Source organism: Ostrea edulis, chromosome 9, assembly GCF_947568905.1.
Source record: "Ostrea edulis chromosome 9, xbOstEdul1.1, whole genome shotgun sequence".
Taxonomy (NCBI): domain Eukaryota; kingdom Metazoa; phylum Mollusca; class Bivalvia; order Ostreida; family Ostreidae; genus Ostrea; species Ostrea edulis.
In genome coordinates, this window is record NC_079172.1 from 67,788,599 (window position 1) to 67,996,098 (window position 207,500).

At 36.5% G+C, this 207,500-nt stretch overlaps 9 protein-coding genes and 2 long non-coding RNA genes across 24 annotated transcripts in view; 9 read left to right on the forward strand and 2 right to left on the reverse strand.

Moving 5' to 3' along the window:
• The first annotated feature begins 4,799 nt into the window (after window positions 1–4,799).
• On the forward strand, window positions 4,800–7,426 carry LOC125659735 (uncharacterized). The gene is made up of 3 exons (XR_007364186.2): window positions 4,800–4,995; window positions 5,106–5,211; window positions 7,185–7,426. It is a non-coding gene; the product is annotated as an uncharacterized LOC125659735 (long non-coding RNA).
• A 9,703-nt stretch (window positions 7,427–17,129) lies between these two features.
• On the forward strand, window positions 17,130–28,607 carry LOC125658746 (uncharacterized). Of its 2 annotated transcripts, none has more exons than XR_007363789.2 (5): window positions 17,130–17,253; window positions 24,092–24,137; window positions 25,992–26,047; window positions 26,336–26,473; window positions 27,330–28,607. It is a non-coding gene; the product is annotated as an uncharacterized LOC125658746 (long non-coding RNA). The 2 variants fall into 2 exon arrangements; XR_007363788.2 differs by lacking the exon at window positions 27,330–28,607 and adding an exon at window positions 26,642–27,313.
• Window positions 28,608–33,032: 4,425 nt separating this feature from the next.
• Window positions 33,033–42,752, forward strand: LOC125658758 (antiviral innate immune response receptor RIG-I-like). 2 transcript variants are annotated; one of them, XM_048890152.2, is made up of 14 exons: window positions 33,033–33,193; window positions 33,468–33,617; window positions 34,492–34,830; window positions 35,362–35,469; window positions 35,562–35,741; window positions 35,840–35,922; window positions 36,058–36,300; window positions 37,703–37,865; window positions 37,945–38,040; window positions 38,264–38,430; window positions 38,863–39,004; window positions 41,227–41,466; window positions 41,641–41,808; window positions 41,960–42,752. In XM_048890152.2, the coding sequence occupies exons 1-14, from the start codon at window positions 33,103–33,105 to the stop codon at window positions 42,565–42,567; spliced, it is 2,778 nt and encodes a 925-aa protein (XP_048746109.2). In that variant the 5' UTR covers window positions 33,033–33,102; the 3' UTR covers window positions 42,568–42,752. The 2 variants fall into 2 exon arrangements, with proteins under 2 accessions (XP_048746109.2, XP_048746111.2); XM_048890154.2 differs by having other exon boundaries at window positions 33,065–33,193; window positions 33,494–33,617.
• A 4,689-nt stretch (window positions 42,753–47,441) lies between these two features.
• On the forward strand, window positions 47,442–51,493 carry LOC125659244 (heat shock 70 kDa protein 12A-like). Its single transcript, XM_056150392.1, has 4 exons — window positions 47,442–48,152; window positions 48,636–49,001; window positions 49,193–49,343; window positions 49,925–51,493. The coding sequence occupies exons 1-4, from the start codon at window positions 47,742–47,744 to the stop codon at window positions 51,061–51,063; spliced, it is 2,067 nt and encodes a 688-aa protein (XP_056006367.1). The 5' UTR covers window positions 47,442–47,741; the 3' UTR covers window positions 51,064–51,493.
• A 10,623-nt stretch (window positions 51,494–62,116) lies between these two features.
• On the forward strand, window positions 62,117–66,894 carry LOC130050390 (heat shock 70 kDa protein 12A-like). The gene is made up of 4 exons (XM_056150393.1): window positions 62,117–62,683; window positions 63,410–63,730; window positions 63,919–64,069; window positions 64,457–66,894. Exons 1-4 carry the CDS (start codon window positions 62,282–62,284, stop codon window positions 65,593–65,595), a joined length of 2,013 nt encoding a protein of 670 aa, XP_056006368.1. The 5' UTR covers window positions 62,117–62,281; the 3' UTR covers window positions 65,596–66,894.
• A 4,090-nt stretch (window positions 66,895–70,984) lies between these two features.
• Window positions 70,985–75,245, forward strand: LOC125659243 (heat shock 70 kDa protein 12A-like). The gene is made up of 4 exons (XM_048890850.2): window positions 70,985–71,719; window positions 72,113–72,478; window positions 72,675–72,825; window positions 73,655–75,245. Exons 1-4 carry the CDS (start codon window positions 71,291–71,293, stop codon window positions 74,791–74,793), a joined length of 2,085 nt encoding a protein of 694 aa, XP_048746807.2. The 5' UTR covers window positions 70,985–71,290; the 3' UTR covers window positions 74,794–75,245.
• A 1,841-nt stretch (window positions 75,246–77,086) lies between these two features.
• Window positions 77,087–100,862, reverse strand: LOC125657549 (phosphatidylinositol 4-kinase type 2-alpha-like). 2 transcript variants are annotated; one of them, XM_048888194.2, is made up of 9 exons: window positions 100,454–100,862; window positions 87,977–88,177; window positions 86,467–86,598; window positions 85,398–85,551; window positions 83,559–83,626; window positions 82,233–82,332; window positions 81,967–82,100; window positions 80,320–80,379; window positions 77,087–79,479 (listed from the first exon to the last, which is right to left on the reverse strand). In XM_048888194.2, exons 1-9 carry the CDS (start codon window positions 100,739–100,741, stop codon window positions 79,315–79,317), a joined length of 1,302 nt encoding a protein of 433 aa, XP_048744151.1. In that variant the 5' UTR covers window positions 100,742–100,862; the 3' UTR covers window positions 77,087–79,314. The 2 variants fall into 2 exon arrangements, with proteins under 2 accessions (XP_048744151.1, XP_048744152.1); XM_048888195.2 differs by lacking the exon at window positions 100,454–100,862 and adding an exon at window positions 89,840–90,644.
• On the forward strand, window positions 100,830–122,977 carry LOC125657548 (transcription elongation regulator 1-like). Of its 4 annotated transcripts, none has more exons than XM_056150385.1 (21): window positions 100,830–101,236; window positions 101,442–101,679; window positions 107,225–107,380; window positions 107,965–108,106; window positions 108,972–109,016; window positions 109,455–109,594; window positions 111,824–111,953; window positions 112,089–112,225; window positions 112,323–112,417; window positions 113,615–113,754; window positions 114,027–114,069; window positions 114,383–114,548; window positions 115,071–115,279; window positions 116,200–116,350; window positions 119,143–119,346; window positions 119,479–119,658; window positions 119,876–120,052; window positions 120,995–121,078; window positions 121,477–121,577; window positions 122,136–122,196; window positions 122,619–122,977. In XM_056150385.1, the coding sequence occupies exons 1-21, from the start codon at window positions 101,061–101,063 to the stop codon at window positions 122,757–122,759; spliced, it is 2,916 nt and encodes a 971-aa protein (XP_056006360.1). In that variant the 5' UTR covers window positions 100,830–101,060; the 3' UTR covers window positions 122,760–122,977. The 4 variants fall into 4 exon arrangements, with proteins under 4 accessions (XP_056006360.1, XP_056006359.1, XP_056006357.1 ...); XM_056150384.1 differs by having other exon boundaries at window positions 100,876–101,236; window positions 113,615–113,769; XM_056150382.1 differs by having other exon boundaries at window positions 100,993–101,236; window positions 101,424–101,679; window positions 113,615–113,769.
• A 1,302-nt stretch (window positions 122,978–124,279) lies between these two features.
• On the forward strand, window positions 124,280–138,660 carry LOC125657796 (CREB3 regulatory factor-like). 2 transcript variants are annotated; one of them, XM_056150390.1, is made up of 7 exons: window positions 124,280–125,812; window positions 129,604–129,916; window positions 131,130–132,174; window positions 135,247–135,318; window positions 135,454–135,859; window positions 136,043–136,233; window positions 136,501–138,660. In XM_056150390.1, the coding sequence occupies exons 1-7, from the start codon at window positions 125,661–125,663 to the stop codon at window positions 136,596–136,598; spliced, it is 2,277 nt and encodes a 758-aa protein (XP_056006365.1). In that variant the 5' UTR covers window positions 124,280–125,660; the 3' UTR covers window positions 136,599–138,660. The 2 variants fall into 2 exon arrangements, with proteins under 2 accessions (XP_056006365.1, XP_056006366.1); XM_056150391.1 differs by lacking the exon at window positions 129,604–129,916.
• A 13,706-nt stretch (window positions 138,661–152,366) lies between these two features.
• LOC125657755 (uncharacterized) lies at window positions 152,367–182,750 on the forward strand. 7 transcript variants are annotated; one of them, XM_048888511.2, is made up of 20 exons: window positions 152,367–152,478; window positions 153,447–154,004; window positions 156,210–156,324; window positions 157,299–159,966; window positions 160,702–160,803; window positions 162,185–162,286; window positions 162,444–162,520; window positions 163,816–163,851; window positions 164,811–164,910; window positions 166,738–166,823; window positions 170,183–170,230; window positions 171,607–171,755; window positions 174,556–177,015; window positions 177,128–177,204; window positions 177,516–179,350; window positions 179,652–179,932; window positions 180,305–180,479; window positions 181,812–181,875; window positions 182,106–182,205; window positions 182,348–182,750. In XM_048888511.2, exons 1-20 carry the CDS (start codon window positions 152,464–152,466, stop codon window positions 182,390–182,392), a joined length of 9,093 nt encoding a protein of 3,030 aa, XP_048744468.2. In that variant the 5' UTR covers window positions 152,367–152,463; the 3' UTR covers window positions 182,393–182,750. The 7 variants fall into 7 exon arrangements, with proteins under 7 accessions (XP_048744468.2, XP_056006392.1, XP_048744472.2 ...); XM_048888515.2 differs by lacking the exon at window positions 160,702–160,803 and having other exon boundaries at window positions 152,370–152,478; XM_048888514.2 differs by lacking the exon at window positions 170,183–170,230 and having other exon boundaries at window positions 152,378–152,478.
• A 2,967-nt stretch (window positions 182,751–185,717) lies between these two features.
• LOC125657756 (cell division cycle protein 23 homolog) overlaps window positions 185,718–207,500 on the reverse strand; it is a 29,657-nt gene continuing 7,874 nt past the window's right edge. The window contains exons 5-14 of the mRNA XM_048888516.2: window positions 204,712–204,844; window positions 204,195–204,372; window positions 202,082–202,179; window positions 198,959–199,040; window positions 197,003–197,167; window positions 195,770–195,878; window positions 194,862–194,999; window positions 190,880–190,958; window positions 187,681–187,797; window positions 185,718–186,299 (exon numbers count right to left, since the gene is read on the reverse strand). Of these exons, the coding sequence (XP_048744473.2) occupies window positions 186,105–186,299; window positions 187,681–187,797; window positions 190,880–190,958; window positions 194,862–194,999; window positions 195,770–195,878; window positions 197,003–197,167; window positions 198,959–199,040; window positions 202,082–202,179; window positions 204,195–204,372; window positions 204,712–204,844 (1,294 nt within the window). The 3' untranslated portion in view covers window positions 185,718–186,104. The remainder of the gene's footprint in view (window positions 186,300–187,680; window positions 187,798–190,879; window positions 190,959–194,861; window positions 195,000–195,769; window positions 195,879–197,002; window positions 197,168–198,958; window positions 199,041–202,081; window positions 202,180–204,194; window positions 204,373–204,711; window positions 204,845–207,500) is intronic.

Consider the following 207,500-nt stretch of genomic DNA (forward strand, 5'->3'; position numbering starts at 1 on the left):
AAATAACGTGATAAAATAGGAATTCCGTGTATTTGATTACTTCCTGAATACTTATCACTTGCTTAGTTTGTGTGTCAGTTGAATTTGGGTGATGAAACTGCGTATGAGAAACTAACTGAGCACATTCACTTATGTAGTGATGAATATTTATCCCACGTTCGCATGCAAACAAAATGTTTTGCCCCTTACTATGCACAACAGTTCTCCAAAGGGAAAAAACTCAGAGGTATATCGAAATCGGCGTATTCATTTCAAATTTGATATGAAGCATCTTTGGACAAGGGTAACACAAATTGTAACTTCGGGGCTTCTGCACTTCGATGGGCTTGGGGACATTTTTGTAAACGTTTGTAGCAACTATATCGTTAGGTACTAGTCCTGGTTTTTCACTGATAAATCGGGGGTACAATCCTCCCACCATACGATGGGATTCTTACTTTTGTCGAAAATCATAATTTTTGTGTCAAAATCACCTGCATTTATCTTCCATCATTTGTTGTTTTGTTTTTCAATTTTAAGAGATTAAAAAACAAATGAGCGTAACGGTCTGGTTGGAGTGTCTTGTGAATTAAAATCTGGCCGCAACAAGTTCTGTTTGGTTGGTTGGTTGTCTATTGTTCGAGAATATTTCACGCATATGGAAACCTCACCAAGTTTTGGGAGTGAAATCTTAGATATATTTGATATCTCCAGGAAGGGGCTGAGCTGGTGGTATGTGGTAATCTGTTCAAAAGGAAGGTGGGAATATGTAGATGAAATCTTCTGAATCCGGCTAAAGGTAATCGGAATGGATTGGTGATGAAAGGTCTGGTTCCATATAAGGATACTCCGTCACTCTATCATATCAAATTTCGCCCTGTACAAATGACTTCGACCCCTGTCGTATGGTCTGTTTATAGAAAGTAAGCTTTAAGCTAAAGCTTGAGATGCATACACTCCACAATACAATACCCGGGATCTCGAAATCAACGTTGGTGAGAGGTTGTTAGACAACGAGGAATGAACAACTTTCTCCACAGGTTATGGGGAGTAGTTCAATGACACACAACCTCTATAAATGACAGACGAAACTCTGTTTTGGCTACTTTTTATTAAATTAAAAATCCACAATTAATTTCAGAGGAGAGAGACATGTTTAAAATGGGTAAAATGTTGACTTCGGCAGCAGTACACAGCGTGGAAATTCTCTCTCAGGTTATATATGTTGTGGGAAAGAGATCGACCATTAAAACCCTACCCTCGAAATTGTAGGTCCTGGGGTAGGGGGTCTTTGAACCGAATGTTCATTCACTAAGTGTAATGTGTTATTGATAAGGATTGAAAAGGGTGGATTTTCACAACCAAAGAAACTACCCTCTCCATGTTTCATAGTAGTGGTAGTTGACCGCGAATACCTTACCCTCAAAATTCCAGGCGCCAGGGTAAAGGTCTTGGATTTTTCAGAGTCCGATGTTTATTCAAGTGTAAGGTGTTATTAACAAAAATTGAAGGGGCGGATCTCAACAAGCAGAGAGTGATATCACTATGTTTCACAATGGTGGAAGTTCACCACTAATATCCCTCACCTTTTCAGGTCCCAGGCTAAGGATCTACGATGTTTCCGAACGCAATTTGTTTTCACTAAGAGCAATGCGTTATGAAAAAAATGGAGGGGTGGATCTACTCATTCATAGAGAGTATCGTCACCATTTTTTCACTGTGGTGGTAATTGAACAATAACACTCCATCCTCAAAATTCCAGACTGGTTTTCCTTTTTATTGATATACAATTTTGAATTGCGAAATGCGTTCTAAAATACATTTCTTTATTGAACTGTAAACAGTGAATTGCAAACTGCGTTCGATCCAAAATTTATTTACCCATGGAAGTTCGTGTACAATTTTTGATAAAGTTATCTATAAATGTAAAAATACTTTCCTTATCCGTGAGTGATAGGTATATGTTAGCTCATACTCATAAATGTCGGAGTGTATTGACATGCACCTAACTGGTTTGATGTAGTTTTAGCTTCACGTACTGTAGGAGCAACAACTGCTTAAACTGGACATTGTCCATAAGTACTAGAAATCCGTTTAAAGGATAAACGCTATATGGGATGCAAAGACACTTAAAACGATCTATTTTAGAAATCAAAATCTAGGATTATTTATCTATTATCATGGGCCGTATAGAATAGATTGTACCCCGAAACATCTTAAAACTCCAGGTTTTTCTTATCGGAGTTTTTCCGTCGTCTGTCTCTCTGTGAACTTTTTATAGGATCAACACCCTCTCAAGAAACATCAACAGTTTGTGTTGGCTCAGTGGCTAATAATAATCTTTGTTTCGTGACCGGGAGGTCAAGGGTTCGAGCTACGCTTTTACCTTGACGGTGTCAAATGTAAGACGCAATATAGAGCGATGGTGTTCCTTCGCCATCTTATAAGTAAGTGTCGCGAGTCTTGGATAAAATCTTATAAACCGAGATTCCATGTCACGGCAAGGGTGAAACGATAAAGTACTCTTACAACGACAGTCCTAAGCGCCATGTAGAAATTTATGGTTCTTCGTGTACAGTTTGTGACGTCGCAAAATGACTGAAAATTTCTAGAAGAAACAAACAAGAACCACAGGGTCAATGCCATCTTGCCACAAAGTATTCATCGATGAACAGAAACTTTTATTAGACTTCAGAGGGAGGATATTTACATAAACTTATGAAAATAGGATTACTGTACCAGAAATACAAAAATGTACATGAAAGCTTTTAGGAGGATGCAAGTTTATTCAAGCAATTACCGGTATCCCTACGACAAAGAAATTTAAATGTAAAACCTAAATATTAGAATATATACTAATAAAATGTCTTTAAAAAATTCTACAAGTGGACAAAATCATCAAACACACATACAAACATTCCCATGTTGTGTATGCCAAAGTTTAACCCTGCCACCACTTTTATAGAATTACACAAGAACTATATAAGATTGTTTTCTTCAAAACCCACAAAAGATAATTCGTCAAATAGCATATATTGCCAAGCAAACCCATGTAGGGCAATTTTTTTCAAATAAGGGCGTAGTTACAATATGGGCTGAAGATTTTGCTTAAGAATGAAAGGTGAAGATAACGAACAGTGATCAGTCTCATAACTTTTATAAGCAATACAGAATAGAGAGTTGGTCAAACACGGATCCATGGACACACCAGAGGTGGGATCAGGTGCCTAGGAGGAGTAAGCATCCCCTCGACCGGTCACACCGCCCTATATCCTGATCAGGTAAACGGAGTTATGCGTAGTCAAAATCAGTATGCCAAGAACGGTCTAACAATCGGTATGAAACAGTATTTTAATGTTGGTAAAATGTTGATGTTTCCTCTCCAAAAAAACCCGAACACACAAAGGTACGCCACCGCAAGATTTTATATCCCCTTAATTGGAGATAAGGGAGTCTATAGCTTTTGGTATACTCGTCTGCCTGTCTGTTCGTCAGATAAAACTTTACCCTTGGTCATAACATTTGAACGCTTACTGCTGAATCTTTGATATTTTACATATGTATTCCTTGTGACAAGACCTTTCTTTTCTTTTGGTACTATAATTGCAATGCTGTCATACGGGGGCATTAGGGAAAGGCGAAGATAACGAACGGTGAATCTAGAAATCCTTTAAGGGTCGCAAAATAGAAAGTTTGGCAAACACGGACCCCTGGTGATACCAGAAGTGAGAGGAGTAAGCACCCCCTTTCGACCGGTCACACCCGCCGTGAGCCCTATACCTTGATCAGGTAAACGGAGTAATCCGTAGTAAAAACCAGTGTGCTGAGAACGGCCTGACAATCAGTATGAAACACATCAGACAGCAGATCATTATAACGATCATACAATTTGCGAAATGTTGAATTTAGAGTTATTTCTATCTTTTTATGTAGGATAATGATAATAAAGTACATATAACATGACTTTATGAAAATATCTATAGCTTTGATAACATGAATATAGGAATCGGATAGCTTAATGTGTACTATGTCTAGCTTATTAAGTAAACTATACACGATTCGAATGTACTTAAATTTACTGCATTGTATCGCGGTGGCTCTGAATTTGATTTAATGCAATCAGTAAGTAACTTTACTAACACAGTAAAAATAGGTTATTGTGTTGATGAACATTTCTAAAACGATTACATGGACTCAGTATATAGAAATTAAGGATGAATAAAATGAAAGTTGTTAGCACAAATATATGACAATGTTAAAGAGTAATATTACGCCAGACAGTCATATGCACACCGGAAGTAAACAAAACGGTCCGCCATAGCAAAGAATTATCTAAAAAGGACATCTGTGGAAATGTTTTATTCGATTATTTGTAAATGGTTTCAAAATAATTTTTGTTTTTTACGTATTATATATCATATATGAGAGCAGAATCCACATTCATTCCGCAATGAGGAAGTCCTAAATATAACGTTTTATCTATGGAAGGTCATGTGCAATTTTTTTTTATAAAGGTAATTATAAAAGTGGAAATAATTTCCTTTTCTGTGAGTGATAGGTATTCATTAGCTCATTCTTATAAATGTCTGCGTATATTGACATGTGCTTTCATGGTCTTATCTGGCTTTTAGCTTCAGGTACTGTAGGAAAAACAACTGCTGAAGTTGGATATTGTCTGATAATTGAAATTTGTTTAAAGGGAAAAAAAACGATATGTGGGATTGATATTAAAAATGCAAAGGCACCTAAAATGATGATCTATTGCAGATAATTACAATCTAAAATTACTTATTATCATGGGCCACATCAAATAGAATGTAATCAAGATAACTGAAAACTTCAGGCTTTTGTAATCAGAGTTTGCCCGTTGTTTGTCTGTAAACTTTTCGCTTAAGAAACACCAATAGGTCGTGGTGGCTCAGTAGCTGGTGTGTGTGTTTATGATCGTATCCCGGTTCGTTTGGCTGACGGAGGGGTCATATTTCTACGTCCCACAACCTCCAAGAAATGTCTATGGTAAAAAACTTTAAATATCACTCCGCCATTGTGAAGTGGCTATCTTTGTTTTGTAAACATCAAATGTGCTTGCTATGCATTAATCTGTTCAGCATCTCTCCTTTACCTAGGTTGTGTGGATGAGAGAGGGGAAGTGATTGGCAGAGGGAAGACTCGGTATGACTTAGACAGCTGTTTCCGGTGTACCTGTAAACGTGGATATTTAGATTGCTGTGGGTGAGTGGCTAAAAACTTATCATTGTAAATCAACTTACGTCTGAGCCCGTTCTAAGGGTCTTCGCTTAATTATAAAAATCATATGATAAAAGCTCAATTGGATGTGGTGCTGCCAAGTGTTTTATATATCTCCCAATGTGAATAAAATGACTTAAATTCAAAATTACAACAGCATAAAGTCATTTTCCCCCGCCATGTTTTGGTGGTATTTTGATTTGAAATTGTTCAAGCCGTATTTTATACCGGAAACATTGAGTGGTCGTGCAATCAATGTGTGTTTCCTGTACAGATGATGGGAAGTTTTGTTTGTCCAAATCCGCGCTCCTTTTTTTTTATTTTCTAGAAGGATAATGTTGAGGAAATACAAGTATTTTAGCATTTGAATAAAAAAGCAATATGCGACACTTGTGTACTCAAAAGGGCTGTTTACATCAGATACAATAATGGACATGATTTCTTTTATGAAATACGCCTTTGGGGATCCGGGTTAGAATATGTCCTCAGTACCCCTTGCTTGTCGTAAAAGGCGACTAAATTGGGAGGTCCTTCGGAGAAGACCTCAAACACCGAGGCCCTGTGTCACAATAGGTGCGACACGATAAAGATCTCTCCCTGTGCAAAAGCCGTATGCGCAGAGGATAGATCTAAATTGAGTGAGAAATTTTCGAGTAGGACGTTGAACATTGTAGAACCAATCAATCATTCATCAAATAAACGAAAGCTTGGTACCACGTTAAGATGTTATCAAGTATAGGCCTTGAAATCATAGCATATCTAGATATGCATATATTGTATTTATACTTCGAAATGAAAAGTGGAAATGAATTGATACTTCAAAATTAGAGTAGTTGTGTTAGTTTGATAAATAACACACTTAAAACACTTCAGTTTGACCAAATAATTAATCGATAGCTATTTCCAATACATTCCAATATGTCCTCCATCCTTATTGGAATAGATATAAAATTTACGAAAAGGATTTTAGAAAAATCGAAATGATGAACATTGCTCTATATAATTATCAATGACCTTGAACATTGCTACATTGTAAATTGTAGGACTGTTACATTAATCATCTAGACCAGAATCTGTTTCTCTACAATATTTCAAGTTCTTCTAATTGCTTGTTAATGCCGGTCTTTGCTGGCGCAGTGGTTAGGGCGCTTGCTTTACAAACTGGAAGACCCCGGGTTCGACTCTCAATTTTGACGCCCTATCAACTCCAATACGTGTAACTTGGACTACGAGTGTGTTTGCCATGCACTGGGCATTTAGAAGAGAAAGTTACAGGTTTCTTGGTTATGACCTAAAAACGGAGATGATGTGCGACGGTAGGCGTTGGTATGTTAGAGAACCCACACGGCTACGACCCCGGAGCGTCAAGACGAGGGTCAAAATGTGTGGCACTTCACTAACAATCGATGAGGTCTGAATATGAGTTTAAAAATTTCTGGAACGGAAAAGCAACGTATAAACACAGAAACAAACCATCTTTACAAAACTAATTGAAATATACTGTAAGTGGGGAAATGATTGCGAAATTAAAACAACCGCAACCATTTTGCAAGAGTGACACAATACATTTTGAACAAAATATATATGTTTGTCATCAAATTTGACGCGAAAATAAAACCATCGCAATTAGACCAACGTGAAAAACCACGAACTTTTACCACCACGAAACTAACACCACTCACGGTATGTTTTTATTTAGATTTTAGAGTTTAACAACAATAAAATCCATCAAATGTTCTCATAGACTACAATATCGAATAATGCTTGTTCACTGTACATATTTACATTGTATATCTATCATCAACAAATATTTCATGTTTGATGACCAATGGAGTAATGCTTTCTAGTGTAAAGAACTTTGGCTCATACAAAATATCGCTACATGTATGTACATGGTTGAACAGTTCTAACTGTACGTCACGATAAACACATGTACGATACCATTTCATCTGTTTCAGAATTGGTTACAATGTCGGACCATTGCGGGTGGAGTGATGCACACTGAGGAAACCTCCGCGTTGTGAAGATACGCTTGTGAGCAATGTGGACGGCATTTCAGAATGCGCGAATTGGACACAGAACTAATGCAGATTCCGATAGACACTGACTCATAATGAATATTCATTATAGAATAAAGACATGTTAATCAGATCTCCTGAATGTTTGTCAATATGCGATCTCAATAAAGCATATTCACGACGTTGTCACTAGTGCTGGTTTCTCCATGGCAACACTGCATTATGTTGTGTGTTTTAGTTCATCTAATGGGTAGTTGATTTTAGAAATTTGCGGATATTTTACTTTAGAATTTGAAAACTCTTTGAAAATTTGAAAACGGCCGACGGATCAGTGCAGTTACACCTCTAGAACGTAGCTTATGTAAAGTTTGTTCAGATGAAGAAAGACAACAATTTTGTAACTTTTGTACTTTGGTCTGAATCAACGTGACCTTTAAATTGTCAATAAAATTGTTTAAATCTTTTTATAAACATAAAATTTAGTTTTATTTGGCTATCTATCTTCGCTGTCAAACGTCTATATGAACACTGATTACAGGGTATGTGATAAAAATGTCCTCAGGCTTGTCAACCAATCCAGGCAAACATGACTTTGTTTTCGATTGAAGCAAACAAAACAAAACTCCAACTCAACTGAAACGTTGTTACTAATTATATGAGCTCGAAATAAAAGACATCACAGAGTCGTCAACCTCTACTTCATAATTATTTTATTGAAAGTAGACATTAATGACGAACTGACAACTCAACTTTATGACAATCGGGATGATTTCAGCATCTCCGTCGTCAACTTCCCATATTTATGTAACAATATTCCATTATTACCTGCATATGGTGTTTATATCTCTCAACTAATTCGATATGCAAGAGCTTCTTCTGCGTATGCTCAGTTTTTAAATCAAGGCAAGCTACTGACAAACAAGTTGATGGTACAGGGGTTTCAACAGTCTCAATTGAAGTCAGCATTTTGCTAATTCTATGGTCGTTATAACGATCTAGTTCGTCAATACAACCTATCATCGGGTCAAATGTTGTCTGAAGTGTTCCATACCTATTGTTATGCCGTTTTTGGCACACTGATTCTGACTACGGATAACTATCTTTACCTGATCAGGATATAGGGTTTATATCGGGTGTGACCGATCGACAGGGGATGCTTTCTCCTCCTAGTCACCTGATTTCACCTCTGGTGTTTGCCCAACTATCTATTTTGTATTGCTTATAAGAGCTATTAGATTGATCACTGTTTGTTATCTTCACCTCTCATGAATGACGCAATGAAATATCATTCAGTTGTATACTCAAATTACAGAATATGTTTACATATATATTTCTGTGTGTGTGAATAAAATAAGTCCTTGATATAGATTAGATCGGTATTAGATAAATAGATAGATAGATAGATAGATAGATAGATAGATAGACAGACAGACTAGATAGATAGATTCATTGGTGATATAAATTTGGCATCAAATCATGACCCCCACACATTTGAGAACACACTATTAGGAAATGAAATAATAACTTCCTTACCATGATGAAAATTGCTTAGATATGATATCTGTACATATAGAAACAATTATTGCATCCTATTGTTGGAATTCCCATGGGTTCATCATGCTCCTTTGTTAGCTGACATGTTCCTATATTCATATGAAGCAGAATTTATTCAAAAACTTCTACGTGAGAAGAAAAAATCTCTTCCTGTGGCCTTCAACTCGACATTTAGATATATCGATGACGTTTTGTTTATTATCAATAACAACTTCCATTCATATGTTGGTCCCTGTGAACTCGAAATAAAAGACACCACAAAGTCATCCACTTCTGCTTCATACTTCGATATTTTATTGAAAGTAGACATTAATGGCAAACTGACAACTCAACTGTATGACAAACGGGATAATTTCAGCTTCTCCATCGTCAACTTCCCACATTTATGTAGCAATATTCCATTATCACCTGCATATGGTGTTTATAATTCTCAACTGATTCGATACGTTAGAGTTTGTTCTGCGTACGGTCAGTTTTTAATTCAAGGCAATGTACTGACAAAGAAGTTGATGGTACAGGGGTTTCAACATTCTCAATTGAAGTAAGCATTTCGCAAATTCTATGGTCGTTATAACGATCTAGTTCGTCAATACAACCTCGCATTGTGTCAAATGCTGTCTGACGTGTTTCATACCGATTGTTAAGCCGTTCTTGGCACACTGATTTTGACTACGGATAACTCCGTTTACCTGATCAGGATATGGGGCTCACAGCGGGTGTGACCGGTCAACGGGAGATGTTTACTCCTCCCAGGCACCTGATCTCACCTCTGGTGTGTCCAGGGGTCTGTGTTTGCCCAACTATCTATTTTGTATTGCTTATAGGAATAATGAGATCTTCACCTTTCATTGAAATAATTCATAAGTATCTAAGCACCCCTTTGTCATTGTTAGAAATACCACAACGTGATATCTCTGACGATGAAATGCAAAGGAGTACCTACCCAGAACAGTTTGGGTGTTGCAAAACTCAAGCGGCGACAATTTTAGAAACTATATTGGCCACATAATGTCGTTGAGGTGTTGTCTCTATCTATACTGACAGTTGGACAAAGGCTAGATCTCGTTATTCATAATTATAATTGTTTTCGCTATCGGGAGGAACAATTCGGTCAGAATATACACATTTTTAACCTTTGCCTTTGATTTCTCTATAAGCTGTAACGATAGTCCTTTCCTCGTGAATACGCCGCGGTTTATCAAAATGTGCGTATGAATCTTGATAGATATAATACTTTTATTTTCAACGGCTGGGAATCTGACAGAAATAAAATAGAATTTAAGTACGGAATATAAAATTTATTTTTGAAAATGCACGGGAGTATGAACTGCACGCTTCATGTTTGCAAACTTCATGGAGAGTGTTTGCGCTTCATGAAAAGTACGGGGGCGTTAAGCGTCGCATTTCACACCTTCATGTATCTTCAAAGGAAATTCATTTTTAAATAACATACAAGTCAACCACATACTTAGTCTAGTAATTGATGGTTGCTGAATGTGTATGGTATAATCACATTATACTGTATAAAGTGCAGTAAAGTAATTTATAACAAGTATTGCAATAACGTAACAATCTCTGCCTTTTAAACTCAGACAATGTACTTCACTGTCTAGTTTTAAAGTGGACCACAAAGCCCATCTTTTAGAGTAGCTTTTAATTTGTGATTTTCTTTTACACACTTAGTGCTTTACATTACAGCTCATATAGTACTGTTACATATCTTTACACACGTGCGCGCGCACGCACGCACACACACACACACACACACACACACGCACGCACGCACGCACGCACGCACGCACGCACACACACACACACACACACACGCACGCACGCACAACCACGCACACACATACACAAACAAAAACAAAACCCTACAGTTGCTACTTGAACTGTAATTTTTTATTATATTTATATCGTTTACAATCTACATTTTGTTTAGACTAATATAATTTTTCGGAATAGATTTTGTCAAGTAACATTTACATTGCTCTTACATTTAAAAGAGAGAGAAAATAACCCTTCAGTTGCTATTTGAACTGTAGTTTGTTATTATACTTATGTCCTTTCTATGTATTTAATTATTCCTAAGGGTTGTTTTAAATTGTTTTATATGTTATTAGGGTAATTATTATAGGATTAAACAATCTTTTTGAAGAATTTATCGATGTGTAAACTCCGGACATTTTACTCACAAACTGAATAAAAGTGCGAAGCACTTTTATGTTAAGTTTGTGAGTAAAATGTCCGGAGTTTACACATCGATAAATTCTTCAAAAAGAATGTTTGATTCTTATAATTCCAATTCATTCACTTTATTTACAATTGCAAAAATTTGAATAGTTTCCCCGCACTATGTTATTTGTTTTCCGGCGTGTATAAATACATCGCGTTTTCGGATTTATTGATGTATAAACTCTTGTTCAGCTTTATTTTTGTCCAATCAAAACAATTGTAATAAATAACATTGGAATTATATCAATACATTAGGCGCTATATATAAATAATAGTAATATTGGATTTTAATTCTAACACTAAGAATATTTGATTCACAGGTACGTGCACATCGATTTTATATTATCATTTCTCTCACATTTGTAAAGCGCTTTAGATAACTAATGTTGATAGGGCGCTAATAAATCTTTTAATTACAATTACAATAATGTATGGCGTGTATTGCAATAATGTATGGCATGTATTACAATAATGTATGGCGTGTATTACAATAATGTATGGTGTGTACTACAATAGTGTATGGCGTGTATTATAATACTGTATTGCTTGTATTACAATAATGTATGGCGTGTATTACAACAATGTATGGCGTGTATTACAATAATGTTTGGCGTGTATTATAATAGTGCATGGCGTGTATTACAATAATGTATGGCGTGTATTGCAATAATGTATGGCATGTATTACATAGATATAGATTGGTTGATGTTTTTCGTCACACTCAACAATTTTTCAGTAATCTGGTGGTGCCCAGTTTTTATTGGTGGAAGAGAGAACTCAGATACAATGTACCTGGGAAGTCTGACCACCGACCTTCCGAAAGTAAACTGGGAAACTTTCTCACTTACCGGTCCGAGAGGGATTCGAACCCGCGCCAACAGAGATGAGAGGCCCTGTGATTTTGAGTGCGATGCTCTAACCACTCGGTCACGGAGAATTGTAGGCGTGTATTACAAAAATATATGGCATGTATTATAATAATGTATGACGTGTATTACAATAATGTATGACGTGTATTACAATAATGCATGGTGTGTATTACAATAATGTTCGGCGTGTATTACAATAATGTATGGCGTGTATTACAATAATGTATGGCGTGTATTACAATAATGCATGGTGTGTATTACAATAATGTTCGGCGTGTATTACAATAATGTTCGGCGTGTATTACAATAATGTATGGCGTGTATTACAATAATGTTCGGCGTGTATTACAATAATGTATGGCGTGTATTACAATAATGCATGGCGTGTATTACAATAATGTTCGGCGTGTATTACAATAATGTATGGCGTGTATTACAATAATGTATGGCGTGTATTACAATAATGCATGGTGTGTATTACAATAATGTTCGGCGTGTATTACAATAATGTATGGCGTGTATTACAATAATGTATGGCGTGTATTACAATAATGTATGGCGTGTATTACAATAATGTTCGGCGTGTATTACAATAATGCATGGCGTGTATTACAAAAGTGTATGACGTGTATTACAATAGTGTATGACGTGTATTACAATAATGTATGGTGTGTATTACAATAATGTATGGCGTTTATTACAATAATGTAAGCATGGAAAGGTGATGATAACGAACAGTGATCAATCTCATAACTTCGATGAGAAATACAAAATTATCTGTCCTTAATTGTTTTATCATTACAAATGTATCTGTTTTTAATTGTTTTATCATTAATTAAAGAATCCGCCTGATAGATAAAACCAAAAAAACTGGCTGTAATAACAGTCCATGACTCATTGCAGTGAATAACAGACACAAGCAACGTTTACCAATTTATTCATATAACAGCAATGACACATTCGGGATATACTGAAATGGACAATATCGGCCGCATGTGAAAATTTTGTGGGGTAACAGGGGAGTCACCCAGTGAGCCAGTTTAACTTAACTTGTAAGGGGTACACTGGGGGGGGGGGGCGAGTAAAACATTCAGTGCCCAGACCTGAACGGACGCCAGCGTTCTAAGGAGGTAAGCGAGACCCACCCTTCTCACCCTGTCTCCTGCAGTGCTACCTGGTATGTACATTATCATGTTGGACATAAGCCCCAAACATGCATCAGACTGTAGCATCCCCTCACTGAAGTTAGGTGGATGTGGGCCCAACCGTCCCCGGTGGTGGCCCCACTATTAGTTTACTTGTTTTAACTTGTACGACTTTTAGTACTGTAAATTGCCCCCTGCTTTAGAAGCAGGTGGGGGAAACAACCTGGTTTTGGAGCAGAAACAGTCATCACATACCATTATCGACTCCCCAGTTCGGCCACAGACATTGGAACAATGTCCCCCACAAAAAACTTGTAGGATTAAAAATTGAGTGAAACTCAAAATACAATAAAGAATTACATGGATAAGAATAAGTCATTTGACCAAACCACAGTACTTGAAAGTGGAGGTGCACAAAAATTACAGTAAACGCACAATTGGCAAACAGCAACAAGCACGAAATGATAAATTACTTGTGCGGCGGGTAAGAAAAACCTTGACATTTGAAGAAAAAGAAAGAAAGAAAAAAAAATATTAAAAAAATAAAAAATTCCAAGGTCGCTTGATATTGTTGAGAAATAATTCATTTCCCAGGACCGACATACAGACGAATGCCATCTGTTCGGAACAACTCAATCTCAGTAGCCTTGATGACATGGTTGTGTCCAATGTACAAACCTCTAACCTGGTTAGCCATGAATTTTTATCATGCAACTATGGGCAACATGCCAATATCTTCTCGGTACTGAAAACGTGTCGTAGGAGTGCCATCAGCATGAAAAGTGCAATATATAAGTAATAGGAGGGGGGCTATACATATGCCTTAATTAGTAGTGTTGGGCAGATAATTTGACAAACTAGGGGTTTGCCGGTTTGGTTGGTCTTGGACCTATGTGAAAATACCAACGCTTGACCTAGCTGGTTTTGAGAAACTTGTGGAATCGACGATGACAAAACTTACTGACTGCGCAAACCGTAAAAATGCCAATGAAAAGGCTGCTGAAAAAAAATAAGACATGATTAAAAAAAAAGGAAAAAAAAGGCGAGCGACATACTGATGTTAAAGCACGAAAGACTTTAACAAATAATTGGTAAGATATAGGAAGTCTTCATATATTGAGACACCTATAAACCGCTTGACACCTTCTAGGGATGAGAGAAATTTTATTGGTTGTTTATGTACATCAACCAGAATTCGCTGTGAATTTTGCCCCAAGACATAGCAGGGTTGGAGGCCTTACGGAGTCGGAATTGGTCGTCATACTTTTGCCAATTTTGTGAACGATTAGCTGCAAGCCTTATAATATATATCTCGCATGTACTTAAGCATTTCTTGGGCCGTTTGACTATGTTGAAGTACAATGCTCATGTAAATCATGAAGGCTGATGTCCACTTTTCTATGCTCAAAAAGGAGTTAAGTTGGCGCTTGACTACGCATAGCTTGCCATTGACAAGTTGTAAATCCCCGTGGGACTCAAATTGCTCCAATTCCATAGCAGATTTGAGTAGGACAGACAGATCAATAAATCCCCCCTCCCATATTTTTTGCTTGAGTTTAAGCGAGACATGACTGCCGATATCATCGCATGCAGATGTAATTTGACAAGGTAAAGCCAAGGGTAAATATGCCGCTTGGTTCAACAAAAAATTGCAAGACTCACCCGGGTTATCCGGTGTACATGTATTATCGATTGGGAATCGAGGGACCTCCTCAGGGGGCTGTGGCTGCCCCTCTGCAGGGGCTAGTCGATCCGTCCAAGGTGTGACCCTGTGATTTGGACTTCGTTCCCGGAGTTGAGCTGTTGTCCGACGATTACGTTTCATCCCGACCCCCTGGCCGGGGAGCTCTGGGTCGCTGCTCGTTTTTTTGGTGGCATTCCTAATGCAGGAAAAATTGTCAAAAAGCTATGTGTAGGGAATACATCCAAAAAGGGGAGAAAAAACTTCGGCCATGTGCTTGGTTTCCGCCTCTAATACAAAAACCACGTTGCTGCTTCGGTTGGAAAAAGTGTAATGAATGGGTTCGATCACAGGGAGTACCGAGTGTGACGTAGTGCATACAAATTAACTTGTACCATCTAGCCGCTAAAGTCACGTAGACCCGACCTACAGGGTGTATCAAAATTAATACGGACTATTTAATATAAACTCAAATAATCTCAATTATGAAAGGTGAAGATAACGAACAGTGATCAATCTCATAACTCCTATAAGCAATACAAAATAGATAGTTGGGCAAACACTGACCCCTGGACACACCAGAGGTGGGTTCAGGTGCCCAAGAGGAGTAAGCATTCCCTGTCGACCCTATATCTTGATCAGGTAAACAGAGTAATCCGTAGTTAAAATCAGTGTGTAAAGAACCCCTTAACAATTGACATGAAACACGTCAGACAGCAGTAATGCATGTCGTATTCTATTACGTTTTGTAGAGTAAAGGTGAAATTGTCTCCCCGCGAAAAAACAGTGCTGACCGAGGCGAAGCTGAATGTTTTTTTCAAGGGACCTTGACAATTTCACTTGTTAACCTACAAAACATGCAATATCTTGTGTGTTATACTCGATGTTTTTAGTATATTCTAAACGGTGAACCGTACGTGCAAACTTTCTTCGCAGTGAACAATTTTTATACTGTTACCCGTCGTCATGCATTGTCAACCGTTGCTATGTAATTTTACCCGGAGGGCGTGGTTTATACCCGCAGTGGCGTAACAGTGCCTTTTAACTCAAACAAATGTTTCTAAACCAATCCAATTCTAAACCAATCAAATTCTAACCCAATCAAATTCATCTAATGTAAATTAAAGTATAACAAATTACAATGATATACAGTACGTATATTTTACTATATCCCATGTAACATAACCAAAGCCAGATGTTGCAGCACCCTTCTCTTAAACCATTTGTACGGAAAGAGGATGTAGCTTTCAGAAATAATAGAAAACACTTGAATTCTCCTTTACTTGTGTGTTGTCTTTCAAATCTAAACAGTTACAGAAAACAACAGTGCGTGTTGACAGGAGACTTTGTCGGCGGGCTATGCCTAACTTCGCTGTGTATTTATTATATTTAAAGACCTTCACTTATTTCGGCCAAACTGTATATCTTCAGTCAACAGGAATAATTATGTTCGTAAGTACAAACATTTTTACCTCCATTAGGACAAAGTTGTGTGTTATGTCAACCAAATTGAGTCAGATACAATTTGTTTTCTGGAATGACTTTTTGTATTGCTTCTTGTGTTTTATGCAAACAGTAAGGAAAACATATACATGTTTTACCTTTAATAGACAAAAATGATGTATATACATGTAGAGCTTTCTGTTATACAAATCAACATTATACACGATTTCTGGGATATACTTGTACCTGAAAACTCTTGGTGTGAAATAGGGAAATACTAGTATACAGACCAGTATCAAGGAGGTTTAGAAAGAAAAATTGGAAAGAAAATACTTCACGTCCTAAAAACGGATTAAAAACGCAAACTAGCTATCCTTTCAAAGTCGTCATCAGATTGATTGATCTTGGCTACGAATGTTTCCGTTTGCTTGATCTGGATGTGGGGTTTATGGCGGGTGTAGCCGGTCGACTGGAGATGCTTACTCTTCCTGGACACCTAATACCACCCCTAGCGTGCCTAGGGGTCCGGGTTTGCCCAACTCTTGATTTTGTTTTCCTCACATGAGTTATAAAATTGATCTCTGTTCATTATCTTCACTTTTTCATCAAAAGCTTACAAGTATGAAATAATCAAAATTTGGATATTTCCGTTAGTGGAGATTTTACCTATTCTATTTTGCTATTTATACAATTTGACAGGAACTCAACCCCAGTCGTGTGCTGTAATAATTATCATCTTGTCGGTAATGGATGTAAAGGTAAGTACGATCACAGAAAAGAGAAATTACATGTACATCAACATTTACACGAATACCTAAATTGTTTAAAACCTAAACCTAAACTGTTTGAAAAATAAAACCCACAGTGATATTTCGGTCACTTTGCAGTGTGTTTTATATCTTTACTACGTCATTTTGTGTGTCTGACTTAACTCGGATTAATTTGAATTCTGATAAACTGTGACCTGGGATATTTTGGCGACTGCTTGACGAAGTGTCCGGCTGGGCTGTATGGCAGTCTCTGTTTACAAAAGTATTCATGTATACCAAAGCTGTGTAATCACGTGACAGGTTGCCCTGCTGGTAAGTTTCGGATGCTGCTTGGAAATGCCAACATGTGACTATGAAATTACATGTATTGAATTCCTTCAGTTGAGGTAACTGTAATTATCAGATGTTATTAGAAGCAATCTATGATATAATTTCAATTTTTAAAAACATTAACACAGAAGTCCATGTGTGAGCGCTGTTGATGTATTCTGCACTGTATCTTCAGAACAAGATATTGCAAAATTGACAAGAAATATGTAATCATGCACATTTTATTTGATTTTATATTCTTATTGAAGCGATGTCAACTTTTGTAAAGCTACTGAAATGATTCTTTTGCGCTTAAACTAAATCTACATAATTTACAGATATGAAAAATATACACCATTTAGACAATTGATATTTTTACACAATTTTTTCATACAAAACGGAGGACTCCTGAACATATTACATAATGTAGAAATCTTATGAAATGGAACAAAAAGGATAATAATGACAAGTGGCCCATGGGCCACATCACTCACCTGAGTCACCTTGGCTCATATTTAAAAAAGAATTCCTATATATTGGCATGTAAAACTTTGATCCCTATTGCGATCCCAATCTACTCCCGGGGATACGATTTTTTTTTTCAAAATTGAATCTGGTCTAGGTCAAGAAGCTTTTATGTGAATGTAAACTTTTCTGGCCCAGTGGTTTTTCAGAATAAGATTTTTAATGATTTTTCCTATATATTTGTATATAAAAATTGATCCCCAATCGTCGCCTCATCTTACTCCTTGTAAATTTCCACTTTCCTGGCCTAGTAGTTTTTGAGAAGAACATTTTTAAAGATTTTCTCTATATACATATATGTATTTGTAGGCAAAACTTTGATTACCACTTGTGGCCCCATCCTACCCCCTGGGGGCATGATTTTAACAAATTTAAATCTGCACTATGTCAGGAAGCTTTCATGTAAATCTCAGCTTTTCTGGCTCAGTGGTTCTTGAGAAGGAGATTTTTAAATGACCCCACCCTATTATTGCATTTTTGTGATTACCTCCCCTTTGAAAGAGACATGGCCCTTCATTTGAACAAACTTGAAAGCCCTTCACCCAAGAATGCTTTTGCTCAAGTTCGGTTGAAATTGGCTCAGTGGTTCTGGTCAAAAATGTGAAATGTTTACGACGACGACGACGACAACGGACACATTTTGATCAGAAAAGCTCACTTGAGCCTTTGGCTTAGGTGACCTAAAAAAGTGAAAATAACGAACAGTGATCAACCAGTAATGACTTTATTGCATCAAAATATCATTAATGTAAAATGAGGCAAATCATGAGCGCCTGTTAAGTAATCGTAGTAGCTTGACATCTTTTAAGAATAACCAGTTGACAACCTTTATCTAATAGAGAAAGAAGATGAAATTGATATCTTTGCTGATGATTCAGAGATAAGTCAGTATAAGTGCATATTTTCCTCAATTCTAAGAACATCATTTTCTCATTGAATCGCATTATTTCAACACTTTTTTTTATGATATCAATTGTCGTAAATTAAGTTTTCATTCATGATCCACCTGCACATTTGTAATTAGCATTGAACATTTATTTGATCTTGTAATCGATGATACTCCATTTATATAATGATCTAAAAAAAAATTGAAAATATATTTTTTTTAGATGATTGTAGATACATCCACCACAAATACATGTATAGTCCATAACAAAGAAATTCTGAACGACATCAGACCACATGCTTATATTTATTCCTTCAAATTATTTATCACATTGCATTTGGAGTGGGAGAGGTGTTTTATATTTTTAAAAAAAAGTTATCAGACATATCCATAGTTTAAAGCAACTTCCTGTTAAAAGTGAATTTGAAGTTGAATAAAAAATAACGATACTAAATTGTACAGTGATGTTCATACGAGCTCGCTTCAGACGAAAGGCCCTAACTGTTGAGAACATGACATGCAATAAAAATGATCCTTGGTAACAACAATGAAAGAAGCGTACTGTAGAAATTCCAACGAAATACAGAGTTGTATTATTGTATTCTATCAGACTTAAGTATGTCTTCAATAAGGAAGTTAATACCTATATCATTATGGGCAAGATAATTTCGATGCACGGCATCAAATCAACCGCACAAATTTCAAATATTCTGAACTACTAGAGCATTTCCAAAGAAACACACGGAAATCTAAATTCTATTCATATATATTTTTCAAGTCTTTTATTCGGGACCTATATATATGTTACTAATAAGGAATGATTCTACCGAAACAATAGAAATGATTTCTCATTTCCCCATGCGCATTTTCTAACACAACCTAAAACAGATCGGGCGTCCCTGGAGCTGATACATAGGACAGGATGACCGGCTATATGCCTAATTATAAATATTCTCTCTATACATAATCACAACGTTATCATATCGTGTGCGTATTTAACTAGAACTGTCAATGTTTATAGTTACTGCGGAATCGTTTTAATTCGTTGGGGGCCAATGTTCGTGGGTAAACAAAGTTTTGCTGGTTCGTGGGGACGTAATTTCGTTCGTAAGGTATACAACGCTACTAGGAGAGATGACTCTACTTGGTTTGAGGACACGTAAGTTCGTGTTTAAGAGTGACCCACGAAATCCACGAACAATGATGATTCCACAGTGTATGAATATACTGTAAAAATTGAATGAAAATATACATAATTATGTAAAAGAAATAGAAACCATCATAAGGGCTATACAGGCAATATCGGTGTTCATGACTCTGATAAGGAATACATTAAGGTATTCCATGTATAATGAAAGGATAATGAACAATTCTGAAGGATTTAGATAAACATAAAAGTTTATTGTTAAATAATGATGAAAGTGAAGAAGATGAAATTCACATGACTGGTAAATGATTAGAAGCTGACCTTTTTGCACTTAAGAGTTTTTGGAAGAGTTGTCTGCCCTTTGTAAAATTAAGAAAAATTTAATTTTCTAAAAATGTGTGTGGTCAATGATTAATTTTATTTCATATTTTCATGAAAAGAAAGTGTATGTAACTTTCTACCAAGAGATTAGTATAAAAATATAATTTGTTTTTAAAATATTGTAATAAAACATGCTTTTCTCATATACTTCAATGTTAAATTCTAGGTGAAATAAATCAAACAGGAAACAAAATTTTGAAAATTCCTATGGTGGATTATTTTTATTTGATGAACCCTTCAAAATGATACCATGACTACAAATATTCCACCATCCATTTATTAGATATGAGATATGATCATTATACATCGAATACCTTAAGAGTTGGGCAAATACGGACCCCTGGACACACCAGAGGTGGGATCAGGTACCCAGGAGGAGTAAGCATCCCCTGTTGACTGGTCACAACCGCCGTGAGCCCTATATCTTGATCAGGTAAACGGAGTAATCTTTACTCCAAATCTGTGTGTAAAGAAAGGCCTAACAATCGGTCAGACAGAATTCAGAGCACTGACAGGTTGTATTGGCAAACCAAATCGATAGACCGACCATAGAATTTGCAAACTACTGACTTTAAACAAGACTGTTGAAACCTCTGAAATAGCACCTTGTTTCTCAGTAGCCTGTTTCGATATAAAAACTGACCGTACGCAGAACAAACTCTAACGTATCGAATCAGTTGGGAGACTGTACCATCAACTTGTTTGTCAGTGGCTTACCTCGATTTAAAAACTGACAATACGTAGAACAAGCTCGAATCAGTTGAGAGATATAAACACTATATGCAGGTGATAATGGCATATTGCTACATAAATATGGCAAGTTGACGATGGAGAAGCTGAAATTGTCCCGTTTGCCATAAAGTCGAGTTTAAAGTATACATAAAGTCGGTCGAGTAATCAAACTTTCTTGGGTATGAATACAAACGCCGCTTCAAAATTATACGAGGCATTTGTACTGGCTTTTTGAGTATGCAATGACATCATAATAGAAATAAAATATGAAAAGCACGCATTAGAATATCTATACAGAGTTTATTTTGTAAACAGACTGGGATTTAATCAAGTAATAAAATTCCCGAAACATTTTAAGATACCGACCACTTGTATTGTTTTAAGTACCACCTGCAACTAAAATGCAACTTCTGAAATGTAGCGAATTCAAACGATGATTTTTATAATGGAGGCAAAGAAATGGAAGCTAAATTATAGGTCTATTTATTTTACGTTGATGATATCCTGTTGATTTTGCGCAACAGTCATCACAGCCATGAGCGAGGCTGGTTTCGAGGCTCGAAAAATTATGTTAAAGGGGCATTAGCTGTGAAAGTGATGACAACATTTTTTTTTCTCAAAATCTTTCGCTGCCATAGGAATATATATCAATGACTAATAAAAATATTTATTTTGTACAAAAACAAGATAATCCTAATAAAACTACGTTAGATAACTGCTTTAATGTAAAGAAATATATAAGGAAGAATTATTGTCTTGCAAGACAGTATTTATTTGATTACCAATCACATCTCTATGTGACTTTTGGATGGTCAAAAAGTGATTGAAATAATTGAGTACTAGTATTATTACTGAAATACATGATGTCAGTTTTGGATGACAAAATTACAGATTTTTAAGCCATACAACAGAAATTTGTCACGTAAACACAAATTCTTTGTTAATTCGTGTTGTCTCCTCTTACACGCCATGGAGGTAAAGAAAAGTAACCGCCCAGCACTTCGTCTAAATCTGTCAGTATAATGTTACTAGCACGAGTCCTGACGGTGAAAGTGCCGTTGTTCCTTTTCAAAACTTGCAAAAAGCTGACCAAAAACTTAACGTAAACTTGCTCCACCCATCCTCCATCGTTTCTGTGAGATCCTCTGAATTTCTGTCGAAATCTGTGTTCAACAATTGCGTTTTCAGCTTCAAGTAGACCAACGTCAGTGTTTCGCCATTGTTGATCGACCAAATCATATTCCGAATGTAGTTTTCTTCGCTCGTTTTGTCTTCAACTGAGTTGATGCTCTATTTTCTCTTATTTTACAGCAGTTTTATCATTTCTAATCCTTTGAAATTGAATATTTTAATGAAAATCTAACGAACCATATCTTGTGTTGTCTTATCGTTATTTCTGACGTGTTTCACACCAATTGTTAGGCCACCTTTGCACACTGATTCTGACTACGGATTACTCCGTTTATCTGATCGAGACATAAGGCTCAATAAGAGTGTAACCGGTCGACAGGGGATGCTTACTCTTCCTAGGCACCTGATCCCATCTCTGGTATGTCTAGGGGTCCGTGTTAGCCCAGCTTACTCTTTCTAGACACCTGATCCCACCTCTGGTATGTCCAGGGGTCCTTGTTTGCCCAACTCTTTATTTTGTATTCCTTATAGGAATTCTGAGATTGATCACTGTTCGTTATCTTTACCTTTCATTTGCTACAGAAACATGAAAGATCGATAAAAATATAACTGAAAATAACAGAAATAGAAATATAAGAAATCAGATGTCATTTTTAGAGTTTCATTGGGAGATGACATGAAATTAGTATGTGATCAAATCTACTATAAAGCCCTTCGGATTTGATCACATTACCAATATCATTTCATACCCCCAATGAAACTAAAAAAAATATCTTATTTCTTAATCATTATTACTCTAGTAGTGTCACATATAGTTAAGATATATACATGTAAAATCGTTTGTGGTAGAAACCACAGGTTCATCGATTATAGAGTATTAGATCAAATACCTATGAAGAATTCAGAAAGTTTAACTGCACTATGTTTTGTAGCATATTTACATTAAAATTTCGAAGTGAAAATAAGGGTTTGTTTGTATTCAGAGCCTTTTCGATACTCGGTATGAACTAACCCCAGCGTCAAGAACATGAAGGGGTATATACTAGTAACTCCAACTAAGAACTTACAGTATTTCAATATTATTTCCTCTCTCCAACAAAAACGAAGTATACAAAGATAGTCCACCACAACTTTTCATACCCCCTTAATTGAAGATCCGGAGACATTTAATTTGTGGGTCTATCCATCTGTCTGTCTGTCTGCAAAACCTTTAAGCTTGGTCATAAATTTTACACATGTATTCCTTGTGACAAAACTTTTCTTTTCTTCTGGTATTGGAATTACTTTGCTGTCATACAGTGCATCAGTGTTTCACAAACACATAGTGTTATTTCTATCTTTTTATGTAGGATTATGATAATGAAGTACATGTAACATGACCTTATGAAAATATCTATAACATGAATATAGCTTATAGTGTACTGTGTCTAGCGAATTTTGTGAACTACACACGACGTTATGTGCGATTTGAATGTACTTGAACATATTGCATTGTACATGCATCTCGGGTGGCTTTGAATTTGTTTTAATGCAACCATTCAGTAACTTGACTAAAACAACAAAAATGTGTGATTGTGTTGAAGATACCTTCTAAAACGAATACTGTGTATAAGAATGCAGTATATAGAAATTGAGGATCAATCAAACAAGTGATATATAGTTTTGTTGACACAACTACAGGACAATAAAGGTCATGTTTTAGAGAGTTAGTACCACCTTATGTACAGGGGAAGTAATCAAAACGACCCGACATGGAAATATCAAGAAAGGATATCTTTAAAAATGTTTATGCAATCATGTGCAAGTGGTTTCAATTTATTTATTTTTTTGTTTTTGTTATATGAATATTATATATTCCGCAATGAAGAAGTCTCGAATATAACGGTTTAGCTATGGAAGTGCATGTCCAATTATTGATAAAGTTATTTATAAAAGTGGAAATAATTTCCGTATCCGTACGTGATAAATATTTGTTCGCTGATACTCATAAATGTCTGCGTTTATTGACATGTTCTTATATGGTTTTATCTGGGTTTTAGCTTCGGTACCAGTAGGAACAACAACTGCTAAACCTGGAAGTTGCCCGTAAGTACTGAAATATTGAAAAAAAAAATGATTATATTAAAACAAGTCAAATTAAAGACACTTAAAATGAGCTAAAATTACTTATTATTATGGGTCATATTAAATAGAATGTACTCTAGACAACTGGAAACTCCAGGCTTTTGTAATTGGAGTTCATCCGTTGTTTGTCTGTCTGTAAACTTCACACAGAATGGACCCTCTGAAGAAACACCAACAGGTCGTAGGGGACCATTAGCTGATAATCACCAACTGGGACATTCTTTACTAATTTTCTTTTCAACAACTATAAGAGGCCAATTTCTCAATTTGCAAGCATCAAGTAATGTAGATTCAGATTCGTCAATGGGGTTTAAAGATTAACAGAAAATCTGTCATCGGACAAAAGGTTTGGAAGTTCTACAGGAGAGGATAAAAGTCATGTCCTTCTTGACTAATTAATTTTTGACGAACAAAGGGGATTGATTGATTGAATATTGTTTAATGTCCCTCTCGAGAATATTTCACTCATACGGAGACGTCACCACCGCCGGTGAAGGGCTGCAAAATTTAGACCTATGCTCGGCGCCTATGGTCATTGAGCAGGGAGGGATCTTTATCGTGCCACACCTGCTGTGACGCGGGATCTCGGTTTTTGCGGTCTCATCCGTATGACCGCCCCATTTAGTCGCCTGTTACGACAAGCAAATGACACACAGGAATCATACACTTAGAGAATACAAAGTTGAGAATAGGACAAATATTGATGTTTGGCAAAAACAGACTCTATGGAAACACCAGAGTTAGGAACGGGTCGTTAGGAAGAGTAAACATCCTCTGTTGACGGGTCACAACCACCAGTAACCCTCTATATCGATCAGGTACACGGAATAATCCACAACAATAAAAATCAGTATATATAAAGGTCAGACAACATTCATACAACCTGTAATTGGGTCAAATGCTGTCTGACGTCTTTCATACCGATTGTTAGGCCGTTCTTGACACACTAATTTTGATTACGGATTACTTCTTTTACCTGATCAAGATATAGGGCTCACGGCGGGTGTGACCGGTCATTTGGGGATGTTTATCACTACTAGGCACCTGTGATATATCCAGGGGCTCGTGTTGGCCCAACTATGTATTTTCTATTCCTTATAGGAGTTATGAGATTGAATACTGTTCGTTTTCTTCAGCTTTTCACTCAACATAATGACAGGTTGTATCTGCAAATGAGATCACAATCAAGGTTTATTAAAAGTCCTTCCTCATTAAAATGAATTTGAATATTGCCATTGGTTTCATTTGTTTAGAAAGTTAAAATTTCAGTTTGTACATTTTAAAAGTGAAACACAATGGAAAAGTGAATATAACGGAAAGATATCAATCTCATGATTCCTGCAAACAATACAAATTAATAGTAGGGCAAACACGGACCCCTGGACATACCATATGTGGACTCAAGTGTCTAGGAAGATTGTTTCAAAATCAGTATGTAAAGAACGGCCTAACAATTGATATGAAACGTAAGACACTATCTGACTCAATGGCAGGTTGCATTTTTAAATAAATCATCATAACAACCATAGAATTTGCAAAGTGCTGACTTTAAAGGAAAAATTTTCAAACAATCAGATTAAGTCAAGTATTTTTAAAATGAACGGACAGCTCGATTCCCAATAGAATACTCGTACAACTTGATATGAAACGCGTCAGACAACGTTAAATGTTCGCATTTTCATACAATCAGATTAAACTGAAATATTTCTAAAATGAACCCTCCTCCGGATAGCTCGATTCCCAATAGATTACTCTTACAACCTGAGTAAGTTATTTTGATTTTGAATTGTAAATTTTTCGGATTTTGTTTTTAAGGGATAACGACAACGGATGCTGTCTTAACTATTACAGCGATGGTAACAAATGCAGAGGTATTTAAAATCAGATATAACTCTTCGTTATCTGCACCTTTCATTTGAAAACACCTCAAGCTTCAATGATATGAATTACGTACATGTGTTGAGATGAGAAGAAATATGGTTATTCGAAGCATTTATTTTTTATAAAACGGTCGTGATGAGTAGTCCCCACTATATTATTTTCATGTTTGATTTGCTTATTTTAAAGAGCTCCATATCATAAGCAATAACAAATCTATCTGCACTAAAATATTTGATTTCAAAATCGTGACCTAAAAATGGTATTGTGTTTTCTTTCAGAGTGTCCATCGGGATATTTTGATTACAATTGTTCTCAAATATGTCCACCAGGTTTTTATGGAAAAAAGTGTATCTCAGAATGTGAAACTTGTAACATATCCCTCTGTGATCATGTCAATGGATGTACCTATGTGACAGGTATGAATTCCTAGATAAAGATCAAGAAATAGAGTATTTTAAAATGGCTGTTTTCATGTTTTTATGTACAGATTTTATGTACTAGTAACTACCTTGTTTGAGAATTCCTTTTCACATAATTATAATGTGTGCAATTTCTAATACTTAGACTTGTTTTTTTTTTTAAAGTATATATTAGATAGATTTCCAAAGAACATCAACAGGAAAGTTTTGCATAACAATGATGATGGTTTATTGGTAGACGTTCATTCAGATTTTATTTACTACTAACCAGTGTTACCTTGTTTGAGAATTCCTTTTCATATAACTATATTGTGTGTAATTTTTAATATTTAGAATTTTTTTTAAAACAAGAACTAAATATTAGATAATTTTTTAAGGACATCAACAATAAAATTTTACATAATAATGATAATATTTTTATTGGTAGACGTTCATTTGATTGGTGCAGGGCTTTAGCACACCATCGTTCACATGTTTATTGTTAGACGTTCATTTGATTGATGCAGGGCTTTAGCATACCTCTGTACACATATTTATTGTTAGACGTTCGTTTGATTAGTACAGGGCTTTAGCACACCACTGTATACATATTTATTGTTAGACGTTCGTTTGACTGGTGCAGGGCTTTAGCACACCACTGTACACATGACAGGAAACATACACATCAATCATAATAAACTGCAGATTCTAACATCATATTACAGCATAGAACTAGATACATAAAGAATGATGTGGTTTACGATCAGTTTTTCGATGCTGCATTTAAGTAGTATTGAAGTAATGTACTGGTAAAATAATCCACAGTTGAATTTCACTGTATTGAAATAACTTTGTGAATGAATTTGTTTTTAAGGGAAAATGATATTACCCTGAACGTGAATTACACACATTTAAAGACAATGAAGTAGGATATCCATATGGTCTGGACGCAAACCTGACAGCTATTTTACAAGCGGATATATCTGTTTAAGTTACTAAATCAATAATTGTGAGTTATAATGCCAGATTCATCTTTAGGAATCTTTGAAAGGAACTCAGTTGTTCTGACTGAAAGTTTATCAACTAGGTCAATTTGAAATATACATGTATGGACATTTCCTCAAATTAAAGTTCAATATTTAGATATTGTACAATCACTTTCTGATATGCGTTGATAATATTTCTTATTTCTATGTAACATGGATGTTTTACATTGTTTTACATTGTAGAGATACAAAGAGACACTTTACATTCTAAAGATAAACAGAGAGAATCTACATTGTAAAGATACACATGGAATTTACATGCATAATTGTATTATAGTCAATTGTTAATGTATAAACAGAGTGGGGTTTTTTCAGTTGTAAGAGTGTAAATTGATCATTTGATTTTTCAGATACCAACATTCAAACTCTTATAAATCAGATAGTTGTGATTGCACAATATCTTTTATTAGGATAGTGCAATGTAGCATCATCAGCAAATAAGATCAATCCTTGAGTTTTGTCAATACAATGTGAGATCTTTGAAAGTGGAATTGAAATAGAAATAAGTGACACGTTAATAGTAACGAAGTTTACAAGAAGACATAAGTGAATATAACGAACAGAGACCAATCTAATAAATCCTGTAAAGACAGACATTTACGAACAGGGCAAACACAGGCCCCTGGAAATACCAGAGGTGGGGTCAGGCGCCTGGAAGCAGTCAGCGTTCCCTGCTTATCGGTCACACCCGCCGGGTGCTCTCCTTATTGATCAGGTAGATGGAGTAATCCATAATCAACATCAATGAGTAAAGAACGACCTAAAATTGCTATGGCACATCTCAGACATCATTTGACCTATTGAGTGGCTGTATTTGCAGAGAGTATCATTAGAACAACCATAGAATTTTGCGAATTGCTGACTTTAGATGAAAGTTTTGAAACCCCTGTAAAATCAATTTATATGCCAGTAGCCTGCGTCGGATTAGAAGTTGACTATACACAGAATAAGTTCTCGTAAATTGAATCAGTTGGGAGGCGAACGTGATGGAATCCTTCCACAGGATCATGGGAAAACGTCGATGGAGAATCTGAAAAGATTTTTTGATAATATTTGTTAACATGTATTTCAGACTTTACCACCACAATTATATATGGTATACTGATTTTAGGTGTCAACCATTTGAAAGCATGTCTTACTTTTATACCTCTTTTCCATGTTACTTTTGCATGGTCGTCTCGTATACTACGTAATTTATCAAGTTTGAAAGAGTTCATTAGATAGATTACATGCGGAATATGTACAATAAAGAGTTCATTACATAGATTACATGCGGAATATTTACAATAAAGAGTTCATTACATAGATTACATGCGGAATATTTACAATAAAGAGTTCATTACATAGATTACATGCGGAATATTTACAATACAGGTTCATTTGACAAAGCTTGTAACAAGATATTTTCTTCCTAAGGCCCATTTATAAAAGCTGTTTTAATTTAGAAGACTTTGGCTTTAATTCCACACATGGTATTCCAACTTATACTCACAGGTTCGTTTAAAACGACGAAATTCTTTAAAATCATGTTTCAATTTTAATTACATTTAATTAATAGTCCAGTTAATGGGACGAGTGAATTTTAATTACAGTACTAAAACTTTAAAAAAAATCCTTAGAAACGGAGATGTATTGTAGAATTCGGGAAATGTTCTACCAAACCCTACCACTAATCCTCACGAAAAGTTACATAAGAAGAAGAAGAAGTATCTTGCTTTGGCCTTCAACTCGACATTTAAATGCATCGACGATGGTTTATCAATTAAAAATATTCAATTTCATTCATATGTTGATTTGATGGTTCCCAGTAAACTCTAAATAAAAGACACCAAAGAGTCTTCCACATTTGCATCATATTTGATTGTTTCACTGAATATATACGTTAATAGCAAACTAACAACTCAACTTTACGACAAACGTGATGACTTCAGTTTCTTCATCGTCAGCTTCCAATATCTAAGTAGCAATACTATATTACCACCTGTATATGTTATGTTTCTAAACTGATTTGATACGCGACCACATATTCTGCATCTAATCAATTCAACAGAGAGAGATTGCTGACAAATAATTTGATGTTAAAGGGTTTTCAACTGTCTTGTTAGAGTCAGCATTCCACAAATTATATTATCATTATAATTAATTGCAAATACAATCTGTCATTAGGTTGCATGCTGTCTGGTGTGTATCCTACTAATTGGCATACTGTTCGTTACATACTGATTTTGACAACGTATTACTCCGCTTACCTGATCAAGAGGGGGGCTCATGGCGGGCATAACCGATAAAAAGGGGATGTATAATCCTCCTAGGCATGTAATCCCATCTCAGGTGTTTCAAAGGGATTTCATTTGCCCCGCTCTCAATGTTACATTCTTCAAAGGATTTATCATTCTTCGTTTTCTTCATACTATTGATTATCAGAACTGTAATATGCTGTACGGTTAAGTCCATTAACATCTTGCAACACGACTTAAAGACAGTTTATCCGCCTCTTCATTTAACGCGGGAAATAAAACGCGGTGGATGTAAACATTTACATTGTGACGTCATATTAGCTGCAATGTGTTTCTTCTTCTCTCAAACCAAGCAAAAACAAAACGTTTGAAGCTATGAGAAAACTTGTCCGGAATTTAAAAACGTTTATGGTACTTTCTAAACAATCTAATTATTTTAATTACGGGATTGTCAATGAAGTATACCGCAATGACGGCGACATTTTTCCAGAAGCATTATGATCGTGTTTGAGGGCAAAGCAAATAATATTGGCATTAATTAGTATCTAGATCCATAACAGGACAAAAAATATCCCGAAATATTAGCACCTAACGTGTGAGGGCAGAGCTCAATCAAAGTATTCTAAAGTTAGACATTTTTTATCCGCATATTCATTAAACGCGGGAAACGCTATGCAACTGATGTAAACAGTGCATTGTAACTTCATATTCAGCGTCGGTGTTTAGCAAATACACAAACATAGGAAACGTTGTCAATCGAGTAGTGATTATATATAATTAAGAAAATAAGATTTACATGCTTTTATGGATTTTGTGTAATATCTCAGAACGACGTGAACATGGGTACACGAGATTCAAAATGGAGAAATACATGTCCACGCGATAGTATTCGAATCGACGCTATTGGGACCAAAATTTTCAAGTTCCATAGGTTTAATTTTCATTAGTTTTCTATATTTTCCTTTTAAACATGTATATAAGTGTTACCTATAGGGAGAGCTCCGCTCTCACGGCCCTTCGGGTCGTGAGAGGGCTTCACCTTCTAATACTCTTCTTTTTTCAGCTGATGAAGAGCAAATCACGTGACTCATATGTGTAATCATTTGGACGAGCTCGTCGCGTCGCGAAGCGACGCGATCTTCGCTCGCTATAAATCCTTTAACGGCTGAAAACCTGATTTTTTTTCATTAAACTTTTAAAAAATACGTTTATGAATTCCATGTGATTTTATTAAATGGTAGGCAATTAGACTGACTGCATCTGTCAGGTAATGATCAGGAATAGCAATATACTTACAGACATCATGATCATTAACAATTCTCAGACCAAAACGAATTCTCATCTCTTGTTTTTATCAGATTTTTTTTTTATTTTTGTCAACTTGGGAAAAACTAAAGATCATAAAAAACTCTCAGACAATTTTTGTTCTCAGAATGACAAAATTATTAAGTATTCTCCAAAGCAGATCTAAGGATTTTCTCAATAAAAAGATTCTCAAAACAAATATGACAGTCGTCCACAGACGTTATCGACGTAATCATCGCTGTTGGCAAGCGTTATCGATCCTACGGGTGTTACGTGACAGGCGAGATCCCCTTACTTATGATGATTTGGAGCTATTGAATGGTATCGTTTTCGAAGGTCCATTTTTGTGTACCTGCACGAAGATATTCGACGTGATTTCGAATGAGAGACGAGGATAAATATGACTCTTTCACCGAACCTGCCTTTGTTGTTTGGTTTGATTGGGGATATCCTCAATATGTCCAGGAATGCGGCTGACAGGTAAGGCAGGGCGGTGCCTGCTCTACTCATTCCTGTCTTTCGACGGGCAAGTTTTTTTAGTTGGAGATGTGACCCATAAAGTCGAAGAATTCTTGGTATATTCCTTTCTGTTAGTGGCAATGTCCTGCAAGTATTGATAGATCCTTTCTGTTAGTGGCAATGTCCTGCAAGTATTGATAGATCCTTTTGGCATGAATTCTAAATAGGTGTATAAAAATTAACTATTCACTGATATATAATTCAGTAACAGGAATCATAATCTAGGTATAAATTGGTACAGTATAAGTTTTACATTTAATATACATTTCTGGCTTCCAAATGCCAAACTGCACCCAAGCCCCTTTATCTGATGAAACAATAACAACTTTGAAAACAGCTACTGTCGTCTGATCTGGCCTTGTTGACCTTTTGAAAATTCTTTGCATCATTTAACATTTTTAAAATGAATGTTTGCGTACACCAAATTCACAACATTTCTTTTTGATGTAAACAATTAAAGCTAATAAAGAATTGTTATTAATACAAATTAAAGGAAGTGGACTACACCGAAATAGTTCCTTGATGATATTTTTCAAATGCAGATTAATCTCCCATAGCCTAATTAGTGGAAATGGAGTGATGGATGAAGTATTATGCTTAAGAGGCTTTGTAGAATAAATGTATTAGAAAATACAGGTATGAAATTAGGCAACTATATGTATGTATGTGAACAAACTACCATTTCTTCAATAATATCTTTAACTGTATAGAAAAAGTCTACGAGTACACATACCATAGAAAAAGTCTACGAGTACACATACCTATACCATCACTGCTAATCCCCTCCCATAAATTTTGTCCAATCATGAATTAAAGAATGTAGTAAACAAAACAAGCAAAAGCAATGAAAAGTTAAACTAAATAAAAACAAACACTTGTATACTTTTTGCAGGTTTCCCAAAAGTGCCTGGATGTGTAGTTGGTACCTTTATACGCATCAAGGCACCCTCAGGAAACGAAGTGGATTATGTTTGTAGAAAGGGATTTCATTCATTGATAGCGGCACGCTATCTCTAAAGATTTGACCAAATTTTAAAGTTGTATCTATGTAGGCAACTTAATTTATTTCATGAAAACATTACTTTAAATCTTCAGGCGCCTACACGTAGTTTTACACGTGAAAGTTATTTATTACTAGTTACTAGTACATGCATTTACAAAATTTCAAAGTATTGAATTATTATAAAGCTATAATTAATAATTCTAATATTTCGATACACTCGATCCGAATTTCAGGGTCAAATCACTTTGTGCGGGATGATCGGGATTGACCCACGATAGTAAGATCTGGAGGTCGTCTGCACTAAGTCATCAGTTTGGAAAAGATATATATATATATATATATATATATATATATATATATATATATATATATATATACATATATATTATATCATATTATATTATATATTATTATTAATAATAATAATAATTCGATTTAGCGATCATCAGTAATGAATGCTAAAACGACACGCCATACTTTTGTAGTTACTGGAAAAGGTGCTTTCGCTTTTGTTTTCATTTCCATCATAATTTTGTGATGGCAGAGAACATCAATCGTAGGTTTCTGACAGAATTTGTGGAACAGGTAGAACCGACTGATTTGGTTGACTACTTCTCATTGTTTAAAGGTAAAATATTTTCATCACAATCGATCGATACCAGTGAATTGTTTTACAAATATTCAACGAAGTAGAGACCGATACACAATGGTTATAAATTTGAAACAAGACTGCGCATGTATATCACAAAATTACATATCGGTCTTATTTTGTCAAACTGTTATTCTTGTAAATATTAATACTTATATTTCATTAACAAAGTATGGTTGTCAGTTGGTGCCATAGAAGACAATTCTAGTATATTAAATTCCTTTTCAATATACTGGTTGTTATGATATTTCAGATGATGATGTTTATAAAATTGAACAGTTGCAAAAGAATGGCGAAAGGGAAGCAGCCTGCCGATTGTTTTTAAAGCTGATTTTACCAGAAGATGATTGTGAGGCGCGAGAGGATAACATAAGTAAGCTGCTGTATGCCCTCAAAGAGGAAGGTAGGGAACCTTGTTTTATCTATCAGCAGGTCTGATGACTGTGTATGTTATCTATCAGCAGGTCTGATAATTGTGTATGTTATCTTGTGTATGTTAAACCATATCATAATGGTCACTTGCTGTATTTAAAAATATATCGCTTGGATAAATAACATTTATATACATGTATATGTACATGTATCATTAGTTTGCGAAGACGCTTTTTTACGACATTTATATCCAGTGGCGGATTTAAGTGGGTGGTTTGGGCATATATGTACCATACCCCCTTCTGTTGTTGACAGCATAGTGTAAAATGTGTTTATGATATATGATACCAAGGTATATATAATCATTAATTAACTATCAGACACTCTAACTTAATATGAATAGTTACAAGAATACAATTACTGATTCGTGATACTTACAATTAACAATCGATCAAGGTCACATTTAGACCATTTTCATCGTAGCCTCTCCCCAAACCATTTTAGTCATTCTCCATAATTCAAAAACAATGTAACAAATAATAAATCTCCCGGATATTTTACACAGATTCCATGTTCTATCTCAAAAAATGTTGGGATAGATAGATAGATAGATAGATAGATAGATAGATAGATAGATAGATAGATTGATTGATTGAAATGAAACTTTGAGAATCAGTATTTTCTTGATAGTTTTACTCAACAAAACTATCTACATACCTGTCTGTAAAAATATTTCGAATGTCGAATGTCAATAGAGGTGTACATATGTATTAAACAACAGTGAATTCCAGAGATTTGGTTTACACAAACTTCCTCAAAATACTGACATGAATCAACAAACCACATTTTAATTTGTTCGACAATTGAAAAAAAATAATTTCACGACTTCATTTGTTTGTTTAAAGGTTACAAGAGGGTGTTGGACGATCATGGAGAAGCTGTTGGCGAAGATCAGGCTGCTATCACAGAATTTTTGGAATTTTTAATAAGTGTGACAAAACCGGAGTTGATGAATGAAATAGACGCAGCGTCTCTGATCCCGATTTTATTGAGCAAAGGCTACATCAGCGTGAAAGATCAACAGTACCTGAACTCACTGCAGGTCGGTGACAGGTCTGAGGCATGTAAGGAACTAGTCAGAAGAATCAAGAAAAAACACAAAGACTGGGCCGTGGCGTTGTTTGATGCTTTAAAGGAGACACAACCAAACCTGCTGACAAAGATTGACCCCGGGGCAAGCAATGGTACGCCACTTAAAAAGTAGTAGTATAACACATTCTGCCTCGACATTTACCATCCATGGTCAGTTGTATTCAAGTAATTAGAACCCTCATCTAGCGATCGGAGGTCCTAGGTTCGACTCTCCATCCCAGAACCTAAGACGTATGACATAAGATGTTGACTGATTCTCGCCAAACGCCCAGTATTGAAAGTGAAAGACACGTGTCTTTCGGATATAACGTTAAACACAGGGGGTCCTATGTCATTAAGCACAATAAAGAGTTGTCATTACTACGATCGTCACTGATCTGTGTAATGCTTCACCTGAAGCTGATGACCTCCATATGTAACACATAAAACAAGCAAACAAAGTGATAATTAAACATCTCTACAAATCTAAATAAAATCTACATTCATCACATTGATCACTGCTCGTTTTCTTCGCCTTTCATAGTGCTCTTATGTACATACACTGACGGTTTTAATGCGTTTGGTCGAGAGGACATAACGTTTTTGCCACAGGGTTTGTTTTCATTGTTTTCTTCCACTTTCAGATGAGCTTGTGCAGAAGGGTATATTGCCTTCTCCAGAAAACTATCCAGCGGAAGAACCGGACTCTGAGGAAGAATACAATTCCGACTTGGAAAAATATGACACAGAGGGTACATGAAACATACCTGAGCAACTACTCATTATTCATTATTCAATATCATATTCATATTGGTGAAATGTGAACATATCTATTTCTTTCCAGAAAGTGAGAAATCAGTTAGAAGGAAGAAAGTACCCGAAATGAGGCTGCGTTCTTACCAGTTAGAACTGGCGGAGATAGCCCTCAGTGATCGTAACACAATCATATGTGCCCAAACAGGGACAGGAAAGACATGGGTCGCTCTGCACATCACCAAAGAGCACCTGTTAAAGAACCCTCAGGGTAGCCATAATGTTACAATTGTGTTTATTATAAAGGGGACAACTATACATTTGAGCAAACACTTGTCGGCATGTGTAACAGAAAACTTTTATTTTCAGGGCGAGTCGTTTTCCTTGCGAGGACGAACGCACTTGTGGCACAACAGTACAACCTTTTCCAAAAGTATTTACCGGACAGAAAGGCAAGCTTTAAATCTGGGATAATTGTATGTTGAATGGAATTTGATTTTTCTCGTCATCACCCAACTTCCCTCAGCCTCAAGTTTCCAGATGATATATAGAAAATGGACAACAAATATCTACACTACATATTTTAGGTCTATCACCTCCACACCGCCACGAAGGAGTGTTTAGGAATGCATCTGATCGTTAACGACTACCAGGTGTTTTTCCTGACTCCACAAATCCTGCTGAACAACATCAGTAATAAGCGAATCAGTCTGACAGATATAACTCTTCTAATTCTGGACGAATGCCATCACACTAGGAAGAAGGAACCCTACAATAACGTCATGAAGTATTATCTAGCCACGAAAAGAAATGGGGAAACGGTACCACAGGTAATTATCACTTGTGGAGATCCTTCAGGTCATTATGAAAGGTGAATATAACGAACAGTAATCAATTTCATAACTCCTATAAACAATATGAAATTGAGAGTTGGGCAAATACGGACCCCTGGGCACACCAGAGGTGGGATCAGGTGCCGAGCAAATCCCTTTGGTAATTCGCATGAGTCGAGGTCACACAAGTAACATTTCACGATAAAGGTATTTACCATGAGACTAGATCTCACAGGTATTCATCACAAGACAAGATCCCACGCGATTTTTCTTTCCGATAAAGGATCCCATATGCAACTATCGGGAGAGATCAGATCCCACGGGAAATTATTCGACAATACACCTTGGGTAACTATCACGAGACGAGATCTCACAGGTAACTATCACGAGACGAGATCTCACAGGTAATTATCACAAACCGTAGCTTTTACATTGAGAGAAGCTCCTTTGAATAATGATGGAATGCACACTGAAGTAAAGCAGTAATCGTCTCAATTTTAGATTACCATCAATCAAACTATGTCAAGATCAAACCTTTTATTATCATGCCATTAAGGGTTGGAATGATATGCCAACTAGCATCATTAACACGTAATTACGAAATAAGAAATCTTTTCAACAATCTGTCCAGAAACACCTAATGGGGGATTTGAAATGTTGTGAAGAGAGGGGTTTTTTGTGTATACTTTTGATTTGTAGCTATTATAATTGTGATACATCGTTTTTTTAATACTTTGTTATTTTATTTTTTTTAAAACTTGATACAGGTTTTTATACTTGCGATACCTGTACAAGGTGCCTTGATTATACATATCTGTCAAAATCTTTCCTGCGTCTTTTTATTTACATAATCATATTCTTGCTATTATTTTTGTTACAAGAAGGACCCAATTAGAAATAAGCACTTGCACTCTCATGGGTTATCCTTAAGTGCAAATCAATGCAACGATACTGTGATAACCATTATATCTTTATATAGTTCAAACTTCTAGTCTTATCTAAATTGCATAATATTCTAAGATCATACTAGAATTGGATACATGTTTTTATATTTCTTGTCAGTTAATGTGCTGTTTATATCACCCTCAAAAATACATTTTTGATTAATCTGAATAAATTGATCTATTCATTTATTTAGCAATCATTGCATCGATAACCTGGTATATCAAACAATGTTTACACTCTGTTTACCATGCTTGAATTATCTGAGGAATACTCGTACACAATGAATAGTTGGGGATACTTACTCCTCCTAGGCACCCGATCCCACCTCTGGTTTGTCCAGGGATCCGTGTTTGCCCAACTATCTATTTTGTATTGTTTATAGGAGTTATGAGATTGATCACTGTTCGTTGTCTTCAACTTGCATAGTTAACATTATATAATGTTTATCACTAAGGTTGTTGGTCTGACGGCAACTATTGGAGTGGGAGATTCCAGCACAGAGGACGGTGCTTTACAACACATGCTAAGAATCTGTGCCAATCTCGACACCTTAGATATCTCAACAGTCACGAAAAACTTAGAAGAGTTTCAACAACATGTAGCTGTCCCTAAAAGAGGTTACATCATCACTGTAATTTAAATTATCAAAATAACTAATTCACTGGATAATTTCTCTATGAGCTTTACTTTTTTCAGAGACAATAAAGATGGGCGAAAAAGAAAAAGATGCCTTGAAGGCATTGATATTGAAGAACATATCACACATTGAGACGTACCTCGACACAACAGAGGGTTAGTAATCAGTCCTAAAGATATACGCTGTTTTCTGATAGTCCTATAAAGAAAGAAAACGGGAATTTCCAACCTTTTAACTATTTAGATATCAAAGACACTGTAGAACATGTTCATCTTTCGGTTTAAAATTATTGGTCAAAGGGGGAACATGATTTTCAGCATTGAATCTCATCAATGGAAAAAAAAATATGTAAAATATCATTTGCCTTATTTGTTTTAGTGACAAACAACAAGGCTTTGCAGAAAATGTGGTTGAAGAAACCCGTGAAAAAGGACGGTAAACGCTACCAGAAGTGGACAGTTCATTTCAGGAATAAAGTGTCATGCAAACTGAGGAGCAACAAGCAACTGGTGCGGGTAATCCACGCCGCCATGACACACTTGGCAGTAAGTAACTCCAGCGTAATGTTTTATTTTCTCTCCACATACAAATACATCCACACTGATTTTGACAACGGATGGATTCGTTTACTAAATAAGATATAGGGCTCACGGCGGGTGTGGTCGGTCGACAGGGGATGCTTACTCTTCCTAGGCACCTGATCCCACCTCTGGTATATCCTGGGGTCCGTGTTTGCCCCATGCAACTCTCTATTTTGAATTCCTATGGGAGTTGTGAAATTAATCACTGTTAGTTATCTTCCCTTTTCATTCATAAAAAAATGAATTTTAAAGTAAGAACATCTTATTTCATTGAAATGAATGTATCGAAAGATTTGTACTCGATTTTAACATTCACCTTCCTGCATCAAAGATTTTACCAACCATAATTCCAAGAACACATTACCTCAATATTTAGTTTAATTCTTATGTTTACAGGCTTATAATGAAGCACTTGATGTCAATTATTTGATGAACAAAGAACATGTCACTGAGCACCTGGAAAAGAAATTCGAGGAGGATTTTAAATCTTTAGATAATGCAAGCGAAAAAGAAAGAGAGTTTCTTCAGATGATTATCGGTATAGCTTTTATATACTCTGTATTTACCCGGAATGAGAAATGGTTGTGATCACACCCCACACCCCCATTTCAAATAACATAAGTAGACACGGATCTTTAATTTCTTATGTTCATCGCAGGTGTATTTAATGCATTTCATTGGGAATATGTTTTAAATTGACAAAGTAATCCTTGGCTAAAAGGGTGCATGTATAAAGTTCAATTTTCCACAATTCGAATTATCGGAGAAATATCGCCGTTTTGATGGAAACTCTAAATAAACAAATAATCCTCAGCTGATCTAACACCTTTAACTCATCCTGCTGGTATTCTTAGAGATTGCTGTAAAAACTAGACAGGTAATAGTAACTTCATCTCTGACTGATTTTGGTTTCAAAGTCAAGACTAGTATCGCTATCTGATACAAATTCTTGACTTAGTTCAGGGTTATAACGTTTTATGTTGGCTGTGTCTTGATTCCTTAGATGTATCTGAACTTCGTCATATGGGTTTTGGAAATCTGACCTTCAACAGCATGTCTTGATTAGATAATCCTAAACACAACTGCTTCCTTCCACCGCACTATAAGAATGGAATTGATAGTGTCTCAAGGCTTCAATCGCACAGTAGCATTATGTCTAATGAACATTTGCCTAAGAGTGCTATATGCTCTTACAGGCATGCATGGAATAACATTTCCCGTCGAATAATTCTTGTTGTAAAATCTTCTGATGTCTACATAACTTGTGTTACTCAGACTGTAACGCATTTTTCATTGTCTACTCTTGTACTGTAATAGTGTCGACTTTCGAGACTTTATCCGTTCAATTTTAGCTCACCTGAGCTTTTCTGATCACCAGTTGTTCGGTGTCTGTTTGTCTGTCCGTCCGTTCGTCTATCCCTTTATCCGTCTGTCCGTTGTTCGTCTGTAAACTTTTTTTTTTTTTTTACATTTTCAGCTTCTTTTCCAGAACGACAAAGCCAATTTCAACCAAACTTGATAAAAAGCATCTTTGAATAATGGGCTTTCAAGTATATTCAAATCAAGGGACATGCCCCTTTCAAAGGGGAGATCATCACAAAAATGTAAGAATAGAATAGATCATCTAAAAATGTTCTTCTGAAGAACCACTGAGCCAAAAGAGCTGAAAGTCATATGAAACCTTCCTGACATGGTGCAGATTCAAGTTTGTTAAAACCATGGTCCCCGAGGGTAGGATGGGGTCACAATGGGGATATAAGATTTACATGCGAATATATAGGGGACATCTTTAAAAATCTTCTCAAGAACCATTGGGCCAGAAAAGTGCAAACTTACATGAAAACTTTCTGACATAGCGCAGTTTCAAATTTGTAAAAATCTTGGTCCCCGGGGGTAGGATGGGGCCACAACAGTTTTAAATATAAATATATGGGGGAAATCTTTGAAAATTTTCTTTTCAAGAACCATTGGACCCGAGATCTTTACATTTACATAAAAGATTCCTGACATAATGCAAATTTAAGTTTGTTAACATCACAACCCGTGGGTTTAGTGGGCCAAAATAGGGGATCAAAGTTTTACATAGAAATAGATAGGGAACATTTTTAAAATATTCTTGTCATGACAATATCATATGAATATCTTGGGAAAATCTTTAAATATGGGCCAAAAGTGACTTAAGTCAGCGATGTGGTCCATGGGCTTCTTGTTCTCTTTCCGTTCTACGGGGTCTGAATAAACGAGCTTGCCTGCCACCCAATATATTGTAAGCAATTTTCTGCAGTAGGTCGCAGAAGTTAGGCGGATTTCTAACCGCCCCAATTCCAGTTCAGAGAAGGTTTTGAGTCTCGAATAAAGATTGCCGTTTTGTAATCTACTGTATATCTTAGATCTATTTTTTAACTGAACATAGCCTCAGGACAGCTGAAGAACTATATTGTACCGTAATGAACGAGGTGGGCATTTATACGATAAAGATTCTTTCTCACCAAATTGTCCATAGCATCTACCATAGGTTACCTCGCTAAATGTGAGCGAAGTTTTAAAGGAAATATTTTCAAAGAGAAAATACAAAGAATCGATCCATCAATCAGTCTTCGGGTTGGCTTTCAATGTACAGTGTACACGTATGTGTCACAATTACCCTTGTTAACATACAGGCTCACTCTCTATATTTGTTTCATTTCGCCATGCTAATCCATATGACTGTTAGAAAGATATGATTTATCTAAACAAGATCCAAATATTCATGAATTTCAGAGTTTTGCAAAAAGGTTAATGAAATGGAAATCGAGATGAACCCGTACCTGAGGTTGATGAGAGATAAGGTAGTGGAGCTGGTTGAAGAATACAAGGAGATAAAAGGAATGGTTTTTGTACAGACAAGGGCGACCGCATTCGCTTTGGCACTGTACCTAACACAGGAACTGGGATTACTAGGAAACGGAGGGTTGCGGGCGGCTCCGTTTACAGGGACCAACTCATCAGAAACCAGTCGGGGTAGAGAATTAGATAATGAGAGAGAGAGAGAGAGAGAGAGAGAGAGAGAGAGAGAGAGAGAGAAGTAATATAAAGCAATGCTTCCAAATAACGATTTCATCTTGGATCTTTTACAGCAAATACTGGACATAAAATATCATGCACATGTAGTGTTTATCTCTCTTGAAACAATAGGTATGCCTGATAGCCAAAAGAATGAAACATTGGAGAACTTTCGGAAAGGGAATGTTAACATACTGGTGGCAACCTCTGTTGGCAGTGAAGGAATCGATGTTCCGGATTGTAACTTCATCATTACCTACAACTACACCGGAAACGAGGCCAGCGTAATCCAGATGAGTGGTGAGATACCTGAAGAGTTAGATCGTGTATATTTATCTTATCAAAATTTTAATATAGTTCCGTATACCTGATATGAATCATAGATAGTAATTTCCATTATTCAGATGCAATTGATTTAATATTACTTTATTTTCGTTTATTCTGTTTTCAGGTCGAGCTCGCCAAACAGATTCCACTGTTGCGCACATTTCAGACCAAGCGATCCAAAAGCGCGAGGAAATTAGTCTACAGAAAGAGAGACTGATGCAAGAAGCTTTTCGACGACTAAACTCTATGCTTCCAGAGGATCGAACACGTAAAATCCTCAAATACCAAGAGGAGATACGCAACGCAGGTAATCCTTACTCCCCGGATGAGAGCATAAAAACGAAAGCATCGTTCCGGTTGATATGTTTCAAATGCCACAAAGAGGCTGTAAATAGCGAAGATATAAGAATATATGTCGGTCAACACCGAGTGGTGACGAATCCCGACTTCCGATCTCGCTGTGAGTTTGACATCAGCACAACGCCTTCAAGATACACCATTTCGATCATAAAGTGCATGGATTGCAAGCTAAAGTGGGGCACAACCTTCAGGATTGATCAGCTGGAAGTTCCGGTGTTAAAAGTGACAGCGTTTCTATTCACAATGGGGGGAGAAGAAGGCCGAAGGTTCAAAAAGTGGGGCAGAGTGGATTCCCACATTGAAAGCATTAACAAAACCGAGCTGTTGGAGATGTACAAAGAAAATACAGATGTACAGGAAGATGGAGACTAATGATTTTACTGAAAGGAAGTTCCATGCCCATATTATTGAAATAGTGGTAGCATATTTTCATCACTACCTTTAACTTTGATTTGCGTGTTATCAGTTTACTATTTCTTTAACAAATAGAACATGAACAGGATTTATTTCAGTACTTCACTTTTATTTGGAATTGACACAATAAAATCCTTTATGATTATGCGTCTTTTTCTTTTAATTTCCTTTCTGTAAGTTTGAGTTGTTTCTTGTTTTACAATTACAACATGTCATTAGATCGAGTGCTGTCTGACGTGTTTCATACCAATTGTTACACCGGTCTTTACATACTGATTTCGACTACGGATTACCCCGTCTACCTGGTCAAGATACTGCGCTCACAGCTGAAATGACCGATCAACAGGGCATGCTTTTTCTTCCTAGACACCTGAGTTAATCTCTAGTGTTTTCAGAGTCCGTGCTTGTCATATTCCTATTTTGTACTCTTTATAGAATATGTGGAATTGGGTTTTTGGAAGCTTAAGCATCCCCTTCGTATATGAATCGGGCAATTAAAACACCTCGAAATCAATAGCCAGTCCTTTTAATCATTTTCTTGCAAATCACTCAATGATTATCCCTTACGACCAATCATATTGGGATGAATAGCTGTGTTATCAGAAAATGACATTTAATATTGAAAAGCAGCAATAAAACTTTCTGCAAAAATTTTGGACACATCACTTCCTGTCTCATATTTTATGACGTCATCAGCCTTGATCCGGATATTCCGTTAATGGATCGATCTATCCGACGCAGCAATTCATTGGTCTCCGTTTCCACGGAATAGTCTTTTTGGAATAAAAGAAGTGTTTTCGTTGTCATTCATTTCAACTTTTCCATCGTTCTTTTCCTTTCATCTTTCATGTCACTTCGAAAATTAGTGTCAACTCAAGGATCCTCCAAAGGAGATTTGTCAATTTATACTGATCAATTTTTTGATGGACATTTTGTCATTTACCCCATTCTCTTTCACCGTTTGAGATTTCCAATGAGCATATTTGGCGTACTCTTTGAAATATTCTTAATGAACTCGCGTACTGTTCAATTCCTTGGTGTTTTCCTCTTTCATATGTCAGAGTTATGAAATTGATTACTGTTTGTTATCTTCGCTTTTCATATGGGGCTTGAAGTGTTTAAGCATTCTCTTAAACGTCTTATTCACTTATTTGTCGCCGTGCTCTCTCCGAGGACTCCTCCCCATGTTCCATATTTTCTTCATATTCTGATTATGCAAAGCAGATTCTTCGAAAATCCTCATTATCTATATTCCACATTTTGAAGGAAATTATATCACCGTTGTCTTCTTCATTTTTCTTGGAATTTCGGGGAATCACATTCTTTCTCAGTAAATGTTGCATAACTTCATACAGAAGTCGTCGCGAGAAGGCATTTCTTTTAGGGGTCCAAGGAAATATTCATCATCTTTCTCAGTAATATCCATCTGATAAAAAGAACTTCAATAACGCGCCCGCAGGGATACAAAAGGGACAATTGTTTGACATACACAGGTAGGTATCCGTAGATCTAGACGTGGCCGACTTCTAATGTCCTGTATAGGCTGCTAGGATAGATCAAGTGCATTGGCGAGCGAGGGTCATAATCTGCTCCTGATCTATGGATTTGTCTGACATTTTCGTCTTTTGTTTGGACCCATGTTGACATTCATGAAACAGGAATGGCTACTTACTAGAGTTCTATGATAACTTCTGTGAAGAAATCGTTATGTGAGAATCTTTGAAAGATATTGGCTTGAAATGTTTCAAACCAACAGATCCCTTGTACTTGGGTAAACAAAATTAGACCCAGATTTATGAGAATATTTAAAATGAGTTTCCCTTCTGTAAATAATGTGGGTTTTTTGCGAATTATTTGATTTGTTGGAAGAGCTTGCCACTCCTGATGCCGTTCCAGTGTCAAGTCATCTAATGTTTAAATTAGCACTGTCCTTTGACGAACTCACTGACTAATGATGTCCCAAAATGTGCTTAATGACTTCGAGCAGGCCATGGCAGTATCGCAAATGACTTTACGCAAAAACGTTTGCACAGTACGATGTGGTCTGGAGTTGTCATCCATGAACACTGGCCCTGGTCAAACGGGGTTATTGTCAACACGTACAGTAAGGATGTCCCTTTGTTAATTTTGTGCATTAAAGTTGCCCATACCTGAAATAAGATCCGGATTTACAGTAGTAAGAAAAATAGCCCAACACCATAACTGATTGTCCACCAAATGAAATCGTATCTACAATATTTCGTTCAGTATATGCAGTTCTAGATTGACGCCATACATCTGTGATATGTACCAAAAACCGACTCTAGTCCCACCAATGGACTTTCCTCCAAGAAGCAAGGTTCCAACGTTGGTGGGCTTGACAACATAGTATGCGTGCTGTTTTGTGGTTGGAAATGAGCAACTATTTCTTTATGGATCTTCTTGGAAAGAACTTCAGTTGATTCCGCACTGTTCTCGTTGACAGCAAACGATGTGGCAACCGTACCCTTTTTAAAACTGGCCTATTGGATAAAAACTTTGTAAACTTCCTTCTCAGTGCATTGTAGTCCCGAACAAATGTTATATTAAATCTTCCAGATCTTGCATGATCGTTGACGTCATCTGTTAAATGGTACTTTTTGACAATTCTGCAGATGGTTTAATGACGATGACCAATTTGTCTCGATGCCATACCTGCTTCCCTCATTCCTACAATCTGTCATCGGACTATATTTGAGATTTGCGGAGGGTCGATAATTTCGATGTGTAAAAAAGTATACTTAATCTATCAAAGTGTACTGGTTAAACGATGAACTAAGGTGCTATGAACAAAACTTGCAACTAAGGCATTATGATTGATTGATTGATTGTATCTTGTTTAACGTCTCTCCATTTTTCACTCATATGGAGACGTCACCAACACCGGTGAAGGGCTTCAAATTTAGGCCTGTGTTCGGCGCTTACGCCATTGAGCAGTGAGGGTTCTTTAGCGTGTCACTCCTACTGTGATATGGTACATCCGTTTTTAAGGTCATCACCGAGGACCCGTGACATTCACCTGATGCCGAGCGCTTGGCGATGGAACTGTCAATACCTGTTTTAACGACTTATGTCTGCTGCGGCCGGGATTCGAACACCGACCTTCCGCGTGCGGAGCGAACTCTCTAACCTCTAGACCATCGCAGCAGTGCTATGAGCAAACCTCGCAATTCTGTTGAAAGTAAATACAATGGTCGCACGGGTGATTTTCGATCAACAGAGTAGACAATATATACATGTAATTGAATACAGGGTGTAACATGGATATAGCGGTATATGCTATGGTACGATACATCAATCCAGAATGGGATATTCATCCATAATTTAGAATCCACTTCAGATAAGTGCTTACAATGTAAAGAAATGCATATCAATACAATATAATTCATTATGCATCTTATATTTCATGCATGTTCCCTCGAAGAGGATCTTCAGTACTGCCATTCACAGAGCGACACTTAAACCAGAGAGCAAAAATTAAATCTGAAAATCTTCACGAATAATACTATGTGAGTTTCCTTTTATGACAACAGTACCAAGTTCTGTCCACGATTTCACTCGCATTCTAAAAAAATTATAAAACAAGACAACTTGTTTTTACTTATTAATATCAATGATTGAATTCCTGAAAATAACATGTAAAACTTCCGCTATACCTCGTTTCGGTTAAAACCAAACTGGACATTGGTACTAACATTAAAAGAATTTAACCATGAAAATAATGTCGGGTTAAAACTAGAAGTAAACAACTTAACAAACTCGACTAATTTGCGATTAGACAGTTTGTGGCTGAAAGATATAAGACAACTTTAATATTTGATAAAGTCCTCCTTGAGATTTTTCTTTTATCATTTGACAGCATCAATATTTTCCTTCTCCGTTATTTCAGTCAAGTTCTTCGAAAACACTTAGATCACCATTCAGAGTGTCTACCGCCAAAAGTTTCACTCAAATTGCGATGTTACCAGAAATAAATGAGTTACAACACATTGTAATTGAGACCTATGTTTAGCACTCATAGCCTTGAGGGTTTGTCTGCCGTGACACAGGACTTCCGCTTTTAAGGAGGTAATAACTAAATCGTCATCATGGCTGACTTCCTTTTAAGACATGAATGAAAATATAGATATCTACAATATTTGTATATTCCCTTTGAATCCAATCGCCTAGCTGGGGAGTTCAGTCAATTAATATGTTGACTGCTGAACTGTAGATCGCAGGCGGGAGTCTAGCAGGGGGTTTAATTATTTTTTTTCCAGATTACTTTCTACTAAAACGGCATATACGACTAAATGAAGTAAATTTGAAAGGATTCGTTTCCAAAATGTTGTTGTACATATCCTCCATTTCTTTTATCGATATTAAATATTCTCTGCTGTAGTATTCCTCCTTAATTGATCTGACTATTTTGCCATCAAGGAAATATTATCAAAGTTCACTGAACCTTTGCAAGTACTTTTCAAACTGTTCATCCAAATTTCACTGGTGTATTATTCATCCTTAGGTTATATCTGCAAACCCCATGATTTTCACTTCTAAATGCCGAGCGTTTACCGAAGGAGGATTCACCACTGTTTGACACGGCCATGGCACGAGAGGATCTCCCGTTTACGAAGCTAACGCTCTACCACAGAGCTACCGCGACTGGCAACATTAAATGTAACAATAACTCATTCGTCATCTAACCACGATCATCTTAAAACCATATCATATAATATTATAGATATATATATTCAAGAAACAATTTCTCTCTCTCTCTCTCTCTCTCTCTCTCTCTCTCTCTCTCTCTCTCACACACACACACACACACACACACACACACAGACATATTTCTACAAACAGAATACGGATATTAACACTAGTAAGAGATAGCGCTTCTCATACTTTGATAACAATTGTTAAAATGTAATCAGTGTGTCATATCAAAATTAAACTCATCGTGGACAAGTTATATCTAAAACGAAAGTACTTTTGTCAAAGGAATATTAATTTTGTACAGGAAGACGCCCAGATAACAACAGATTTTAACTTGTTAATTTTACCACTCAGTGGCAGTTTCGCGAAACACACTATAGCAACAGATGCTGATTTTATTTATGGATATATCATTCTAGATGGATACAGAAATCAACCCATGGCCCGTTGTGTGTGCTATTGACTTTGGGACTACATACAGTGGATATGCTTATTCCATGCGTACTGACTATGAGAGAGATCCACTGTGTATCGAGGCGAACCCAGCCTGGTTCAACGATGGTCAAGGAACAATGAAAACGCCTACGTGTATTCTATTCGACAAGTCAAAAAACTTTCACTCGTTTGGGTATGAGGCTGAGAGGAAGTATGCCTCTTTAGCAGAAAAAGCTCAAGAGCGACAGAATGGGGATGAAGATGAGGATGATGACGACGAAGATGTTGATATCGACGAGGAGAAAAGTGGGAGTAGAACAAAAGACAATTTTAAAGATTGGCTTCTCTTTCGGAGGTTTAAAATGAAGCTATTCCAAAATGAAGATTCGACAGTGGTATGTGTCAACATGAATTGAATCAAATTGATAACATTTTTATCGTACCTGCTTCCGATGTAATGATCTTTATCGGAAGAGAGCTCACAAAGGTTATTCCTGTTCCACGATCTTTTTTAGTTTTGTTTAGATTAAATATACTCTATATCTCTGTAAAGAACATGTTTTACATTATTTCAAAGAAATCTACACCGAAAGAATATAAAGTATGTGTATTTACAAAAAAAACAATCATCATAAGGGGAAATCAGTTTCATAAAAATATATCAATTGTAAACTGTTCTGGAACAAGCCTTCAGTTTTGGAATCAGAAACCCATATTGATAACATCTCAAAAACATTGCGGGGAGAAAGTTAAATGATGTTCAGGATTCTCACTCCTTTCAACCTTAGTAATTCATTTGTCCTAGATTTCTACTCATGTTCATTCTAAAATGTGAATAGAACACAATTTAAACTACACATATGCGGTACTATTTTCAGAGAAGAAAGAAGTTAAACAAATTGCATTTGAGTGCAGAAAATGGAGAAAAACTTCCAGCTGTGAAAGTATTTTCAGAAGCCATAAGATATCTCAAAAGACACTTTGAAGGTTTATTGGAGAATACAACACTGCGACAAGATGGTAATCGAAGCAACAGTCCTGCAATATCAGCAGACGATGCACAACAATTATCAGACGACAGTGAATGTACGCAGAACTCTAATGCATCACGTGATATATCAGAAACAATGAAGAATTCCGATTCGAACGTTTTATCTTGGTCTGATGATATTTTGTGGGTTCTCACTGTTCCTGCTATTTGGTCTGACGAAGCCAAACAGTTCATGAGAGAAGCTGCTATTCAGGTACCGCTAGTGAAATGTTAAACCATTGCCAGCTGAATTGCGCATTAAATGTACCTGTTAGAATTTGAAGTAGAGTAACGGACGGTTGATTAGTAACTTGACTATTTTGTGAAATGAATTACGATTAATAAGATATATGTATGCATTGTGAAATGAACATTTTAATTAAAGAAAAGAAACTTCTATTTTAGGCCGGTATTGAGGATGATAAATTGGTTTTGGCCTTAGAACCGGAGTCGGCAGCTCTGCTTTGTAAACAGTTAGCCCTGATCAAAGGCGTCGACGATATCAACATCAAGATGTTTGACACCGGAAGCAAGTTCATGGTGGTAGACTGTGGAGGTAGGGATGGATCTTCAGTGATTCTGTATTTATGCTTAGTGATGCATTTCATTCTACCTAGCAATAAAACAGATACTAGGTCAACTAAAGCAAACTCTTCAAAACTGCTTCAATATGGCATACTGTGGAATCGCTGAAATTCGTCAGGGATGTATTTCATGAATTGTTGATATTTTACACTTGTGGTAGGATTTGATTTCGTGTCCTGTATATCTTTTTTGTAAAATAAACATCATATAAATTGTGCACTTTCGTTCTGGTTTGAAATTCATACTGATGTTGACTGTGGATAACTCCGTTTACCTGATCAGGATATGGGGCTCACGGCGGGTGTGACCGGTCAACAGGGGATGCTTACTCCTCCTAGGCACCTAATCCCACCTCTGGTGTGTCCAGGGGTCCGTGTTTGCCCAACTATCTATTTTGTATTGCTTGTAGGCGTTATGAGATTGATCACTGTTCGTTATCGTCACCTTGCATGTGATATCCAGGGAAACAGAATCCCACGAAATTGAAAGATTCCGCAGAAAATGTCAATTTTAGTTATTAAAAGTATTTTGTATTGTGCCATATGTTTGTAGGCGGTACAGTAGATGTAACAGCATACGAGGTGAAAGACAGCAACTCTCTGAGAGAAATACACTGTGCCTCAGGGAATGACGTAGGAGGAACCAATGTCGACAGACTGTTCTTCGATCTGATACAAGATATTTTTGGGAAGAAAGCAGTCAAATGTTTCAAGGATAAATCCCCGTCTGATTATTTAGAACTATTGAGAAGCTTTGAAACGAAGAAACGCGGCATCGAACAAGGAAATCCCGATGAGGAAAAGGCTGAATCAATTACTTTTTCAAACCTTTCGGATCTTTTCAAAGAATGCAGCAAGGCTAACAAGAACAATGATAAAGCAGTAACCTCACGAATACAAGAGATGGACTTGAAGAAGAAAATAAAAGCATTCAGTCGTGCAAAGTTACGCTTTGACACGAAATATCTGATTGAGGCTGTCTTTGACAACCCCATTTCGGCCATAGTAGGTCACTTACAAGATCTTAATCAAACTGAGAAAGTAGCTGAAATCGATATTATTTTACTTGTGGGTGGCTTCTCCGAATGTCCGTTATTGCGGAAAGCTATCAAAGCTCAATTTCCTAACAAAAAGGTGATAAATCCGCGAGAAGGAAGCAGCGCTGTGATGAAAGGGGCTGTTCTGTTTGGACACAGTCCCGAAAATATGATACGGAAATCCATTCAACTAGGACAGGCATTTCCATCCAATGAGACCCAGGGTATTATCCGAAAAAGCAAGGCGTATTATGGCGTCGCTACAGACGTTCCTTTCATTGAAGATGAACATCCACCGATGCATAAATTTATCAGCGAGAGTGGAGAGGTGGTTTGCACGGACGTTTTTGATTGCTTGATTGAAAAAAACCAAGAACTGAAGTTAGGTACTGTCATAGAAAAAAGATTTTGTTCATCCAACTCTTTTGAGGCGAACGTTGAAATTTACCGATCTGGCAATAACGTCCGTTACTGTTCTGATGAGGGTTGCAAAAGGATTGGACAAATTTCTGCAGAATTTCCAGAAAATATCCATTATTCTGAAAAAAGATTATTTAAAATCCAGCTACACTTTGGGTTTACGGAGAAAATAGCCATAGCTGTTGATCTTACAACGCAACGATCTTGGAAAGTAAAACTTGACTGTCTTCTTTGATACTGTTCGAATTAAGGAGGAATTGATAACACCTCATCATCATGCATGACTTATTTTTGAAACATAGATAAAATCATAAATATCAGCTAGACTTGTATATTTATTTTAATTACAATAATCTAGCTGGATAGCTCAATAGGTTAAGGTGTCGATTGCTGATCTATATCCTAGGTTGGAGTCAAGCAGCAATTTTATTTTATTCAGATTACTTTCTACTAAAACTGTATTTTTTTAACTAAATAAATCAAATTTTAAAATTTTGATGATGTCTCATATAGATTGACGGTATTGTGATTGCTACGAGATTGATCGCTGTTCATTATCTTCGTCTTTCATGTAATCAATTTTTATTCCACTTTCTTAACAATGTGCAAGTTATGAAGTTTTTGTTTATGGTTGTTGCTGTTATTAATAAATTCCGCGCAGTCAACATCTTTTTGTAATGCCACCCATTGTCAAGAAATGATGACAATAGCAGCGTTTTCTCATGCTGTAGTGAAGGCGTGGTTTTATCAATCAGAACGTGATAGTATTTATTTTTAGATGTTTCTCAACCAATCAGAGTTATCTAATTTACATGAAAGTTTAATATCATGTTTTGTGCACCACTTTCCTTTTACTATTCTCAGTGTTTTAGTAAGCAAAGTTATTTGAACTGAAAACACTAGACGTGTAGGCTATTGGAAACTAAATTAAATGACGATTTTTTTGTAGAAAGTTAAAGGATATATGTCCAAGAAGAAATTGAAAATTTGGAAATAAATGACCTTATAAATAAATGAGAACATGTTAAACTATGCATCAAAAAATTGTGTACAAACTATTCTAAACATTTAGCTAACAGTAAGAAAAAACATAATGTTTATAAAGATGCAAATTAAAAAGATAGAATCAAAACAATTCTCTGAAATAAACATGAACTATGAACGTATACTTGAGAGAGAAATTGATGATGATTATGCTGATAAATGTAGTGGAGCATACATACGTTCTTGGTCTATATGGATAGAAAGAGGAGAACAAAGCTCGTCTTACTTTCTAAGTACTTCGTTACTAGCTTGAAAATACGGATGTATATTTAATTGCGGTTATAAAATTTAGAAATTCATTTCAAAATTAAGGATTATCTCCCCATGCATACCTCTTATCCTTGGACGAATTTGGCTTCACTTTTTTGGCACGCTGTTTTTGGCTATATTTAGCTCTAAAACTTCATAGTTATTTCGGATTTCAAACATTTCGGTTGAGCATCACTGAAGAGACTTTATTTGTCGAAATGCGCATCTGGTGCATCAAAATTGGTACTGTATAAGTTTTACATTTCTAAACCTTCAAAAAAAAACTCTAGATTCTTGTATTACAACATATTTAAAGTTCAAATCTACACCCTGTATTTCCTACAAATATACTTCTACTATTGCATCCAAACTTTATAATCATAAACAAACTTGGAAGTGCCTAGATATAGACCATCTTATACGTAATTCACCAACGTGTTCGTCTTCTTCATCTTCTTTCATCTATAGTCCAGCTGGACATGTCATCACTGGTGATGTTGATATAGTTGAAAATGAGGACCTCAAATCACTTATTTTAAAAGGTTCTAAATACAGAGAACATCGGTCTTTCAATTGGCGACAGAACTTCATCTCTATTATGAATTCTGTCGAAGATTATGTCCGACAATGGGCTAAATATGAAAACAAACTTGATACATTGTCAGAATGGATTAAACGTATAAGAGGAATATTAAAATTCCGCAATAAACATGTTACGATTCTGTAACTTTTATATAAATAAATAGTATGGTATTTGCCACGCATCTAATATAGTACATACATGATATTGTTACCAGATATCATATTTTTATTTCATATTCATCATTGGGATTTTCTTTATACTGCGTATACGAAATCGCTACATTAACCAAGTGTAGTCCGAATTTACTCTGTTATACATACGCCGCGAAGTATAAAGGAAGCAAACTATTGTTGTAGAACATATGTTTGACAATCCATTAGCTTACCTCACCATATAGTTAAAGTATATGTAGCTTCAGTCATAGTTTGTTTGATGATTATTATTATAATCTATTATCTTTAATTATGGCGCGATATTTACGCCGGATACAATATTCCGTATTCCTCGGTCGTTTTCCGAATTATCGGAACTACTTCCTGTTAAATGTTCTTGAAGTATGGCGCCAAATACGATTGTGTATGATGTCATCTGACAGCTGGGTGACGTACACAAAGTAAATAAATACGGAGACTTTGGATATTTAGAGCAGACGTTGTCTCAGCACTTCAAAAGGAAGCAGCTTTCCACTTCAGACCATAGTATGGCGCTCCAAGAGATAGGAGTCGAGGAATACCGTTGGGTAAATGTCACTTTATACTTTGAAAGTTAATGGTCAACATATTGAATGTTTACCGATACCCATGAGTGGGATATTTCAAGTTATGTTGATTGCATAACTTTAACGACATTCAATTTCAAGTATACCTGTTGTCCGTTATGAAATGGAATCAACACTTTTATAGTTGTGTTTAAACTTTGTCTTTGTTTGTAAGGCTCATTATTACAAGAAAGGTGAAGATAATTGTCTTTAAACAAACTTGGCATTAATTTCACTTTTGGTGATCCTACTTATACTCACTTCCCTTTCAAAACATCATATTCTTCAAACCCATGCTTCAATTGTAGATTCATTTAATATCCAAGTCAATGGGTCGGATGAATATGATTTATCGTACCTATACTGGATTCCTAAACTTCATAAAAACCCTTACAAAAATATACCTTGCAGGATCCAGTAAATCATCTACCAAGCCCCTATTTTTGCTCCTCACGAAAATATTAACAGCTCTGAAGGAGAAACTTCAAACATACTGTGCGACTACATATGACAGAGTTGTGTAAATCAAATGTGGATTCCTTAAAAATGCTAAAGAACTTTTACTAAATTTGAAATTGCTAAACTTTCGCAAATCAGCAACATCAAAACGCATGACTTTTCAAAACTTTGCAAGACCATTCCTCTTGATAAATTAAAGACTAGACTTTTTTACATTATAGACAGTTGCTTCTCTCAACAAAAATGGAAAACGGAAATATTCATATCTAGTGATCAGTCATCCAAAAAATTAACTTTGTTAAACACCACTCTGATTCCACGCACAAGTACTCTGAAGTTGAAATAAAAGATATGTTGGAGTTCCTCACTGACAATATATTCGTAGTCTTTGGTAATCAGGTCTTCCAACATTCCATTGGAATTTCCATGGGCACCAATTGTACTCCTTTGTTAGCTGACCTGTTGTTTATTCTTATGAAGAATATATTTTAAAACTTTTATGTGAGAAGAAAAAATATCTTGTTGTGGCCTTCAATTCGATCCCAATGAACACGAAATTAAAGACACCGCAGAGTCCTCAGACAGGATTATTTTAATTTCTCCATCGTCAACTTCCCATATTTGTGTAGCAATATTCCATTATCACCTGCATATGGGGTTTATATATCTCAACTGATTCGATATGCAAGGGACTGTTCTGCGTATGTCCAGTTTTTAAATCGAGGCAAGAAATTAACAAAGAAGTTGATGTTACGGGGCTTTCAACAGTCCCGTTTAAATTCAGTATTTTGCAAATTGTATGGTCGGTATAATGATCTAGTTTGTCAATACAACCTCTCATTGGGTCAAATGCTGACTGGCATGTTTTATATCCATTGTTAGGCCGTTTTTAGCACTAATAATTTGACTACGGATTATTTTGTTTATCTGATAAAGATATGGGGCTCACGGCGAGTGTGACCGTTCGACAAAGGATGCCTTCTCCTTAGCACCTGATCCAATCTCTGGTATGTCAAGGGGGCCGTGTATGCCCAACTCTATTTTGTATTCCTTATAGGAGTTATGAGATCTATCATTGTTCGTTATCTTCATCTTTTTATCAACAATATTCGTTTTCATTCACAAGTCAATTCAATGCAAGGTGAAGATAATGAACAGTGATCAATCTCATAACCCCTACAAGCAATACAAAATAGATAGTTGGGCAAACACAGACCCTTGGACACACCAGAGGTGGGATCAGGTGCCTAGGAGGAGTAAGCATCCCCTGTTGACCGGTCACATCCGCCGTGAGCCCTATATCCTGATCAGGTAAACGGAGTTATCCGCAGTCAAAATCAGTGTGCCTATATATATCCTAGTGAACTCAAATAAAAGACATCACAGAATATTCCACATCTGCTTTGTACTTAGATATTTTATTGAACATAGATGCTAACGGCAAACTAACAACTCGAATTTATGACAAATGGGATGATTTCAGCTTCTCTATCATTAACTTCCCATATCTATATAGCAATATTCTATTATCACCTCGACTTGCTACGCAAGAGCTTGTTCTGCCTATGATCGAGGCAAGCTACTTAAAGGTTGATTTTAGAAGGGTTTCAACAGTCTCGTTAAAAGTCGTCATTTCGCATATTCTATGCTCATTATAACGATCTAGTTTGCATTTTTACCTTTCATTGGATAAACTGCTGTCTGGCGTGTTTCTCGTCGGTGTGACCAGTCGACAGGGGATGCTCTCTCCTCCTAGTCACATGATCCCACCTCTGGTGTGTCCAGGGGTCCGTGTGTGCCCAACTATCTATTTTGTATTGCTTATAGGAGTTATAAGATTGATCACTGTTCGTTATCTTCACCTTGCATTGTTCCAAATTGGTTCTTGTAAAATTTCATTATTGTTCATATTTTGCACATTAGGAATTTTTTTTTTACATTGATTAAAGTAAGTTAACACCTCTTTATAAAATTGTAGAAGTTTGGTAAATATATCAAAGTTCTTTCAATCCGTACAATTAATTTTCAATATATATTCTAGATTTACATTATAAGCTCTTAAAGACCGAGTTTTTCGACCGGTCGGTTTACCTCAGGTAAGTTTAGTTGGGGGCGGAGCTAATTTTAAGCAAGTGTGAAGCCCCGAGGGAAGAATGGCAGCTTGTGTATAGCTTCCTGAATACACGGGATGTCACCTGTACGTTTTCGTAAGATAAATCATAAGTGCAATTATTTTTCTTGTGCATGTTATTCAAAATATTGATAATTTTTTTTAATAAATCAAACATGTGAAAGTACGATAAATTTATTTTGTAATTGAGGACGTTAGCCATTGAAAAATTAGGCAGAAAATTCATAATTATAATCATGATGAAATAAAGTAAACTATCTACAGCTAGTCCATTCTTTACTGCCACAAATGCCCCACGTAAGGCTGCCTTTCAAGGTTTGGATACCATGCTCGGACTTTACGAGTAACACAGTCAGGCATGATGTCTCTCTTGTATCCGTGCGTCTGCCAAACATACAGATTCCTACGAGAATCCCTTCGTACTGCGGCGGATTTTCTGGCGATATAACGATGATCGTCCCACACCCCACGATGACTCAACATAGTCCAGAATTTCTTATAAGTTTTTTCTGTTAGATTTATTTTTTCTGGACGGCACACCGGGATTTTCTGGCCACCAAAGTTGTCTGTGCGACTCGTCCATAGCGCACGGTCTACACCAACAGTCGGGACATTCAGCTCTTCCGGTATTTCCCTCAATAGCTGGTCCAGGCGAAGAGGGTACTTCCTCAGATATAACTTCTTCTTCCTCGGCATCCCAATCCCAACCATTGTGTGATAAAAGGGCCCTTACAGCGGATAATTTCTCTTCTGATAGAGTTGCGGTTACTTTTGTTGCCATATTTCGTCGTAAAATGACACTGATAACATTTCAACTGAATATAAACGGAATTTTAATGACGTATTTACTCATAATTAAAATTTTGATAATAATATATAAACACGACATTTCAAACGAGAGTCGGTACAGTCTCTTGAGCATAAAAGTCATGTCCATGTAAATTATGTTCTAACCATCCATAATTTTCTATCGCACCTCTTCCTAAACACAACCCATCATAATTTATTATAATTGATGTAATCATATGTAAGATTTTCTACTCAATACATTATATTTTGTGAATATAGATGTAATACAAAGCCATAATTTTCTTATCAAAACTTTCTCTATTGAGCTGACATACATGTACTACGCGGTAAACATCAAAAGATTTCACGGACGCCTCGATCGAGAGACGAGGTAGACAATGTATACACACGGATTAGTAGCTAAATGTCCATCAATTTCTAGCATCCAATCTGAAGCTAAATTTTTCCTGATTAACAGGGGTTTACAGACCAGGTAAAATTGAAGGCGGTGCTTATTTCCTCGGTCTTTAATAGTTGATGAAGGTGTGAACGTATAAAGTTGTGACCGTCAATTTTTATAAATCGCGGTATCCAGGCAGCTTTCAATGCGTGGAATTTAGTAAGTATATCTATTACTTCAATACCGCCATCTTCTATTTTACCAATCAATGTTTTTCTTTTTATTCTATCGTTTGACCTCAATAGAAAATTAAAAATAATTCTACATCGCCGTTTAATAAAAGTTTGACTTGGGAGAGGTAGGATAGATGCAAAATAAATCAATTTGCTTATGCCTAAAGTATTAATTATTTCAGTTTTACCAAAGATTGTAAGTTTTCTCTTTTTCCATGACTCAAAAAGTTTTTGCATTTTTTCACTTTTATCAATCCAGTTTATTTTATAACATTCTTCTTTATCTACACCAATATATATTCCAAGGCATTTTACAGATGATGTATTTACTTTTATTCCCTCCATTTTTTCTATGTTACGATGTAACCTACCTGGACCTGTCAATATACAGTCGGTTTTATCCACGTTTAGCTTTGATCCTACATGTTTGAAAAATTCATTGTTTTTAAAGCCTCCTTTAAAGATTCTACACTTGTAAGAAATAGTGTCAGATCATCTACATGATGAACATGTTTATACTCTTTACTAAATTCAGAGGGTTTAATTCCTAAAATTTTATCCTCTTTCTTTATCTTTAAGGCCAGTATATCTGCGACAAATAGATATAGAATTGCCGAAATAGGGCATCCCTGTCGTATGCCTCTCCACATGGGACATGTTTTTGAGATCCAGACATTGTTTTTTAATCGAAATAACGGATGTTTATAAAGAATTTTCATCCATTTTATAAAATTATGTTAAAATGATATTTCTCTAGAGTTTTAAATAAGAAGTTCCATTCTATTGAATCGAACGCCTTTTCGAAATCTAAAATGTCTCCTTTTTATACAGGAGGGAGATAACAGCAGTTCTCTGTGAAAAAGTCATTTGACCACTGTCAAATATTACTTTTAACGCTTCATGAAATAGGTCTTTTAATATTGGTAAATTTCGTTTGTAAGACCATCCAGTCCTGGAGATTTGTTTGTTTTTAAATTTGTTACAGCATCAGTGCATTCCTCAAGAGATGGGAACTGCTCACAATAGTTTGCATCGTTCTCACTCAGTACAGTTTCTAAATCAATAGACGATAGATAATTATTTGTGCATTCATCTGATATATTATCAGACGAGTATAGACTTTTGTAGAAATAACACATAGCACCCAAAATATCGTAGTTGTTTTCTATGCGAGTATCTTCATTAACTTTCAATTCTTTTATGACACTTTGTTTCTGCCTACTTTTCTCTAAATTTAGAAAGAATTTTGAACAGTTTTCGCCTTCCAGCATCGATTTTGATCGTGACCTCACGAAGGCACTTTTACATCTTTTGTCATATAACTTATCTAGTTCTGACTCTAGGTTATGTTTTTATGCCTATAGATACTATAAAAATCAAGCTCCTCTATTTTATTTATTTCTTTTTCTATTGATTTAATGCAATTTTTTGTATCTAGATTTGATTCTTTCGAAAACTGAATAGAAAAATCCCGAGATTTTATTTTGAACGTTTCCCACTTATTTATTGGGTCTAATTCTTCATTATGTAAAACTTATACGGTACCAATGTTGATGCACCAGATGCGCATTTTGACAAATAATGTCTCTTCAGTGATGTTCAACCGAAATATTTGAAATCCGAAATGACAATGAAGCTTTAGAGCTATTATAGGGAAAAACAGTGTGCCAAAAAAGTGGAGTCAAATTCGTCTAAGGATAAGAGCTATGCGTGAGGGAGATAAACTTTAATTTTGAAATGATGTATTGAAATTATGTATCTCATCGATAATTCTATGAATTTCTTTTTTATAGTTTAAATCATGTAAATGGGAGTTATTAAGTTTCCAATATTCATTTCCTTTTATTTCGTCTACTTAAAAACGTTATTTTAATGACCTATGGTCAGACATTTTTTTCGTATGATTATATTGTTTAAATCAAATGTAAATTTTCTATTCAAACATATATAATCGATTCTATTACTAGTGATATCCTCTGAATTACACCATGTATGACCTTTAAAAGTTGGATGTCTTGATTGCAAAGTATCATACAAATCAAAAGAACAAACTTTTTAAGCTTTGATGTACTTTGGTCATGAAAGTTATCTGTTTTACAGTTAAATTCCCTGCATATCATGATCTTGTCATCTTCTGTTATACCTTGTTTTTGCAAAAAAAAATTGTGCAATTTTTAAAGAATGTGCATCTTTCTTTTAAAGTGTTTGGTGCGTAAATATTTACAAGTGAAAATATTTTTCCATGTAGTTTTGCTTTTAAAAATAATCTTCTTCCGTCCAATGATGCGTGTTTTTCAATTATTTCTAGTTTTAATTCTTTTTTTTTAAAGAATGCTAACACCTCTACTAAAAGGCGAATCGTTAAAGCAATGAACCGATTTACCGAACCATCTTGAGTTATACTTAAATATATTTTTTCTCAATAAAGTGTTTCTTGTAAAAAGATAATATCTACATTCATATCATTTAACCATGTATGTAACTTAACTTTTTTTCGTCCGAGTTTAATCCTCGAACATTTACGGACAGTATTTCAAACCTATCCATTTAGGCTAAAATGTTGAGGATAAATACAGTAATATGTAAATACATGTATATGTATACAAGTTGAAGAAAGTTTGCATATCTATAAACTTGCAAAAAAAGATAGAAAAAATAGTTTTGTATAAGTTTTAGATAGTTTTGTATAAGTTTTAGATATCTAATTCAATTGTCCAGTTTCAGTCTGTGAATTGCGATATATGATTGTTACCTATCCGCTGTCATGGTCTGTGAGGTAGTAACAGATTGATCACATTCTTTTTTTGAATTATCACTATTTTCTGTTCCTGTTTCGGGAGTTTCGTCCAGTTCTCGGCTTTTTAGCATCGTTCTTTTGAATACTGCTGAGCATGTCTGAGATGTTCCTCTGGTCCGACAACTGAGTGTTCCTGGGGACGGATATTGATCGACTCGGGGGTCTGTTTTCACAAGCGATTTTGTGAATAAGCTTACTATTGATATTTTTGCCAGGCCATTTACCGTGATCTACGTGATCCGTTCCTATCCGATTTAAGACAGTGCCCCAGAAATTGTCGTAGACGGCTTCAGCAAGCATAGTGGATATTCTTCCACTTGATTATATTTAGCCTTTCGAATTTCCTCCATTACTTCTTCTCGCTTAGACAGAATGTTCTAAAACCATATTGTCATAATTTTGGAGTTTCACTAATTCTGGTTATTTCTTTATCTTGTATGCATGCTCAGCATTTATTGCTCTATACTGCTATCACAATGGGTAACGGGATATGTTTGTCAGCGTCCTACACTAGTGGTCGCCGATGTTCTCATGGGAATATAAGGGTTCATTGTTTATATTCCTGATTAAGGTTAGCCATTATCGGTGCTTAATGGCTGGGAACCTTAAAGTTTGAGTCAGTTCTGTATGGGAGTTTGATACAGATGCGTGTCAGTTCTGCACTGTAAGCAGATGGACTGATGTGTATCATCATCATCATCATCAATCCCGCGATGGGTGACGTCGTTGGGGAGGCAAGAGGGATAAAGCAGCAGAGACCCTTCTCCACTCGGTTCTGTCTTGGGCCGTTGTGATGAGTACTGGCATGGGTAGTGTGGTCCACTCCTTCACATTATCTGTCCAACTTTTCCTTTGTCGGCCGCGGCAGCGTCCACCCTCTACGGTTCTCTGTAGTACGGTCTTTGCGAGGCTGTCGTGACGTACGACATGACCAAGCCAGGCCATCTTCCGTCTCTTGACCATCTGTAGGAGGGTTTCTTAGGGGTCCACCAGGCTGGTGACCTTGTCTCTGATGAACTCATTAGTTTTGTGGAGCACGGTAGTGGATGCCGAGCAGTTTCCGTAGCCACTTGTTTTCAAAAGCCTGGACTTTCCTTTCGGTCTCAGCCATCAATGTCCATGTAGCACATCCGTACAAGAGGATGGAGATTACGAGAGACCTGTATAGGCTGTACTTTGTGTGGAAGTTGATGCTGCTCTTCCACATTCTATTGAGCCTCGCCATCGCTGATGTTGCTGTGGCTATCCTTATTCGGATCTCTCCGGTGCATGTGTCATCCTTGTATAGCCTTGCCCCCAGGTTTTTGAAGCTTGTCACTTTCTCTAAGGTCTCTCCGTTCATAGTGATGTTTGCACTAATGTCGCTTGTGCTGTTGACCACCACTTTGGACTTTTCTACGTTGACCTCCATGACATAGGTCCCTGCACTGTCCACTAATTTGTTCTGTATATTGAACTTCAACTATTTGTAGTTGTTCAGCATAACATGTTGTGTGTAAATATGTGTATATTTGTAAGTAAACTGTAAATATAACATCTGCCTTATTTTTAGACATTAGCAAATTACAATATACAATCAAGTATCAAATCCCCCTCCCTCTCTCTCTCTCTCTCTCTCTCTCTCTCTCTCTCTCTCTCTCTCTCTCTCTCTCTCTCTCTCAAACACACACCCAAATACACACACACACACACACATACACAAGTACTATTACATTCATAGAGTAAAGACTTCCACCCTGGTATATTTTTTATAACAGTATACTGATTTTTCAGACAAAACGCTTGTCATAGTTCGACAAAAATTCTTAAAATGCAATCAGCGAATCGTATCGAATTTAAACTAACCGTGGACGAGTTACATTTAAAACGAAAGTACGTTATTTCATAAGTGATATTAAGGACGCCCGGATAACAATAGATTTTGACTTGTTAATTTTTCCACTCAGTGACAGTTTCGCGCAAAACACTAAAGCAACAGATGCTGATTTTATCTAAGGATATATCATTCTAGATGGATACAGAAATCAACCCATGGCCCATTGTGTGTGCTATTGATTTTGGGACTACATACAGTGGATATGCTTATTCCATGCGTACTGACTATGAGAGGAATCCCCTGGAGATCGAAAGGAACCCAGCCTGGCTCAACGAAGGCCCAGGAACAATGAAAACGCCTACGTGTATTCTATTCGACAAGTCCAAAAACTTTCACTCGTTTGGGTATGAGGCTGAGAGGAAGTATGCATCTTTAGCAGAAAAAGCTCAAGAGGGACAAAATGAGGATGAGGACGATGACGAAGATGATGATAGCGACGAGGAGAAAAGTGGGAGTAGAACAAAAGACAATTTTAATGATTGGCTTTTCTTTCGGAGGTTCAAAATGAAGCTTTTCCAAAATGAAGATTCGACAGTGGTATGTGTCAACATGAATTGAATCATATTGATAACATTTTTATCGTACCTGCTTCCGATGTAATGATTTTTATCGGAAGAGAGTTCACAAAAGCTATTCCTCTTCCACGATCTTTTTTAGTTTTGTTTAGATTAAATGCACTCTATATCTCTGTAAAGAACATGTTTTACATTATTTCAAAGATTGGCTTCTCTTTCGGAGGTTTAAAATGAAGCTTTTCCAAAATAAAGATTCGACAGTGGTATGTGTCAACATGAATCATATTGATAGCATTTTATCATACCTGCTTCCGATGTACTGATCTTTATTGGAAGAGAGCTCACAAAGGTTATTCCTGTACCCCGATCTTTTTTAGTTTTGTTTAGATTAAATATACTCTATATCTCCATAAAGAACATGTTTTGCATTATTTCAAAGAAATCTACACCAAAAAGATTTTACAAAGTTCGTGTATTTACAAAGAAGCATACATCATAAGGGGACATCATTTAAGTTTCATAATAATATATCAATTGTAAACTGTTCTGTAACAAGCCTTCAGTTTTGGAATCAGAAACCCGTATTGATAACATTCCAAAAACATTGTAAGGAGAAAGTTAACTGATGTTCAGGATTCTCACTCCTTTTAACCTTAGGCATTTATTTGTCCTAGATTTCGACTACATGTTCATTCTAAAATGTGAATAGAACACATTTTAAACTACAGATATGCGGTACTATTTTCAGAGAAGAAGGAAGTTAAACAAATTACATTTGAGTGCAGAAAATGGAGAAAAACTTCCAGCTGTGAAAGTATTTTCAGAAGCCATAAGATATCTCAAAAGACACTTTGAAGGTTTATTGGAGAATACAACACTGCGACAAGATGGTAATCGAAACAACACTCCTGCAATATCAGCAGACGATGCAAAACGATTATCAGACGACAGTGAATGTACGAAGAACTCTAACGTTTTATCTTCGTCTGACGATATTTTGTGGGTTCTCACTGTTCCTGCTATTTGGTCTGACGAAGCCAAACAGTTCATGAGAGAAGCTGCTATTCAGGTACCGCTAGTGAAATGTTAAACCATTGCCAGCTGAATTGCGCATTAAATGTACCTGTTAGAATTTAAAGTAGAATAACGGACGGTTGATTAGTAACTTGACTATTTTGTGAAATGAATTACGATTATTATGATGTATGTATGCATTGTGAAACGAACATTTTAATTAAAGAAAAAATTCTATTTTAGGCCGGTATAGAGGATGATAAACTAATTTTGGCCTTAGAACCGGAGTCAGCAGCTCTGCTTTGTAAACAGTTAGCTCTGATTAGAGACGTCGAAGATATCAACATCAAGATGTTTGACACCGGAAGCAAGTTCATGGTGGTAGACTGTGGAGGTAGGGGATGGATCCTCGGTGATTTTGTATTTATACTTAGTGATGCATTTCATTCTACCTATAACAATCAAACGGATACTAGGTAAAAAAAAAAAATAAAAAAAAAAACTCTTCAAAACTGCTTCAATATGGCATACTGTGGATTCGCTGAAATTTGTCGGGGATGTGTTTCATGATTTGTTAATATTTTACACTTGTGGTAGGATTTGATTTCATGTACAGTATATGTTTTTCGTAAACTAAACATAATATAAATTGTGCATTTTCGTTGGGATTTGAAATTCATGGGATATCCAGGGAAACAGAATCCCACGAAATTGAATAATTCCACAGAAAATGTCAATTTTAGTTATTAAAAGTATTTTGTATTGTGCCATATGTTTGTAGGCGGTACAGTAGATGTAACAGCATATGAGGTGATAGACAGCAACTCTCTGAGAGAAATACACTGTGCCTCAGGGAATGACGTAGGAGGAACCAATGTCGACAGACTGTTCTTCGATCTGATACAAGATATTTTTGGGAAGAAAGCAGTCAAATGTTTCAAAGATAATTCCCCGTCTGATTATTTAGAACTGTTGAGAAGCTTTGAAACAAAGAAACGGGGCATCGAACAACGAAATCCCGATGAGGAAAAGGCTGAAACAATTACTTTTTCAAACCTTTCGGATCTTTTCAAAGAATGCAGCAAGGCTAACCAGAACAATGATAAAGCAGTATCCTCAAGAATACAAGAGATGGACTTGAAGAAGAAAATAAAAGCATTCAGTCGTGCAAAGTTACGCTTTGACGCGAATTATTTGATTGAGGCTGTCTTTGACAGCCCCATTTCGGCCATAGTAGGTCACTTACAAGATCTTAATCAAACTGAGAAGGTAGCTGAAATCGATATTATTTTACTTGTGGGTGGCTTTTCCGAATGTCCGTTATTACGGAAAGCTATCAAAGCTCAATTTCCTAACAAAAAAGTGATAAATCCGCGAGAAGGAAGCATCGCTGTGATGAAAGGGGCTGTTCTGTTTGGACACAGCCCCGAAAATATGATACGGAAATCCATTCAACTAGGACAGGTATTTCCATCCAATGAGACCCAGGGTATTATCCGGAAAAGCAAGGCGTATTATGGCGTCGCTACAGACGTCCCTTTTATTGACGATGAACATCCACAGATGCATAAATTTATCAGCGAGAGTGGAGAGGTGATGTGCACGGACATCTTTGATTGCTTGATTGAAAAAAACCAAGAACTGAAGTTAGGTACTGTCATAGAAAAAAAATTTTGTTCATCCAACTCTTTTGAGGCGAACGTTGAAATTTACCGATCTGACAATAACGTCCGTTACTGTTCTGATGAGGGTTGCAAAAGGATTGGACAAATTTCTGCAGAATTTCCAGAAGATATCCATTATTCTGAAAAAAGATTATTTAAAATCCAGCTACACTTTGGGTTTACGGAGAAAATAGCCATAGCTGTCGATCTTACAACACAACGATCTTGGAAAGTGAAACTTAACTGTCTTCTTTGATATTTTTCGAATTAAAGATGAATTACACATCATCGTAATGGCTGACGTCATTTTGAAACACAGATAAAAATATAAGTCTCACCAATACATGTATCTTCCTTTTCAATCTGATCGCCTATAGCTGGGTAGTTCAGCGGGATAACGCGTCCACTGTTCATCTGTAAATCATGGGTTGAAGTCTACACAGGAATTTTAATATTTTTACGTCACCCGAGTCACTCAGGTGACCTATTCTATTGGTCTGTGTCCGTCGTCATCCGTTAACAACTTCTTCATAAAAACTACTGGGCCAATCTTGACCGAATTTGGTATGTAGCTTTTGTAGTTGAAGAAGATTGGGAATTGAAAATTTCATTACCCCCACCCTAAGGGGCCTTAATTATGGGGTAAAAACTGTAAAATTGATGTATTTCTTTAGAAATCTTCTTCTTTACTCCTGGGCAGCTAGCAGAGAAAGAGGGTATATAGTAATGATGAGCAATTAAGGAGGTTTCTACTAAAATTGTATATTTCGTGACCCCCGGTGCAGGGGTTCTTGTGCAATGGCGTGGCCATATATTGTTACATGTATATAGTGAAAATAAATCATTCCTTTAGAAATGTTCTTCTCTACCCCTAGGCATCTAGCAGACAAAGTAAAAGTATAGTAATAATGAGCAGTGAAACTTAACTGTCTGCTTTGATACTGTTCGAATTAAGGAGGAATTGATAACACCTCATCATCATGGCTGACTTCCTTTTGAAACATGGATAAAATCATAAGTATCAGCTAGACTTGTATTTTTATTTTAAATACAATTATCTAGCTGGATAGCTCAATAGGCTAATGTGTCGATTACTGATCTATATCCTAGGTTTGAGTCAAGCAGCAATTTTATTTTATTCAGATTACTTTCTACTAAAACTGTATTTTTTAACTAAATAAATTAAATTTCAAAATTTTGATGATGTCTCATATAGATTGACGGTATTGTGAATGCTACGAAATTGATCGCTGTTCATTATCTTCGTCTTTCATGTACATGTACGTATGATATTTTATAATCAATTTTTATTCCACTTTCTTAACAATGTGCAAGTTATGAAGTTTTTTTTTATGGTTGTTGCTGTTATTAATAATTCCGCGCAGTCAACATCTTTTTGTAATGCCACCCATTGTCAAGGAATGATGACCATTGCAGCGTTCTCTCATGCTGTAGTGAAGGCGTGGTTTTATCAATCAGAACGTGATAGTATTTATTTTTAGATGTTTCTCAACCAATCAGAGTTATCTTATTTACATAAAAGTTTAATATCATGTTTTGTGCACCACTTTCCTTTTACTATTCTCAGTGTTTTTAGTAAGCCAAGATATTTGAACTGAAAACGCTAGACGTGTAGGCTATTGGAAACTAAATACGTCATTATTAAATGACGATTTTTTGTAGAAAGTTAAAGGATATATATCCAAGAAGAAATTGAAAATTGGAAAATAAATGACCCTATAGATAAATGAGAACATGTTAAACTATGCATCAAAAACTTGTGTACAAACTATTCTAAACATTTAGCTAACAGTAAGAAAAAACATAATGTTTATAAAAATTCAAATTAAAAAAAATAGAATCAAAACACTTCTCTGAAATAAACATGAACTATGAACGTATACTTGAGAAAGAAATTGATGATGATTATGCTGATAAATGTAGTGAAGCATACATACGCTCTTGGTCTATATGGATAGAAAGAGGAGAACAAAGCTCGTCTTACTTTCTAAACCTTCCAAAAAACCTTTAGATTCTTGTATTCCAACATATCTAAAGTTCAAATCTACACTCTGTATTTCCTACAAATATACTTCTACTACTGCATCCAAACTTTATAATCATAAACAAACTTGGTAGTGCCTAGATATAGACCATCTTATTCGCAATCCACCAACGTGTTCGTCTTCTTCATCTTCTTTCACCTATAGTCCTGCTTGACATGTCATTACTGGTGATGTTGATATAGTTGAAAATGAGGACCTCAAATCACTTGTTTTAAAAGGTTCTAAATACAGAGAACATCGGTCTTTCAATTGGCGACAGAACTTCATCTCTATTATGAATTCTGTCGAAGATTATGTCCGACAATGGGCTAAATATGGAAACAAACTTGATACATTGTCAGAATGGATTAAACGTATAAGAGGAATATTAAAATTCCGCAATAAACACATCAAAACAAAAGTACATACCATCTATCCTACTGTGTTTAGTAAACCAGGAGTGATCAAAGATATTAGATAGGTTACATAAGAAATATGTTGGTTCCAGCTGACAAAGCTTGTAACAACATTGTCTTTGTTTGTATGGCTCATTATTACAAGAAAGGTGAAGATAACTGTCTTTAAACGAACTTGGTATTAATTTCACTTTTGGTGATCCTACTTATACTCACTTCCCTTTCAAAACATCATATTCTTCAAACCCATGCTTCAATTGTAGATTCATTTAATATCCCTGTCAATGGGTCGGATGAATGATTTATCGTACCTATACTGGATTCCTAAACTTCATAAAAACCCTTACAAAAATATACCTTTCAGGATCCAGTAAATGATCTACCAAGCCCCTATCTTTGCTCCTCACGAAAATATTAACAGCTCTGAAGGAGAAACTTCAAACATACTGTGAGACTACATATGACAGAGTTGTGTAAATCAAATGTGGATTCTAAAAAATACTAAAGAACTTTTACTAAATTTGAAATTGCTAAACTTTCGCAAATCAGCAACATCAAAACGCGTGACTTTTCAAAACTTTGCAAGACCATTCCTCTTGATAAATTGAAGACTAGACTTTTTTTACATTATAGACAGTTGCTTCTCTCAACAAAAATGGAAAACGGAAATATTCATATCTAGTTATCAGTCATCCAAAAAATTACTTTCTTAAAAACCACTCTGATTCCACGCACAAGTACTCTGAAGTTGAAATAAAAGATATGTTGGAGTTCCTCATTGACAATATATTCGTAGTCTTTGGTAATCAGGTCTTCCAACATTCCATTGGAATTCCCATGGGCACCAATTGTACTCCTTTGTTAGCTGACCTGTTGTTTATTCTTATGAAGAATATATTTTAAAACTTTTATGTGAGAAGAAAAAATCTCTTGTTGTGGCCTTCAATTCGACATTTAGATATATCGACGACGTTTATTCATTAACAATAATCATTTTCATTCATAAGTCGATTCGATATATGCCAATGAACGCGAAATTAAAGACACCACAGAGTCCTCCAACAGGATTATTTTAATTTCTCCGTCGTCAACTTCCCATATTTGTGTAGCAATATTCCATTATCACCTGCATATGGGGTTTATATATCTCAACTGATTCGATATGCAAGGGCTTGTTCTGCGTATGTCCAGTTTTTAAATCGAGGCAAGAAATTAAGAAAGAAGTTGATGTTTCGGAGCTTTCAACATACCCGTTTAAATTCAGAATTTTGCAAATTATATGATCGTTATAATGATCTAGTTTGTCAGTACAACCTCTCATTGGGTCAAATGCTGACTGGTGTGTTTTATATCCGTTGTTAGGCCGTTTTAGCACTATGAATTGGACTATGGATTACTTTGTTTACCTGATGAAGATATGGAGCTCACGGCGGATGTGACCGTTCGACATAGGATGCCTTTTCCTCCTTGGCACCTGATCCAATCTCTGGTATGTCAAGGGGACCGTGTTTGCCCAATTCTATTTTGTATTCCTTATAGGAGTTATGAGATCGATCATTGTTCGTTATCTTCATCTTTTTATTAACAACATTCATTTTCATTCACATGTCAATTCAATATATCCTAGTGAACTCGAAATTAAAGACACCACAGAATTTTCCATATCTGCTTTGTACTTAGATATTTTATTGTACATAGATGCTAACGGCAAACTAACAACTCAAATTTATGACAAACGGGATAATTTCAGCTTCTCTGACATTAACTTCCCATATCTATATGGCAATATTCCATTATCACCTGCATATGGTGTTTATATATCTCAATTGATTCGATACGCAAGATGTTGGTCTGTTTATGATCGAGGCAAGCTACTTAAAGGTTGATTTTAAAGGGGTTTCAACAGTCTCGTTAAAAGTCGTCATTTCGCAAATTCTATGCTCATTATAACGATCTAGTTTGCATTTTTAACCTGTCATTGGATAAACTGCTGTCTGACGTGTTTCACGTCGGTGTGACCGGTCGACATTGAATGCTTACTCCTCCGAGTCACCTGATCCCACCTCTGAAATATCTAGGAGTCCTTGTTTGCCCAAATCTTCATTTTGTATTCCTTATAGAAGTTATATTCACCTTTTCTATTGTTATCTTCTGATCTTTGACTATGTTTTATTCTGAATGTCTTAATTGAAAAAAAAAAATCATTTGTAAAACATCTCTCCATTTCTTTAACATCTGTTTGAACAAAAGGAAAAAAATTGAAATCAAATTTATATGAAAAATACATTGATTTTATTGTTCGGGGTTTTTTGGCTTATTTTACACCTGGATCACTAAATGCCTTTTCCCTAAATATCGGTAGTGAGGAGTTGTGAGAGAAACGACCGGCTTGCTCCATGGGCTAAGAGTAACAGTCACATGAGATGTAACATGTTTAAATGAGAGACGGAGACAAAATTCTGTGTCGGCTACTATTTCATTAAAGGAAAATTTACAATGTTGTCTTTCAATTTCAATTTGAATTCTAACCTTACACAATTATCAAAGTTAACTAAAGAAGTAGATGTTCATACTGTTCATCCATAGCCAATTTCACTGGTGTGTTATTCATCCTTAGGTTGTATCTGAAAACCCATGATTCTTACTTCTAAATGCCGAGCGTTTAGCAAAGGAGGATTCACTACCTGTGTTTGACGCCGCCATGGCACGAAAGACCTCCCATTTACGAAGTGGGCGTTCTACCACTGAGCTACCACGGCTGCCAACATGAAATGAACAAGCTTCACTGAGCTACCACGGCTGCCAACATGAAATGAACAAGCTTCACTGAGCTACCACGGCTGCCAACATGAAATGAACAAGCTTCATGATAGTATTTGATCGATTGAATTTAACAAATACTATGTAAAGCAAACATATTAGATACCACCATGACTTTATATTGAAGCTTGATATGTTCGATAATATCTTTTTGCCATTAATTTAGGAATATAACAATAACTCATTCGTAGGATCATTAAATCATACAACCATGATCGTCTTTCTAAAACTATGATATACAATATAGTATCAAATCTCTCTCTAAATCTCTCTCTCTCTCTCTCTCTCTCTCTCTCTCTCTCTCTCAAACACCCCCCCAAATACACACACACACACACACACACACAAACGCACGCATACAAGTACTATTAGATTCATAGAGTAAAAACTTCCACCCTGGTATATTTTTACAACAGTATACTGATTGTTCAGAGATAACGCTTGTCATAGTCCGATAAAAATTCTTAAAATGCAATCAGCGTGTCGTATTGAATTTAAACTAACCGTGGCCGAGTTACACTTAAAACGAAAGTACGTTATTTTATAAGTGACATAAAGGACGCCCGGATAGCAACAGATTTTGACTTGTTAATTTTACCACTCAGTGGCAGTTTCGCGAAACACCCTATAGCAACAGATGCTGGTTTTATTTATGGATATATCATTCTAGATGGATACAGAAATCAACCCATGGCCCGTTGTGTGTGCTATTGACTTTGGGACTACATACAGTGGATATGCTTATTCCATGCGTACTGACTATGAGAGGAATCCCCTGTGTATCGAGGCGAACCCAGCCTGGTTCAACGACGGCCAAGGAACAATGAAAACGCCTACGTGTATTCTATTCGACAAGTCCAAAAACTTTCACTCGTTTGGGTATGAGGCTGAGAGGAAGTATGCCTCTTTAGCAGAAAAAGCTCAAGAGGGACAGAATGGGGATGAAGATGAGGATGATGACGACGAAGACGACGAAGATGACGAAGACAGTGGTAGCGACGAGAAGGAAAGGGGGAGCAGAAGAGAAGACAATCTTGAAGATTGGCTTTTCTTCCGGAGATTTAAAATGAACCTTTTCCAGAATGAAGATTCGACAGTGGTACGTTTTAAAATTAGTCATATTAATAACATGTTTATCGTTACCTGCGTGTGATATTCTCATATCTGTAAAAACCATATTTTGCATCATTTCAAATCAATCTACAACGGAAAAATATTACGACGTACGTGTATTTACAAAATATCACACATCACAAGGGATATTAGTTAGGTTTCATAAAAGCATATCAAATGTAAAGTGTTCTGGGAAATGCCTTGGAATCAGAAGCCCATATTGATAGCATCTCAAAAACGTTGTGGGGATGAAAGTTAGATAATGTACATGATTGCAACTCCTTTCAACCTTTGTAATTATTTAATTTCCTACTTCATGTTCATTCTAGAATGTGAATAGAATACGCTTTAAACTACAGATATACGGTCCTATTTTCAGAGAAGAAGGAAGTTAAACAAATTACATTTGAGTGCAGAAAATGGAGAAAAACTTCCAGCCTTGACAGTATTTTCAGAAGCCATAAGATATCTCAAAAGACACTTTGAAAGTTTACTGGAGAATACAACACTGCGACAAGATGGCAGTCGAAGCAACAGTCCTATAATATCAGCAGACGATGCACAACAATTATCAGACGACAGTGAATGTACGCAGAACTCTAATGCATCACAGGACAATTTGGAAACAATGAAGAATTCCGATTCGAACGTTTTATCTTGGTCTGACGATATTTTGTGGGTTCTAACTGTTCCTGCTATTTGGTCTGACGAAGCCAAACAGTTCATGAGAGAAGCTGCTATTCAGGTACCGCTAGTGAAATGTTAAACCATTGCCAGCTGAATTGCACATTAAATGTACCTGTTCGAATTTGACGGTTATTTAGTAACTTGACTATTCTATGAAATGCATTACGATTATCATGATGTATGTATGCATTATGAAATGAATTTTCCTGAGTTTCGGACGGTCAATTTATAGTAACTTGATTATTCTATCGTAGGCCGGTATTGAGGATGATAAACTGGTTTTGGCATTAGAGCCGGAGTCGGCAGCTCTGCTTTGTAAACAGCTAGCCCTAACTAAAGGCGTTGACGACATCAACATCAAGATGTTTGACACCGGAAGCAAGTTCATGGTGGTAGACTGTGGAGGTAGGTTGTCGATCTTAAGGTTGATCGATCCTCAACTGATGTCATAGGTTTTTGCAAAAATCTTAATAAATTTAACTTTGCGCATGATAGAAATATATCTTTCTGAGGAATTTTATTCACTGGATATAATAAAAAATCTGATAAACTATCAATCTGAAAAAGTTTATATTTTCCATAGATAATGAATTATTCATGATTTAAAAAATTTATCAAAGGCAATAACTCCTATGCTGGAATTTCCTCTACTGGATGTCTATCATACACTGGTTTCCCTAATGTCAACAATTAATCTATACATATTTATGAATTAGCATTATTTTAAAAAATTGTTTATACTTAAATTTTGTCATTTCAACAAGTTTTTATATATTCTTATTATTCTGTTTAACGAAAATGTGGATTTTCTTATGTTGATGTACACGTCTGTTTTTGTATGTCTGACATCTTGAAAAAGGTGGCAACATATACATTTTCTTTAGTTATTAATTAAATTAAACTATATTGAGTGGAAATTAATAAAGTTTTTCTACTTTTAACCATTAATATTAATAACTCATACGAGGATGGATCTACCTTAAGTGATTCTATATCCATGCTTAGTAATGCAGTTCATTCTATCTAGCAATAAAACAAAATACTAGGTCAACTAAAGCAAACTCTTCAAAACTGCTGCAATGTGGAATACTTCGGAATCGTTTTAATTCGTCAGGGCTGTGTTTTGTGATTTGTTGAGATTTTACACTTATGGTAGGATTTGATTCCATGTTCTGTATATGTTTTTTTGTAAATTGGAACATTATGTTATATAAATTGTGCTACGTGTTTGTAGGCGGTACAGTAGATGTAACAGCTTATGAGGTGAAAGACAGCAACTCTCTGAGAGAAATACACTGTGCCTCAGGGAATGACGTAGGAGGAACCAATGTCGACAGACTGTTCTTCGATCTAATACAAGATATTTTTGGGAAGAAAGCAGTCAAATGTTTCAAAGACAAATCCCCGTCTGATTATTTAGAACTGTTGAGAAGCTTTGAAACGAAGAAACGCGGCATCGAACAAGAAAATCCCGATGAGGAAAAGGCTGAAACAATTACTTTTTCAAACCTTTCGGATCTTTTCAAAGAATGCAGCAATGCTAACCAGTACAATGATAAAGCAGTAACCTCACGAATACAAGAGATGGGCTTGAAGAAGAAAATAAAATCATTCAGTCGTGCAAAGTTACGCTTTGATGCGAATTATTTGATTGAGGCTGTCTTTAAAGGGCCAATTTCGGCCATAGTAAGTCACCTACAAAATCTCTATCAAAATGAGAAGGTAGCTGAAATCGATATTATTTTACTTGTGGGTGGCTTCTCCGAATGTCCGTTATTACGGAAAGCTATTAGAGCTCAATTTCCCAACCGAAATGTGATAAATCCGCGAGAAGGAAGCATCGCTGTGATGAAAGGGGCTGTTCTGTTTGGACACAGCCCCGAAAATATGATACGGAAATACATACAACTAGGACAAGTACTTCCATCCAATGAGACCCAGGGTATTATCCGGAAAAGCAAGGCGTATTATGGCGTCGCTACAGACGTCCCTTTCATTGAAGATGAACATTCACAGATACATAAATTTATCAGAGAGGGTGGGGAGGTGATGTGCACGGACATCTTTGATTGCTTGATTGAAAAAAACCAGGAACTGAGGATAGATACTGTCATAGAAAAAACATTTTGTTCATCCAACTGTTATGAGGCGAACGTTGAAATTTACCGATCTGACAAAAAGACCCGTTATTGTTCTGATGAGGGTTGCAAAAGGATTGGACAAATTCCGGCTGTATTTTCATCAGGTGGTCATTCTTCTGAAAAAAGATTGTTTAAAATCCAGCTACATTTTGGGTTTACGGAGAAAATAGCCACAGCTGTTGATCTTACAACACAACGATCTTGGAAAGTGAAACTTAACTGTCTTCTTTGATATTGTTCAAATTAAGGAGAAATTACACATCATCGTAATGGCTGACTTCATTTTGAAACACAGCTAAATATATAAGTCTCACCAATACATGTATCTTCCTTTACAATTTGATCACCAATAGCTGGGTAGTTCAGCGGGATAACGCGTCCACTATCGCCTATAGCTGGGTAGTTCAGCGGGATAACGCGTCCACTGTTCATCTGTAAATCATGGGTTAAAGTCTAGCAGGAATTTTAATATTTTTACGTCACCCGAGTCACTCAGTTGACCTAGTCTGCGTCCGTCGTCATCTGTTAACAACTTCTTTTCAAAAACTACTGGGCCAATCTTGATCGAATTTGGTATGTGTTGGTGTATTAGAATTCATTTTAAACATATTTACATATGTATATATAAAGTTGTGAATAAGTATACATTTCTGATCTAAATGATAAATTTGCTGACAAGAAAAATTGGTTTCATTCTTTTACATTTTTAAGAACATGATTATTTGCATCGTTATGATTAATTCTTATTCCTAAAGGTTGGACTGCAGACAGTCTATTTCAGCCTGCTCCCTTCCTTCCTCGTTATGAAGCTGATGACAATATCTCTAGATTATGTATCATCTGAAAGACAGGATACCCAAAATCAGACGAATTGAAACTTTTCTTTTATCATACTTGAGTCCAATGATCACTGTTCTTTATCTTCACCCTTTTCATATATAAGATAAGAGAAGAAATATTTGCCTTCTTTTATATATGACCCTCGTCTATTTATAAAATAAGAAGGGATTTTTTATCTTACATATAAAGAAGCGTCATATATAAAAAAGGCAAATATTCCGCGACATGTCCCTGTGGTTTACCGAAATAATTTCAGATAGTTGAAGTAAACTGATCGAGTAGTGTTCAGTAAATGATTGATGACGAAATTGGTTATTTGTATTCGAGAATTCTGTAGAAAGTTAATTTTTACATTCTGATGTTTCTCTATCTAGTGTTCACACAGAATGGGTTATTTCCACCCCCTTTTTTTATTCCGTCAATGGTTGAATACAGTGTATCTTAGTATGTAGGAGTGTGGGTGATTCTCGTGTAGTTAACTAAGTCATTGTGTTTCTGTTAGTAGGCAAGTTCATATGCATCTGTCAATACTGAACTGATATGTAAATTATCTCTCAGTAGTACTGTCAGTAGATAAATTGTGTAAATTATCTCTCAGTAGATAAATTGATATAAATTATCTCTCAGTAGCACTATAGGTAGGTAAATTGATACAAATTATCTCTCAGTAGCACTGTCAGTAGGTAAATCTATATAAATTATCTCTCGGTAGCACTGTCAGTGGGTAAATTATCATACGACCAACATCTTACTGGTTTGTTTTTATGCTCCATTAATCGGAGATTCGGGGGCATATATAGTTTTTGTTATGCTTGTCCGTTTATGTGCCTGTCTGTAGTATCAGCAAATTTTAACATTGCCCATAACTTTTGAATGAATGGTGATAGGGCTTCAATATTTCACATGTGTATTCTTTGTGACAAGATCTTGAGGTACCGTGATTACTTTGCCGCTATACGGGGTATCAGTGTTTCGCAAACTCATTTTGTACAATTATTAAATGGTTACAAGACAAATACAACGAAATACATTTTGAAACTGCTTACAAATGTTGAGAGAATCTAAGGAGTGAGACGAGATTAATCTAAAAAATCAGAGTCACGCCAAGAGAAATTCACAACGGATTTCTAGTGGCAGCAATATTTTTGCGCTTTTCGTGTTCGTCTGCTTTCAATAATTTATGCACATTACTAATATCTGTACATCATAGAACCCAAAATCAATGTAATCATGTATGTTTATCTCGTGCCAAGCATTTTGAGTGAAAGGTGAAGATAACGAACAGTGATCAATCTCATAACTCCTATAATCAATACAAAATAAAGAGTTGGGCAAACACAGACCCCTGGATATACCAGAGGTGGGATAAGGTGCCTAGGAGGAGTAGCATCCGGGGTCGACCGGTCACACCCGCCTTGAGGCCGATAATGAGTGTAATTAGTTCACCAAAACATCAGTTTCCCCGACATGCACCACGTTAACTTATTAAAATAAGTTTATAGTCCTTTTATCAATGTCCTCAGTTCACTTTGCTTGTCGTAAGACACGACAAAATGGGCCCCTCTTCGGAAGAGAAAAAAACCGTAAGCGCCGAGCACAGACCTAAATTTCACCGGCAATGGTGACGTCTCCCTATGACTTAAAAAAAATTCTCGAGCAATGCGTTAAACAATATACAACTAAGCAACCTTTTATCAACATTTATTGTAATGTTAAATTAACAACATCGGCAATCAGCAAAACAGAATGTGACATGAGCAAAGATTATAAAACATGTTTGTGTTTATCATGGGGCTGTTGTCAACTCCGACATACACACTTATGATGGGAATTCAACACGTGACTTAATTACCAGGCTCAACAGAGTAAGAATACACTCAAGTGAAAAATGTAAGACAGCGAGAAGGGAACTCTTTCATAAATAATATTGAATACAAAATTGAGAGCAGGACTAACATGAACCATTGAAACCGCCATACGTGGGATCAGGTACCTAGGAGAGGTAAGCATCCCTGTTAGGGTAAGCATCCCTGTTGACTGGTTACATCTGTCATGTGAGCCCTATATCTTGATAAAGTCTTAATTTTTAAATTTGATCCAATACTTAAAATACTGACAATTATAGGTCTATTTAACATTGCATGCAGAGACTGCATTTTAAACAGGATTGAAAATGTAAATAAGGTATTTATGTGAAATCCTATTTTGGACTCGAGTCTATCCTCAGTTTCTGGATATGGAGCCAGATCACTCATTTTCTCTGTGTCACACGCACACACCATCCCATTCTCAATCATACAACAACAGGATGAATTACGAATTCTGGATTTCTTTATATGAGGGTACTGTTTTCAAGATGCAAGATTTGGGTATGAAAATAATACAAAGACTTATTGCCATTGGAAGAATACTCAGTGGTAAAGGCCAGAATTTCTGAAATACGAATCACATATAATCTGTAGATATGAAGCATGATGAAATAACGCATACTCTCCATTCACAGATCATCAGTATATTATGCTGTGTACAGACTTCTGATGCCTGACAAAGATATAGCAATGAATATCATGTCTCCATAATTAAAGTGAAATTTCCTGCAGATAAAAATCTCATTTCGTCCTTTTTTACAAAGAAGGAATTTACTGTCACATCTTATCTTAATTTCTGATAATTTTGCACAGGATATTAATAAAAAAAAAATTAAAAATACAACAGCATAATACTGTCAGAAGGCCTTGCATTCAAATGCTCGCCTGGGTCCCTTATTCCTAGAGCAACAAATCTTAAGACAATTAAACCCTTTACTACACTACACCACAGGAGAATACTTGAGTTATACGTGTCGACTAGTTGTTCTAGAGAAGGCTTTTAAGGTTTTCTTCTCTTCATTGTCCTAAGTAAAATTTTATAATTACCAACACTGTGGTCCTACAAGAACCCATGATTTGAACCAGCTAGAATCTAATCAACAGCTGAAATCAGCACACTAATCCAAAAAATTGTAGCCTTGTCCTTGAAAAGATTTTTTCTCATACATAAGAACCTATTTTGTCCTTTGGCAACATAAAATTCTCTCATAAGTTTTGCTCAGAGTAGGGGGATAAATAACCTTTCCCTGAAAAGAACATGCCCCATAATTTGAAGAACTGTACTAAAAAATATCAAATATGGTTCAGTGTTTCTGAAGAACAAATAAATAATGTAAAATATTTGAATTTTACGTACAGTACAACGTACACAGAGAGGAATCTAGATATAAAACTTTGATCAGAATATAAAGATCTGATCTAGTTAGTAGCTGAACTTGTGTTACTATATCAGAACTGTGATTTGCATAAATCATTGTCATTTTAACAAATATATTTGAGATTATCATTTTACAATTTTTTCCCAATTCTCTCTCTTCTCATCATGCTCACACATGTATACAAGTCAAACAATCAACCACCTTTCAACAAAAACTTATAAGAATAAAATTATACAGTATGACACATAGCACCAAAAAAGGCATTTCATTCATTAAAACTTTTGATATATCATAATACATGTACAATTTTGGTGTACAAAAGAAATTCCTATGACACTAATCAGCAGAAGAGAACATAAATGACTTCAGTGTATGAACACTGGATGATATGGTGGCCTGGTTGTGGGTCACATTCCTAGCAGGTTGAGCTCCTTTTGTGTCTGGGATGACTTGATGAAAAATAACATGAGCACCAAAGCTCGGAGCTGAACGAGCTAGATGGCAGCACAGTTCCTGCAACACTAGGTGTCAGCACAAAGACACATGACCCCAGCACTGACACCATACCATTAACAGGGAGTAATGTGTCAATCAGTGATGAGTCACCAGATGGCAGCACTGTCAGTGCACCACTAGATGGCAGTACTGGCTCTATAACACTAGAGGTCAGCACCAGGAGAAGAAGGGAGCCCTATGAGAGAAGCTCTGGGTGTACTGGTCACTGTCTGTCCTTACACGACCTTCCTTTGTCCTCTCCACAGTGACCACTGGCATCTGGACCAACTGTACGGGAGACTTGTTGTCCTTTAATGCTTGTGTCAAATTCAAAATCTGCAAACAGAATCAGTCATATGCTACAGTTTAAGAAGTAAATAGCACACAGTTTATTTGCCACTTGAAATAATTTCAGAAAATTTGCATGATTGCAATTGGTTGAAATTGCCCAAATGACTGTATAACTGGATTATGAAACGCAATAGTTAGTCAGTGTGAATGTATGAAGGTTTTCTGTTTCAGAGGTCTAGTCTGAAAAACGCTTTCCTAACCTAGTAAATTTGACTTTGTCCAAAAAACCCAAGTCCAGGTCAGAACACATTCTTGTGTCATAAATAACCAATGCTTCCAATCACCTCATCTTCTGTCGTAAAGATACAGCCTGGGCAAAAATTATATATACCAGGTATATGCTTTTCTCAGATTGACCTTGTCCAAATGACCTTAGACCAAGGGCATGCCTAACCAATAACTACTGAGTAAATTCTGAGTCAAGTATGAGCATCTTATTTCTTCAATTACAAATTAGTAATTAACAGAACATGCACAAAAGAAGAGGACCCTGGGCCACAATGTTCACCAGAGTCACCTTAGCCCTGTTATGTCATCCCATGACATATTTTGACCCCAACATAACTGAACTTGAATTCTTACAACATGGGAATGCTTCAATATTAATATGACTAACTTGGCCTTTCTGTTTTTAAAAGATCTTTAAAGATCCCCCCCCCCCATATATTCATTTCATAAGTAAAATTTGACCTCTGATCTTAGCCCCACTCTACCCCCAGGGTCCATGAAAAAAACCACCTGAATTCAGAACATCTACATATTGATATGCTTTAGTCAAATTTCATTTGGACAATGTTCATTACTTCTGTTGACATAGTAACATACCTGCCCTCTCATCACACCCATCTGTTTGGTGAAAGTTCTCTTGTCAAATCCCTTGTCCGTCTGAAATAAGATTACAAGCACATGTAAATCAAAAACCAGATGAGCTACTGCATGTAGACCTCCCACCATAAAAATGTCATATTTGGTAGTCAAGTGGTTCCTACTTCTGGATAAACTCAAGTATACATTAAAAGAGTACACCAATTAGTTCTTTTAGAAAGTAAGCAACTTCATAGACATAAAAAATACAGTCGATGGACAAAAGCATTCGGAAGTTTGCTCAATTGTGATTCAACCCTCAGCTATTTTCAATTTGTGCTAGGTTTAGAATGTACAAAAGCAACTAGAGAGACGTCATTCTGTCATCTGCAAGTTTAAAAAACACTGAAAATCACTGCTAATGGGTCGGAGATCGAACAAGTTGTGCAATGAGGTGAAAGAAATTATTATAAAATCTGCAATTCATACAGCGAATACAGCAGAATTGGCGACAAAGTTGGTTTACCTAGGTTGACAGTTGTGAGTATTTTGGATGAATTTCACAAGTTGGGTAGAGAAAAAAAATGCTGAGATCAGGCAGTCGAATTTTGTTTACAACACAGGATAGATAAGTCTAAGTTAAGTCATCTCACTAAGCCCAACAGAAAAGACACTTTAACTGATAAAACACACAAACTAAACAAAGGAAGGGGAAGACAATTTAGTGAAAAGACAGTGCATAGAGTTACATGAAGAAGGGTACAGCAAGAGGCGTACAAGGAAAACAATGGTGGTGAAATGTGAAAACTGGAAAAGCAGGTTAAATGGTATCAATAGCGGAAACATCGGGAAAGCAGGTTAAATGGTGTCAAGACCGGAAACATTGGGAAAGTGACCAGGTGTGGAAGAAATGTTTTCTGATGAAAGTCAAGACTGATCGGGACAGATAATCGTGTGTATATATGGAGAAAAGATGCTGAAGCCAACAGTCCTCACTTAGTGTGTGCTCCGTCTAAGAGGAGGATATCATTAATGATCTGAGGGTGTATGTGTTTTGATGGTATGGGAACTATTGTACCTGTAGAATACCGGTAATATAAATGCTCTAAAATACATGGTTACCGTAATAGTTGGTAACAATTCATGGCCAGTAATTGCCAGACATTTTCCCAACAAAGACTATGTTTATCAAGACGATTATATCGCTGTATATAGGGCCCTCATGGTAAAAAAAGAAACTACATGAATGAAAATAAACTGTACAGAATGGCCAGCTAAGTGTGATTGACAATGTTTGGTTGAAAATCAAGAGAGCTGAAAGGGCTCTACACCACTCTAAAGACACGCGATCTCCTGTTTGCAGCCATCAGATGAATATGGGAAAATATCCCCTTGAAATACGTACAGGGTCTCTACGCTTCTATTCCATACAGGATTAAGGAAGTAATCTGTATGAAAGGGAATCTGATAAAATATAAGTTTATAAGTGTCTTCGCTTTTCCGTTTAAATCTTCTGTTTTGAACATAACAATGAAACACCATTTTGAAAATGCCGAATGCTTTTGTCCATTGACTGTACACCAATTTGCAATCATAAAAGCAATATTCATAACAGTGCCTGATGATGGCAATCTAAAAAGTGAGGCTATAAAAAAAATTAACTCTGACCTTGAATAAATCATAGAGGTCATCACAGACATCCTGGACAAAGTTCATATCGGACAGCTGAGGTAGAACCAGTTCCTTGATTTCATCAGAGAATGGAACTTTGGCCTGAGGTAACCAAGCCCAATGATATGGGTCTACAGAACATCAAATATATACAAATATTGCTGATTCTTATAATTTCATTCAAGTTTTAAAAGGAAGTCAGCCATTATAACCATGTAGTACACATCCTTAATCTAATACATGTACAATGTCCTGAAACTTACAGGCTCGCCATTCATCTGGGTGTTTGAATGGGAAGGCAAGGCCGTTGTCAATGGCAGCAATGGATATATCTGGGTTTTCTACAAGGCTCCACTCTGAATCCTAAAAAAAAAACAAATGTTCCCTCCCTTGTTAGGTATCTGTTCCATGAAAATAGACTACAAAATGCATGTGTACTTAAGTTATTTTTTACTACCATTATAAATCTGGAAAATTTTTTTGAGGATTTGTATTTGCAAGGTCAAACAGCTATAATCTGATTTTGTGAATCAAAAAGATTTGATGATTTGTTGTGAAAAGATATGATAAGCATTTTCCAAGAATCTAATCTTATGATTTTAAACTTCTTTTAATTCAATAAACCAGCAAAATTACTGAAAATTTATATACAACAAAAGTATTAAAACCCAGAGTTATGGTACCATTAAGGTCCTATATAAGATACAAACCAATAGTATTTATGCATCTCTACACAGACTGCTTTATACTCAATACTAGAGACCAAACTGACAGAATCTCCACATCTCTACAGAGAGACTGCTTTATACTCAATACTAGAGACCAAACTGACAGAATCTCTACAGAGAGACTGCTTTATATTCAATACTAGAGACCAAGCTGACAGAATCTCCACATCTCTACAGAGAGACTGCTTTATACTCAATACTAGAGACCAAGCTGACAGAATCTCCACATCTCTACACAGACTGCTTTATACTCAATACTAGAGACCAAGCTGACAGAATCTCCACATCTCTACAGAGAGACTGCTTTATACTAAATACTAGAGACCAAACTGACAGAATCTCTACAGAGAGACTGCTTTATACTCAATACTAGAGACCAAACTGACAGAATCTCCACATCTCTACAGAGAGACTGCTTTATACTCAATACTAGAGACCAAGCTGACAGAATCTCCACATCTCTACAGAGAGACTGCTTTATACTCAATACTAGAGACCAAGCTGACAGAATCTCCACATCTCTACAGAGAGACTGCTTTATACTCAATACTAGAGACCAAACTGACAGAATCTCCACATCTCTACAGAGAGACTGCTTTATACTCAATACTAGAGACCAGACTGACAGAATCTCTACAGAGAGACTGCTTTATATTCAATACTAGAGACCAAGCTGACAGAATCTCCACATCTCTACAGAGAGACTGCTTTATATTCAATACTAGAGACCTCTCCATAGAAACTGCTTTATATTTATCTCCCCATGGACACTGGATAGATTGATTATATCTTACTTAACGCCCCTCTCGAGAATTTTTCACTCATATGGAAGCATCCGAGAACACTGGATGCTATACAAACCTCATTATCTCCCTTGGGGGCACTGGATGCCGGTTCATACTTGATTAACCAATTGTCATTTCCCCTATCTGAAAAAAAAAATCAGTATTAATCTGAATACTATCTTAGTATGTCTTCCCTCAACATATAAAAAACAACTCCGTTTTAATATGATTTTATGCCTTTTTCTACGTATTTATTGTTCTTTGTTTTAGTTTGTTTTTTATTGTTTTACATGTAAAGCTCTTTAGGGCAAGTGTCTTAATTAGATAAAGTGCTATATAAATGTATAATAATAATAATAATATATCGGATTTGTCCATCCCTTGGTCACGAATTATGTCCCATCTATATCTATGCATGCATCAATGTCGTGTCCACCACCATCACTAAATGAAAGTCAAAGTGCCAAAAAGATGTTCAATGAAATCTTTTGCAGTGATTCATTTTGAAAATGGTTATCATGAGTCCAGCGGACTCCCTTTGATTACAATAATGACTCCCATGCTAAAATCAATGAGTCCAAATTTCATTATTTCAAACAAACAGCCTGACAATCACAGGTATAAACAAACCAAGTTAAGGAAGAAGCTTAGTGTTGTCACCCCCTTCTAGAGAATGAATATTTCGCTTTTTATTACAAGCCATCATTTGCAGAAAATTCTTGTTCGTAGCTAGTTCATATTGCAAAATAATTTTCAGGTGCTTAAAGTTGAATGATGGAAGTTTTTATTCCTAGCTACTTTGTTCATGCCATTTAGGTTTTTTTTGTTCTGTGCAAATGCTGCAATAAATAATTTTTTCTCCATTTTCTTCATTTTTCTCAAATCTTAGCCAAGAATAAAGTGTAAGTCATTTTTTATGACATTTTTTTCACCTTTCGAATTTTCTTAACCTCTACTTCGTTTTCAGGACTGACGTTTGATTTCGGGGACTCCGCGTTTGTTTTTTACCCGTATATAGTTACTGACAATATTATCATTCACATCACTTTACAAAACTGTTGTTAACTTTCCTTGATTAGGAAGTTTTAAAACTTAAAAAAAAAATCGATGGAATCGGATTATATGCGAGGAAATTCTAGTTCCCAGTTTTGTTTACCCGCCGTAATGCCTTATATATCATTTGGTTTCATTGGTTAATGCAATGCGAGTTGACCAATGAAATATCAATATTCTTAATTCGGAATACCTCGGGTGTGTAGTACGTTCTGGAGCTTAGATTTCATACTAATTACCGGGGGGAAATGAAAACATTTTCATATAATTTCGAATGTTCATGCGTCCGCCGGGATGCACAGTTATTGAAATCATGCGTCCTGAGCAAATTCAATGCGTAATTTACGCAGGACGCACGCCAAAATGAATCACTGCTTTTGTATGTTGTTCTTCATAACTCAAAGGTTTGTAAAAATATTCTAGGTGAGTCACCAAGGTCAAAGTCACAGGACAATGTAGGTGTTGAAATCTATGTCAAGGTCACATATTTGCTCTCTTAGCTAGGAGTTACTTCAAAGTTTATCAAATCACTTCCCGCTGCCTAATGGTGTGATAAGGGTCTTAATTGACGGTTTGGTCACTAATGTCAAGGTCACTGGGTGATAAGCTGTGGAGATTGTGTTCAAGTTCTACCTTAAAAATACTTCTGCGAATCAAGTTCAGCATAGCAGCATCCTTAATACAGTGTCCTGTACAATCAGATTCTAGTCCAGCTGACACATTAATCTGGTGTACAGATTCAGCACTGCTTGCTGCTTTTATATGACAATAATACTAGCTCAGTCTTTTTTTTCCTTTCCTTTTGTTTTAAAGCATTCTCCATAATCAAGTAAAAAAAATTAATTCCATAGAATTTCTTTACCTGTGTTTCTAATTATATAATCTAAAACGACTAGTCTTTCAAACAAATGCTGCAGTTTTGTTGCCGTAGAAACAGGTAAGTCCTCACTATCAAATTTCCTCAGCCAAAAGTCTGCATCTTTGAAACCATTTACAAACAGCTGGAAAGACCCTGTCTGTAACAGAAACATGGAATTATACATCATGTGACACAACATTGAATTATATACATCATGTGACAAACACTGAATTACACATCATGTGACACAAACACGGAATTATATATCATGTGACACATACACAAAATTTTACATCATGTGACACATACACAGAATCAGAATTATATATCATGTGACACAAACACAGAATTATACATCATGTGACAAACACAGAATTATACATCATGTGATAAACACAGAATTATACATCATGTGACACAAACACTGAATTATACATCATGTGACACAAACACTGAATTATACATCATGTGACACAAACACTGAATTATACATGTGACAAACACTGAATTATACATGTGACAAACACTGAGTTATTCATCATGTGACAAACACTGAATTATACATCATGTGACACAAACACTGAATTATGCATCATGTTACACAACACTGAATGTAACACAAACATGGAATTACACATCATGTGACACAAACACTGAATGATATGAAGCACAATCTTCAATCCTTATCAATATCAAAGAACTTCACAGAACTATATAAATCATATTCATTCTTCTTCTTTTTTTTTCAAATTCAAAGGAAAAGAATTAGTGGAGAAATTCAAGTAAAAATAGAAATAAATCCCAAAAGTTATGCCTCGACGATTTTCTCATTTGCTCGGGTTTGACAGCCTTTCCAATATGACATCACACTGTACATACAGCTCTTATGTCATAGACTACTATGAAACGTAACATATTTAAGCAGACTATGATGTCACAGTTAGTATTAACTATGACAGCCGCTGTTAAATAACATAGACATCAACAACAACAAAAAATTCTTCATGTACTTTCCATGAGTTGACCTTATAAAATTATAGCTCTAATAATTATCCTTGATAGAAATTCTTACCTTGGGAGGTAAACCCAGTCGATGAAATTTTTTACCAACGGCGGGGACTTTTGTCATAATACTGTGTTTGGTTCGGGATTTAGCTCGGTCTATTGCATTGTAGTTAAAAGTATCACTTCCTAGTTTTACAACCTAGAAAAAAATCCAAAATTACAAGCATTCATTGGTACATACACAAAAACAGGAATTTCTAGTGCTATTAAAGTGTTCATTATGATTGATTGTATATTGTTTAACATCCCTCTTAAGAATCTTTCACTCATATGGAGACTGCAAAATTTAAGTCTATGCTCGGCGGTTACGGCCTTTTAGCAGGGAGGGATCATTATAGTGCCACACCTCCTGTGACATGGGACTTCAGTTTTTGCGGTCTCATCCGAAGGACCGCCCCATTTAGTTGCCTCTTACAACAAGCAAGGGGTACTGAAGACCTACTCTAACCCGGATCATGTTCTGTACTCAGTCGACAGAGTACAGACCTATTATTACTAACGCCCTGAACAGAATTCATCCAGTCAGGTGTACCGTCTAAATACTGAAATCCTTCCCCCCGGAACAGAGTCAAACTTTGGTTCTGGTTGTTAGAAACAAAATAGATGACTCAAAATAAAAGTCTCAGAAGTATGAACTCACAATTTTACTTTATCTTAAACAAAAGCGGCCAGGTCGCAGAATAAAGTACTTGCTTATAAAACTATAAAGATTTAAAACCCTGTCCATGGTACCATGATACAATCAGGCTGCACATCAAATTTCTGATCTCTCCAAACTTATCAATTTAGTATGATCACTAATAAATTGTATCAAAAATGACACCTAATTCTAATTTCAGTAATGAAAATCAAACTTTCTATACAACATATCATAAAGGATAAAAGCATGTGATGATATGACAGTTATAACTCAATGCATGACCCAATTTCTTTGTATTTCACATGGGGCATCTTACGCATGTTAAGAGGAACTTTTAATCTGGTCAGGTTGCACAGTTCAATATCTGTAAATTAGACACTGGACTGTTAAACCCGACAACCTAAAGTGAATTTGATGAAATGAAATCCTCTCATGACAATGTAATATTATTAAAAACTTGGCAAGAAAAGATCTTGCACATATATCTAGTTTAAACTAGCACCCTTATTTCACACAAAAATTACAGTCCGTATCTCTTATTTAACTTCTGCATTTGGTACAATATTGATTTGTTTTATTTTAGTATTTGGTAGTACACTATTGATTTGTTTTATTTTAGTATTTGGTAGTACTATATTGATTTGTCTTACTTTAGTATTTGGTAGTACTATATTGAGCTGTCTTACTTTAGTATTTGGTAGTACTATATTGAGCTGTCTTATTTTAGTATTTGGTAGTACTATATTGATTTGTCTTACTTTAGTATTTGGTAGTACTATATTGAGCTGTCTTACTTTAGTATTTGGTAGTACTATATTGATTTGTCATTCTTACTTTAGTATTTGGTAGTACTACTGTATTGATTTGTCATTCTTACTTTAGTATTTGGTACTATATTGAGCTGTAGTTTGCGGTCCACCAGACTTGCCCCAGCCTCCGATAAGTATCCTTGATTTGGCACCAGACAACTCCTCCCAAAACAACAGGGACAGCACAATTTGTGCATCCATTTGGTCCATTTTGGATTCAATATTCCATAAGGCTCCTCATCCTTTGGTTTAAATACACCAATGATTTTCTGTAAAGATGAAACGTCTTTTATAAAGTATATTCTCTATCTCAACCATAATTCTTTTGACTGATTGTTATTCAGATCTAGCAAAGTTATCAAAGACAAAATTGCATTAAACTCCAGTTACAATGTTGCATCCAAGTTTCATTTCAAAATATTGATTCAGACCAAATGACTTCCAATAATGACAATATGGGAAGTCAAAGGTGTTCACTGCTTTGCACTTGGGGGGGGGGGGGGGGGGGGGGGGGGGGGGGGGGGGGGCAATCACAGGCACAGATTTAAAACAAATAAAAATAGATGTGATACACCATCAATCATGGTCCAGGTTTCAGTCAGCATGACAATCTGGCTTTGCGAGTTTAATTGACACCACAGTATGCTCCGTACCACATGTCAGAAATTCGGCACTACACCCACTCATTATCGCTAGCATGTTGTCTTTTCTTACCAGTAATGCAGTTTACCGATATTGATAACATCTAAGCACAGTTTAATCGAGTTGTTAAATAAAATTTTTTTTTTTTTTTTTTTTTACACTTTTGATATGTTTGGTTTTTAAACTGAAATAAAAGACTGAACATTTGAATCAAATGCACACATCAATACTTCGCCACAAGTTACGTCCCTTGTCTGCTATTTTGTGGTGAAAAAGGTCTTATTTCTCTATGTTGGCCTTTGTAATTTTCTAATCTATAATTTTGGCATAATGTTATTTTTTCATTAATTGCATTCAACTACAATAATGCCCTAGGGTGGGAAAACCCATAAACTTCTATGGAATCTTAATAATTAGCTATAATTCCGCGTTGTAACGTCCTATTACATCGGGTAGAGTAAAGAAGGAAGACTAGCTATTCACCGATTGACATTTGGCTGACTCTACAAAGGGGAACATTATGATTAAAGTTAGTAGTTGATAGGTTAAAAAATTTCCGACAACAAAGTTTTTCACTTGGCCATGTGAAAGTTTACATGTATACAAAGGGCTAGTGAGATACAATTTAATGTCCATCCCTGAGGGGCTGGGATGACCCCGGGGCACTTGCCAATCAAAATACTTTAGTTAATACATCTTGATATGTGCAGCAGGAATTTATATATAGTTCTGGGGTCAGGACCTCAATTGTTTTAAATATATTTCAACAATCATAAATATGGTTTGGGATAACCCCAGGGCCTTTGCCCAACAGAATACTCATTTGCATCTTGCAATATGCAGCAAGAAAATATGTGGTAAAGGGTATGTTATGTGGTAATCATTGTCGCTTCTTTGCTTAATTTACACAAGAAAGACGGAGAGTATATATCTAAAGACAAACACTTGTGAGTGTGTATTACTGTCTTATGATTGCATCCAGTTTTGATCCTAGTAGAGTTTGTTCTGAGATATATGTTGACTTGTAATCTGAGAAGGATTGCACAAGCCCCATCCCCAGGAGAGGGGGTGTTCTCATCTGCATCCTCAAAAATAAAATTCCCTTAAATAAGAAATGGGTACTAGTGACATTTAAACCTTTGATAAAAACCCTGCATTTACTAATTTGAAGTTTAACCTGTGGGGTAAACTTTTCAAACACCACTGATCACGCACACCATCTTACTCGATGAAGACACACACCAGCACTTGGCAGATTATTTTCCTGACAATCCTACAGAGAGACTTACGCCTTTCCTATCCTTAACAAAGTAACAGCCGCTCGTCCCTTTAGCACTGAGCTCTGGCCGTACACCAGTGGCTATAGCCATCTCAGATTCCCACACTATCCCCTGATAGTCCATGTCCCGAGGGAAATAATTTCCGTACTGCGTCTCATACTGCAAGCTGTCCGTGGGACACACCGCTCCGTGAGGCGGAGACTCCTCTTTTTCCACAATCTGAATTTCATCACAGTCCGTCATCTTCCAATGCTGCAGCACTCTAACATGTATATATACTAATCAGTGGTGAAAGGATGGTTTAATGTTCAACTTGCATCTATGAAGATGTGCAATAGTTAAATATTTGTTGTTAATATCAGTTTCCTCTGGCTGTAAGTTATCCTCTCATCACGACATGTATGTAGTTCCGGTGGATAGTAACAGCATACTCACAGGATGTAGAAGATTCGGCGGGAGCAGAATTTTTCTACTTTCGCTTTCAGTTGATACGTGGACATGTTTTTCTTTTCACATTGATTGGGCAAGGAATTCAAGATCTTTAGGTCATCTGTCAAAAAGTCGTGTGACACAAGCAGCACTGTTTAAAATGGTGACATGCAACGTAACAATTACGAAGTCTATTTGTTTTTCTATCCTGAATCTGATATATCCGGTACATCCCTGACGTAGCACTTCCGTATTAATCTACTATCTTGGTGCAGATGATCTAAATTGTCACTTGTTTCCTTTTTTGCATCGATGTCACCACGAGCACACGTTATTGACGTGGCCTCGAAATGTAAGGGAGATTACTCTAATAAGCCATTTTTCTCTCTCTTGGGGTCGTCTCAAAATTGGAAAAACTCTGATATTTTTTTTTTTATTCTGAGGGATGTGGAAAAAATAACATGTAGACCTAGACAGAGACGTAAACCCTGTCATTTACGTCTCTGGTAATACACAAAATAATAAGGGGGGGGGGGTATGTTTTTCCCACTGAAAGCTGTTTGTGGTGGTTCTATGCATTTGAATGGATCAGAGAAAAACAAAAAATAAGTGTGGTTTCGGTGTTGTTATCTGGGGCCAATCCAAAAATATTTCAAACGAGAGTGGGAGTGTTGCAACCTAAGTTTGAACACCTCCCCCCCCCCCCCCCCCCCCCCCCCCCCCCCCCCTCCCCCCACTGGGAAGGGGGGGGGGAATTGAAGACCCCAAACAGGTCATTTTTTTTGGAAAATCTTCAACCAAGGAGGGAGAGAGGGGGAGTTGCAACCCCCATATCCCCTCTTAATCCACCTATTTATTTACATACCACCACATCCCCTCTCAACCCACCTATAACCTACATGTATTTATTTACATACCACCATATCCCCTCTCAACCCACCTATAACATATTTATTTACATACTACCATACCCCCTCCCAAAACACCCATAATCTATATTACATAAGTATTCACCCATAATCAATATATTTACATAATTATCCACCCATAATTTAAATATTTACATAATAATTAACCCATAATCTATCTATTAACATAATTATCCACCCATAATCTATCTATTTACATAATTATCCACCCATAATCTATATATTTACATAATATCTGATCTCATATAACAAATCAATTAAATTTTGCTAAGCATATTGGTATTGCAAAAAACCATGTACATTCATAGCACATATATATTCACTAATTTAATTAAATGATCTGCAATCTTCAATTCCTCAAATTGAAATATAAATAGTTTGATAAAATTCAAGAAACAAAACACGTTTTCAAAATGTTCTAAAAATAATCTTGGAAGTTTAAAGAAAATGTAATTTTCTGTTGTAACTTTAGATTTCAAAAGACAAAACAATACACAATGTGCACACAAACTTTATGATAAAATAATTGAAACACATTGTCAGAATTGTGGAAGTTATAAGTTAACTTGTGCACTGTTTATACACTTTATTCAAGTCAGAAAATAATATGCAATGCCAGGTCATATTGATTTATTTACAATATAACGGAGAAAATGCCAAAATACGCACACAAACAGTCAGTTAGCTCACCAAATTAATTTCAGAGGAAAGAAAGTCACAGCACAAGTTGATAATTAACTTGTTCTTTTATTATTTTGCGTTGTTTACTCACATAATTATTCATAATTAATATTATATAAATTGAAATTCTGAGAAATATGTCATCTATGACCTAAAAAATAAATAGGATTCTCCCTCATTCAATGCCAAAGAAGTACACAAACTGTGATCATCATCAGTTTTATGGTTCTTTTTTCATCTTGCCCACAAGCATGACCAGCTTACACAGACATACACACTGGCAATGTTAGATCCCCTTTGCTACTAGTTGTGCGAGGGGATAAAGATTTAAATTGACAATGTGTATGCTCTAGATTAAGGTGTATGTTTTAAATGCACTTGAGATGTATCATAGGTTACATCATGAAATCAGAATACTGTGAAATCATTTGCCAGCACATCTAAAACATTTTTTCCCTTCATTTTCTAATTAGCAAATGAAAAATAATGGTTTGAAATTTGAGAGCAAGAAGCTTCTTAGTAACCTTAGTAACCAAATATATATATATCAAAACAAGCTACCCATGACATAATGCAGAGAGAGATCACAATTGATGAATTGAAAAGATCCATTAAAAAGTTGAAAAAAAGTCTCCAGGTCCCGACAACATCACCAATGAGATGTTACAACACCTTCGTAACTCAGCACTGAAAACACTGCTTGATATCTTCAATCTAAGTTGGATTCGGGGACAAGTACCACAATGTTGGAAAGATGCTATAATGATGCCAATACTAAAGAGAGGAAAGAACAAGTCAAAAGCTTCCAGCCACCGCCCTATAAGCCTAACAAACAGTTGCTGTAAACTGATAGAACGTATAATCAACAAGCACATGCAAGTCTATTTAGAATCAGAGAAGATCATTGGACATGAACAAGCAGGCTTTAAACAATACAAAAGTACAGAAGACCAGACAACACATCTAGTACAGGTTATTGAAGATGCCTTCCAAGCCAAAAAAGTAACACTTGCTGTATTCATAGATCTACAAAAGGCCTTTGATAAAGTATGGAAAGATGGACTACTAGTGAAATTCCTCAGATCCGGAATCGGTGGTAGAATGTACAAATGGATCAAATCGTATTTGAACAACAGAAAAGCCAGAGTTTTGGTTGATGGACAGTGTGGAAAGAAAGTCCTTCTACAACAAGGGGTTCCACAGGGAGGAGTACTCCCTCCGACCCTTTTTATCCTCTATATGAACGATCTTGTTCAACAGCTACCAAAAGGTGTATGCACAGCCCTTTATGCAGACGATCTTGTTCTCCGGTGCTCAGAGGAATATACAAATACAGCAAAATACACAATACAAACTGCTTTAGACAGGGTAGTGACATGGTGACTGCTATAGACAGGGTAGTGACATGGTGACTGCTTTAGACAGGGTAGTGACATGGTGACTGCTTTAGACAGGGTAGTGACATGGGCTGAGCAATGGTGTGTTACAATCAACAGAGAAAAAACAACTGGAACTCTGTTCTCACTCTCCCAGAAAAACCAATCTGTACAGCTTAAACTGGGAAGCACATCACTAGAGATTGAAGACCAACAAACATATCTTGGAGTAACCTTTGATAAAAGAATGACATGGAAGCAGCATATAACATCAGCTGAAGCAAAAGCAAGAAGAAAACTAAGCATCATGAGGAAATTGGCAGGAACAAATTGGGGTGCCAATGAAAAAATATTAAAATCAGTTTACCAGGGGAATGTTCGTCCACATCTCAAATATAGATCTACCTCATGGATGACAGCAGCAAAAATCCACCTACAGACCTTATACAAAGTACAGAACCAGGCACTACGAATCATCACAGGTGCCATGAAGTCAACCACAATACATAGTATGGAGGAGATAACGAACATAACTCCGCTAAGTAAGAGAAGGGAGTGCAATGCAATGTTACAAGCCGCAAAATACTGCTGTACTGAAGATCACCCAATGAATAATAGACTAACGCAACTCTCATCAGGCAGACTGACAAGATCAAGTTTTGTATTAGAGACAAGAGCTTTACAAAGAGAACATCATGAATCGCTACCAAAACAAGTCAAACCTATAGCCTTTTCTGTAAATGACTACCCTACTGAAGATAAACTGAGAAATGTCAGCATTCAGACATCAGTACCAAACATCACATCCAAAGATGAACAATCTGATATTGTAAAGAAAACTCACACTATGACCATGCTAGAAGAACAGTACCCCTCTGAATTTTGGATAAGAGTATTCACGGACAGATCAGCCAAAAAATGCAATAAAAAACGGAGGGGCTGGTATATACATCCAATATCCAAATGGAGAGCTACAATCTGAAGCAATACCAACAGCTTGCATTGTTCCAACTACAAAGCTGAAGAAAAAGCCATCAGACATGCTGCACATACCATCACAGACAAAGTCAATATCACAACTCCAGTTGTTTTCCTTACAAATGCTCTGTCTGTATTACAGGCCTTGACAAACAACAACCTACCATTACTAGAACAGGCACTATTTAACATTCAAAGTCGCATAACAGTGCTACAATGGATCCCTTCGCACTGTGGAGTCTATGGTAATGAACAAGCTGACATTCTCACAAAACAAGGTGCTGGACAACAACAGGAGGAATACCCAGTCTGCCTTGCAGAGATGAAAACCATAATCAAATATCTGTACAGAAAATCCAAACATCAAGACAGTTACCACCATCTGCTGAGACCTGAACAAACCGTCATATTCAGACTGAGGACAGGACACAATAGACTAAACAAACATCTGAACAGAGTGATGAAAGTGGTACCATCCCCAATGTGTCCCTGTGGTGAGGCAGAACAAGATACAACACATATTCTACAGACATGCAAGAACCATCAGGCATTGAGACAAGGATATGGCCATTACCAACAACCATCCAGGAAAAGCTATTTGGAACAGTGGAGGACTTACAGAAGACCACCAGATTCGTAGAGGAAGCAGAAATCCAAGTGTAGAGGCGAACGACAAGAAGAAGAAGACCAAATATACTACTCCTTAGTTACCAATGACACAACTCCTTAGTGACAGAAGATACTCCTTAGTAACCAATGATACAACTCCTTATTAGTGACAGAAGATACTCCTTAGTAACCAATGATACAACTCCTTAGTGACAGAAGATACTACTCCATCGTAACCAATGATACAGCTCCTTAGTGACAGAAGATACTCCTTAGTAACCTATAACTCCTTAGTAATGAATAATACAATTCCTTAGTGACAGAAGATACTATTCCTTAGTGACAGATTTTGGAGATAACAAGAACTGTCCTAATGGGACTAATACCCCCCGCGGGGCATATAAGATGATGTGAAATATTTAATGCAAGCACATTGGATATTTTCACATTATCTACAGGGCAATCAATGTGAATGCAGAAGTGTATATTCTACAGTACAGCAGTACATGAAATATTAAAAATATGCTTAATATAAACAATGAATACTATTTGGCACATTTTAGGCTGTATGATTGCAAATCCCTGGTCAACTCTTCTAGTCTTTAGTTTATATTCACTTTGTTAAAGATCATTATGTTATGCCAACTTTACTTTGTCATTGATTTTGTCAGTAAATAAATGACATTAGCTCAAATATTGGTATTATTGTAATCTTTTCCACTGGTATAACAACTCTAAGTAGCTGCAATAAAGGCAGTTTACTATGAATCCCATTGCCAGGGATAGTTGAGATTATAAATACTATCTGACAAATAAGTATTCAACACACATGAGCCACTTTATGTTTTACCGAGAAGTCACAAGATTGCAGATACAGTATGTGGATGCCAAACCCGAAAATGTCCGTAACTTCCATAACTGTTAAAATATTTCAATGAAAATAGAAGATGCACAACTACATTATATATATAAGATGAGAATAAAGTTTGAATCAAATCTGTTCAACGGTATTAGAATTAAACTCTGGACAAAGTGCGCAACCCCCAAAATGAAAAGAAAATGTGCGTAACTTCTTTAACTGTTAAAATATTTCAATGAAAATAGGAGAAGCACAACTACATAATATATAGAAGATGTGCATAAAGTTTGAATGAAATATGTCCAGCGGTATTAGAAATAAACTTCGGACAAATTGCGTCTACGGACAGATGGACGGACAGACGGACAAAGTGATTCCAGTATACCCCCCCAAACTTCGTTTGCGGAGGGTATAATTATACTCCTTAGTAACCAATGATACACTCCTAGTAACTGATGGTATTGCTCCTTAATAATTAGTGATAAAACTCCTTAGTAACTGAAGAAACTTTTACTTAGTAGTCCATGATACAGCTCCTTAGTAACAGGTGAAACTATTCAATTAATGACTTTTTAAAAATGATTTTGGCTCTGCAGTTTGTCAACCCCAGCTATTAATGACATTCATGGAAGGCCGAGATGAATTATCACACTCATGGGATTTGTAACACAAGATATCAACCATTTAACCAATATCAAAGACCAACAACTTTTGGGGGGGAAGAAGTATGCCATTTTCTCATGAATTCTAGACAGTTGGTGTCACTATAGAAAAAACCTAAATAAATTAATCATAACAGAAGTATGACACAACGACAGACTTCAGGATGTGTGCCTCTCATGTAGAACTGTGCAGGGATCATTTTGTTTTCTTGCATGCAAGCATTGGTGTGTTGTATTAACCAATCAGAGTTTGGTTACTTGATAAGGCTCATTACAATCTCAGGCCTCAGAGCAAGAAAGCTCTAAATCCAGGCTGCTAGCTGTCTCCAATTCTCAGCAACTCCAAAAATACGTATTAGGGCTGATGCCTTAACTATAAGTACCGTACATGAAAAGTGAAGATAATAATCAGTGATCAATCTCACAAATCCCATAAAGAATACAAAATTAACAGTGATCAGTCTCACAAATCCCATAAAGAATACAAAATTAAAAGTAGGGCAAACACAAGCTTCTGGACATATCAGGGGTGGGATCTGCCGAAGGGGGACTAAGCACCCCCTGGTGACCAGTCACACATTCAGTGAGCCGATATATTGATCAGGTAATATGAATTTATTTAGTTTATGCAGTGTTTCCCACAGGGGAAAGGGCCGATATTCGGACCTAAAATGGGTCTTTAAAAATCACTGATGGGTGACCCTTCATTAAACAAATTTTAAATTCCCTTTTACACAAGGATGCTTTATGGCAAGTGTGGTTGAAGTTTTCGTTCTGCAGAAGTCAAAACTGTAAAGTTTACAAACAGACAGACAGATGCCAGACAACAGGTAATCAGAAAAGTTCAGGTGTGTCCCTCCAGACTAAAATAATCCATTAAAAGTCATTAACATGAGACTAAAAATTAAAGCCACAAATTACTATTACGTGTATTTCAATTTCATTTGTCTCATGACCTATAACCTGTGCCCAGATTCATACAATTTGAAACGAGACTCCCTTGCATGACGATAATTAAAGCACATAGAATTCATCACGATATACAGAGGATTAAATTTCAAACGAAGGTAATTCGATCTCCATATGCCACACAGTGACAGGGTTTCAACAATGGACACTGACAATAAAGCAAGAGTATTGAGAATAACACAGGCACTGATAAGTTAACAGAACAAGAAAAGTCAGAGACCAATAAACTATTATCAAGTCTCCGTTAACATGCTTTATCTAATCACTCACAGAAATTATCTCTGTTTATGAATGTCACAAACTGGGAAATCTGACAAACTAAACAAGAGGCCCATGGGCCACATCGCTCACCTGAGTCACCTTGGTCCATATCAGAAGGCTTTCCATATATATTTGCATGTAAAACCGTAGTCCCTATTATGGCCCCAACCTATCCCTGGAGGCCATGGTTTTTGCAAACTTGAATCTACACTATGTCAGAAAGCTTTCATGTAAATGTGAACTTCTTTGGCCCAATGGTTCTTGAGAAGAAGATTTTTAAAGATTTTTCCTATATATTTGTATGTAAAACTTTGATCCCCCTTGTGGCCCCATCCTACCCCCAGGGGCCATGATTTGAACAAACTTGAATCTGCACTATGTTAGAAAGCTTTCATGTAAATATCAGCTTTTCTGGCTCAGTGGTTCTTGAGAAGAAGATTTTTAAAGATTTTTCCTATATATTTGTATGTATAAAACTTTGATCCCCTATTGTGGCCCCATCCGACCCCCTGGGGCCAGGATTTTAACAATTTAGAATCTGCACTACCTAATAAAACTTATCTATAAATTTCATCTTTTCTGGCCTAGTGGTTCTTGAGAAGATTTTTTAATGACTCTACTCTATTTTTACCTTTTCTTGATTATCTCCCCTTGGAAGGTGGCCTGGCCCTTTATTTTAACAATTTAGAATCCCCTTTACCTAAGGATGCTTTGAGCCAACTTTGGTTGAAATTGGCCCAGTGGTTTTTGAGAAGAAGTCAAAAATGTTAAAAGTTTACAGACAGACGGACGGACGCCGGAATACGGGTGATCAGAAAAGCTCACTTGAGCTAAAAATGGATTCAACTTAAATCTTTTTGTAAATACAACCATGAGACCAATGTATGATGAAAAGTAGAAATTTTATCCACTCCGACATCTACAAGCAACATCAAATAACACATGGATTTATCCAGCTTTTAGATGTTATTACCCATTTCATATTTAAGGAGAATTTTTTTTTAATGCAGCTAGTCGTGAGCTTTCAGAGAGGGGGTTGGGGTGGGTGACATCCTCAGATTATATTAGTATCTCAAAATACAAAAAGTCCAGTGCTCTACTCATCAAGCTGAAGTGTTAACCTCTGGTACGATAGTCCAGTGCTCTACTCATCAAGCTGTAGTGTTAACCGAGTAGACAGAGCTAGTAAAATGCTGTATGTCTACGATTGAGAACTATTCCAGAATAAACAACAACAAATAAAACTATCATTCTAAATATGGAACTGGATCTGTCACAAGTTTTCATACTGATCACAAATGAATTATATATAGCATAGACTGTGAACTATGCGAGAGCACGGCAAGGATTATAGATTTTCAAATAAATAGTAAATACAAAAGTATCACAGTTGTTCTAAAAAAAAAATAAGACCAGGGTTTTTTTAAAGGTCTTGATTTCAAGGGCCTGGTCCTTTCCAATTGGGAAAAACAGTGACATTTGCTTAAAATTGGGGGAAATATTCCATATACAAAGATGTAAGGGGAAAACCAAACCAGGACATTAAAGAATAATTGGACTCCTTCTGACTTATATTTTGATCAAAGCTTACCTCTTTTAATTAAGCTGAGACCAAAAAAATTAGGTTTACTTAGCAATTTTGAAGCATAAATTGTAATATGTGGGCCTGTGAAAGGGATTTATGAGCAATAAGGCTACCCTGTTAAATTTTCATTGTTTGGGAAACTTAAAGTAAACATTGGCAAAAATGTCTGCTTTTTAGCATAAGGAATGGGGCCTTATTTCAGCCCCCTACAGACCCTAAACAATCCCTGAAGGCAAACCTGGGGCCTCTGAATAAATGAATTTTATGCAGGTGCTCATAAGTGTTCTGTCTGATCAGACTATCACAGAAAATTGTGTTGGGAACACTTCCCCTACAGTGAAATCTCTCTAAAACGTGACTATCACAGAAAATTGTGTTGGGAGCACTTTCCCTACAGCGAGATCTCTCTAAAACGTGACTATCACAGAAAATTGTGTTGGGAACACTTCCCCATCAGTGAGATCTCTCTAAAACGTGACTATCACAGAAAATTGTGTTGGGAACACTTCCCCATCAGTGAGATCTCTCTAAAATGTGACTATCACAGAAAATTGTGTTTGGGAATACTTCCCCTACAGTGAGATCTCTCTAAAACGTGATTATCCCTCTTTAGCGAGAAAGTAAACATTATCATAAAAAGGTGTTTTGGTGTCTTTATTGAAAATAATGGCAAACTGTGCATTGATGAATAAGTGTGACACACACTCAACATAAGGCAAATTGTCCCTATAGAATTGACAACACAATCAAAAAATTTCATGTAAAAGTTGCTGCGTAAGAGGGAAGGAGTCTGAAATCTAATGCACATCATGAGTGTTTTTGTTTTGGTTTATATATTTGTAGAAGTATCAAACATTTCAGCACTTTTCCTTCTTTTCACGTGAAACACAAAGAGCTCAGGTACTCCACGGGTGTTTCTCTTCCTTTTACAGGATATATTTACTCTCACTAGAGAGAGATAATTGCATTTTCGCAAGAATATCTCACTGCAGGGGAAGTGTTCCCAAAGGGAACAGAACAGATCTAATACCATGGAACTAAACTGTAATGTTCAGGAAGAAAGGAGACAGCCTATAACCATGGTTATCAAATCCACCCCTCCCAGAATATCCAATCTATAGGCCAGGTGTTCTATCAATGAAGCTTTAAGATATGGAAATTGGAAAGAGGGTGCGGGTAAGAATTGGTTTATAGCATCAATAGAGGTCCACCCATGTATTGTATACCTGAACTTGGATCAAAGTCCGGGAAGTTTTTCTATATCTAATGGAATAAGTTTTAATACCTTTTCTCTGTCCTTCACAAAATAGCTCCCACTGGAACCCTGGTATATTCGCTCAGGTAAAACACCTTCTTCTATGGATTCTTCAGCATTCCGGATTATCTCCTGAAAAACCGGGTCATCCGGGAAATTGTTGTCAAACTGTCCATATTCGTGTTCTACCCTGGGAGCTAAGAGAGGCGAGTTTTCTTCGTTTCCTCTCCCAGTTCGGGTAGGAGAGCGAGGTAGATAGTCGGATCTGTTGAGATTGGGAGCGAAAGTTACGTCCGGCGGAGGAGGAGCATTAGACATGTTGGATTGAAAACGATGATCGACTTAGCCATTAACTATAAATAGATGTGTATCACATGTTCAAGTTTCATTCTCCAAAAATTACGTCACTTTATTTTTGGCAAACCGTATTTTCGTACTTGATAAGAATTCATTACATTTTTGTATGTTTGAATTTCACGACAGTATTCTTTTCTTCCATTTTTATTGCAAATTTGAACATGTTACTTTTTAAAAACAGAGATATATCTATTAACATATTTTAATAGTTTAAAAACTAGTTCCCCGTAACAGGAAAACGAGAACCAGTACCAGTTGAACTTGCAGGAACGTGTAGAAAATGGCCGACGAGGCGATTGAACAAACAACAGAGACAGAACAGCCTGTTCAAAATGACGCCGTTGAGCAGGTGCCTGGAACGGAAGGAATTCCAGACGGGTTTGGCGATGGCTCTAAAGGTTTTCGTGGTGGATTTGGGGGCCCGCCGCGCGGGAGAGGATTTCCAAGAGGTCCAAGGTAAACAATGGTTGCATGCGTCGATGATGCGATCGCCGATGCGTTGTTGTATTTGTATCGTAATTTTTTTAAGAAAGTAGAGAGCAAATCAAAATGCATTCAAGATTTTCAATTTTGTACATAAATTTGGATGGTTATAAAGTTACGGTTCTGTGCGGAATCCCTGGTAATAGTTGATTAATAACAGGCCGCACTTTAATGGCAGAGGACCGGGAGGACCACCGAGATTTAGAGGGCCACCAGGACCTCCGGGCATGCGCGGTCCACCAGGGATGAGGGGGCCGCCTCCAGGGATGCGAGGACCACCAAGACCTTATGGCAGACCACCTTTTGATCCTAATTATGGTCCCCCACCACCAGGGATGGGTCCTCCAGGAATGGGCCCACCAGGAATGGGACCGCCTGGCATGGGTCCTCCAGGAATGGGGCCACCTCCAGGAATGGTAAATGTCCAGTTTAGATATCATAATTAGCATATAGTAGTTTTGAGTTGATGCTGTACAGATGATGCATATGCAAGACTCGAAATATTGATAGCCTGTTTGGGGCTAATCTCAGCGAGATTCGTCAAGGCTGGATATTTGGACTGACGCCTCTTCCGAATCTCAGACCAGTGTCACATAAAGTGATTCGGGAAATCTTGCCTGAACTTCGGCCGCTTGTTGCAATTAAAATGGGCTAAATTGAATTTCTTGCCCGCTTCAACTTTTCGCCTCAGACATCCTATTAACTCCCTATCACAATGAAATATGCATAATTTCTTACCTTTACAAGGTGTAAATTCCACAGTAATTCAAGTTGGCTATTTTCGAAGCCATTGCAAACGGCCACCATTTCATATTTTACCTTCTCAACACTGAAGAGTTCCAATATACTACTTCATGACAATTTGTTCTGTGATTGAAAATACAGAACTTACTGGTTGACAATTACTTTGTACAAAGCATTTAAGCATAAAAATTAAAAGCAATAAAAAGAAAACTGTGTAATATTTCATCAATCTATTAGAAGGCGTCCTAAACTATCGGAACTCTTCAGTGTTGAGAAGGTAAAATATGAAATGGTGGCCGTTTGCAATGGCTTCGAAAATAGCCAACTTGAATTACTGTGGGATTTGCACCTTGTAAAGGTAAGAAATGCATGTTTCATTGTGATAGGGAGTTAATAGGATGTCTGAGGCGAAAAGTTGAAGCGGGCAAGAAATTCAATTTAACCCATTTTAATCACAACAAGCGGCCGAAGTTCAGGCAAGATTTCCCGAATCACTTTATGTGACACTGGTCTGAGATTCGGAAGAGGCGTCAGTCCAAATATCCAGCCTCGACGAATCTCGCTGAGATTAGTTTGGGGCCAGTAAATTATGGATTTAGGCTAGCATCACAATTTTAAAAGCAAGATGTTACGAAACTATCGAATACTATCATGCCTGTTGGCTCTGTAGTTCGAACTGATTAAGTTTATTATTGTTTTTGTCAGACTCGTGTCTAACGACAGTCTGACCGCTATTGGACACCATTGAACAGTATCGATAATTCGGCAGATCATTTCAGCCCTAAGCCTTTGGGCTGGATAATTTAAATTCTTGTCAAAATTTCTCAATAATCAGGCTAGTAAATTAGACTTGTACATTTAGGTTTCTATCTGATGCAAAAAAAATTTATTTTTATTTTTTGGTTTTATAAAGGGGCATTGATGAAAAAAATGATGTGTACTAATTCACATATCAGCTCTTTGCTGCAAGTTACATCCCTATGTGAGATTAAAGGTCAATCCGTGAAAAATCCAAGTTTCCCTTCTTTACTAAATACCAGAGGTTACTACTGTGAGTTATAGCTGATTATTAAGTTTTTATACATGTATATGTTTATGGGTTGCCCTACCCTTGGACACTATTGTAGTTGACTGCAATTGATGGGAAATTATCAAATGTCAAAGCTACAGACCAGAAAATTATAAATGCCAACGTAGGGAATTGCTACTTTTTAACCGGGAGATGGCAGACAAGGAACATAACTTGCACGAAGTGTTTACACATGTATTAGTACAGGGCTTGATATCCTTGCATCCGAGTCCTGTAAAAGGACCCAGTTCCAATTCAAAATTGACTGGGTTTTTGTTTGTTTTGTTTTTTAAAATTCTGACTGAAAATTTCTCAAATTATCAGCTCCCAAGCTGAGTAGATATAGTATATATTTCTGTTAAATAATGGGTTGTTTCAAAGTAGTTCCACCCTCTTATGACGTCATAAGATTTTAAGAAATCAGGTGTTTATGATATTACCAAAACATTTGTTGGAGTTTTTTCCAGTGGTTCTTGTAAAAAAAAAATTCTTGTTAAATACAGAATATTTCAAAAGTTTAAGTTAATAATAATGAATAATCAAAATATTGAATCCATGGGCAATATCTCCCTTATCAAGTTCATTATGCGATAGATTTTCTTTTATTTTTTACTGAAATCATGATTAGTTTTGAAAAAAAAAAAAAAAAGTTTAATGAAATTATCATGAATTCTATTATATGGTTTTAACCAGTTCCTGTGAAATTTTGATGATTCCAGAGATGGGGCGATTACATTGTAAATGTAATTGATTACGATTACGATTACTTTGAAAGTCTATGATTACGATTACACATATTTTGAAAGTAATTGATTACAATTACGATTACTGTGAAAAGTAATCATGATTACATGCTTTTGAACAAGAAAAACAACAAATATTTACTGGTTTTATTAATAAGATACATTGTATAATACACTTAATAAACTGGTAGATTATAATGTTCATATATAGATGAAGACTTGGCAGATTCCATAGTTGTATTTATTTGTCAAGCAATTAATCAGTGTGTCACTCAATAAGTTCAACACATATATGAGTATCAGAAGTCCATGTCATAAATATTTATAGTGAAAGGTAGATCTACTCAGATGAACTGCTTAATCTTCAAAGGATTTTTATACGCCCGTCTTAAGACGGGCCGTATTATGTTATGGCCTTCATGTCCGTCCGTCTGTCCGTCCGTCTGTTAGCTTTTTCGTGTCCGGCTCATAACTTAAATACTATAAGGCCTAGAATAATCAAACTTTGTCAGTTGATACATCTTGGGTAGAAGGTGTGTCGCACATTAAAACCAGGTCGCTGTGACTTTTAATTAAGAAGATATGGCCAAATATGGTAAAACCCTGTCCGGCTCATAACTTGAAAACTATTTGATCTAGAATCATGAAACTTGGTCAACTTATGCATCTTAGGTAGAAGGTGTGTCGCACTGTACTTTAAGGTCACTGTGACATTTAGTTGAAGTGATTTTTTGAAAAAAGTATGTTATAATTGGTACAATCCCTACTCATATAAGAGTTTTGTAGAAAACCTCATTCAAAAATGTTACATCAAGAAAACACATATTTTTTTTATGATATACTGTACAGCTTTTTTTAGCCTATGTAATGTTTCCTTTGTTTCTAACAATAACATGAGAAATTCCACTTGTCCCATGGGAGTAGCATGCAAAGGGCATTTTGACAAGACTAATTAATGAGTTTTGTGTAGAGCATCTCTGATCAACATGATCAAGCAGGTGTTATCTTTATCTCTAGGCAATTGGGCAGAGAGATCTTAGCCTCTTAATTGCAGATATACCAGAAATTATTTGTGAAAGTGAATTTGTTGTGGTTAGTCTTTATTTTCAAAATTAATTTGACATTGTACTATATAATTTTTAATTTTTTTTCTCAGCAACCTATATGCAGAGTATCATTTCTCACTAAGACAACAAATGGTTGCAATATGTATAAAGGCCTATTTTAATGATTAGTATTTTGATGTTTTGTTATGGCTGTGGCATTGTTCAGAAAAAAGATATACAATGAACAAAGCTGCAGATTGGGCATTTGTGTAAATCTGAACAGATGAAATAGTATTGCAATAACCATATTAAAAAATGTTAATTCAAGAAACTACACATTCTTCATTATATACACTGTACTATACAGCAGTATATAACAAACAAATTATTTCTTTTGTGTCTGTAACAAGAGAAATTTTCCTTGTCCCATGGGTGTAATTATCAAGCAATTCAGGAGGCATTTTGCTAACAGAAAAATTGCATTCTGTCAAATTACAGATTAATTAATGAGTTTAGAAGATTTCTGTTACAGCAATCTGATCAAGGAGGTGCTATCTATATCTCTTGCAATCGGGAATTGGGCAGAGGAATCTGGCCTTCTAATTGATCTGTCAAATTTTAGAACAGTTCTAATTGGTAGCCATTACTTTGAAAGTTAATTTGGTATAAAGTTTAAGAATTAATATGATATTGTAAAATATATTTTTATTTTATATCTCAACAACAAGGTGCAGATTGTCATGTCTCACTAAGATGACAGTTTTACAGTCTAAGAATAAACATAATGACTAATGTTTGATGTTTTATTACGCTGTGCATTGTTCTTCATTCCTTAAAATACAATGAGCAAAGCTGCAGATGTACATTTCTCAAGTCTAACACAACCAGTTGAGAAATATATGATGTATTATTTTTTTCTAATTAATAACTACACCATAGGAGATGCACCAGTGTTTGAAATAACCGTTTTTAATCTATATTTATTTATATTGACATCACCATGCATATTTTACTTTTATACTTGAAGATTTGACAAAGGCAGATACTGATATATGTATTTTTTTATATGTTGAATAAATCAACCTTTTTGAGTACTCCCATTTATTGTAAGTTGTTTGCTTGGATAAAGGGCTATCTTGCACTTTAATCATTTCATTGAAAACATTTGGGAAAATGTTTTTATATCCTTTTAAAAATCATTAAGCTTACATTATCAATATTTGAAGCAATGTCACATGAGGCCATAAAGTGGGTAAGATTCTTAAAGGAAGGTTGACATTTGGTTCCATGCATACCTATCTCTTCATGGTGATATGTTCATGTTAACAATATGTGACGGGCGTATCATGTGCCGTGGCGGTGCACTTTATTCCATAGTGATCTATGTTTGAAGTATTAGTATAAACAAATCCACAGAAAAGATGAAAGATGCTAATTAACAATAGAGCACAGTATAGTGAACTACTAATTAGGAGTGAGCTCATACTCATTAAGTAACAATAGATCAATGAGATGTACAGTAAATGATACAGGGTATACTAGTTCAGATTATTAAGTTTAATTTAAACAGATTTAGACCTTAGTTGCTATTGAATACATGCAAATACTGTAAGTATAATATCATATAGATATGGATAAATCTTATGATGGCACACATAACACACATAAGCTCTAACTGTTATCTATTAAATAATTATTTTAATATAAATATAAAGTAATCATTGTAATCATTATTGCAATCATAAATTACGATTACTTTGCCAAAGTAATTGATTACGATTACTTTGCTTTAAAAACAAATGTAATCAATTACGATTACTTAAAAAAATGTAATCGATTGTAATCAATTACGATTACTGATTACGATTACCCCATCTCTGGATGATTCTGTTGAAGAAAAATTCCAATTTTCTGACGTTGATTTATGATTTCGTATATGTATGTCTCATGTTAAAAAGTGTGATGACCTATAATATATTTTATTTGAATGTCATTATGTTTTACTCTAATGAATTGAAATAAATGCAATCTTTAAACTTTTATCAGTTAATGATACAAGTAAGGAGTTACCTATAAAAGCAGAATATTCCCAAGGACAAATTGTCTTCCAACTACATGGCTCTGAGAATGAGTTGTCTAACTGCGACACTATAATCCTGTGACTCTAGGTTGCCTTAAATGACAAAATGGAGGACAACACTGACTATAGTTGAAGTTTGTGTGAAAATCATTTACAGTTACTGTAGTAAATGTTAATACTGTAGTATTTGCAAATTAGATTTTTGCATTTACAGAATGGAATTTGAATTTGATGCAGAATTTCTCAGGAATTAATCTCATACAATATTTATCCACACAGAGACCTCCAATGATGCCGCCCCCTGGAATGCCTCCCCCGGGGATGCCACCCCCGAACTTCTCTGTCCCACCACCAGGATTCCCCCAACCCTCCCTGGCTCCCCCAGGGACAGGTGGGGAAGAACTATGGGTAGAGACGAAAACTGCAGAAGGGAAGGTAAATTAGTTTTTCATTATTCAGGTTAAGGTGAGCTCTCCAGATCTAGTGTTGTCCAGTATCTGTCTATCAAGCTGCAGAACTGTACAGGTAGCTCAGTGCAACATTTCCATCCATTGTGAAAACCTTCAGTCAATGACAACGCAGATATCTCCATGTTTTCACATTACTACTGCAATATCTGTTATACATTTTCCCACAACACGTGTCAATACCTACCTTCAGACTTTGAAATACAGTACAAACTGAGAACTTGTGTCAATACATACCTTCAGACATAGAAACCCCTACGAACTGACAACTTGTGTCAATGCATACCTTCAGACTTTGAAACGTGGTACAAACTGAAAACTTGCAGTGAAAAACAACAAGATCCATTAAACATGTAAAACTTGTCTGGCCTGGTAGTGACCTTGACGCACAGACCAGCTGACCTCTTGAGATCATCTGCACATTCATGTGTATCAGACTGCTAGATTTTCATTGTGTTACTGTATGTAATACTGTAATTTTGGGAAGTACTGTATATTTCACACACTGTACATTTTGTTTATTGTAGTCACTTACATCTGGTTTATTTTTAGGCATACTACTACAATGCCAGGACAAGAGAGTCAGCATGGACAAAACCAGAAAATGTTAAAATCATAACCCAGGCAGAAGTGGAAGCTATGGCTGCTCAACAGACAGGGACACCATCCAGCACAGGAATAAATGGAGGTCAAGGTCAGTACTACATAGTGAGACCCCAAAGTTCAATGTTCTACATAGTGAGACCCCAAGGTCTGTGCGACATAATGAGATCCCAAGGTCATTGTGCTATATAGTTACTGAATAGTGAGATGTCAAGGTCACTGTACTACTTAGTGAGACCTCAAGGTTAGTTTACTTAATAGTGAGACCCCAAGGTCATTGTACTACTTAGTGATACCCATATATTGGGGGCTAAAGGTAAGACATTACCAAAGGAAAAGTCCAGAGGGGATTCGAGTCAGAATAGGTCCTCAGAACCCCTTGCTTGTCGTAGAAGGCGACTAAATGGGGTGGTCATTCGAATGAGACTGCAAAATCCGAGGCCTCATGTCACTGCAGGTGTAGCACAATAAAGATCCTTCCCTGCTCGAAGTCCATAAGCATCGAGCATAGGCCAAAATTTTGCAGCCCTTCACTGGTAATGGTGACATCTCCATTTGAGTGAACAATTCTTAAGCTGGACGTTAAACAATATACAACCAACGAAAGGAAAGGAAATGTAAAGTTGGTGAGGGGGTGGAGGCACAAGTTACGTACAACATAGATTTATATATACAGATCAAAAATGTCAAGTCAAGGTCAACGTACACAGCAGAAGTTACTGCAGCTTGTTGTCATTTATACATAAACAAGGAACCTCACGGGTCCCACACTGCAATAGAAGAATGCTGCCCTTCACACGGGACTCAACAGGAGCAGGGGAGATCACTGACTTTTTAATGCATAGAATAATCGGAAAAATTACGTCGAGAATAAATAGAACATTTCAAGACCAATGAAATACTAGCTTTTACTGTGATTACTTTAAGTCCACAGCTTGTCGATTTTTTGTTTACAGGTCAGACTTCACAGACACCGGCAGTCAATGGAGAACAAACTCCAGGTAATGAGGGGGCGGTCAAAATTAAGTCATGGTTCCCAATCTTATTCCAAATTGTTAGATTCAAAAAGTGTCATTTATGGCCTTTATATTTCTTGAAAAAATGAATTATCGTTTCCATTGAATTTATGTACTTTTTTCTAATCTACATTACTTGGTCATTAAATGTTTGGGTCATTTGGGGTTAAACAGAATGATTCCCTAGCAGTACTAAATGCCGAAACCCTTAACGGATAGGAATTTTCCAAATGTTCTTTTGCTCAAGTCAAGCGCTCATTTACGAGAAATATGTTGGGTGGTCAACCGTCATTAAAGGTGTAACAATCACTAGTACTGTGATCCCTGTCACTGGTTTGTGTGATCTCTATCATTAGTTTCTGTGATCCCTGTCATTGGTGTCTGTGATCCACATCACTAGTTTCTGTGTACTTTGTGCTCCAGGCTTCTCCAACTCTATGATGACACCAGGCTTCACCCCGCCATTCTTACAACACAGTCAAACCAACAATCAGGGGATGGGTGAGGAAATGCAGCAACAAGTCCCAGAGGCTGTCGCTGCCCATAAACTACCCACCACTCAGGTAAACTACTCACCACTCAGGTAAACTACCGACCATAGCAACTACTCGCCACTCGGGTAACTTTACCATAGCAACTACTCACCACTGTTACAATGTCATTCATACCTATCACTCAGGTAATGATAGCACCCCTCAATATTAACTACTCACCATTAGTAAAGAGTTGTCCATACCTATCACTCAGATAATGATAGCACCCCTCAATATTAACTACTCGCCATTAGTAAGGAGTTGTCCATACCTATCACTCGGGTGATGTCATCCCCCTCCCCTCTCTCTTTCCCCAGTCGATGTGTCATTAAGCTACGAGGTGACAATGATGCAGTTCTTTGTATTTGCCACATTGACTTTACCAACCAGTGGTCAGAAGCTGGAAACATCACTCAACCCTATCCTTCCCACAACACCAACAGCTCTCAGAGGTCAATGATGCTTGCAAATACATGTAACGCCCACTCAAATCTCCAATTCCTCACAAAGCCTATAAATCACGGGGAACTCTCCACCTCAAAAAGAAGCATGTGTATACTTGTAACCTACTTTTCTCTTTTTAGCTCACCTGAGCTGAAAGCTCAAGTGAGCTTTTCTGATCGCTATTTGTCCGTCATCTGTCTGTCCGTCTGTCTGTTAAACATCTACATTTTCAACCTCTTCTCCAAAACCACTGGGCCAATTTTAACCAATGTTGGCACAAATCATCCTTGAGTGAAGGGGATTCAAAATTGTTCAAATGAGGGCCAACCCCCTTACCCAAGGGGAGATAATAGCAAATCAGTAAAAATACACTGAAATTTTTTAAAAAATTTCTTCTCCACAACCAGTAAGCCAATTTCATTCAAACTTAATGCAAATCATCCTTAGTTGAAGGGAATTCAAAATTATTCAAATTAAGGGCCAGGTTCTCTTCAAAGGGGAGATAATCACAAAAAGTGTAAAAATAGGGTGGGGTCATTTAAAAATCTTCTTCTCATGAACCACTGTACCAGTATAGTTGAAATTTAGTTGGAAGTTTGCTGACATAATGGAGATTCAAGTTTGTTCATATCATGGCCCCCAGGGGTCGGATGGCGCCACAATAGGGGAAACCATATTTTATATGTATTTATATAGGAAAAATCTTTTAAAATCTTCTTCTCAAGAACCATTAAGCCAGATGAGTTCAAATTTACATGGAAGCTTCCTGACATAATGCAGATTCAAGTTTGTTTTTATCATGGTCCCCGGGGGTTGGGTGGGGCCACACTAAGTGAAATCATATTTTATATGTGTTTATATAGGAAAAATCTTTAAAAAATCTTCTTCTCAAGAACCATTGAGCCAGAAGAGTTAAAATTTACATGAAAGCTTTATGACATAGTGCAGATTCAGATTTGTTCATATCATAGCCCCCAGGGGTCGGGTGGGGCCACACTAAGTGAAATCATATTTTATATGTGTTTATATAAGAAAAATCTTTTAAAAATCTTCTTCTCAAGAACCATTGAGCCAGAAGAGTTCAAATTTACATGGAAGCTTTCTGACATAATGCAGATTCAAGTTTGTTCATATCATGGCCCCCAGGGGTCGGGTGGGGCCACAATAGGGGAAACCAATTTTATATGTGTTTATATAAGAAAAATCTTTAAAAATCTTCTTCTCAAGAACCATTGAGCCAGATGAGTTCAAATTTACATGGAAGCTTCCTGACATAATGCAGATTCAAGTTGTTCATATCATGGCCCCCAGGGGTCGGGTGGGGCCACAATAGGGGAAACCATATTTTATATGTGTTTATATAGGAAAAATCTTTTAAAATCTTCTCAAGAACCATTGAGCCAGAAGAGTTCAAATTTACATCGAAGTTTCCTGACATAGTTCAGATTCAAGTTTGAAGCTTTATGACATAGTTCAAATTCAAGTTTGTTGAAATCATGGCCCCTGGGGTGTCAGGTTTTGCCACAATAAGGGAAACCGTATTTCATATGTGTAAATATATGATACCTCAGGTGAGCAATGTGGCCCATGGACCTCTTGTTACATGTATATATACTTTGTTTTACACAATTTAATTTTTACAGTAAAGAGTGTATCTCTGTGTCAACAGAAATAACATTGATGTATAATTTGCTTTGACTTTGTGTGGTTATATTGATCTTGTGAAGAAATTGTATCAAAGCTTAAGTTCCATAAAATAAAACCACAACATGATTGTGCAGACGCATTGTATTGATGACCGTGTTCTGTTTGAAGCTGCCCCCCAAACCTGCAGAAGTGGCCGAGTGGTCCGAACATAAGAACGCTGACGGCAGGTCCTACTACTACAATGCAGTCAAGATGGAGTCCACTTGGGACAAACCACCTGCTCTAGTGGAATGGGAAGGTACGGAAGTTCACAGCTATTGCTTACGAAGCATTATTTCAAACTTCATCTTGGAAGCTTCGATGCAATGTTTTCTTTTGGCATGTGTCACAGAACTCCAGTTATGATATATGTACTTTGTTGTTCCTTGTGCAGCTAAAATAGCAGCGCTGCAGCAACCTCAGCAGCCAGTGACTTCCCCTGAAGACAGTGGAGAGGGCACCACTGCTCCACCTCAAGATAGCAGTGAAGAAATTGCCATGGAGACCAATGAAAAAGAGGCTGAAGAAGAGGTGACTGCATTAAACTTACTGATCATTGTTTATAGGAAGATTTAAGTTTCTGGAGTGTGAAGTTTGATGAAATCGGAATTTTGAATTCTTTTGCCAGGTGAAGAAGGAAGAGCCAGAAGAGAAAGTCGAGGAACAGAAGAACGTGGACAAGTCCCGTCCTGTATCCAGTACTCCTGTACCGGGAACCCCATGGTAATCGCTCATTTCTCACACAGCTTTTGCCATGTACACTCTCAGTCTGTGAGGATCAATGACAGATGCAGAGCTGCCCCCTCGCGATTTTGGCGTAAGGCTTGCGATTTTAGGGCCGATAATACGCCTACGATTTCACTACATATCTTCCGATTTTCGCTTAGTTGACTTTTCAAAAGTTATAGAGCTGTCATCATTGGTTTTTACTTTTATAAAAAAAACAAGCCATAGTCGTTAATACTACGTTTGTTTGCATAGTCTATATATGACAAAAATCTTGATCATTTTAATGCTTTGAAATAAACAATATGGCAGCTGTTACTAAGTGTAAGGCATGTGTTGATGGAAATAACAACAATACTCCCCCAAAGAAGAAAACCTAATAGAGCCAGTAATTCAAAAAACACCATGCAAGTACACTGTAAACATCTATTCATTTCAAAGTCAAAAAGGAGGAGTTTGTATGATAAGTGTACTATCTGTTTGATAAACTTCAACATTTTTCACGGCGGGGAAAATGACATTAAAAAACTTGCCAGAATAACTGACACAGTAACTGTAAAATTATATAATATACTAATGTAACAAGGTTTTATACACAAGTTTTAGAAAGTAAAATCAATAAAAGATGTATTTGACCTTCTGCAGGTGTAAAATGCATAGCAATTAGTATGTCTAAATTCATTAAATTTGGATTTGAAATATGCCTAAAATTGCTCAGGTTACATCTTTATTCATAAAAGATCTCCCTGTCTTACTATTTTCCATTTCATAATGTTGGCAGCTCTGCAGATGGAATTCGGTATGGTCTTCTGTATGTGCTGAAGCTCTGCTTAAAAATTGTGTGCATATATTTTTTGGATGATGAAGTGCAATTTTCAATACATGTAAGTGTCTCAGTGTATGTGAAACTCATATGTACAGTATCTCTGTGTATGTGAGATTTGTATGTGTCTCGGTGTATGTGAGATTTGTATGTGTCTCGGTGTATGTGAGATTTGTATGTGTCTTGGTGTGTGTGAGATTTGTATGTGTCTTGGTGTATGTGAGATTGTATGTGTCTTGGTGTATGTGAGATTGTATGTGTCTCGGTGTATGTGAGATTTGTATGTGTCTTGGTGTGTGTGAGATTTGTATGTGTCTTAGTGTATGTGAGACTGTTTACTCTATACATATAGATATATATATATACAACAGGTGTGTGGTGTGGACAGGAGATGGTAGAGTCTTCTTCTACAATCCAAGTCAGCGAGCCTCGCTTTGGGAGAAGCCGGAGGAGCTACTTAATCGAGCAGACGTGGATAAGATGATCCAGGGGCCACCTGACGGCAACAAAGGTGAAGAAATTGAGAGTATGATTTTATTACTTAAAATTTCTATTCAAAATCTACCACATATTTAAAAAAAAAAATACTGTGATAAGAAAAAAAGCAAAAAAAAATTTGTACTGTCTGTAATGAAGAGAATTGAAAGATGGATTTTCAGTTAACACAAGGAGTGGGGGTGAGGTTCTAAAACTTAGCATTTTGGGGAAAATTGAACCCCATTCCTAAATGACTACCAGTTCTGAATTGTAGTGAAAGTTTGATTGATTCATGTTTGCATACAGGACCAGACAAAGAAGAAGAGGAACCCCAAGCCAAGAAGGCCAAGTAAGTTGATACATGTAGCATTCAGTTCAGATGTTTTTCAGAACCTACATATTGCTAGCTGCTAACCCTAATTCTGTATGCATGAATCTCAGAACAACTCTACAAAGAAAGACAGCAAACTAGCTGCTAACCCTAATTCTGTATGCATGAATCTCAGAACAACTCTACAAAGAAAGACAGCAAACTGCTCTGTGTGAACGATTCACTGCGAAATATCTGAGCTTTTCATTATATAGTGAACTCCGCAGTGTAATATATGAGCTGCTATGTTATATGTTCACTCTGTTTATTGAAATGCTTGGACTTTTGACAGGATCGAACCAGAGGAAACTGAGGACAGGAAGGAAGGAGGACCGCGGACAATCGACGTAGGTAAGGAAGCTGCAATAGAAGCCGAGGTCCAGGCCGCGCGACAGAGGGCTGTGGTTCCACTGGAGATCCGCATGAAGCAGTTCAGGGATATGCTGGCGGAGAAAGAGGTAATAGATATAGAAATGTTCCTCTTTGATTTACTTGGAAGGAAATATATTGATTTTTGAAAGCTTTGTTTTTCTTAAGAATTATTTATATTCAGTATGATTCTGAGATAATGTTGAAGATGAAGTAGAACATTCATTTTTTGGACTTCGTATATTTGTTTATAGTGTTTTTGTTTGATAGCGTGATTAATACATATCATTTTTTGGATCCAGTTAGAATTCTATTTGGATGCCTAATTATACACAGAGACTTAAAGGGAGAGCACTGCTGCTTAAGACCAGTTCTCTACAGCTTGTAAACATTAGGAACTTTCAAAAAAAATTCAATTGTAAACGATAATTTATTTAGTATAGAAGTTTTACAGAATAAGATACTGTCAGTACTTTACAGCTATAGATATTGATTTCTGGTTGTACCAGATTTAGCAAATTAACTTGAAACTTGAAGTATATGATGATGAGATGTTTCTGATTTGTGTAGTATGATTCTGTAAATGTAGAGTGATTCTACCTTGCTTGTAGGTGTCTGCATTTTCTACGTGGGAGAAAGAGCTGCACAAAATTGTGTTTGACCAGCGTTACCTGCTGTTGACGTCCAAAGAAAGGAAGCAAGTGTTCGAGCAATACGTCAAGGAACGGGCAGAGGAGGAGAGACGCGAAAAACACAGGAAACTCCGCGAAAAGAAGGATGCTTTCCGACAACTTCTTGAGGAGGCTAAGTTACATGGAAAGTAAGTACCTGAGTGTTATACCAGCCGTTTCACTTTCACTTTGCTATAACCATAAATTCACTATATCTGTCCGTATTTGAGTTTTGTATCAGGGTATCTTACCATCTTGTCCCGATTCCTTGGTATTAATAGGACTATGTGTTTGTTTGTCTATAGATTTTCAGCTTTTGAGAACCACTTAAAAAATTATACCAAACTTGGTACAAAGCATCTTTTGGGGAAAGAGATACAAGTTATTGCAGAGCATTTGCTTCATAATGGGGAAGTTGTTAGTTTGGGCTCAGCTCATGCCATGTGGTGTTGGACCTGAGATACAAGTGTAGTGTCTGCTCCCTCTTCACTTGTAATACAGATGTGAAAATCACAGACCTTTCAGATATAATCTTAAAAACATAGGTTCCTTGTTGTGACAGGCATTGGCACGTTAAGGAATCCTCACTGCTATTGCCCAGAGCACTAAGCATAAGCTAAATGTGTTGTACTTCACCTACAACTGGTGACGTTTCAATATGAGTTAAAAATTCTCTAACAGACATAAAATAAGTCAACAAAAATGTTAAAATGAAGGGCCAGTCAGTTTTAACAGTACTAGTAATGTTCCCTACCATTATCTGTACAATAGGTGATGGAATATATTGCATGTAGTGTACAGACTGCCTTATGTAGTTTGAATTCCAATTTCTTCTGCAATTTCTCAATTAACCAGATTTACCACATTTAGCATAATCTGGTCAATACTAAAACCTCCAAACCAAATAGACATCATTACCCAAAACAATCTCAAAAATAACACGGCAACAGTCGGGCACATGTATAATGCAGATCCAAATTCCAATGTAGGGCAAAGGTTTTTAGAGAGTACTGTTTCTGTATGGAAAATATCTGAACATGTTCTAACGGACTTTCTTGCTGTCTTTCAGGTCATCCTTCAGTGAGTTCGCTTCAAAGTATGGTAAAGACGAAAGATTCAAAGGAATTGAAAAAATGCGAGAAAGAGAGAGCGTTTTCAGCGATTACTGCTGTGATTTGCGTCGTAAAGAAAAGGAAGAGAAATCCAGTCAGAAAGAGAAGGTAGGTCACTCTTTAAAGATCGTAAGTAAGAATGTGAACATTGTGTTGATTTGTACAATTCTCTCTCGTGACACTGACGGTTGTACAAAGACATGATTTGAAGTCTTTGAATTCCATGAACTGATTCACGGCATTCCATGAATCAAAATGTTTCTCATTCGGTTCAGCAAGGTTTTGTATAAAGAAAGAAAAAAGGAAAGTTCTGGAAAAAGAACTAGATAAAAATGATATGCAAGCTTTTGAATTCATGTCCAAACAGCTATATCTTTTCAGTTGTGACTGTCTTAAAATTAACAGAAAAAAATTTCATGCATTAATATGGAAGTTTGTATAGTAATGTAGAGGACATGTTATAATGGGGATCAAGGAAGGACAAATTGATATAAACTGAAAATTACATGGAATGTTGTAGAAGTCAATAACTTGGAATATTGAAGACAAAATATAACTAGTAATTACTGCATTTATGGTACATTTCAATATTGTTATTAAATATGATAAAGTTTATCAGCATAATATACATATGGTACTTGTTGCTTCACAGTTTGTGAATATTTTGATTTAAAGTAATGATACATGTGTATGTAGATAATATTTTGATTTAAAGTAATGATACATGTGTATGTAGATAATATTTTGAGATTTAATTCTGTGATCATGTTGATTGAGTGATACACAATGTTGTTTTGTTCATTTCCATACATGTTGTTATTTTTTTCAGCCCTGGTGTATAATTATAAATGTTTTCACCTTTCAGGAGAGACTATTAAGCAAGTGAGAACACATGGAGACTGCATAGATCCAGTTCTCTATTGTTTAATATTCTCTAGAAAGAATTCATTATTGGGTGATAATAAGTGAATTTCATTGATATTACAGTAACTTTGAATCACATTTTATTGAAGTAATATATGTTCAACAGTATTAACTCTTAATGATAATGATCTTATCTTCTATGTCATTGATAAGTAAATGATATTGCACATCACAATAATATTTTTGGATTATGATAAAGTAATTGAATAAAGATTATTTGCTGTAAGTTAAATTCTATTTTTGTCCATGATGCAACCTTATGATTTTGTCTTAACCTTATTGTCCCTTTACAAAGAGGCTACATCAGAAGGGTTAAGGAGCGCCCCTTGTACCCACAGCGGCGAACCAGCCAATCGTTAAACTGGTATTTGCTTCTCTCTTTTTTTGAAAATCTGTGGAGCCGGTCCAATAATTTGGACCAGCTTTGAATATTTTTTTTTCACTGTTGAAATATCAGAAAAATTATTATCTTCCAACAAATAGTTGCATTTTATGATGATTTTTGAGGTCAATTACCTTGTTTTGAGATGAAGGTATATAGTAACAAATGCTTTCATTTGTTTTTGTTTTGGTTTTTTTCTGAAGTAGGAACTTGGTTCAATAAATGAGAGCAGTTTATTTCAAACTTACAATGTACAGTGAATTTTGAAAATCTTTGGAAACAAATGAAAACATTTGTTTCTATTCATACGTACCTCTATATGAAGAATGAATAATGTTACAAAGCTTGTATATAATGATTTCCCTGTCTGAAATGTTTCTGTATAAAATTTTGTTGTTAGATATTGAATGTCCTACATCTTTAAATTAACAATTTAGAAAAATATCATTTTACATTTATTGAACAACAAAGATTTAGAGAAAGATATGAAAATAAAATGTCCTTATCTATGATTAGAAATCCTCTGTCTGTCTACAATGAATGCTTTAATACAGTTTTTGTTTCAGAGAATGCCATTATCAGATAAAAGTGAAATCTGTACAATTTTTAAATCATTAGAAAATAAGAGCTGATAATGGTATTAGCATACTGTAAATGTTTTTGATTCCATGTGCATAAAATTTCATGATTTTATTTGTGGATACATTTCACGGTGGTTTTAATTTCACAGGGCTTTGAATTTCTCATTATCAATCATTCACAATGTAAAAATCATTCTTAAAAGCAAATAAAGTTTTTTGTGATTCATCACAGGTTTCCTATGATTTTCAATGTCGATCGTCACCATAACTGCATTTAAAAAAACCTCTGGATATGTAATCCATGAATTTAAACAGTTACTCTCTGAAGATAAATGTACAATGATTAGAACTCGAGCTGACTGTGTGAAAATTGGGTTAAGTGAGGATCATTGGGAATTCAAACATCTATTCATTAAAAAGGGTGTTGGAGCTGTGAGCTTAAAAATCCAAAATTTAACCATTTTGTGCTAATTGGCTTTTGAACGCAATCAAGCAATTAATTGACTTACTTTATTGTCACCGCATTTGATGAGGTATAGTGGTATAAATGGAAACAGGAATTAATTACTTGTTGCCACCAAACAAATAGAAAGTGGTAGCTTGTACTTCGTGTCCTCTCCCTTGTGTCCGAAGTTTAACGTATTGAATTATCTTTCTTTGTATTACAACAAATTTACTGATCACAAACATGATGGTAAAATTCACTATTAAAGAAAAGGAAAATGGGGTTTAGTGTGCATGGCACGCATTTGAAAGATGAATCATATTGATATGTACATAATGTTCTCAATGGTTGAATATTCACGGAAAGTTCTTCAATTTCAAACATATTGAAATTAAAACCACCGTAATTCATGCATTATTTTTTTTCCTCTATGAACTGTGCTATCTTTAGATAAAACTTGTTGTATTTCAGGAATGATTAGAAAACACAGAATTTGTCATTAATCTTCATTTTAGATTTGACGTTTATGATTAAGACACCCACTTTGATGTTTTATTTTGTTTTTCAGCTGAAGGCAGACTTCATCCAACTTCTGAAGGAGACATCAGACATTGACCGGCATTCGCGCTGGAGTGAAACAAAACGTAAGATCGACTCCGATCCCCGCTATAAAGCAGTAGACAGCAGTTCACGCCGTGAGGACTGGTTTAAGGATTATGTCCGAAAGTTGGAGGACAAGCGGGAGAAAGACAAAGAAAAGGAGAAGGATGAGGTAGAGATCTGATATTATGATAACAGTAGTGTAATTCTGTATTGAAGGTTTTCACAGAGCTGCGTTACGAACATGCATGTATATACTATAAGAGATGATATTAGGAAATAAATAACCTTCAATTACTACCAGGATTCTGATGATGAGAGAAAAGAACGCGAGAAACAGGAAAGAATTGAGGCCAGTATAAGAAAGCGTACGGAGGAAGTGGAGCGGTCCCTGTCCAGTTCCTTGAGGGAAAGAGACAAGGAGAGGGAGCAGCATAAAAAGGATGAGGCAGTCCAGCTGTTTAACGCTCTCCTAGTGGACCTGGTATGTGATTTATATTTAACTCTCTCCTAGTGGACCTGGTATGTGATTTATATTTAACTCTCTCCTAGTGGACCTGGTATTTTTGAAATGTTTGGGGAATATATCTCTGACGGAGAAATTACAACAGAAGAAGTGGGTAATTGTCAGATCATTCTAAACACAACAGGAAGATCTTTCTTTTTTTTCTTTATATTCTGTATGTCAAATTTTTTTGTAGGTACGTAACTCTGAGGCAACATGGCGTGACACCCGTAAACAGCTGCGGAAGGATCACCGCTGGGAATTGGCCGAGTTACTTGACCGTGAAGAAAAAGAGAAGATTTTTGAGGAACACATAGAAAGTCTGTTCAAGAGAAACAAAGAGATGTTCCATAAACTGTTGGATGAGACTAATGTAAGTCAAAAACAGGTGCAACTGTAAATCACTTTGTATTTGTGAGATTGACTCAGTCTTCTTGAATTCACAGTCAATAGAAATCTAAATGATTTACAGTCAATAGAAATCTAAATGATTTACAGTCAAGAAAATTCTAATTAATTTACAGTCAATAGAAATAGAAATGATTTACAGTCAATAGAACAATAGAAATATAAATTATTTACAGTCAATAGAAATATAAATTATTTACAGACAATAAAAATATGTGATTTACAGCATTTTGGGGAGCTTTATAATCTTGAGTGACCATTATTGGAGTTGTGCTAGTGCACTCGTTAACCTTTTCTGTAACTTATTTTTAACTTGTATACATGTTAGGGCTGCAACGGGTACCCGAAATAACCGAAAACCATGGGTCGTGTTGTTCGGGTCGGGTTCGGTTCCATTTTCCCGTATTTTGGTTCGGGTTTGGTTTTTAAAATAGAATCATTATGTCGTCAAAATCCTCAAAGGTGGCTGTACTTTGATCAATTGTTAAATGATGGCATTGTGGACAAAACTTCAAATAATGACAGTATATGAAAGATATGTCAGACGCATTGATAATACACCACAGGAGCAACATCGTCAATGACAAAACATTGAAAGCATGGATGGAAACGAGTAGAAGTGACAATGCTGTTTCTAGTACCATGGATGTCGAGTCTAAACCGTCCACGTCCCCGAGTAATTATTGTGACAAAATACAATAAAGGTTTTTGATTTTAACTGTATATTAGATTCTTAAAATAGTTATATAGACCCGAACCGAAATACCCGAACCCGAAGTGAAAAATTTAGAACTGACCTGACCCGATTATTTTTGGAACCATGACAGCCCTAATACATGTATGTTAAATGCTATAAGGGCGTGTAATGACAATTTGTGTTGTACAAGGCTTTTTTTTTACTGTACAGATCAGTCTGGTGGCAGGCTGGAAGGAAGTGAAGAAGGTCATCAAAGAAGATCCTCGCTATTCCAAGTTCTCCTCAAGTGACAGGGTAAGTAGAGGAGTGCAAAATAATATTCCAATACCATATAAGTGGAATTTTTAGCAAGACACAAATTTAGTAATTTTCCCACAAAAAATGGGTATATATATATATATTTAGGAGAACTAATTTTAGCAACTTTATAATTCCAAGAAAGATAACTATTACCTCCGCTGTGGAATAAATTGTTTGCAATATTCAAGTTTAGTGATCTTATCACTCTTGACTAATAATGCCAAAATTAAATCCTCACGAAAAATTCTGCTTCTACAGGATTTATCTCTGGACGTCCTGTACATGATATACATAATTTATTTCATGAAGAAACTATTGTTGAATATAGAAATTCAAATAATTGCAAGTATGGATGCTTTGTGTTTAACTTGTGAAATCTTTGAACTTTGCAGAAGAGAGAGAAGGAATTTAGTGACTATATCCATGAGAAGTACATCCAAGCCAAAGCAGACTTCCGAGAACTGCTGAAGGAGACCAAGCTAATCACATACAAGTAAGTTACTCCGTGTTCATCTATCAACTGTCAGCATATTTCTGTGGTGTACATTGGAACTTCATAAAGCAGTTAATGTAACATGTTCAGCCAAAACTAGACTTTGAGGCTTAGGGCCGTCGACTGTAGAATGGTTTATTTCCATGGAGTATATTTTACTTGGTTTTTGGAAAAATTAAATATGATTCTGTGGTCGAGGAGTTGCCATTTTTACTTGTATTTCAATGTCTTTTGTTTATAGAGGGTTGAAATTCGTGGGTATTTTTGTGTTATGTAAACTGTGAAACCTATGGGGGAAAACACAAATTTGATGATACAATAGTTTATGTCTCTATAAAGGGATTAAGGTTAGTGTTGTGGTCCACTGTCCTCTCGTCTTTAATGCACTTTCATCGGCATATGGGGGATTTGTAATTCAATTTTTAGCTAACCACCATAAAAACATTTAGGTTGAAACCTTGCAAACCGTACTGGCTCATTTCTATTTTGTCTTGGTTGTTTTATACATTGTATGTATGGATATTCTGTGTTAAATTGTCTCCTACCATTATTTTTCAGATCTAAGAAACTGATAGAGGAATCCGATTCTCATCTCAAAGACATAGAGAAAATTTTAGAGGTTAGTTCAAGGAAGAGACTGCATAAATTCCAAACATAGTAGTATATTGGTGAATCAAGATCATCAACGATCGAAAGTAATATCCTATCAGGTGTAAATTGAATGAAAACTTTACATATCGACTTAAAGTACGTAGAGCAAACCTCAAAACAATTTGTATGTGTCAGCGAAGAGTTTTTGGCATTTTCATTTGCAAGTAATTCATATACTCCCTATTCTTTTACATCATTGCAAAATAAACTTCTTTACTATCAAAAATAAAATAAACTGATCAACTCTTGTTATACTTAGTGATATTTACGTCTCTACTTCTTAGAGGGCACTTGTGAAAGTAAATGAATTGATCTTTCTACATGATTTACATGTCTGTCACGGTTTACAGGTCTGAAACCTGTAGTATATGGACACTTTGATCTTTTCAGAATGATAAGCGCTACCTGGTTTTGGAATGCGCACCAGAAGAAAGAGCCAAGATCCTGCTGGCCTACGTGGAGGATCTACACAGACGGGGGATACCTCCCCCTCCCACAGCCTCCGAACCCTCCAGACGATCCACTAAGTGAGGGTCTCCATGGCAACAATTGTAGACTGTTAGATATTGTGTTCAATCATCTTGCTGTTTTCATCGTACTTACAAATGTACAGCTGGCGTTTTAATTTGTTAAGGTATCATAATATCAAATGTTTTATGTGTAACAAATGGTTTACATTTTATGAAAAATCCACATTTTTGTTGTCATTTTATGTTTTTTACTCTAGACAATAAAACTTCTGAACTGGTTACAAATTGTTATGTTTATGGGTGTTATTATAAGAGGCGTTTTATGTTGGTAGAACTTCAACTGTTTCAAATTTAACGTAATTGTATATCGCACAAGAACTGGAGCATCTTCTGACTAGCATGCGACTGCCAGAGGCACCGAATACAGCACCAATATAAAGTACCTGGCAAATGATAAAAAATTTCTACATGCGCCCCAGACATAGAGTGCATTGAGACCGCCGTTCTTCACATAAGTACTAATTCCTGGTTATCCCGGACGCCAAGTATGCATCACGAGAACGGGTTCCAGGTTTAAGAACTCGCACTACCTTTAGGTAGTGTGGTTGAATAACATGTTCGTGTGCACATGTTCTCGTCATTCGCGACTCTTAGAACCAGAACTAGGGGAGTGACAGTCTGAAATTCACTCATAATATACAAGCCAGTTCAACTTGTCATCTCATCTACAGATTCCAGAAATTGGAGTTTGCCAGTCATTAATCCCTATCTGTGTGTGAAAAGTTGAGAATGAAATCCAAGCTTGTGTAATTTCATAGATAGTATAAACAAATACACACACACAAACCATGTCCACTGAGGTGGAGATCCAGATATGAACTATGATGATTTTTACATGTTCAGCATATGATGGGATAATATCTGAACTCGTGTATGTCAAGATCGTAAGAATTTTATGGAAAAGTTGTCTTGTGCAAGAAACATTGTAGTTGAGAACCTGGTAACGCTGAACATTTTCATTTGGACACTTGTTGAAGAAATTCCTGCATGAAATTCGAAACATTCTCTCTCAACAATGGGGATGGAAAGATATAGAAAAAAATGTCACAACTGACTGATTTAACTGATTTCTTGTAATACAGTTTCAAAATCGGGACATCTTTTTACTTTTTAAACAAGTGACCCCTCGGCAATAAAGACTAGGCCCTATATGTAATGCTATTGATGAATTCTACTTTGTTTTAAGATGCAATTTGAATATACAACACGGAATGTACTTATAGAGATGAAATGGGGCAGTTGTTCCTCATTCAGTCAGTTGCAGAGAAACCTGAATATATCTAGAGTCCTAGGACCTACACACATCGTCGAGCAATTTACTAGAATTGAGAAATCTGTGCAACACATATACCCAAGTAAATATTCCTACAATTTCTGAAAATTTGTATTTTTGAGTTAAATTGTGTAATATGCAAACATGATAAAAATTGTATATGATGTAATACTTCATTTCTAATTAGCACCAGGCATATAAATTTACATGTACCGTCATATTGTGATACAGTTCAATTCAAATTACATTTCTCCTTTTATTCAATGCATGGGGTCTAAAATTACACGGAGAGAGAGTGGGAAATATATGGGTGGGTGTGCAATGAAATTTCAATGCATGGAGTCTTAATTAAGTCCCACAGAGAGAAATATGTGGGTGGGAATAGAATAGGATTTATTTCCAAATTAAGGCCCTCTCGGGCATACAGCATACATATAAAGTTTACATACATAGAGAAAAGGACAGCTAACATTAAAGACAACAATAAATAATAAATGAAATAATATTCTATAAAGTTATTTTTTATTTCTTCAACACGTTTTCTTATCACGAATTTGTGACCTGGCCACAAAAATCATAACAAGTGTTGACGTCACAGGTATATTTAGATCCTTCAATCAAATAGGGAATGTTTCAAAGTTTAAGAATACCACTAACGTAATTTAAACACATATATATCATTGAGTGAAAATTTCATGTAATATTTGAATAATGAAAGTTTTAACATTAGAAATATGACAATAATTACACAGAGGTATTTTTTCGAAATGGATTATATGTCATAAATATGTTTTCGTACTCTGAGATGTACGATCACAGGCACCATTGAGGGTGTGTTCTCCTCATATTTCATTGGTCAGAATCACCCTTACGTCATAGTCACGCGCTATTGACTAAGGTTCCCGTACTTTCTGTAGAATCAAAACAAACTCCATGATGGTTGGTGAAAATTTTGTAAACATTGAGGTGAAAATTGAATTTTTTCAGCTATAACTGTGTGAGATATAACTAACTATTGTGTAGCGCATTCGTAGAGGATACGAAGAGTTGACAGGAACATTTTTTGTCGGTAAGTCTTGAGTTTTCTTCAGTTCTTTGCTGTTCCAAAAAAATCTTGGCATGGAGTTGTGCAACAGCACAAGATATGATGAAATCCATCAACTGTTTAATATTCAATGTTCCCTCTCCACTAATCTATTTTTTAGTACATCAATTGTATGCATTATCGTTAATTTAATATCAGTCGTTTTCCTCGAATTGTTTATTTTTTCCCCCGATTGTCACGTTCTTCACATTGAACCTTGACCTTTCGTGCAGTGGTTGTTTACGTCGATCTGATTGAAACGTCTACTGGTTTCTGCTACCCGCAGGCATATATATACCTGCTGAAATGGTGATTGTCACCTGTGAGTGATGTCACTGGTCCAGTACCTCTACGTCAAAACATCACATACTATAAAAACAGCCATGTCCACCGATACACGTTCATTCGTGTTCGTAGTCTCCTAGTGTGAGCGATAAATGGGATGTACATAGGATTGGCGTTCAGAACGCACCCTGATTGGATGATGTGTGTCGATGAACGACACGTCCTTGGTATAAAACGTGGATTTAGAAATTCTTAGTGGCATGGTGGCAAAATCATCAGTCAGTGTTGCTTGCATGGAAGTAGGGAATATCGGGAGTGACATATCCGCCTCTATGGGGTCCGCCCCAGCAGTTACGCACGTGCAGGGACGCCCGCATATGGAGAGATGGCACTCCTTCCCGCCTCCCGATGGGTAAACTTATTTTGTAGTAGACAAATACTTCATTCCATTTTAGATTTGAGCAGATACTTGTTCCGAACTTTATATATTCGATAATTGGATCAAGAAACTTGTTCTGATAAAATTTGTACATTCTGGTTTAATAATTAATATGATTGTACATAATTTGTGGAACTTTTACTGGAAGTAAAAAGTATCATGATTTATGTGACAAATACCGGGGGGGGGGGGGGGGGGGGGGGGGGGGTGAAACCCACATTCATGGTGCTGCTTTCGAAAGCAATACGTGGGTAAACTTTGTCCTTTGAAAGTTTTTCTGTCCTGAAACTAGGCTTACTATTTGTGTTGGGGTTAATAGTTATTATTAGCTCACATGAGCTATTAGTAATATGTAGGACATTCTTTAAAAAAAATGTTTTAAATTACATGTAATAGTATTACTGCTAGTGAGGTTTTGTCCAGCGAATGCCTTGTCCGTCCGTCTGTCTGTTTATGAACTTTTTCATTGACAAGGACTATACTCCTGGGCACCTGAAGTATGGATACTTTGAATATTGTTAATGTGATAAACACTTTGTGTGATGCCTTTGTCATTAATTTTTTTTTCTCGGGGGAAAATAAAAATGAAAAAATAAAATCCTCCCACCCGCCAAATATTTTTTTTGTGACCCCAGATGATAATCTACTAATTAAGTTGAATTGGCCATACGGTACTGCTGTAGAAGGCTAATCTCTAAAGCTTACAAAAAGTGAAACAATTTCATAAACGAAATTGGGATGAGATAGACAGGGAATCCACACATTTCGGAGAAATTGGAGGAGGGGGATAGGGAAAATCTTCTCAATGACCAGTTTGGTCATTTTCATATGCAAGCAATCCATTGTAGTGCGGATTCATATTCGATCAAATCATGGCACCTGGAACTTAGGGTGAGCTAAAATATGGAATTTTGTAAATAAATATTTTCAAGAGTAGTAGGTCCACACTAAATGTTAATATGTAAATCTTCCCAGGTTGTGGAGAGTTGTTTTTAGCTCACCTGAGCTATAAACATTTTAAGTGATCGTTTCTGATAACCTTTAATATGTCGCTGTGTTGGTCTAGAAGTTAGAGCGTTCGCCCTGCATGCGGAAGGCCAGGGATCAAATCCCAATCACGACAGATCTAAGTAGTTAAAACAGGTAGTGACAGTTCTGTCGCCAAATGTTCGGCATCAGGTGTGAATGTCATGGGTCCTCGGATATTATACCTTAAAAACTGATGTTCCGTGTCACAGTAGGTGTAGCACGCTAAAGAACCGAGCAAAGGCCTAGGTTTGAAACCCATCACTGGGTAGGTGACGTATTCATATGAGTTAAAAATGAGAGAGAGAGACGTTAAACAAGATACAGTCAATCAATCAATCTGATAACCTTAAGCTCACATGTATGTGTGGCATATAAACTTCAATACACATTGTTTTTCTCTTGAACCATGAGGCCAATTTCAACCAAACTTGCCATGCATCAAGCATTCTTGGCTATAGGGGATTGAGAGTTGTATAAATGAAGAGTCACACCCATTCCAAAGGGGAAGTGATAAAGAAATAGTGGATATGATGACATACATGTATCTTATAAAAATCTTCTCAGGAACAACTGGAACAGGAAAGACGAAACTAACTGGAAAGCTTTCCTGATGAGAGGAGATTAAAAATCTATTCTCATCATGGCACCCTTGGGTGGGGAGGAGTCACAATATGAGGTCAAAGTTATACAGATGGGGATACTTATCTTTTAAAAATCTTTAGAACAGCAGCTAGGATCATTAGTCATATTAATTAATATGTAAACGTCTTCAGGTAGTGCAGATTCCAGTTTGTTTCACATCATGGCCCTGGAGATATATTTAAGCCACAATATGGATTTTAAGTTTTACATGGGAATATATTGAGATAATATTGGAAAATCTGCTTCTCAATAACAATAGTGTTATGATTAGTATGCAATCATCATCATCAGGTAGAGCAGATTGGTCCCAGAAGGTAGGATGGGCCGGCCCACCAATATGGGATGAAATAATTATAGTCATGATTAGTTATATTTTATGCAAACATCCTAACATAGTGCAGACAAAACACAGTCCCTGAGCTTAGGGTGGGGCTTTAATAGGGATTCAAAGGTTTACATAAGAACATGTAGGATATTCTTTTTAAAAAATTGTTTTATAAAAGTAGTATGGCCACACTAAATCATGTTAATATGCAAAAATTGCCAAGATGTGCAGATTCATGTGGGTTGGGGTTTTTTTATGAACTGTAAACATAATTAATAAACAAAGGCAAAGTCTGCAGCTTGTAACAGCTACTTTAGAATATCATTTTCACTGTCTAGTACAACTCCATATCATACTCACAGTAACAGCTAGTACAAATCTCATATCACATGGTTTAGTGTCTGATTAGGTTAGTTGACTGGTTTCTATGGTAATCTCACTAATGCCTGGGTTGGAGGATGGCTGGACCTGCCCATATGAAAATACTTTTTAAAAATAAATTTTTTTATTCATTTTTTTATAAGTTACAAGGATAATTGATTTTGGACATAATCAGTAACTTCGGTTCATTGACCTTTTGGACATGTGATTATCATGCAGCTGGCAGGAATACAACATTGTTATGTCAAGAGTTTGTAATAACGTACCTGTTCAATTCAGTTCCTTGTGGTCTCCATCAGTTTTAGCTGAATCTGTCTTGATTGCAATAATGGTATAATCCTGAGAATGATGGCATAGTATTTAATCAGAGTGCACATTAACATCAAATTAGCCTTTTTATTAACATGATCAATTAAAATCTATTTTAACAGTCAATGAAAAATGTGGATAAATTTGCAAAATTTGTCAGATTTAGGGTTACCTTGACATCTGTCCCAAGTGAGTGTTTATTATATTTACAACGTGACGAGAATTGAGTGTTCTGTTTTCATGATGTGATGTGGACGTGACCGTTGTGTAGTCGGAAGAATTTGTTTGTAGTCGTGATTGTCACACTGGCATAATTATAGAGCAGATGTGCTTCAATATGATAATCAATTCAAAGATACACTTGAAAAATTGGACAGTTTTACTAATGGTGGACAGATCCAGAATTGATTCAGAGGTCAGTCTATCGGGGCAGTATCCTTTAACCAGATCTCATTGTCGACCTTGCATTTTTCAGTGTTGATTGTTTACCGTAGACTGACCCAGTTTTATCCAGTTTTTCATTGGGTTGTTCTGGAAAATTCCCTGTGCTAATTTTAGGTTGTTTACATGGTATATAAGTTGGGGGAAGGTTAAACTCCTGCATAAATGTCGATGGGTATTAAAGCGCGTAGAGTAAGTTTTTATTTTTTTTTCCAATTTTTATATTTTGTATAGTCTGATTTATTTTATGCTTATTATTTATGTAACCAGCAGTATTTGTGATGTGGGATGGAATTAAGATTTATTTTTAATGGAAGGACCAGTGACTGCACAGGAAGCGGTCATTATCCCCACATCACCTGTAGTAGATGTAGATAGAAAGTATGAGATGTACAGCAATATCAGGAAATAGAGATCAAGATGCAAGCATTACATGATATATATATAAATAAAACAAGTGCACTTAATTGAAAAGTAATTTAATAACAGATTTTTACTTGTGTAGACCTATTTTAATGTGTGCAGTCAGAATGATGGATATAGTTCACTTAGATTTGCTTATGAAGAAAGAAATGTTAAGTTTTGCAGTGTTTTGGATATATTTATGAAGAAATTAATTTAATGTTGATTTTTGCAGTGTTCGAGAAAATCTACCTCTGTATTCAATACAGCACTGTAAACAGCGCGGGTCAACAGGGCGTGATTGTATACTTAGACTTCCAAACGTACCAGCGTGTGCAGCCCCAAAAATCCTTACTGGGGCTTATCATCTAGTGACCAGACCCTCAAATCTACCTCGACTCTCTGCTACTCAGAAGCAGTTCTTGGGAAAGTCCATTCCAGATCGCAGACTGTCAGCTTGGTTACAGCACTCTGTCCGGTCAAGACCGGGTTCCCTCATAACACCCCTTCAGCTGATGACTGTTGGGGCCAAACCGGGCACCTCTAAGGTAGATAACTCTTCTATTTACTCGATTCCAGTTAGGATGTTAGTTACGATGCCCCATTATATGTATAGATCAAGGAAAATGGCATTTTTATGTAAACTACACTTTGTCATGTGATATTGAAACTGAAGCCATGAAAGAATTAATATTAGCACTTGTTATATAACTATAAAATGAAGTGTCGTATTGTTCGTGATCTGTCATGTGTATCTACTATAGCTCAAACAATTCTGCAGGGCATGCACCTTTTTACAAAAGAACTTACAACTCTAAAGACCAAAATCTTCTCTTGCTGCAATTTAATTTATACTTTACATTGATTTAATTCGTGAATTTGATGTGAATAAGAAGCATTTAGCTTTGTTATTTTATGGAAGTATAATCTCACAAAATTAATTAATTGATAAGTTTTTAGAACTATGTAACATTTTTAGTCTTAGTTAAACGTTCTAATTAAAACAGGACCCAGTATTTATCTTCATTCAAAGAAGTATTGTAATATAGAGGTTGGGGATTCTTAGTCAACATTTTAAAGATATGATAAGCCCCTCCCTCCCCAGTGTAGAAAATTTGATTTAAAGGAGGGGGGCTGATTTATAAGGGAGTAATCGGGGGGGGGGGGGGGGGGGGGGTAAATTTCATAAGAGGATTAGTTTACATAACCAGTCACTGCATGGCTTAATGCAAACTGTGCCAGCAGGTCATTGTCCTGCCGAGAGTTCAGTTGCTGGGTTATTGACATAGCCAGGTCCTTCCTGTGTAGGTATAATAATAACCTGTTCTTTAATGGCACGCTATCTCCTGGGACACTCAGCTTAAGTAAGAGACAGTATTTTTACAGGTTTAAGAATTTTTGTCAATGAATATTTGTAATTCATATTATTGAGAATTTTCTGTGGAGAGGGGAGTGCTGATTAATGAATAATTATTTGAAATGGTCAGTCAAGTTCTGAGACCTTGACCTGGGACTATAGGGTCTGTAGTACGGAGGGTGTTATTCGTTCCTCTTTACTGAGGAAATCATCTGATTGGTTCAATTTTCAAACAAATGAAACACTGCGAGTTTGATCCAATGTGACAGAAAATGATATTTTTCCAGGTAGGGTGGGGGTGTTTTCCTCCCTTTTTGACCAGTTTTGCTCTGATTTCTGAGGAATTCAGTCAGCCTTGAATTAGTAGTACTAGGTCACTAAATCAGTGTTGTGTTTTATTGCAGCCCAATGCAGGTATGGATTTTATAAATGGGGATTACTTGAATGGACCATTGTATGACCACACCGTCTGTGGGGAGATTAATATGATGGACTCCACCATCTTTGCTTCCAGTCCAAATTCACTGTACATGTATGAGCAGGAGAAAAACGACATGCAAAGTTTCAACGACACATCGTGTAATGGCAGCATGACAAGCCTTCTGAATGAGGAGCCATTTGAACTGAAAACAAAATATGAAAATTCACGTGACATCACCATGGCGGTAAGTGGTGGGGGAACTCCCACCTCAACCACGACCAGTGCTTCAGGAACCTTCTCAGATAATTCATGGGTCAGTAATCCAGGAAGTCAGCCATGTGATTCAAGTCTAGTCAAAATGGAGGAGTTTGAGCCTACCTTGGCTGAGCTGAACACTGTGACTTCTGAAGAGAATACAATGATGGATATCAGCAATATCACAGACTACATCTCCCCAGAAAACATGCAACAGCTGGATCTGCTAATCTCCGCAGCTCAGCAGTCGTTTCCTGGCTTGGATAATACCAGTGGGATGAGTGACTTGAAACAGAATTCCCGGGATCGAGGCCGACATAGTTCGGCTAGTGAAATCCCACGGACCTGGACCGTGACATCCCCATCACAAGACGATGCTCCCGTGTTCTCTAGGGACGTAAAATTACCCAATTATCAGAGACAGCCCCTTGACGGGCAGCGGATTAGACATTCTAGTGCATCTTCATATTCCAACAAACCTCCACAGAAATCCAACTTAGCCAATTCTACTCTCCACAAGCTGTTGTCAAGGACAACACAACCTGTTTCCGTGGTGACAACAGAACACACTGTTCCTGCCTCAGTGCCATCTCAGCTTAGTCCGGGAAAACGTAAGATGTCATTTCCCAAGGAAGAATCCAATTCTGTGGACAGGAAGTGGGAGGAGATTAAACAGCTGCTGTACTCGGAGGAGAAACAGGCCGTCCCCCAAAAACAGACTCCCTCACAAAAGCAGACCCCCTCCCAGCCCAAGTGCAAACGCCAGAGTCTGGGTGAGTAGCTATGATTATTGATAACCATTATTTATACCTTTAGTCCACTTTGTGTCCAAAAAAATCAAGGTTAGGAATGTAGATTTCTGAATCACTGAAAAAGAAAATTATAGCTAGGAGATCAAACTTCAATACTTGCTTTAGTCGGAAGATTATTTGTGAAAAAGCTAGCCTTTGGATCAGTTGTATGTCGTTCTGTTAATGTTGTAGCACCATGGTCATTATCAAAGTAAATTTTAGACCCACGTTCAAACAACAGATGTTGGTGTTGTATTACATATTTTCCCCGACAGTTGAATCTGACACTGTAGATGGGAAGGACAGGCATGATGTGTTGTTTTTAAGTCATGACGTAGTTATTAATATTAGATGTAAGAAACGTCAAGGAATCAAAATGTTCTCACCTTCACAATCACGATAAAAAAAACATGGCCTCTCCTGAAATTGTTCGTAGCTGACATTTTATTAATATTTCGCTGAATTCTTTTTATGATTATAAACAAGTTAGATGGGTGGGAGGGAATCACGTCAATTTGTTAGCGTGGTACGTTTAATGTCGCAATGTTACATATATGTAAATCCCTAGTCGTGTCAAACAGCTTTACTACAATCACAGCTCCCACTCCTATTGATCTTTAATACTCCTGGAATTGTTGCACTAATAGCAATAAAATACACGAGAGCTGTCATCATTCATGGCAATTTGCAAAATGGAAGGAGTGATATATACTTCTCAATTTCAGTTATTGAGGTAGGTCCGTGACATCATTGATAGAGACAGTGTCACAAAAATTAGATGTGCAAGCAGACTGGGTGTGTTTAATGTCATCCAAAGGTCAAGGACACATTGTAAATTAATTTTAGGGTGTGGTAAACTCGTTTAATTATTTACATCACTAATTGCTACAGTAAAGGTAATCATTGAGCCCCTCCCCCTTCCCTGGGTTTGATATATGAGAAAACCATACACACACCCTCCTCAGCCCCCACACCCACCCCCACCCCCACCCCCAACATATGGTCTATTAGACTTGTTCAGTTTTTTCTGTCGAGTATTTGCTCTCTCTTATACTTTTTATAATGTCAGAACATCCATGTTTTGTAATATCAGAACATCTATGTTTTAGAATATCAGAACATCTATGTTTTAGAATATCAGAACATCTATGTTTTAGAATATCAGAACATCTATGTTTTAGAATAATGAAGCTATATCATAGAAAACAGACACACATTTTTTGAAACAATTGAACATGGAGACTTCAACATGTCTAATGGCTTATGAACATGTCTAATGACTTATGAACATGTCTAATGGCTTATGAACATGTCTAATGACTTATGAACATGTCTAATGGCTTATGAACATGTCTAATGACTTATGAACAGTTTAACACAAATTCGTCTTTATTTAGCTCCACCTCAGTATCTGACACTGAGCAGTGTAATTGTGAATATTTCCTGTCTGCTATCAGAGTTTGAGGGTTTGGGGGTATGTGAATATTTCCTGTCTGCTATCAGAGTTTGAGGGTTTGGGGGTATGTGAATATTTCCTGTCTGCTGTCAGAGTTAGAGGGTTTGTGAATATTTCCTGTCTGCTGTCAGAGTTAGGGGGTTTGAGGGTATGTGAATATTTCCTGTCTGCTATCAGAGTTAGGGGGTTTGGGGGTATGTGAATATTTCCTGTTTGCTATCAGTGTTTGAGGGTTTGGGGGTATGTGAATATTTCCTGTCTGCTATCAGAGTTGGGGGGTTTGGGGGTATATGAATATTTCCTGTCTGCTATCAGAGTTAGGGGGTTTGGGGGTATGTGAATATTTCCTGTTTGCTATCAGAGTTAGAGGGTTTGGGGGTATGTGAATATTTCCTGTCTGCTATCAGAGTTAAGGTGTACAGGGCATGTGTGGTATTCTTTATTCATGCATGTGTTTATTTGTTCTCAGGTAAAATGTTGTGTTGTCACCGTGCTGCGAGTCATGAATACTTAAATACCAGTCATCACAATTACTTAAATACCAGTCATCACAATTACTTGAATGGGATGATAGATTTTTAGTTTACTGCCTTTAATAGAACATGTACAACTGATCAAATTTTTGTAGATTGATACGATCTGTATTCATGATGTGTAAATGAGGGCACCGAACTGTTGAATTATTTTGTTGTGACATATTTAATTTGGTTAAGGAATTCTACCACATCCTGATTTTTCACGAAAATCAAGAATCCAGCTAAATTCTTCAAATTATAATTAAATACCTCTTTTTCTGACAATAAGTGCATGGGCATCTAGAATATTCCCGATGTTTATCTTCAATTCCATGGATCAATGCGTTTACCATTTATGCATTAAGTTTATTTATATCCTTTCCATGTTGTTTATCTCGATCTAATTTCTATTTTTATCGGCCCTGAGTGAGCTTTTTATAACGTGTTTGTGTCAACAATACCAGACCTCAGCATATAATTTATACCATTCATTCTGTAACTTGATCGGTAGATTTCACACGTAATTTCCCTCCTCTATGGTATGCAGTAAATGACTATGTAAATACCTGGACAATATAGTTATTGTCATATATATAGTTTCAAAAATTGATTGCACATAAATAAGGGCATAAACATCGTGTAAACAAGGAAGAGTTGAGATTGATGGTGGAGCTCGTGATCAATGACTGTCTATAGCTGTTTATCAATGAACGGTTCACCTTTTGTTTGCCCTGTAGAGTCGTCATACCTGAGTGAATTCAGTTATGTATTTGACATGTTTGTTACAAAATAATTAAGCACCTGTCCTCAGCAGTGTTTCCAAGAAATTTAACTAGGTCTGAGAGCATTTTAAAATCGGTGTCGTAACTTTACAAACATCCATCCTGTAAAATTTTGTAGGTTCTTTGATTTTTCTTCTCTTTAAACTATTCATATTTCATTAAATTTATTTTCCCAAGATTACTATCTAAACCTTACTTTAAGTTTGCATCTTTGTATACAAATTAAAGTTTTAAATTATGTGCTGTAGAATTGTATGTACTGTAGGATGATGTGTTTATTTTTGCTTTTTTTTTCCTGCAGATTCCCTCAGTTCTGCGCCTTCATTTGACGATTCTGATTCGGACTCAGATGTCAATGACTTTTCAGATACAGGTAAGTTTTCACTAGAGCTAATGAGAGTTCAACTTATGTTGTGTTCCGCTTAACATTTTATGCATGTGGTATTGTTATATAGGTGAAGTGTTGTTTTAAGTTTTCACTAAAATGTGAGATAACAATTTATTTTAGATTTAGAAGGAAGCCAGGAAGAATGGACTGGAGGCAGGTCATCTCGGGAGACTTCACGTCAAGTCCGAAAAGACCAATTCTTCTGGCAATACAACATCCAATCAAAAGGTCCGAAGGGCAAAAGAGTCAAGTTCGGCATGGAGGAAAACCCTCACAAAGTCCAGGATTTTGAAGATCCTGTTTTTGATAAATTCTCTGCATCACAGCTTGGTACGACCATTCGTCATGGCGGGAAAGCTCGGAAAGGGGATGGGAATGATGTCTCCCCCAACCCGAAAAAACTGGTTCAGATTGGAACTCAGATCAAAAAGTTGAACAAACAAATCAACAGCTTTGCTCCCCTGAGTGAACTTCCAGTATCCACCAGGAACAAGTCCAAGAAGGAGAAAAACAAACTGGCTTCCAGGTAAAGGAGCTCTGAAGAGAGTTTGATCGGGTTTTAATCCTGAGTTTATCAATTTTCAAGGTCATTCTTTAATTTAGCCATACTAATTCCGAGTTCATGGTTTAACAGGGCATGCAGGCTCTTTTAATTTTCAAGGTCATTCTTTAATTTAGCCATACTAATTCTGAGTTCATGGTTTAACAGGGCATGCAGGCTCAAGAAAAAGGCGCAACATGAAGCTAATAAAGTGAAATTGCATGGACTGGACATCGAACATAAAGAGCTGTTGTTTGTAATCGATAGCATTAAGGAAGACCTCCACCATTTCATTGTCCGCAACGGACCTCAGCTGAAATTCTCCACTCGTCTGGAGGACCTGGTCAAGGAAAATTTAAGTAAGTGTACTTTCTACTCTAAAACATCAACATCTAAAAATTGGAGTCATCTGAGACCCTGAAAATACATTGAAATAAGAAAATATTACTGGATGTCTGAGAAAATAAGGGGATTGAAAGGAAATGGTCAGGGCCTATACATTGAAATACGAAAAGATTACTGGTTGTCTGAGAAAATAAGGAGATTGAAAGGAAATATTCAGGACTTTTGAATGTCAACATGATTGTATACATAAAGATTCTTATAAATTTTCCTCAATATTTCAGCTCTACAAGTGGCGGGAAATACCACCGATTACGTCAACACAGTAATCACCAAGGTGGAGGCTGGAGACCCAAAAGGAGGCCTCGACATCAAGAAATGATCACATGTGAAATCTGTAAAACTAACTTACTCAACAGGGCATTGAAAAAAGCAGGTTGTGATATCCCACCAGCCGATAGTTACCAAAAACAATTGCCAGTTGCAAACAGGGAAAGCAAGGATGTCCTCATTTCTCTGGCCACAAACTGCGTTAATATTTTATTTTCTGTTGCCTGTTAAGGTCTTGTCTGTGGTCCTCGTCTCCTCGTGTATATATTGTTGTGTATTGTATTGCTGTTTGATATTCTCAGTATGTCGATTTTTCAATTATATAGAGGGTTGAGACAATTAGATGTTGAGAGTATATAATTGTATACGCCATATATCTTGTACATTTCATAATAAAGAAAAGTGTGCAATATGCTGGGTGATTTTATATATATGTAAAAGCTGTACATAAATGCATTTGTTTTAAATATCCCGTAGCTTTTAGTATATAGATCTACATTTTAGTTGACAGTTTTACCTTTCTAGTGCTAGGTGTAGTTGTTATAAATCCATATTCCACTTGTAAATAAGCAGACCTCACGTAGTGTGTTAGGGGCGCAGTCATCAAGAAAGCAAGATGTATATTGTTCTTTGTTGTGGAATTCTGCCGGAACTTCTTTGCATTTAGTGCTTAGCTTTCCTTGTGATTTGTTATTGTTTATTTAACTGCTCAAATTGTTAGAGGCTCCAGTGAGTCCTTATCATCAAAGTATGTCTGCCTGTAAACTTTTCAAAGTATGTCAGAATGTCTGCCTGTAAACTTTTCAAAGTATGTCAGAATGTCTGCCTGTAAACTTTTCAGAGTTTGTCAGTATGTCTGCCTGTAAACTTTTCAAAGTTTGTCAGTATGTCCGCCTGTAAACGTTTCAAGGCCGAATTAAGATTAAGAAGTATGTTGATATCTTTTGATCTTTCAAGGACCAGATGCATCTGAAAACAGATGCCCTTGGAAATACCATTTAAACTGGTGCCCATTTAAACTGGTGCCCTTTGGAAGTAACATTTAAACTGGTGCCCTTTAGGAATGCCATTTGTGTAACAATATAGCACTTTGTGTAACATGGGTAATGCAACTAAGGGAGAGTGGAGGGTTACAAGACATATTGAGATCTACTGGGAAATGTAATGTATGAATAGCAGGGCTGGACATTTTTTTGTTTTGTTAGTTTTTAAGTAAGGTGCCATGGGAGAGCAATGTGGCCCATTGATGTGTTGTCTTTTCTGTTGTCTCTAAAGAAATATACATTGTAGGTCCATTTGTATAGTACACTGTGTTACAATGGTCCATTCTTGTTGATAATTGCAATCACTGGTTCACAGCTCTAAGCTTATCGCGGCAATTCTATGAGAGTTTTGAACTAATATTTGTACGTAATGTGCATGAATAATAAATTTTATCTAATATTATGTTTTTCATTTACTTTTGGAAGATTCTTAAAAACAATATTACGACAATAGTATTTGCTTGCAAGTATATTATAAAGCAATTTCAAAAGTACTTGATCGAGAGACATGGAAATTTGTGTTACGTATTGGGTGAAATTCTCTGGTGTCTATGCAAATCATTCCTTGACTGAAGATGTGAGTGTGTGTAGCTAGGTGCGGATTGCGAAATTGTTCAAGTCTTTCAGGAGTTTGCGTGAAAATTGTTAAAGATCTGATAAAACTTCTAGGCTTGTGAACAAAGTTGCAGTTTTGTATGTATTTTGGGGATTTATTTTTGCTTGTTGGAGACAGCATAGCACATTAGATGATCACTGTGTTTTAATATTTTTGTGTGGGCAATATGTTTCATATTGCACGGTAAAATTATATACATCAAGATTTGATTCTGTTGATACAGTTGTTTTGTATATTCTGATCATTTTCCGAGTGATAAAACATTGTACTATAACATATTATATTTTACTAGCAAGATTTCATCATTATAACAGAAGAGTTTCAGGACTGCACTGGGCTACTCGTGGGCTTTCAAATTGTTGGCAATATCTAGATAAGTCGGATGTATATAGAACTGTAATGATTAAATCTGTTTTAGAAAATGTTACTCTGAAAATAAAAATTGGTAATAACAATCATTGCATTATTATTATTTCATTCCTGTTTTTAATGATGATATATCCCATTCATGATGATAGAAAGTGAATATTTGTGAAGAGTAATAATTGAAGGAGAATATAAAATCATGAAAAAAAAGGGGGGGGGGGGGGTCGGCGATGGATTTAGGAGGAAATGAAGTTGTAAAAATGGGGAGGAAATATCTTTGTCAATGGCGGTGAACACCGTGTTATTGATGCCTACCAGCCCATCTTGAGCTTTATAACACTTAATTTGACAGGAATGGGATTTAGTATCAAGATAATCGTGTCTATTAGTTTGTACTTGTATGTAGATATATATTTTTACAAATGTAAATCCAGTCGCGCATGTAATGCACAATACGGAGAGCGAGGTGAATGTATTTCGAGGGTAGCTAAATCATTGTATTGATTGAGTAAATGTTTATTCAAAACAACGAAAAGGGCTTCCTGGTCGGCCATTTTTGTTTACAGCTTAGATTGCAAGACTTATGGTGTAAAGCGATTGGAGACACGTTTTCATTGGACGACTAAAATGATAATTAGTCGTATCTATTATGGAATTCCCAATTTATATTTGGTCCGATGTTGGAAAAATCAAATGTTATATTCCCCTCGAAGGCACATGAGAGGTGAATACAGCGTTCTGTTTTTCCCGAATTTATTGGATTTCAAGCTCGTAATTATAAATTATTCAATCACACAATTAAACGTTATTCTAACTTTGGCGTCGCACTACACACGGAAAATTAGCACCGCGGACTTCGAAGAGATGTAGATAGTACATGTACTTAATTAACTACTTTGGTGGATTTGTCGTGACACACAGGGGTGTCCTGTGTGATCTGTAACAGGTGCACACGTGACTATATTTGCAGGAGCGGATCCAGAATTTTTTTAAAGGGAGTGTTGTTCTAACATTAATTCTGGTTCTCATAAGGGGGTGTTCCACCCTCAAAATGCGTTATTTTTACGCATAAGTTTCTGGCGAAAGGGAGGTGGTACTTGATATGGCTATATAGTCAGTATTTTGTACAACGGTGCAGATCCAGGAATAATCATATGTTACACTCATTGAGAATCGCACTCAACGTCGACAGTCCGTCCGTCTGCCTGTTATAATACACCAAACATCACTCTACCTTGTCATTCAATGAACTCACGAACGGCCGTTCAGTTTTCAGGCAACTGCTGAAATATGGAGATGAACGACTGCACATGGGTTTACTCTGATTTACAAACATATAAATGAATTGATTAATTAAACTGGCAGTATATAGGATTACACTGTTTATTAAATAGTTCACAGGTTTAAAGTATTTACACATAGAAAATTAATTGTTATACAATATTCATGTAAACACACAGCCGCGTGACTTCTATGAATGCAAAGCAGGATAGGTTACGTGACTGGGTGACTCATAATCATGATTACAGAACCTTATCTACAATTCTCTTGTAAACATCTCGGTGAAATTTCCAGGTGATAACAATGAATAACTTTGAAGGGGGGAGGGGGGGGGTCTACGATAATATTTCTTTAATGCATGTGTCTAAGATCATTGTTCGATAGACAAGCCAATACAAAATGATCTCCATCACCTATTTCTGCAGTGCGTATAGTAGATATCCAAATTGCAGCTCCTATTTCTGAATCGCACGTGCGTATACTAGTTGCAATAATGTAGCCCTCTCTGATTTTTTTTTTTTTTTTTTTTTTTTTTAAGGGAGAGGATAAAAAAAATTGGATAGGGCCACATTATTGCAGCTAGTGCGTATACATACATATCAAATTTACGAATTCTTTCATTTCTTGGAATATCGATCTTGTTCTGTGTCTAGTTTATGTGAAGATAAATGAATTCACTAAATTAATGTATTGTATACATGAATATTAAGAATTGTAGTTTAAATCCATCTATATAACATATTCATATAAGTTGCACTAAATGGATAAGTCTAACACCCCACACCCCAATATCCCTGTGTGTAATACGCACCATTCAGTCTGTGACCCACTTGTTACAAACATTGTTTTTCATTTCATCATTGTCACAATACATATCCGAATTCCTGGGAATATATCAAATGTTTACATACAACGATCAACAGGTCAAATATTTGGAATTGTATATTAGTATGTTTAACCTATCGGCATAGTTCAATTTCAGTCGGTGATTTAACCCGTCAGTAAAAAAAACCTTACACTGATTGTATGAAGGGGTTATTGCAATCCACAGGGGATAAGCCCGTTTGAGTCCGAACTCCGTGATGCCATGAATATATTCATGGTTTCACAGAGTTCGGGCCCAAACGGACTTAGCCTCTGTGTTGCAACCTAATTAAAATTAGCTGTTTTGAGTCTACTACCGCAGCGGTAACGGATTCAAACCAGCTAATTTTAATTAGATTGAGGTCAAAGAAGCCCGACATCAAAATTGCTCTTGTAATTATCCATCAATATATATCTGTAGTCTGATTTTATCTTAGGTAGCCTGATGTATGACGGATCATTAATGATGGTTTTAGAAAATATATTTATAAATTATTTCTATAGCATCTGCCTGGCCTACAAAGTAATTTGTGATACATAAGATTTTAACGGAAAGTCTCGCCATGTTTCATAACAGTAATTGAAATATGAAACCATTCCATCATACACATAAGTAATAATAGTTACGTCATACTTACTACCCTTTGTGCCGGTCAGTAGCTCAGTTACGTCATACTTACGGTTCTTTATCCCGGTCAGTAACTCAGCTATGTCATAAATACTGGCCTTTATCCCGGTCAGTAGCTTAGTTATACCTCACATGCCAATACATGCATATATTAATACCGGTACTTGTAGTAACTTTAATCATAACTTGATCAAACTGGCTAAGTTTGAATTCAATTGTTAAACAAACATAGCATAGGTGTTGTTTGTTTTGTATTTTAACTTGCAGTTACAAGTACCATGCATGGCGTTCTGTGCTTGATCACTGGTGTTTCCCCCCGAAAAATGCAACATAGTCTGCAAAAATATCATGCCTAAATATTTCAATTAATATGCATTTTCAATGATATTCCCATTGGTAACTGAGGCTCTTTAGAAAATTCTAAAATATTCATGATGTCAACTTCTCCATTAAGTTTCTGTTAAGTACAAAGGAAAAAAAATCATTATGTACAATGCATTTTGTAAATCATCGTCAGATTCCGTCACAATAACTGTATCATTGTAAATCATCATCACAATAACTGTATCATTGTAAATCATCGTCACAATAACTGTATCATTGTAAATCATCGTCACAATAACTGTATCATTGTAAATCATCATCACAATAACTGTATCATTGTAAATCATCGTCAGATTCTGTCAGAATAACTGTATCATTGTAAATCATCGTCACAATAACTGTATCATTGTAAATCATCATCAGATTCTGTCAGAATAACTGTATCATTGTAAATCATCATCACAATAACTGTATCATTGTAAATCGTCGTTAAATTCGTTCACAATAACTGTATCATTGTAAATCATCATCAGATTCTGTCAGAATAACTGTATCATTGTAAATCATCGTCACAATAACTGTATCATTGTAAATCATCATCAGATTCTGTCAGAATAACTGTATCATTGTAAATCATCATCACAATAACTGTATCATTGTTAATCATCGTTAAATTCGTTCACAATAACTGTATCATTGTAAATCATCATCAGATTCTGTCAGAATAACTGTATCATTGTAAATCATCGTCATAATAACTGTATCATTGTAAATCATCATCAGATTCTGTCAGAATAACTGTATCATTGTAAATCATCATCAGATTCTGTCAGAATAACTGTATCATTGTAAATCATCGTTAAATTCGTTCACAATAACTGTATCATTGTAAATCATCATCAGATTCTGTCACAATAACTGTATCATTGTAAATCATAGTCACAATAACTGTATCATTGTAAATCATCGTCAGATTCTGTCAGAATAACTGTATCATTGTAAATCATCATCACAATAGCTGTATCATTGTAAATCATCGTCACAATAACTGTATCATTGTAAATCATCATCACAATAACTGTATCATTGTAAATCATCGTCAGATTCTGTCAGAATAACTGTATCATTGTAAATCATCGTCACAATAACTGTATCATTGTAAATCATCATCAGATTCTGTCAGAATAACTGTATCATTGTAAATCATCATCACAATAACTGTATCATTGTAAATCGTCGTTAAATTCGTTCACAATAACTGTATCATTGTAAATCATCATCAGATTCTGTCAGAATAACTGTATCATTGTAAATCATCGTCACAATAACTGTATCATTGTAAATCATCATCAGATTCTGTCAGAATAACTGTATCATTGTAAATCATCATCACAATAACTGTATCATTGTAAATCATCGTTAAATTCGTTCACAATAACTGTATCATTGTAAATCATCATCAGATTCTGTCAGAATAACTGTATCATTGTAAATCATCGTCACAATAACTGTATCATTGTAAATCATCATCAGATTCTGTCAGAATAACTGTATCATTGTAAATCATCATCAGATTCTGTCAGAATAACTGTATCATTGTAAATCATCATCAGATTCTGTCAGAATAACTGTATCATTGTAAATCATCGTCACAATAACTGTATCATTGTAAATCATCATCAGATTCTGTCAGAATAACTGTATCATTGTAAATCATCGTTAAATTCGTTCACAATAACTGTATCATTGTAAATCATCACCAGATTCTGTCACAATAACTGTATCATTGTAAATCATAGTCACAATAACTGTATCATTGTAAATCATCGTCAGATTCTGTCACAATAACTGTATCATTGTAAATCATCGTCACAATAACTGTATCATTGTAAATCATCGTCACAATAACTGTATCATTGTGAATAATCGTCAGATTCTGTCACAATAACTGTATCATTGTAAATCATCGTTAAATTCGTTCACAATAACTGTATCATTGTAATCATCGTTAAATTCGTTCACAATAACTGTATCATTGTAAATCATCGTCATTTTATGTCACAATAACACGCTTTACCTAACTGTTAAAATATTTCTTTAAACTGATAATGCAAACATAAAATTTTGCAGAATGATTAATATTGTGATGTTGAATATTGTGATGTTGATAATATAGGTAATTAAAATCGTGATGTCATCTAAAAATGAAAATTTGACGTTCCATAGATACCTTTATATCTGTGACGTTTTGAACGTCAAATTATCCTTTAAGAATGAAATTTTAGCAATGTGTACCTTTTAGATATTTATAACTTACGGAATGTGCAAATCAAAATTTCATCATGACAGAAAATTGGAGTTTATTCTGTTAAAATTTGTGGGGTTTTGAGACAATCTACGGAGTCAACATTGAATGCAACACCTTGCCGTAATCGTATTATGATAATTGAAATTGAATGATTATTTTAAAATCAATCATCAGTGTAGCTATTCATTTAACAAAAATTAAGAAATTTAAGGATTTTTATTTGATGCGCATCTCTTGAAAAGGTTTTTTCTTTAATTCAAAATGTATACAGTCTAATGATTACAAAATTCCAAGAAAAACTAAATGTCAACACGTTTCGTCACAGATGTAATCATGTGACTGTTTTGTCATTACGATGAACATCTCGCACTTACAATTAAGTACACTTATGTCAAATGAAATATCGGTTTCATAATTAAACAACTTGTTATCGTTATGATACAATTAATACAATTACACAACATGATGATATTCAAAATTGTATTTAGATAAACGCAGAAAGTGTTAGAATGAATTGGTTATGTATACAAGTACATTTTTAGCTCTTCTGAGCCGAAGGCATATGGCCATATGTCTGGCGTGCGGTGTGTGTCAACTTTTTGGAAAAGGGGCTATATCTCAAGAACCCCTTGGCCAATTTTTGTCAAATTTGTCACAGAGTATCCTTGGTCCAAGGGCTTTCATTTGTACTAAAACTAGGATTGTGACCCTTTAACAAGGGGAGATAATTGGAAAAATGCAAACAAAAGTAGTGATTGCCAAAAAATCTTCTTCTCAAGAACCACTGGGCAAATTATCACCAAACTTATGCATAAGGATGAATATAGGCTGTAGATAAAAAAAAATGTTCAAGGCCTCATCCTGGGGCAAAGGGTGTGGTCTCAAGGTCACTTCAAAGTTGACCTTAAATTTTGTTTTGTTAAAACGTTGACATTTTGCTTAGTATAAGGACTAGGATCATCAAATTTTGTCAGTTGATGCATCTTAGGACCTAATATCATGTTGTCTCAAAATTAGGTCATGGTGACCTACTTTTTGAATTTCGCAGGTAATTATTATTAAATGGATTTTGATGCATATCTTGGACCATTTTGAGCCTATGATCATCAAAAGTTGTCAGTTGATGGATCATGGGACCTTGAACTGCGTCATGTAAAAAGTATGTCACCATGACCTACTTTCTGAATTTTATGGCTAATCGTTTATGAATATATTTTAGGTTGTTATTTCAGATACCGAGAGGTTTAGAATCATCAAACCTTGTAAGTTGATGCGTCTAGAGGCCAAAAAACATATTTATAAAAAAAAAGTAGGTCACAGTGACCTACTTTTTGAATTTTTTACAGACATTCAAATTTCACATTTTCAATTTTAGATGCATATTTTGGACACTATGAAAGCTAGGATCATCAGACTTTGTCAGTTGATGCATCTTGAGTCTTCATAGTTTGATGACCAAATATTAGGTCACCGTGACCTACTTTTGGACAGTTACATTTAAATTTTCAGGTACTATTTGACTGAACATCATCAAACTTTGTTAATTGATGAATCTTGGTTAGTGAGAATTTTTGCCTGTTCTATAATGTATCAGAAGAGCGATTCTAGGCCCATGGGCCTCTTGTTATAATATACTATGAAAAGTAATATTTGCATGCTAGGAAAATCATTGTCACCAATTTATTTTTATTATATGTAAATGATTTTGAAATAGACTTTATTAAAACCTCATGTGTCCCAATAGAGGTAAGAGATATTGCTTTATTTCTGATTATGTCTGCTGATGATACTGCAGAACCTTTACAAAATATGTTAAATACTTTATGTAGTTACACCTCGAAATGGAAACTTTTTTTTTTTTTTTTTTTTTTTTTGCTTTGTTGTTTTGTTTTGTTTGTTTTTGTTTTGTTTGTTTTTTGTTTTGTTTTTTAGAAAAGGTGTTAAGTTGAAAAAACAACAACAACAACCCACTATTATGCATGGTGTTACGATAACGTAAATGTGGTAGATAGTTTTAACTAATTAGGAGTCAAGTTTAACTTCAATGGTAAATTCAATAAAGCACAAAGTATTTCAGCTAAGCAATGTAAAAAATATGAATGTTCTGTTATCTAAAATGAAGCCATTGCACTTAAGTGTCTTGACAAAGTTAAAATTATTTGCCACATATGTGTGCCTTAAAAAGACAAACGATGACAAAACAAAAAACATCAAGTACAGTTTGCACAAAAATCTGCCTCGTCAAGAAAATCTACCAATACTAAAACTGATATTTGAGAATGTACCATTTCTGAATATGACCATCGTCATTAGCAGCTGCAATAAAATTATATTCAAGGAAATACTCTATATCAAACTCACGACGTTACCAACTTTGGCGTTAATTTTGACGTAGTATACGAGAGCACCCCCCTTTTCCCTCCCAAGCGATGTTCTGAGACTTGGAAATTGAAACCAGCTAGATCAGATAGCTCAACCATTTGTGGAAAGCCTTTCTGCTGCAGAAATATGAATGATCCGAACACCAAATCAAAGAAATATTAAATACCTGAAACAATATTTTACAGCTTATCCATTTCTCATTTCTTCAAATTTCTTTATTGAGGCGGAATGAAAAAGAAGGGGGGATGTTTGTGTCTTCTGTACATTAAAAAATATAAATAGCGACGTCAAAGGTGGCTCACATTCAAATCACTGAATCTTATATACGAAGTTTGATTTCCGAGAACTTTGAGAATAAAAACAACACAAATATTGATTGTTGGCTTATAAATCTCAATATCATAACATCTGCTTAGTGTTTGGAGCGAAATGTCATTTCACAGGTGATAATTGTATTCTGGAAAAACGATAGTACAAAATTTACACTTTTGCTTACTGAGAAATTAGAAACACGGATATATACAGAATTTTTCCCAAATCATTGGTTTCCAAAAGAAAATAGATTAGCTGAAAAATGAAAAAAATACTCATGACTAATTAATTATATATACTATACTTCATATATACTATACTTCATATATTTATTTGTACATTTTCAATTTCTTTAAAAACAATAGTATAATACTAAATGTGCTAGTGCTATGATGATTTTTGAAAGTATTACATGTATGGATTCTAAAAAATTCTAAAGAACTTTTAGTAAACTTTAAATCACAGAATTTTCCCAAAATCAATAGCATTAAAACCTATGACTTTTCAACACTGTACACGACCACTCCTCACGATAAATTAAAGACTAGACTTTTTGACATCATAGACAGTTGCTTCTTCAACAAAAACGGAAAACGGAAATATTCATATCTAGTGATCAGTCATTCAAAAACTTACTTTGTTAAACACCACTCTGATTCCACGCACAAGTACTCTGAAGTTGAAATAAAAAATATGCTAGAGTTCCTCATTGACAATATCTTCGTGGTCTTTGGTGATCAGGTCTTCCAACAGTCTGTTGGAATTCCCATGGGCACGAATTGTGCTCCTTTGTTAGCTGACCTGTTTTTATATTCATATGAAGCAGAATTTATTCAAAAACTTCTACGTGAGAAGAAAAAATCTCTCGCTGTGACCTTCAATTCGACATTTAGATATATCGATGACGTTTTGTCTATTAACAATGATAGCTTTCATTCATATGTCGATTTGATATATCCCTGTGAGCTCGAAATAAAGGACACCACAGAGTCGTTCACTTCTGCTTCATACTTAGATATTTTATTGAAAGTAGACATTAACGGCAAACTGACAACTCAACTGTATGACAAACGGGATGATTTCAGCTTCTCCATCGTCAACTTCCCACATTTATGTAGCAATATTCCATTATCACCTGCAAATGGTGTTTATATATCTCAACTAATTCGATATGCAAGAGCTTGTTCTGGGTATAGTCAGTTTTTAAATCGAGGTAAGCTAATGACAAACAAGTTGATGGTACAGGGATTTCAACAGTCTCGATTGAAGTCAGCATTTCGCAAATTCTATGGTCGTTATAACGATCTAGTTCGTCAATACAACAGCTCGCATTGGGTCAAATGCTGTCTGACGTGTTTCATACCGATTGTTAAGCCGTTCTTGGCACACTGATTTGACTGCGGATAACTCCGTTTACCTGATCAGGATATGGGGCTCACGGCGGGTGTGACCGGTCAACAGGGGATGCTTACTCCTCCTAGGCACCTGATCCCACCTCTGGTGTGTCCAGGGGTCCGTGTTTGCCCAACTATCTATTTTGTATTGCTTGTAGGAGTTATGAGATTGATCACTGTTCGTTATCTTCACCTTTCATATACATGTCGCGGTAGAGCTAATTGGTAGATAGTTTGCTTTGTAAACGGGAGGTCGTGAGTTTGAGACCCGCTCGTGCCAGTTGCACTCATTTATCTATACAAAAACCATGAAAACACACATATATGCTAATATTATTTGATTGTGTACTACGCATGCGCATATATTAGTTGATTTGAGAGTAAATATGAGTCACTTCTTTTAGAAATTAGACAAGAAAATATCTGCAACTCAAAATAATTCAAACTCACAACTATACCGTATATATAACATCACACGTAAACGCTTATAGAAAATATACTTTTGCAAACAGTAGCAAATGTGATCATTAGAACATGTATATATCGACTTAGGAGTAAATTACTCGCTGTGCAAGCAAAGCGGTATTCGTTCACGGAGTGTGTTCCCCTGATTTCACAATCATGGTTTCCTTCGATATCTATGTACTTGTCAATCGACGGCAGTGTTGTACTTACATCTAAAGTGTACAGAGTTAACAATTTACAACTAACTTAAACTCCCTTAACGCTGCCCAGACACAAAAAGAGACCTCAGAGTCTTCCACATCTGTTTCGTACTTAGATATTGTATTGAACATATTAACGGCAAACTAATAGCTCAACTTGATGACATTCGAAATGACTTCAGCTTCTCGATCCATCGTCAACTTTCTTTTCATATTTATGAAGCAATATTCCCTTATCACCTGCATATGGCATATGGTGTTTATGTATCTCAACTGATTCGATACGCAAGAGCTTGTTCTGCGTATGATCAGTTTTTGAATTGAGGCAGGCTATTGACAAACAAGTTGATGCTACAGGGGTTTCGTTTAAAGTCAGCATTTTGCAAATTATATGGTTGTTATAACGATCTAGTTTGCCAATAAAACCTGTCATTGAGTCAAATGTTGTCTGTCAAAGTGTTTTACACCAACCGGTAGGCCGTTCTTTACACACTAACATATTCAATATAACCATCCCTTTATCTGACCAAGATATAGTGCTCACTGCGGGTGTGACCGGTCAATAGGGCCCGGGATGCTTTTTCCTCCTAGGCACCTGATCCTACCTTTGGCCGGTATATCCATGCAAGGGTCCGTGTTTGCCCAACTCTTTATTTTGTATTCCTTATAGGAGTTTTGATATTGATAACTGTTCGTTATCTTCACCTTTTCATTAAAATTCAAACACCACCACATTAAAGGCACTGATTCGTGATTCATGACCCCCCCCCCCCCCATTTTGTTGATCAAAATGTACTATCTAATGTGTTTTAAAGACTTAACAATAAACAGATAAATAAGTAAATAAACAAGTAAATAAATAGATAGATAAATAAATTGGTTGTACATTATCACAGAAGCTCATTTTAGAGAGTTAATTATTTGTTTTGTAAACAAAGATTGCGGTATGTTATTGCTTACGAAGTTTTCAAAAAAAATGGATATCGATCTTTATTATATCTATAACATTTCAAGCATTTAAAGACCACCCCCCCCCCAAAAAAAAACCGTACGGTTGCTCCACGGATGACTGAATGTGGGCGGAGCTTATCCATGGTCAATGTTATTTACCTGGAATTTACCTGACCAAGAGATCGGTTGTTGTGTATATTTTTATGATATACACAGGAAATTTCTCAGGTTATTACAAATTATGCTTAGTGTCTTGATTTGTGCACACACAAAAAATAATTAAAATTTCTACCTACATGCATACCGCATTTCTATTTCCCGTAAACCTTCAAACTTGGTCATATTTATGTATTGCAAATGACAGGTTTAGCCCATTTCTAAACCTTTGCTTTTTAAAACTTCTAATTAAATTGTTATATATCGTATATAAATAATTTCCGAAATATAATATTACCCGGCGTTTCCGGGCACTTCCTGGTGTCCTGTGAGTTCGCGGTGTCGTGGGTGTAGTAGGTAAAATATCCATGTTTCGAGAGAATGGATAAACCCAAGTAGATCTGTGTACATGTACAACCAAATGAAGAATGGTCAAGATACCCCTCAATATGGGCCGTCTGAGGGTTTCTGTAGCTGTAGTGTTTGCGTAATGGTGGTATCCCAAACAGAAGCTGACACGAAGTCTCCCCCCCCTCCTCTCTCTCTCTCTCTCTCTCTCTCTCTCTCTCTCTCTCTCTCTTTAGGGTTTCTGTGGACGTAGTGTTTGTGTAACGATGGCATCCCAAACAGAAGCTGACACGAAGTCTACACCCCTCCTCTCTCTCTCTCTCTTTAGGGTTTCTGTGGACGTAGTCTTTGTGTAACGATGGTATCCCAAACAGAAGCTGACACATAGCTAGTCTACCCCCCTTTCTCTCTCTCCCTTACTCTCAATCATTGACTAAATGAGTAATTATTGTCATACGTATGCAACACTATTGCCATGCCATATTATTTCATCTATATTATTGCTACAGTTTTACACATCTCTCTCTCTCTCTCTCTCTCTCTCTTTATAAATATAAAACCGTGATAAATTATAAATAGCTCAATCTCTCTCTCTCTCTCTCTCTCTCTCTCTCTCTCTCTCTCTCTCTCTCTCTCTCTCTCTCTCTCTCTTTACCTTTATAAATATAAAACCGTGATAAATTATAAATAGAAATATCTCAATAACTCTCTCTCTCTCTCTCTCTCTCTCTCTCTCTCTCTCTCAATATAAAGCCGTGATAAATTATAAATAGAAATATGTCAGTAACTCTCTCTCTCTCTCTCTCTCTCTCTCTCTCTCTCTCTCTCTCTCTCTCTCTCTCTCTCTCTCTCTCTCTCTCTCTCTCAATATAAAGCCGTGGTAAATTATAAATAGAAATATCTCAATAACTTATTTATGCTTTTTTACTATTGTTTGATTTCTGATTGTGTAATTTATAATTCATGTGGTATCTCAAATAGAAGCATTTTTTTTAACTACTGTAACAATTTTACACATGGGCAATATAGCCATTATACATGTTGATGTGCTGCGCCAATAAAGAATTGTTCATGTTTTTATAAATATAAAGCCACAATAAATCATTAATAGCAAATATTCCAATAACTTATGTTTGTTTGGTTTTTTTTTTATAATTATTATTGTTTGATTTCTGATTGTTTAATCTATAATACATGTATAAAGATGGAGAGAGAAAATACCATGATAAATTGCATTGTATAGGGGGCGTTAGAAATTAAAATATTCTAGGTGCGAGTCAATGCTATCAAAACTCAGGTATACTGGGGCTTTCCTCGAGATCTGAAGACTGCCGGTCATCATTAGCCGTGATTGTTATCAAAACATCTCTCTCAGGTAGCTGTAGACCCCGGTCTCTGCAAACGTCAATCAACCTAAGCGCTATTGTTAAAAGTTTGATTGACCAGCGGCTTATTATTGATCGCGACACAGGTAAAATTTGGGGGCGTTAACTTAAAGTTGGGTCATCTGGGTTAAATGTGTCATCTAAAAGTAAAAAAAAATTGACTGTACAAAATTAAGATGCGTTAAATTACAATATTAAAATTTCACTGGTTTGCTTGTAAACATAAAAAGACATAAGTCTTTGTTTGCACAACACAAATTTAAGGCTATAATATTGCTTTTAGTCTTGCATTCAGAAGGTCAAACTTTTGGCTGTCAATATTAAAGAGCTATATTTCTAATGTTTAACATAAAAAGAGAAATATTTTTTTTCTTCAAAAAATCGTGAACCAGTTATATATATATATATATATATATATATATATATATATATATATATATATATATAATATCGAATTATTGATATAAAAATTTCCTAGTATACCCATCCCCCCCCCCAATAAAATCATAACAGTAAAATAGAACATCACTGAAGACAGTCAAAAGTCTCTTTGAACATTTCGAGCATAGCCATATCCTTTGATCAAATTCTTAATTTTTCCTCACATTTGAATGAATTTAAAAACACCATTTTTAGAATTTGTCATAATTTGAAAAATATTGCATGACCAATAATTGTTTGATTGAAAATGAGTTGTTTTCTAATGCCATGAAGGAATCTTTCGAATTTCAAGTTCTTGAATCGATTGGTAAAAATTTGGATTTTGATACTATCCCTAAACAAGCCAATCTCATTTATTAAGGAAATACCGCGAGATTAAACATGGCCGCCATTTTTTGAAAACAAATAGAAAGTTAGAAGAAACAAATATTAAGACTGTCATATTCCTAAATCATGGCCAACAAACAGGTGTATATATATTATTTGAACATGCTCTATACATACAATGATCAAATCTGTGGAATTCATTGTGCATGAAATGCAAAGCTCTCCAATCAAAATCGATATTGTTTACATGTTTGAACGTGTTGCCCGCTGTCAGTTGTTAGTTTACAGAATATGTATTCGTAGTGGAGAGGACATTATTTTCCTCTAGGTTTGTTAAAATGAACCAAAATTATGAAATTTGTCTTTTACATGTTCGTATATCGGAATTTGCCAGAATGCTGGCATTCCAATATGCTGCGTTGAAAAAATATTTGTAAATTTGATTTAAGTAGCATGTATTTACTTGTAGATCTATGTAGACATTGTTTTTACACTAACGTATATAATATCTACCACATTGCAGGATTAAGCTGAATTGGAAATCTCTATCATTACATCTATTATTTAATGTGTGAAGTATTGGGTACTCGATACTGAAGATAAATAAGGTTTATTGTGAAATGGATGGTTTTGCACGATGAATTGAAATGTAATTTGATTTTTGCTTTAATGCAAATTAAGTTTTAAAGCAAAAAACAAATCACAGTTCAATTCATCAGTCATACTCATTTCAAATCCGTACCAAAAACCACATTTCATATAAATTAGATTGTGTATATGAATTTTAGTATTAAGAATCAATATAAAGATACATGGTCTTCAGACAGCAGTATTTGCTTGTCATGGAAATCTATTTATAAAAATCATTTCTTAAAAATGTGCCACATTTGAAAAACATTATCGATTTAAATTGCATATATGGGACATTTTTGGACTGAAATCATAAAAGACCCTCTGTAAAATGGGACCCTGAGTTTCTCAGTATTAAGATTACCGATCTGAATGACACAATGAGAATGGATTCTGATGTAGGTGAATGGCATTAAAGAATTGTTGAAATATTTTACAGTGTTTTCAGTATTTACTGAATGTCTCATCCTTCTTTGTAGGTTTGGTTTTCACTTCCCTGTGATCCAGGCATTGAGGAGGACTCGGAGTCGGAGCTTCTCACGAGATCTGCAGAAGGTCAGATCTCTGTGTCCAGTTTAACCCAGCAGACCTCTCTGTCCAGTTTAACCCAACAGACCTCTCTGTCCAGTTTAACCCAGCAGACCTCTGTGTCCAGTTTAACCCAGCAGACCTCGAGACCGAGGGAAATTAACAGACTGAATTACTACCCGACAGTAAATCCAAGCCCTGTACCTCGGTTGAATCTGAATCCAAAGAAAACTACACATACAATTCATCATTTCAATTTATCAGCCAGGAATTCGTTATCTGCCCATTCTGACCAGCTTTCACAGATATCTATATCAGGATTAGACTCAGCATCGCTGCTACAGTTTTCTCTTGATAGCGAAAGTAGCGCCTTGCGTGAACTCCCCGAGGGATTGGAATCTGTTAAGGGTACAGACAGTTGTCATGGTAATGAAGTCAATGTGATATATACAACAAACAATATGGAAAACAATGGAAGGTCATCTGTAGATTCTGGGGCAATGAATCAAGTAAGTGTGAAACTTTAAGGGACATGGACACGATTTGGGTAAAAAAAAAATTAATAAATTATGTATATCATTAATAATATGAATGTACTTGATACATGTAAAACATAGCAACAAACCTAAATTTCAAAGACTGATGCAAAGATGCATTTGAGACATCAAAACTTAATTTTCAAAACAAGACACAAGCCCTGTTTATGTTTACATATTACATGACTCAACTATCAACATGGCACCAAAGTTTACTTCTTTTTTGTACATGCACTCTAAATTAATTTATCATTAACCTATGCCAAGTGTTGAATTCTTTTGAAATACGCTTTAGAAATCTTGATGGTCTTACTTCCACACATCCCAGGTTTCTTGGCTGATGACAAGTGTTTATTTTTAGTCCTACAAATGAGCGTGCATTCTTCTCATTCTAGACATGCTAGATATAAATAAATAGTGTGTTTGAAAAAAGATTTTCAGAGGTGGGTTTTATGTTTAAATACAAAGTGTATCCTGTCTAGAAATATTTTTAATTGATGTATCTTTATTTAGAACTATAACAAAAAAGGGTTATTGTGTATGAGAATGTAAATTTACAAAAACAAAACTATAACAACCTCATTTGCATAAAACACACACATATATATATATATATATATATATATATATATATATATCAGTGCATGATAAAATGAAATTCAAAAATGCTACAAATATAACCATAGACATTTGGACAATTTTTGTAGTAAGAAAATGGTAAAATTTTAATCTCCTAAATAATTAACTACTATTGCTTTAGTATGTTTATCATGTTGTATAAAGATCATTAACATTTCCACACCGGCTCCACCAAATTAGTATGTTTATCATGTTGTATAAAGATCGTTAACATTCCCACACCGGCTCCACCAAATCAGTATGTTTATCATGTTGTATAAAGATCGTTAATATTCCCACACTGACTCCACCAAATTAGTATGTTTTTCATGTTGTATAAAGGTCATTAATATTCCCACACCTGCTCCACCAAATTAGTACATGTATCATGTATGTTTATCATGTTGTATAAAGATCGTTAATATTTCCACATCGGCTCCACCAAATTAATATGTTTATCATGTTGTATAAAGATCGTTAATATTCCCACACCGGCTCCACCAAATTAGTATGTTTTATCATGTTGTATAAAGGTCATTAATATTCCCACACCTGCTCCACCAAATTAGTACATGTATCATGTATGTTTATCATGTTGTATAAAGATTGTTAACATTACCACACCGGCTCCACCAAATTAGTATGTTTATCATGTTGTATAAAGATCGTTAACATTTCCACACCGGCTCCACCAAATTAGTATGTTTATCATGTTGTATAAAGATTGTTAACATTTCCACACCGGCTCCACCAAATTAGTATGTTTATCATGTTGTATAAAGATCGTTAATATTCCCACACCGGCTCCACCAAATTAATATGTTTATCATGTTGTATAAAGATTGTTAACATTACCACACCGGCTCCACCAAATTAGTACATGTATCATGTTGTATAAAGATTGTTAACATTACCACACCGGCTCCACCAAATCAGTATGTTTATCATGTTGTATAAAGATTGTTAACATTTCCACACAGGCTCCATCAAATCAGTATGTTTATCATGTTGTATAAAGATTGTTGATATTTCCACACGGGCTCCATCAAATCAGTATGTTTATCATGTTGTATAAAGATCGTTAACATTACCACACCGGCTCCATCAAATTAGAATGTTTATCATGTTGTATAAAGATTGTTAACATTACACTGACCCCACCAAATTAGTACATGTATCATGTATGTTTATCATGTTGTATAAAGATCGTTAACATTACCACACCGGCTCCACCAAATTAGTATGTTTATCATGTTGTATAAAGGTCATTAATATTCCCACACCAACTCCACCAAATTAGTATGTTTATCATGTTGTATAAAGATTGTTAACATTTCCACACCGGCTCCACCAAATTAGTATGTTTATCATGTTGTATAAAGGTCATTAATATTCCCACACCGGCTCCACCAAATTAGTATGTTTATCATGTTGTATAAAGGTCATTAATATTCCCACACCGGCTCCACCAAATTAGTATGTTTATCATGTTGTATAAAGATCGTTAACATTTCCACACCGGCTTCACCAAATCAGTATGTTTTTCGTTAATATTTCCAGACGGGCTCCACCAATGACAGTCACCATGTGGACTCCTGTCAGGCTTCTCCGCTCCGCGGATTATCATCAGATGAAGGATCCGGATGGAAATCTGAAACAACAGAAACTTCGGAAGGTAAGTTGTTTTCTTTCATCTTGTAAAATTTAATTAGGGGCTTCCAGTAAGCAGTAAGTGAAGACAGAAGGGCATGTTGGTTTGATATTCATGTCACGGTTCAACATTGATATTGTAATGAGGAGGGGGGGGGGATTCACCTGGTTGACACTGTATTGTATTGTGTTACACATGTTGTATCAGAAATGTGACGATTCCATGATCAGCCAGTTCAATACATATCTTGTTATCTCAACTTTTGATATTTTATATACATGTATGTGTATACCAGCATAAATAAGTCAATTTATAAAATTATTTCTCAGTAACTGAACAAAAGAAGTTAAAGAACCTGAGTGGGTTATGTTTAGGTGCCTGGGTGGACTATGTTTAGGTGCCTGGGTGGACTATGTTTAGGTGCCTGGGTGGACTATGTTTAGGTGCTTGGGTGGAATATGTTTAGGTGTCTGGGTGGAATATGTTTAGGTGCATGGGTGGAATATGTTTAGGTGCCTGAGTGGACTATGTTTAGGTGCCTGGGTGGACTATGTTTAGGTGCCTGGGTGGAATATGTTTAGGTGCCTGGGTGGAGTATGTTTAGGTGCCTGGGTGGACTATGTTTAGGTGCCTGGGTGGAATATGTTTAGGTGCCTGGGTGGAGTATGTTTAGGTGCCTGGGTGGAATATACTTAGGTTTCTGGATGGAGTATGCTTAAGTGTCTAAGTGGATTCCGTTTGCCTTGTGCTGTTCTGCATACATGTATGTATGAAGTTAAAAATGTAAGGCGATGTAGTAAAAAGTTATTTAACTTGCATCGAGTGTTAGCTCAGCTTTACAATATCAAATGAAGAATGCATTAATCATGGATGAAATGATTTTAGAAAAGTTGCCATTAAATATACATTTATTTTCAATAATTTTTGTATGCAGTTTGAGCTGCAGATATATGGTGACCCCTGTGATTATGATCTGTGTTGCATTGTGTTGTTGACAGGTAACCTTAGTCTGTCTCAGTACGCAATCGGTGGAGACCACTCAGAGGATGACTCACCCCACAACAGTGCCCCAGAGGAGTTCCTGACCTCAGCTATTTCAGAGGTATCCAAAGACTTCATATCGGGGAACTTCTCCCCATCCAAATACCCTGGAGCATGCGGTGAAAGCGATAGCCTGTCTGACGGGGATAACCACGGCCACGTGTCCGGTGCTGTGTATGCGAGATATCCAGAGTCAGCCACGGGAATGTCGGATTGTGACTGGAATCCGTATGCTACAGAATCCGACACCAACCACACGCCTCGGTCAAACGTTAGTGAAGGAATTCCTGTCTCTGCAATCGTTACCTCCACAGCTCAGATGAAAGACTTTGATTCTACAAACAGGGGAGACAAACTTGATGAAATTTATGCACAGCAACTGTCAACAAATAATTCTGCTGTGAAGAGGCACTCGCCATCAAGTCCCAGTGCAAAGTCTACGGACTCGGGGAATGGAAGTGTAAAATCCTCCAAGGAAGAGGAGACGACTCACCTCCTACCATCGGCTTCCTATCTACTGTACTCATCACACACTAAAGACTCTCAAGGCAACCTTCCAGAGAGGATTCCTACATCTGAGAGAGATTCCATTGTCCGACCTTCTATGGGGTCAAGTAACTCTGACCTTCAAAGGTACGGATCTTATCCATTTGTACCCAGCAGCTACGAAGTGTCGACATCAAAGTCGCAGATGTCACAAAAGTCAGATTCACGTCTAGAGCCACTGGGAAGTTTGTCTGAGGATTGTGTCTATGCTCAAAGGACGGCATCTCCCGACCCTGTCCGGGAAGCTGTGTCACGGCAGAGCTCAGACAGCAGACCGACGGATTCTGGAGAGTATCTGCCTGTGGATGAAAGAAAGAAATTACTGGGCTACCTACAGAGCCGGGATTTACCTGTGGGAAGGCCATCAGATTCTGGGTCGAAGTCACAGGAAGTTAGACCAACAGAACCAAAGGAGATATCAGATAGGGGACTGTCTCAAAATTTGAATGAAGATGCATTGTCTCAAAGAATGTCAAAGTTATTGAATAGTGCCAATGAATTGGGTTCTTCTCTACACCAGAGTCTTTATAACAAAGAGGCATTAGGACTGACTGATCGAGAGGACTTTCCCAAGTACAAGTTCTCTCCTGTCCGCTCTCAGTACACAGGGCTGTCCACACCCAGTCCAACCATGGGGAATTCAGCTCAGGAAGATTTAACCAGGTCAGCTAAGTCAATGGCGTCGGATGTAAGTCTGAGGTCCTCACTTGGGGAAGAAGTTGCTAAGCTTCTGGCTCGAACAGAAAATCTGTCTGCTAATAAACCCAATGATGATGTGTCTGCTGCCAGTGAACCAAGCAGTCAGACATTTAAACCGATCCCCATCGAAACCAATTCTATGGTGGAACCAGGCAGCAGAAAGGAGAATATTGCAGTGGATGGACATTCCAGGCATGGGTCTGAGGATAGCCAGAAATCAGAAGATTCCCTGGACCGCAAAGTGAAGGAGATTTTACAGAGGACATCTTATGTGGAAAAGAAGCAGGTTCCCAGAAAAGTGGAGCCATCAGCCCTGGATTACTCACTTCTGCAGAAAGATCTACAGGAGATCCAGAACAGCCTGCCTGTCCACCTCAATCCGGATACGTCTCTGGATGTCACCGGAGAAAAGGAAGCACTAGGGGATAGTCTCAAATTCAGTGAGAAATCATTCGTGTCGGAGGCTGAGAGTGCCCAGAGTGGTGGTAAGAAGCTGTTGTGGGATCACGGAGCAGACCTAGGATATGATGACAGTGGTAGATTTCTTGGGACAGCGAAATCAGATACTGAGACATTGGAGGCGAGTCCAGGTACAGCAGATAAGAGCTTCGAGTCATCCGGAAAATCCAGTCAGAGGTCCAAGGATGACAGCTCAGAGAAAGGTGGCGATTCCTCAGATGTTGTTTCAGATCAGCTGGAGGTGGAGATTGATGAAATCCGTATAGGTAATGTGGCACCTGATGTGGAAGAGATCATAGCAAGATACCAGAAAAAGAGCGGGCCACCTCCCATGGAGCCTCAGTTTGAGGAGGATACAACTGGACTAGCTAACAGAGTCTTCGAAATCCTGACCAGGGAACCTCCACAGAAGCAGGCAACTGGAATTCTGGAGAAAGTTGTGAAAGAAGAGCGAAAGTTGATTCAGAAGATGGCGGAACTGCCAAAGTTAGATTCCAGTTACGATGGATACAATCTCCGTTCTGCTGACAGCAGCTTTAATCCAAACGATAAAGACATCAGAAAACAGCTGGAGTGGTCAGCGTTGAGTTCTCTGGACTTTGGACACCCGGACAAGACGGGCATATCAGAAGTGTCATTAAAGACCGGGATACCTTTCAATGCTTTGGGAAATGCCCAGACTTTTCTGTCCTCTCAGCTGCAGAAAATGTCTGACCAGACATTTAATCACAGTATTGAGCTCAGGACACCATACCGGAATGTTTTGGAGTGTTACACTGTGTATGGAATGGAGAAAGATGAGAAAGGAGAATCCCGCGAGGCATGGCCACCCGAGGAAAAGCAGGAGAGACGATCCGAGGCAGATAAAGGGAAGCAACCCAGTGAAGACAGAAGTAGGCGGGAAGTTGATCCATTGTCAAAGTAAGCGTCCCGTGCATGTTCACTCATTTTACTGTTATACGTTACTTGTTTTGTAAAACATCCGTCTCATGGGGGCCATTGCACGTTTAGAAAGAGATGAGAGAAGGAGAATTATATATGCTACTAAGCAATTCATATTCTACAGCTAAAAATGACAATACATTTCACATTTATTCACAGATACTGACAATATTAAAACTGTCAAATTGACCCTGTAAATGGTCATGTAAATATAACTACCTGTATATAATGACTGTATGCTAATTATCAGCTTTCGGGAAGGTGCTTGCTAGTCATTTAGAGCTGTGTATCAGTGTTCAACTTTTATGGATAAACTGATATTTATAAAAAAAAAAAAAAAAAAAATATTTAGTGTTCACTTGATTTGACCTGACCACGGTACACTGATTAACAGCTTCTGTAGTACTCTTATAGTACTTTTTGTAAATGTGGAACTGTCGTGGAAATTCACAGGATAACCCTGTAGTAAGGTATTTCCTTGTATTGCCAATATATTTCATCAAGAAAAGCAATAATTACAAATCAGCAAATTTGCTGTACATTATTTCAACCTGCTGTTTTTCCCCCCTCATCTTAATCAGATGAGTTTTCACCACATGTACTTGTCCACATTTATGTTACATGTACAATATTCATTTCACAGTTGTTTGTTGCTTGCATGATGTTACTGTTTTGTACACCTGCTAACGTGGCCGCATGCACTTCACTTTACAGCCAGAGGTTTTTCCTTAACTCTTTGGATACGACCCCCGTAGAGTTAAGGCCTCGTCGGTATAGCGACCCAAGAGATCTCTCCCCTGAGGGAAGGGGAACCAGGTAACAAAAGTGTTTGTGAAAATTAAAAAATTCTTTGGGTCATATGTATATATAAATATATACAATCCTTGAACGTATGATAGAGAGCAATGTTTAATAAAATGATGAGGACTGCGGTTTATTTCATTGGTCCCAGAAAGGTTTTGCCTAAAAATCCAGGTAAATATGACAATTTCACAAACACCGTAACACAGTCAGTGAACTCTCTCTGCTGTTGTTTGTTGACAGGCCAGCTGTTGTCCTTGTCATTTGCTCCTTGCTGATGTGTGTTCTAAGTCTTATATCTTCTGTGCAGCATTGATTATTTCTAGTTAAGAACACAATAAGTCTAATATCACACATTTCTAATGTTTAAGGAGGATTATCTCCAGTAAAGAATGCAATAAGTCTGTAATCAGTTATTTCTGATGTTGAAGGAAATAAACGTTTACCTTGTTTACTTTGTGCCTTTTTGAAATGTATGATTTTGTAAGAATTTCATAATATAATGACTTAAAAAATGTCGGTCAAACACGACCTAGACACCTGATCCCACCTCTGGTGTGTCCAGAAGTCCGTGTTTGTCTGATCCCACCTCTGGTGTGTCCAGAAGTCCGTGTTTGTCTGATCCCACCTCTGGTTTGTCCAGAAGTCCGTGTTTGTCTGATCCCACCTCTGGTGTGTCCAGAAGTCCGTGTTTGTCTGATCCCACCTCTGGTGTGTCCAGAAGTCCGTGTTTGTCTGATCCCACCTCTGGTGTGTCCAGAAGTCCGTGTTTGCCCAACTCTCTATTTTGTATTGCTTATAGGAGTTATGAGATTGATCACTGTTCGTAATCTTCATCTTTCATTTTTGCGATTCATTTTGAAAACTATTTTTTCATCACCTCGATGTGAAGAGTTCTTGTATGATTTCCAAAATAGGTTTAAATTTTATATTGCAGTAATATCACCATACTCTATATATCGGTCTGGTTAGCTCAGTGCTAGAAATGCAAGGCTCCGATTGATCCAAAGATTTTTCTCCCCTGCTACAATAGCTTTAGTAATGTCCATATTTACAACCCTCTGTAATCATAAGAGTTTACCTTACAGTTTTACTTGCCACAATCAGAAATTATCAAAATATGCTAACTCTTAATTACATGTAGTTTTAAACAAACCTGGGGTGCTATACACCAAGTTTTTTTTTGTTGGTAGAAACAAGATAGGATGCAAGTGAATTGTACCCGAAATGTCATGAAAAATTATATATCATTGAGAAAAGTTGTGTATGACCTCTAAGTAATATTTGAATTTCTAATTATCTTTTTAGAATTACGTAAACAAATGTAGTATTCTTAGACTATGTGTTCAAATGAGAAAATGGATTTTGAACCTCTTCATTGTTTTTCTCAAAAAAGGGAAGGCCATACCAGGAGTAAATCAGAGGACAGTCCATCTGTCTTCCCCAGCAGCGACCTTCAGATTGGCAGGGACAGGTCACGACCTCAAACTTCAGCAAGGTACAGTATTCACAACACACACTTACCTCTGACTAGATAAAGAATAACTCCACATTTTCAACATGTTCATCATTGTTTTTATTATTTGAAGTTAGCCATTAGAATCTATTGCTGATGTTTTGTAACCTTATATATTTATGACCTTTGACCTTTTCAGTGGTACAGGGGGAGCTAGGCCAAAGGATTTCTCCTCAAGCAAGAGAGCAGAGGGGAACTTTGACAGCACACCACCAGGTAAAAGCTTGTGCACGTTTGGTTACCTGAGGATACTTCAGTGATCTATCAGGACAGATTTTCCCCATTAGCGTGATGGACCCATACTGATATCATGCAATCCATTTCCACTCTTTTAATGTCACATTTCAATTTTCAATTACAGATGACTCTCGAAAGCTCAAAATTCACAGAGTTATGGAAAATTTTGATAGTCCGAGTTTTCAAGGGTCCAGATATTATTGCATAATAATTTTCATGGCATGCATATAAACATTTCCAATTCTAAGACTATGATTCACAGCAAGTTATTTGTTTCCATCAATTTACATGGAGGACATTCACTACACAAGCTGTTTTGATTTCCCAGGTTAAAGTCACATATCCGTACTTAGGAAACACTGATAAAAACAAATAGCACTCCGATCATCACAAGTGAAATTTACAGGAATACTCATAAAGGAAATTGTATTTTACTTCTGAGAAGTCAGGAGTTTTGGAAATTTAAACATGAATAGTTTAATAAGGAAAACGGCAGGAACAGGGATTTGACTCTTCAAGAATCACCCGTAATTTGAGTTTCTGAGAGTTTGATAGAACTTTCTCTGATAGAAGTTGTCAAGTCAGATCAGAGGTTGTTTACTCATTGACCCTCTGTTCAGCTATCTTTAACACAAACATAACATATACTACACTCATCAGTTTTGGAAAATAGGAAAAACCCTCACGGTGGTTTATTTGGAATTTGTATTTGTTCGTTTGAGATATAAACTTAAGTGATTTTTTCCGATCAAAAGTCTGTCATCTACCTCTTGCCAATGTCGTTAAATTACCACAGTTTTTTAACCTCGTCTCCTGAAGCAATGAACTAACTAAACATGGCACAAAGAATCCTAGACTGAAAATAATTTTTAGTATGGTCATTGAAGAATCGTGTCCCTCTCAAGGGGAGGTAATTTGGAAATATAAAAGAGGGTTTGTGGTCATTTGGAAATCTTCCTCTGAAGAACCACTAAATCAGTGGAGACCCAAAAATTTCGTTTCAGAATTTTTTTAAGGATCTTTCCAATAGTTTGCAATTTGTTCAGATGAATGCAAGCATCCTGAAAATTGTATGCAGTAGTGCAGTGGCTGTTCTGGACTTTTTGGGTCACTGTTTGTGTAATACAATCTTATGAGATACATCTCAGTATGAGCAAGGTTAGGTGACTCAGGTGAGTGCCATGGCCCATGGGCCTTCTGATGAGTTTTATTACCATGTATTGACAATTTCTGCAAATTTAAAAGAAAATGAAACTTGTACAATATTTTATCAGTTGGTAGAAGAAAGCCGTACAAACCTAACTTAAAAGGTATTTTGTGTTTGGACTCCTGATCTGTCACTTTGCAGCATGTAATTTGGATTTTAATCACAGCGTTGATTAATTACAGCCAATGTCTAGTTTTCTTCTTATAGATTGATTATAGATTGATCAATTCACTATTTTGACCTTCATGCTTTGTTTAGATAATGACAACAATCTTGATAATGCAGTTCCTGTACCATATTTCTTTTCATGTTACTTATTTGTTTAATAGATAGGTGTGATTCAGTTATCCAGACACCTCATTGATTTGGGCGATTTTGTCTTGTACCAAAGTGTTCGGATTATCCAATCTGGACTGCATATGTATAAAAGCATATTCTTCTTAACATCAAAATGATTCTAACTGATTTTGGGTGAATTTTACTTTGAATTCTGGCAAAAGAAGTAAGAAGTCCAAATAATGATGTAAAAACCAGAAGAAAACTAGACAAAAGCTAAGGATTGTGGGATAGCCTCACTGATTTTAATGTTTTTGTTGTTGTTTGAATTCACCGACAGTTGCAGATGTCTACAGATATTAATCAACAGAATTTGTGATTGTCTGCTTTTGGCAATGATTAGTGTACTAATTCAGACAACACTCAGATAGACTCATGTTGTGCTAATTATAATTAGAACATGGAAATGGAAACTTAATTTTCTTTGTGCTTTGTAACATTGAAGTAAATTTATTATTTATATAATTTGTAAGAAATGCTTTTTTCAGTTTTTTTAGTGCAACAAGTTAAATAATGAAATAGGGCAATGTTATACTAATGGCTATCTGTAAATCTTCATGAAACATTTTACAGCAAATATATCTAATATGTCAAATCTATATTGAAGTGCAGGTAAGCACTTTGTAAATTCACTGATTATTTCTGGTGTTGTATATTTTCTGGTGTTGTATATTTTCTGTTGTTGTATATTTTCTGGTGTTGTATATTTTCTGTTTATATTTGTAGATACCAGCCCCGGCAGTGGAGTTATGTCCCCTGGTGATTCTGACATCAGTAGTTCCAGCATGTCCCGTCGTAGAGAGGGACCCAAGCTGAGGCCCTACAGGTCTGTATTAACATAATATCGTATACAATACAGGTCCATATTAACATAATGTCGTATACAATACAGGTCCATATTAACATAATGTCATATACAATACAGGTCCATATTAACATAATGTCGTATACAATACAGGTCTGTATTAACATAATGTCATATACAATACAGGTCTGTATTAACATAATGTCATATACAATACAGGTCCATATTAACATAATGTCGTATACAATACAGGTCTGTATTAACATAATATCGTATACAATACAGGTCCATATTAACATAATATCGTATACAATACAGGTCTGTATTAACATAATATCGTATACAATACAGGTCTGTATTAACATAATATCGTATACAATACAGGTCTGTATTAACATAATATCGTATACAATACAGGTCTGTATTAACATAATATCGTATACAATACAGGTCTGTATTAACATAATGTTGTATACAATACAGGTCCATATTAACATAATGTCGTATACAATACAGGTCTGTATTAACAATGTCGTATACAATACAGGTCCATATTAACATAATGTCGTATACAATACAGGTCTGTATTAACATAATGTCATATACAATACAGGTCCATATTAACATAATGTCATATACAATACAGGTCTGTATTAACATAATGTCATATACAATACAGGTCCATATTAACATAATGTCGTATACAATACAGGTCCATATTAACATAATGTCGTATACAATACAGGTCTGTATTAACATAATATCGTATACAATACAGGTCTGTATTAACATAATGTCGTATACAATACAGGTCCATATTAACAACATGTCGTATACAATACAGGTCCATATTAACATAATGTCGTATACAATACAGGTCTGTATTAACATAATGTCGTATACAATACAGGTCCATATTAACATAATGTCGTATACAATACAGGTCCGTATTAACATAATGTCATATACATGTACAACTTGAGATCCAGTTTTATACATGAGCATTTTATTTAGTACAGTGAGTTTGCAAAATATCACATCTGGAAATTCAACTCAATATAGAAAATTGATATAATATAAAGTTGCTTTGTGAATGTTTAAGTCCTACTTAGAGCCTGAGATAAATGTATGTAAAGACAATGGAGTATGAAAATCTTGCAAAAATAAAATCTAAAAATATCCATATCTACTGGATATCTTTCTCTTGATCAGTAAGCTCACAAACAGGGTCACATTATATAAATATTGCATGCAGTTAAGGGTAACGTGAAAATTTTCATCCTGAGATAACCATTGACATCAATCGAGGCATAACCAAGATAGACAGTGGTTTCTCGAGGGGTGAAAATTTTCAATATTACCCTCAATTACATGCAATATTTGTTTTATCATACTGAATGCTATATAAACAACAAAGCAGATAAACTTGCATCTGTTGACATTTGATCAAACACTATTATGCGATGTTTTGTATCTCAATGAGGGTATTCAAGTTTATTACAAACGCGCAAATGATGTCGTCTTAAACAATTAACGGCGAACCATACGCACATAAATTTGACGCATTTGATAATTTTGATAATATCACCCGTTGTCAAGTAATGTTACCTGTTGTTAAATACTATCACCCTGGGGTGCATGCTTTCTGTTCTCACAGGGTAATATTATGTTTTTTCAAATGCTTCTCTATCAATCAGATTTGAGTATTTTACATGAAAGTAATAAATCCTTTTGTTCAGTTACAATTTTCCTTGTAATGTTAACTTTGAATTTATATATCACATTTTAAACATTTTGAACAAAATATTTTTATTAAAAATAAAAGGATAAGAAATTTGTGTTTGACAGACCGGCTGGAAGTCGAGAGGTTTACTACACAGAAACAGACGACTCTGTAGCAGACAGCATCACCACCGTGGAGAGTACACACACAGGTAGGTCAAAGGTCAGCAAGGCACGACGACCTCAGCTTACATCATCCTAAACTTTTAAAATAAATGCTTGGATATTCTATCTTGTGATGCTTTCTTATCAATAGCATGGCAACACATCACAGTTTTCCTCTCACTGAGGCTGTACATCTCTGACCACATTTCTTTGCCTGTTGTGTTGCTACATGATATACAGTTAATCTGATACACTTTATGCATGGCCAGTTAAATGCAGACACATGACTACATACTGTACGTGTGTACTGAGTAAACAAAGTTTTAGACTTGAGAGCTCACGTTCACATACAGGAATCTCTGCTAGATATGATCTTATGATAGCACTATACTACCTCCACATACAGGAATCTCTGCTAGATACGATCTTATGATAGCACTATACTACCTCCACATACAGGAATCTCTGCTAGATATGATCTTATGTTAGCACTATACTACCTCCACATACAGGAACCTCTGCTAGATACGATCTTATGATAGCACTATACTACCTCCACATACAGGAACCTCTGCTAGATACGATCTTATGTTAGCACTATACTACCTCCACATACAGGAACCTCTGCTAGATACGATCTTATGATAGCACTATACTACCTCCACATACAGGAACCTCTGCTAGATACGATCTTATGATAGCACTATACTACCTCCACATACAGGAACCCCTGCTAGATACGATCTTATGTTAGCACTATACTACCTCCACATACAGGAACCTCTGCTAGATACAATCTTATGATGGCACTATACTACCTCCACATACAGGAACCTCTGCTAGATACGATCTTATGATGGCACTATACTACCTCCACATACAGAAACCTCTGCTAGATACGATCTTATGATGGCACTATACTACCTCTACATACAGGAACCTCTGCTAGATACGATCTTATGATAGCACTATACTACCTCCACATACAGGAACCTCTGCTAGATACGATCTTATGTTAGCACTATACTACCTCCACATACAGGAACCTCTGCTAGATACGATGTTATGGTAGCACTATACTACCTCCACTCTGCTCACTGTATGATGCCGATGTATGACTGAACATTAACTTTTTTACACTTATGTCTACACTTATGTACAGATTGAAATCGGGGGAGGGAGGGGGGTCAATCCTGACCTCATCACACTATTATGTCACTTGATCGCATTATTACATTTATGTTGTCATGGTTGTTCAGATTTAGATTGTGTCAGTATAAGAACACTTACAGCTTCCTATTGAAGGTGTAATCTGCTTATTCATCTCCCTGTCAGTTACTAATACATATAAAGCCCAAGCCTTTCATTATAAGACTGCAAGGTCTTGTCTACGTAAGGTCTTGTCTATGTCAGGTCGATTCTATTAGTAAATGACAGCAATATATAGCAATATGTGTTAAAGTGAGCTAGCCTAACAGTTAAGCCGACCAAGTTCTGAAGGTCTAATGCACATACAAGTATATAATGTATTCATGTGCTGTTTGTCTAATGCCCACACAAGTATATAATGTATTCATGTGCTGTTTGTCTAATGCACACACAAGTATATAATGTATTCATGTGCTGTTTGGTAAGCAATAACTTTCTTGTTAGGCCAAAATAAAAATATTGTTTGTTTCCCCTCGCCCGACCGAGTCTGAAAATTCACACCGACCCATAAGTTTTTATTACGCCATTCTGGTGAAGTTTTTTTTTTAATTTTAAGAAAATTTCAAGGTCGTTTCTGGTGGAGATCAGTATTTTATAATGATGAAAATTTTCTATATCTTCTTTGGTTTCGATCCAAAATTAAAAAATAATAATACGAATACAGGAGGTGCTCTGGTCCGAAATCTAGAAATTTCGCCGCCTCCATCTGGAGGCTGCATTCTCTGGCTGATTTCAAATACTTACAAGCCGAATTCAATTTTAAGCTCATAACTAATCGATAAAAAGATTCTCTTGTACTTACTAATATCGATTTTATGGGTTCTTTCATCACATAAACAGTCTCTTGAAAACATTTTATCAAACTGTCGAGCTTTGTTTTGAGTCACGAGACTCGTTTGCTCAAATGGCAGTGAAAATTTGGTTGACTACAATTGTTGACTTCTGTTTAATATTGAATTTTGGATTGATATTTTCTTTGAATCAATATTGATAAGTACAAGAATCATGATTGTTTTATTGATTAGTTACAAGTGAGTTTAACATTGAATTCGGCTCGCAATTCGGACTAGTGATCTGCAAGATCGAGAAATGTTGTCTATACGAGAAGCGAGGAAACAAGAGAATTCGGGGCATCCAGTGTGCAAGTTGTGTTCTTCAGTACGGGAAAGTGTTGATATTTCGGTCGGATGTGATATTTTTGACAGTCAATCAGAAGCATTCTCAATTTAACTTATTTCTGAACTAATGCTATATTTACAAACTAGAAAACACTTAATTATATGCACATGTGTAACTCAGCTCTGATTAGTTGATGTCAGCATCCATTTTGTTTGATCGGCAAAATCAAGTCCCGTTGAAACGTTTTCTGGTAAACTAGATCTACCGATATCATTTAAAAATATAATCAAAATCACTATCATATATAAATTAAGATAATGTGCAAAAAACAAAAGCATAAAATGTCAGTGAACCATAAATAAAAGACAGCAACCGAGTTTACCAATTTTATAACACCATGTGTCCAAAACTAACACCATTGTCCATAGTTGCAACATTCTCCCTAACTTTATTTAAGTGTTAGTATGTGGCATAAATAGCAGAGAAAATTCTGATGAAACCCAATGTTCGTCGAATCAACCAATATGTATACATGTAGTCCAATGCCTAAGTTTAGTGGTTAGATAATGAGCATTTCCAAAATACATGAAGTACTGTCCGAAATATCGACACCTTCCCTAATTGCAAAATGTGGCAATCAAAGCAGAATTTACGCGAGAACTGACTATACGAGTTTCATGAGGAAACATGGATGATGTGCTTCACGACGTTTGGTATCGGGCATTGTTAATGGTTATGAGAATTTCATAATAAATAAAATTCTGCTAGCTAAAAAAAAACTTTTTACCTATCTACCGACCTTCCTCTGAAATTTAGGGTCGGGAGAGGGGAAACAAACATATTTTTTAATGTGGCCTTAGCAGTCGGCATGACCATTCCAAGTTCTACAAGTTTCTGACTTAGAGCCCAAAAATAGCTGCATGATTAAGAAACATCTACAGCAGATAACATACAATCAAAATATCAATGACCATGATAAATCGTACAGTCGAGTAGTGTGCAGAAACTCCCACCTAACGAAGAATAATGACACTTATTTTTCACTTTGTCACTGTACTAAACCTCTCCCCCCTTACAGTGTCTGTCAGGCGCACCCTGCGAGGCGGTCGATCATCCCGTGCACGAGGTAAACGAGTGTGAAACTAACATCTGTGTGTTCTGCTGCTAATTATGTTTGTGTAATGTTCGTTAGGACATGGTTTTACATTAACATTAACTGAACATTTGTCATAACTAATTTTTACAAGTAATGATTTGTTCTACTGGTAGATATATATATTTTTTCTTCTGTCAAATCATGGAGTCTTTTTTTAAAAATTCACCATACATATTATTTGATACTTACATGATCAGGCGTTAATTCAGTATAGGGATATGTTAAATTTATTGACAGTCTTACACGATCAGGCGTTAATTCAGTTTATACTGAATTCATCTTTTATAGGGATATGTTAAATTTATTGACAGTCTTAAACGATTAGGCGTTAATTCAGTTACTGAATTAATCTTTTGTAGTGATATGTTAAATTTATTGACAGTCTTACTTACTGTCAGATTCATCTAACTTGGTAGGGCGAGGAACCTTGGAATTCTTATATTACTCACTTTTCGGATATAACAGACTAGAAAGTCACATGATTTCTCCCACTGGACACCTCGTATGTGATGCCTAGTGTGGACAATTCTATAGATCAGCAATAACCATTGAAATCAATCGAAAGGCCAACCTAAGGGAATTTATTTGAAAACACACCTTGGTAAAATGTGATTGAATTGAAATATTGCCAAATGATAATTAGATATATTATCAACACATCCGTAAGATAGTTTTAAATGCAATTTAGATATGAAAAAGGCTTACATTTGATTAGATATTTCCAGACTGTGTGTTCTGTAGCCTAAAGATTTAACGGAATTAGATTGACAAGTAGTTTTTTCTATTGTCCAAGTGCAGGTAATGGGAAGATAACTCATGTTAGAATTATCTTTTTCAAGTTAGACTCCTATTTTTGGACTCGTCACTTAGTTCCGTCCTACCATGTCAGTTGGATGATACAGTATGCTGTGTGAATTTATTGTCAGTATTTGTATATGATGTGTTTTACATTTGACACAAGAAACTTGCAGATGTGGACATTTACGCTGATTCAACAAAATGAATTGATTATCATTACAAGTAGATGTAATTTTCGTGATGCCAATATATTTTGCTACTCCATGCAAAACACAAAGTTATGAATATAAAAAGAATATTTTCGTGAGAAGTACTTTATCACATAGTTAAGTGTAATTTACCAACATGCATTTTTCACATAACCATAATTCTATATTCACCACACAAAAAAAGGTTCCCATGGAATATGTGATAGGGACTCTTCTGTCAGTCCACGGAACACTACTACAAATGTCGAAGTGGACCTATGTATTTAGAGCATCGTGACTATTGGTAAATATCCTGTTTCATGTTTTGATTGTGCTATAAGTCTGTGCTGTACTTCACAGGGTCGGATGATGCAGTTGGTCCATATATTCCGTCCCAACATCTGGGAACCAGACAGGATGGGCCCAAATCTTCTGGTATCTATGGCAACAGGAGTAATACAGATGTGGTGGAAGATGCCCTGTCAACCATTGAGGAGAAATCAGTTTCTGTAAGTTCAAGTTGTAAACAAAAAAATTACATTGTTCAGCATGTTGTAAACAAATATCTACATTGTTGTATATAAAGAGGATATTCAATGCTTTGTAGTTGGATATGGAATTTATTTCACGAGTAAGACGGGATTTCTTTTTATATTTTCATGAGTGCGAAGCACAAGTGAAAATTTTTATAAAAAAAACATGTCTTATTAATGAAATAAATTCCATATCCAACAACAAAGCATTGAATTTTCTGTTTATTAGCCGAGTTGCAACGAAGTTGAACTCGGCTATTGGTTTGGTGATGCGGGCGGGCGGTTGGGCATCAACAATTGGTTTCCGGATGATAACTCGAAACGTTTACAATCTAATCAAATGAAACTTTGATATATTGTTGGGTACCAGGTAAGGAAGACCCCTATTGATTTTGGAGAAAAATTGTCAAAGGTCAAGGTCACAGTGACCGAAAATAGAATGAAAATTTCAGAAATATTTGGTTTCCGGATGATAACTCAGAAAGTTTAAATCCGAATCAAATGAAACTTTGATATATTGTTGGGTACCAGGTAAGGAAGACCCCTATTGATTTTGGAGAAAAAAGGTCAAAGGTCAAGGTCACAGTGACCAAATATAGAATGAAAATTTCAGAAATATTTGGTTTCCGGATGATAACTCAGAAAGTTTAAATCCGAATCAAATGATACTTATAGATATTGTTATGTACCAGGTAAGGAAGACCCCTATTGATTTTGGAGAAAATGGGTCAAAGGTCAAGGTCACAGTGACTGAAAATAGATTTAAAATTCCAAAAAAAAATTAGTTTCCGGAGAATAACTTGAAATTTTTTTAATTTGAATCAAATGAAACTTGGTTATATTGTTGGATACCAGCAAAGCAAGGCCCCTATTGATTTTGGAGAAAAAAGGTCAAAGGTCAAGGTCACAGTGACCAAAAATAGATTGAAAACTGACAAATATGGTTTCTGGACAGTAACTTGAAAAGTATAAAACTGAAATTAGTTCTTCACAATTATAAATATGCCACATCATTCCTGACTTTACAATGTATCCCATGCAACTCGGCTTATGCACCCCTGGGTGCATATATTGATTTTTACATTTTCTTCGGTTTTAGAACAAGTTTATTTCAAATCTCAAATTGGATGTTATAGTAATGCACAACATAACGCCACTATCCGTTAACATGACGTCACAATCAGGTCTTATTTTCAATGCAGTCAAAATATCGTCTTTATCTAATGGATGAATTACAGTATTTCACTTTTGAAAATGTAATAAAAAGATCTACATTGTTCAGCATGTTGAATTGAACTTAAGGTATCCCATGTACATGTATAATGAAAGGATAATGAACAATTTTCAAGGATTTAGATCAACATAAAAGTTTATTATTAAATAATGATGAAAGTGAAGCAGATGAAATTCACATGACTGGTAAATGATTAGAAGCTGACCTTTTTGCACTTAAGACTTTTTGGAAGAGTTGTCTGCCCTTTGTAAAAATAAGAAAAATCTAATTTTCTAAAAATGTGTATGGTCAATGATTAAATTTATTTCATATTTTCATAAGAAGAAAGTATATGTAACTTTCTACCATGAAATAATTATGAAAATATAATTTGTTTTTAGAATATTGTAATAAAACCGGCCTTTTCCATATACTTCAATGTTAAATTCTATGTGAAATAAATCAGGCAGTAAACAAAATTTTGAAAATTCCTATGGTGGATTATTTTTATTTGAAGGACCCTTCAAAATGATACCATAATTACAAATATTCCACCATCCATTTATTAGATATGAAATATGGTCATTATACATTGAATACCTTAACAAAAGCCCAAACTCTTCAGTTTCTGAGTATTAGCTAATTGTGGTATCGTATAAAGTTGGGGGTCGGTTTTTGTGGATTGTTTAGATTTACAGTTGTATTGGGATGCAACTTTGTGGAATGGTTTCTGTATATTGAAACAATATATAAATTGTGTATTTCATTGTGGTTTGAAATTTATGGGATACGGGGTATCCATGAAAATCCGCGATAATAGAGATTCCATGAAAATCAAGACTCCATGGAAGTACAGTAGAGACAAAATCGAATGATTCTACAGTATTCTTCATTAATTGTACAATTGCTAGATAGATTGTACAGTCTAATGATCAGTAGACATAGAAAGGTAGATTATACAATCTAATTAATGATCTGTAGACATAGATAAATAGATTGTACAGTCTAATTAATGATCCGTGGACATAGATAGATAAATTGTACAGTCTAATTAATGATCCGTGGACATAGATAAATTATTGTACAGTCTAATTAATGATCCGTGGACATAGATAAATTATTGTACAGTCTAATTAATGATTAGTAGACATAGATAGATTATTGTACAGTCTAATTAATAATTAGTACACATAGATAAATTATTGTACAGTCTAATTAATGAATAGTAGACATAGATAAATTATTGTACAGTCTAATTAATGATCCGTAGACATAGATAAATTATTGTACAGTCTAATTAATGATCAGTAGACATAGATAAATTATTGTACAGTCTAATTAATGATCAGTAGACATAGATAAATTATTGTACAGTCTAATTAATGAATAGTAGACATAGATAGATTGTACAGTCTAATTAATGATCAGTAGACATAGATAAATTATTGTACAGTCTAATTAATGATCAGTAGACATAGATAAATTATTGTACAGTCTAACTAATGATCAGTAGACATAGGTAAATAGATTGTACAGTTTAATTTATGGGTTGCCATTTTTCAGGATGACAGAGAGCGATCTATGGGTGACCTCGCTAATCCGACCAGCGACTTTTACAAACGCGACAGTGGTTTGGAACATAGTAGTAAGGGCCCCATCGTGTCAGATAGAGCTCCATCTGCTGGCAGCGATCACTACTCTCATAGGAGTGGTTCATCTAGAGCGAGTGATTATTTGACCAGTCGCAACCTGACAAATGGATCTCAGGAAGATCGTCCACGGAGTTCTGAAGGCAGACAGAATGTTGATAATTTCTATGAAGATAGCGGGATGTCCATGACGACGAGGTCAGATCCTGGGGACCAGTTCGCCACTCCTCGGCGTGTGCGTGATGTTTCGAAAATTTCGGGTTTACAGGCACATGGCAGCAGCAGGGAGAATAGCATTGATAACATTGTAAAAAGTAGGTCAAGGTCAGAAACTGACCTAGTTACACTGAGTCCGGAAGGAAAACAGATTTCCTCCTCTCCTGCCACTCACGGACGACTGATGGATTTTTCAGCCCAGCCTTCACCCATCCTCTCTCATCATAATTCGCTCATTTCACCAGCCTTCCAAGGGGCAGCCAGACAGTTACGTGAGGCAGAGAGAATTCCAGGTCAAGGATTTGGAGCTGAACCTAAAGATTTTCCATCCAATGCTGATGAAAGAAAAATGCCTTCCTACAGAGAAATAGATAGAAGGCTTGTGGATAGGGATGTTCCATACATGTCTAGAAATCCCGTGGATGACGAGTACAGCCGAAGAGCTGATATACCGAGCAGACAACCACTGGATGACGAGTACAGCCGAAGAGCTGATATACCGAGCAGACGACCACTGGATGACGAGTACAGCCGAAGAGCTGATATACCGAGCAGACGACCACTGGATGACGAGTACAGCCGAAGAGCTGATATACCGAGCAGACGACCACTGGATGACGAGTACAGCCGAAGAGCTGATATACCGAGCAGACGACCACTGGATGATGAGTACAGCCGAAGAGCAGATATACCGAACAGACGACCACTGGATGACGAGTACAGCCGAAGAGCAGATATACCGAGCAGACGACCACTGGAGGAGCTCAGGGTTGAATACGGAAGTAGAAGGTCCGGAGATGATATGATGGGGAAGAGAGTTGATAATGAAGAGAGAAGACCATTTGAGGAAGGAAGGAGATCAGGTGATAGGGAACTATTAAATGAAGAAATGCAACGTAGAAATCCAGTAGAAAGTATACCATTGAGTGATAATAGGACAGAGGCTCGGGAGAGTCAGCTGGAGTACGTCAGAGCCCGGCCACAGGAAGAAGAAATCTACAGCTACGATAAGAAAGAGGACAAGCCAGACCGAGCGACTCCCAATCAGTATGACAGACTAGGGGACATCATACAGCAGTATCAGAACCGCCCCCTGGAACCGGGCCGAGAGTCCCTGGACTACGACTCCAGACCCCGATCTACAGAGCCAGGGAGGGGAGGATACACCGTCTCTTCTGCACCAGTCAGTTCATTGTATAACCCAGCCAGAGGCAATCCTACTGATTCAAGATCTGGCAGACAGCAGGACTTAAACATCCCAAGAACATCAGTTTATTCACGATCGTTGGAAGATGATAAAGCTCCATCTGACAGGCTGCAGGATCTAGATATTCCTCAAACGTCTGCTTATTCACGGCCAATGGAAACTCTCTACAGCTCTCGTCCAGTAGAGAGTGTGTCTAATGATTACAGTGCACTAGATCGACCCAGGTCATATGACAGCAGACCCCTAGAATCAGGGGCCAATCTTTATCAATCACGAGCTCCCAGGGAATCGTCAGGATTTCACAGCGGACAGAGTGATAATGATAAGGAATACAGCAAAAGAATTTCTCCTCTAGAACCTGGACATGGTCTGGAAAGCAGGCCTCTGGAAAAAGGAGATGACCTTCCTTACAGTAACGGAAAGGAAAAAAATTTAGCCCGACCCTTGGAACCAGGAAGTGGTCTAGAAAGCCGCCCCTTGGAAACAGGAAGTAACATACCGTATAGCTCTGGTACTTCCATATACAAGCACAATTCTGCCAGTGAACTTGAGCCTTACAAGTCCTCAGTTGATCTGGAGATGAGAACAAGGCAACCATTGGCTACACTGAGGGACGATGTCTCGGCAGAACGGCAAAGGCAGAGGGCTGACAGTCAGGAGTACATTGAAAGAGAGAGGGGCAGGCCACTGGATAGGGGCCAAGATTATTTGGATGTATTTATACCTCAGGCGATAGACAGGGAAATACGAAGCAGGGATAGGTCTAATGAGAGGAGATCAGAGGGTCAAAGGTCAAGGGAAAGGACACCTGAGAGACTCAACAGGTCAAGGTCACCAACCAGTAGATCAAGGTCACCAGCAAACAGGTCAAGATCACCAGCCAACAGAAGCAGTGAGAGAGAACTGAGAGAATATTTGGTGGATGGAGAAATTTTCACTGAACTCCCACGTGTAAGTAACAACTTCTGTCTTTTCTAATGTGAGTATATAGTTACCATTAATAGTATTTTGTTCCCTGAAGCACATTTTAAGATTGATTTTTTTTAAAAACTTTAACCATTAGGTCCCAGATGATGAATTTGAAGACATGGTGAGAACAGAAAGATTAAAGGCCAAGAAAGAGCTGGAACTGATGAGACAGTAAGTGTAGCCTGACCACCCAGAATGACTATGTATTAGGGATCTGTGAATATCCCCTCGTAACAAAGACTCAGAAGATACAGTTATTTGTATGGATGTGAACATTCAGAACAATTTAATGATTATGATTCCTGATTTCAGTCCTATATTTGTAGGGAGAGGAAAATGCATATTAATTTCATGGCCACAACCTCAGAGTTATAGTAAATGACGTGCACATATTGTTGGAGGGACCCACTTTGTGGTGCCCATGTTTGTACATCAGTATTTATGTATGTCGGTTTTCCATGATTATTTCCTCATATTTACAGAATGAAGAGACCTAAAGGCAGCATTTTGACTGAGGAAGACGAAAAGGAGTTTGGAGCCGAATTTGATAGCATTCCACCCAGCAAGAAAGCACAGGCCCTCCGTGACACACTGGAGAGGGAGAGAGATCACTCCATACCGTCCAACATCAATGACCTGTGGAGGAAATTCCAGGAGATGAACGAGACACAGAGTGACAGCAGCATGAACACATCGCGGATTGAGACCTTGACCAGTCTCCTGCAAAATCCAACAAAGCATGCTGTACAGAGGGTGCTGGATGACCGAACGTATCAGAAGGCTAAAGAGAGGCGGGTCATACAGGAGCTGGTGGATATGGAAAGTGGGAACCAGGAGAAGAAAAGAGAGAACCAGCCAAGAGAGGTGGAGACGCGAAGGATTGAGAAACAGAAGAAGCGGCAGACACTGAGTGAGGAGGAGATTAACGGGAGCTACGCAGAAATCCTGACAAAGCAGAAAAAGAGAGTGGAAACGGAGAAAAAGCAGAAGAACAAGGAGAATAAACTGAAGGGAAGCAAATCTCTACGGATTCAGGAGGTGAAGAAGTTAGGTGACAGTGCCGATACATTATACTCAATACCAGAAGACACAAGCTTCGAGTCAAGTAGAGGGGCATCCCCAAACGTGGTGACAGAATCGCAGAAAAAGGCCAAGAGACAACGACAGAAAAATGTGATTGATCCTCTGATGGTGAAACTCCGGGACAAGGTGGAGAAACAGAAGAACAAGATCGATGTGGAAAGGAGAAAGGAGATGAAGAGACTCGAGAAGCTGAAAAGGTTAGAGATGTTACTCGGTGCTAAGAAGAAAGGGAAGCTCTCTGACAAAGCCATCTTTGCTGAACTGGAGAATGTGTCCTCTACCTCAGTGCCTCAGTCAGATGACTCGACCACATTCCTGAATTCTGATTCTACTTTAATGGAGGATTCAGGAGATTCCAACGTGCCAGTGTTAGATTCTACGTCATCCAAAGACAGCAGCATAGAGCTACAGAGAACGCGGGTCCGGAAATCTAGAGACAACAGAGAGTTTCAGAAGTCCTCTTTATCAGCAGCTGCTGCTTTGGATGATTCAGAGTCGCAGAGTGATATTATTGTGGTCCGTAAACCAAGGACAAAGGAAAAGAAAGACAGGTTAAATGATGAAGCTGGTCATAGGTCAAGAGGTCATAAGAAAAATAGAGGCAGGGAGTCACCAAAACATAAATATCACGATACCGATCTGTCACCTTCCAGGGAGAAATTTCACTTGGAAACCTCCCCTGTTAGGACAAGGAAACTGAGGGACATTGGTACTATGTATCCCTCCCCAATAGTAGTAAGTCCGACAACGATGAGAAGGCGACCCAGGGAGGTGGCAATGAAATCTGAGGCTGTGCAGACTGTGGGAAGGACTGCTTCTCCGTCCTACAGTGAGACGAGGGTTATTCCTGTCCCGATGATGTCACCGGAGAGTCAGAGGAGGTCCCGAATTTCTCAGCCATTCCGAGGAGACAAGCACCACAGCATGCAGAGTTCGTCGCCAGAGTCTTCTCCAAACAGGTCAAACTTGTTCCCTCGATCGTATACCCCTCCCCGATCAAAGTCGCCCCCATCAAGGTCATCTATTCAGCAGAGAGTGAGACCAGCATCGTCTGGGTCACAGTCGGTGACTCCGCAGAGAAATAGGTCCACCTCACCCCCAAAGTCCCGGATGTTTGTCCCAGAGTCCGACTCAGAGTATGAGAAGTTCGTAATGAAGACACCACCCAAAAATAAAATGTTTACACCAGAGACTCCTGATGATGAATACACTGCCAAAATGAGAGACAGTCCTAGTAAGTCCATTACTGCTAAATATGAAACTGAAAGACATTCCTAGTAAGTCTATTGCTGTTAAATACGAAACTGAGATTCAGTCCTAATAAGTCCATCACTGCTATTAAAGTATGGTGAAAGAGCACAACAGTGTTAAATGTGTAAAACCTTAATGTAGGTCAAGCATGAAATGAAAGATTGCTGAGAAAATGTTAAAGTTATTTAACACCATCAAATAGAGAGATAACATTTAATTCAATACATATAATCAAAAAATGAACCTTGTGTGTTTGGCTAGTTTAATGCAGTTGTATGTTGTAGAAGGCTTAGCCTGGTACATTGCCATGGACAAGGAGGTGAAGCCTTGGAGAAAACCACTGAGAGAACAGCAGGCTCATGCTGTCAGAAAGGAACCGTGGAAGCCAAATAATGTCAGCTCTACACAGTGGAAGAACATGGTGAACTCGGACATCATGAACAAATCACGAGACACCAAGTTTGACCTGAACCCTGAGGGAGAGCTGATTGACAAGGAGAATTCGATGGATGATACCGAGGAGGATCTCTCCGACTCCAAACCCCTCAACAAAATGTCACTACAGGTAACAGAACCCACTACCCCCCAATAAAATGTCACTATAGGTTACAGAACCCATTAACCCCTCCAACAAAATGTCACTACAGGTAACAGAACTCAACAAAATGTCACTACAGGTAACAGAACCCACTACCCCCCCTCCCCCCCAACTATGTCACTACAGGTAACAGAACCCACTACCCCCCAACAAAATGTCACTAAAGGTAACAGATCCCGCTACCCCGCAACAGAAGGGTGCCCAAAGAAGCAGTACATTAAAAACTAATTCTCTTTATGAAACACGAAGCTGAACATGTTACAATTGGATATATACTTTTCATATCTATATTTAAAATTGCATTTATTTAGAGAAAAAGAAATCATCTTATATTTTTAGGAAGCCTTTAAACTCTACAAATCGAATACAATCTCCCATGTCCGTCAACGACAAAAGCGTGTAGCTTTCGCAGCAGAGGAACGTAGATTGGTGACTACCCTGGAGGCTGAAAGAGAACGATTGTTTGCAGAGCAGAGGAAGAAGGAAGCCAACCCAGATGCCCACCCTTACAGTGGTGTGTAGACCCCACAGTCTTAATAAAATTAGACGCCCACCCCTACAGTAGTATGTGTAGATGCCCCCAGTCACAGCAGTCTTAATAAAATTAGACGCCCACCCCTACAGTAGTATGTGTAGATGCCCCCAGTCACAGCAGTCTTGATAAAATTACACGCCCAATCACATCAGTCTTACTAAAATTACACGCCCAGTCACATCAGTCTTATTAAAATTACACGCCCACAGTAACATGTTTTAATAGATGCCCAGTCACAGCAGTCTTACTAAAATTACACGCCCACTGTCACATCCGTTTTACTGAAATTACACGCCCACAGTAACATCAGTCTTAATAGATGCCCACAGTCACATCAGTCTTAATAAAATTAGGCACACAATGTCACAGCAGGCTTAATAAAATTCTCCAGTGTATCTTGACATGCTGTACTGTGAAGACTTCTTAAAATGATCACATTTTCTAAAATACGTGGTCTGCTCATTTTCCAGCATTTTATCGATCTCCTGCTTTCTCTACGATTGTTGATTACCTTAATGATCTAGCACAGTTCTACCTTAATGATCTAGCACAGTTCTACCTTAATAATCTAGCACAGTTCTACCTTAATGATCTAGCACAGTTCTACCTTAATGATTTAGCACAATTCTACCTTAATGATCTAGCACTAGCACAGTTCTACCTTAATGATCTTGCACAGTTCTACCTTAGTGATCTCAGTTCTACCTTAATGATCTAGCACAGTTCTACCTTAATGATCTAGCACAGTTCTAACTTAATGATCTAGCACAGTTCTTCCTTAATGATCTAGTACAGTTCTTCCTTAATGATCTAGCACAGTTCTACCTTAATGATCTAGCACAGTTCTACCTTAATGATCTACAATGTAGCACAGTTCTACCTTAATGATCTAGCACAGTTCTACATTAATGATCTCAGTTCTACCTTAATGATCTAGCACAGTTCTACCTTAATGATTTAGCACAGTTCTACCTTAATGATCTAGCACAGTTCTACCTTAATGATCTAGCACAGTTCTACCTTAATGATTTAGCACAGTTCTACCTTAATGATCTAGCACTAGTACAGTTCTACCTTAATGATCTAGCACAGTTCTACCTTAGTGATCTCAGTTCTACCTTAATGATCTAGCACAGTTCTACCTTAATGATTTAGCACAGTTCTACCTTAATGATCTAGCACTAGCACAGTTCTACCTTAATGATCTAGCACAGTTCTTCCTTAATGATCTAGCACAGTTCTTCAGATGATCCTCGTTATGATTGCATGCTATCGTCCATAAATCAGTGTCTTATGTTTTTTATTTTGAAGAAAATCTCCATTTTCCAAAGAAAAGGTCCCTCACTAAACAAGAAATTAAAGATCGCACTGCAAAGTAAGTACAATTCTGTATACAGCTTCAGAGTCATGTGACCCAAATTAGTTTGCTTGCATAGACAAATGACTTGCTTAAGAAGAGAAAACTTAAGTTGATTGACCCAGCAGAGAAAACAAAGTTAATCAGCCATTTCAGCACTTTGTGATATCATTTTACACTGTAACCTCTCCGATACTCTAAATGTGGTAAAAGATAGAAAATAAATTCAATTAAATATTGTATATTAGGTCATACAAGAAACTTGCCGAGGTTGTCAATAAAAAGAAAGAAGTAAAACGACAAGAAGATTATGCTCTGAACAGATTAAAGGCCAAGGTGTTCAACAGGGTAAGCACAGCAGTTACCACTCGGAACACGGAATCATCGCGTTATTCTCGAGTAATCATTTGCATTCCAATTCTACTTGTTATTTCTTGTAGTAAAATGATCAACTGTTAGATGTAAAACCATTTTGTTTCTGATCTTTCAGAGAATACAGAGACATGCTTTGAAGAAGAGTTCAACTTTTCGATAAAATGGCAGCGATATACATGTAGTTATGGTCCTTGTGGGACTGTTGTCTGTGATACTGACCTCGGGGGAATCTCTCCATGATCTGATAGCTAGATATTTTATGTATGATGTTAGGGAGAGTCTTAGATGTTATAATTTGTGTAGGGAGTACTTCATCTGTAACCGTGTCATGTTGTCCAATGGTGACGGATATTAGTATGACAGCTACAGCAGTTGTCTGCTCTTGGATTGCATTTAGTGTGCCCCTGCTAGGATTTGCTAAAGACTTGATGTATCCGAGTCTTGTTGCACGTGCATGTTTATCTGGAGTATGGAATCGTATTTATTCAAAATATTTAAAATAAATGACTTCAATATTAGTTGTGAACATTTTGTTACTTCTTACAAGGCGGGAACTATTAATGCATGACTGTTTTAGCGACAGATTGCAGACTCTGGCCAAAGCAACAGTTTGGTCATAGTAATTCCTTCTGGAGACCAGAGTAGGCTTCATTTTTTTAAACAGAGATATATTGCTGGATCCAGTAATTGTTCTACCAAATAGTCTCCCACAGCTGCTTCATATTTGGATACTTTATTGAATAGATGTTTATAACAAACTAACAACTAAACTTTATCACAATCGGGATGACTTCAGCTTCTCCACTGTCAACTTCCCATTTTTAAGTAGCAATATTCCATCATCACCTGCATATAGTTACGTCTCTCAACTGATTAGATAGTCGAAAGCATGTTCTGCATATGATAATTATTGTAATTGGTTGTCGTTGTGCGCCGTCTGTTAACAAGTGAACATTTTTAACTTCTTGATAACTACCAGTCCAATTCTTTTCAAATTTGGTATGAAGCATCTTTGGTACACAGGGGACATAAATTGTAAATTTTAGGACTCCAGCACCCCTGGGGCCCTAGGGGAGGGGCAAACACTGCCCAATTGTCAAAAATCTTCTCAAGAACTGCACGTGCAAGAAAAACTAAATGCTTAGTGTTGTAGAACAGGAAGGCCTCTACCAAAATTGTAAATTTCATGATCCCCAGGGTAGGGGTTCTGACCCCAGGGCAGGGCCAAACTTGTTATATTATTGTTTATGTGTAAAACACAGAAACTAAATAGATATTTAGAAAGAACAGGTAGTCCTTTACCAAAATTGTAAATTTGATGATCCCAGGGGGTAGGGGTTTTGGTATCAGGGTGGGGCCAAAGTGGTCAGTTATTGAATGTGTGAACAATAGACATTTTTAACTTCTTGATAACTATCATTCCAATTCTTTTCATATTTGGTATGAAGCATCTTTGGAACAAGGGGGACGTAAATTTTAGGATTCCTGCATTCTTGGAGGCTGGGCAAAAACTGCCCAAAATTGACCAATTTTCAAGTCTTCTCAAGAAACGCACACGTGTAAGAAAAACTAAATGCATGGTGATGAAAAGCAGGAAGGTCTCTACCAAAATTGTAAATTTCATGATTCCTGGAGTAGAGGTTCTGACCCCAGGGTGGGTCCAAACTTGTTATAGTGTTTATGTGTAAAACACTTAAATAGAAAGAATAGGTAGTCCTTTATCAAAATTGTAAATTTGATGATCCCAGGGGTAAGGGTTTTGGTATCAGGGTGGGGCCAAAATGGTCAGTTATTAAATGTGTGAGCAATAGACACCCCGGGGCCTTGGCAAATACTGCCCAAAATTTACCAATTTTCAAGAACCACACGTTTAAGAAAAACTAAATGCATTAAGATGTAAAGCAGGGAGGCTTCTATCAAAATTGTAAATTGCATGATCCCCGGGGTAGGTATTTTGATCCCAGGGTGGATCCAAAGTTAGTATATAGTGTTTAAGTGCAGTTTGCTGATACTGTTTAAAATCTAACTGCATACTAAGGAATAGCAGAAAAAGATGTACAAAAAATGGTGAATTTCACAACCCAGGGTTTTGACTCTAGGATGGGTCCAAATTAGTCATATCTTTTAATGTTAATACACCTATTACATTATGTGAAGCCTTTCATCAGTGTATGCACTTATGAGGGCATTGAAGTTGTAAGAACACATCTTGTTTTATACTTTTGCTGGATGTTAAAATTTACCTTAGATATTCAGAACAGGAAATTTTGTTTAGATTTCATAGCCCTTGGGACTAGTAATACGTTTTCACTAGTACTCAGGTGACTGATAAGGCCTGTAGGCCTCTTGTTTATATCTGAGGAAAGCTACCGACAAACAAGTTGATGTTATAGTGGTTTCAACAGTCGCACATGAAGTCAGCAGTTTGCAAATTCTATGGTCATTAGAATGATCTAATTTACCAATACAACCCGTCATCGGGTGTTGCTGTTTGATGCATTTCACTCCAATTGTTAGACCATTTTTTACATACTGATTTTGACAACAGATTATTCCATTTACTTGATCAAGATAAAAGGCTCCCTGCAAGTGTGACCAGTCTACAGGGGATGCTTACTCCTAGGCACCTGATCCCACCTCTGGTTTGTCCAGGGGTCTGTGTTTCTCTGATCCCACCTCTGGTGTATCCAGGGGTCTGTGTTTGTCTGATCCCACCCCTGGTGTGTCCAGGGGTCCGTGTTTGTCTGATCCCACCTCTGGTGTATCCAGGGGTCCATGTTTGTCTGATCCCACCTCTGGTGTATCCAGGGGTCCGTGTTTGTCTGATCCCACCTCTGGTTTGTCCAGGGGTCTGTGTTTCTCTGATCCCACCTCTGGTGTGTCCAGGGGTCCGTGTTTGTCTGATCCCACCTCTGGTGTATCCAGGGGTCCATGTTTGTCTGATCCCACCTCTGGTGTATCCAGGGGTCCATGTTTGTCTGATCCCACCTCTGGTGTATCCAGGGGTCCGTGTTTGTCTGATCCCACCCCTGGTGTGTCCAGGGGTCCGTGTTTGTCTGATCCCACCTCTGGTGTGTCCAGGGGTCCGTGTTTGTCTGATCCCACCTCTGGTGTGTCCAGGGGTCCGTGTTTGTCTGATCCCACCTCTGGTGTGTCCAGGGGTCGGTGTTTTCCTACTCTTAATTTTGTTTTCTTTATTGGATCAGCGTTTCTTATTTTCTCTTTTTCATTCTGTCGATTAGTAATTCCTTCTGAACACAAGATTAGGCCTTCTGGAGATAAGATCATGCTTCATAATACCCCATTCTCAGCCAGTAGGTGTGCATACAGAATGTTTTATGGAGATAAGATCATGTTTCATTATATCCCATTCTCAGCCAGTAGGTGAGCATACAGAATGAAATACAACATTTAAAACAGTGACAGCCTCAACAAAAGATTGCTTTTCTATGACAAAAAATGAATATACATGCACAACACAATACTTGATTGGTATTTTTATTTAACTATAACGTTCCCTATTTTTGGGAGCATGTGTAGTTTAGCCTATCATCTGTCCTCTGTTACTGGTCATCTGACATCAATACACACTGACAATGTAAAGGTACAACACACACTGACAGTAGTATTATGTATAGGTCATGTGACATCAATACACACTGACAATGTAAAGGTACAATACACACTGAGAGTAGTTCACTATTTGAGACAATGTGTACAGAATAAGAGGAAGATGACTTTGACCTTGGTCTCGGCACAAAATGAGTTTCAAGTTTATGCATACACATTTTTCTTTCCTGCAGTTGTCTCCAGCTCTCATTTCAAGTCGAGCTCCGTACATAGAAGCACACGTATAAAAGATGTCTCTACTGTCAGTCATCCCCAATGTCAAACTTCAGATTGACCGGGGACAGACAGACAGACGATGTCCTATTGCTGGCATTCAGGGGGTCAGGACAGATCGACCCCAGACTATCATCCATTCTGACGGGATGGGAGTACCCGCCTTCCTTCTTGGCCCGCCTGTTCTGGATGTCCTTCAAGATCCCCTTAGCCTCCTCTCTTTTCTACAATAAAAAGACTGCATGATGTGTCTGTTGAAACAATCACAAGTAATTCAAAGATGTGGGGAAAGAGATCAGAATTCACTTTTTCCTATCCATTCTGTCATCAGTACCAATTACATGAAATGCTGTGTTGGAAGTTTTCAGTTTGGCACACTATATACAGTCACACAGCTCAGAAATTTGTACAGAGAATTTCATTGCATGAACCAGCAATGTTCCTCAGTTCACTGAGCAGAAATCAAATGTGAAAACTGTATAAAAAAGTAAACCCCTTTTTTGTTACTGAAAACCAGTTTGTACTGGTGAACTTCAAAATAAAAATGCTGTCTGATTGAATGATTACTCTAGAGTAATCTAGACAGCATTTTATCTTTGTGTACAAAGCATTTTATTCTAAAATAAATGTTTATAGTTTGTTTGTATGATGAGGGTATGAAAACAAGCAATGAATGCATGGGGTAACTGTTATAATTGGCTCATACCCCCCACCCCACCCCACCCCACCCACCTCTATTCAAACAAACTTTACATTTTCTGTTTCCTACTTGTCTTCATATTGTGTAATTCAAATTGTTTCTTTGTGAAATAATAGATTTGTACTTCAAGTTCAATGGTCATATGACAAATGTATGTAATTTTTTATATTGAGAATTATACACAGAAACATCAAAGGTTATTACTTACAGACACGAGAAAATAGGGACATGTGTATTAGGTTTACAGTTTGATTGTCATTGATTATGGTTTTACGCTGTTTTGGTAATATCTCAGCCATTTTACAGCAGTTCATTAATTGAAATATGTTTGGTTGTGGGTGTTTGAATATTCCTGATGGCCCCCAGTGAGCTGTCAGGGAAACTCAAACACTCACAACCAAACATATTTCAATTAGTCGGTTTACAGTCTGTTTTCAAATGAAAAGAGAGGGCATTGAAGAGAAAACAATTCAGCACAGCTTCCTATACAAACCTGTATGTGCCAATGAAATCAATATTCAGGAATATGTGTACCAAGTTTGGATTGATGTTTTCCGCCACACTCAAAGATTTTTCAGTTATCTGGTGGCGCCCAGCTTTTATTGGTGGAAGAGAGAACCCAGATACAATGTACCTGGGAAGAGACCACTGACCCTCCGAAAGTAAACTGGGAAACTTTCTCACTTACCGGCACGAGTAGGATTCGAACCCGCGCTGACAGAGGTGAGAGGCCGTGTGATTTTGAGCGCGATGCTCTAACCACTCGGCCACGAAGGCTCCTCCGAGTTTGGAACATTTAATTTTGAATTTTTGAAGAAATTATAAACATCAACTTTGTATGCAAATGGAAGACCAACTAATAATTTTTGATATCGCTGACAGGCGAGCTAAACATGTTGACTGACCTCCGGGAACTCTGTACATTTCTGTGCAGCTGCGTACGCGTCGTCAAGATTGTTTCTCTGTAGGTGGTAGTTAGCCAAGTATTTATACGCCTGACTCTGGTCCTCTGCACTAAAGGTCTAAAAACAATGCAGATTTTATTACAACAGGCCAATGGAACAATGAAAGGGTTGAGCTACGTATCATCAGGCCCTGGGGAACATAAAGCTCGGACAAGCTCATGCTTCTTTTCTCTACGTGTTCCTTCTGTGAAAATGAGACTTAATTCAAAGGTAATCTCTAATAAGCTTTGGTCATCTGTGTGCATTTTGACATCATTTAAATGCTTGGGTATTGTTTCAAACGCAGAGCAACCTCTTTCACAAGATCAATATTTATACCAAAGATAACACATGCTGAAATATGAATTTTGTTCACAAAGTCATTGCACAATCTGTTTCTGCAGAAAGGAAATTGTTTGAAAATGTGCTCATTTCCAAACTAAAAAAAAATATCCATGAAATGTCCCATTATTATGACATTAAATAAGTCATATAAAAATTTCTTACAAGCATGTACACTCTTGAAAATAAAATAAAATTTGATAAAAAAAAAATTGAAAGTTGTTAGGCCCATATCACACATTATACAGTTACTGGATTCACAGACAAAAACAATTCATTATCATACAGTCTTTTCCAGAGATCAAATCAATGATATGTAGTTACTATCAAAGAATACAGATGTGATCTGGGTGGGTGTAAATGTAGTCCGGAACATGTCCTGCACTAAGTCTCAGACTAGATTTACACCCCCACCCCTCCCCCCATGATCCAATGAGAGATGTGCATGATACATGTGTATTGAACACATCCCTGATCTTCAAATATTTCCTCATCTCTTACTCTATACCACAGGCACTGGTTTCTGTAAATAAATTATGACGTCTGCATACTAATAATAACACAAAGTGCTTAGTGTGAAATGACACTGAATGATTCCCTCTGAGAATGTCGGCTTGTTGAGCTTCCAGGGAACATGTGATGCAAATGTATTAACTACCGTTCTCCTGTGCGATCATTCAACTAAAAAACCATGTATGGCATGACTGCATTCATTGCCTCTTATCTCCGAAAACTGCAACAAAACATGGTCTACAGCTCAATTTTCCGTTTTATACCACAAAGTGCTTTGTACTGATAACATGCAGAATGAATGTGCAATTTTGATTGGCTTATAAGCACACTATTCTAAAATTGAATTTGGAAATCTTTAGAATTATTTATAAAAAGATGAAGAGTCAGAGATGAACCAAAGATAACAGGCAAAAAGGATGGTTTTAATGGTGACCATTGACCATAATCGATCTTATTTGATATTATTTAGTTACTACATTAGGGAAAATACTACAAAAAAAAAGAGGGGGGAGGGGTGGGGGGCTCCATTCCCTTATTTTTTTTCATATCAGCACAGACTTATAAAATTAAAGATGCGGGGAGGGGAATCGCCCACCCTTTTAATTGACAATGAACATTACCTGTTATTTTCATATATGCAAATAAAGATTCATTGCGAGACTTGCCCCTCCACTATTTTTGATAGTACTACATAGTAGTGAATGAGTAGAACATACATGTTATGCCCTCTGGGCCCAAAATTGGAATAAAACTTATCTTATCTCTGTAAGCTTGAAAGTTATGAATTGAAGTCCTGTAGCAAAGAATGAATCCCCCAAGCCTGAGGGAAAATATTGAGACAGCAATGACGAACACTATAAATACCATACATTCTCAAAGGGTATCAATCAGTGTCATTTCAAGATAAGTACCCTGTGTTATTATCAGTATATAGACGTCATAACTTATTTACAGACACAAGTGCCTGTGCTCAAATACCATGGTCTAGGGATAGCAACTTCAAACATTTCCTCAACCCTGACTGTATACTTAGGTCTAAATTCATCAACTTCAAACATTTCCTCAATCCTGACTGTATACTTAGGTCTAAATTCATCAACTTCAAACATTTCCTCAACCCTGATTCCATACTCAGGTCTAAATTCATCAACTTCAAACATTTCCTCAACCCTGACTCTATACTTAGGTCTAAATTCATCAACTTCAAACATTTCCTCGACCCTGACTCTATACTTAGGTCTAAATACATCAACTTCAAACATTTCCTCAACCCTGATTCCATACTCAGGTCTAAATTCATCAACTTCAAACATTTCCTCGACCCTGACTCTATACTCAGGTCTAAATTCATCAACTTCAAACATTTCCTCAACCCTGACTCTATACTCAGGTCTAAATTCATCAACTTCAAACATTTCCTCAATCCTGACTGTATACTTAGGTCTAAATTCATCAACTTCAAACATTTCCTCAACCCTGATTCCATACTCAGGTCTAAATTCATCAACTTCAAACATTTCCTCAACCCTGACTCTATACTTAGGTCTAAATTCATCAACTTCAAACATTTCCTCGACCCTGACTCTATACTTAGGTCTAAATACATCAACTTCAAACATTTCCTCAACCCTGATTCCATACTCAGGTCTAAATTCATCAACTTCAAACATTTCCTCGACCCTGACTCTATACTTAGGTCTAAATTCATCAACTTCAAACATTTCCTCAACCCTGACTGTATACTTAGGTCTAAATTCATCAACTTCAAACATTTCCTCAACCCTGACTCCATACTTAGGTCTAAATTCATCAACTTCAAACATTTCCTCAACCCTGATTCCATACTCAGGTCTAAATTCATCAACTTCAAACATTTCCTCGACCCTGACTCTATACTCAGGTCTAAATTCATCAACTTCAAACATTTCCTCAACCCTGACTCTATACTCAGGTCTAAATTCATCAACTTCAAACATTTCCTCAACCCTGATTCCATACTCAGGTCTAAATTCATCAACTTCAAACATTTCCTCGACCCTGACTCTATACTCAGGTCTAAATTCATCAACTTCAAACATTTCCTCAACCCTGACTCTATACTCAGGTCTAAATTCATCAACTTCAAACATTTCCTCAACCCTGGCTCTATACTCAGGTCTAAATTCATCAACTTCAAACATTTCCTCGACCGTGACTCTATACTCATGCAGGTCTAGGGACATCAACTTTTACAATTAGATCAATTGCTCATGAAATCTAAAATGGGCACAACAAAAGACTTGAAAAAATCATGTGACCTACTGACCCCCATTCTGATGGCCTCATTGATGTATTCTGTGTACGCTGAAGCAGCCTGGTCCTCTTCATTAAGCCGTTCGTGTAATCTGAAATAATCCAGTATTTTATCTACAAATCTGAAATAATCCAGCATTTTGTCTACAGGAGTGAAAATTAAGCTGCTCATGTAATCTGAAATAATCCAGCATTTTATCAACAGGTGTAAAAATTAAGCTGCTCATGTAATCTGAAATAATCCAGCATTTTATCTACAGGAGTTAAATTTAATTCACTCATGTAATCTGAAATAATCCAGCATTTTACCTACAGAAGTAAAAATTAAGTCGCTCATGTAAATATCCCCTTTGTGACCTCATACAACAATCTCATATCTTGTATCTAAACAATTCTTACAATATGTATTATTGATTTCTTATTTGTTTTAATTACGTTAAGTAAGACACACTAACACACACAGAAGCTGACATTCGAATATTCACGTTACAAAATTCAACCATTCACAACACAAAACTTCTGTATTAGCCACAAGTTCTAAAAGTGTTTTGACCAATATGTATCATTCTACCATGGTCGGTGTGTTTGATTTTCAATATGTATCATTCTACCATGGTCGGTGTGTTTGATTTTCAATATGTATCAATCTACCATGGTCGGTGTACTTGATTTTCAATATGTATCATTCTACCATGGTCGGTGTGTTTGATTTTCAATATGCCCTTCTTTAACAGCAGCACTGGAACAATACATAATATGTCCATCACTAGTTTGATCAATGTGTTTGTTTTCTATGACATTCACCTGATCAAGATATAGGGCTCACGGCGGGTGTGACTGGTCGACAGGGGATGCTTACTCATCCTAGACACCTGATCCCACCTCTGGTGTGTCCAGGGGGGTCCGTGTTTCCCCAACTCTCTATTTTGTATTGCTTATAGGAGGTATGAGATTGATCACTGTTCATTATCTTCACCTTTCATTGATAAGCAAACATGGGAACAAGCCATGGATTGTAGAACTTGATTTAAGGTAGTATCAGTTATCACGAAGCTGTGACTTTTTTTTAACACTCTGGAGGATAAGAACTCCCTAGCTTTAAACCTACATGTATGAGAGAAGTTAGACGGACAAATGGGATAGATTCTCTATACTTCCTTAAACTGACTAGTCTATTTAAAGTCCAAAAACCTGTAATTTTTTCTCAGAAATTCCAGAAAATCTAAAGCTTTGCCATAAGCACATCTTTAATACTTAAACTAAACACTGTAACAAAAGATCCTAACTTGAAAACTGAGGGAGGAGTTTGACAGACAAATCACGTGCCCTCCATCTAACAGTAAATTTCAAATAAAGGGGCAAAACTCTGGCAAGAGGTCTAAATTGATTAAACCTGCAACATGATCTAGAGTGACCCACAGGGAAGCTACACAGCAAGTTTTCAGCTTGACATTGTGACAGAACCCTGAATGGATGGAAGTACAGACATCGCTCTAGTATAATACTTCCTGTCTAAAACCATTGTTGTATCAAGAGGTTTATTGGAAATTTTCTACCTTGACATCACAAGCATGGCTGTACATATCATAAAGAACTGTACAATGACATCACAAGCATGACTGTACATATCATAAAGCATCATGAGTACAGCTTTACATATCATAAAGAACTGTACATTGACATCACAAGTATGGCTGTACATATCATAAAGAACTGTACATTGACATCACAAGCATGGCTGTACATATCGTAAACAAATGTACATTGTACATAATTACAAACATCACCATCATAGGTAAGAAATACCGTGTAAGTGGAATTTTTAGTGAGACACAAATTCAGCGACTTTCCCATAAAAATGGGTACAGATATTTAGCGAGAGCTAATTTGAACAACTTTATAATTCCAAGAAAAATAACTATTACCCAAGATACAGAATAAATTGTAAGTGATATTCAATTTTAGCTATCTCAACGAATGCTGGACAACTCGCCCCCAAGACAACTTGTCCCCTCTTAGGACAATTCGCCCTCTCTCAGGACAAGTCGCCCCCTTTTCCTGAGACAACTCGCCCCCAATATTATATATAAATATATGGTCACATTTTATTTTTATTTTGTGTGTGTGTGTTATTTACACTTTTAACCCTATAAAGATACGTCTTTTTATTTCATACTTTAACACGAATGGTAAATTCTAATAGAATTATACACAGATTTAATTACTGCATTTCAGAAAAAGTTATATTTTTCATAAATCAATTGGCAAGGAAAATTATATTTACTGATCTTCAGGTAATTGATTAAATGTCTCCAATACTGAGAAAATTTGGGGGTGTGGGTGTGCTTTTTCTTTTATTGATATAGTATAAATAAGTGTAAAGGTGAAGCATGAATATTCTGATACATGTAATTATCTTTTAATGCGTTTCTCAACTAATTCCCGGTGAAAAATAATAAAATTTCCATTTTAGAAATTTTATAACGGCTTTGCTTTTAATTACTGATTCTTTTTACGCGGGGTGATTCTTTTTACGTGGCAATTTGAAAGTGTAAAGAACTCTGATGATGAGTACCTCATAACGTTTGAAGTAAATTTATAACAACTTGGGGGAAATCAAACAATTAGATTTAACAACAGACGCAGATTATTGATAATTATACTACGTCAGCTGTAGACCAAGCTAATACTCTCCCTATACCAAACGCTAACTTGTTTCCGCTGAAATTAAAAATTTTACATGTACATATAAGTGCTGATGAATTTACTGAACCCAAACACTGGATTTTCACTAAAATCTTTCGTCTTGCATAAAAAGACAAAGTTCGGTGTTTATGTGAACACGTCTTATTGTCTGTGATGTATACTATCTATAAGAAATTCATTAATTTTTGTTAATACACCCCTTGGATTTAGACCAAAAATAATAATTGTAAACATGTATGGTATGAAGGAGCGAGTTATCTCAAGAGAGGGGGCGAGTTGTCCCGAAGAGGGGGCGAGTTGTCTTAGGGGCGAGTTGTCCTGATGAAGGGGCGAGTTGTCTTGAGGGCGACTTGTCCTGATACCATCTCAACACCCACGCTAATAAAGCCAGAATTAAATCTTTGATAAAAATTCTCCTTATACGTAATTAACTAATTGTTGGAATTGTTGAAGAATAATCCCCTTGATCTCAAAATTTTATTGGACAATAAAATCCGAGCCTAAAGTCAGTCACATGCTGAAAAGCTCCAACAATCAGGTCAGGCGAGCTTTTTATTTTTCAACACAATCTCAAGACTGAGAGGAATATTCTCCCAACAACTTCCTTTAATTCAGTCATCATCTCTTAAGATATACTTGTTAAGTAACGTTTTTGCAGATGATTACAAAATATTTATGCATAATGACTTGGCTAGTTTAATGAGTGATCAGGATTATAATCTCGTCCGTGTCACTCAAACCACAAGTCTTCACAACCGCCTGACTTACTTGTCTAGTTCCTCCCTGACTTACTTGTCTAGTTCCCACCCCCTGACTTACTTGTCTAGTTCCTCCCTGATTTACTTGTCTAGTTCCTCCCTGATTTACTTGTCTAGTTTTCTCCACCCCCTGGTTTACTTGTCTAGTTTTCTCTACCCCTTTACTTACTAGTCTAGTTCCCCACCACATGACTCATTTGTCTAGTTCCCCCTGACTCACTTGTTTAGTTCCTTCTGATTTGCATCTTCACAAGCCAAGCGTTTTCGGTCCGCTTCGCTCCCCACAGGGGGAGCAAAGCGGACCGAAAACGCTTGGCTTGCTTAGATGTCTGATTTGTCTAGTTCCCCCTAATTTATGTGTCTAGTTCCCCAACCCTGACTTGTCTAGTTCTCACCCCCTGACTCACTTGTCTAGTTCCCTCTGACTTACTTGTCTAGTTCCCCCTAATGTGTCTAGTTCCCCAACCCTGACTTGCTTGTCTAGTTCCCACCTCCTGACTTACTTGGCTAGTTTTCACCACCATGACTTACTTGGCTAGTTTAATGAGGGCCATTCCTTCCATGTCCCCAACAACGTGAGCTTTCCAGAAACATTTCTTGGCTTCTTGCAATCTGTCTAGTTTTTCGTAAGATTCACCGAGCGCCATCGCCATCCTTGAGTCATTGGGTCTGAAACGTATCCAATGAACTGTCAGTAATATAGCATCACGATTACATTTCTGTATGTACCTATTGTAATATAAATGACCACACCTGTATTCTGGGTCAATGTTTCACACCTTAATTTCTCTGTATTTTGTGACAGTGATACACACCTTAGTTTCTGTGTGTACCTGTATTTCACACCTGTATTTTGGGACAGTGATACACACCTTCGTTTCTGTGTGTACCTGTATTTCACACCTGTACTTTGTGACAGTGATACACACCTTAGTTTCTGTGTGTACCTGTATTTCACACCTGTATTTTGGGACAGTGATACACACCTTCGTTTCTGTTTACCTGTAGAATCACACCTTTATTTTGGGACAGTGATACACACCTTAGTTTCTGTGCTTGCCTGTATTTCACACCTGTATTTTGTACTGTGATACACACCTTTGTTTCTGTGTGTACCTGTATTTCACACCTGTACTTTGTGACAGTGATACACACCTTAGTTTCTGTGTTTACCTGTATAATCACACCTGTACTTTGTGACAGTGATACACACCTTAGTTTCTGTGCTTGCCTGTATTTCACACCTGTATTTTGTACTGTGATACACACCTTTGTTTCTGTGTGTACCTGTATTTCACACCTGTACTTTGTGACAGTGATACACACCTTAGTTTCTGTGCTTGCCTGTATTTCACACCTGTATTTTGTACTGTGATACACACCTTTGTTTCTGTGTGTACCTGTATTTCACACCTGTACTTTGTGACAGTGATACACACCTTAGTTTCTGTGCTTGCCTGTAGTAATACAAACAGTAGAAAGGCATCTTCAGGATTTCATAGGTTTGTCCTAAACCATACCACGCACGATAGTCTCTAATGTTAATTTCTGAAAACACAAATTATGAATGAGTTTTGAAATGCAATTCTCACATGTAACCAAAATCAACAGATACAGTAACACCTGTGTTGTTATCAATCTTCCTACTTTCATATTCACTGTATAGTGCCTCAACACATGTACCTTCAATTTCACCACTATGCACAGACCCTAAATGTATTACAAGACTACATAAATCAGTCCATTTTCATTTTGCTCGACTAGAATAGTTCCATTCTCATACTAAACTCTTCAGCATTCTGTTCACAGACCATATCCAGACTAAAGCAATCCATTCTCATCTAAATCCATTTGTTCTTTATAAACCCTTTGTTCCCACATAGTCAATCAAAATTACCTTTGTGTCATTGAGTATTAGTAAACAATAAGGAACTCGGTCTTGATGGAAAAAGACTTAATAAGTGTACCAATAATCAAACAGTATCTTAAAGTACCTATTCACCTTTTTAAGGCTTCTGAGACCCCCCCCCCCCCCCCCCCCCCCCCCCCCCTCATACTAAGAACCTGTCAATAAGCCTGGATACCTTTTTTCTAATTTTTAAGCCTTTTTGAGATCTCCCCCTCCCTAATACTTAGAATCTGTCAATAAGCCTGGGTACCTTTTGCTAATTTTTAAGGCTTTTTGAGATTTCCCCCTTCTTCATACTTAGAACCTACATGTATCAATAAGCATGAATATCTTTTTACTTCTTAAGGTTTTTGACAGCAAACACATTGAGCCTATAATATCTGCATAAGTATAACATTTATGGCTTCTGAGATTTCCCCTATCCATTGCTTGTCTGTACTGAATACTTGTTACATTTATGGTTTCTGAGATTTCCCCTATCCATTGCTTGTCTGTACTGAATACTTGTTACATCTATGGTTTCTGAGATTTCCCCTACCTATTGCTTGTCTGTACCTCTCAATACTTTATGGTTTCTGAGATTTCCCCTACCTATTGCTTGTCTGTACCTCTGAATACTTGTTACATTTATGGTTTCTGAGATTTCCCCTACCTATTGCTTGTCTGTACTGAATACTTGTTACATTTATGGCTTCTGAGATTTCCCCTACCTATTGCTTGTCTGTACATCTCAATTCTTTATGGCTTCTGAGATTTCCCCTACCTATTGCTTGTCTGTACGCCTGAATGGCTGCTGTAGTGTTCTTTAACTCCATGAACTCGTGACCCATCAGAGTCCAAGCCGACAAATACCTGGGATTAAGCTTCAAAGCCCTCTGGAAATATAGCACCGCCTTCTCATGCTGCTGTCGCAGTGAATAGTAGTTACCTAAAGTATACAAACTAGGACAGTGAGTAGTAATTACCTAAAGTATAAACATCGGGCGTAGTAGATATGTCATAGTGAGTCAAACATCTGGACATAGTCGATGTGTCATAGTGAGTAATACATCAGGACATAGTCGATATGTCATAGTGAATCAAACATCAGGACATAGTTAACATGTCGTAGTGAGTCAAACATCAGGACATAGTCAATATGTCGTAGTGAGTAATACATCAGGGCATAGTCAATATGTCGTAGTGAGTAATACATCAGGGCATAGTTAATATGTGATAGCGAGTAAAACATCAGGGTGTAGTAGATATGTTGAAGTCCCCTTGGTTCCATTCTTATTATATCCCAAATAATATAAAAAACCAAGACAATAACTCTTTTGTAGAAACAATGGCTTTTATGCCAAGTTGAAAGGTTTCTTGCATGTCACATTGCCTTCATTGAGAAATGAAAACAATGAAGCGGCAAAGGTTTATTACAGAGAAAACATTGGTGAATGTAAATACAGTGGAATAACAGTATTGTTTAGGTATAGGGTAGACAGGGATCACCCACTTCACAAGTTAACATCCCCTCTCTAAAATAACAAAAGGCTTATTGGCCACACTGCTCACCTGAGTCATCTTGGCCCATATTTAAAGATTTTCCCTATATATTCGCATGTAAAACTTTGATCCCTATTGTGGCCCTAACCTAACCCCAGGGGCCATGAATTTTACACACTTGAATCTGCCACTATCTCAGAAATCTTTCATGTAAATGTAAACTTCTATGGCCCAATGGTTCTGAGAAGATTTTTAAAGATTTTCCCTACATATCTGTAGGTAAAACTTTGATCTCCTATTGTAGCCCCACCTTACCCCTGGGGGTCATGATTTTAACAAACTTGAGTCTGCACTATGTCAGGAAACTTTCATGTAAATTTCTACTTTCCTGGCCCAGTGGTTCTTGACAAGAAGATTTTCCCTATATATTTGTATGTAAAACTTTGATCCCTATTGTAGCCCCATCCTATACCCAGGGGCCATGATATGAACAAACTTGAACCTGCACTATGTCAGGAAGGTTTCAAGTAAATTTGCACTTTCTAGCTCAGCGGTTCTTGAGAGAAGATTTTCAAAGATTTTCTCTATATATTTGTATGAAAACTTTGATCCCCTATTGTGGCCCCATCCGACCCCCGGGGGCTATGATTTTCACAAACTTGAATCTTCACTTTGTAAGGAAGCTTTCATGTAAATTTGTACTTTCCTAGCCCAGTGGATCATGAGAAGATTTTTAAAGATTTTCTCTATATCTTTGTATGTAAAAATTTGATCTCCTATTGTGGCCCCATCCTACCCCCAGAGGTCATGATTTTAACAAACTTGATTCTCCACTATAACATGAAGTTTTCTTGTAAATTTCAGCTCTTCTGGCCCAGTGGTTCTTGAGAAGAAGATTTTTAAATGACCCCACTCTATTTTTGCATTTTTGTGATTATCTCCCCTTTGAAGGGGGCATGGCCTTTCAATTGAATGTACTTGAAAGCCCTTCACCCAAGGATACTTTGTGCCAAGTTTGATTGAAATTGGCCTAGTGATTCTGGAGAACAAGTCGAAAATGTGAAAAGTTTACAGACTGATGGACAGACTACAGACAACAGGCGATCAGAAAAGCTCACTTGAGCTTTCAGCTCAGGTGAGCTAAAAACCAAAACAAAACAGCTATAGTGGAACCTTTTCAATGTTACAAACTCCCTTCAATATAAAATTCAATGTAGAAACATTCTGAGACCCTTACCTATGACAACACACGTTTCTTCTCTGTATTTATCAATGTCACAACATCGATGGGCCAGATGAGCTAAATCTGCACGCATTTCCTGGTTAATGGAGAGAGAAAATCAATACACATGAAGCGAACTGTACCCACATTATATATATGTCTAGTTAATGGAGAGAGAAAATCAATACACATGAAGGGAACTGTACCCACATTATATACTAAATCTGCACGCATTTCCTGGTTAATGGAGAGAGAAAATCAATACACATGAAGGGAACTGTACCCACATTATATACTAAATCTGCACGCATTTCTTGGTTAATGGAGAGAGAAAATCAATACACATGAAGGGAACTGTACCCACATTATATATATGCAGATGATACCACGCAAGATGTTTCTGATAAATCTTTAGATGTAATTGAAAAAAATGAAAGGATGATCTTATAAATTCTATGGAATGGATTGCATAAGAACAAATTGACAATAAATTTAAAGAAAACAATGTATTTTAATAGGAACGTCACAGAAATTATCGAAATGTAGAAACCTTTGTATTAATGTTGGTGAAATTTTTATAGAAAATGTCAAATGTGCCAAACTTTTAGGTGTTTACATCGATGAATGTCTTACGTGGTCTTATCACACAGATACCTTATGTAAATAAAGTGCACCGCCACGGCACATGATACGCCCGTCACATATTGTTAACAGTATAGATTGTACCCATTCAAACATTTTTTTTTATTATCACCTTAATTAAATGTCACAGTGACCTTAAAGTAGGATGAGACACACCTTCTACCTAAGATGCATTAGTTGACCAATTTTGGTGATTCTAGGTCTAATAGTTTTCAAGTTATGAGCCAGACAAGTTTTTGCCACATATGGCCATATCTTCTTAATGAAAAGTCACAGTGACCTGGTTTTAATGTGCGACACACCTTCTACCCAAGATGTATCTACAGACAAAGTTTGATGATTCTAGGCCTTGTAGTATTTAAGTTACGGGTCGGACACGAAAAAGCTAACAGACGGACGGACATGAACGCCATACCATAATACGTCCCGTCTTAAGACAAGCATATAAAAACTTAGTCAGAAACTAGGTGTTTTAAGGAGATTGAGTACTTTTATGTCAAAGGAGGCACTACTCAAAATTTACAATACTATTGTTTTTCCTCATTTTAATTATTGTTGTACAGTATGGCAGGATACAAAGAACAAGACAAATATTGATAGGCTTTTTAAATTACAAAAGAGGGCAGCAAGGATCATTTTACATATCAAAGTACCTCATTCAGTGTCAACTTCTTGCATGCTATCAAATTTGAGATGGATGCCTTTAGTTGACTATTTTATTTATCGAAAAATTATTCTTATGTTTAAAGTTTTACATCATATGACTCCAGAGTATTTACATGTTTTTAGATTTGTGAATGAGGTAAACACAAGAAATACAAGACAGAGCTCTACAAATTTTATTTATGTTACAAGAGCCAAAACAGAATATTTTAGATCTTTTATCATTTCAGCAGCAATTTTATGGAATTTGTTACCAGATTTTATAAGAAAATGCACAACTACCACATCTTTTAAATCAGCCTATCTCAAACATTATTTTGACCCTCAATGATACTCGTGTGTTTATTGTCTCGTTTCATTTAGTTCTCATCTGTATGTATATAAATTGTGATATTTCCATGCTTTGTGATATATTATGTTCTTGATATGTATATATGTTATAGACAGGACCACAATGTAAACTAGTTTATACAACTAATTGTGCAATCCTGTATAAATAAAGGATATTATTATTATTATAGGTTATATCATTTCAGTGTATTTCTCTCCAGCCTCGTTCTGAAAATTCATGCACACCCCTGATAGATGGCAGCACCTGTACTTCACTATTGTGTCATTTTAGTGTAGTTCCTACTTCCAAAATCTGCAAGTCTATGATAGTGCTTGTATTTCTACACAAGAAAATGCACTAGGTTTATTTCAAGAAACAATCATCCCAGTCAGGTTCATAGAGAGAAAAGTGTTTTCATCGCGACTCTAGCCTCTTTGTTAACACAGTACTCAGGGCATAAAAGAATTTTCATACATGTGTATCCTTACTATAAGTATACAGAGTTGGGGCTGTTCCAGAAATGATCAAATGGGGGGATCGGGCGGCAAACGATATTTTTTTGTATGGGTGGTCGTATTTTTTCATATTTTAATTGGTCCGTGGTTGGACTGTTAAAAAAATATTTATTATGGGTGGTGGGTAGTTTCTATTGTTTTAATTTGTGCCATGTGGGTGTTGAGTTTCCAGAATATTTTTATTGTCGCTCTTGTCGTGTTGGTTACAAAACGTCGGAGGGAAAATTGAAAACGTGCTTTTGAAATCGGAAATCGGAAGTAACATAGAACTATTCGAGTTGTCGCTCTTTGCAGCGCATAACTTTCCATAACGGCACTCTTCAAATTAGAGGCGCGTTTAGTAGGGTCCCTTTGGACGTGATGGCGGCGAACTCAGTTTTGTAGATTATTACAGTTTACAGTGCATCGATTTTGGGAATATTTTGAAACCAATAGGTATTCCGTTTTCTAATAAAAATAGGCAAACCTTAGTTGATTTATACGAGGGTACCGATGCGTTATATTTATCAGTCGGTGTGATGGTGATATAGAGGCCTCCGGGCGCGGGCTCCATTAGAAGACGAACGATTCGTGGAAAAACATATCCATACCCATTTCATGATAATAGCATCGTTTGGACTCCCAATCTTTCCAACATTCCCGCCATAGATGCCTTTCATTGTTGATGTGACATCGTTTCTTCAGAACTACTGTGATACAATGTCGCACAGGCATTACCGCGTCATTGACTAGAATGTTTGTCCCGAAAACCTCGCGAGATTTGTACCGTTTTCATTTTTAAAAATATTTTTGTGGTGGGTCTGGTTAGTTTTTTTTTTTTTAGATGGGTCATTGTAAAATGAGTTTATTAATTTGATGGGTCATGGGGTAATTTTTTATTTTTTTATATAGGTGCTTGGTATATACAAAAGGTGCCTCCCGACCCCCCCATGTATTTATTTCTGGAATAGCCCTTAGAATATTCCACAACATTGAAATGGCTCCCACCTTTATGTACAGAGTGTTGGAGAAGTAGTCCATGTTTTCCAGTCGGTAAGGGTCCATCTCTGTGAGTTCTGTGAAAGCATTGACAGCCATGTCCACCTCTGGAAGAGACCAGCAAACATGAAGACAACCAGCACAACAGACAAGCAGCTGACAGACATATCACACATAATTATATCAATAAAATAGCACACATACACACAGCAACATACACACAACTAGCACTCATACAGAAAAAAACCCCAAACATACAGAAAAATAGCAAACATACACACACACCTAGCACAAATACAGAAAAATACCAAACACACAGAAAAATAGCAAACACACACACACACCTAGCACTCATACAGAAAAATAGCAAAAACACACACAACAAGCAAACATACAGAAAAATAGCAAACACACACACACCTAGTACACATACAGAAAAATAGCAAACATACAGGCAAACAGCTCATGTTTGGAGGAATTTTTTCATGTTAACATTTTGAGCCAGAGATGCAAGAATTCAGCAATAGAAGACCTCAACCGCCAAAAAACCTGCGCCGAAAATCGAATGTTTTTATAAGGGGTGGATCTGTAGCTCTCTGTGCCGTAAATCGAATGTTTTTATAAGGGGTGGATCTGTAGCTCTCTGTGCCATAAATCGAAGGTTTTTATAAGGGGTGGATCTGTAGCTCTCTGTGCCATAAATCGAAGATTTTTATAAGGGGTGGATCTGTAGCTCTGTGCCGTAAATCGAAGGTTTTTATAAGGGGCGGATCTGTAGCTCTCTGATCTGTCCCAATACTGTCCCAGACTGAGAGAGCTACAGATCTGCTTCTAATTATAACTTTTTACAGACAATATCATCAAAAATACAACACTGATTGTAATACTGTAATAACAATCTTAAACTTTGTTAAATTAATCTGATATTAAAATAAGAAATTTACAATCTTTGAACAAAAAAATTGTTGAATAGTTTGAACGAATTACTAAAGATGAAACTGTTGCACAATTTAACTGTAATGTCAATTATCCATTTTTGTCAGGTTTCTATCTTTTAGTTAAAAAAAAAACCGTACGTTCATCAGCCATGCTGTATTTCCAATTAGCTGGTATCACACATTCAGTCATGGAGTAAGTACTGACATGTAAATCACTGTTGATCTTATAAAACATGTTCTAAATTGATTTTTGTGGTGATTCTAGTGAATTCATTAGATGTTTGCTACTTGTTTTTGTAAGTAAATGGTTATTCTAGTCAATTTATTAAACGTTCGTTAGCTGTTTGTAAGTAAATGGTTATTCTAGTCAATTTATTAAATGTTCGTTAGCTGTTTGTAAGTAAATGGTTATTCTAGTCAATTTATTAAACGTTTGTTAGCTGTTTGTAAGTAAATGGTTATTCTAGTCAATTTATTAAACGTTCGTTAGCTGTTTGTAAGTAAATGGTTATTCTAGTCAATTTATTAAATGTTCGTTAGCTGTTTGTAAGTAAATGGTTATTCTAGTCAATTTATTAAACGTTCGTTAGCTGTTTGTAAGTAAATGGTTATTCTAGTCAATTTATTAAACGTTCGTTACCTATTTGTAAGTAAATGGTTATTCTAGTCAATTTATTAAACGTTCGTTACCTATTTGTAAGTAAATGGTTATTCTAGTCAATTTATTAAACGTTCGTTAGCTGTTTGTAAGTAAATGATCAATTCCACGTTCACTTGAATTTTCTCGACATTTCAAGCAAGTGATATGAAATTTATGTAATCAAATAAGATGTTTTGTATGGTTGTCTACATTTTCAACCTCATTTATTTTAGAAATGACCTCAAGTATATTTGATTGTATGCATGTTAGTCATATATCATAGTGAATTGTATTGTAAAATGGGTTTTTATATTTTGTTTCAGTTTTTACCATGAGCATTTCGGTGTGTCATAAATCTGAACTGTACTCAATGAGGCGTGGTTTATTCTGACTGCATGGTGGCAGTACATGGACAGACCTGTACTCAGTGAGGCGTGGTTTATTCTGACTGCATGGTGGCAGTGCATAGGACAACATGATTCATGGATGTCTCCTTCTACCCACCCCCCCCCCCCCCCCCCACCCCCCACCCCCCCCGACCTACCTCTCATGTTGTTGTACGCCATGGCAACCTGTGACAGGATGTAAGTACTCTTGACAAAGCCTTTGTCCATTAAGTGTTGGTAGATCTTTAAACCTTCCTCATTCAGCTGTAACTCCAGGTATATGTGCCCCAGGAAAAAGTGCTTGATCCAGTGATTAGGCAAGGACAAAGCCAACAGCTAGATGAACATATCAAAACAGTATAAACTATGAAGATTTGTTTCAACACACTAAAACTGATGTCTGCTAATGTCTCCATTTCCACAGACACAGAAGAAGAAGTTTACAGTTCCTTATTATGAACACTAGATCACTGTTCCATCTGCAAGAATACTTTCCCTTTGAAAAGCTACAATAAGTTTACTTACCGATTCCTTGTCTTTGATGAGTGTCACCAGTTCTAACCACGCCCCCCAGTGTAATGCTACAATAAGTTTACTTACAGATTCCTTGTCTTTGATGAGTGTCACCAGTTCTAACCACGCCCCCCAGTGTAATGCTACAATAAGTTTACTTACCGATTCCTTGTCTTTGATGAGTGTCACCAGTTCTAGCCACGCCCCCCAGTGTAATGGCTCAGCATTTACAGCATCCACAAAGATCTCCACGGCTTCCTTCAATAAATCCAGCTTCTTTAAAACCACACCATATCTGTGAAAAAGAAATCCCTAAGGATAGTCACTATGTGGCTACAAAATAATTTTTTTTTATCTAACAGACACAAAATCCAACTCAATAACAGATACAGAATCCAACTCAATAACAAACACAGGATCCGGCTCAATAACAGACACAGGATCCGGCTAATAACAGACACAGGATCTGGCTCAATAACAGAGGATCCGGCTTAGTAACAGACAGAGGATCCAGCTCAATAACAGATACAGAATCCGGCTCAGTAACAGATACAGGATCCAGCTCAGTAACAGATACAGAATCCCAACTCAATAATAGACACAGGATCTGGCTCAATAACACACACAGGATCTGGCTCAACAACACACATAGGATCCAGCTCAATAACAGACAAAGGATCTGGCTCAATAACAGACACAGGATCTGGCTCAATAACAGATACAAAATCCAACTCATTAAAGGACACAGGATCCGGCTTAGTAACAGATACAAAATCCAACTCAATAACAAACAGAGAATCTGGCTCAATAACACACAGAATCTGGCTCAATAACAGACACAGGATCAGACTCAAAAACAGACACAGGATCCGACTCAATAACAGACACAATTCGGCTAAATAACAGACACAGGATCCGGCTCAGTAACAGACAGAGGATCCAGCTCAATAACAGATACAGAATCCGACTCAGTAACAGATACAGAATCCAACTCAATAACAGACACAGGGTCCGGCTCAATAACACAGGATCCGGCTCAATAACAGACACAGGATCTGGCTCAATAACAGACACAGGATCTTACTTCAAAACAGATAAAGAATATGACTTAACAACAGATACAGAATCCAGCTTAATTTACTAATACAAACGGAATCCAGCTCAAATTCTCCACTTAAAAACACAACCAGAATTCTCCCTCAACTTACAGATCATTGATCTTATAGAATCTGTCTCAACATACATAATCTGTCTCAACTTGCAGATACACATATTCTGTCTCAACTTACAGATACACATATTCTGTCTCAACTTACAAATACATACATATTCTGTCTCAACTTACAAATACATACATATTCTGTCTCAACTTACAGATACACATATTCTGTCTCAACTTACAGATACACATATTCTGTCTCAATTTAAGAATCCATCCCGACTTACATATATACTTAATATATAGAATTCATTCCAATCTGTAAATGTGTACCTGGTACACAGAATGAATCCCAACTAAAAGATAAATAAACACTCACTTTACAAAATCCATCTCAATTTACATACAGTATATGGAATCCTAAACTTACAGATATAAATATGTCTCTTACTAACAGATATAAATACATCTCTTACTTACAGATATAAATAAGTCTCTTACTTACAGATATAAATAAGTCTCTTACTTACACATATAAATACATCTCTTACTTACAGATATAAATATATCTCTTACTTACAGATATAAATACATCTCTTACTTACAGATATAAATACGTCTCTTACTTACAGATATAAATATGTCTCTTACTTACACATATAAATACATCTCTTACTTACAGATATAAATACATCTCTTACTTACAGATATAAATACATCTCTTACTTACAGATATAAATAAGTCTCTTACTTACACATATAAATAAGTCTCTTACTTACAGATATAAATACATCTCTTACTTACAGATATAAATAAGTATCTTACTTACAGATATAAATACATCTCTTACTTACAGATATAAATACATCTCTTACTTACAGATATAAATACATCTCTTACTTACAGATATAAATATGTCTCTTACTTACAGATATAAATACATCTCTTACTTACAGATATAAATACATCTCTTACTTACAGATATAAATATGTCTCTACTTACAGATATAAATATATCTCTTACTTACAGATATAAATACATCTCTTACTTACAGATATAAATATGTCTCTACTTACAGATATAAATACATCTCTTACTTACAGATATAATACATCTCTTACTTACAGATATAAATATGTCTCTTACTTACAGATATAAATAAGTCTCTTACAGTACCCGCAACGTTATTCTTGACATTCCTATCGTGCTCTATCGTGCGTGTATCTTATCCTATCGTGTATCAGGTTTTCCGTTTTCTATCGTGTTTTGCGTTTATCAGGTCTATCGTGTATCGTGTTTTGCGTGTATCAGGTTTTCCGTTTATCGTGAAAATCGTTTATCGTGTAGCTTCGGAAACTATCGGGATCGTATATAAAATCTAATGAAAAAGTACGATACTTTCCGAAACCTTTATTCGTTTTGTTAAAGAAGCTATTTTTAGGAATCGAGGAAAGACGGTATATTTGAAGGAGAACATAAAGTTGTCGATTTTAAGGCAGAAGAAGATATATTTGTCTGTCCAGAGAGAGAGTGAAAATTTATCACAATTTAATTCTAAGTAGTCTGGAAAGTAGGACAGTAAACCGAGCACAGTAAATCTGAAAGCTCCTTCTGAAGTTCATAAACATTTGTTTGTCTAGAAACAGATATTTGTAATTAACACTAACAGAAAAATAGGGAGTTCCGATTTGAAAGGAAAAATCAGTAAATTACATTGTTTATCACATACATGTATATTTTAATAATGGTTCTTTTTCTTCTGATTTTTTCCCCACGTGTATGCTACTTAT

Excerpts from the sequence above, each read along its gene's own strand:
- LOC125658758 (XM_048890152.2), top strand. The coding sequence starts at position 33,103 with ATGGCAGAGAACATCAATCGTAGGTTTCTGACAGAATTTGTGGAACAG. Across the intron at positions 33,618-34,491 it reads GTATGCCCTCAAAGAGGAAG|GTTACAAGAGGGTGTTGGAC; the intron begins GTAGGGAACCTT and ends GTTTGTTTAAAG. Across the intron at positions 35,923-36,057 it reads AGTATTTACCGGACAGAAAG|GTCTATCACCTCCACACCGC; the intron begins GCAAGCTTTAAA and ends TACATATTTTAG.
- LOC125659244 (XM_056150392.1), top strand. The coding sequence starts at position 47,742 with ATGGATACAGAAATCAACCCATGGCCCGTTGTGTGTGCTATTGACTTT. Across the intron at positions 49,002-49,192 it reads TGAGAGAAGCTGCTATTCAG|GCCGGTATTGAGGATGATAA; the intron begins GTACCGCTAGTG and ends CTTCTATTTTAG. Across the intron at positions 49,344-49,924 it reads CATGGTGGTAGACTGTGGAG|GCGGTACAGTAGATGTAACA; the intron begins GTAGGGATGGAT and ends ATATGTTTGTAG.
- LOC130050390 (XM_056150393.1), top strand. The coding sequence starts at position 62,282 with ATGGATACAGAAATCAACCCATGGCCCATTGTGTGTGCTATTGATTTT. Across the intron at positions 62,684-63,409 it reads AAAATGAAGATTCGACAGTG|AGAAGAAGGAAGTTAAACAA; the intron begins GTATGTGTCAAC and ends TACTATTTTCAG. Across the intron at positions 64,070-64,456 it reads CATGGTGGTAGACTGTGGAG|GCGGTACAGTAGATGTAACA; the intron begins GTAGGGGATGGA and ends ATATGTTTGTAG.
- LOC125659243 (XM_048890850.2), top strand. The coding sequence starts at position 71,291 with ATGGATACAGAAATCAACCCATGGCCCGTTGTGTGTGCTATTGACTTT. Across the intron at positions 71,720-72,112 it reads AGAATGAAGATTCGACAGTG|AGAAGAAGGAAGTTAAACAA; the intron begins GTACGTTTTAAA and ends TCCTATTTTCAG. Across the intron at positions 72,479-72,674 it reads TGAGAGAAGCTGCTATTCAG|GCCGGTATTGAGGATGATAA; the intron begins GTACCGCTAGTG and ends ATTCTATCGTAG.
- LOC125657549 (XM_048888194.2), bottom strand. The coding sequence starts at position 100,741 with ATGTCTAATGCTCCTCCTCCGCCGGACGTAACTTTCGCTCCCAATCTC. Across the intron at positions 83,627-85,397 it reads TTATATAATTAGAAACACAG|ATAGGGGAAATGACAATTGG; the intron begins GTAAAGAAATTC and ends TTTTTTTTTCAG. Across the intron at positions 79,480-80,319 it reads TGGGTGTGATGAGAGGGCAG|ATTTTGAATTTGACACAAGC; the intron begins GTATGTTACTAT and ends TTCTGTTTGCAG.
- LOC125657548 (XM_056150382.1), top strand. The coding sequence starts at position 101,061 with ATGGCCGACGAGGCGATTGAACAAACAACAGAGACAGAACAGCCTGTT. Across the intron at positions 113,770-114,026 it reads CAAAGGTGAAGAAATTGAGA|GACCAGACAAAGAAGAAGAG; the intron begins GTATGATTTTAT and ends GTTTGCATACAG. Across the intron at positions 121,578-122,135 it reads ACCAAGCTAATCACATACAA|ATCTAAGAAACTGATAGAGG; the intron begins GTAAGTTACTCC and ends ATTATTTTTCAG.
- LOC125657796 (XM_056150390.1), top strand. The coding sequence starts at position 125,661 with ATGGTGGCAAAATCATCAGTCAGTGTTGCTTGCATGGAAGTAGGGAAT. Across the intron at positions 129,917-131,129 it reads CCAAACCGGGCACCTCTAAG|CCCAATGCAGGTATGGATTT; the intron begins GTAGATAACTCT and ends GTTTTATTGCAG. Across the intron at positions 135,860-136,042 it reads AAAAACAAACTGGCTTCCAG|GGCATGCAGGCTCAAGAAAA; the intron begins GTAAAGGAGCTC and ends ATGGTTTAACAG.
- LOC125657755 (XM_048888511.2), top strand. Across the intron at positions 162,521-163,815 it reads CTTTGACAGCACACCACCAG|TTGGTAGAAGAAAGCCGTAC; the intron begins GTAAAAGCTTGT and ends ATATTTTATCAG. Across the intron at positions 179,351-179,651 it reads CAAAATGAGAGACAGTCCTA|AAGGCTTAGCCTGGTACATT; the intron begins GTAAGTCCATTA and ends TGTATGTTGTAG.